Source organism: Nannobrachium achirus (assembly GCF_963921795.1).
Source record: "Nannobrachium achirus genome assembly, chromosome: 15".
NCBI lineage: Eukaryota > Metazoa > Chordata > Actinopteri > Myctophiformes > Myctophidae > Nannobrachium > Nannobrachium achirus.
Genome location: NC_137822.1, coordinates 56,599,780 through 56,888,137, shown reverse-complemented (window position 1 = coordinate 56,888,137; position 288,358 = coordinate 56,599,780). Strand labels below are relative to the sequence as shown.

At 41.8% G+C, this 288,358-nt stretch overlaps 2 protein-coding genes across 2 annotated transcripts; one reads left to right on the top strand and one right to left on the bottom strand.

Annotated features, from left to right (window-relative positions):
- Window positions 1-87,891: 87,891 nt before the first annotated feature.
- Window positions 87,892-104,343, top strand: LOC308299256 (potassium voltage-gated channel subfamily V member 2-like). The gene is made up of 9 exons (XM_080742995.1): window positions 87,892-88,000; window positions 89,112-89,249; window positions 92,466-92,644; window positions 93,735-93,906; window positions 97,383-97,574; window positions 98,119-98,373; window positions 99,183-99,299; window positions 100,863-100,988; window positions 103,871-104,343. The coding sequence occupies exons 1-9, from the start codon at window positions 87,965-87,967 to the stop codon at window positions 104,153-104,155; spliced, it is 1,500 nt and encodes a 499-aa protein (XP_080599121.1). The 5' UTR covers window positions 87,892-87,964; the 3' UTR covers window positions 104,156-104,343.
- Window positions 104,344-112,543: 8,200 nt separating this feature from the next.
- vldlr (very low density lipoprotein receptor) lies at window positions 112,544-234,455 on the bottom strand (the record flags this gene model as incomplete). The annotated part of the gene is made up of 19 exons (XM_080743744.1): window positions 112,544-112,579; window positions 113,330-113,499; window positions 114,341-114,421; window positions 136,344-136,493; window positions 137,237-137,378; window positions 140,522-140,661; window positions 143,818-143,936; window positions 147,590-147,814; window positions 152,381-152,552; window positions 161,141-161,266; window positions 165,293-165,412; window positions 168,099-168,221; window positions 170,991-171,113; window positions 172,795-172,957; window positions 182,787-182,995; window positions 188,855-188,977; window positions 207,351-207,473; window positions 211,662-211,781; window positions 234,356-234,455. 19 exons carry the CDS (start codon window positions 234,453-234,455, stop codon window positions 112,544-112,546), a joined length of 2,565 nt encoding a protein of 854 aa, XP_080599870.1.
- Window positions 234,456-288,358: the final 53,903 nt, after the last annotated feature.

Genomic DNA, 288,358 nt, shown 5'->3' with positions numbered 1-288,358 from the left:
GCGGGCCTATTCGTGGACTCTTTTTATTCTGTCTGTCTGTCAGCATATTCATTACATTACTCCGTGTGAGTAGCCTAATGGCAAAGCATCTGGATAAATCACTGTCTGTCTGTCTGTCTGTCTGTCTGTCTGTCTGTCTGTCTGTCTGTCTGTCTGTCTGTCTGTCTGTCTTCCTTCCACACTGGATGTGTGGACAAATTGAATGAATTTTGATATTTTGATAAATGAATTAATAGGCCTACTGTCATTGCATTTCCATTTTTCAATTATACACCGAATAGCGCAATTAAGTAGGCCTAGGTCAACGAGTCAACCCAATTAGCGCTCCCGCAGCTGGTCTGATTGGACTCTGACCAGCTCTGCGCTTCTCAAAGTTACATTAGATCATTTAAACCATTATGGCATTATTCTCAGCCAACTAATGATAGTCTATTCTGCATTCTGGTTGTCGTCACCCCAAATAATGGATTACTTCTTCATATAATTAATATAGGATATAATGCAGCAGCACTCTTTATGTGCAAAGCCCTCTTCTATAATAATCAGATTCATTTTTACTCACAACAGAGTAAAATATATTTAAACTATTAGATCTGCATTGTTAAATGCAACGGAACAGGCAACAATAGTGGATGGCAATGGCATAGAATTGAATGGTTTGGTCTGTATTTGAACTGGAATGAGTTACTGCTTAAAACAAATACAATGAAAAAAATGATATAAGAATCACAGTACATTTACAGATTTTTTTTTTTTATTATTTATTTTTTTACATGATACGAGACGTGTACCTCGTTGGCTGCATGGCATCGAGTGACGCGTACCAAAGACGCGCATGGCATCATTACAGGACGCGTGACGCGTACCAAAGACGCGATGCGTCCAGCGCAATCGTGTGCCCTGTAGTGCCACTGGAGCACAACTAACGCATGCATGCACGCACGCATATGTAAACAAAAAGCCATTTGGCACACATGCGTCGCTTCGCTTAGCTGGCACGGAAAAGCCGCCATACACACACACACACACACACACACACACACACACACACACACACACACACACACACACACACACAGTCACAGTCACATCCACATGATTTGTAGATCTAATTCCATCGGCAGTTCCATACCATAATTTTGTAGCTCTAAATCCATCACCTGTCACATCCACATGATTTGTAGATCTTATTCTAAAGCCAGTCACATCCCCATGATTTGTAGATCTAATTCCATCGGCAGTTCCATACCATAATTTGTAGCTCTAAATCCATCACCTGTCTCATCCACATGATTTGTAGATCTAATTCTAAAACCAGTCACACCCACATGATTTGTAGATCTAATTCTAAAACCAGTCCCATACCCATGATTTGTAGATCTAATTCCATCGGCAGTTCCATACCATAATTTGTAGCTCTAAATCCATCATCTGTCACATCCACATGATTTGTAGATCTAATTCTAAAACCAGTACCATGATTTTTAGATCTAATTCTAAAACCAGTCACATCCACATGATTTTTAGATCTAATTCCATCGGCAGTTCCATACCATAATTTGTAGCTCTTAATCCATCACCTGTCTCATCCACATGATTTGTAGATCTAATTCTAAAACCAGTCACATCCACATGATTTGTAGATCTAATGCTAAAACCAGTCCCATACCCATGAATTGTAGATCTAATTCCATCGGCAGTTCCATACCATAATTTGTAACTCTAAATTCATCACCTGTCACATCCACATGATTTGTAGATCTAATTCTAAAACCAGTCCCATCCCCATGATTTGTAGATCTAACTGAACCGTTTGTCGTACATACTTGTGGGTGGAGTCATTTGACTTGTTTCAGAGTCCTTCAGCTTAATTGGCTTAACTTAGCCACGCCCCCTCTTCTGATTGGCCGAAACTTTATTTGGGTTTATCTTGTCAACCGTTTGTCGTACAGACTTATTGGTGGAGTCATTTGACTTGTTTCAGAGTCCCTCAGCTTAATTGGTTTAACTTAGCCCTGCCCCCTCTTCTGATTGGACGAAACTTTATTTGGGGTTATCTTGTCAACCGTTTGTCGTACAGACGTGTGGGTGGAGTCATTTGAATGCTAATGCTAATGCTAAAAATGCTAATGCTAAAAATGCTAATGCTAATGTTAAAAATGCTAATTCTAAAAATGCTAATGCTAATGCTAAAAATGCTAATGCTAATGCTAAAAATGCTAATGCTAATGCTAAAAATGCTAATGCTAAAAATGTTAACGCTAAAAATGCCAATGCTAATGCTAAAAATGTTAATGCTATTGCTAAAAATGCTAATGCTAAAAATGCTAATTCTAAAAAGTATAATGCTAATGCTAAAAATGGTAATGCTAAAATAGCAAATTCTAATAATGCTAATGCCAAAAATGCTAATGCTAATGCTAATTCAAAAAATGCTAATGCTAAAAATGCTAATGCTAATGCTAATTCTAAAAATGCTAATGCGAAACTTTTAAAATACTTTTACTTTCAATACTTTAACAATACTTTTACTCTTTGGTATTTTGAGTACTTTTACTCAAATGGGTTTTACTTCATAATGAGCACTTTTCAATTCTTAACTAGTACTTTTACTTTTGATACTTTATTGATACTTTGTGCCCTTTGGTATTTTGAGTACTTTACTCAAATATACTTTTACTTAATAATTAGTACACTTCATTCAAAATGAGTACTTTTACTTTGTATACGTATTTTTATTCTTTTGTATTATGAGTACTTTTACTCTTTTGTAATTTGAGTACTTTCGTACTTTTACTTTCGATACTTTAACAATACTTGTACTCTTGTTATTTTGAGTACTTTTACTCAAATAGATTTCTAGTTTATAATGAGTCATTTTCAATTCTTAAAAAGTACTTTTGCTTTTGATACTCTAAGTACATTTCCATTTGAACTTGTCATACCATTTATACATAACTACTTTATACTATAGACACAGACTTATGTACTTTACAACCTTGCGCTTAAATGCATTTTCTACTATTACTTCATAACAGTTTCGAGCGAGCCCACGCAGTTTCTGCAGGAACTGCTTTTCTAGTAATAATAATAATGACGGTGCCACAAATTTCGGCACGTAATAACTGCCGCACAATTCACGCCACCGCCGCAATATATACATCAAAACGTGCGTCTCGGTCGGGAATGGGGTGCTATTACTTTTCTTTCCGATCCGCGTTACCATTGCGACGTAATTCGCAAAAAACTATGCCCAAAAACCCCATTGACTTAGAATGGGGGAGATATCGGTACGTAATAACTGCCGCACGATTTACGCCACCCCCGCAATATATACATCAAAATGTGCGGCTCGGCCGGGAATGGTGTGCTATTACTTTTCTTTCCGATCCGCGTTACCATGGCAACGTAATTCTTAAAAAACTACGCTCTAAAACCCCCATTGACTTTGAGAGGGGGACTTGGCCCCGTATTACTCTGACATAGCCTGGTCAAGATATGAGGCAAGATATGAGGCAGAAACCGTTCAAGGAGGTGGGGCTGAATATTCGCGGAAGTTGTCTTCTTTTTACAGTGCGGTGCAAACGTATTCCCCGCTGGAAAAAAATTGGGTCTACGTCTCCTGCTCCGTCGGTTGCGCTCGCAATAAACAACATATACACTAAAACATTGATTCAGGCGATATTACACCTATTAACACCTTCTAAGCCAAGGGGAGCCCCTTAATGTTAAAACCGTACTATATCGCACATCCCCCCAGGGACTCTCAGCCACGTCGTACATTCCCGGACTTTGTCTTTAAAACCGGAATAAAAGCTTTTGATCCGAAAATCGGCGATCGTCTAACCTTCCCTAATCACCACTCGTGCACTGATAGCTCATGCAGACCGTGCATGAAGCAGAGGTGACGTCAGCGCCTCTCCTTCTCCAAGGCACCTTCCACCCATCCGTTTACTGTCTACACACTCGAGCTCCTCCTGCAGCCATGCTTGGGGCTATGCTAGCGAAACTTTTCAGTTCTGTTCTTCAGTCACACATGGACTATTTGCGGGGACATTTACGTGAAAGGATCGCGCACGCGAAACGCACGGGGACATCGACGATCGGCCAAAACCCCCATTCTATCCCAACGGAAATCGAGAAAATCATGGTGAGTTACTGGCCTGGGGGGGAAAAAAAAAGAAAAAACAGCGGCGCTGTTCAAGATGGAGGGGCTGCGGGGTCATGTTTATAAACATAATATTATGTCTCAGATCACAATACAATAATAGAAATGTCACGGCTAATCTACCAACCACCATTCTATTTCGGACGTCAAGGTGTTAAGTGCGAGTTAAGAGCTACAATCCATTTTTGTTTTTTCGCTGGGGAATGTTAACAGACCCGCACCGCATAACGTAACTTCCATTAATGCAGCACTTCCGCTAGAAATCTTGGAACCAAGCGGAAGTCATATCTTGTTCAGGGTGCTAGCAACGTCACTTAAACTAATGCACACACAACTTTGGTCTTTTTCCGGCCAATAGGGATGAGCTGTAATTGATTAAGCCCCGCCCCCTCTGTAACAGGAAGTGCCCTTCGCCAAACAGGAAGTGCCTCTACATCTCATGAACCGTTTGTCGTACAGACGTGTGGGTGGTGTCATATGACTTGATTAAGAGTTCTTAAGCTTAATTGGTGCTTCCTTCGCCAAACAGGAAGTGCCTTTTGCCAAACAGGAAGTGACCCTATATCTCATGAACCGTTTGTCGTACAGACTTGTGGGTGGCGTCAAATGACTTGATTAAGAGTCCTTGACATTAATTGGGGCCTATTTTGCCAAACAGGAAGTGCCCCTCACCAAACAGGAAGTAACCCTTTATCTCATGAACAGTTTGTCGTACAGACTTGTGGGTGGCGTCAAATGACTTGATTAAGAGTCCTTAACCTTGATTGGGGCCTATTTCGCCAAACAGGAAGTGCCCCTCACCAAACAGGAAGTGACCCTATATCTCATGAACAGTTTGTCGTACAGACGCGTGGGTGGTGCCATATGACTTGATTAAGAGCCCTTAACCTTAATTGGGGCCTATTTGGCCAAACAGGAAGTGCCCCTCGCCAAACAGGAAGTGACCCTAGATCTCATCAACCGTTTGTCGTACAGACGCGTGGGTGGTGTCATATGGCTTGATTAAAAGTCCTTAACCTTAAATGGTGCTTCCTTCGCCAAACAGGAAGTGGCTCTATATCTCATGAACCGTTTGTCGTACAGACGCGTGGGTGGTGTCATATGGCTTGATTAAGAGTCCTTAACCTTAATTGGTGCTTCCTTTGCCAAACAGGAAGTGCCCTTCTCCAAACAGGAATTGCCTCTATATCTCATGAACCGTTTGTCGTACAGATGCGTGGGTGGTGTCATATGACTTGATTTAGAGTCCTTAACCTTAATTGGTGCTTCCTTCGCCAAACATGAAGTGCCCTTCGCCAAACATGAAGTGCCTCTATGGGTGCGTTCGGAAACCCGCACCGGGTGTGTGCTCAGTGTAGTGAGTGCAGTGGGCGTGACGTTGGAGAGTGCGTTCAGTGTGGCTTATTTACGAACGACCAGTTTTAACAGGCAGCTGTGTGCTTTTTCACTCTGAACTCTGAAGGCAAACTTTCTGAAAAGCAGCAGTTGCTAAGTATGCTAACGTAACGTTGATATTGAAAGGAGATGTAACATTGGCATACCTGCTGTTAGTTTACACGTTAATGCGTGTGAAACTATCAAGGCCAAACGACCAATTAAGCTGCAAATGCTGCATTTTGTGGTAATTTCCTCCATTGTTCACAGCTGAGAAGCATTCGAGACACGGCCATGAAAACCAACCAATCAGAACACCGCTCCACCGCACCACACTGCCTAACCCCATCCTCTGAGTAGGGTTGGTGAGTGCGTGCACTCAACACACCAGTGCGCCGCGCACTGGATTTCCGAACGACAACGCACCAAGTGCACCGAATAAACGAACGACAACATGGCACACAAGTGCGTTGAGTGCGCATTTCCGAACGCGCCCTTTATCTCATGAAAAGTTTGTCGTACAGTCAATAATGTTAACGCTAATGCTAACACCAACCGTTACACAAGGTTGCACACACTTAGCGAGCTGCAGGCACACTTAAAATTTCGTAGAAATGTTCTTTTCTAGTTCCAAAGTTATTCCCAAGATGGCCGCAGTTGAAAACCTTTCAAAGAAATATGGCTCAAATATATATTTAATATAATACTTAGGGGGGATTTGAGAGACATACAGTGTCAACAGTTTTGCAAGGTAAATTGCATGGTGTTTACACTTTAAATAACTCTATATGGGATCGGGGATGATAATGGCTTTCTGTTTCACCATCCATGTTTTGAACACTATATCTTACCAACAATGAGATGGATCAAACTGCTCCTGTGCTGGAATGGAACGGAATTGGTTATTGCAGAACACTTGTAGGTCCCCTGGTCTGAGAGCATCGCCCTGATCAGCTTCAGTGAGATGTTACCACGAGACAACTCTTCGTCAAACAGTGATGTCCTCTCTTTGTACAATGGGTTGATCCATTCGAATAAGTTATGTCCATCTTGGCGAAGGTACACATATGGTAGGCTCAGGTGCTCTCTGGTCCATTTAACCGTCTTCTTCGTCATGTCGACAGATGGATCAATGTGACATGGAAGGATGACATCATCTCCCACTTGGACCAGCACGTCATGAGAAGACCCGATCACCTGAGGTTGTCCTGAAAACAAAACAGAATGACTTTAGTGTAGTGATATCCACACTTATGGAATACTTTCATTACTGCAAGGAAAGAAGGGAGGAAGGAAGGAAGGAAGGATAGAAGGAAGGGTCAATTTATTAATGTATTACAGTGGGTGACGATTTTTTACATCAGGAGCTTCAAAAGGGCACCTCTCTGTCCCTATCAGTGGCTATAGGTACCTCTCCAGCCACTCCCCCAGATTTTCTCAGCCGCGCCCCCTGGCTATATTGTCTCTTATTTCAATGTGTAGTGTGGCTATTCAGCCAGGGGGAGGCACTTTTTTTAGTGAGCAAGAGAGTTGAGCAAGCATATTTCTCTCTGTTGATTTCTTTCTGAATTCTAAAGTTAACAGAGACTTAAAGTTTTCTAGATGATCATTTAAACTGGAAACAACAGATTAATACTATATGTATTCACAGTTAGATAGCCATCTTCTCTCTTTAAATGTTTTTGAAACTTGTTTATTTATGTTTAAATTTAGATAGATGCAAACAAGACATGTGTTACTTCATTCCTACCCCACAAGGCAATGTGCATTTGGGAAAACTCTAAAATCCCCTCTATCTCTCCCTTCATTGTGAGCTTGTAGATTTTCAAATGTCCGAATATAGGGCTGAAGTGGGTTAATATGTATGATTTGTGATAATAATAAAAAGCTACCAAGTAATTACTAACTAAAGTTGTGGGTCTGCTAGCACAGTGGTTCTCAACCTGTGGGTCAGGACCCCCTGGGGGTCCCCAGATGATTAACTTAATGTGCAACATTGTTTTCTCACTCAACAGTAAACAAACCAACATACAGTTTAAGTGTATAGAGGGTATCTGCACATTTCTAAAGTGACTTTTTAAGGACTTTTTAATACTTCTAAAATGACAAATTAAACATTGGCCAAAATGTCAAATATTAGAGTCAGAAATTGTGAAAATAGCAGATCTACATGCGTTGTGAGGATGTAGATCAGCTATTTTCACAATAGAACCGTGTTATACAAAATGTAATGTCTCAACTCTTAGTGCTAGTCGGGTTGGGGGGGTCCCGGCCTTAAAGGTTTGAGAACCACTGTGCTAGCAGACCCGAGTCTGGCTGCAGTAGTTAATACATAAGCTTGATAAAAAACTGATGTAAAAGTGGTGACTCAAAGGGCTTTTTGGGGGCTTGTTTTCCTAGACCTGTTCAACAAGTAATACCATAGCAGAATCGCACCTAAGCCTGCCAAGTCCATTTGCATGTGAATCAAGAAGGCCCAGGGTGCAAGTATCTACCCTCCCCCAAAAAGTTTACCACACTACTTCCTAGGTTCTATTTGCACACTCCCAGAGTTACAGACATAGAAGGTTCCATTTAGACAGCCTCTGTGGTGTGGACCCCACTTTGATAACATTGCTCTATTAAAGACTGTGACATTTGGTAAAATATTAATCATGGGCAGACTTTCAGGTGTTACAAGCTACAATGCTAAGACATTCTTCTTATGTTTAACCAACATTCTTCTGTATGTTGGTTTGTTTACTGTTGAGTGAGAAAACAATGTTGCACATTAAGTTAATCATCTGGGGACCCCCAGGGGGTCCTGACCCACAGGTTGAGAACCACTGTGCTAGCAGACCCACAACTTTAGTTAGTAGTTACTTGGTAGATTGGTAGACATTTGAAAATCTACAAGCTCACAATGAAGGGGGAGAGAGAGGGGATTTTAGAGTTTTCCCAAATGCACATTGCCTTGTGGGGTAGGAATGAAGTAACACATGTCTTGTTTGCATCTATCTAAATTTAAACATAAATAAACAAGTTTGAAAAACATTTAAAAGAGAGAAGATGGCTATCTAACTGTGAATACATAGTATTAATCTGTTGTTTCCATTGTATTTGTAGTTTACTAGAGTATTTCCAATACCTTTACTTTCACTACACTACATCTGGGAGCCAAATATTGTACTTTTACTCCACTGCAATTATTTGAATTAGTTATTGCAGCTATAAACGATTATATTGTAACACATACATTAATACATTATTTCCACATTTTATAATACCACATCCTATCTACAAGCTCACAATGTATTTTGATGCCAATACTTTCATACTTTTTGAATTATGTACTTTAACATTTCTACATTACAGTATTGATACTTTTATCCCTGCACATGGTTAGATGTGTTCTCTGTGAAAAACCCACTCACCACAAAAAATGTGATTACTTTTTCCACCACTGGGTATGAGGCCAAATCAGTGATCCAATTCTCCCCCGCACATAAGTGAAACCTGTTTTACCAAGTATTTGCATTTACTGGTGTGACTACTGCAGGTCTTGATGCTTAGTATTTCCCCAAGTGGCACGTGAAAAATATAGTAATACATGGGCTAAATAATTTTAGGAACACAATGAAAAGTTATCAAATGTTTTCTTTAATAATGTGATATGAGGTCAATGAGGAGGCTATACTAAAATGTACTACTAAGTCCTATTTGCACTGCATTTTTATGAACTATGTCAGTGTTTCTCAAACTTTCAAATTTCCAGGTCTCCCCTTAACTCTGACTGACTCTGATTAGATGATTTCCCAGGACACAAACTGGTGAAAACAGCTGATCTACAAGCTCTAAAGATAACTTTATAAGTAAAGTTATCCCTTAAAGTTTATAAAGAAACTGTATGTGCTCAAAGACTAAATGCAACCATGATATCTGGGGTGAGACAAGAGCCTTTTTAAGTAAAATAGCCATTTAACAGTGTTGTTGTTTGACACTGTTGACAGACAGCACGCCATGTTTTGAAGCAAATAGGTCAATGCAAAGAGAGACCCGGTCTGTATGAGGTGTGAAGAGGGGGAAGGGGAGTCTACCACCTTAAGATACTGTGGAATCAGGGCACCCGGTGGCCTACTGGTCAAGGCGCATACCACTTAGGCACCGCCACACAACGTTTGCCACATTTCACTCCCCATCTCTCTCCCCATTTCCTGTCAGTCTACTATATACTATCAATAAAGGCATAAAAGCCAAAAAGAAAAATCTTTAGATACTGTGGAATCCTTTCATTAAGGGAAAAGTCCATTAAATAACAGATTAAAAGTTTAATAAGAAAAATACATTATACAGGGGTCTTCAATGTTTTCAGATCATTGTCCCCTTAGTTGAGAGAGAGAGAGAAGAAGCAGGGACCCCCACAACATTTTGTACCTCAACCTCTGTACTTAGTCTGCTCTTTTCCCCTCCACACCTAAAGTCTTTGCCGAAAATAGACGATCTGCAAGCTCACAACGCCTCGCAGTGTTAGGCATTGTGAGCTTGTAGATCTGCTATTTTGGACTCTAGGATTCAAGTGGTTAATATAAAGCTTTCTATCACACAAAGATTTGGAGGACCCCTTGTAGTAACTCTGAGGACCCCCTAGGGGTCCCAGACCCCCTGTTGAAGACCCCTGCACTAATACAAGTTAACAAGGTGAGCGGCTGTCCAAAAAAGAAACTGCACAAAAGAAAGGAAAAACAACAACACTGACAAAAAAACAAATTAGGAAAGATATCACTTCAGTAAATTGGTAAGGAATTTATTACCAGGGTTTTATTAAAATTCCCTGACTATTAGCAAAACAATCGAAAGCTTTGTTTTATTATTATATTTGATATTATCTTGATAAGTTCCTCCCACGCTGAGAAAGGATTACACCGAAAAGCTATGCAAAAAGTAATGGCACACAATTCAATTTCAATTCAAAGGTGATTTATTGGCTTATTGACATGAGAAAACATCTTTTTACATTGCCAAGCAAGAGTTAAAATATAATAAAAACAGTTAATGGGTTGACGGGGCAGCACCTCACAACATGTTGCTTTTGTGCGGTGAGCTTGTAGATCAGCTATTTTTCACAACTTCTTAAACACTTGTTTTATAATTTATGTGATTTCTTAGTTTCTTCTTCATGAAATTATTGGTAATGATTTGAATTTGTGTAGAACAAAAAATACCCAGTGTTTATTTTTAAATGGACCCTTACAAATACAAATGAGACATTTAATTAACATTTTATGAAAAAGTCCAATGCCAAAATGTATTTTTAAACACCATTTAAAGTATAATTACTCTATAGTATTCTTCTGTGGTTCTGTGGTTCATTTCAATCCCCCAACAAAATAGTTAAACTAATTGCTCTGCTATGCCATCTAGTGTCACTTAACTGTATTGCAGAAGATAAGCTGAAAGGACAGCCTCCTATTTTTAGACACACCCATCTCCAGAGAGAACGGTGGGTGGCTAGAGGTACCTATAGACTCCTATGCTGAAGGATCTCAGTGTCACCCACTGTAAGTAGCTGTGTAATAAACAGCATAATTACTGGAGAAATAAATCCCTTCTGGGTGACCTTCACTACTAGAGGTGCAACCGATCCAATATTGTATCGGTATCAGTGCGCCGATATGATGGTAATTAATGTTAATTAATTAATCTGATATTGGGCACAACATCGCCGATCCGAGTCCCAATATAAATAACTACACCTCAGAGTGACATATATACAATATAATCACGCAATTGTAAGCCCATGACGTTTTTAGCATATAATTATTAAATAAATGATCCCACAATCTTCTTATGGATCAAACTTTTTTTCGTCGCACCTCCACTCTTGGAGGCCAGTTGACGGCTGCAGGGGCAGAGAGCAAAGAAGCATTCGGTTGGGCACAACAACAAACAAAGCAACATGTCCTTGGTTTGGAGATTAGGGATGGCCAAATGTTTTAAGCTCTTCCTTCAACGTCAAACGTCAAACTTTTTGGCACAATTTCCCCCAGAATGCACCTGGATTAGCTACTTCTGCATGCTTCAAAACGCCACTGAGCACTTGCATTGAAATGAATGGCTGGGGGTGGGGCTGTCCGTCCTCTATTCTATATATAACTCTATGGTCCACGTGCATAGGGTAGATCTTTTTTTTTTGCAGGGCGAATAGTTGCATATTAATCTAGTAGGAAAGGGGTGGTCCACATTATAGGGTGGATTTCTATTCGCCACCTGTTTTTTCTTAATCCTTAAAGGGTATATTTTAAGATTCTGCCAGGTGCCAAGCTGAAATATCATCCCAAGGGGTTCATTAAGTGTGCCTGCCATGCAATGCAAATGCAAAACCAGGGCTGCCAAGTCTCACGCTTTGAGCGTGAGAGTCACGCAATTTAACCTCTTCTCACGCCACACGCCACACATGCCATTTCACACGCATTTTTACAGCCATCCCACAGACCTCTCCCAAAAGTTGCGGGGGTTTTCTCACTCGGTAAAAATCGCACGGAGAATTCTAAGCGCAGCAAATGCAGGCTGCAGAGCAGAGCAGCTGGAATTCTAAGCGCAGCAAATGCAGGCTGCTCTGCTCCTCCACTCTCTCTCCCCTCTACACATACACACATGCAGGCGACGGAGCGAGAGAGAGAGCCCTACAGACGGCGGTTGCTGCAATGCTTTCTCGCTTGGATCTGCGGGGGCCGGCCGCCCGGGGATCGCGTCGCCCCCGCGAGTGAACGCCGGGCGATATTTCACAATGATGACCACAATCCAGCTCTTGCCCTTGCCTCCCGCGAGCGCATGCACGAACGAGCCCACGCGCAATAATTTCATGGGTTACTATATCCACTTTTCTTGAACCCTAATATCCCCATATTCTTAGGAGGGCTTTAGAAGAGATAGGGCGGTTTGCACCAACACTACCAACACTACTACTCTACTAGAGGGAAGAATCCCAGTAGCCCAGTAGTTCTCAACTTGTGGGTCGGGTCCCCAAATTATTTTGTGGGGGTCGCCATGATTAACTTAATGTGCAACATTGTTTTCTCACTCAACAGTAAACAAACCAACATAAAGTTTAAGTGTATAGAGTGTATCTGCACATTTCTAAAGTGACAATTTAAGGACTTTTAATACCTCTAAAATGACATTAAACATTGGGCAAATTGTCAAGTATTAGAGGCAGACATTGTGAAAATAGCAGATCTACATGCTCACATGTATCTGCTATTTTCACAGTATAGAACCGTGTTATACAAAATGTTGCCTGAACTCTTATAGGGTGGAGGGGTCCCCAGTTAAAATCTGATTATTTTGGGCACAGTCTGAAAATGTTGAGAGAGAACCACTGAAGTAGCCTACTGATGAGACTTTTAAATGTTTGATAAATACACAGTGCTGTCAAACAAGTCTATGGAGCCATCTATGACATCTATTAAGATTTCATTTGCAACAGAATGTTGATACAATATGTAGTGGGGGTCCTGCAAACAGCCTGTAGCCACAAATCAAAATATAAAAATAGAAATGATTGCCCAGGATAGTTTATCAGCTGCTAAGTAACAACAACAACAATAATTATTATAATAATTATAATTAATTAGAAATATGTTTAAAATGGGACGTTGGTTTGTCTGGAGCCCTGCAGCAGTGTTCACTGTTCAGCCTGTAGGTTAGCTGCACCGCAAATTTCGGCACGTAATAACTGCTGCACAATTTACGACACCACCGCAATGTAGACATCAAAACGTGAGGCTTGCAAAAAACAACGCCAAAAACCCCATTGACTTTGAATGGGGGACTCAAAAAAAGAACTAGAAAAGACAATTTCTACGAAATTTTAAGTGTGCCTGCAGCTCGCTGTTTGTGTGCAACCTTGTGTAGCGGACGGTTGGGAGTGTGGGACCACCCACTGAGAGTTATGGCTGTTTAAAGCCCAGCCAATTGGAAGATCTGTCCTGCTGTCTTCACCGGAGCACACCGGAGGACTGAAGTCCGTGGCTCATACACTGTGTGTGTAGCCTATGTGTGTGTGCGTGTGTGCGCGAGCTCTCGAAAATAGCCGTGCGGTGCGGCGCTACAAGCTAACAACAACACATCACGTTGTCGCGGCACCGCACAACGGACAAAGTATACATTCACTACTAACTGATACGGCCCCGCCTCCTTTTCAGACTGGAGAAAGACGACGTGACCTACTGTATCATAATGTTAAACTTCTGGGCGTGTCAGCAGATCTTTAATTAAAAAAAATAAAAATAAAATGGTGCCACATTACTCTGCCATACTTTTGCCTAGCGACGTGATTTAAACTTTAAAACGCTCACACAACTTTGGACTTTTTCCGGCCAATAGGGACGAGCTGTAATTGATTAAGCCCCACCCCCTCTGTATTCCTATTGGCTGGGCTTTAAACAGCCAGAACTCCAGTTCATCTTGAAACTTGGTGTTTGGACTTAAACGGCCAATAGGGACTTATTACTTAAGCCCCTATTCACCAGACCTGATGAAGACCCACATGGGTCGAAACGTTGTTTCCTCTTAATAAATAAATTTGTCGCTGGAGCTGCAGAACAGTGTGCGGACATCTCTTCTTCCTATGGTGTGTATTTTTTGGTTCGGCACCTGAAACATTTTTTGAAGATGTGCGCGCTTCCCTCTCCTTGCTCTGACAGCCATAACTCCAGTTAGTAGCATTGTACTTTCTCGGGATTTGGTATGTGTACTTAAGCGGCCAATAGGAATGATCTGTAATTGCTTAAGCCCCACCCCCTCTGCCTTCCTATTGGCTGGGCTGTGGGCTTTAAACAGCCATAACTCCACTTCCCAACACAATACTGGTCTCAAACTCGGTGGGTGGTGCCACAGTCCCAACGGCTAACCGCTAATGCTAAACGCTACTTCCGCTAATGCTGATGCTAAAATGCTAATGCTAATGTTAATGTTAAAAAATGTTAATGCTAATGCTACAAATGCTAATGCTACAAATCTAATATTAAAAATGCTAATGCACACACTTAGCGAGCTGCAGGCACACTTAAAATTTCGTAGGAATTTTGTGTGCCTGCAGCTCACTAAGTGTGTGCAACCTTGTATAGCAGTTGGTGTTAGCATTAGCATTTTTGCATTAACATCATTATAATTTTTAACAATAGATTAGCTTTTGTTAGCATTAGCATTTGTTAGCATTAGCATATATTATCATTAGCATTTGTTAGCATTAGCATGTATTAGCATTAGCATGTATTAGCATTAGCGTTTGTTAACGTTAGCATGTATTAGCATTAGCATTTGTTAACATTGGCATTTGTTAGCATTAGAATTTATAAGCATTAGCATTAACATTTGTTAACATTAACATTTGTTAGCATCAGCATGTGTTAGCATTAGCATATTTAGCATTAGCATTTGTTATCATTATCATTAGCATTTGTTAGCATTAGCATTTGTTATTATTAGCATTAGTATTTATTAACATTAGCATTTTTTAGCATTGGCATTAGCATTTATTATCATTAACATTTGTTAGCATTATAGGTTAGCCATAGGGACTGTGGGACCACCCACCGAGTTTGAGACCAGTATCAATTTGGGAAGTGGAGACATGGCTGTTTAAAGCCCAGCCAATAGGAGGGCAGAGGGGGCGGGGCTTAAGCAATTACAGATAATTCCTATTGGCCATGTAAGTACACACAGCCAGTTTTGAGACCCGGTACCATGCAGCAAACTACTCATGCCGTTTGCCTCGGACGGTAACGGAGTCTCGGCGGAGATACACGTAACATGGCGGATTCTTCTCCTAGTCTAGCTTTTTCAATCGCCATGTTCAATGCGCGGTCCTTTCTACCTACCGTGACACAAACGCTGTGGCCCAGGTTTGATAAAAAGATGTCCTGACTGAAAGAAAACTTTATCGTAAAAATAAACAGGACATCCGTGGATTACATTTACTCGTATCATGGATACTATTTTCCCAGTGACGCTGCGGAGGTAACATAACATGGCGGATTCCTCTCCTGGTCTAGCTTTTTCAATCACCATGTTCAAAACGCGACCCTTTCTACCGCCCGTGATACACACGCTGTGGCCCAAGATTGGTAAAAAGCTGTCCTGACTGAAAGAAAAGATCATCGTGAAAATAAACTGGACATACTTGGATTACATTTACTCAACGTATTACGGATGCTTTTTCCACGAAGCGAAGGTACGTAAATGACGTGTTGCCATGGAGACGATGGGCCCCTGTGAGGGTAAACCCTGAATTAACGTGGGCATTCGATGTGTTAAGACAGATCTGCACTCTGTTGTGAAGCCTATACCAACCTGCTCTACTATTATAGCTCTATGACCAGCTCCAGCGCTCCTCCCCTCCTCCTCACACACACACACACACACAGGAAAAACATGCAGGCACTGGCCAGGGGCAGAGAGAGACGCTGACGCTACATGTTGCTAAGCTAACCTGTTGATACAATGGCTACACAGAGAGCACAACCCGAAATAGAAGATCCACCACAGTCCAGCAAATCTGGCGTTTGGGACCACTTTGGTTTTCAGGTTAGGTATGACGAGAATGGTGCAAGAATTGTGGATAAAACGGCTACGATATGTCGCAAGTGTTACACAACTATAACTTACAACACTGGAAATACTACAAACATGAAGAGTCATTTACTCAGACATCACCCCAGTGTGGATATCGAGAAAACCACAACACGACAAAAAAAGGGGGGATCATTAATGCAACAAACACTACATGGAGCTTTTAAAGAACCATACCCTGAGGGCTCAAAGAGGGCACAGGACATTACCGGGCGATTGGTGTTTTTCTCGCTGCGGACATGAGAGAATACAGTGGAGTGCAAAGGATTTGTGCACATGATGAAGGTAATTGATCCCCGTTACACGATTCCTTCACGAACCCATTTCACTGAGGAGGTAATTCCTGCTTTGTACCACAAGACAAAAGCTGAAGTATAGAAAAATAATGGTTCTTAAATGGTTCTTTAAAAGGCTATATGGTTCTTTGAAGAACCATCGCCTACTAAAGAACCATTTTATTTAGCAAATGGTTCTTCAGATTCCTCCTATGGTTCTTTGGGTTTTAAAAGGTTCTTAGGCCTATATGGAGGTTACAGTATGTATTTTGCAAATGTAAATTATAACCTACATATTAAAACAATTACAATTTTCAATGTAGGCATTTGGCAGATGCAGAGATGGAAAGATTTATAAAAAACAATATCCTATATTAAAATTGTTTTAAAGGAGGACCTTTTAGCCAGCCGGCAGGCTTATCTCTGATGTCACTGACTCAGCCGTAACCATACAGCTACACCCAAATATGAAGTGTATCTAACCTAAATGTGTTGTCATGGCATCAGGTGCAAACAAATCAGTCTGCTCCATATAGCCTATGGGTACAAAGGTAGCATGCCCATATATGGATATATATGACATCAGGGATATAAAAGGGATTGACAGATACAGAGATCTCCATATATGGGCATATCAGTTGGCTTGGTGGCGCAACATAAGTGTGAGCATGCCCAAACCATATTATGTGGGGCACAGCAGTTGCGGTCATTTTGCTGTCATAAAGATTTCTGAAAATATGCATATAAATTATTATAAACCTGGAACCAGAAGACATCCAGTCCTGGTGAATCATGACCATAAAACATCTTATTCTGTCAAAACATATTTGAAAAACACCCAAAAATGGGTATTTACTAAATATGTAGGCTAATATAATTGTATATAATATATAACATATAACATGATTTTTCAAATAGGCCTGTCTAGAATCTAATGTTTTAGGCTATTGGTGAATCATGACCAAACTAAAACCTGTTGTCCCTTTGTATTGGGCATAGCTTTACAGTTATTCTCTCTCTCTCTCTCTCTCTCTCTCTCTCTCTCTCTCTCTCTCTCTCTCTCTCTCTCTCTCTCGCGCGCACACTCGCGCACACGCGCACACACACGCACACACACACACACACACAACAAGCGGGCCAGCATTATGTCGGCCCCGCCCACTTTTTCCTTCTATGCTGCGTCACATCTCCGTTGAAACTGGAGTTTTATTTAGCTATTTGGCATCTCCATCCTTCAACATTTCCTTCATTCTGGAAGAAAGGTAAGGTTTTTTCGACTTTGGACATGTTTTAGTTGACGTTAGAATGTTCCACTGCCATCATAACGAGCAGTAGTTACATGTGTTTGTTGTGACAGCCTGGAGCCAGGGCAGAGGGAAGAGACAATACTGTTGGTTACTAGTTAGCTGTTAGCTGCAGCTGCTAATTCAATTGACTGTTAGCTGAAAGCTAAGAAAGAAGGCATGCGCGTTCGGAAATGCGCACTCAACGCACTGGTGTGCCATGTTGTCGTTCGTTTATTCGGTGCACTTGGTGCGTTGTCGTTCGGAAATCCAGTGCGCGGCGCACTGGTGTGTTGAGTGCACGCACTCACCAACCCTACTCAGAAGATGGGGTTAGGCGGTGTGGTGCGGTGGTTCGGTGTTCTGATTGGTTGGTTTTCATAGCCATGTCTCGAACGCTTCTCAGCTGTGAACAATTGATTGATTGATTGATTGAAGGCTTTATTAGAAGTTTGCAACGGAGGAAATTACCGCAAAATGCAGCATTTGCAGCTTAATTGGTCGTTTGGCCTTGATAGTTTCACACACATTAACGTGTAAACTAACAGCAGGTATGCCAATGCTATGAATTACATCTCCTTTCAATGTCAATGTTACGTTAGCATACTTAGCAACTGCTGCTTTTCAGAAAGTTTAGGCTACAGAGTTCAGAGTGAAAAAGCACACAGCTGACAGCTCCCTGTTAAAACTGGTCGTTCGTAAATAAGCCACACTGAACGCACTCTCCAACGTCACGCCCACTGCACTCACTACACCGAGCACACACTCGGTGCGGGTTTCCGAACGCACCCATGTAAACTAGCTTAAAAGTCAAGTTTAGTAAAGTTGTTGAAGGCATTTTGAGTAATGTGCGGTCTGTGTTATTTAAATGACAGGTCATTGTGTTTAAAAAGAGGGGGAAATTGACTCAGTTGAGCTCTGTATTTCTCTGTATCCAGAACGTGTGAAGAGATTTGCTGGCAGCAAATGAAGACAAAATGGGCTGTGAGAAAGCAAAGTAAGTTATTGTGTGTGTGTGTGTGTGTGTGTGTGTGTGTGTGTGTGTGTGTGTGTGTGTGTGTGTGTGTGTGTGTGTGTGTGTGTGTGTGCGCGCGCGTGTGTGTGTGTGTGTGTGTGTGTGAGTGACAATTGCATGTGTGCAATGACACATCCACACAAGATAATGGCACAAAATAATTAAATGTCAGTGACGTATCTTAGAGCCATGAGTTCAGCTATCTACTCAACTTTGTTGCTTGGAGAGGAGATGTTAAGAAACAGAGTAGCAGGCAATCAGGAACAGACAGGCAAAGATGTTGAGATGGTCAGAGTTTCCAGTCAGGTTTATTGCATATATGAAGCCTATCAGGCCTGAGCCTTCTAGAACAACCGGTCAGCCTGCCGGCCTCCCGGGAAATGCACCCAGTACATACAAATTCTATGGTCTTTTAAAGCAAATGAAGGCGGACCCCTTCATTTGTCCAGACAGGCTGAGTAAATTAGCATCTGGTCAATACACTGACTTGTGGCCTTGTGGCAGAAGGCCTTGTTGACAGTAAACCCCTAACAATAGCTAATCACAGCAGGTGACATTCCTACACAAAGATAGTGCCCTGTGACTTTGTTCCACCCAGGAGCACTGGGGGGTAGATGCAAATAAGCCCTTGTGTTGCAATGAGAGACAAGCCGGCAGACTTGAGTGAATTAACAGCCTTACCATTATACTGTACAATATCATGCACTACAATAAATGGCAAAGTTTGGCGAATATGAGTTTCACAGGATACGACATTTCCTCCCTAAGACCACAGACACCTGTGATCTTCAAAATACAAAAGTGAAACCATATTCATAAGTGGAACGACATGAAAAGAAGAAAAATACAGTTCGACATGGTACATACAGATTCAAGATTTCATGTACATGTGGTGGTTACAGGTTCTTGAAATGTGGTCGGTTTACCTGGCCTAAACCAACACAAAGACCTTGGCATGGAGTGCAAATGGAAAAGCTTTATTTGGACAACCACACTACTTTAGCCTACTGAAACATTTAACTTTATCCCGTATGTAACACCTTGTGATATGGACTGGCCATACCACCATTACTTTGCTTGAGTTAAACTGAATCAGTTAACCTAATACGGGTGTCCTTTTCAGGCTTTATTCCACTCCATTGCAAATTAATTGCACAATTATAACCAGTTACACAATCTAGAAATGGTGGTTTACAATGGTACACAAGTACATACAAACACTTGTTGATAATAGCTTATTGGCTTTCCTAAATCGAATGAATGCCAAATAATGAACTTTAACACTTATTTGACCATATTCAGACAAAAATAAAAAGAGACAAGACGTGACAATCAATACTTCAGGAAAAAAAACGTGAATTTGTACTTGGCATACTTGTGTATTAACACCACCAACTGGCTTATCCCGTTTGCACTGAAATACCTTCAACATCACAGAAACCTGCCGTATTTCTAATAATTCTGTCTAAAACAGAACCTCTTTGACGTGTTTTCACTACTGACAATTTAAGAAATATTAGATCAAATCCATTTTACTTAAAAACACTGTGCTTCAAAGTTGAGAAATAACAGTGTACCACACCATACCAACGGAATTTGAGAAAAGTGACCCCTTTGTTCGGGAAGAACAAATTACGATCACTGCTGGGTCAAATAGCATAATAATGAACAGTCGAACATACTCTGAGTAATGCCTGGTCCATTTAAACTCAGGCCATTCCCAGAATCATTCATACATAATAAAAAAGTAATAAAACATGATACATATAATAAACAAGAAGCTATGACCCGCGTACCCACACTCTACGTTATATCCGGTGCAGTCCTGTAATACCTCTTCCAAGAAACGCAGAATTTAGGCCGCAAATAGAAAATAATCACAAAATTTCGTGGCAAATATGCCTTTAAGATCTAGTATAGGGACTCCGATTAATGGTCCCCCTGTTCATTTGCTTAGCTCAAAATCACCAAGAACATAAAATACATACATACATTTAACTGATTATTATTACATGATATTGAATAAAAAATAATTGACCTCTTCGTATATGTCGCTTCTGTAGTCTTCTCACAAAAATGTCCTTGTCTCACCTACTGCCGCTTTGTGGAATGGAATGTCCCGATTGAAAAGTTCCAACACCCCCCCCCTCGGCCCTGCATTGAGCTTTGGTGGGTGATGTGCTGTAGGCTACAGACAGGCGGCAGGAAAGCCCATGATCCCGGGTGAACGAAAATCACCGGACCTCCCTTGGCTCTCACCTAGGCCTACTGCTGCTGCTATTGTTCCCGAAAAGTTTTTACTGTCCGACTGGATCGATCTGCTGACTTCTCCCCCCTGCGGTGAACCAGACATGGATTCACCACACTTTTTCTTCTCCAATTCCTCATCACAGAGGTCCATCTGTGAGGCCATGTAGCGTAGTGTCATCACAGACTTGCGCTGCGAGGTTCCAGGCTTGCAGATGAGTTGAGTTGAGGCAGCCGCTGCCGTCGTGGACATCTCTCACCCGCACGGCGTCCTCCGTCGCGTTGTCGTCATCACCGCTGTTGTAGTGTAGCCGCGGTCCGCGGGTTCCCACGTTGCCGTCCGTCCGTCATCCTCCCTCGACCATCGAGACGCTCGTTGACACTGACGCTACAGCTCCTCAAAAAAACCTTCCTCCGTCGAACGCAACAAAGAGGAAAAATAGGAAAAAACACAGCTCTTCCACGGTCCCGAGTCCTTTGACAAAAACGACGCACAAATAAAAATCCTGCCCTCATAGTAAGCCAAAATAGAAAACTCACCACAGGAAAAATACCTGGCGTAGATTAGTACCCATATTAGAGCCCCCACTATTCTATGACGTATCTTAGAGCCATGAGTTCAGCTATCTACTCAACTTTGTTGCTTGGAGAGGAGATGTTAAGAAACAGAGTAGCAGGCAATCAGGAACAGACAGGCAAAGATGTTGAGATGGTCAGAGTTTCCAGTCAGGTTTATTGCATATATGAAGCCTATCAGGCCTGAGCCTTCTAGAACAACCGGTCAGCCTGCCGGCCTCCCGGGAAATGCACCCAGTACATACAAATTCTATGGTCTTTTAAAGCAAATGAAGGCGGACCCCTTCATTTGTCCAGACAGGCTGAGTAAATTAGCATCTGGTCAATACACTGACTTGTGGCCTTGTGGCAGAAGGCCTTGTTGACAGTAAACCCCTAACAATAGCTAATCACAGCAGGTGACATTCCTACACAAAGATAGTGCCCTGTGACTTTGTTCCACCCAGGAGCACTGGGGGGTAGATGCAAATAAGCCCTTGTGTTGCAATGAGAGACAAGCCGGCAGACTTGAGTGAATTAACAGCCTTACCATTATACTGTACAATATCATGCACTACAATAAATGGCAAAGTTTGGCGAATATGAGTTTCACAGGATACGACATCAGTAATATGGAAAATTCTGTGTTTTTAGATTATAATTTATGTAGGCCTATGTTTTATATTAATGGTGAAATCGATGTTTGACAAGTATTGGACTAATGTTAAATATAAACATTTTGTTGACCCTACTGTACATTAAACTTCATTTAATTGGTCCTTACTAATGTTCATGATAAAATAGCAAAATTCATAGAACTCCGTCTACCAGTGACATCATCAATGGGGAATCAAAACAAATAGAAACTAGGCTTTCTATTCTTGAAAAGTTGCAATGTTATAATGGAAGCCATTGTTTTCACTATAATAAAAATATTTAAAATATAAAATAAAAAGAATCTTCCAATCGATGTCATTGGTAGATGGATTTCTGAACTTCCCACAGCCCTCCTATAAGACACAGAGTAGAGACAAAATTGCGAGCATTAATGAAGATGGGTTGAAAAGTGGGTCATCATCATCAAAAGTGGTAATTAAGGTTTATGCAGTATAAGATGACTTAAAAGGTTTATACAATTCTGTAAATGTAATTTACATTTTAAAAGAATGAATGCAGCATTTTTTCTTTTTTAAATCATTTCAAGAGTAGCTGCCGCTGCCAGGAAGGGTTCTGAGGTCAGCACTGTAAGCTGGGAAAGGCCACCGCCATCAGCATGTGTCTGCTGGTATTCTATGGTAAGTGGAGGAAGGGGTCACTGTGTCCGCACTGAAATTACTCAGTATTGCAAATGTAACCAAACTAGAGGTTCTGCTAGTATCTAGTAACTAGTAGCAAAGGCCCTCACATTCAGTAGGCAACGCTATCGACTATATATAGCTCTGAACACAGCACCACCAGTTCTTCAGTAAAAGATTAAAGCTTTTGGTTTTGAACTGCTGTTATTCTGGTTTATCCCCAGCATCATGCAGGCACTATCCTTTTGCACATACTGTCTTTTACCCACAATAATTGTGTGTGTGCATGTGTGTGTTGCAGCTGTATCGGTAGCAGTGCCCGTATGGAACCAGAAAGGCAGTCGTCCCTGCTGAGCACGAGAGCTGGGAGGATATCAGACAAAACAACCTCGACTACAACGTTCTGTATACAAAAGGTACTGGCATAAAAGTAAAAAATTCAGAATCATATAAAGTATTTGTATCATGACATTGGATGTTGGATAAGGGACACACTAGACCCCAAAAGGGCTGAGAAACTGCACTAGATGCATTGAAATCAGATTGGAGCAATCTGTTTCCTCAATTGTAATTCTAAGTGTAAACACTAACAGGATAATAAATGCACTAATTGTGCATGCACACATACATCTTTTTGGCCCCAGAAAGAGAAAGTGAACATTTAGAACAGTAAGACTAGGAGGTGCTGTTATTCCTATCGTCTATCATCCACACAAACCTACCGCTAACCATTTTCCATTTTGTATGAAAAGGATAGACTTAACTATCTTAAATGTGACTAACTGAACCTCCCCCTTCTTCAGAACGCGTACGACAGTGTCCCCTGTGCTCCAGCCTGTCCCAGTCGTCCGCTTATCAAGTCCTCCCATGGCTCCTAGGAGGATGTGCACCCGGCTGGCTTCTCCTGCAGCAGCTTGGGTGCCCTGTACCTCAGCATTCCCCACCACCATCACCACACGGCAAACAGAAGCTGCACTAGTTGTGACGCTGCTTACGACGCCAACGAAACTGGCCACGGCACGAGCGGAGACGTGAACGACGCCGGCTACGTGGATGTCGCCCAGGCAGGACGGCAGTCCCACGTCGACTTCAAGAGCTATGTGGCGCGCTTCAGCAGTGTTGGGATTGGAAATCTCATCAAAGATGATGCACAACCAACAGTCAGTGACTTGTCCCTTCAAGAACTTCCAGTGAACTTGCAGGCTCATTTTAAGAACTTGGAGGTACCCATTGCTGTTGATGAGAAGCTCTGTAAGAGTAAACACATTGTTTTGAACTCTGTCAAGTATGCGGCTGGAGCCTGTATGAGGTGGACTTGCTTTGTATTCTTCTTTTTTTACTTGCACAGCACTTAAGAGATTTAAATGTTTTGAAACTGTTGTACTGATGTTGAATTTTGATTAAATGATGATTTGATTAAATTCAAAGAGTTATAACTAATCTCGTGTTCATCTTTTCCTACAAATCTGATAGTGTAGTGAAACATTTAATACCCTAAGACCCACTTTTTTAGCTGAAAATTTTTTTTTTAGCTGAAGAACCATTTTTTAGCTGAAGAACCATTATAAAGTTCATTTTCCAAAAGGTTCTTCAGAGAACCATTTTTTGACATGGTTCTTTGAGGAACCAGAAATGGTTCCTCAAAGAACCATTTTTTAATGGTTCTTTGAAGCACCTTTAATGGTTCTTTATCGAACCATTAGAATAAATGGTTCTTTAAAGAACCTTGGTCAAAAAGGTTCTTTGTGGAACCAAAAATGGTTCTTCTATGGAATCGCTCTGAAGAACCATTTTTGGTTCCAGTTGGAACCTTTTTTTTTCTGTGTGTACAGGCAGAATTGGATGAAGCACCCGCTGTTTCTATGTCATCAGACGGTTGGACGTCAAGAGCTACACAGAGCTACCTCACTGCAACGGCACATTACATTAATCCTGAATGGGAGATGAAAGGATGCGTTCTTCAGACATGCCTACTTGACAGTCACATGACAGATGATTTGGCAGACGGATTGACAGATGTTGTGAACGCTTGGAAGTTGCAGCGACCTAATACAAATATCCCTGTGACGACTGACGATGTATATATATAATATTATATAATATATAATATATATAATATTGTTAATGCTGTTGGAGTTGCAGGCCTCGGGCCACAAATAGGGTGCTTTGCTCACGTTGTTAATTTAGCTGCTCAGAAAGGAATGGCTGTGCAGCCGGTTTCTCATCTTCTTGCAAAGATGAGAAAAATTGTCACCTTCTTTCATAGAAGCTCAACAGCAGCAGCTGCGTTGAAGACAAAACAGGAGAGGCTGGGGCTTGTTGATAACAAACTAGTCCAAGATGTACCAACGAGGTGGAATTCCTCTCATGATATGATGGAGAGATTCGTTGAGCAGCAGGCTGCAGTCTATTCTGCCATGACAGACAAGGGGGTGAAGAAGAATCTCAAAAACCTTTCCACATTGTCTGACAATGATCTGAGACTGGCTGAACAACTCCTCACAGTAATGAAACCCCTGAAAACTGTGACTACCCTTATGTGCACTGAGAAATCGCCATCCATATCCATGATCCTGCCATTCAAAACATCAATCCTGCACAATATGGAACCGTGTGCTGATGACTGCCCAGCAGTGAGGGATGTCAAAGCAGCCATCAGGAATGATCTGGAGAAGAGATACACAGACCCTGTGCTTCAGGAGTACCTGCACAAAAGCACTGCTTTGGATCCACGATTCAAGTCTCTGCCACACCTGGATGCTGCCACTTGCCAGAGAGTCCAAGATGCACTCACCACTGAGATCGTGGCGATCATTGAACAAGTAGGTATTATTATATTAATTCATGTTATTTTATTTTACTAGAGTAATATTTTGTAATAAACAAATCATATAAACCAGGCTTCAACATTTTTAGTTGAGAGAGAGAGATGAAGCAGGGACCCCCACATCCTTCTCATAGATTCCATTTACAGTAGTTTCATTGTTTGACAGCACAATCATCAGTGTATTTTGGATTCATGTCAATTTGTATTTTCAGATATTTAACCACATAAACCGCATCAATACTTTATAAACTTGGCCTTTCACTCTGTACCTAGTCTGTTCTTTTTCCCCTCTACACCAACCCTCTTTGCAAAAAATAGCTACAAGCTCACAATGCCTCGCACTGCGAGCTTGTATATCTGCTATCTTTTTTTTGTGCTAAAGTTCTCAGAATATGGACGCTAGGGTTCAGTGGTTAATATAAAAAAAGAGGAAAAAGGTTTCTATCACACAAAGATTTGGAGGACCCCCTATAGTAACTCTGAGGACCCCCTAGGGGTCCTGGGCCCCCTGTTGAAGACCTTTGACATAAACTGATGTTAACAAACATGTTGTTTTTATTCTTTAGGGCCAAACAACAGAAGCCATGGAGAATGACTCAGTGGACCCATCATCTCCACCCAAAATAAGTCAGCCATGGCAGAATTGTTGGGAGACTTGTTCAGGACCCAGGAGCCAAGGACCAGGTCTGCAGCTACAGTGGCAGAGGAGGAGGTCGCCCTCTTCAGGGCTGCAGACTGCATTGCACTGGATGCTAATCCACTGGGATGGTGGAAAGAACATGACAAAATGTACCCTCGATTTGCCATGTTGGCACGGAGCTACATGGCTGTGCCTGGAACCTCTGTCCCTAGTGAGAGGGTGTTTTCCACTGCAGGTGACATTGTCACAGCAAGCAGATCTTGCCTGACACCTGAAAATGTCGATATCCTCATCTTTCTGAAGAAAAACATGAGGATTTAGATGCACCTACAGTAATTAGGCACCCAGAAGATGCGTGTGAGATGTAGCTCCCCTCACATACTGTAGATTTAGTTACAAGGAGTGTATTTTATTTTCTATTAATACATTCTTTTATGGACTTGTTTTTGTTTTTTATGGACTTCTGTGTACTACTGTATGCTGCTAAAACACACCCCAGAAGTTGGGTGAGTGAGGTATAACTCAGAGAGACATTTATTTTATAAGGACCAACCAGTTTCTGTGTTCTATGCTGCTAGAGGTATCATTTATTTTATAAGGAGATATGTTTGTGTCCTGCTGCTAGACACCCCAGAAGATGGGTGATTTATAGCTCTATCAGATATCATAGCACATTTATTTATTTTACATTTTATAAGGTGCTGTTTTTGTTTTATATTGTGCTAAGAATGCACATCTATTTTGTGTCCTATGCTGCTAGACACCCCAGAAGATGGGTGATTCATAGCTCTATCAAATATCATAGCACATTTACTGTATTTGTATTTTATTTTTATTTTTACAAGGTACTGTTTTAGTTTGTCTGTTGCTTAGAATGCACAGAAAACAGGTCAAGTGTAACTCCATGGTACATTTGTTTTGTATGCTGCATACTGTAGCTCAATCAGAGAGACATTTATTTTATAAGGATCTGTGTTCTATGCTGCTAAAAACACCCCCCAGAAGATGGGTGAGGTATCATTTATTTTATAAGGAGATATGTTAGACACCCCAGAAGATGGATGAATTATACTGTAGCTCTATCAAATATCATAGAACAATTGTCTTTACTTTTTTACATTTTACAGTTAGTTTTATATGTTGCTAAGAATGCACAGCAGCAAATGAGTCAAGTGCTATTCCATCAGGTGCATTTGTTTTATATGCTGCTAAGAACACACCATGGAACAGTGGTTCTCAAACCAGTTTATATCAGGAACCCTCAAATTCATATGTATTTGTCAGTTGACCAACATCTGAAAATATATTGTGCTGAGAAATACAAGCTTTTCAGGTGAGATCTTTTTGAAAACAGAAGATCTACAAGCTAGATTGGTTATAAGGGTTAAAGTGGTTAAGCTGATTTTGACCAAATGAAGTATTTTTGGCTGGGGATCTCCTGCCCTAAAATATGGATGTTGTAGACTGTCTCAGTAGAATATCTCCCTAGAATATGGTGTTGTTGAAAATGTTGACTATCTCCCTAGCATATTGTTGTTGTTGAAAATGTTGAATATCTCCCTAGAATAAGAATATGGATGTTGTTGAAAGTTGAAACTGTACCTGACTGTACCTGCTTTGTGTAACAACACATTTTACTTTGCATCTGTAACGTTGTTCCATGATTCAATTGCTTGTTGTATTATTTTGTATTATTTGTCATTGCTTGTATTGCTTTTTATGTTGTAATCAGGGTGTCCTTGAAAAAGAGAGCTTGCTCTCAATGGGCTCCCCTGACTAAATAAAGGTGAAAGAAAGAAAGAAACAAAATTATTTTGAATAAATATATTTTTTTTGTGTATCGAAAGAATATCGAACCGTGACCACAAAATATCGATCCAAATCGAACCGTGAATTTTGTGTATCGTTGCAGGCCTAATATATATATATATATATATATATATATATATATATATATATATATATATATATATATGTTTTCCTTTGTAAGAGGGGTAGTGTGGCTTTCGATAGAAGTATAGATTTATATATGTAATTTAAGTACAAAATATGATTTTGGTCCCCATAAAAAGGGGATTAAGTAATAAGTCCCTATTGGCCGTTTAAGTCCAGACACCAAGTTTCAAGACGGTACCATGCTGTGAACTGGCCGATAGGAATACAGAGGGGGCGGGGCTTAATCAATTACAGCTCATCCCTATTGGCCGGAAAAAGACCAAAGCTGTGTGTGCATTTTAAAGTTTAAATGACGTTGCTAGGCAAATGTATGGCAGAGTAATGTGGCGCCAAAGTTTCTGTTTTTTTTTCTGAGCCCCCATTCAAAGTCAATGGGGGTTTTTTCGTGTAGTTTTTTTACGAATTATGTTGCCATGGTAACACGGAATGGTAAATCGTGCGGCAGTTATTACGTGCCACTGTGAAATTTTCACAAGAAATAGAGGTATTCTTAACTGGAGCACTGGATGAGGCATTTATTTCTCAAGACGAGTTCAAATTTATGTTACAGAAACATCCTATCAGACCTGTTTTCCATACTTTGCCAAAGATCCATAAATCCTGTGTCGAACCTGTACCTGGCAGGCCAATTGTAGCAGGAATACAGTCATTGACAGAACCCTTATCTCAATACATAGATGTGCACATCAAGGATTTAGTTTCTCATCTCCCCTCTTTTTTAAAAGACACAACTGATTTCTTAAATAAAGTAGATGCTATAGAGAATATCCAATCAGATGATTTTCTTTGCAGTCTAGACATAACCGCTTTGTACACTAATGTACCTAACCATGAAAGCTTGTTATCTTTAGCATATTATTTGAACCAAAGGGACAACCCTACTCCCCCTACAGACTTTCTGGTAGAGCTCATGAAGCTGGTTCTGAATAGGAATTATTTTAAATTTGAGAATTCTTACTATCTACAATGTCAAGGGGTCAGTATGGGGAGTCCCTGCTCGCCGAACTACGCAAACTTGTTTATGGGGAAATTTGAGGAAGACTTTGTGCACAATAACAATCCTTTTTCTACTCTGATAAGATGTTGGTACAGGTTCATAGACAATGTGTTTTGTATCTTCACTGGGTCCTTAGAACAGTTACAAGAGTTTAAGTCTTATCTAAACAGCAGAATGCCTACCATTAAATTTACCTCGGAGCACAGTCAACAGTCAATTTCCTTCCTTGATGTAGTCATAACAAAATCAGAAACACTGGATACTAGAGTATACAGGAAAGAAACAGATCGTAACAGTTTTCTGGATTTCACCAGTTATCACCCCCCAGCCCTTAAAAAAGGGTTACCATATAGCCAGTTGGTGAGAATAAAAATAATTTGTAGTTCTGAAAACACTTTTGAGGAACAGGCTGCTGACTTATGCTCAAGGTTCAAGGTCAAAGGCTACAGGCCAGATATTCTGTCTAATGCTCTACAGAGAGCAAGAGCTCTGGATAGGAAAAAACTGTTGACTCCAAAACTACATGGAGCCAGTAAGTCAAATAGAATCGTGTGCGCCACAACTTTTTCACCTGTCTCTAGAGACATAAGACAAGCCATTGAGAAACACTGGCATGTTCTAGCGAGTGACCCTAGCATAGGCCAGGCCTTTAAAGAGAAGCCGGTGTTTGCCCATAAGAGGGCCAAGAACTTGAGAGATACACTGGTGAGAGCAGATCTCTACAATCCCCCAAAACACTTTTTGTCCACGTTACCTTCAGGGAATTTCCCATGTCAAAACTGTATACAGTGTAATGCAATGATCAAAGGCGAGTCATTTTTACATCCACACTCTGGGAAAAAATACTTGGTCAAGGGCCGCATTTCCTGTAAAACCAAACATGTTGTATATCTACTAAAATGTCCATATTGTGGACTGTGTTATGTGGGCAAAACGATCAGAGAAATCAAAACCAGGTTCTCGGAACTCAAAAGTTCTATTCGAAACAAAGACGAAAAGTCGTCAGTAGCCAGACATTTTAACAATGTGGGTCATGATGTTTGCACTCTGCGGTTCATGGGGATCGAAGTGGTTAAGCCACTAAAAAGAGGTGGTGATCGAGATAAAGCTTTGTTGCAGCGAGAGGCATATTGGATACACACACTCCAAACTGAACAGCCTAAGAGTAGTATATTAAGCATAGATTGTGTTCTAAAAATAGATTTTCTAAATTTAGAATGTTATTAATAGAATACTATTAATAGCATTTCTAAAATTAGAATGCTATAAATATAATGCTATAAATATAATGCTATAAATATAATGTTATTATTAGCATGTTATTATTAGCATGTTATAATTAGATTGTTATTAATAAGATCTAAAATTAGTCATCTGAAATTAGTCATCTAAAAATAATAATGGTCAGCTGTTAGAGGGTCAGAGTTAGAGGGGATGACAGCTGGGGTTAGAGAGGGGGGGTTGTGTGTTTGTGTGTTTGTGTGTGTGTGTGTGTGTGTGTGGTCCATGGAGAGGTGTCAATTTTCACGGTTAAAGGTGTTATCAGGGGCCATCACTACCTTTTCAGAGTATCCTTATAGTTTTCATTATTTGACAGCACAATCATCAGTGTATTTTGGATTCATGTCTAAGATAATTAAAGATAAGATAATTGCATTATACCGGTACTTTATACTTAGTTTGCTATTTTGTCTCCCCTACACCATACCTCTTTGCCAAAAATAACCAATTTACAAGCTCACAACGTCTCGCAGCGCGGGATATTATGTGCATGTAGATCTGCTATTTTTGGGACTATACAGTTCTCAGAATATGGACACTAGGGTTTTTGAGCGGTGGTCACACCGTCTCCATAGCGTGGCCGTGTGTGTAGGTATGTATGTTTGTTTGTTTGTATGTCTGTATGTAGCCTCAAGTGGTGTAGTACCTTTTATGACCACACATGTTAAGGGAGGGGCGCTGTTTTCAGGCCAGGCCAGGCACACACACACGCGCACACACACACACACACACACACACACACACACACACACACACACACACACACACACACGGGGGGGGGGGGGGGGGGAGAGATAAACCACCGCTCAGTTCACACGGGTGTGATTTTTTAAACTCCAAGGACTCCTAGTTGAGAGAGATGTAGCAGGGACCCCCTCAACCTTTTCAGAGATTTCCTTATAGTTTTCATTGTTTGACAGTCAGATGACAGATTGACAGATATTTAACCACTTGAGCCATCATTATCAAAGATAATTGCATTATACCGGTACTTTATACTTAGTTTGCTATTTTGTCTCCCCTACACCAAACCTCTTTGCCGAAAATAACCAATTTACAAGCTCACACACATTATGCGCTTGTAGATCAGTATAATATAATATAATAAATACTATAATTCTGTAGGGTTGCGGTAGGTTTTCAGGTGTTTTACTGACTCTTGCATTGCATCTTGCATTGCACTCTTGCAGAGGCCCTTCTTGAACTTAATTCAAGTGACAGATACACAGAAAACGGATTCTGTGATTTTGCTTTATAAATATTTGTGTTTATATTTAAATTTTTAGGGGCATACCATGTGATATACCTGCACAGTCTTTGATGCAGGTCTTTTACTGCCCTTTTTCTGAATTATGAGTGAGAAATACAATGAGAAGAATGCAAGCAACAATGTACCTACAGCGCTGGTATACGGGTGGGTGACGTGACGTAACGTTTTCGCTGTCCTCGGTGTCAAACATGTATAAATAAAAAATATATTTGTCAAAAACCTTCTGAATATTGTGCAGGACATTAAGCTTTATGTGAACTTACTCAAGATTAAAACATTTCATTCCTCATTTCTTCAGAATTTTCAACCAAACATGGCAAAACTCATATGGTGTGACTGTCCTGACCTTGTTTCTCAAAGTGGGAACTTGAATAAAACTAAGAAAAAGAATTGCTAAAAATCATTTGAAAATGAATTTAGGCTAAAAAAAAATGTCTATTTGTGAGCCTATATCTTTTCAAAGTCAAAGCATAATGTTTTCAGTCATTTCTGATCAAAAACATTTTGTCCCCCAAACCAAAATCATTTGGTGTGACACTAGTTTGGACAAATTAAACAGGCAATTATTTGGACACCTATTGGCTAGAGAGGTCCTTCTTCTGTAAGGCTATTCAGCACTCCCAGCACAACTGCATGACAGGTGTCTGAGGTGAGTTATGATTTTAACATTTTCATGAAATGCCATCTTGTTGAAACTTTGACAAACTCACCACTTTGGATGTCTGTTGGTGTGACACCTTTTCATTAAAAAAAGCTTAAGTTATTTGAAGTTTTGGTCATATTTCCATGTAGATCTAGGTTGCTTTGTTATAGCTAGCATGCTGTTAGCATGCTAATGTGTACATAGTAGCCTCAAGGTAAACCTAAATGCAGAAAACGTAATATGGTGTGACACTTAATCATAATGGTGTGACATGTCTGCTTGTCACGCCATATGACTTGATTGTCACACCATATGATTTATACTGTATTTAACTACAGATATAACAATAAATAACAAAGTTCCATGTTTCTTTTGTACATTTAAACATTTGTTTTAAACATTTTTACATAAAATGTAATTTAGCTTCATTCAGTGATACTTCAAATTCATCAGACAGAGCAGAAACCCCTTCACAGAAACCTTAACATATTGTTTCAATCTAAACAATATTTTCTCTTTGTCTTAAACTATACATTCCATTTTCTTTTGTCAGCTGGAAAATGACAAGTGCTGAGAGAACGAGAAAGTACAGGGAGAAACTAAACAATGACCCAGCAAGGAGAGAGGAGCCAAAGGGGCGAGACTGCATTTTCTACGAAGAGCAGGAGGTTGTCTGTGGCATAGCAGAACCGCAACAAGGCAGCCGGTTTGCTACCCTCACCAAATACGACTGGCTGATGTACAATACAGTCTAAATGTATAATCTAATCTGATCTAATACTTTTGTACTTTCACTCACTGGACTGGACAGTGGACAGTGTTAAGGTAGGACCCGAGACAAAACTAGCGAAAATAGCTGATCTACAAGCTCTCAACACGTTGTGCTGCGAGAGCTTGTAGATCAGCTATTTTCGGAGTTGCGCAACCCAGCACTCTTTAGCTAGTGGAGATGTGGTGTAATGTCATGATTCCTAATTACATTTGTTCAACACAAAATGCTGTGTTCAAGTTCAGGAGACTTCGGAAAAAAGCAATTTACCTGAATGCTGAGTTCTGTTTCCACTAATTAATGTTAATAAAATGTTGCCTTGGCTCCAAGTGTGGCTATGCGCCTTATTGTCTCTTTAGGATCCTTCTGCCGTGGGCCGGCAGAAGACTTAGGTGTGCGTAGCATTCCTGTGCACATCCTCATCATCCATCTACTACTACAATTCTTTCTTATCCCATGTTAAAGCCCTACAATAATATCCTGTTCAGAAATATTAAGGCCATGTTATCCTGGGTAATTGTTTAATCAATCAGTAAAGTTCAGTACTCACTAATAGGTAGGTTAAAACACAGTTTGCTTTGACAAATGAAGATATGATCATACGGTGTGACACTAAATCATTTGGTGTGACATTCCAAATAGTGAAAAATCATACCTTTATTAATGATTAAACCAAAAAAATGTTTATGGATTACATAGAGAATATTATCAGGAAGAGTCACAAATATTTGTGTAATTTTAGAGAAAGTTTTGACAGAATACATTTAAAATATGTTGTAAGATCATGAACATGGGCCTCACACAGGGTGTCGATTATGAAAAAAATATACAGATATAATTAATTTTCAAAAAACTATAGTGGATCACTGGTTAGTTATGATAAAGGACTTTGATAAAGTGAGTAACTTAAGAAAGATGTACTCCATTTTCATTTTATGAACAATTATTTTCATGTTCACACCATATGACGATTTTAGGCACAAGTACAACAAACTGCTGAATAAAGTCTGATTCCAATAAAATATCTAAAAACAAAATGTATTTCCATAAGGTTGAGAGTGAGTAGAACAAAAGTAAATAACTTTTATGCCTGCAATTTAAAGTTTTTTTAAAAACACATTTTTTGGGGCGTCACGTCACTGACCCATACGCAGTGTACATGTAGTAAGCATATGCAAACAGTGTATGCTTTATCGTCATAACATCTTGTGGATGAATCTACTAGTGAACCCTAATCTGGTAGTTATAGGTGGTACTGTATTAGGCAAAACCTCATAAAGGGTAGAACTGGTACTGTACGTAAAAAACTCTGACATGAAATTCATGATCAATCCCTAACATTATACAGTGGTTATTACTAACAACACTCATAAGTTGAGTTATCACACTCTTACATACAATTTTTTTCCCTAATTATATATTTCAATAGATGACACATCATGAAATGGTACCTAAGTTACACAAAATGTCAAATCTCACACAGTAGGTAATGCCTAATGCCAATGCAATGAGTTAGAGAAGGATTTTCTCCCTAACCATACCATGTACGGTATAGGGGAGCATGGTAATTAGACAACTTATTGTTTTCTTTCTTGGGTGTTCTGTAGGCTAAGTACGTTTCTAATGAACATGCTAATACTCACACCATGTGCGTTATATTTACAGTAAAAAATGGACACACAAGCTGACTATTTAGTGTTTACATTATTCTACTTCACTGATATAATAGCATGGATGTATGGAAGCACAGCTATACAATGCTACTAAATAAAACCAGTGCTACTGTACCTTTCTATTCTCCTCTCATTACATATTTGTTGTCCCACTACAATTAAAAAAGCTCACCCAGTCACCCTCATACACATCTACAAAACCCAGTACATCAACAAAACATCAACACTCCTGCATATTACAGCATACCAAAAGCTAAAACACATGAAAAAAATGCAAAACATGAAACCAAAAAGTCACAATATTACTAACAATGTTACTAACAATGTGTTCAATAGACTAGTATCAATAAACTAATAGTTTCAACCCTTAATCCTAAAACATCCAATAAGACAGCAGCTATATGGCTATGTTATATTCAGTCTGAATAGTAGTTTGACTGATTGAATGAAAACATTTTGCATAGGAAAGAGTTCACTGGTACAAGAAAGGAGGATAAAGGAGATCCTAGTAAGCTTTTCGGCTTGTTCTCACACGAAAACCTTTATGTATCTTACAGTATATAACATTGAATGACAGACGGATACAATACTAGTTCTCATACCAGGAGTTGAACCGGGGCTGCCGTGGTGAAAACCATGAATCCTAATCGTTAGACCATAGGGGATGCAATTCCTACAAACTGTATAAGTGTACAGTACCAACTACATAACACAGCTATACAACATCAACATGCCTGCATAATATCAAGTCAACTACTGTATATTCAGCACAAATATACATCACCAACAGAAAGCATCACCATCCTCACTACACATTGCTAGTAGATCCACACAAAAACATAAAAAACACAACTTGTCCATTCACAGGATGACAAAATACACAATATGTTCTAATAATAAAGTGTAGATTAAAGTAGACTACATTTGCTCAACAACCTTTTTAATATAAATTAACTGTGTAATTAACTGAATGCTTTTTTGCATAGGTGATAGGAAAGTATGTTTTCTAGTGTCAGAAAGTTCATGAATGGGCTACACTGAGGGGCTGGCAGCCAAACCGTTTCGTACCAGGCATGTCCATATTAAGTGTTTTACACAGTATGCAATCATATTGTTCAGAACTGGTACTGAATGTGAAATTGTATTAATATTACAAAATGAAAGGGTAGAAGAGTGTAGGTCTGCTATTTTCACTGATTGGATTACACAAACATGTATAGGCCTAAATGGGGGAGTGTACTTATTTCTAGGAGTCATGCACATGATAGCTGTGAAATATGGGGTTTTAAGGGTATGGGTACACTAATACAGGTCCATTGTGACATCATTTGGTAAAAAGGAGGGTCATCTCTTTCACTAGATTGACGAACAACATACAAAGGGCTTATTAAATGTATTTATTATCATGCACTTTCCTCATTCCGCCACCATCGTTTCCTTTATCTAATTTTCAACACAGATATTAGGAGCTTTTTATATAATCACTAGCAAAGGTCTGATGTATTGTTGTAAGATATAGGGATGGCTACATATTATTTTGGTCCCTTGGAGGGTTTTGGCTATTGTGACCATATGTTGGACCCACCTTGTACACATCGCAAGAGTACAGAGCCAGGGGTTTAGCTATTGTTTTATGTGCAAATCTAAGCTGAAGGGTCAGATTGTGGTTTGTTGTTGTTAGTTCTTATTAGTAAGCACATATTATAATTGTTTGTACCTGGGTTTTAGATTAGAATAATTGTTAGTGTAATGAGGCCTATGTCAGGCGAAACTGTAAATTCATCATTATACAGCACTTTTTTTTCTGGAAATATGTGTCAGATGTACTCATGGAGCACTAAGTTGACAGGTATAGTAGGGGGTAATAGCTACATCTGTTGGGTGAACCACTAACAAAGATCATGGGTATTTCTTGTAAGGGGGTATTTTATGACAAACTAAATTGAAATGTCATCATATGTCCCATACATCCCCAATATTTTACCCATCATACACATTTGATACGGTAAATTTTCAGTATTGTGTATGTCTAAGATGACTATTTAGTGTGTTTTAAAAACAATTATTCATTTTCACTTGTAGAATAGCCCACGATATTCTGAAATGTGGGGTATTATGGTCTTTGAATCAACACATACGTGTCCCCAAGCTCCTCAAGTCCCCAATAGTTTGCTGATCAGCCAAGCTTTATCACAGGACACATAATGTGTTATAGTTTTGAATACTACAACTGACATAGATATGAGGTATGAAGGATTCACTATTCAATGCTACCTGTCTATTTTCATCTCACTAGTGTTTCTCCCCATACAATTTAAATAAAACATTGCCCTCATACACTTCAACATAACTACACAACCCCGTACAGCATCAACAAAACATAAAACTATGCCACATAACAAAAATATTACAAAAATAACACCACTAAGAATTTCAATCACCACTAAAACACACAAAACATAAAACTATGCAACATAACAGAAAATGTTTACAAAAATAACACCACTAAGAATTACAATCACCACTAAAACGCATAAAACATAAAACTTTGCCACATAACAGAACAATTTTACAAAAATTACATCACTGAGAATTCCAACGAGCACAAAACCAAGCAAAAACAGCAAATATTAAGCACATTAACAAAACATCAAATAGTATAAAATAACATCACTAAGAATTACAACTGACACACAAACAAACAAAAAACAGCAAATATTACAAAAATAACATCACTAAGAGATGTTTTATCACCACTAAAATGCACAAAACATAAAACTTTGTAACATAACAAAAATATTTAAAACATAACACCACTAAGAATTTCAACCACCACAAAAACGCACAAAACATAAACCTTTGCAACATAACAGAAAATATTACAAAATAACCTCACTAAGAATGTTCAACTAACACCTAAAACTTTGTAACATAACGAAAATATTTATAAAATAACACCACTAAGAATTTCAACCACCACTAAAACGCACAAAACACAAAACTTTGCCACATAACAATAATATTATAAAACATAACACCACTAAGAATTTCAACCACCACTAAAACGCACAAAACACAAAACTTTGCAACATAACAGAGAATATTACAAAATAACCTAACTAAGAATGTTCAACTAGCACCTAAAACTTTGTAACATAACAAAAATATTTATAAAATAACACCACTAAGAAATTTAAACTAAAAACAGACAAAAACATCACGAGTTATCTAGATTACCGTAGGTTCCGCAACTATCATCACAGAGCCAGTAGCTTATGTTACTCATATTGCTAAGGGATATTGTTAATCTCTAGATTTGTAGATAAAACATATCTCTAGGGTTAGTGGTGGACTAATAATAATAATCTCTCTCAATCTCTCTCCAATACAATTTCATAATTTCTCTATTTTTATCCCTCTATAGTCATATCAACTAGCAAGCATATCTAATAGGGTAGTGTTCAGTACATCATTTCATCAAAACATGGTAACCTATTTGGCAATAACTTTATGATTATGGTCCTATACAAATCTAGACATTTTGTAATTAACCCATATTGTAATTCTGAAGGTCACTAATATTGTACAATAGGTGCTAAATCAAAATAGTATATGTCTATTAAAACAAATATTTATATGTTTTTTTTTTTCAGATCTGCACATGGACTATTGTGGTAACCCTAGTGTTGAGAATGATGAAAAGGGGGTCAGATAATATGTAGATGAGTTGAATTGAAGATATTACAGTGATACACAATTTTACTTTTTATTGCTGCCTTACAATTTTCAAAATACGTATATGAATATGGAGAATGAATCTATGAGGAATCCATGATACTGATAATATTTGACTTTTGTAGTTTATGCTACAAAAGTCGTAATAAACCAACTTTGTATGTCAATACACTATTGTTTGTCAATAATGTATTTTTTTCAAAGTTGGTTTATTACGATATTTTCTTTATTATCGTTTCTGGTTACCCAGCATGTTGATTCAAAACTCCCTATATGAACAAGAAACTAATACTAATATTAGCTTAGCCTTAGATTGATTGAATAGGGATACTTTATTGGACATTTGCATAGGAAAATCACTGGTCAGTAAGCAGACCTGGCATTTAGAGATTAACCATCCTCATAATTATAGTATTGGATTAGTGTATCTGAAATGATTGGTGTTGGCAGGCATAATTAGAGTGTACTGTTTTTGTAAGATCTATGTTATGTTTCTGACTTGGGTAACACAGTGCACCTAACAGCATAAACTACAAAAGTCAAATATTATCAGTATCATGGATTCCTCATAGATTCATTCTCCATATTCATATACGTATTTTGAAAATTGTAAGGCAGCAATAAAAAGTAAAATTGTGTATCACTGTAATATCTTCAATTCAACTCATCTACATATTATCTGACCCCCTTGTCATCATTCTCAACACTAGGGTTACCACAATAGTCCATGTGCAGATCTGAAAAAAAAACATATAAATATTTGTTTTAATAGACATATACTATTTTGATTTAGCACCTATTGTACAATATTAGTGACCTTCAGAATTACAATATGGGTTAATTACAAAATGTCTAGATTTGTATAGGACCATAATCATAAAGTTATTGCCAAATAGGTTACCATGTTTTGATGAAATGATGTACTGAACACTACCCTATTAGATATGCTTGCTAGTTGATATGACTATAGAGGGATAAAAATAGAGAAATTATGAAATTGTATTGGAGAGAGATTGAGAGAGATTATTATTATTATTATTATTAGTCCACCACTAACCCTAGAGATATGTTTTATCTACAAATCTAGAGATTAACAATATCCCTTAGCAATATGAGTAACATAAGCTACTGGCTCTGTGATGATAGTTGCGGAACCTACGGTAATCTAGATAACTCGTGATGTTTTTGTCTGTTTTTAGTTTAAATTTCTTAGTGGTGTTATTTTATAAATATTTTTGTTATGTTACAAAGTTTTAGGTGCTAGTTGAACATTCTTAGTTAGGTTATTTTGTAATATTCTCTGTTATGTTGCAAAGTTTTGTGTTTTGTGCGTTTTAGTGGTGGTTGAAATTCTTAGTGGTGTTATGTTTTATAATATTATTGTTATGTGGCAACGTTTTGTGTTTTGTGCGTTTTAGTGGTGGTTGAAATTCTTAGTGGTGTTATTTTATAAATATTTTCGTTATGTTACAAAGTTTTAGGTGCTAGTTGAACATTCTTAGTGAGGTTATTTTGTAATATTTTCTGTTATGTTGCAAAGGTTTATGTTTTGTGCGTTTTTGTGGTGGTTGAAATTCTTAGTGGTGTTATGTTTTAATTATTTTTGTTATGTTACAAAGTTTTATGTTTTGTGCATTTTAGTGGTGATAAAACATCTCTTAGTGATGTTATTTTTGTAATATTTGCTGTTTTTTGTTTGTTTGTGTGTCAGTTGTAATTCTTATTGATGTTATTTTATACTATTTGATGTTTTGTTAATGTGCTTAATATTTGCTGTTTTTGCTTGGTTTTGTGCTCGTTGGAATTCTCAGTGATGTAATTTTTGTAAAATTGTTCTGTTATGTGGCAAAGTTTTATGTTTTATGCGTTTTAGTGGTGATTGTAATTCTTAGTGGTGTTATTTTTGTAAACATTTTCTGTTATGTTGCATAGTTTTATGTTTTGTGTGTTTTAGTGGTGATTGAAATTCTTAGTGGTGTTATTTTTGTAATATTTTTGTTATGTGGCATAGTTTTATGTTTTGTTGATGCTGTACGGGGTTGTGTAGTTATGTTGAAGTGTATGAGGGCAATGTTTTATTTAAATTGTATGGGGAGAAACACTAGTGAGATGAAAATAGACAGGTAGCATTGAATAGTGAATCCTTCATACCTCATATCTATGTCAGTTGTAGTATTCAAAACTATAACACATTATGTGTCCTGTGATAAAGCTTGGCTGATCAGCAAACTATTGGGGACTTGAGGAGCTTGGGGACACGTATGTGTTGATTCAAAGACCATAATACCCCACATTTCAGAATATCGTGGGCTATTCTACAAGTGAAAATGAATAATTGTTTTTAAAACACACTAAATAGTCATCTTAGACATACACAATACTGAAAATTTACCGTATCAAATGTGTATGATGGGTAAAATATTGGGGATGTATGGGACATATGATGACATTTCAATTTAGTTTGTGATAAAATACCCCCTTACAAGAAATACCCATGATCTTTGTTAGTGGTTCACCCAACAGATGTAGCTATTACCCCCTACTATACCTGTCAACTTAGTGCTCCATGAGTACATCTGACACATATTTCCAGAAAAAAAAGTGCTGTATAATGATGAATTTACAGTTTCGCCTGACATAGGCCTCATTACACTAACAATTATTCTAATCTAAAACCCAGGTACAAACAATTATAATATGTGCTTACTAATAAGAACTAACAACAACAAACCACAATCTGACCCTTCAGCTTAGATTTGCACATAAAACAATAGCTAAACCCCTGGCTCTGTACTCTTGCGATGTGTACAATTGGGTCCAACATATGGTCACAATAGCCAAAACCCTCCAAGGGACCAACATAATATGTAGCCATCCCTATATCTTACAACAATACATCAGACCTTTGCTAGTGATTATATAAAAAGCTCCTAATATCTGTGTTGAAAATTAGATAAAGGAAACGATGGTGGCGGAATGAGGAAAGTGCATGATAATAAATACATTTAATAAGCCCTTTGTATGTTGTTCGTCAATCTAGTGAAAGAGATGACCCTCATTTTTACCAAATGATGTCACAATGGACCTGTATTAGTGTACCCATACGCTTAAAACCCCATATTTCACAGCTATCATGTGCATGACTCCTAGAAATAAGTACACTCCCCCATTTAGGCCTATACATGTTCGTGTAATCCAATCAGTGAAAATAGCAGACCTACACTCTTCTACCCTTTCATTTTGTAATATTAATACAATTTCACATTCAGTACCAGTTCTGAACAATATGATTGCATACTGTGTAAAACACTTAATATGGACATGCCTGGTACGAAACGGTTTGGCTGCCAGCCCTTCAGTGTAGCCCATTCATGAACTTTCTGACACTAGAAAACATACTTTCCTATCACCTATGCAAAAAAGCATTCAGTTAATTACACAGTTAATTTATATTAAAAAGGTTGTTGAGCAAATGTAGTCTACTTTAATCTACACTTTATTATTAGAACATATTGTGTATTTTGTCATCCTGTGAATGGACAAGTTGTGTTTTTTATGTTTTTGTGTGGATCTACTAGCAATGTGTAGTGAGGATGGTGATGCTTTCTGTTGGTGATGTATATTTGTGCTGAATATACAGTAGTTGACTTGATATTATGCAGTCATGTTGATGTTGTATAGCTGTGTTATGTAGTTGGTACTGTACACTTATACAGTTTGTAGGAATTGCATTCCCTATGGTCTAACGATTAGGATTCATGGTTTTCACCACGGCAGCCCCGGTTCAACTCCTGGTATGAGAACTAGTATTTTATCCGTCTGTCATTCAATGTTATATACTGTAAGATACATAAAGGTTTTCGTGTGAGAACAAGCCGAAAAGCTTACTAGGATCTCCTTTATCCTCCTTTCTTGTACCAGTGAACTCTTTCCTATGCAAAATGTTTTCATTCAATCAGTCAAACTACTATTCAGACTGAATATAACATAGCCATATAGCTGCTGTCTTATTGGATGTTTTAGGATTAAGGGTTGAAACTATTAGTTTATTGACACTAGTCTATTGAACACATTGTTAGTAACATTGTTAGTAATATTGTGACTTTTTGGTTTCATGTTTTGCATTTTGTCATGTGTTTTAGCTTTTGTTATGCTGTAATATGCAGGAGTGTTGATGTTTTGTTGATGTACTGGGTTTTGTAGATGTGTATGAGGGTGACTGGGTGAGCTTTTTTAATTGTAGTGGGACAACAAATATGTAATGAGAGGAGAATAGAAAGGTACAGTAGCACTGGTTTTATTTAGTAGCATTGTATAGCTGTGCTTCCATACATCCATGCTATTATATCAGTGAAGTAGAATAATGTAAACACTAAATAGTCAGCTTATGTGTCCATGTTTTACTGTAAATATAACGCACATGGTGTGAGTATTAGCATGTTCATTAGAAACGTACTTAGCCTACAGAACACCCAAGAAAGAAAACAATAAGTTGTCTAATTACCATGCTCCCCTATACCGTACATGGTATGGTTAGGGTGAAAATCCTTCTCTAACTCACTGCATTGGCATTAGGCATTACCTACTGTGTGAGATTTGACATTTTGTGTAACTTAGGTACCATTTCATGATGTGTCATCTATTGAAATATATAATTAGGGAAAAAAATTGTATGTAAGAGTGTGATAACTCAACTTATGAGTGTTGTTAGTAATAACCACTGTATAATGTTAGGGATTGATCATGAATTTCATGTCAGAGTTTTTTACGTACAGTACCAGTTCTACCCTTTATGAGGTTTTGCCTAATACAGTACCACCTATAACTACCAGATTAGGGTTCACTAGTAGATTCATCCACAAGATGTTATGACGATAAAGCATACACTGTTTGCATATGCTTACTACATGTACACTGCGTATACCAGCGCTGTAGGTACATCGTTGCTTGCATTCTTTTCATTGTATTTCTCACTCATAATTCAGAAAAAGGGCAGTAAAAGACCTGCATCAAAGACTGTGCAGGTATATCACATGGTATGCCCCTAAAGATTTAAATATAAACACAAATATTTATAAAGCAAAATCACAGAATCCGTTTTCTGTGTATCTGTCACTTGAATTAAGTTCAAGAAGGGCCTCTCAGCTCCCTTCACTGCTTTAAAAGTAGGCAAATCCCAAATGCAATGCAAGAGTCAGTAAAACACCTGAAAACCTACCGCAACCCTACAGAATTAGCAGATCTACAAGCGCATAATGTGTGTGAGCTTGTAAATTGGTTATTTTCGGCAAAGAGGTTTGGTGTAGGGGAGACAAAATAGCAAACTAGGCATAAAGTACCGGTATAATGCAATTATCTTAGATAATGATGGCTCAAGTGGTTAAATATCTGTCAATCTGTCATCTGACTGTCAAACAATGAAAACTATAAGGAAATCTCTGAAAAGGTTGAGGGGGTCCCTGCTACATCTCTCTCAACTAGGAGTCCTTGGAGTTTAAAAAACCCTAGTGTCCATATTCTGAGAACTGTATAGTCCCAAAAATAGCAGATCTACATGCACATAATATCCCGCGCTGCGAGACGTTGTGAGCTTGTAAATTGGTTATTTTTGGCAAAGAGGTATGGTGTAGGGGAGACAAAATAGCAAACTAAGTATAAAGTACCGGTATAATGCAATTATCTTATCTTTAATTATCTTAGACATGAATCCAAAATACACTGATGATTGTGCTGTCAAATAATGAAAACTATAAGGATACTCTGAAAAGGTAGTGATGGCCCCTGATAACACCTTTAACCGTGAAAATTGACACCTCTCCACGGACCACACACACACACACACACACACAAACACACAAACACACAACACCCCCTCTCTAACCCCAGCTGTCATCCCCCCTAACTCTGACCCTCTAACAGCTGACCATTATTATTTTTAGATGACTAATTTCAGATGACTAATTTTAGATCTTATTAATAACAATCTAATTATAACATGCTAATAATAACATGCTAATAATAACATTATATTTATAGCATTATATTTATAGCATTCTAATTTTAGAAATGCTATTAATAGTATTCTATTAATAACATTCTAAATTTAGAAAATCTATTTTTAGAACACAATCTATGCTTAATATACTACTCCTAAGGGCTTAAACGAAGAGCTCCTACTGAGCTGCTTCCTGTAAATGCAGCATCTTGAATTTTCTTATTACTACTTTTCTTAAATTTGTCTAATACTTAATACTTAATACATTGGAGTCCATTAACTCATACTGTGCCGATCCCGAACTAGTTCGGCTTTATTTCAATCCAATACAATTTTTATTAATTCACTTACCCCGAGCTGCTTGTAGAGTCGTGGGTGGTCCTGGCTCGCTAGCCGCTAGCCAGTTAGCCATTCTACTCTGTCCGACGATATATTCCATTAAAAATGGTTTAAAATACATTTTTGAGCTCCCCAATGTTCACCCGATGTTCGGCGCCGCTTCCGATGAGTACACGAGTGTGCCGATCCCGCAGTAGTCCGGCTTTTTTTAATTACATGAATAAAATGATAAGAGGCCTTCTGAAGCCTGGCCTGATTTTTCTAGCTACTAGCCAAAAGCTAGCAACCTCCCGGCCGGCCGTCATTTGCAAAACGAAATCGCCAATCTCCGCCTAATCCAATGAAAGACCAATCTTTGAAGGCTTATATCTCTGGATTGTGTCTTTAGGGAAGCGGCGCGAGGTTTAATTACGGCAAAATCGCCCAAAAATGATCTTTTAGATGACAAAATGGGAATAGCCATTCTGTTAGCATTATCATCCGGGACATTTCCATGACGTGCATGAACGTGCACACGTGAGGTCCTGGAAGGTGAGGTCCTGGAAGCTAAAGCGCTCGCCTATGAGAGATGCGCTGGCATTCTATGGCCCCTAGAGGGCGCTGGCACTCAATGAGTTAAGAGGTTCCTACTTGGAGGCTTTAAAAAGACAGTGTGTCCAATTGTCCTCTTCCTCCGACTAACTTTTTACAATTTATATCTTTACTCTTTATATTACTATTTACTACTTAGAGCACTATTCATCAGTGTCATTTTGGTCTTTACAAGACATAGGACTGGCCAGTCCAAGACCCCTAGGGGGCGCCTTGTCATAACGAGTTGACTCTGTCATTATAAGTGGTATTGTATTTTGGTATTTTTGTATTGTACATTCAACTGGTTTTTTAAAAATAATTTATATACACATGATATTTGTCTTTGGTACCAAGCATGTATGTAATTGTATTGCAAGTTTTTTATTTATTTTTTGTGATAACAGCTTTGTCAGCTGACACGAATCACAGTGATTGTAACACAACGTACTTATATACGTCACTTCCAGTTTACATGCATGCAACGCTGAGGAAGGCCTAAGGGCTGAAACGCGTCCGTACACTGTCCATTGAGGTAAATAAAATCATGTAAAAAGGATATTCCTTGAGTGCTGGCGACTACTTCTTTCTAGTTATTACGTGCCGAAATGTCTCCCATTCTAAGTCAATGGTGTTTTTGGGCGTAGTTTTTTTGCGAATTACGTCGCAATGGTAACACGGATCGGAAGGATAAGTAATAGCACACCATTCCCGGCCGAGCCACACGTTTTGATGTATATATTGCGGCGGTGGCGTAAATCGTGCGGCAGTTATTACGTGCCGAAATTTGCAAGGAAAATACTTAACTAGAAAAGAAAATTTCTACAAAATTTTAAGTGTGCCTGCAGCTCGCTAAGTGTGTGCAACCTTGTGTAGCGGTTGATGTTAGCATTAGCGTTAGATTTTTTTCGGTGTTAGCATTAGCGTTAGATTATCGTTAGATTTTTTAACATTAGCATTTTTTGCATTAGCTTTAACATTATCGACTGTACGACTAACGGTTCACGAGATATAGAGGCACTTCCTGTTTGGCGAAGGGCACTTCCTGTTTGGCGAAGGAAGCATCAATTAAGGTTAAGGACTCTTAATCAAGTCATATGACACCACCCACGCATCTGTATGACAAATGGTTGATGAGATATAGGGTCACTTCCTGTTTGGTGAGGGGCACTTCCTGTTTGGCGAAATAGGCCCCAATTAAGGTTAAGGACTCTTAATCGAGTCATAATGCACCACCCACGCGGCTGTACGACAAACGATTCATGAGATATAGGGTCACTTCCTGTTTGGTGAGGGGCACTTCCTGTTTGGCGAAATAGGCCCCAATTAAGGTTAAGGACTCTTAATCAAGTCATTTGATGCCACCCACGTATCTGTACGACAAACGGTTCATCAGATATAGGGTCACTTCCTGTTTGGTGAGGGGCACTTCCTCTTTGGCGAAATAGGCCCCAATTAAAGTTAAGGACTGTTAATCAAGTCATTTGACGCCACCCACGAGTCTGTACGACAAACGGTTCATGAGATAAAAGGTCACTTCCTGTTTGGTGAGGGGCACTTACTGTTTGGCGAAATAGGCCCCAATTAAGGTTAAGGACTCTTAATCAAGTCATATGACAACACCCATGAGTCTCTACGACAAACGGTTCATGAGATAAAGGGTCACTTCCTGTTTGGTGAGGGGCACTTCCTGTTTGGCGAAATAGGCCCCAATTAAGGTTAATGACTCTTAATCAAGTCATATGAACGCCACCCACGCATCTGTACGACAAACGGTTCCTGAGATGTAGAGGCACTTCCTGTTTGGCGAAGGGCACTTCCTGTTACAGAGGGGGCGGGGCTTAATCAATTACAGCTCATCCCTATTGGCCGGAAAAAGACCAAAGTTTAAGTGACGTTGCTAGGCAAAAATATGTCAGAGTAATGTGGGGCCAAAGTTTCTGGGGTTTTATCAGAGTCCCCCATTAACCTTAATTGGTGCTTCTTTTGCCAAACAGGAAGTGCCCTTCGCCAAACAGGAAGTGCCTCTATATCTCATGAACCGTTTGTCGTACAGACGCGTGGGTGGTGTCATATGAATTGATTAAGAGTCCTTAACCTTAATTGGTGCTTCCTTCGCCAAACAGCTATAATTCCAGTTTACAGCACAGGAATGATCTGTAATTGCTTAAGCCCCGCCCCCTCTGCCTTCCTATTGGCTGGGCTTTTAACAGCCATGTCTCCACTTCCCAACACGTTACTGGTCTCAAACTCGGTGGGTGGTCCCACAGTCCCAACGGCTAACCGCTAATGCTAATGCTAATGCTAACACATGCTAATGCTAACAAATGCTAATGCTAACAAATGCTTAACACATGGGCTGCTAAGGTTTATAACATTTATAGCTGTTGCTGCTGCCACCATTGACTTACGCTTTGTTTTGACGTGCCTCGCAAGCTTCGTGCGTGTGCACGTGCGTGTCCAGAGAAGATTGAGGAGGATAATCCATTTGTTTACAAACGCTCGCGAAACTAAAATCCAAACCGGGACCGACCATCGCGGTAAAGTGTCGCCGTGGAAACAATCAGCTCTCTGCTTCCCTGGTGCTGTTTTCATCTCATTCTTAGATAAAGCCCTTCTTATGTTTCAAAGTAGAATCTAAAGCAATGTAAAGTGCTTCCGCAATTTCTCCCCCAGAAGAGCTGCCTGCAGCTGCCGGGTGACGTAATGGACTCAGGTCATTCAGAGGGCAGCTGCAGGCTCGTAGAGTTAACTCTTCGTTGCCTCGTCTGTAAACGAGATAACTTCCTTTTGGCAGGGGGACACCTAGTGGCCTTAACTCGTCCCTGAACGAGTTTGGCTCCATGGGTGTTAAGCTATTGCCAACACATGCTAATGCTAACAAATGCTAATGTTAACAAATGTTAATGCTACCAAATGCTAATGCTAACAAATGCTAATGCTAACAAATGCTAATGTTAAAAATGCTAATGCTAACGAATGCAATACTAAAATTGCTAATGCTAAAATGCTAATGCTCACTAATGCTAAAGCAAAAAAAAAATCAATGATAATGCTAAAGTTAAAGCTAATGATAAAAATGCTAATGTTAAATTCTACTAATGATGTTAATGTTAATGCATAAATGCTAATGCTAATACCAACTGCTATACAAGGTTGCACACAGCGAGCTGCAGGCACACAAAATTTGATAGAAATTTTCTTTTCTAGTAATAATATTCTTCCCGCAAATTTCTGCACGTAATAACTGCCGCACGATTTACGCCACCGCCGCAATGTATACATCAAAATGTGCGGCTCGGCCGGGATTGGTGTACTATTACTTTTCTTTCCGTAAAAAACTACGCGCAAAAACCCCCATTGACAAACGTCATTTAACCTTTAAAATGCACACACAACTTTGATATTTTTCCGGCCAATAGAGATGAGCTGTAATTGACTAAGCCCCGCCCCCTCTGTAACAGGAAGTGCTCTTCGCCAAACAGGAAGTGCCTCTATATATCATGAACCGTTTGTCGTACAGACGTGTGGGTGGCGTCATATGACTTGATTAAGAGTCCTTAACCTTAATTGGCGTTTCCTTCACCAAACAGGAAGTGCCCTTCGCCAAACAGGAAGTGCCTCTTCATCGCATGAACCATTTGTCGTACAGATGCGTGGGTGGTGTCATATGACTTGTTTAAGAGTCCTTAACCTTAATTGGGGCCTATTTCGCCAAACAGGAAGTGCCCCTCCCCAAACAGGAAGTGACCCTTTATCTTGTGAACCGTTTGTCGTACAGACTTGTGGGTGGCGTCAAATGACTGGATTAAGAGTCCTTTACCTTACATTAAACTTGATTAAGTGCCGTCTTCACCATTTTTCTGTGAATCATTGTTGCTAATTGACTGACACATTTTGTTTTCTTTCAACTAAATTATCTATGTATTCTATGTTTGCATTGTTTGAATTAGCAGTATTAACTAAATGGAACCAAATGGAACCGTAGCCTAGTGCTAATTTAACTAAACTAGAAGCTCGGCCGCCCTCGGCCGAGCGTCTAGCAAAGGCGGGAACAATGTAAATAGGGAATGAATGCCCCGCCCTTTAATGCAAACCCCATTACACCTGTTGTCATAGGACCCGTTTTGACCATCTTTTTGCCTGTGTCCATTTAATCTAGCGCAGCGTAGTTCATTTGGACACAGAAGTTAGAGTCTAGCTATACCCCGAACCCCCCCTCTTCATTCGCTAACAGCTAATTAATTCATACGCCCACGTTCATTCCTACTTCATTCTCATTCGCTACAAGCTACTTCATACATGCCCTCATTTCTCAGTGTAGTCCTTATAAGCAGCCTCTGCTCACTGCTCATTCTACATGTTCAGTTGTCAAAGCAGGTTGTGTGATGTGTTAGAAAAATAGTCTGGTTTACTCTGCATGTAGCTGCATGTAGCATTTGGTTGGAAATCAGGTGTGGCAAAAATAGCCTAAACTAAATGGTTCTCGAGGTCAATGGTTTATGTCTTGCTTTGAGTTGTAAAGTTAACCTGATATCATGTGTTGGATATCCTCGATATATGTGGTTGTTCTGTGAAGTAGCAGCATAGTCATTCAATGGATTCTGACCAGGAATTAGCCTGCACCATCTTCTGTAATGGGGAAGCTTTCATTTCTGCCTGCAGGAGTCCAGTCTCTTCTGTGTACGATAAGTATGGTAATGAAGGTCTTGCTCACGTGATTACTTTGTGGCTTATAAACGTAGGCACCAGTACATTTTCCAATGTGGTGGAAAGTAGGATAATGGAGGCTTCTTTGTAACCAGAAGCCTCTCATAACCAGTCTGTACTGCTTCTATCATTCACACATCCACACCTGTTCTCAGGCTGGCAGTGTTGTCACGTCTGCTCATTATAAGCAACTTGGGTTTTGTTTCCTGTTAAAGTTCTAGTTGTGGGTTGCTTCTGGTTGGGATTGTTCTGAAGTGTAGTTGTCTATATGGCCTTGCCTTCGTCGTTCCTTTAGGAAATGGCAAACATAATTAGAGTGGTGAAGTGGTGAAACTTTGGGCTTGTTTTCATAGACCTGGTCCCTTGTTTCACTCACAGACTCTGGCAACCGGAGAGTTTCATCTTGGTGTGGTGCAGTGTTGATCTCACTTCAGCACTGTCTTTCTAGCTTGCTTTGGAGTCAATTAGTATAGGAATTGAGTCGAGATTGAGAATATTATATTTAGTTAAAATGTGTGACGGGAAAATGTGGTTAAGAGCTGCCTTAAGGGCTTCCAGGTTTGAGGCCTGTTTGGCCTAAAGCCTAGTTTGAGTGTTTGGACCTTGAGGCATGATGTATACAGCCTAGTAGCCTACTTGGTAAGTAACTTTTGAACATATGTTGACATTTCATTACAGGCCTGTATGAGGATATATCCAATTGGATAGTCGGAGTATTGTGCATTGCAGCATGTGGTATCGTGATTTCCTCATTTTAATTGTTTGGTGGTGAAAGCTAATGCTAGCATCCAGGTTGTTTGTTCATGCTAAGCTAAAGCTAGCTTTCATCTATTCCTGTGCTTGACATCTGATAGCTTCATTGCTTGGTTAGCATAAACTTATGCAACTCTAAGCATTCTAGCATTGTATAATTGGCATTGTATCATATTATTTATGATGCAATTCATAGCTTACATGCATTCATGTGCTGGACATGTGAAAGCTTCACTGTTTTATACATTGTCTTGATGTTTGATCAATGGTGATTTATTGATCGATGTGTTTCGTAGTGTGCATATATCGAGGGCTTGGAGCGCAAAGGGCCCAAGTGACATTTTCAGAATTTTACAGGAGAGCAAAAAACAAAGTTTTGATTGACTGTAACTATTTTATTAAAAACAACATATGTAAGCAGTACTTTTATACAGATTAAGCTAAAAGGAATTGATATTTGAATAGGTATGTACATAAAAAAGTACAAAACTACTTTTTTTTTATTTCAAAACTGTCACTTAGGCCCTTTGAGCTCCAACATTTTATAGCTTTTTGCTTAATGTTTAGGGCCCAAGTGACATTCAGACAATAATAATACTGGACCAGACACAGTAACTCTTTCGATCTGCACCAAACTTGGCACAAACACTAATCAGGGGTCTGCGATCAGAGTAGCCACACCAGGGTCCACATTTCCCCAGGGGAAAATCAGAGGCCCAGGGGGCCCTTGGGTGCCACAAGTGCACCGTTCATCCAATCTGCACGACACTGGCCATAAACACTGTTCAGCGTTCTGCCATGACAATAGTTACACCAAGGGCTACATCAGGGGCCCCAGTGTGCAAAAGGTGCACCGCTGCTCCAATCTGCACGAAACTGGGCATAAACACTGTTCAGGGATCTGCCATGACAATAGTTACACCAAGGGCTACATCAGGGGCCCCAGGGTGCCAAAGGTGCACTGTTGCTCCAATCTGCACCAAACCTGGCAAAAACACTGTTCAGGGGTCAACCATGACAATAGTCACACCAGGAGCCACCTCACATGCCAAATCGGGGGCTCCAGTGGGCCATATCAGGGGCCCCCGGGGGCCCAAGGTGCCAAAGGTGCACCGTTGCTACAATCTGCACCAAACTTGGCATGAACACTGTTCAGGGGTCTGCCATGACAATGCCACACCATGGGGCCACCTCACAGGCCACATCAGGGGCCCCAGTGTGCCATATCAGGGGCCCCCAGGGTGCCAAAGGTGCACCGTTGCTCTGATCTGCACCAAATATGGCACAAACACTGTTCAGGGGTCTGCTATAACACTAGTCTCACCAGGGGCCACATCACGGGCCCCATGTGCCACACTGCTGCTTTGATCTGCACCAAATATGGCGCTGAACAATGTTTGTGACACGTTTGGTGCGTAATGGGGCATCAGTTTATCTGTGGTATCCAGAGGCCCCTGGGGGCCCTTAATGTGGCCCCTGGTGTGACTATTCTCAGGGCAGACCCCTGGACAGTGTTTGTGACAAGTTTGATGCGTAATGGGGCAACAGTGCGCCTGTGGCACCCAAAGGCCCCTGCGGGCCCCTAACGTGGCCCCTGGGGGCCACACATGGCCCCTTGTGTGACTTTTGTCATGGCAAACCCCTGAACAGTGTTTATGCCACGTCTGGTGCAGAGTGGACCAACGGTGCAACTGTGGCATCTAGGGGCCCCTGGGGGCCTTGATTTTGCACCTGGGGGCCACTCATGGCCTCTGGTGTGGCTACTCTGAATGCAGACCCCTGATTAATCTTTGTTTGGTGCGGATCAGAGCAGTTTCTGGCAAGTTACTATCTCTGTTCCCCTGTGGCACCCAGGGCCCACGAGGGGCCCTAATGTGGTCCCTGGGGGCCACACAAGGCCCCTGGTGTGACTATTGTCATGGCAGGCTCCTGAACAGTGTTTGTGCCAAATTTGGTGCCTATTAGGGCCACGTGTGTCTGGTTTGGTATACTACACGTGCACTTAGGCCTTTTGCGCTCCAAGTTCAACTGAAGGTTTTCACATGCGCCTTTTTGGTTTTTAGGCTTTATTTCAAAAAGTGGAAATTATTATTACGTAAAAATTTCACCATCTGATAGAGTTCGCAGAGACCTTTAAAATGATGTAAAAAAGTCATTTTCGTCAAAAATGTCACTTGGGCCCTTTGCACTCCAAGCCCTCGATATAAGAAAGGCATAATTTTATGTCAGTACAGTTCATGGTCAGCTAAAAGGAGATCAAAGAAAGCTTGGGCTTGTTGCCTAGGATCCTTCATATATCACATAACAGTGAATGACAGACGGTATTCTTATTGATCATTGGATAATTCATTTATAATCATTATGTGTGAGGCTGGTATCAAAATTCTGCCTGGATCCTAAAGTTTAGGTAGCCTAATAGGGGCAATTAATATAATTATTACATTAAATGTATTACTGTATACATAAAATATGCCTACTTAAACAAACAACTTTAATTAAACAACACAATAATGTAATTATTGTAGTAGATTGGATTGCAGCTTTTCATGAATTAGCATTTAGAAGGCATTAAAGGTTAAGCTGATTATCTACTGTGTCAGCTGATTCAATACTATTGGTTCAGTTAACTTGTATTTGCAAGTAGCTTTATTCATGTACCAGCTTTATCACTGAACCAATCAGAAGGGCTCAGCCCTTAAGGCGATGGGATGGTTAAATTTGACTCACCAGATGCTTAGTTTTGGTTGTAGCCTCATCAGCTGCATACGCAGGCAGAGGGGTCTGCAGTGGGCCAGTTTTATTACCAAGTTGCTTGAGGCAATGAGATTCTTGCATCTCAGAAAGCATGAGCGTTGACTAATATCATTCAAGATGGCATGATTTTCTTATTGTTAATTGGTCATCATACTCCTGCCGTAGTGCTGGTTGGGGGTTCGGAGGTTATGTCTGTCTTTATTCATAGTAGTTCTTTAGGTAGCATATTTTCTTCATGACAGGTCTGTTCTCGCCGGAGAACATGGTTTGCCCTAATAATTCATCTGGCTGTATCAGGATCAGTGCCTGAAACAGGGTCCACATGAATGGGGCGTCATTTCGAGCACTCGGATGAATGACATGAAGGAAATTACACATAGTTAGATCACTAGATAGAATATCTGTTCATATCAAATCTGTTTTCACCGGAGAATATGATTTCTGATATGAAGGAAATTATCACATAGTTAGATCACTAGATAGAATATTTTGTTCATATAAAATCTGTTTTCGCCGGAGATCATGGTTTGCCGTTAGGTTGTTGCTGAGTTACCACGAGTAGTAGGGCTGGGTCACCTTGCATATGAAGAAAATTAGACATGCTTGTCGTCTATTCCTAGTCTTATTCGTTAGGTTGCCATTAATCCTCATCTAAGTATCACATCGGTGGGGATAACGGCTTTTAGATGAGGAGGGCATACGGCTCTGCGTTTAATGGAAATGGGACACTGCACCCATGGCGTATATTTCATTGAAAATGAAATCTCATATAGTTGTTCTACCACATTTCATTCACATATATGTCTTATCTCATTCATATTAAAGGTGTGGCTCTGCATGGATTATGCTCACACCATGTGAGTGAGTGTTGGGGGTCTGAGATAGCAGATTCTGTTATGTTATGGTTACACAGATAAATCTGTATATCATCAGAGCAGAGCCCATCTGCCAAACTCAATGCAATATCATTGCATAAATGGTTATGTTATTTCTAATAAATGTCAAATGGTTAACTCTAAGCTGAAGTGTTTAAATGAAATCTAGCGCATGCAGCGTAGTTCATTTGGACACGGAAGTTAGAGTCTAGATATAGCCCGAACCCCCCCTCTTCATTCGCTAACAGCTAATTAATTCATACGCCCATGTTCATTCTTACTTCATTCTCATTCGCTACAAGCTACTTCATACACACCCTCATTTCTCAGTGTAGTCATTATAAGCAGCCTCTGCTCACTGCTCATTCTACTTGTTCAGCTGTCAAAGCAAGTTGTGTGATGTGTTAGAAAAATCCACCACTTCCCCGGCCTCCTCCCTGTGGTATTTAGCTTCAGTTGTAATGGATGCTCTGTGATAGGATAACATGTGGATTGTACCATGGTTATTCCATGATTGTGGTATGATGAAATTTTGATTGTACTATGGTTATTCTATGTGTTGTAATTGATGATGTAATTGGAAGTTCATGTTTTATGTACATCTGTAACTTATGCTCTGCTCTGGGGGGTCTGAGATAGCAGATTCTGTGTTATGTTATGGTTACACAAATAAATCTGTATCATCAGCCCATCTGCCAAACTCAAGGCAATATCATTGCATAAATGGTTATGTTATTCCTAATAAATGTCAAACGGTTAACTCTAAGCTGAAGTGTTTAAATGAATGCCCATATATGGAGATATCTATATCTGTCTGTCTGCGTCCATTTTATGCCCATATATAGAGATCGCTTTATCTGTCTGTCGGGCGGCCGAGTGTCTAGTCGGGGACCGGCCTACTCGGGAACGATGTAAATAGGGAATGAATGCCCCACCCTTTAATGCAAACCCCATTATACCTGTTGTCATAGGACCCGTTTTGACCATCTGTTTGCCTGATTTCTTGTTACTTATAGGGGAAGCCATGGGGCTGGCTGTCGTCTTCTCCCCCTTGCTGACGGCAGGGTTTGAACCACTCACCTTCCGCATGAAGGGCATATGCAGACACAGTGCCGGTTCCGGAAAACTCTGATGTCAGACATCAGCTCCGCATACGGGCGTCCATTTTATGCCCATATATGGAGATCTCTGTGAATGCCCTACCATTTAATGCAAACCCCATTATACCTGTTGTCATACATACATACATACATACATACATTCATACATACACGCATACACGTAGAGACTTCTCGCATTTATTGTAAGATGAAACAAAATGGACCCGTAGTCTAGTCTTAACTAGAAAAGAAATGTTCTAAGAAGCTTTAAGTGTGCTTGTGTAACTCTGAAACGTGTCAAATGACACCACCCACAAGGTTGTACGACAAACGGTTGATGAGTTATAGCCAAATAAAGTTTCGGACAATCGGAAGAGGGGGCGGGGCTAATTTAAACCAATTAAGGTGAAGATCTCTGAAACAAGTCAAATGGTACTACCCACAAGCTTGTACAACAAACGGTTGATGAGTTAGAGCCAAATAAAGTTTTGGCCAATCAGATGGGGGTGGGGCTTAAGAGGGGCGGGGCTTAAGTAATACGTTCCTATTGGCCGTTTAAGTCCAGACACCAAGTTTCAAGACGGTACCATGCAGTGAACTGGAGTTATGGCTGTTTAAAGCCCAATCAATAGGAATCCAGAGGGGGCGGGGCTTAATCAATTATAGCTCGTCCCTATTGGCCGGAAAAAAGTCCAAAGTCGTGTGAGCGTTTTAAAGTTTAAATCACGTTGCTAGGCAAAAGTATGCCAGAGTAATGTGGCGCCAAAGTTTCTGTTTTCACTTTGAATGAGAATGGGGTTTTTGGGCGTAGTTTTTGGCGAATTCCGTCACCATGGTAACGCGGATCGGAAAGAAAAGTAATAGCAACCTATTCCCGGCCGAGCCGCACCCTTTGATGTATATATTGCAGGGGTGGTGTAAATTGTGCGGCAGTTATTACATGCTGAAATTTGTGGTGACATTACTTAATTACTTATGGCGGATAAGTGTCTTGCCATTGCATGGTAGTCACACTTAAAAAGTCATATAAACTAGAAAAGAAAATTTCTACTAAATTTTAAGTGTGCCTGCAGCTCGCTATGTGTGTGAAACCTTGTGTAGCGGTTGGTGTTAGCATTAGCATTAGATTTTTAGCATTATCATTAACATTTTTTATTAGCATTTTTTACATTAGCTAACATTAGCATTTTAGCATTATCTAGCATTTGTAACATTAGCATGTTAGCATTAACATTTGTTAGCATAATATTACCATTTTTAACATTAGCTTTTTTAGCATTAGTATTTGTTAGCATAATATTACCATTTTTAACATTAGCTTTTTTAGCATTAGCATAATATTACCATTTTTAACATTAGCTTTTTTAGCTTTAGCATTTGTTAGCATTAGCATTTTTAGCTTTAGCATTAGCAGAAGTAGTGGTTAGCATTAGCGGTTAGCCGTTGAGGCCGTGGGACCACCCATCAAGTTTGAGAGCAGTAACGTGTTGTGAAGTAGAGTTATGGACAAAAAAAGCTTCGGCCAATCAGAAGAGAGGGCGGGGCTAAGTTAAACCAATTAAGCTGAAGGACTCTGAAACAAGTCAAATACCACCCACAAGTCTGTAAGACAAACGGTTGGCGAGATGAAGCCAAATAAAATTTCGGACAATTAGAAGAGGGGGTGGGGCTAAGTGAAACCAATTAAGCTGAAGGACTCTGAAACAAGTCAAATGACACCAGCCAGAAGTCTGTACGACAAACGGTTGACGAGATAAAGCTAAATAAAGTTTCGGACAATCAGAAGAGGGGGCGGGGCTAAGTTAAACCAATTAAGGTGAAGAACTCTGAAACAAGTCAAATGACTCCACCAACAAGTTTGTACGACAGACGGTTGATGAGTTAGAGCCAAATAGAAGAACAATCAAGTTTCGACCAATCAGAAGAGGGCGTGGGGCTAAGTGAAACCAATTAAGCTGAAGGACTCTGAAACAAGTCAAATGACACCAGCCAGAAGTCTGTACGACAAACGGTTGACGAGATAAAGCTAAATAATGTTTCGGACAATCAGAAGAGGGGGCAGGGCTAAGTTAAACCAATTAAGGTGAAGAACTCTGAAACAAGTCAAATGACTCCACCCACAAGTTTGTACGACAGACGGTTGATGAGTTAGAGCCAAATAGAAGAACAATCAAGTTTCGACCAATCAGAAGAGGGGGTGTGGCTACGTCAAACCAGTTAAGGACAAGGACTCTGAAACAAGTGAAATGGGACGGGGCTTAATTAATAAGTCCCTATTGGCCATTTAAGTTCAGACACCAAGTTTTGAGAGGTTACCATTCTGCAAACTGGAGTAAAGTCTGTTTAAAGCTCAGCCAATAGGAAGACAGAGGGGCTTCAGCAATTACAGTTCTCAACTACTAGAAAAGAAAATTTCTAAGAAATTTTAAGTGTGCCTGCAGCTCGCTAAGTGTGTGCAACCTTGTATAGCAGTTGGTGTTAGCATTAGCATTTTGCATTAACATTAACATCATTATTAGAATGTTTTTACATCAGCATTTTTATCATTAGCTTTAACATTAACATTTTTATTAGCATTTGTTAGCATTAGCATTTGTTATCATTAGCATTTGTTAGCATTAGCATTTGTTAGCATTAGCATTTGTTAGCATTAGCATTAGCATGTGTTAGCATTAGCATTTGTTAACATTAGCATTAGCATGTGTTAGCATTAGTATTTGTTAGCATTAGCATTTTTTGCATTAGCATTTGTTAGCATTAACATTTGTTAGCATTAGCATGTGTTAGCATTAGCATTAGTATTTGTTAGCATTAGCGTTAGCATTTTTAGCATTAGCATTTGTTAGCATTAGCATTCTTTAGCATTAGCATGTGTTAGCATTAGCATTAGCATTTGTTAGCATTAGCATGTGTTAGCATTAGCATTTGTTAGCATAAGCATGTGTTAGAATTAGCATTTGTTAACATTAGCATGTGTTAGCATTAGCATTTGTTAGCATTAGCATTTTTAGCATTAGCATGTGTTAGCATTAGCATTTTTAGCATTAGCATTTTTAGCATTAGCATGTGTTAGCATTAGCATGTGTTAGCATTATCATTTGTTAGCATTAGCATGTGTTAGCATTAGCATTTGTTAGCATTAGCATGTGTTAGCATTAGCATTTTTAGCATTAGCATTTGACACCACCCACAAGTCTGTACGACAAACGGTTCATGAGATAAAGGGTCACTTCCTGTTTGGTGAGGGGCACTTCCTGTTTAGCGAAATAGGCCCCAATTAAGGTTAAGGACTCTTAATCAAGTAATATGACGCCATCCGTGCGTCTGTACGACAAACGGTTCATGAGATGTAGAGGCACTTCCTGTTTGGCGAAGGGCACTTCCTGTTTGGCGCAAGAAGCACCAATTAAGCTTAAGGACTCTTAATCAAGTCATATGACGCCATCCGTGCGTCTGTACGACAAACGGTTCATGAGATAAAGAGGCACTTCCTGTTTGGCAAAGGGCACTTCCTGTTTGGCGCAGGAAGCACTAATTAAGCTTAAAGACTCTTAATCAAGTCATATGACGCCATCCGTGCGTCTGTACGACAAACGGTTCATGAGATGTAGAGGCACTTCCTGTTTGGCGAAGGGCACTTCCTGTTACAGAGGGGGCGGGGCTTAATCAATTACAGCTCATCCCTATTGGCCGGAAAAAGACCAAAGTTGTGTGTGCATTTTAAAGTTTAAGTGACGTTGCTAGGCAAAAGTATGGCAGAGTTATGTGGCGCCAAAGTTTCTGGGTTTTTTTCGGAGTCCCCCATTCAAAGTCAATGGGGGTTTTTGAGCGTAGTTTTTTACGAATTACGTTGCCATGGTAACGCGGATCGGAAAGAAAAGTAATAGCACACCATTCCCGGCCAAGCCGCACATTTTGATGTATATATTGCGGGGGTGGCGTAAATCTTGCGGCAGTTATTACGTGCCGAAATTTCCCCCATTCTAAGTCAATGGGGTTTTTGGGCGTCGTTTTTTGCGAATTACGTCGCCATGGTAACGCGGATCGGAAAGAAAAGTAATAGCAACCTATTCGCGGCCAAGCCGCACGTTTTGATGTATATATTGCGTGGGTGGCGTAAATTGTGCGGGTCCGCATCAGTGTTCCGACGGGCCGGTATTCCGACACTAAAAGTAACCCTAACTCTACCCCCAACCCTAAACCTAACCTCAGTAAACCTTACCTCAGTAACTAACCTGCCGACGCTAAGTAACTAACCTGCCTTACGCTAAGTAACTAACCTGCCTTACGCTAAGTAACTAACCTGCCGACGCTAAGTAACTAACCTGCCGACCATGTCGGAACAGCGGATAGTCGGGATAGTGAGCGCTTCCCAAATTGTGCGGCAGTTATTACGTGCAGAAATTTGCAAGAACATTACTGACTGACTGACTTACTGACTTAAGTATGGCGGATTACAATAAGTGTTTTGCCATTGCATTGCATGGCAGAAACACTTAATAACATTTACGGTTGGCGGATAATATACCGTACTGTGTTATACATTGACGCCATCATTTTTACGGTAAATTGCTGGCAACCACAGCTCCCAGTAATTTACCGTCAATTTCACTTTTTTTCTTCTTTTTTTTTTACAGTGAGGCAAGCTGACTGACATTATGTCAGAATTTGATTTGTCAGTATTTGAGCTACCATAAGCTTAAGTGCTAGGGTTGAGCTAGGGTTGAGCTCCCTCACCCCAGTGATGAAATAGAAGCAGAACCTTTGAGGACTCTTGAAGGATTAGCCTCTTCCATGTATTCCATGTATTGTCTCATGTTAGCAATGTCAATGATTTAGTTGACATTGTCAAAATTGTAATATTACAGAGAAGATTAGCATAGGCTGAACCTCTTTGACCATGCTTTGTGATACTGTAATTAGGGTTGGGGACGGTAACCGCCGTACCACGGTATACCGAGGCCTACCGCGATGTCAGAGTCCTTACCGCGGTCAAAAAAGACAAAAAAATAGTCTGCACACAGGGCAGCAGCAGCCTCGTAGGGAAGTACGGAGCAGCGTAAACTTTCTCTGTAATCCACACTAGAGCTGGGATCAGGCCAATTTTTTCTGTCCTTTCCGAACCCGTGTCCGACAGTTTTTTGTCCGACCCGAATCGACATCTGAGCATTAATCATTAAAATGCGTCCGACCGGCGCCGAGGCCCGAACCTTATGTTTCCAACGCTTTTTCCCATCCTTTCTTTTTCTTTGAGGAAGCGAGCCACTGATTTACACTCACTAGCGAACTTGTTCTAATGTGCAGTGCATGCAGCGTGCCTGCTTGTTACCCTTAATGTGAATATTAAGCCACACTGTGGCTTGTGAAAGTGTTTAAATAGTAAGCTATGTCGATTATTAAATAATACAAATAATAACGTGCGCTGCGCTGCGCTGCGCTGCGCTGCACTGGACGTATGACTGCAAGTTTCTGAGCCATGGAAAATAGCAGATCCACAAGCTCACAACGCATCGCGGATGCGAGGCGTTGTGAGCTTGCAGATCAGCCACATTTTGTCACGGAACACGCCGTAATGAAGAAGTATAAGCCAGGATCAGGCGCGCAGATCCAGTAAATGCATAGGAGGGGACCTGCGCCGCGCGAAGCGCGCGCCGCCGCGCGCGCAAAGCGCGCACACCTCCGTGCGCGCGACCGATTTCGTTTTTTTTGCGTGCAAAGATCGGTTTTCGGGCGGTTTTCCCCCCTCATTTTCATTCAGATACGGGCATTAACGGTTTTATGATGTATTATTTATTTACTTATGAAGTTATCACTAGTACTGCAATAACCAACACAACCAAAGCTTACACGAAAACACACACTTCATCAGAAACTTACCATTGTTGCTTGTTGTGGTCAACTTGGTCCTTCCGAAATGTACATAGTTCTAACTTCTAGTTCTGTAGCAACTTGGGACAGCCAGGTCGTGAGGTTGGTATCCATTTAATTCCAATAAACGTACAAGCGTCAAATGTCATTGTCCAGATCCAGAAAGTAATTTAATTGAAACCAGTGCACCAGTCAGTGCTCTTCTCTAGACTCTAGTCACAGACACCCAGAGAGTTATAATAAGGACACACAGCCATAACAAGTCGCCATATTATGACGTCATCACTGAGTCAACTGAAAGCTATTCTTCTATGGCTAGAAAGGCACTGCCGCACAGGACGGTCTGGACCAAACCATTTGGGGATTTTAGATGGGGGGGGCTTAAAAATAATCGCTTGCGTTTAGTGCGTGATTTTCAGAATTCAGACCCCTAAAAGTTTGGCTTGGGGGTCCCTGACTGGGGGGGACGGGGGGGACTTCTGGAAGTGAATGGAGGGGACGAAATTGAACCTGGAAGGTGACCAAAACACCTTGTCACCCCCCCATTTGCGCCCCTGGCCAGGATTTACTTGAGTGATGTGATGTGTGTTGAACGGACGGACGGACGAGGCTGGCACAGTGCACTGCGACTCCACACAACAGCGCCGAAAAATAAACATCCAATGCAAGGGACAGTAGTGGAACACAAGCTAGGAGCTCCATTCAGCGGCACGCCACTTCCAAACCACTACAGCGCGTTTACCTCAGCGTGGGACTTTTCTCCGTGGTCAGAGTTGTCTCCGTGGCTGCAGCATTAGCGCGAGCAGCACACACATACACTCACAGTGCCACACACACACACAGGAGTTGCACGCTGCGTGCATCATCAGAGAGAGTGCATGATGCATGTCATAGGTAGGCAGAGGCTATATCAAAAATATGTCCGACCCGAATCGACGTCCGACAATTAATTATGAAAATGCGGAAAATCGCGGATGCGATGTGTAACTTGTGAGCTTGTAGATCTGCTCCTTTCAAAGCCAGACCCGCTGTGCTGTACGGGGAAGTACTCGGGCAGTCAGGCTGTGGAGAGGCGACTTTTGGGAAGACGATTGCAATATGTTGGCTTATCGCCGAACCTTAATTAATAGATACGGGGGTGCCGTAATTACCGCAATACCGGCGGTAAATGGGAAGACGGTAACCACGATAACAAAATGTCGATACCACCCCAGCCCTAGTGATAATGTGATTATTTAATTAAATTGACGACTATCAGTTGTGCCAATGAAATTTCAGATTATAAAAGGGAACAACCATTATAAGGGTAACAATAAATGTGATAATAATGAATAAATGCAATTCCATTTAAATAACCCAGCAATGTTGGGTTATTGTAACCCTTAATTGGGCTATATGAATAACCCAATTTGGGTTATCTGAACAACCCAATAAACAACCCAATGTTGGATTGAGTGACACAAATTATGTTGGGTTGAATTAACCCAGCGATGGGTCGGTCCAATATTTAACCAGTGTTGGGTTGAGAAACAACCCAAATTGGGTTGTTCTTAACCAAATGTATACTCTATGGTAACGATGCCTCAGAAGTGTAACGAGACAGTGATCATCAACCCCAATTCCCACAATGCATATATATATATGTCACGGTTTGTTAGAGAAACAATACGGTCGAGAAACGGAGCACTCGTGGTGCGGCACGGGGCGGAACAAGCGGTTGCCACAACAACGTCCTCCAGGCGGAGCCGCTCGATTGTCCACGACATTGCAAGCGGCGCAAAGGCCAGCGGACCTTGGTCCTGCTCTTCGCCCCCGAGCGCCGCTCGCCGCCCTTGATACTGAGTGCCAAGCAGGGAGGCATTGGGTCCCATTTTTATAGTCTTTGGTATGACCCGGCCGGGGAATTGAACCCCCGACCTCCCAGTCTCAGGGCGGACACTCTAACCACAAGGCCACTGAGCTGGTCAGTCAGACAGACAGACAGACAGACAGACAGGATCCCCATTGGTGGTGGTGATCAACCCCCCCAATCCAACCCTTGATGCTGAGTGCCAAGCAGGGAGGCATTGGGTCCCATTTTTATAGTCTTTGGTATGACCCGGCCAGGGAATTGAACCCCCGACCTCCCAGTCTCAGGGCGGACACTCTAACCACAAGGCCACTGAGCTGGTTGTCATCGCTCGATGTCACGTTTAACGAGAGAGCTCAAGGAATGGAATAGGCCTGGGCCCCAGTCTTATGTAACTGTTGTTGAACGTGATTGACATGCATGACTCATCTTTAAGAAAACCGTGGCGGTGAAAGTAGCGCAGTCATACTGAATCCTACATGTTTCACTACATCCTGGGATATGATACTATCCGATTAAGGCAGGGGTTTTCAAAGTGGGTGACGGGGCACCCTGGGGTGCCGTGACGGCAGTCCAGGGGTGCCGCGAGATCATTTGATAATATTTGGAATTTATTTGGACAGTTGAAAAAATATTTAGTTATTTTCAGTCAGTTCTAACCAAAATGGCTGTTATATCAATGTTTTCCTCGCAACATAATCACAAAAATGTCGTCACTGTCGGGCAGAATCCTTGTATCTCCAAGTTTCAAATGTGTACGTTTTTTTGGTAAAGCAAAGCCCTGCTTCATCATACAAGACTGTCGCACAAAACTAGTGAAAACAGCCGATCTACAAGCACACAATTGTAGATCGGCTGTTTCACTAGTTTAGTACATTTTATAGATGATAAATACAAAACGGTTTTGGACATACAAGGTTTCCACCCGACAATGACGACATGCTATAAATATAAGGTGCTGGGAGTGAAAATTATAATGTAGGGGTGCCTCGGATTAAAAAAATATTTATGGGGTGCCCTGAGACGAAAAAGTTTGGGAACCCCTGGATTAAGGTATTAAAAACGCTAGTCCGGAATTCTTATTTAAAACTTAATTGATTGTTGATTGTTTCATCAGAAATGACATTGAATGAGGGGCTCATTATGGGCTAGATGAGATGGTGGACATTTTAGATTAGAACAGAAAATATAAGTAGGATAACCAATAAATTGGCATTATATCTAATAAAGGCCATCAGAACTGAAGTTTGCTCAATGTACCTGATGGCCCACTTTACCTGACACCACATCTACTTGAATAAGATTTAGAATTTAATTTTACCGTACAGAACTTGAGTAAATGTACTCAAGGTCCAGAGCAGAATGAAGAGCATCACTGTTGAATCCATTGTGTCTCCAGATATTCAGCGCTGTTCACTGGATGTGATGCTGGGATCCAATCACTGTTCACTGGATGTTGGAATCCACTCACTGTTCACTGGACGTGATGCTTGAACCAACTCACTGTTCACTGGACATGATGCTGGAATCCACTGGAATCCACTTACTGTTCATTGGATGCTGAAATCAACTCAGTGTTCACTGGATGCTGAAATTCATTCACTGTTCACTGTATGTTGGAATCAACTCGATGTTCACTGGATGTGATGCTGGAATTTGTTCGCTGTTCACTGGATGTGATGCTGGGATGCACTAACTGTTCAGTGTATGTGATGCCATGATGGGGAATCCACTCACTGTTAACTGGATGCTGGAATTCACTCACTGCACGATGCTGGAAAGTCTTCTATGTTCTTTAGTTTTTAACAGCTCAACTGTCCCGCTCTCTTCATTAGCGAGTGGCTTCTCTGTGAAGCAGCTCTTAACTCTGTCAGTCGAACAGGAAGCTGTCATCAACAAGTGACGCTGTGCTGCTTCTAAAATAGAATGTGACACAGGATGTTGCAGGTTGCTCTTCTTCTAGCCGTGGTGTTTACCTGCTATCACGGTTCCTCCGTAGCACTAAACTGTTTCAATGAGCATTTACCCTGGAGAGACTTGTACTGTAATACTGAACTGGCTCTGGATAAGAGTATCAGCCGAATGTCTAAATTATAAAACCTACTTTATTAATCAGACAGACAGGTTGGTGTCCATGTATGTGGACACTGACCTGCAGACAGACATGACTTGGCCCTCTCTGTCACCAGAGGTCTACACAACCCTGGATAGGCCACCTGGCCAGGAAAAGATACATGCTTCATAGAACGTCTAGCTTTATGTTGTTTTAATGGCTCTAATTTGACCAAACTCAAGACTGTCTGAGTTGCCAACCAAGGGCTTTGTCTGCGGCCTGTTATAGCACCACCATGAGGCTGATTTGAAAGATTCAAATCGGATGCTGCATTCATGATTTGTGACATTTTGTGCAAAACAGATCCTCGCCCACTCCAACAACATTTGAAAGGCAGTCGTAGCCTTTTGGAATAGTATATGAAACATCTGAGACATACGACTTGACTACAGAGATAATGTGTACTGATTTGGGTGAGGTTTGGACAGAATGTATAAGAATCTCTTAGTATCCGGAGTCTCCGGGCCTCCTTGGAGCACGACTGTGGATTGCTATTATATTATACTATACCACTATATTGTTTATTATCTTAACATTCTTATATTGTACCTATACTATATTATACTATACTATATTATATACTATCTTACACTATTATATTATTTATTATATATTATACGGTCGAGGCAGATTGTCGCCAACCCTAGAGCCTTGGTCTGCCTGCCGTTTCTTCCAGTTAAGGGGGAGTTTTCCGTTGCCACTGTCACAAAATTGTTTGCTCAAGATGGGACTGTCTCTGCCCTACATGTAAAGTGTCCTGAAACAACCTGTTGGGATTTGACCGTTTAATAAAATTGAATTGAATTGAATTGAATTGAATTGAATTGAATTGAATTGAATTGAATTGAATTGAACTGAATTGAATTGAAAACGCAGTGTGAGCTTGTAGATAGTCTATTTCCGGTAAAAAGGTTTGGTGTAGAAGTAAAAAAGAGAACTAAGTACCCTGGTGAACAAAGTATACAGGGTTTAAATGGTTAATAAATACTTTCTCCCTCTGCCATGCCTGGGGAGACAACGGACTGACCTCATGCTTCCTTCTATGCATGAGGAGCCCAAGTTGCTTCTTTTCACCTGACAGTGGAGATTTCCCTGGTTTGGACGTAGCGCGTGGAAGGAACACGTTATTCCAACCAGTTCCTTTCCCCTCCATCAGGCGCCCCGGCTGGCCAGGGGGAGGCATTATTGAGACCAGGATTACTGCATGTTTTTGTGAGGGTATCAACCCTAGGAGACACGGGGAGAACATGCAAACTCCACACAGTTGAGTTTGCAACTTTGCCCATTTTAAACCTTATCTTCATCATATAATTGGTCCTCACTAATGCTTATTATATTATGGCACCACCATCTACTCCAGGGGTTTTCAAAGTGAGTGCCGGGGCACCCTGGGGTGTCGTGACAGCAGTCCAGGGGTGTCTGCGAGATAATTTGATAATATTTGGAATTTATTTGGACATTGAAAAAAATATTTAGCATAATTTTAAACTTGATGTACAAAGTTATTTTCAGTCAGTTCTAACCAAAATGGCTATTATCTCAATGTTTTCCTCGCAACATAATTGCTAAAATATGCTATAAATATAAGGTGCTGGGAGTGAAAATCACGAATATAATGTAGGGGTGCCTCGAATTAAAAATATATGTATAGGGGTGCCCTGAGCCAAAAAAGTTTGGTAACACGTGTCTCAGAGGAGGGTTGTGGAAAGCATCCTGGTGGCGCTATAGTTTGTTCCTCAATGTGAATGCAAAGTTTCACTGCAATCGGAAGCTGTGTTCATGATTTAGTTCTAAACTTCTGAAAACTCTAAATGTCAATCGTAGCCAATCAGGATGGAATATCTTAGATATCAGATCTGTCTTGATCACATGACCATAGAGATCATGTGTAGTACTGATCTGCATGAAATTTGGATACAATCTGAAGTAGTAATCATGTATTTATTTTGTATTTGAAGTCGGCCTCCTGGTGGCGCTATAAAAGACAGATTTTTCCTTGGCCTCTACGGAGTGTGCATACAAAGTTTTACAGCGATCGGTGGAGTAAGGTAAAAATCTGAACATTTTCAAGTGGCATTTCTTCCTCGGCCAAGTGGAATTTCAGGGAAATTCGCAAGCTGTGTTCATGATTTGAGGCATTTTAAGACAGCACTCCTGCAAACTTTGGAAGCCAATCTTAGCCAATCAGGATGGCATGTGGAAAATCTGAAAGACACGTTTTCTGTGATGTCTGGTCAAAATCTGTAGGAGTATTGACAGAATATTATGTGTTTTGCAAAAATCAGCCCCTGCAGGCGCTATAACAGGCCCATGTGGAATATAGTGGGGCAGAGGTTCTGCTCTGGCATCCAAGGAGTGTGTGTGCACAGTTTCACTGCGCTTAAGCCACGGACGGACGGACAGGGTGAAAAACATAATCTCCAATATGCCTTTCGGCCTGGCGGAGACAAAAACGTTAATAGTGAAATTAGGTCTACACATGTCACAACGCGCTGACAGGAAAGTGTTATCAAGGTGTCCGTTGTAGTGTTTCTTAAATGGAACATGTAACACAGGATGTGGTTGGTTGTTGACGCTCCCCCCCTCCCCCCACCACAACCCTCCTCCACTAACGTCACCATATTCCTAAACGTAACCTAAAACTATGCCTAAACCTAACCTTATTTCTAAACGTAACCTCAGTAAAACTATGCCTATATACATTTTAACTTAACCTTATTCCTAAACACAACCTCAGTAAAGCTATGCCTAAACTAGGGATGTGAACTACTAGTATTTTGCAGGTTGTAGTTGAGATGAGAGTCCTTTACCTAACTACAGCCTTCATGTTTAGAATTTGTATCAAAGCCCTAATGATAATAGAAATTACAACATATTTTGTAAACATGTGTTTATTAACACAGAACGCTTGTTTAATCCGTAGGCTACAGCAGCCTAACCTAACTAACAAGGTTCAGGTTTGTCAATTTAGGAGGAATGAATGATGCCAGACGCCGCTCTCCTTCTCGATGCCAAATAAATAATAGTAACAGCACAACACAACCTCAGTAAAACAATGCCTAAACATGACCTAAACGAAACCTCAAGCCCTCAAGCCCTCACCGACTTCACGTGAATGTGAAGTCTAAGTCAGTGAGTCAGTAAGGGAGCGGATTGGAATTGGGCCTATATAGCATTCAGGAGGTGTAGTTCCAGACTATAGCATTCAGGAGGTGTAGTTCTAGACTATAGCATTCAGGAGGTGTAGTTCTAGACTATAACATTCAGGAGGTGTAGTTCCAGACTCTATATAACATTCAGGAGGTGTAGTTCCAGACTATAGCATTAATTTCAGGAGGTGTAGTTACTCTATATAACATTCAGGATCTGTAGTTCCAGACTCTATATAATATTCAGGAGGTGTAGTTCCAGACAGACTCTATAGGCCTATAACATTCAGTAGGTGTAGTTCCAGACTCCACATAGCATTCAGGAGGTGTAGTTCCAGACTCTATATAGTGTAGCACTGGCACCTGGAAGAAACGTTAAAAACATAAAACCTCGCGTGAATTAACTTATCCCCTGACTGATTTATATATATATATATATATATATATCAGAAGGATCTACGCATGCGCTGGCGTCCGGAGGTGCTCTGTTAGCAGCTCCTCAAACTGATCACTTTTAGCAACGTTTTTACTCATTTTTAGCATCATTTTTGCCAGTCAGTTCAGATCACTTTATTTTATCTTTAGATCTTAACTAAACTACAGATCTACGAAGCAATCGGCTGCACTGATCTCAAGTTTTAGCTTCTGATTTGGCTGCATGCCAACCCTCCGGAAAGATACCGGCTTTTGCCCTGTGGGCTAGTCTGACAGCTAGCAGGTCGGAGGCTAGTCTTGACAGCTATCCAGTTTTTGACAGCTACCCAGCGTCACTGAAGAAGACCACTAAATCACTGCTAGAAGCGGATTCAACGCAACAGGCCCAGTCTCTGGGCCTATGCCGGTGAGTCTCGTTCCGACTACTTGGGACCTGCTGTGCTATTTGACTTGAGTCTACTCCTCGCATGTGGGCTACCGTTGTGTAGCCCTGCGGGTACGTCTGCTGTGCTGTGCCACTGCCTGACTGTCAACCTCACATCCAACCTGCTTCCTCTATACATTACTATTACACTTTTACTTGCCATAGCCTTTTCTTTCCCCAGCACCACCACCACCATCACCACCATGGTTCTACTTACCCCATCATCCACCTGCGACACCTGCCTCCACAGTCAGGTTTGTTATGTTAAGAAATGTATGTTTGTCGGATTTCTTTGAAGATTTGTAAAACTATACATTTTTGGAATCTTCAGAGCATGGAGAATCCAAAAATATATGTTCCCATTTGCACAGACACCTGCAAAGCCGCCATTTTGGACATTCAAAATGGCTGACATAAAATACATAATTTGTGCTATTTTGGCTTCTAGACAACTTAGAAACTTAATTAAACATGCCAATCCTATGTTTTCTGGGTCAAGGAATAGACGGAGTTGGGTGTAAAATGTTCCGGACCCCCACCCCCTTTCTGGGGGTTATCTATTTTGGGACCTCCCAGAACAGTACACCAGCCAGTTAATGTCCAATTTTCATAATATTAGAGTTGTTTCATAGGTTTTAAAACATCCTGAGTTCATTTATTACACTTTTAAAGCAGCCAGAATAACTCTTCTGACTTTTGGTTGGGGTCTTTCTTCACCTGGGACCCCCCCACACAGACTCCTGAGCCTATCTCAGTGATCGCTCTGCTCCAGAACAATGTTAAATTAGATCATAATTGAAGCATAAAAGTTGATGTAGCTGGGCTCTGAAAACAAAAAGGAGTAGTAGCAAATACCAGGGGTCTTCCGCGGGGGGTCCGGGACCCCTGGGGGGTCCTCAGAGTTACTACAGGAGGGGACCCGCCAAATCTTGATGGGATTTGAAACTTTGAATATTTTTATGTAACATTTGATGGTTTTCGTATTCTCAGTATTATTTATAACATTTTTGTGTTGGACAGTTATGGTTGACAGGTGTTACTGCAATGTATTACTTTAGGCGCGCAGACTAACGTGTCCCTTTATTGCACTGCACTCACACTGACAACACAACACACCTCTGTGTTATCGTCACCCCAAAACCTGCACCCTATCCTCTTAAAGAGCTCATGGTCAATTATGCCCAAAGAGATTAACTACAATACATGTCCTCCCTAATAGTGTTGACAGTCTTTGTTTGTATTGTTTAAGCAGCTGCACCGTCCCTTGCAATCTGCTTTGCAGCCACATTTGATGAGCTCAAGTATTGCCTATGCTGTATATGAGTTAAAGCGAAGGATCTCAATATCTTACGCCTTACCTGAGTGTCCTTTTAGTTGACCTTGTATCAGTGAACTGTCATGAAACTGTACTTTTTCCTATGCAAAACCTCTAATAAATACTTCAATCAAATCAATAAATAAAAAAGCCTTTGCTGCAGGGAGGGCAAGACACCTGACTGGAACATACCCTCCACTCTCTGAATTCCATCTATTTTCTTCAATTGATGGAAGCTCAGGGGAATTTGTCAAGTATGACAAAGTAGGCATCATAATATGATACCTTCATCAAGGGACATGATTTTGAGAAGTGCACACGCAGGAAGAGGCTGATACCCTGATTCCTCATCAAGTCCTTGCCTCTGCTGCTTATGGTGCTTTGTGAGACATATGTGTTTGGTCACCCGACACTGATGTCCTCCTGCCTACCGGCTCTTCATCAGAAGAGCCGGTAGGCTCAAAACGTTACCACAAGTAAACGTAATGTTTCGGAGCATAAATTGGTGTGCAGACTTTTATCGTTCTATTTGTATGCACTGCTTTAGTCTAGCACCTAGCCAACATTGGCTTTAGATGTGCGTGCCTTCTGGCTGCATTGCAGTCACTTTGTCATCTCCTGCTGTTACTTCTCTGATATTTGTCAACTGTCAAAGCCAAGGTACAAAAAAATGTAAATAGATATATTTGAGTGAGTTCAAGTTATTGAATGTCACAAATGTCAAGGGTTCCTTGGGCTACACAATTCGTCATGGGTCAACGCCTACTTGAAGCCTGACAATGATGACAAAGCCATTAACCACTTAGCAAAGGTTCCATTTCTCCTGAGCTTATTAATCAACATTGCAGTCATTGGAGCATGTTGCATGCCGTGTTTACAGTTCTAAAGGTCCAACAACCAACTCGTGCTGCACTGCTACCACATATCCTCCGTGCCAACTGTCACAAATGTCACAATGCGGTATAAATCATACCTGACAAATTTCCCTGATCTTCCACCAATCAAAGAAAATAGATGGAATGCAGAGAGTGGAGGGTATGTTCCAGTCATGTGTCTTTCCCTCCCGGCTCCAAAGGCAGTCCTTGAGCTCATCAAATGTGGCTGCAAAGCAGGTTGCAAAGGACGGTACAGCTGCTCAAATAACCTGCCTTTCACTCTATGCTATGTGGAGATTGTCAACACTATTATGTTGGACATAGAAGATGACGATGATAAAGATGAATAGATCCTGCATGTCTGAGATTACTGTATTGTAGTGAATCTCTTTGGGCATAATTGACCATGGGCTCTTTAAGAGGATAGGGTGCGGGTTTTGGGGTGACGATAACACAGGTGTGTGTGTGTGTGTGTGTGTGTGTGTGTGTGTGTGTGTGTGTGTGTGTGTGTGTGTGTTGTTGTCAGTGAATGCAGTGCAATAAATGGACATGTTAGTCTGCATGCCCAAAATAAGAAGTTGCAATACCTTAATTATTCCCTGCAGTAACACCTGTCAACCATAACTGTCCAACACAAAAATGATATAAATAATACTGAGAATACTAATAAACCATCAAAGTACAATACATAAACCCAGGATACATAAAAACATTCAAAGTTTCAAATCCCTTCAAGATTTGGTGGCCCCTGTAGTAACTCTGAGGACCCCCTAGGGGTCCGGGACCCCCCGCGGAAGACCCCTGGTATTTGCTACTACTACTTTTTGTTTTCAGAGCCCAGCTACAACTTTTGTGCTTCAATTATGATCTAATTTAACATTGTTCTGGAGCAGAGTGATTACTGAGATAGGCTCAGGGGTCTGTCTGGGGGTCCCAGGTGAGTAAAGACCCCAACCAAAAGTCAGAAGGGTTATTCTGGCTGCTTTTAAAGTGTGATAAATGAACTCAGGATGTTTTAAAACCTACAAAACAACTCTAATATTATGAAAACAGGACATTAACTGGCTGGCGTACTGTTCTGGGAGGTCCCAAAATAGATAACCCCCAGAAAGGGGGTGGGGGGCCGGAACATTTTACACCCATAATGTACTCATTCGATTCCTTGACCCAGAGAACATAGGATTGGCATGTTTAATTAAGTTTCTAGGTTGTCTAGAAGCCAAGATAGCACAAATCATGTATTTTATGTCGGCCATTTTTAATGTCCAAAATGGCGGCTTTGCAGGTGTCTGTGCAAATGGGAACATTGATTTTTGGATTCCCCATGCTCTGAAGATTCCAAAAATGTATAGTTTTACAAATCTTCAAAAAAATCCGACAAAAATACATAACCAACCTGACTTATTTCCCAGAGAGTTGCTGAACTAGAGGAAAGGATTTCCAGGCTTCATCAAATAAAAAACGATGAGACATTCCTCGATTCCATGTGTCCGGATGACTCCACTCCAGCCCCGAATATGGACATATCCGATCCCGAAGTACGCTTAGGCCCAGCGGCGTCACCTCAAACAGCTGATGATCTGGAGCGCACTGTCCCGGTGTCACTGTGCTCGACCCCCGTCGCCTACACCAATGTGCGACGGTACCTGGACACCACCGTGCCGATGGAGCCGTCTGACCGCTGGGTCAAAAATGGAGCTAAGCCTAAAGCCTGTCCTAAATCTTGCTCCACTCCTGTCCCCTGGCAAACAGCTGGGCGGAGCAAAAAAGGGCAAAAGAACTTACATCCCCACGGCAATACATCCCGATATGGTCCACAGATCCCCATCAATAACAGTTTCTCCGTGCTGGGCGATCAGGCTCTCTCCCCGCTCCCTGGGTCTGGACCACCGGACTCAGTGGTGCTGAAGCCCGCCTCCGCTCGACACAAGTTGTTGAGATCCGCTGTAAACAGGCACGCTAGGGGTCCCTCTCCCCACCCACCACCTGAGGATCTCCACCATTCACCCCCAAATCACAACCACGTCCAGAAGGGTTACACCCCGCCATTCCGAAACACCGCCATTCCGAACATTGACTTCTAACCCTAACCCTACCCCTAACCCTAACCCTAACCCTTACCCTAACCCTAACCCTAGTCAATGTTCGGAATGGCGGTGTTTCGGAATGGCGGTCTGACACCGTCCAGAAGGGGGTCCAGATGTCCACGGGATCCGCTCACCCGTCCTCTCCCCCTTGTCCTGGTGCAGACGCTCCGACTGCAATATCCTCTGAAACTCAATCTGCCTCGTCCACTGTCCACTGCCCCCAAACTCCCCCGCTGACCGCTCAGAATCATCCCATAGTCGTCGAAAATATTCCATCCACCATCCCTCCTCTCATTCCCCCCACTGTATTGATTGTCGGCGATAGTATTGTCAGACATATTCACTTCCCAAATGCATTAACACGCTGTTTTCCTGGAGCAACAGTCCCGATCCTTTTAGAAAAGCTGCCAGGTGTTTTTAATTTATGTCCACAGTCCATCACAAAAGTCATTATTCACATCGGTACGAATGATACCTCCCTCCACACCTCCGAGGTGACAAAAAAGAACTTTTTATGCCTTCTTGACTTTTTAACTAGCAGCAGATTTTCATTCTATATATCTGGTCCCATCCCACTAATCACCGGCAGCGACGAGCGTTTCAGCCGTATCGCCAGCCTGAACGTCTGGCTAAATAGGCTGTGCCGCACTTACGCTCTCAATTTCATTGACAATTTTAATTTGTTTTGGGGCCGAAATTCCTTTTTTAACTATGATGGTCTCCATCCAAACCAAACTGGATGCCAAACGCTAGCCGCAAATCTAGCCCTCGGCGTGCGGCTCCACTCCATGCTGCTGATTGACTGGTCCGTCAACTATTGACATCCCCCCACTGCCCACAGACTCCAGCACATTAGTTCCGCTTCACACTCGTCACATCTCATATTACAGACACATGCTCAAATCTCACCTCCCACTCTTAATACCAGGTCTATTATTTCTGCCACTTCTTCCAATATCCCAACACTGATTAGAACTAGACTCCACAAATCTAGCTATGTCTCTACGCGCAGTGTTGAATTAAATCATCTCCGTTCACTAAGACGTGCCACAACATCACCCAGCCCAAATGTTAACCTACATATGGCCCTTTTTAACACTAGAGCCATGAAGGAAAAAACCTTTTTATTACGAGATTTTATCACCACTCATAATCTGGATTTCCTATTTTTTACTGAAACCTGGGCCTCTGAAGGCGACTCGACATCCTTCTCTGAACTCCTTCCCCCCGACCGCTCATTTTTCAGCACCCCTCGAACCACCAGCACTGGAGGCGGGTTAGCCTCCATTTTTAAAAATAATATCCACTGCAGTCTGATTCAGCCTGCAGCTACCTACGCTAGTTTCGAGCTACAGTCTTTTGAACTAAGGATGTCCTCTCCTGTGTTTTGCGCAGTGATCTATCGCCCTCCAAAAAGCAAGGACTTTATTAATGAATTTGCTGACTTCCTGTCAAGGACCATGATTAATTATGATTTTTGCATAATTACTGGGGACTTCAACATCCATATTGGCTGTGAATCAAAACCCCTTGTAAAGGATTTTATGAACCTTTTAGACTCGTTTAGCCTCACCCAATTTGTATCAAATCCCACACATGAAAAGGGACATATTTTAGACCTTGTTTTAACTAAGGGACTATCCGTCAGCATCACCGATATTTGCACCCCTCCATGTCCATCTGATCATTTCCCAATTTTATTTACCTCAATAATTCCCTGTTCAATACCCAAACCCACTGATCATGCACGCCGCACGTGTGACATTAATCCATCAACCGCACCAACATTTTCCTCTATTTTTAATGACTCTACATCCCCTGCCCATGGGGGAAATCATAACCCCACTGCAGAGACACTTCTTTTAAATTTCAATTCAACCTGCACTCACATTTTAGACTCCATCGCTCCACTTAAGAAAAAACGCACCAAAGCACTTTCCGAGCCATGGTTGAACGACACCACTAGAGCTCTTAGGCGCTCCTGCAGGCGTGCGGAGAGACGATTGAAAAAGGATAAGCTTCATGTCAATTTAGAAATTTTACGCACCTGTATGGTCACTTACCAGCGAGCTGTTAAAGCTGCCAAAACTGTTTTTATCTCCAACACTGTCTCTAAAAACAGCCACAAACCCCAGGTACTTTTTAACATTTTTAACTCCCTTATTAATCCCCGCGATACTGCCCCTCTCACCCCATCACTCTCTCTCTGCAATAACTTTCAAACATTTTTTATTGACAAGATATCAAATCTCAGGTCATTGCATACTTTCACTGCCCCACCCCTTCCTCCACTATCATGCACTGTTACCTTTGACCATTTCGAACCAATATCTCTCCCCGCACTCTCCGATATAGTCTCACATCTCCGGCCTACAAATTGTCCCACAGATATCATCCCCCCCCGCCTGCTCAAAGAAGTCTTTTGCTCTGTGGGCCCAACTATTTTAACCCTAATAAACACAAGCCTCCTCTCAGGACACGTCCCAGCCACCTTCAAACATGCCGTTGTACAACCTCTGATTAAAAAGAAAAATCTGGACCCATCCACTCTCTCAAATTTCAGACCTATCTCCCAGCTACCCTTCTTATCTAAAGTTCTGGAGAAAGTAGTGTACACCCAGCTGCAATCATTTCTAACCAACCACGGTCTTCATGAGAAGTTTCAATCAGGTTTTAAACCGGGCCATAGCACGGAAACAGCCCTTTTAAAAGTTTTTAACGACCTAATTTTAACTGTTGACTCAGGTAACCCCGCCATTTTAGTTTTGCTCGATCTATCGGCAGCTTTTGACACAGTAGACCACCGAATACTTCTCACACGCCTTGAAAATCAGGTCGGCATCTCCGGCACCGCCTTAACTTGGTTGAGGTCCTATCTGACGGATAGGACTTTTTCCGTCCAGATAGGAGAATTCTCCTCATCCACAGCCCCCCTCACATGCGGAGTCCCCCAGGGCTCAATTTTGGCCCCTCTGCTGTTTTTATTATATATGTTGCCACTCGGACCCATTTTATCCCAACACAACATTTCATATCACTGTTACGCCGACGATGTCCAAATTTACATGCCACTTACATCAAACAGCAATAACTCTTTCCAGCCCCTGATCAATTGTTTAGAGGACACCAAAATTTGGATGGACGCAAACTTTTTACACCTCAACAATGACAAAACTGAAATAATCATTTTTGGAAACAATCCCACCTCTCCCGTAAATACCCTAGGCCCTCTCTCCTCTAACATCCACACCAGTGCAAAGAATCTTGGCTTTATTTTCGACAACAAATTCAAATTTGACAAACAGATCAGCTCCACCGTCAAAACCAGTTTCTTCCATCTGCGACTCTTAGCTAAAATAAAACCGTATCTCCCGCTCAAACAATTTGAAACCGTCATTCACGCTTTTATTACATCTAGACTAGACTACTGTAATGCACTTTATTATGGAATTGACCACTCATCTCTCAAGCGCCTGCAATTAGTCCAAAATGCTGCTGCCCGCCTTCTTACCGGAACTAAAAAATTTAACCATATCACCCCAGTTCTGGCCACCCTTCACTGGCTCCCGGTCAAATATCGTATTGATTTTAAAATCCTCCTCTTCGCATTTAAATCTATTCATGATCTGGCCCCCAATTATATGGCTGATCTTGTAGAGCGTTACAATCCACCTAGAGCTCTGAGGTCCGCCACCCAGTCACTGCTGACCACGCCAACAGACCTCACTAGAGTGACCAGAGGCGACCGTGCGTTTGCGGTGGCGGCCCCAGAGCTCTGGAACAATCTCCCCCCTCATATCAGGTCTGCTCAATCCATCACCATCTTTAAGTCCCTACTTAAAACACACCTCTTTTCAGTAGCTTTTAATAACCCCTGAACCCATAGCCTATTTCTGTTTTTTTATCTCTTTGATGCTTTTGAGGTCTATGCTTTGCACTTCTATTTTGTATTCCTTTTTATGCTTATATTTTTATTCCTGTTATGCTTTTAAATTGTTTTATCTGTACAGCACTTTGGTCAGCTAAGATTGTGTGAAATGTGCTTTATAAATAAAGTTTGATTGATTGATTGATTGATTGATATAGATCTTAGCTGGCTTTATCATCAGCAACTTGTTGGCAGTGCTGTTGCATACGTTTAAATTCAGCGAACATGAACAGGATAGAAACACAATGGAGTTCAAACACGGAAAGACGTAAAACATATAAAATTGGGAATATGATCTAAATGTTGTCCAAGACACATTGTTTGTTATTTAGTAAAGTTTGCATGGCTTTAGGGTTTACAACATTAGGCCATGAGTTCATATCCCCAATACAAGCCTAGCCAGAGCTTTCAATCTCCAAATTACAACTAAAAACTACTATGGATAAACAGTTTACTATCAATTGAACACGTTATCAACTGGAGATGATGATAATAATGTAGTTGTTTGGAAGAACATCGAGCTTGTAGATCGGCTATTTTCAAATAGCCTAGGTATAAAATAAGGCTAAAGTGGATTATTGTATGTTTTATAATATAATCATTTATATCTGTAAATTAACAAGTAAAGTTTCCAAATAAATGTAGTGGAGTAAAATTACAATATTTGTTTCCGAGGTGTAGTGGAGTAGAAGTGAAAGTATCGGAAATTGGAAATACCTCAAAACTTACTTACAATACTTCAAGTACAGTACTTAAGTAAATATACTTAGTTACTTTACACCACTGATATCGACTGATATGGTACAGTATGTAGCCTAATGTTCATGTACAGAACTAACAGTACCAATGTTACAATAATTATAGCTTAGATATTGATTGAATGAACTACTATTGGTAGCCTACTTTTTAGAAATACATTTAGGAGACTACTTTTCCCACGCTGGCTACTTGGAGTCTCCAGACGTTTTCTTTCCCCCTCTCTTTCTCTTCCCAAAATTGGCCCTGCAGTCACACTGTGTAAAATACACCCCAAACATTATGCCCATACATGGAGATTTCTGATGTCATAAATCCCAGGCCGAAAATGAGAATGTTAGGGTACCCCCCTTATGCCCATATGGAGATCCACAGGCATCAAACCAAGCCCCTAACTCACCAAGGCCCTGCTTGGCATTACTTACGTATGTTTTATGCTCATATATGGAGATTCCTATATTGTCAATATTAAGGATATTATGTTATCAATATTAAGGACATATATGGGCGGGCGGTGTGTTCCTCCCTCCGTGTCATCAGTACCCACACTCTAGGTGGAGTTGGCGATAGGGCCTTTCTGCATATGACTTACCGATACTTTACCAAAACAAACAGTAGTGTTTCATGCACTTGTGCATCTGTTGTCGTTGCATACTGTATGCAATATGGAGCATGACTTATTGTGAGTTATGTTTTCGCCCCTGCCCGTCCGTCCGTCCGTCCGTCCGTCCGTGCGTTTGTCCGTCCGTCCGTCCGCCCATCCGTCCATCCGTCCGTGCGTCCTTCCAGTTTTTTTTACCAGCTAATCTCCGGCACCGTTGGCCGGGTCGCTGCCAAAATGAGCACACACACTCCTTGGATGCCAATTCAGAACCTCTGCCCCATGTTTTTCGAATGGCCCTGTTCTAGCGCCACCATGAGGCCGATGTTTGCAAAATACATTTCTGTACAATACTATTAAAGATTTTGGCCACAAATCGTACAAATTGGTAGACAGTATCTCTGCAGTCATGTGATCAACATGGATCTGTCTGATTATCCATATTCCATCCTAATTGGCTACAAGTGGCTTCCAAAGTTTGCAGGATTGCTCTGTTTTGAGCAAAATGCCTCAAATCATGAACACAGTGTGCAATCTTGGTGAAATTGGGTGCGCACGTTCCCACTAGGCTGAGGAAGAAATGCCACATCAAATTTCTCAAATCAACCTCATGGTGGCGCTATAACAGGGCAATTTGTGTTTTTACCTTTAACTCCACCGATAAGTGGAAAACTTTGTATGTGCACTCCCTAGAGGCTAAGGATAAACCTTTGCCCTGCATTTTTCACATTTGCCTTTTATAGCGCCTTTTTTCTTTTCTATTACTCCATCAGATTGTCTCCAACAATCATGCAAATCAGTACACAGTATCTCTATTGTCCGATCCGTCTGATATGGTGATATTTCATATTCCATCCTAATTGGCTAATATTGGCTTCCAAAGTTTGCAGGATTGCTCAGTTTTTGAACAAAATGCCTCAAATCATCAACGCAGCTTGCGATTACTGTGAAATTTGCCACACATATTCCCATTACGTCAAGGAACAAATGCTACCCTTTTCTCATTGGCCTGTTATAGCTACACCAGCAGGTAGACTTTAGCAAAACAAATTTTTGGAACACAATGCCTCAAATCATGCATGCAGCATCCGACTGCCATGAAAGGCCTAAGATTGGCGAAGAACACCTTTTTACATTGGCCTATTATAGCGCCACCAGGAGGCCTGACCTGGTGGAGACCTGTGCTCAGAAGAGCACTGCTTCTAGTTATATTTTGTGAAGCAATGGTTTAACTTAGTGATGCACTGATATAGAAATTCTTGGCCGATAACAATACTGATGTTTAAAATGACAATTTAGCCGATAACCGGTACTAATACTGATATTTATTTCCCCCTTTTTTGTCAAGGAAACAATAGGAAACATCTTCATAAGAAATTCAGAATTTACAGCTTGGTACAGTATGGCTGCAGATAACAAATACACCAACAAAGCCAGCATAAAATGTATGCTTACGAACAGCAGATAAATATCGGCTACTTCTCCTCCACTCTAGAAGCCTATACCATGAACTGTTTAACCCGGTTACTTTAGTTTCCCTTTAAATCCATATTAATTTGTGAATTCAAATAAAGAATTAAATGTGATGTGTGGAATGTTGATTAATTTATGTAAAACTAATGATTTTTAAGTAGGTTTTACAATTTAGACATTCAGCTGAATATCTTATCCAGAGCATCTCATAACTTCAATATTACGATAAATCTCTCTCTAGGGTAAATGTTCATTGATGTAAAGTGCAGATTAAACAGTTTATTGCTACAGAGGAACCGATAGCAGGTAAACAACCTGCCACTTCCTGTGGCACGTTCTATTTTAGAAGCTGTTATCGCTTCCTGTTAGACTGACAGAGAGTTAAGGGCTGCATGACAAACATCTATCTATCTATCTATCTAGATTCTAGATAGCCTGCGTGCGTGCGTGCATCTGTGTAGCCTACAGCGAGTCTCCGGCACCATTGAGCCGGTCAACTTGAAACTGTGCACCCAATAAAATTGACATTGTCTCAGCCTAGCAGATGATATATATATATTTTTTTTTTTATAAGATTAATTCATCATTTAATCCAGCAATGTATCAACAGTACAGCTTAGATTCTACTGACTTCTTTACAGTGAAACATTTTGTTTTCAAAGACAATTTATTTCTACTCTGACCCAGTGACTCTGAGAATGGCTAATTGCGACCGTAAGGTTGCAGTTACTATCAAAACCTCCGCCCGGCCGGCTTGCTTGCTGGCTGGCTGGCTGGCTGGCTGGCTGGCTGGCTGGCTGGCTGGCTGGCTGGCTGGCTGGCAGGCAGTCAGTCAGTCTGTCTGTCTGTCTGTCTGTCTGTCTGTCACGTCCTACTCATATCTCCGCCACTGTTGCCCATATCCATGCCAAACTTTGCTCAGTAAAACTATGCCTATATACTTATCTTAACTTAACCTTATTCCTAAACACAACCTCAGTAAAGCTATGCCTAAACTAGGGATGTGAACTACTTCGTATTTAGCAGGTTGATGTGTTGAGGCCTTTATTGAGGAAGGGCAAGCTTCCAGAGTGTCCTCGACGGAACACCTGGACGGAACACGAATTAGACGCGTCCGCTCCACGGACGGAACGCGGATCAGATGCGACCTCTCCGCAGACGAGACGCTACACTCCGCGGACTTGTACACAGTGGCGTACTGGCCAAGTCCCCGACTCCCAGTTTAACATCCCTTATGGGAGGACCTTCCACCTAAACCTAACCTTAACCCTAACCCTAACCTCAGTAAAACTAACACTGGTGACATGCTAACCTGCCGACGCTTTCGGAGCTCGACGCTACTGATGCTAACCTGGTGAAATGCTAACCTGTGGACGCACAGTCTTCCCCTGAGGCCGCCCGTCATCCTCACGGGAGGACGGAGCCACGCTGGTGATGCTAACCGCTCCATCCTCCCGTCCTGGCGTCCTCACGGGAAGACGGTGTGACGCTGGTGAGATGCTGCGTGCATGTTTTTCCCAACGAGTATGAGCACAACGGTGGGGGCACAGGGGTGTGGGGGGAGGACGTGTCTGCGGTCGTGGACTCTCTGGGAGCTCGCCCTTGCTGCCTTTTTTTCCCCCTTTTTTGCTGCGTAGTTGAGATGAGAGTCCTTTACCACAACTACAGCCTTCATGTTTAGAGTTTGTATCAAAGCCCTAAGGATAATACAAATTACAACATATTTTGTATACATGTGTTTATTAACACAGAACGCTTGTTTAATCCGTAGGCTACAGCAGCCTAACTAACTAACGAGGTTCAGGTTTGTCAATTTAGGAGAAATGAATGATGTCAGACTCTGCTCTCCTTCTCGATGCCAAATAAATAATAATAGTAACAGCACAACATAACCTCAGTAAAACAATGCCTAAACCTGACCTAAACGTAACCCCCAGTCTGCATCACTGACCCATTTAAATTGGAACAGCTCTAAAGCCCTCACTGACTTCACGTGAATGCGCACCTAAGTCACTGAGTCAGTAAGGGAGTGGAATGGAATTGGGCCTACAGTTTATAGCATTCAGGAGGTGTAGTTCTAGACTATAGCATTCAGGAGGTGTAGTTCCAGACTATATAACATTCAGGAGGTGTAGTTCCAGACAGCATTCAGGAGGAGTAGTAGAAAGTAGACTCTACTGTATAACATCCAGAAGGTGTAGTTCCAGACTATAGCATTCAGGAGGTGTAGTTCCAGACTCTATAGGCCTTTAACATTCAGGAGGTGTAGTTCCAGACTCTATATAACATTCAGTAGGTGTAGTTCCAGACTCCACATAGCATTCAGGAGGTGTCGTTCCAGACTCTATAGGCTCTATCGTTCCAGACTCTATATAGCATTCAGAAGGTGTAGTACCAGACTCTATATAGTGTAGCACTGGCACCTGGATGAAACGTTAAAAACGTAACACCTCGTGTGAATTAACTTATCCCCTGACTGATTCATATACGTATATAGATCTTTAGTTGGAAGAACACTGTCTGCCATAATGGCTTTATCATCAGCAACTTGTTGGCAGTGCTGTTGCATACATTTAAATTCAGCGAAATGGAGTTCAAACACGGAAAGACGTAAAACATGTCAAATTGGGAATATAATCTAAATGTTGTCCAAGACACATTGTTTGTTATTTAGTAAAGTTTGCATGGCTTTAGGGTTTACAACAGTAGGCCAAGAGTTCATATCCAAAATGCAAGCCTAGCCAGAGCTTTCAATCTCCAAATTACAACTAAAAACTACAATGGATAAACAGTTTACTGTCAATTGACCATGTTATCAACTGGAGATTGTGATAATAATGGAGTTGTTTGGAAGAACATTGACTGACATGGTACAATAAGTAGCCTAACCTTCATAACTAACAGTCCACAGTAACAAATTTACACTAATTATAGCTTAGATATTGATGGCCATGGCTGTCATGGTTGCTGTTATGTGCGTCACAGCAGCGTGCTTGTGCAGAAGCATTCTGCGGCGGTGTTGTGATTCCATGACGTGTGTCTGTACTGCAGGCAGCAGCAGCAGCAGGCAGGCTGAAGCATGCAGTTATCTATAGTATTAACTAATCTTTAACATTAAAGACTAATGAATACGCAGGCCAATGGCCTTAAAGATTAGTTAACATATATATATAGCTTTGTGTGTCTGGCTGTCTTCTGTGCATCTTTATGTTTTCCTATGATTTCTCAATTTATTTTAATTCATGACGTGAATACAGTACAGCCTATCAACGCTTGTAAGCCCTGCAGTTAACCTAATATGTGGGCATGTTAGTGACTTTTTAAGCGAACTTCAAGTACTAATTTTAGCACCTGAAGTTCGCACGCAAACATAATGTAAAGATAATATAGATATATATGGCCAATATATAATAAATAAGGTGGCCCACCCCTGACTTAGTTCTAGATGTCCGTGTCAGTGCCCCTCGGGACAAAGATGACTGTATTTCCCCCTTTTTTGTCAAGGAAACAATAGGAAACATCTTTCTTCTTTATAAGAAATAACTGTTACTTGCAGATAACAAATACACCAACATAGCCAAAGTAAAATGTAGGCTCGAACAGATAAATATCGGCTACTTCTCCTCCAGTAGCCTATACCATGAACTGTTTAACCCAGTTACCTTTGTTTCCCTTTAAATTCATATTAATTTGTGGATTCAAATACAGAATTAAATGTGATGTGTGAAATGTTGATTCATTTATGTAAAACTAATGATTTTTAAGTAGGTTTTACAATTTAGAATGACTATCTTATCCAGAGCATCTCAGAACCTCAGAACTTCAATATTACGGTAAATGTCTCTCTAGGGTAAATGTTCATTGACGTATCATTGGTGTAAAGTGCCGATTAAACAGTTTTGTGCTAGTACAGAGGAACCAGGTTAGCAGGTAAACACCACCGCTAGCGTGTGTGACTGTGAAAAACAACCTGCCACATCCTGTGTCACCTTCTATTTTAGATTACAGCTTCCTGTTAGACTGTCAGCGAGTTAAGAGCTGCATGACAAACAGCTATCTATCTATCTATCTATCTATCTAGATTTTAGATAGCCTGCGTGCGTGCGTGTGTGCGTGCGTGCGTGCGTGCGTGCGTGCGTGCGTGCGTGCGTGCAGCCTACAGCTAGTCTCCGGGACCATTGAACCGGTCGACGTGAAACTTTGCACACAATAAATGTGACATTGTCTCAGCCTAGCAGATGATTTTTTTTTCATGAATGCATCATTTAATCCAGCAATATATCAACAGTACAGCTTAGATTCTACTGACTTCTTTACAGTGAAATCTTTTGTTTTCAAAGACAATTTATTTCTACACTGACCCGGTGACTCTGATTAAATAAAGCCACTTCCCACAAATGTATAATTTCAGATGGGGGTCTGTGGACAAATATACATTCATTTGGGGGGTCCTTGACATGAAAATGATGAGAACCACTGGTTTAAACAATAATCACAAAAAGAGAAACAAATGAGCAACAACACTTTAGAAACACAACACGTAAATAACAATATTTGTATTTTATATTTAACCCAATAAAAGCATCTGTGTCATTTTAGATTATCACTTTAGGTCACGCCAATGTATTACCAACCCTCATAGCCATACTTCATCCCCCATCCAGGACCCCTTATCCCTTAGCACACCCAACATGCTTTATCACCTGCACACTCTTCCATAAACACTACATAGGAGATGGATTCATTTTTATTTTCAGCATTTTTATGAATAAAACCACTATTCCTGTTTTAACTGTGACTTGGACTCTTCTTCATGTTACGTTTTATTATGCCTTCTTTACATTTTTAGATTTTATGTGTAGGCTATTTTAACTGCCTTGGTGCAACAGGTTTTTATATAGCCTATACACACATAGACTATAATTGTTTGTTGTCAAGCCTCTATCTGGCACGTCTCATAGCCCAGGGGACTCACTATAGGAAAGACTAATGTACTAGGTTTCCAATTCAATTTAGTTTACAATTGCTTTTAATCAGGTATGCGGTCTAACTTAGATTGGACTCAGGGTGGTTGAACTGCTATGCACAGTCCCCAGTGAATACAACACACAACATTCACAGGTATTCTATCATTATTTTTAGCCGGTCTTTGTGGTCTCCTTTATGAGGCCGCCATCTGGTGGCCAGATAGGAGTACCACACTTTTAATGTTGGTACAGTTTTTTAAGGAACCACACATAGGCCAGTGCACTAGACAGGGCATCAAAAACCACCACCTATAGGGAAAAGTTGGCCAGTCTTTGACCAATCTGGGAACTAAATATTTAGCAATATCTTTCTTCACAAGTGTGTTCATAAAGGTGTCTAGGGGAGAGCCGCCTCAATTGTAACGCTTCATAATTGTAACAAGCACATTATCTCCTGATTGGTCAATGCCATCATGACGTCATCGCATCAGTATGTGACCAGGGCCGTAATGAACGTCTCCAGGAAGTAAGAACTATTTGTATCCAGCCTAGACCGAGTTATTGCAGAAAAACTGGTATTTCTCAAAATGCGTAAAGATTTTCACCTTGAGTATCTTTGGTCTGCAAATCTTTTCTTTAATGTTGCTGAGATAAAATCTAGATGGCTGTCTGCATATGTATCTGTTCTTCATTAGTTTACATCGTTTTAACTTGCTATGCATGTTAGTTCTGTTCTGTAGGCAACGTCAAAGCAGGGGTGGCAAAACGGTTCAATTGTAACATAATTTAACATGATAATATCATATTGAAATATTTGACATATTGGCCAATATTGTGTTCAGTCAGCTGACATTCGATTACAGTGTATTTTAAATCAGATTAGGGATGTATAACATGTTGCATTAATCAAACTTGCTATTTATTTAGGTAATCAATGTATTTCCCCATGGAATTCACTCAAACGCTTAAACTGGTACATCTTGTAATATTTAATATTTTCCTAAAGTATGATATAGTATCTTATCACACCCTTGGTATGAAAACAATGTAAAAGAGTTGCTTGAATGAAATATAATTGATTTAAACAAAAAACTATTTGTTTATTAAGGTTCTTTAGCTGTGTTACATTTGTAAATCATGCTGTTACAATTAATCCCGTGTGGGCTTCAAATGTAACATCGGAACAGCGTCCACTCTCGGTTTAATAACTCATGACCTGTTTTATCAAATGAAAAACTTGAAGTGGTTTATGATAGCAGACATGTGTAAGTCCTTTGCCTGAAAATATTACATATGTAGGTAAAATAATATTTGAGTAAAATATTGAAATGTGAAAAACGTTACAATCGTGCAGGCTCTCCTACTATCACATCTGAACTTTTTTCCAACCCAACTTCCTTGGGAAACTTTGTGGGAGCCAATCAAAGTGAAAATAATACAAAAACACATCTGCTTCAAGTAGCATGTGAGGGGTCAAACTGGGTTTTTTCATGATTCTGAATCCATTGGAAACATATATTAAAAAAAAAAAAAAAAAAAAAAAAAACATTCCTTGAGCTATAGTAAAGTCAATGAGATCCCATCTTTGATTGGCTCCCGCAAAGTTTCCCAAGGGAGTTGGGTTGGAACAAATTCAGAGGTGATAGACACCTTTATGAACACAATATTGGTAAGTATTTAGTGCCCATTTAGTGCCCAGATTGGAAGCACCAAAAATAGCAGACCTCCAAGCTCATAACGCGTCGCAGCACTGAACTAAGCATAACCAAGTGAATACTGGAGTTGTGGCGTAACGGCATGGATTTCTAAACAGAGAGGGCAAGATGCTGCATTTGAGTTCAGGAGAGATTGGACAAGGCAATTCTCTTGAATGCTGCCTTCAGGTATGGCATGGAAAGAGGACATTTGCATTTCTTTTACCATAGTAAAAATTGCATTCATGGTCTGGAAAGGGCAGTTTTTACAGACCGATAAAAGGGCAGGGGCTCAAGCCCCCTTTGATGTCTATGTGTGCCCCCCTGCACGCATGCTTACACGCACGCACGCACGCACACACACACACACACACACACACACACACACACACACACACACACACACACACACACACACACACACACACACACACACACACAGCACTGCAAAACTGGCCCCGGACAGGAGCAATGACCTCTCGTGTTTAATCCGACACTATGGCTGAGTGAACTGCTTCCATATTCATAAATCGGCTTTGCAAGATTCAATCTGATCTCCTCATACACACCGTTAGATAATCTCACTAGTGGGAGGGAGAGGGAGAGAGAGAGAGAGAGAGAGAGAGAGAGAGAGAGAGAGAGAGAGAGAGAGAGAGAGAGAGAGAGAACTTAGAAGGCTGTAAGTGGGGTCAGTTGTCCACACACAGCATCAAAGACAACATGGAGCCACGGCGAAAACCACACACCTCCATGCAGGTACGCAACCTTCTGTTTTCACTGTTTGTTGGTTTGTTTGTTGGTTTGATTCTTTCTTTCTTTCTTTCTTTCTTTCTTTCTTCCTTTCTTTCTTTCTGCCTTTTCTTTCTTTCTTTCTTTTCCCGAGTTGTATCCACAAGTTTCCGCGGGAGTTTACTGGAGACTATCCGGACCAAACTTCCGGGTTTAACAGCAGACATAAGCTCACGTCGCGTCGCAGATGCAACCAGTTGAGAGCTTGTAAATCGGCGCCGGAAGATCGATGCAAACGTTTGCGCAATGCACTATGGGGCGTAGGAAACTCGTGGATAGATTTTCTTAGATTATTATTATGCAGTGGTGTAGTCCGTGGGTGTGATTGTCTCAGAATGTGGGGCAGCAGTGGCTCAGGATGTATAGCGGGTTCCCGGTTCGATCCTGGGCTCCCCTGCCTCTGAGATGTAGTGGAGTAGATAATTGGAAATATTCCAGTAAAGTAAACGTACTTCAAAACTGTACTTGAGTTTATTAGTTGAGTTACTGAAAATATTTTTTATTTTCATGATATCTGTCAAATCTGCTCTGATCGGGATAGAACTTATTTCATAGAGGACTGATATCAGAGCCTGCTTACACAAAGCACATGTGGATCCAACTTTGAATGATGATTAATTTTGATTTCTTTGGAAGAAACTATTTTCTTGTTAAAGGTAGGGTAAGTGATTTCATTTAATTCAAATAATAACAGTCAAAGCAATCTATGTTCTGATAGTACCAGTTACTATAGAGTGTTTAGTCCATATTTGGACTTCAGCCTCATCTCCTGTGAAAAGTAGTTTCAGTTTTGGTGGAGGAGAAAGGCTTTCATCCAATCAGGATAGAGTGGGGCCTTCCTCCAATCATGGTCGAGTGGGGATGGGCCTTACACGCATCAAGGCCCGTCCCCACTTGATCATGATTGGAGGTAAATGAAATCACTTACCCTATTTTTTATATTTTAGCACCCCAGTCCCCCACCCCCCAATTTTTACCATTTTACCATAATTATTATTGTTGACCTTTTGGTGTCATTTGTGCTGTTCGATCTTCGATGCCATTCGACTAAGCCGCTGTCCTCTTCTGTTGTGAACAGAGCCTTGGCAGAGACATCTACGATCCGTTCGCTGATTACGATGAAGACGAAGAGGAGGACCGGCGCGTGTCCTCGCCGACGCGACCCCTCTCCCCTCCCCCCAGAACCTGCACGCTCACTATCAACGTCGGAGGCAAGGTACCGTACAGCAGGGCACGCACACACATAGACATCAAAGGGGGCTTGAGACCCTGCCCTTTTATCCATCTGTAGAAAAGTGCCCTTTCCAGACCATGAATGCAGTTTTTACTTTGTTGAAAGAAATGCAAATGTCCTCTTTCCATGCCATAGCTGAGGGCAGCATTTAAGAGAATTGCCCAAACTCTCCTGAATTTGAATGCAGCATCTTATGTTGAAATAATTGCCCTCTCTGTGTAGAAATCCATGCCGTTACGCCACATCTCCAGTACTGACTTGATTATGCTTAGTTCAGTGTGGTATCAAGCACCGAAAATAGCCGACCTCCAAGTTCACAACGCCTCTGCTATTTTCGATATTTTCACCAAAAGGCCCTTTTTGAAATGTCAGCCCTTGCCTCTCTAACATTCTCCACACGTTTACTGTCAACTGAGACAGTACTGTCATTTGCCCCTTTTAACTGCTGCTGCTTTATGAAATACATAACACTGAAACTCAGTAGTTCTTCAGGGGGTCCGGGACCCCTAGGGTCCTCAAGAGTTACTACTACCGCGTGTCCGGCAAATCTTTGTTGTAGGCCTATGGGAACTTTTTTTTTTTTTTTTTTTTTTTTACATTGACCACTTGAACCTTGGCTTGCATGCCTGTTCTGAGGAGAACTTCAGCCAAAAATAGCAACAAGCAGTTACATGTCTGAAAATAGCCATAAACATGAATCCAACATATAATACAAAAGGGAAGTCAACAAACCAAAAAAACTAAAACCTGAATTGAAGCTGATGATAGTGCTGTCAAACAAGTTGATGAATCTGTCTATGAAATCTATGAAAAAGTTTAATCCGCAACATAGTGTGTGGTGGGAGGTCCCTGCTTCTTCTCTCTCTCAGCTGAGGGGTCCTTGGCCTGTAAAACGTTGCAGACACCTGTCTTTGAATATATTTGACCCGATTCTATAAATGTTTTCTGAATCCTTCTAAGGCACATGTTTCTATGTCAGTGGTTCTCAAACGTTTTCATGTCAAGGACCCTTAGAATTATATGTTTGGCCGCCGACCCCCGTCTCAAAATATTATGTATCATATGTATAAGGGACCCCCCAGAAGCAAATATTTGAGTTAGAAATGTTCACTTTAAAAATATATATATTCAAAGATTTGCACACATTTTCATGATTTTTGATGAATTGATGATTTATTTTTCAAAAATAGCAGATCTACAAGCTTGCAGCACAGCACTCGGTGCCGCGCCGTGAGCTTGTAGATCTGCTATTTTTCAATACAACATAATTCTTAATGGGTTAAAACAAGCCCTGGGTGTTTGACTCTCTCTCCTCTCTGGGTAGAAGGTGGGCACAGCAGGAGAGAGTCAGGGCATATTGAAGGACTGGAACTGGGTCATAATCATAGCAAAGCCTTAAGTCGCTGCACATGTCATCCTGCCATTACGAGGTTAAATCTCTACTTATACTATAGCATAGAGCCCTCCATACTACTCATATCTATCCTCATCATCCTCGTTCTAATCATCTCCTCACCGCCCCCAGCTTGACTCTCTCTCTCTCTCTCTCTCTCTCTCTCTCTGGGGGTATGGCAAAGGTGGGAGTCCTCATGGAAAAGAGTCATTACATTTTGTATAACACGGTTCTATTGTGAAAATAGCAGATCTACATGCTCACAGCGGCTTGAGCTGCAAGGTGTTGTGAGCATGTAGATCGGCTATTTTCACAATGTCTGAAAAAAACGAGTTTTGTCAGTTTTTTGCACAGGTTTCTACGGTTTCTTGGGCTGGATATGGCAGCCTGGAACGGTTGTTCAAGTGCAGCTAAACTTGGCATGTTAGTAAACGTGCCACAATTAACAATAATGCATTGCACCTGTGTAGCTGACCTGCGGAACCTGGGAATATACCATTTTGTCAAGCTGGGGAGAATACAAGTGTGGAGAATATAATTATAATACCTTGTTAAAGTGACACACACACACACACACGCGCGCGCGCGCACACACGCACACAAATCAAGAGTGCTCACATGAATGTAATTCAGACTGGTTTATTGGAATGATTATGTTGCCTTTGTTTCACAGTGAATGAATTGTGTCTGATCTTTATTACAATGGAGAGTTTCTATAGACGTGGGGACAGGTGTTGAAAATTAGCACTCGTCTGTCCAATATGATTGTGATGTCTGTCAACACAGCATGCATGCACGCACACACACACACACACACACACACACACACACACACACACACACACACACACACACACACACACACACACACACACACACACACACACACACACACACACACACACTAGCCAGGGATCAGTAGCATTTTGGGTTTCTGATCAGGAGCGGAAACAGCCTACGTCATGTTTTTAGTCATATCCATGACTACATCCATCTTTTAGTCCAATTCGTAGCGACTGCCAAGACTACACTTCTCGAGCATTTAAATAGGGATTGGAGAAACACAGGGGGGACCAAAACAAAGCGACGCTGCTTCTTCTGCCTGTTACCAGTTTAGGCCACACATAGGCCGGATCACATGGCCCGGTTAAAACGAATACCAGGCTTTGCTTTCATGGAAAGCCTGGTGACGCCGGTGACATGAGGTTACAGATGGAGAGAGAGAGAACCTGCTAGAAGGCTGAAAGTTAGTTGTCCACACCAGGCCTGGAATTTTTGTCATTTTAGGGGCAAGGCCACTTGGCCTTTGGTGTTTTCTTTTAGGGCACAAAGCCAAATGCCAGGGCAGGAAGACCATAAAATAAAACAAGATTTTAGTCCATTGAAAGATTGTGTTGAATCGGTTAGGGATGATAACCTAATCTGTAGAGAAATAGATAAATGATAATATTTGCAATCTGATGAATCCATGCTCAGCCCTGCACCAATCAAAGTCAATGGATTGGTTTAAAGATGGGGACGTGGGGAGTTAAGATTTCAGAATCTCAACAAAAGACACAGGCTTCTACATGACAAGAAAGAGATACCAGTGTCTACTGTCTACATACAGACAAGAATGACACAGAGGAGAAAGTGGTACAGTCAGCTCAGCTCAGCTGGGGCATTAAGGCCACTGTGGCCTCAGGTCATGCCATTGGTTTGAGGGGCACAAACTGAGGGGCAACGGCGGCCATGTCCTTCATGGCCTCCATGAAATTCCTGCCCTGGTCCACACATTAATTGTATTCCATTCTCTTTTGGTCCAGGTATACCACATGCCCTACAGGTTAGCAGCCAAGTATCCAAAGACTCGCATCGGTCGGCTGGCCACGTACACGGACCACAGCAGGAAGCTGGACCTGTGTGACGACTACATCTTCCAGAGCAACGAGTTCTTCTTCGACAGAGACCCGCAAGTCTTCCACCACATATTTAACTTCTACAGGTAGTACGGCATGGGAAATTAAGCCGACAATATAGCTGAAAACTATAGGCCTACTTCCCTACAAAGCCAAAGTGCAGCTTAACAGTTTCCAAGCCAAGGGGGTAGATTGACGAGAATGATTAATTAGGCAGCCAGGCCACAGACGAAGATTGACGAGAATAGGCTATTTTTGTTATAAAACAACTCAAAATACATTATTTTTGCCGATTCAACAAACAAGGGTTCCGTACGGAACCTACACGCTTGCCTCCAGTGGCAGATCATGTGACTGAACGAAAACGGGGAAGTGTAGGCCCATGTGACTCTGCTTTGTTGTGAAAAGACCTTAGAATGCATGAAACACAAACACACACTTTACTCCTCACCCGTAAGTCGTAGCTTCATTCGGAAAAAAGATCTGAGCAGCTGGTGGCAATGCAGTTCCGAACGTTACCATCACATGCACGGAGCGCGTGCGCGGAGCGCCCGACGCAAAAGTAGGTGTTAGCTCATTTTGTTAGCATGATCGTATGAGTGTAACTGTGGTAGAATTTAGCGTCACCCAGGGTACTGAAAGGAATGGACAGGACGGATAGATGTGTAAACAGTGTTTTCTTGTGGTCGTAAAAAAACACTGAAATGGGCTGGCATAGAAACTGTTAAGAGAAGAATAAAAAATCACACCCAATGTAAAGTGAGCGGTGGTCGTGCTTGCATAACGTCTTCAGACTAGGATATAAGTCTAGGATGTACAGGCTACAGACACACACACACATTGCTATGGCAAAAATAGCTGCCAAAATGGCTACAGACACACACACAGCCACTCTATGGAGCGGTTTACCACCGCTCAAAAAGCACTGATAAATAAACTAATATTACACTAATTGTATGAGGTAATTATTTAGCTCCAAAATGATACCCTCACATATATCTCATCTCACTATGGCTAATTTCACCTTTGGGATACACAAATAAGTTGGTGTGTCCAAAAAACGCAGTCACTTCACTTTTACTTTTTGATTTTTTTTTAAATCAATTACTCACCCTGGAGTCTTGAATTCATGGATGTTTTTTTTGGTTTTTTTGCGTGTGCGCTTGTGGCGGTGAGGACGGGCGTGCTGTGGATCAAGGAGGAGCTGTGTCCTCGGAACTACGTGGAGGAGCTGAACTACTGGGGCGTGAGGCTGAAGAACGCTCAGCGATGCTGCCGTGCGGGCTTCGAGGAGAGACAGGACGAGCTCAACCAGCAGCTGAAGATACAGAGAGACCTGGAGGCCGAGGTCAGTGGCAAGATCCCCATATTCCGAGGTCCCGTTGTTTCGAGGTCCCAGGGTTAGGGTTTAGGGTTAGGGTTAGCATTCACCAGGTTCATTCATTCACCAGTGTCGGCAGGTTAGCATTCACCAGCGTCGGCAGGTTAGCCTCGGACTACTGGAACATCGAAACAACAGGACCTCGGAATAGCGCTACGCACCTGAGGTCAGTGTGGTGTGGTGCAGTAGGCCTATTTACCTGAGTAAAAAAGTATCAATGTAGAAATATGTGCCATTATGATGCCATCAAAGCCTGCCAAATACACTTTTGTTGACAAAATTAACTGCATATTTAGTCGACGATAATAATTCAGCTGACTATATTTCAGAAGAGTAAAATATGACTAAAATATTAACTTTATTCAAAAGCCATGACATGACTAAAACAAAATTTCCAGTCAAAATCAACACTGCATCAGCGTAAGCGTTATAAGCCTTCTGCTGCATTTAGCCTACTGCTGGCTGATAATTGTGCACATACAGATCTGCCTGAATCACGGTAGGTCATTGTCACTGCAGCCACCTGTTGACAATCAGGTGACCGATGTGGACTGTGTGGACTTCAGCACCATGGACAGCGCTGTTAATTGTGTGTAGGGGTGTGCATGCACAATGCCAGAGAGAGTACGCCACTGATCTGTAGGTTGTTAATAGGCTATATCCATTTTTGAGAGAAGTTGGCTCTCTTCTCACTTCCTTCCCAGGTGTTACCAATACTACTAATGAAGGCTCTGTTCCATTCTGGTCAAACAGAGTCAGGGTGCTGATGTTGTGCCATGTTGGCTTACTGGAAACACTCTGCTACTGTGCACCAGTGGGTTTCAAAGTGTGGTTCAGGCACCCTTGTGGTTCCTTGGGGGTTCCAAATGACCCCTTAAAAGGTGTGTAACTCTGAGAGTGTACAAATGGAACCAAATTTGGTTCCATTTGTACACTCTTACAGCTATAGGGGTCCTTGAAATAAAAGGTTTGAGAACCACTTTGCTATATGAAATGGAACAGAGCCTTCATTAGTATCATTGGTAACAGCTTTGAAGGAAGTGGGAAGAAACCCCACTTATCTCCTATATGCTGTGCATATAGCCTATTAGATGTCTTGCTGGCATGCTTTTTGCGGTGTTAAATTAAACCTTTCAGCCCTGCATCGAGGCAATCCACAGACAGAAGAGCTACGAGGGATGACAGAGAGAGAGAGAGAGAGAGAGAGAGAGAGAGAGAGAGATAATGATGACAGATATGTGTTTGTGTGTGCCCTTGACCATAACCCATTTATTAGAGCGCTGCAAGCTACAGCTGTTGCCGCGTGCCTCCCCCTGCTGATTCTGACAGAAAATCGTTCATACAAGTACTCTCATTAATAAATGTATTCTTTGATTCTGAAACAGCGGCCTCAAGTTGTTATTTGGCCTTTTTGAGGCTATAATCAATGATTTGTAAAGGTCAGTTACTTCATCCAGGCACCAGGCCTGGTGGGATTAAAACTTCACTCTTAACACTTTGACAGCCGTATGGAGATGCCCATATTAAAACCGTTTTATACTGGACATCTGAGCAAGGAGTCTCAGCCGCGCCGTCTTTTACCGTAGGCCTACTGGGTCATTAAAAACGAAATAAATGAATTTTATCCAAAAATCGGCGATCGTCTAACCTTCCCTAGTCACCGCTCGTCCATCGATAGCGCATGGCTCCTCTGACAAGAAGCAGAAGTGATGTCAGGTCCATTCCCTGTAATAGCTTCCCAGCTACCGTCCATTTTCTGTTTAGACGTTAGTGCTCGCATAGCAGGAGTGCTGGGGGCTAAGCTAGCGAAAATGATCATATCTACTCTGGAGTCATACTTGGATTATTTGAGCCGACATTTACGTGAACGGATCGCGCACGCGAAACGCACGGGGAGAAGTTGCGTCGGCCAAAACCGCCACTCTAAGCCAACGCAGATTGAAGAATTTCGCTGGGGACTGTGGTGAGTATACAACGGGGATCGCGGTATGGTTATGGGGGATGAAGACCACGTGATATAGCGCTGAAGGTCTTGTAAAATGAATGCGGTAAATCGTCACTGTCGGGCAGAAACCTCGTATATTTCAAATTTGTATTTTTTTTTTCGCAAAGTAAAGCCCTGCTTCATCATACAAGGCCGTCGCACAAAAGTAGTGAAAACAGCAGATCTACAAGCATCTACAAGATCTCTCTATAGCGCGCAATGAGGGCCTCTCCAACTCTTTTTCCCGGGCTGAATCAGGGGCCCAGCATGTCCCTGGTTCGAATCCCGTCTCCTCCTGTCCACATTTCGAAGTGTCCTTGGGCTTGCCTCCGATGAGTTGGTCGATGTTAGTTTGCCACCGTTGGTGTGTGAATGTGGGAAGTGAGGACGCTGGCATCTTCCAAAGTATGAATGAATGGACCCTCATAATGCGCTTTGAGTAGGCTACTCAGAAAAGCGATATAAAAATGCAATGCATTATTATTACTTGCTTAAGTACTGCATTTGGAGGCATATCTGTCGTGTATCTGTGCTTATGCCCGTAGCCAATCAGGGCATTCTTAGTGACTTGTCTTTTAGTTCTACTGGATCTCTTCTCCACTAGTCCCTCCCTAACATTTTATTCTTGTTTTTAGTTGTTAACTAAACTGTCAGTATATTTAGTCTTAGTTTTAATCATCATAGCTTAGTTTTTGTTTTGTTTTTAAATCGATGGAGGTGCACCGTCTAAAGCGGAGTTGAGCCACTTGAGAGGCATTGCACTGGCAAGCGAGACGGCATGTCGAGCGTTGCAAAGTCCGCTTCGGGCCGACTCAGAGCTGTTTGATTTGTATGTCCCGATAGGGACAGAAAAGGAAACTCAGTATGTTCCGTCACAGTCAATGTTTGACGCTTGGTCAAATCTACAGAGAAGTCACCTGTTTGCTGTCTTCTGTGGTCATTATGTAGGCTGGGTCAAATATATTAGGCCTCTATTGGCTATAGCAGGGGTCTTCAACTGTCACCCCTAGAGGGTCCTCAGAGTTACTGCAGGGGGTCCTCCCCCCCCCCCCCCCCCCCCCCTTTGGAGGGGAAAAAGAGCAGACTAAGTACAGTGAAAGGTCAAGTTTATTAAGTAGTGACGGTTCAAGTGGTTAAATATCTGAAAACACACATTAACATGAATCCAAAATACACTGATGATTGTGGTGTCAAATAATGAAACCATATGGAATCTATGGACAGGTTGTGGCGGTCCCTGCTTCACCTCTCTTTCAACTAAGGGGTCCTTGGCATGAAAACATTGAAGACCCCTGGGCTATAGAAATTACAACAATAAAGCTGGTGGGCATTGTCCTGGCAATGACCTGGAGAAACCAATTCAGAATAATACTGTAGTTTACATCAACAGTTCTGTCGTTCCAGTCTCTTTGGCTGTTTAACCACATTAGCTAGACTGTCCTCCTTTGTCCCGTCTCAGGTGCAGGTGGAGGAGGACGAGGAGCTGTTCCACGGCATGGTGCTGGGTCCCACCAGGAGGAGGATCTGGAACTTCATGGAGAAGCCCTTCTCCTCCGTCCTGGCCAAGCTGATGGCCGTGGCCTCCTCCTTCTTCGTGCTGGTGTCCCTAGTGGCCATGACGCTCAACACGGTGGAGGAGATGCAGTACAAGGTGCGTTTGTACAAAACAGAAAAGGTAACAGAAAAGGTACAAAACTATGGCATCACCCCTTTAACCCATTTAGACTGCAAATCTGTGTCACTTTTGATTTTTTTGAACCACTTTAATCATTATTTTTCTGCTTTAACTAATACAAAAATGCAGATCTACAAGCACACAAAAATGACCACAAAAAGCATAAAATAATGATAAAATAACAATTTTTTATCATCATAATCAACATTTTCGTGCCGACTTTGTTTACATCCCTCTTCTATTCTTTTATATAGATTGATAAGGGACAAATTCAGTCTGACAATGGCCAGAATGATTATTTTATCATTACGCTTTTTGTGGTAATTTTTGAATAGAAACACATATATGAAGCTTAATCTTTTTTATAAAATATTTTCAAAACGTAATTTTTATTTTTTGTTTTTCAAGAAAAGGTTGACTATAGCTCCTTTAAATAATTCAAGGCCTAAATGGGTTTTAACTGCATAGACACATACAAAACAGAAGAAGTACAAAACTAATATGGCGCCTCCTCTTTCAGCCGTCGGCGGACGGGCTGGGCGGCAGGTCGTACGGAGAGTACATGGAGGTGTTCTGCATCGCCTTCTTCACGGTGGAGTACGTGCTGCGCCTGGTGTCCACGCCCGACCTGCGGCGCTTCGCCCGCAGCATGCTGAACGCCGTGGACCTCATCGCCATCCTGCCCCTCTACCTGCAGCTGGCGCTGGAGAGCTTCCTGGACGAGCACACCATGAGAGACACCTGGGACCGCGAGACGGCCGCGCAGGTCGGGAAGGTAAAGACCAGTGAGAAAGTAGAGAGAAGAGTATTAGGTCGGGGTGTAACGATATAGTAACAAAAGTGAATCAAAAAATAAACTTTGTAATGATCTACTATATCGTTTGCAAAAGCAAAAAAACGTACTGCTTTGGCTTTGCATCGTATTGTATCAAATGCGGTAATCGATATCGAATCATTTTGCAATGGAAATAATTGATTGTATATAAACTAAGTATTTTGTGTGATTTTAAGAGGGAGAATGAAAAGAGCAGTCTAATTACCTTTCCATTCCATATAGCTACTCTTGGTCTATCCATAAATGTGTGTAATCTCTGTGTTCATGTCAAGGTACGGGTGTTGATATATAATGTCCATGTATTTGCTAGAGAATCACAGTGTTTACTTCCATAATAATAGATTTTTTACACGTTTTACACAGATTTAATTTCCTTCCTAAATAGTTTCTATATCAATTTTAAATCGTTGAATCGAATCGTATCACATCACCATGAATGAACCAATATCGTCCATGTATCGTATTGTTAACCAAGTATCGTGATGTGTATCGTATCGCTGTAAAATGGATCGTTACACCCCTAGTATTAGGTTGGTTGTAGAGATGGACGATAATCGTTGTCATTTATCGTGATTAAGAATCTCTTCTCGCCTGTCTATGGGAGAAGTTTTCAGGGCAATAGGAAAAAAAACACAGACCCACAGTTTGAGAACCACTCACAGTACAGTGCAGTGTTGTTGTTTTTTACCGTAACAAAAACCAACTGTCCTCTCCGATTGTGTGTCTGTGTGTTCCTCGCCCCCTGCCAGGTAGGCCAGGTGCTGCGTATCGCTCGTCTGATGAGAATCTTCAGGATCCTGAAGCTGGCTCGTCACTCCACAGGACTCCGAGCGTTCGGCTTCACACTGAGGCAGTGTTACCAACAGGTCTGGTTCACTGCACTGTTGATTTTGACAGCTTTTTTTTTTTTTAAGTCCTATAGACCTTTGAGTGAAATCTCACTTAGTTTCAGTCATATTTCTTTCATCTGAAATGTTTTAGTTTGAGTCTAGTTTTAGTCGACTAAATATGATAAGATTTTAGTTGACTAAATCAACAGTTGATTTAGTTTTTGATGGTGTTTGCCTTGATGGCTTGATTTCACACTTGGTTGCATGCTGAAAATAGCAGATCTACAGTATGAGCTTGTAAATCTGCAATTTTCAGACACCCGAGTGCAACCAAACATAACATAAAATGGCTTGGCTTTGGCTTTTACTGGGTCTCTTCTCCACTAGTCCCTCCCTAAAATGTTAGTCTAGGTTTTATTTGTTGACAAAATTGTCAATATATTTGTTGTAATCATAGCTTAGTTTATTTTATTTAGTTTTGATGTAAATTATTATTAGTATGTGTCTTCATCTGTCTTCTCCTTCTTCCTCCTCCTCCCAGTGTTAATGATGGCATCGTGATGTCTGATTACATTTTGGGGGTGAATTAAGCCCTTTGCACACAGGACAGTTGCGTTTTTTTCGTTTGCGGCATGAATAAAACGCATTGGATTTGGTGTGCAAGGCTGTGCGGAATCGGCGCTGCGGATCCAAAAAGGAGTCATAAAAGGAGTGATGAGTTTTTTACCGCATGCGACAAGACGCACGAATCGAACTGGGTTCGATCGAGAAAAAAACGCACGGCGGCAGCCACTCGTCGCACGGCTAATTCGGAGCCGGTGTGCATGAGATCGTAGAGAATCATTGTTTTCTTTTCAAAAAATTATATTGTCCGTTTTATCCGTGCGGTTAAACGCGCCTGTGTGCAAAGGGCTTTACTCCTTTAAGTGCAGCAGCGTTGTGGGCTTGTAAATCTGCTATTTTCAGGGGCCAACATAAAGCAGAAAACTACAGTAAATATTTCAGTCATCATAGCTTAATTATTATTTGGATTTTGTTCGTGGAAAAAGTGCTCAACAGTTGATTTGAGCACTTTTGTGCTCATGGTTTTAGTGGGAGGACATTATGCCCCTTTTCCACTGACATGGCCCAACACCACACCACTCCACACCACCCACTTGTGCCAGGTTTTCCACTACAGTGTGGTGTGAAAGTAGTACTAAATATGGTACTAAAAAGTATCCAACCCAGAGTAGGTCTGAGCTAGGCCAAACAGGGTCAAACACTTCATAATGACTGATCACTCAGTGACTTTTCATTTAGACCACCAGTATATTTGTAATACATGATAATAAAATATTATACTGTGTTGTAACCACTATTATAATCTATTATAGTGTATTATAATCACAGGTATAATCCATTATAGTTTATTATAATTAGGAAAGTTGTAATACAAATTTATATTGTATTATAATCACAGTTAAAAGGTTCAATTTGTTTCTTACCGATAGGGGTACTTATGTGTAGTGGAAAATGTAGATATTTTATGTGGTGTAGTGTAGTGTGGTGCTAAAGCTGCTGTCGAAAAGGGCTTAACAGTTCCTCCCCCTCCTGCAGGTGGGCTGTCTGCTGCTGTTCATCGCTGTAGGAATCTCCATGTTCTCAGCCATGGTCTACACCGTGGAGCACGAGGTCAACAACACCAACTTCACCTCCATACCTCACGCATGGTGGTGGGCTGCTGTGAGTCGCACACACACTCACTCACTCGCGCATGCACGCACGTGTTGTGAACCTGTAGATCTATTTTCACTATGTCTCAAAGAAATTTGAAGGTCTCCCCTTAACTTTGACAGTGTACAAACGGGCCCATTTGGTTCCATTTGTACACTGTCAAAGTTACAGACAAATAAGGGTCGATTTAGACCCCATAAAGTAACCTGGGGAGTCCCTGAAATCTAATCATTTGAGAACCACTAAAAGACAACTTTGGGGCAAGGAGGCAGTTGGTAGCACTGTCGCCACACAGCTAGAAGGTCCCGGGTTCGGGGACGCTGTGGGTGCCGGGGGCGTGTTCTCTCCTCCACGTCATCAGTGCCAAAACTCAGGTGGGGTTGGCGAAAGGGCCTTTCTGTGTGGACTGGAGTTTGCATGTTCTCCCTGTCTCCCCTAGGGTAGGTACCGCTCCCTTCAACAATCTCCCAGGGTTCTAGCGCAGTGGTTCTCAAGGTGGATTCCAGGGACTCTGTGGGTTCCTTTGACTTACTTGACTTAATCCTCTTGGCCCCCTTGGGAGCATAGGGCGTCCACCGTGGATCTCCACCTCACTCTCCTCTGTGCAATGGTTTTTGCTTCTTGCCAGGAGGTCCCTGTCTTGGACAGTTCATCAAGCGTTGACCGCCTAGAGTTGGATTTTGGTCTACCTGGCTTCCTCTTGCCTTGAGGATTGTAGTCCAGGGCTTGTCTTGCTATGTTTCTTGGATCCTTTCTAAGTGTATGTACGATCCATCCCCACTTTCTAGCTTTGATTTGTGTGGTAATTTGCTCCTGTTTCACACAGGTCTACATTTGAGATCTTGTTGGGCCACCAAATCCTCAGTATGTACCTGAGACATTTGTTAATAAACACTTGTAGATTGTCTGTGATTGATTTGGTGGTTTTCCAGGTTTCACAGCCATAAAGGAGAACAAGTTTAACATTTGTGTTGAATATTCTGATTTCTTTTGGGTTTGGGTTCCTTTAGGGGGGTCTAAATTGACCCTTACAAGTCGTACACTATCAGAGTTATGGGGAGGCCTTGAAATGTGAAAGTTTGAGAAACACTGGGATAGACTCCTACGAGTTACCGGCTGATACCACCATAAGCCACTCCCGAACTACTTTTACTGGATGAAAAATGGGTTACAAAATCTTGGGATTAAAAAAAAAAAAAAAAAAAATACGACTTCATCCATTTTCAACCTATTTTAGGGAAACACCGATCAGTATCCATCCATCCACTTCACTCTCTCTCTCTCTCTCTCTGTCTCTCTCCCTCTCTCTCTCTCTGACACGTGCACATATAGACATCAAAGGGGGCTTGAGCCCCCGTCTGTAAAAAGTGCCCTCTCCAGACCATGAATGCAGTTTGTACTATGGTGAAATAAATGCAAAATGCCCTCTTTCCATGCCATACCTGAAGGCAGCATTCAAGAGCCTTGTCCAAACTCTCCTGTACTTGAACGCAGCATCTTATGTCGAACAAATTGTCCTTTCTGTGTAGAAATCCATGCCGTTATGCCACATCTCCTGGATTGACTTGATTATGCTTAGTTCAGTATTAAGCAAAATAGCCAACCGCCAAGCTCTGAGCTTGGAGGTCGGCTATTTTTGGTAATTCCACCAAAAGGCCCTCCCTGCTCTCTCTCTCTCTCTCTCTCTCTCTCTCTCTCTCTGTCAGGGGCGTCAATTGGGTATGGCAGGGGTATGCAGCTGCCATACCCTGGGTCCAGGGGGAAAATAAAAGTTACTTTTAAATATAAATCCATGAATGTCTCTTTGTCTATCTGTGCTGGTTATTATGTTGTTAAATTACAGTAAAATAACTATAAATGAAAATGTTAACAAAATGGTCACTTTAAAGGCATACCATGTAACTTTCCCAAGTAGTGGTAGTGGTCACTAGCGGTATTGCAGGTACCGGTATTTCCAGTGTAGTTCCTACATTACAAATTAGCACCCCAAAACGCTTTGACAAAAATCATAGCTGTATTTCTTTTCTTTCTTCAACTTTTCCCACTTCTCGTGCATATGAAGAAGGTAAATCCGCGATTTCTGCTTTTTCTGGTGATATTCCTTTTGTTGTTGAGATGATTCTGTTGTTCTTTTCTTTTTTGCGGGTGGGGGTTTAGTTCCAGAACTTCCCGGGAGTTGAGGTTGTTGCTTTTCCATGGTGGTTCAGCTCTGGACTGAATAGCTACTAAAACAGCGGCCAAAAGCTGTTGTTTTTCGAGGCTAAATCAACTTCCGGGAAAGACTCGCTGTGATTGGCCGGTAGTGTGTGATCCGGTAGACAGCGGATATAGAAAATGGGAAGTGACGTAATTATGCCGCGAAAATCGTCCCCCCTCACGGCTCATAGAAAATATATAAAGAAAAGGCTTTCAGAGCTGAAATTCACGGAGTGGGCGTTCTAAAACTTTAGCGATTTAATACTTAAGACAATTTTAGGATTTGTTTTATAAAAAAAGTTACATAGTATAACTTTAACAAGATATTATAATTATATTCTCCACACTTGTATTCTCCCCATCTTGACAAAATGGTATATTCCCAGGTTCTGTAGGTCAGCTGCACAGGTGCAATGCATTATTGTTAATTGTGGCACGTTTACTAACATGCCAAGTTTAGCTGCACTTGAATAACCGTTCCAGGCTGCCATATCCAGCCCAAGAAACCATACAAACGGAGGAAAAAATAAAATGTACTTCTTAAAATAAATGTATCATGCCTGTTGCTAAGGTATGGCAACATGACTGGTGTTTTGCACGCGTGTGAAGGCATGCGTGCAAAACACAAATGCGTGTTGCCATACCTTAGCTTTTTGTGAACTGATGCCACTGCTCTCTTTCTCTCTCTCTCTCAGGTCAGTCTGTGCACGGTGGGCTACGGCGACATGTTCCCGGAGAGCAACCTGGGCCGCATCTTCGCGACGGGCTGCATCTCCTTCGGCATCATCCTCAACGGCATGCCCATCTCCATCCTCTACAACAAGTTCTCCGACTACTACGCCAAGCTCAAGTCCAGCCAGTACACGGCGGTGGTGCGGGCGCGCGGGAAGCTCCGCTTCGCCCGCAGAGCCTCCAGGAAGCTGGCCATGTGCTGCCAGGACGCCGGCGCCCAAGACACACCACCATGGCGCCACTGTTGATCTAGGGCAGGGGTTCCCAAACTTTTTTGTCTCAGGGCACCCCATGAATATTTATTTTTAATCCGAGGCACCCCTACATTATAAATTTCACTCCCAGCACCTTATATTTATAGCATATCGTCGTTGTCAGGTGGAAACTTTGTATGTCCAAAACCGTTTTGTATTTATCGTCTATAAAATGTACTAAACTAGTGAAAACAGCAGATCTACAAGCACACAACGCCTCGCGCGATGCGAGGCGTTGTGTGCTTGTAGATCGGCTGTTTTCGCTAGTTCTGTGCGACAGGGGTTTCTGCCTGACAGTGACGATATTTTAGTGATTATGTTGCGAGGAAAACGTTGAGATAATAGCCATTTTGGTTAGAACTGACTGAAAATAACTTTGTACTTCACGTTTAAAATGATACTAAATATTTTTTCAAGTGTCCAAATAAATTCCAAATATTATCAAATGATCTCGCGGCACCCCTGGACTGCCGTCGCGGCACCCCAGGGTGCCCCGTCACCCACTTTGAAAACCCCTGATCCATGGGCGTCACAAGGGGGGGAAAAGTGGGACTGAGTTACCAGGGCCCAAGGTGGAGGGGCCTTCATTATTTTATACTTTAGCTCAGGGGTGGGCAGCTTTGACCGCCTTCACTCCAGAAGGCCACAATGCATGTACAGCCAGAAATAGCAAAATAGCCGAATCCTGAAAAGATTTGTTTTTATTTAATTTCCAATACATTTATATGTTCTTATGTTAACTTAATGAACGTATAAATACAAATACATTGTGCATAAAAAAAAGACTAGTACTAGTCATTAAGCTACTAATATAGACTGACGTAATGAAAGCGGGTCATGTTTGCATGTTTGGAATTGTAACAGCTGAAATCAATATCTCAGTATTCCGATATTAACCTGCGGGCCGCAATAAGTGAATGCATGTGGCCCCCGGCCGCCAGTTGCCCATGTATGCTTTAGCTATTAGCAGATTTACAAGCTCGCAGCGCGGCACCGAATGCTGCGCTGCGAGCTTGTAAATATGCTATTTTCGCGAACGTGTGCAAATCTTTGAATATACGTGTGTTTTTTAAGCGAACATTTGTAACTCAAATGTTGCTTCTGAGGGGTCCCTGGAACTAAATATTTTGAGATGGGGGTCCGCGGCCAAATACATATAATTCTAGGGGTCCTTCACGTGAAAAGGTTTGAGCACCACTGACATAGAAACATAGGTTTTTCAAAAAACCTTAGAAGTCCCTTTTATCCCTGATGTCATCAATATTAAGCCCATATCTTTGAATGCCCATATACGGACATATTGTGTTTCATGTGGCCTATATTGTCATACATCTATGATGTCAGTCATCTCCATATTTGGGAAAAGTTACATTTTTAATTAAAAGCTATGGAGAAAATTAATTCAGAAATACATTTATATAAATTACATTTTGTACCTCTCTTAGCAGGGAATCGATTTCCGATGAAGCTGGTCGATTTGACATATGGCCCAAGTGACGATTTCGTCAAACAAATAAAAAATAGACTAAAAGACAAGTCATTTTATGTTTGGTTGCACCTGAAAATAACCGATCTACAAGCTCACAACACGTCACAGCGCAAGTGTAAGATCAGGCATTACGACCCCATCAAAGCCTGCTATTTTTTTGGCGACAAAATCAACTGTAGATTTAGTCGACTAAAATCTTGTATTCAGTCGACTAAAACTAGATTAGAACTAAAATGTGACAAACTAAATTACATTTGACTCAAAGGACGATGACTAAATCTAAATTTGCTGTCAAAATGAACACTGCACAACGCCTCCACTGAGCTCAACGCCATTTTTTTTCTTCCAAAACCGTTCCTTTTTAAATTATTATTAAAACAATTAAATGTTTTAAACTAGTCCATACAGTACTTGTCATTTCTACCTACTGTCCCTGCGGGCTATGGGACTGCAACCACAACTACAGGTCCCATAGTCTGCAAGTACACCATGACCATAGTCTCCAATCTTAAAGCTATACTGTGTAAGTTGCTCAACCAGTGGTCAGTAGCTCTATAGCAAACCTCGGTCGCGTCCGCGTCTTTCGGCCGTTTTTCGCCGTGGACCGGGCCTCACAACCCCCGCGTCTGCCTCCACCTCGCCGAGATCTATCTTTTGAGGGGTCCCTGGTTCCTATGCGTTCAGGCATTCCGGAGAAACGACTCCTTCCCCCATGCTTCACCGTTCACTCGAGTATAGACACACACGGGAGACTACAAATATGGCCGCCCTAGCGACCCTCGCTGTGATTGGCCGGTAGTGATGATGACGCAATTTTGCCGCGAAATTCCCCCCCCCCTCACGGCTCATAGAAAACATATAAAGAGAAGGCTTTTGAAGCTGAAAATAACGGAGTGGGTGTTCTAAAACTTTAGCGATTTAACAGTTAGGACAATTTTAAGATTTGTTTTATAAAAAAAGTTACATGGTATAACTTTAAAACACAAATAAACAGCATGAATGTGGGACAAGTGAAAAATTGGCCTTGTCACTCTCTTCGTATGCTAATGCCTGTGTGCAGGTTCAGATCAATTGGTCACCCCACTGAGGAGTAAACACTACTCAGTGGTACACTTCAATTTAGGATAATGAAAATAGCAGATCTACAAGCTCACAACGAGTCATTCCGACGCATTGTGATCTTGTAGATCTGCCACTCTTGTTTGGCTCTTGTCATCATCAGCCAGATTGTGAACGTAAACACCGCAAAGCACATGTGCAGAGTAATGCGTCTTTAAATATACACAGACTATATATAGCATCGAGTCCATTTAATCTCCATGCAATGTTTAATCCAGAGACATTAGCATGGATCTCAGCATCACTCAGTAAAATCCTCCTTGTTAATTTAACTCGGTGTACAAATGTAACCAAATGGACCCAGACACGCTACACTCCCAAGTTACAAATGGATATAAGTGAACAGAGGAATTACGTAACTCCATCTCTCGCCTCATTTAGTATTTTTATCTCACTCACACCTCCCTTTCTGGTTTCTATTATTTGACCTCTCCTACACCAGTGGTTCTCAACCTGTGGGTCGGGACCCCCAGGGTCCCCAAATTATTTTGGGGCTTGGGGGTTCCCCAGATGCTTAATTTGCAATGTTGTTTTCTCACTCAACAGTAAACAAACCAACATAAAGTTAATGTGTATAGAGGGTATCTGCAGATTTCTACAGTGACAATTTAAGGACTTTTTAATGCCTCTAAATATGACAAATTAAACATTGACCAAATTGTCAAATATCAGAAGCAGAAATTGGGAAAATAGCTGATCTACTTGCGAGGCGTTGTGAGCATGTAGATCTGCTATTTTCACATTAGAACCGTGTTATACAAAATGTTATGCCTCAACTTTTATTGCTCATCAGGGTGGTTAAAATATGATTATTTTGGGGGTCGCGGGCTGAAAAGGTTGAGAACCACTGTCCTACACTATAGTTTTTCACTCTCTCCCTCCCTCATGCCGTTCTCTAGCCCCCCTCCCAGTCCGTCCCTCCCCCTCTTCCATTCCTTTGTTCATTCTATAAGATCTTATTGGATCCTTTAAATCTCCAGGATGTAATCCAGGGCTGAACACACGCACACAGCACCGGACAGAATTAAAAACGCTGCAGTAGGTCGTCCAGACATCTGGACAGGGAAACCAGGTTAACAGTTGACAACGGTCAGTCTCACTTTCTCTCTCATAGAATATCAATTGGGTCAACAAGGGATGGCAATGGCCACCTCTTACTTATAGTGTTCACATGTAACCTTACATTTTGTTATTTTATGCTTATTGTCCTCAACTCTGAATTGCTTTAGCAAATTAACCTGATTTCATCGCAATCAATGCCCGTCCATCTACACTTGACAAATGTTATAATTAAGACTAGCTCTGGTCCAGACCGCGCTCTGACAGACCCGTCGGCAAATGAATAGACCGCGATTTCTCAGCCCCTACGAGCGCTCAACTTGAGTCAAAATAAACAAAACTACTTCGCTATGCTCAGCAAACCAACGGTGGTTTTGCGTTGCTGAAAGTCTATTCTCCGTGGTGGTGAACCCCTCAGCACTCCACCCACTCTGTAAAATACATTATTTTTGTCATGAAATAAAACACACCCACCACCTCGAGCCACCCAGCGGCCACAACGGTTCACAACCTGGAAATAAGCGGCAGTCGAGTTGGATGCCTTTTATTTCATGACAAAAATAATGTATTTTACAGAGTGGGTGGGGTGCTGAGGGGTTCACCACCGCGGAGAATAGACTTTCAACAACGCAAAACTACCTTTGGTTTGGTGAGTAGTGAAGTAGTAGGCCTACTAAAGTCGAGCGCTCGTAGGGGCTGAGAAAAATTGTCAAATATTAGAGGCAGAAATTTTGAAAATAGCCGATCTACATGCTCACAACGCCTCGCGTTGCGAGGCGTTGTGAGCATGTAGATCTGCTATTTTCACAATAGAACTGTTTTATACAAAATTCCTCAACTCTTAGTGCTCGTCAGGGTGCCGGGTCCTCAGTTAAAACATGATTATTTCAGGGGTCACAGCCTGAAAAGGTTGAGAACCACTGGCATACACTACTTGTCTTTGGGCATTGCACATAGGGGTAAGCGACCTGTTATTGAGCTGAATTATTATAGTCCTGGAAATTGGGTTAAATATTCTGGAAAAGTTTTGGAAATAAATTGGTAAAAATGTGTGGGAACCCTGGAAATAGTTGATCTACAAGCTCCCAAGGCATCGCTTGGCGATGCCTTGGGAGAGCTTGTAGATATTTTATGAATTGAGGAATTAACATTTTTTGTACCAGTCTTTCTGAAATCACGGCTCTGTTGAACAGTGTTTTACAAAACTGTAAAAACAACTTCCATTGCTCTACGTTTTTTTCATGCTTATTCACTATGATTGTTAGTCTTCCCCAACACTTAAAGGACAACTTTGTTTTTTTACAACAAGGGTTCATATTTTAGATTGTAATTAGAGAAAAGTAAAAGTGAGTTAAAATGTTTTCATTTGCTTCGTTCTATTGTTTTATCGTGTTTACCGTGCTAAAATGTGGGGCATGCGTACGCATGGGGGCCTGCGTACAAGTGGCTAAATATGTCTTTTTAGACACAATAAGCCAGCAGTTTCTTTATTGCTATTTACAGTAACATTTCTAGCCCCCATAAGTCACATCCAACCATGAAAGATTGCTTTGTATCTTGGGAATGGGCTTATTCTGTGTAAAATGATACATTTAGCCACTTGTACACATGCCCCCAACCACTGAAATAAGAATCTCTAAAACAATAGAAAGAAGTAAATGAAATCATTTTAACACTCATCTTTTATGTTCTTTAATTACAATCTAAAATATGAACCCTTGTTGTAAAAAACTAAAGTTGTCCTTTAACAAGGTTTCAACAACATCCACAGTGCTGTTGAAAAAGGTGCAGAATAAAAGTATCACTTTTATTTTAATTAATTTTGTTGGGTGTGAAATTGTTTTTGTTTATCACTGTAAGATGACATTACAAGTGCATTATCTGTTGCTTCAGTTTTTCATGGGGGATTGGAGAAGGCATTTTATTTTGTTTTGCCTCAAGAGACACTTTGGAGGCAGAAAGCTATAGGTTTCCACTACCAGCATATCCCCTTGGGCCCTTAGGGAGGTTTCAGGTGATCCCCAGCAAAATGAGTTGAGGCCTATAGCAAATTATCAGTTGAACCCCTTTAACCCTACTGTATATATCTGTACATTAGCTCTGGTCTATATAGTTAGTTCTCCTTAACGGGATATTTCGAGAGCTGGAGATTTCACCCCAAACAGTTTTTACTTGCTTGATTCAGCATTTAGATATTTGATATTCATTTTATCTGACACGCCACCTTCCTATACAATCCATAGACTGGTAAAAAAAAAACACTTTAACTTCAAACTGAGCTTAAAAAATAAAATATACTTTCGCTACCTCACCAAAACAAAGACTGTTTTAAGATGTTGAAAGCCTGCAGTAGTTCACCACTTTTCAACCTGTCTTCATATAATAGGTCCTCACTAATGTTCATGATAAAATATCAAAAAAAATTTCTACTCAGTCCAAGTCTCCTAGGAGAGCTGTGGGAAGTTCAGAATCCATCGTCTTGTGACATCATTTAAAAAAAAAAAAAAAAACAATATTTTTGAAAATAATATTTAGATTTCTATTATCGCGGGAACAATGGCTTCCACTTTAAAATTGCAACTTTTCAGGAATAGAAAGCCTGTAGTATCTATAAGCTGGATTGGCAATCGATGATGTCACAAGACGATGGGTTTCTGACCTGCCCACAGCCCTCCTGAGAAAAAAAAGGCTATTTTTGAGTGAGGACCAATTATATGAACTGTATGAACATAGGTTGAAAAGTGGTGGAGTGCCCCTTTAAGTTTAGTAATGCTTTAGCAAGGGCTCATCTGTCCCATATCGTTAACAAGAACTCCTTCCAAATTGGAACTAGGGTTGCCTGACTGGGACACACTGTTCCTTATTTTTGGGACTCAATGGTACACATTTTAAGCTGGGTTCAAAGAATAGAATAGAAGAAATAGCTTCAGGTTTGGCCGCAGCTTAACATCAAGTTCAAACAGCTCTGATACTGTAAGTTGTTAATATAAAAACACTACATACTGTATACAGTGATATCTTTTTATGTAAATCCCTTATTTTTCTTGAAAGGGGTGTCCCTTATTTGAATTTCAGGCAGTTTGTAACCCTAGTTGGACTTCAGACCAGAGCTAGCAGTACATCGGCCATTTGAAAATGGCTCGTCTATAAGCTCACATTTCGACACGTGAGCTAGTTGTATATCAGGTATTTTCTTTTAAAAGAATCTGGAAAATAAAATACAAATCTTGTAGGGGTTCCAGGCAGATGAGTGTCTGTGGCCACACACACACACACACACACACACACACACACACACACACACACACACACACACACACACACACACACACACACACACACACACACACACACACACACACACACACACACACACACACACACACACACACACACACACACACACACACACACACACACACACACACACACACACACACACACACACACACACACACACACACACACACACACACAGAGGTCTGGAGACATTGACAAAAATGACACACACTGCGGGACACGCCGTCTCTGAACAACTTTGTCGAGTCAGGTTTTATTTTCAAGTGATTCGCAAATCCATGTTTTCCTTCACAGATGAACAAGAGCTTCTCTTAAACAGTATTCCTCCAGAACTGTACAATGCTAGAAAAGTTCACAGCAACGGCACACAAACATACAAAATAGTTTTAACAAATTTCAGTTGTGTTTTCTTCCATTGTGTATCACTGTTATGCAAGATTTTTTTTTTTTTTGTAGTTTTTAATTTAATTTCATTTATTTATTTGCTTAAATACATCTTAACTCTAACCCTGGTACTATGCCCGACCATAGCAAAAAATGTTCATATTTCAAGTCAAATGTATACGATCTTATTTACAGAGAGAGCGCGTTGGAATCAAAGTGCATCGAGAGAGAGAATCCTGATTGGTGGAAATGTTTCTGAGGGCTGCTGGGTACATATGTACAGTGTTTACAAATGCTGTAACCATGGCGATCCTTACAGAGCTTCAATAATAATATAATAATAATAATAATACATACGGAGCATGGAATAAGGAAAAAAAAAAGAAGACAATGCTTCATAAGATTGCGCTTGAGGAGGTAATGTTTGTAGGAAAATTACAAACTAAAGAAAATAACCATCTTTACATCCTTTTGAACCGAAACATTACGGCCTGAAACAAAAGATAATTTACATAAACATTCACGAGTGTCCATTCAGGAGGAGAGAGAGACGGACGGTTAGCCCCGCGCCCGTATAAGGACACGTCAGGAAATAATTTAAATTACACACACACTAAAATCCCAAGGTTTTAATTTAACTCTGAGAGTATACGAAAGGAACCAAAATGGACCCTTACACTCGAGTTACAAATTCATAAATTAACACTGAGGATTTGTATCGTTACCTTAATCCTCCACCTCTCTCTTTGGACACCCTGTGAGAAAAGATTTGGACACTGAAACTTTAAATACACGCACACACGCACAACAAATTAACTAATTAACATAATTAACATTTCCTCCCTTGGCCCTCACCACAGCTAACAATGTAATGCACTTCAGAAGGCATGTGGTCTAAAACAGTAAGGGTGACCGTTGGCATTGGCGTCGACAAGGAGGCGCCGGCGCAAAGCGCAGAGGGTCGCCGAAAAACACGTGAAAAAGGACCCCCGGAAACCCCCACGAGAAAACAACCAGGACGACGACGGCGATCACGACAAGTCGTCTTCTGTGCTCACCACCGATATCTGGAGATGACGAGAGAGACAGAGACAGAGACAGAGACAGAGAGAGAGACACAGAGAGGGAGAATGAGACAATGTCAGTCATTGGAACATGAACAAAACAAAATAATCTTAAAGGAAAACACCAGTCATTTTCAACATTGAACTAGGTCTTTGATATACCTTAAGAGTTGTTGAGTGGTATTCCCCTTTAATGTCAAGGTGTGGTTATAATGTGCAAATATGTCTTCCCTGTGTAGTTTTGGTTACTTCCTGAAGACTGAAAGCCTCTGAGTCTGCGTGAGTGAGTGAGTTGAGTGAGTCAGTGTTTTTACATGATGTCCTACATTTTCTATATCTCTACTGTCGGGCCGAAACCACCTAACTCCGAAATTTCCATTTTTGGGAAAATGAGCTCAAGTGGAGTTAGGAGGTTTTGACCGTAGGGCTTTTTACTACTTTCCATTGGTTCAATATTATTTGAACCAACACTCAGATGTATAGGGTGTTCAATAGCCCTGATTTATGCCAAAAAATCTAAAAACTCAAAAATGGAGTTAGAAGGTTTTGGCCAGACAGTGACGATATACAGATTATTTTGTGTCCTATATCTATGATAGCATATTGTTAAGACTTATGCTAGTTTCTTGGGTTTACCCGTGTTTCTGCATTTGCTGTATGCGTTTACCTTGCCTAATTGTTCAGTGGCTCTGGACAGAGAGCGTATATAGACCGCTAAACGCCTGGGGCGTACATGGGCGGCAGTAGACTCACCGCCGGGTAAGTGTGTCCCACATTGGAGCTGTGTCTGGTGATGTCGATGTTCAGGTCCTCTTCGTTGGTCTTCAGGTACACGGGGTTGTCAAAGTTCATGCTCTTCTGGTTCTTACTCTGCCAGTTCCTCCACATGAGGTAGCCGCCCGCTGCCGCCATGGCCAGCAGAACTAGACACACACACACACACACACACACACACACACACACACACACACACACACACACACACACACACACACACACACACACACACACACACACACACACACACACACACACACACACACACACACACACACACACACACACACACACACACACACACACACACGTGTCACAAGGGGGGAAGTGGGACTGAGTTACTAGAGCCCAAGATGGAGAGGGCCTTAATTATTTTATACTTTAACTATTGAAAAATAGCAGATATACAAGCTCACAGCACGGCACCGAGTGCCGCGCTGCGAGCTTGTAGATCTGCTATTTTTGAAAAGTCGTGAAAATGTGTGCAAATCTTTGAATACATTTATTTTTAAAGCCAACATTTTTGTAACTCAAATTTGGCTTCTGGGGGGTCCCTCGAACTAAATATTTTGAGATGGGGGTCCGTGGCCAAATACATATCAGTTTGGGGGTCCTTCACATGAAAAGGTTTGAGAACCACTGACATAGTAGTCTCTCAAGAACAGACTAACTGAGCTCCATTTAAGTGAAAAGGACCTTTTCTTTGACGATGGCTATAGCCAGATTGCCGACATAGAAACATGGGTTTTTCAAAAAAAATCTTAGAAGGATTCAAAAGACACTTATAGAATCGGGTAAAAAAAAAAAAAATTCTCAAGATTTTTCAAAAATAGCAGATCTACAAGCTTGTATATCTGATATTTTTCAATAGTTAAAGCATAAAATAATGATACAAAATAATGTGTACCCGTTCTAAATGGGTTAATAATCTTGGTTGTGCGTGTGGGTGACGCGCGTACGTGCGTGCGTGCGTGCGTATGTACTCACAGACGGGTAGTATTGCCCAGGCTGCAGCTGATCCTCTGGCTGTAGAGTCGACTTCATGGATTGCTGTGCTCATGTTGGCTTCTGGAACACAGCAACATAGGGCATTCACAAATAGTGTTTTTGGTATTCAAATTATTCGACCTCAAAGTATTAGAATAGTCGAATATTCGACTGGACTGGCCTAACTGTCAAATATTAAGTAAGCAAGAGGCGAACATTGTGAAAATAGCCAATCTACATGCTCACAGCGCCTCGCGTTGCGAGGCATTGTGAGCATGTAGATCTGCTATTATCACAATATTTATCTGCGGAAACGAGTCACATGAAATGTAATACCTACAATTCCAAGTGCTTGTCAGGGTGGGGGTCCCCAGTTCAAATATGTTTATTTTGGGGGTCACAGCCTAAAAAGGTTTGAGAACCCCTGGTATAGAGCATTAACAAATTCATCCACCAGGGGCATTGTCAACTAATTTTTATGACTTCCTATCTAGCCAAGCTTTATAAACTATATATTTTTTTAAAAGCGAATATTCGACTTTGGTGAACAACGTCGAATAGTGACTTTGATATTCGAATATTTGAATATTTGGTGAATGCCCTACAACAACACAAAAGTGAAATTATTGTTTCTCTTTCTCTTGCTGCTAGCAGATATCTGCTGACATGACCGTTGTCATTCATCGGTCATACAACATTCCCTGTCCCAAGTCTGACAAGGGTTGGGAATCAAACAGTAGTAGGGATGGGACGATATGAAAATGTCATGTGATTACGATATTATCGCTATAATCAAAATATCCCTAACATCCATTATCCTGGGGGCGGAACGTTGTTCTTGTAGACCGGTTATTTTTTGGCAAAGATTTGGTAGAGAGTGGGAAAAAATCAAGTACGTTATTTACAGGTCCAATTATATTATCAATTTAAGTGGTACCAGATATAGCTTGCTTGGAAAATAAAAGTTTCTATTGATCCCAGTGCACACACACATATATGTCATACTTTGTAAGAAATATTCTCACTGGAGTGAGTGCATGTGCAAACAAAACAGACGTTCATTCGACTTTACATTCCACCGTACACTAAAAAAAGGCCGATCTACAAGCCCACGTGAGCTTAGATGCAGAAGAGCCTTTCTGAACATGTGGAACCTTCAGACAGACGGGCGGACAGCATCAGAAGACCACACATATGACAGCTAAGAACAGCAAACTGAGGCTAGCGTTCTGCACAGGCTCACCAATAACATTGGACAACAAACAACTGGAACAAACGTTGCCCGGTCTGACGTTTCACTCGATTTCTGCTGTGAATGGATCTATAATAGCTTGCGTCACCGCTTCAGTTCACATTCAAAGTCACATTAAGTTCACAAAAGGATTAAAGCCTGCACGCCTAAGTAGATAAAAAAAAAAAAAAAAAAAAAGAAAAAAACTCAATTAAAAACAATTTGGTGAGCGGCTCTATCCTTTTCTGAACTGAAGCCTCTTTAGCCCAGCACCCACCAGTCGATGTGCGTTACCCAAGTTCCCTTCAAACCATACATGGGCAACTGGCGGCCCGGGGGCCCCATGCGGCACCCACCTTTACTTAATGCGGCCCTCAGGTTAATATAGGAATATCAGCTGTTACATTTTCCAAACATGAACTGCTTTAATTCTGTCTATATTAGTAGCTTAATGACCACTAGTATAGTAGTATTAAAATGTATTTTTTTTAATGTCCAATGTATTTGTATTTAGGTTCATAAAGTTAACATGAGTATATGAATACATGCGTTTGAAATTAAATCAAAATGTTACATTTCAGGATTCCAATTAAGAAATAACAACAAATAATTCAGGATTCCAATTTAAAAGAAGCAAACATAGCCGATCTACAAGCTCAAAACGCATCGCAGCGCCGAGTGTATCAAAGGGTGCGTTCGGAAATGCGCACCGGGTGTGGTTAGGGTTAGGGGTTAGGGTTAGGTTTAGGCATAGTTTTACTTAGGTTAAGGTTAGGGTTAGGGTTGAGTTTAGGCATAGTTTTACTGATACATAGTTAGGACTGTAGCATGTCACCCTGGCCGTGCCTGCTTGCAGATTATACATTTGCGTTAACGTGCAGTTGGACTAGAAGCCACTGAGTGTATACTATAAACACTGCTTTCAGATGAAAATGCCACATTTTTTTGTCAACCACTGCATGATGTGACAAAGTCTTAATGGAATGGAAGAAAGCCAGAGTTTAATACAGTACAAATAGACAGGGGCCAGGGCTTTGTTAATTGGGGGTTGTGCCAGCCACTGTGTGTGGTGCTGGGCAATGCCAACTCACTGCTGGCAACGCCTGTTTCTCCTGCCTACACCTACTGTGTACCTCTCCTGGCTATCCATCAATAATATGGTGGGGTTGGAGGAAAAAGAAAAGAAAAGCACAACAAGTGAAAAGCTTGGTCCACGTGTAGAATACATGCTGCGGCATTTTCAAAACAACAATGGCTGCTCTCGAAGTGTAACAGTTAACGCTGAAACGATAAAACAAGCAATAAGTGAAGTTATTTCGGAATCAATTACAACGATTAAAAAGGAACAGGAGTATGCGCTAGCAGAGTTCATCGTCCGAAAATTCGCGCTTGCCGTTCTTCCGACTGTGATGACGTCAGATGTTTTGCTACGCTGATTGGTTAGAGGAGTCTGTCTGTCAAGGCAAGTACTCCCGCCCACTTTTCAGTCCAGACTCATATTGTGGGAAGGAACAAGTGAGTGAATGCGCAGTATGAGGCTACAATAATTAAGGAACAGAACCAAAGTCCATTCTCGTGGGTTTTATTTGTGTAATATACTACCTTTTAACTAATAACTGACCACCACACTGTGTGGCAGGGCCGCCAATTGGGTATAAATCCAATATATAAATTAGGGCTGGGATGCGATTAACATTTTTAATCTAATTAATTACAGGCTCTGTGATTAATTAATCGCAATTAATCGCATTTTAATCGCACATCGATATTTGACCTGAGAAGCATTTTTTTTCAAGTAAGTGTACGAGTGAGTTTTTTAAATCAAAATTTCACATCCACTGGGCCAAGCTAAGCACTCTAATCGGCTACTTCTCCCTTTGCGTTTGTTGTCTCTTCTTGGGTGGTGCGTCGCTATGATCGGTATGCCCGAAACTGAAGGTTCGGTGGTGCAAAAACTAAGTGCGATTAAAATGTGTTAATTTTTTTAATCACATTAATTTTCTGTAATTAATTAATCGCAATTAATCAGTTAAAGTCCCAGCCTTAATATAAATCCAAGAATGTCTCTTTGTCTATCTGTGCTGGTTATTATGTTTTACAAATTTTGACAATTTGACAATTTTACAAAATTGTCACTTTAACAAGGTATTATATTTATATTCGCCACACTTGTATTCTCCCAATCCTGACAAAATGGTATATTCCCAGGTTCAGCAGATCAGCAGCACAGGTGCAATGCATTATTGTTAATTGTGGCACGTTTACTAACATGCCAAGTTTAGCTGCACTTGAACAACCGTTCCAGGCTGCCATATCCAGCCCAAGAAACCGTAGAAACCTGGGGAAAAAACTGACCACATGAGGACTCCCATCTTTGCCATACCCTAGCTCAGGGACATGCTGGGCCCCTGATTCAGCCCGGGAAAAAGAGTTGGAGAGGCCCTCATTGCGCGCTATAGAGAGAGATCTCTCTCTATAGCGCTGCTGCTACTTTGCCATTTCAGATCATGACAAGTGACAAGCCAGTGGGCCAATTACATGAGTTATATTTCGTCATTGTCGGGTGGAAACCTTGTATGTACAAAACAGTTTGTTTTGTATTTATCATTTTAAAAATGATTTAAACTAGTGAAAACAGCCGATCTACAAGCACACAACGCCTCGCGGTGCGAGGCGTTGTGTGCTTGTAGATCAGCTGTTTTCAATACTTTTGTGCGATGGCCTTGTATGGTGAAGCAGGGCTTTGCTTTGCAAAAAAAAAAAAATCAAATTTGAAACTTGGAGATACAAGGTTTCTGCCTGACAGTGACAATTTACTTTGTTGGCCGCCCAGCCCCCAAAATGGAACGAAGGCCGACATTTTATTTTTATTTTTTTCCTAATGGCCGGCCTGGACCGGCCGGGAATGAACCGGCCGTTCGGGAGTTGTCCCGCTTTTACTTTATACTTTACTTTATTTATTTGGACAGGACAGTACCAGTTAATGGACACATTGACATTGACATGTTGCATAATAAAAACAAACTAGACTATCAATAACAAAAACAGAACAGGGCGAACAAAACACAACAAGAACAAGGTGCTTGGCGCAACAGAGTGCCTAGTGCGACAAAGTGCTTAGTGCCAGAAGTAAGCTAAAAACCATATAGGAGAAACTAGCCTGGCAGAGTAATTCGTACCGGCATCAAATAGTTCTTATAGGTGGTTACATGTTTGTTCGTTTTAACCATTGCTTCAACTGCCCTTTAAAAGCACGGAATGTGGGGATCTCTCTAATTGAGGTAGGGATCTGGTTCCAGTATTGACATCCATTTATGGAGAGAACATTTTTACTAAAAGTAGTTTTTCTAAAATCAATTTCACAGTATCCCCTGGATGTTGACCTAGTACTGCGTCCAATATCCCTCTTCTTATGGATGCATTTTCCCAATGGCCAGCACGTCCCTGCCCTAGCTTTTGCTGAACTGACGCAACTGCTGTGTGGTTCACCATGCAGAGACATGCTCTACCGAGACACTTGTTTGATTCCACCATCAGGTGTCTCTATTGCGCTGTGCATGAATGGATAGCCTCATGCATTCTGCTCCACTGGCTTAACACAATTCTAAAACTACTCCTAATTAAAATGTAGCACTAAAATACTAAAAGCGGCACTAATAAAATCACAATCAGCTGATAATGAAACACAATCCATACACCTAATGACCATAATAAGATATTGCGCAGCACAGAATCCTCAGCAGCATAAGGCAGTGGTTCTCAACCTGTGGGTTGGGAGTCCCGGAATTATTTTGGGGGATCCCCAGATGATTAACTTAATCTGCAAAATTGTTTTCTCACTCAACAGTAAACAAACCAACATAAAGGTTAAGTGAGAGGTTATATGCACATTTCTAAAGTGATTTTTTAAGGACTTTTAATACTTCTAAAAGGACAAATTAAACATTAAATATATTAGAGGCAGAAATTGTGAAAATAGCCGATCTACATGCTCACAACGCCTCGCAAACGCGAGGCGTTGTGAGCATGTAGATCTGCTATTTTCACAATAGAACCATGTTACCGGTATACAAAATGTAATGCCTCAACTCGTAGTTTTCGTCAGGGTGGGGGTGTCCCCAGTTAAAATATGATTCTTTTGGGGGTCGCAGCCTGAAAAGGTTGAGAACGACTGGCATAAAGGATAGAGCATATTGCACATACCCAGCACACCGCAAGGGAAATCAGTTAAAATGCAGTCCAACTGTTAACCATTAGAGTAGAGCTGTCATGATTACAGATTTTAATTGACGATTAATTGTCACACAAATAATCGTGATTAATTATTTAACTGTGTTTTTGGCATTGAGGACTGGATAATATACAGTACATGAAGACGTAATTTCTGTTTGCCATTTAGGCTTCTTAATCAAACTGCACAGACAGGGCAGATTACTGACATTTTAATGACTTTATTTCAACATGTGCGATCATCTCAAATACTTGCGAATAGACGATTATGTTTGTAATTGTAACAGGCCTATGCATAAGTGCATTCAGTCAAACAGATGAACAGATACTGTAGCACAGTGTCCACCAGGTGTCGCCATTGTGCTGTGCATTTAGACAAGCTGCTGATAACAGATATACTGGTAGCACAGTGACAAGTTGTAGTCTGAGCCCGGTTCATTCAGTTTTTCCTTCACACCTACACAAACACACTGCACGTGCACACATGGACATCAAAGGGGGCTTGAGCCCTTGCCCTTTTATCCCTCTGTAACAAGTGCCCTCTCCAGACCATGAATGAATGCAGTTTTTACAATGGTAAAAGACATACAAATGCCCTCTTTCCATGCCATACCTTAAGGCAGCATTCAAGAGAATGGTCTTGTCCAAACTCTCCCGAACCGGTATCAGGTTTTCTGAGATTATGGAAGATTCTTAAGTTTCTTGAAATTATACAACTTTCTGAAAATAAGAAAGGTGAGCTTGTAGATGATCTACAAGCTCACAGCGCGGCACTCGGTGCTGCACTGTGAGCTTATATATCTACTATTTTTCAATAGTTAAAGCAAGTAGTAATAATGCGTTCCCCCTGTGAAGAACATTCAAATTGAACTGCAAAAATTTTCTGAGATTCTACTGGAATGTTCTCAGAATCTGAATGGAAGAAGAGGCACGGTATTTAGCAGTGTGGTACAGTGCGTGGCTTAGAAACACAATTGTGAGTGCAGTCAAATTGAATTAGACCCATGTCAAATTAAAAGTGACATTAATTGATTCAAAGCAATCAGTGTGGTCATCTCTAGCCAATTAAAATGCAATTGCATACATCCCCTATCAATTTAGCCGTGGACGTGTCAAGACCACCACCACCACCACAGTAAGTGGCCCTTGGCTTATTCGATTATAGCAATTACAAGTCATGATATTCGATGAAAAGTCACACGCAATACAAAAAGTGAGTTAAGGAAAATTCTATAGGCTAATATTGTTTAATCATAGCTCAGGCGCTTAGCTCCAATCCTGTACCCTTTTCCTAATAACTGAAGGGTGTGTGTCCTAGGCAGTGCAATTGACCAAAATCTACTGTATAAAATATCCAGTGGAAATATACAGATAATAAGGGATATATTCAGATACAGAGGAAATTGAAACAACTAAGCTTATTCCGGGGACTGCCCATAAGTCTGAAGGTTCATTAGTCCGAATTTAGATAGGGTTACTGAGGTTAGGGTTAGGGTTGGGGTTAGAGTTAGGCGTAGTATTCTTAACAAATTCGGACTAATGAACCTTCGGACTAATGAACCTTCGGACCAATGCCATGGCTGGCACCCTTATTCCATTCCCTTCAACTTCAAAACCATCAGCTAATGGACATATTACTTTGTGTTAAGTGGAAGGTAAGCTAGCCAAAGTCAAAAAACTTTGACTCAGAAAGTCAAAGTGGTTCTCAACCTTTTCAGGCCGCGACCCCCAAAAGAATCATATTTGAACTGTTTATTCTAGCAGGTCTGAAGCTCAGTGATATTCTATTCTAGAAGGTCTCCAACTGGAGGCGAGCCTTACTTCCTTCATACTGTAGGTGTTAAGGGGGTTCCACACGGTACACGGTCACCGCCTGCTAGTAATTCATTTTCAATGAGAGGCGGGCGGCTTTTTCGGCCGTGCAGCGAAATTTTGGGGCGGCGAGGCGAGCGGGCCGTGAAATCCACCGCGAGCGTGCTCGTTTGTGCATGCGTACGCGGGCGGTGAGAGATGGATTGTGTTAATCTTTGTGAAATACCGCGCGGCGTTTACTCACTGAGCGAGTGTGTTTGTGTCTCACCGCGGTGCGGCCACCGCTGATCCTAGCAGCAGCCCCGTCGGCAAGCGCGTACCGTGTGGAACCCCCTTTATACTATAGTCCAGGCGTTTCGGGCAGTATTTTGATGGAATCGTGCACTTTATGAAAGAAGCATCACATTTGGCACACAGTTAGAACATGCCATGTTGAACATTTTTGGCTATAGGGCCATCGCAGATTTGTCTTGGGAAACTTGTTGGGCTCTCAGACAAAAAAATAAATATGCTTTAAGTAGCATGTGAGGGGTCAAACTAGGTGTTTTTCGGGATTCTGAATCCAATGCAAACATTTGTTTTGCAGGAAAAGCATTCCTTGGGCTAAAAACGGACCCCATAAAACTATGGTTTGGTGATGAGTCATCACTTTTCACAGTTTTGTGGCGGCCATTTCTCGGAAAGGAATGTTTTTTGTGCAAAACACATGCTTGCATTGGATTCAGAATCCCGAAAAAACCCTAGTTTGACCCCTCATATGCTACTTAAAGCTCTATTTTACTCTATAGTAAATGTATGAGTGCCCAAATTTGATTGGGTCCCACAAGTTTCCCAAGACAAATCTGCGATGTCCCTATATCCAAAAACGATTTTTGCCTGAAACGCTCTGACTATTACCAATGATACTGATGAGGGCTCTGTTCCATTTAGTGTAGCACAGTGGTTCTCAAACCTTCTAATTTCAAGGACCCCCACAACTCTGAGAGTGTACAAATGGACAATGGTTCCATTTGTACACTCTCAGAGTTACACACCCATGAGCCGGCATTTGGAACCCCCTGAAGGAACCACACTTTGAGACCCCCTGGTGTAGCAGAGTGTTTCCAATGACCCAACATGCAGAACATCAGCACCCTGACTCTGTTTGACCAGAAAGCAGGGGTGGGCAACTTTGATGATAGAGAGAGCCACTATATGTCCACCTTCACTCCAGAGGGCCACATTGCATATTGCTACGTCCTAATTTGTCATTCTAGTATCTCATACAAAAGAAGCAAAAATAGCTGATCTACAGTACAAGCTCAAAACGCATCGCACTGCGATGCGTTTTGAGCTTGTAGATCTCTTCTTTTGAATTGGAATCCTATCTTTTTATCTTTTTATTATTTTTTTAATTCGAATCCTGAAAAGTAACATTTTGATTTAATTTCAAACGCATTTCTTTATATACTCTTTATGAACCTAAATACAAATACATTGGACATACAAAAATAATAATAATAATAATAATAATAATACTATACTAGACATTAAGCTATGTTTGGAATTGTAACATGTGAAAGCAATAATATATCAGTATTCCGGTATTAACCTGCGGGCCGCATTAAGTGAAGGTGGGGGCCGCATTTGGCCCCCGGGCCGCCAGTTGCCCATGTATGCCATAAAGGAACAGAGCCTTCATTAGTATCATTGGTAACACCTGCAAAGGAAGCGAGAAGGGACCCAACCTTTCTGCACTGCACATTCAACACAAGCACAAAACAACACCGTTCTATCAAGAGTGTGACGGCAAAGAAAAAGAAAACTGCGTGCTTCCAAGTAGCAATGTGAGACTAATTCACACGCTGTAGTCGAGTGGGCACAGACGCAGCAGGTGATGCTAGCAAGCAGGTCAAGCATCCTGTATCTGGCTGTTATCTCTGCAGCTCAGTCGATGCTGGCAACAGCAGGTGGTCTGCTAGGCACAAAGCATTCGGACATACTCAATCAAAAACAATAAAAAAAACTACCAAAATGTTCACATCAAATCAATTAGTGTATTCTGGGCCCTGTCAGCAAACTAACGTTCTGTATTTTAACCCATTTAGGACAGGAATGTATCAGTCTCTCTAGATTTTAACTACTTTAACCATTGTTGTATGCTTTAACTATTGAAAAATGGCAGATATGCAAGCTCACAGCGCGGCTGCGCGCTTGTAGATCTGCCATTTTTGAAAAATCGTGAGAAAATTTAGTTTGGGGACTGCCCATAAGTCCTAAATCTTATTAGTCCTAGATCTCATTAGTCAGAATTTAGTTAGGGTTAGGTTTTAGGGTTTGGGTTAGGTTTAGGCATAGTATTTTTCACCAGGTTAACATCACCAGATTCTGACTAATGGGATGTAGGAACAATGATGAGATTTCGGACCAATGCCATGGCACCTAATGAACAAAATATTTTGGGATAGGGGTCCGCGGTTAAATATATCTCATTCTAGGAGGTACTTGACTTGAAAGGTTGAGCACCACGGATATAGAAACATTATTATTACTTTTTTTTTTCTTTTCAGAAAACCATTAGGATTTAGAAGACATTTTTTAGGTATTTTTCAGTTAATGGGTTAACTATTAAGGCGGATTTTCAGTCGCACAGCGGTTTCTCAGGCCAAAAACAGCTGATCTAAAAGCTCACAACACGTCACTCTGTGGGTGGTTTTTACCTGCGAGAGGCAGAGAGTTCTCAGCATCCTTTGAGGGAGAGGTAGATGGGTCTGTTGTACACAAAGAGTCACGGTAATGCGGTTTGACAACATAAAAAAATAAATAATAATGTACATAAACAAATGAACGCACAAAGAAAATACATTGATTTGAAAACAAAGTAAATCAAAGCAGATCAACTTCAGATGGTACAAGCTGACCTACATAAATATAAACGGCACACACGCACACATAGGCCCGTCTTTATAACGAGGTGATTGATCCCAAGAGACATAGCTTCACAGATTTAAAGAAAATATAATGGAAGCTATTTATAGCAACTCATTCTAACAGAGAGAGAGAGAGAGAGAGAGAGAGAGAGAGAGAGAGAGAGAGAGAGAGAGAGAGAGAGAGAGAGAGAGAGCGAGGGGAATGAGCAACGCAAAGCTAGCTTCATTCCAACGAGACAGAGAGACCAAACAACCAAATACAACTCATTATCTATAAAGGAGTATAGTGTTTTAGAACAGTGGCTCTCAAACTTTTCAGGCCGTGACCACCAAAATAATCATATTTTAACTGGGGACCCCCACCCTACGAGCACTAAGAGTTAACACTGTTAACTCTTAGTAACCCTTAGGGGACCCCCCAAAATAATTTGGGGACCCCCCCCCCACACACACACGCGCGTACGCACGTAAGTTACAGAGACACAGCGTAGACATGAGAATCTTGAGCCAGTGTTAAGACTTAGTCACCATTTAGTTGTACTAGTCCTATTTTAGTCATCTGAAACTGTTAGTCTTAGTTGACTATGTACATCTTAGTATTTTATACCATACCAGTTAATTTTGACAGCAAATTTTGAATGACACCATTTAGTTTTAGTCCCATTTAAATTGATCACTCTTAGTCGACTAAATATCAAAATCTTAGTCTTTTGGTCTAAATCAACAAAATGAACACCGTCTTGAGCAATTCATTTCTGTTCCTGCTACCATTTAAATTAGCAGACACTGAAACAAAGGTTTATCCTCTCAGGGATCTATCATGGGTTAATTATGATAATGAGACCGTGTCTATACGAAGAGGAGTTGAGGAGGAGGGGGATATACAAATAAAAGGGGGGAAAAACAGCCCTTAACCCATTTAGAACGGGTACACATTTTGTGTATCATTATTTTATGCTTTAACTATTGAAAAATAGCAGATATACAAGCTCGCAGCTTGTAGATCTGCTATTTTTGGAAAAAGTCGTGAAAATGGGTGCAAATCTTTGAATATATGTATTTTCAAAGCGAATGTTTGTAACTCAAATTTTGCTTCTGGGTGGTCCCTGGAACTAAATATTTTGAGATGGGGGTCCGTGGCCAAATACATATCCTTCACATGAAAAGGTTTGAGAACCACTGACATAGTAGTCTCTCAAGAACAGACTAACTGAGCTCCAGTTAAGTGAAAAGGACCTTTTCTTTGACGATGGCTATAGCCAGATTGCTGACATAGAAACATAGGTTTTTCAAAAAACCTTAGAAGGATTCAAAAGACACTTATAGAATCGTGTCAAAATTCTAATTTTCACGATGTTTCAAAAATAGCAGATATACAAGCTCGCAGCGCGGCACTCGGTGCCGCGCTGTGAGCTTGGATATCTGCTATTTTTCAATAGTTAAAGCATAAAATAATGATACACAATAATGTGTACCCGTTCTGACTGGGTTAAACGCTTTTCCAGCTCACGGTTATTTAACTTGAACCAAAACACTCCCTAATCAGCCTTTAACGCATCGCAGAATGAACCCCTTGGTAGTCGTTGAGAGGTTTGTAGTGAATGAACAGACAGTGTGTGAAACCACGGCGCTAACAGGATTAGCTCCGCTAAAAAGCAACACTACAGCTCCTATTGGGGACAGTAGTGACAGCTGTAAAATGGGACAAAATGTGTTAGTGAGCCATGGGGGGGTTTTCAGGGAAGAGGAGTGCTGGCTTGTTTTAGTTTTTTTGGCACAAAGACAGTAGTGGAAGTTTTTTTACTTTTTACGTAAAGGACAACTTCACCCACTCTTAACCCATCTTCAGTGTTAATGCTATCTACCAGGTATGTACAATGTTACATTTTATTTTCATAATCTCAGAAACGTTTGTCAGACATACTCTAGTTGCGACCGTCAGGTCGCAAGTTACTATGAAAAGCTCCGCCGGCTGTCCCTCCGTCCGTCTGTCACGTCACACTTTTGCCCCTACTCTCTCTCTCTGGCACCGTTGGCCCTATCGATGCCAAACTTTGCACACACATCCTTGGATGGCAAATCACAACCTCCAGCCCTGATTTCTCGCATGGTCCTCTTCTAGAGCCACCATCGGGCTGATTTTTGCAAAACACATTTTTGGACACGGCTCCTACAGATTTTGGCCTAAAATCACGCAAAGCGCTACACACTATCTCTAAAGTCATGTCATCAACATGGATCTGTCCCATTTCCCATAATCCCTCTTGATTGGCTACGATTCTCTTCTGAAGTTTGTGTACGCGATGTGACGGTCGCTTATCTCCCGATTAGCGAGTCTTACTGGTATGCACATAATGATTTTCGGGTTGATCAATACTCCCGAAAAGAAATACAAGTGATTTCAGGGGTGACGTGACAATGTAACTGGCTTGTAAAATTTGTGTGAGGGGACCTATAGCAGATCTACAAGCTCACAGTGCATCACATCGCTACCGTATGTTGAGTTGATACAATTCAAATGGTCAAGTTTGTCTGTATTCTTATGAATCTTTGGAACACAGGTTCATTTTGCATCCCTCGTTTCCTGAAAAGTAACAGCTTTGGACAAACAAGGTTTCCTGCCGACACAAACCATCCAAGCTCACGTACACACCCAGAAGTGTCAATTGGGTATGGCAAGGTTACAGGTTCTTAAAATAAAAAAAATAACAAACAGTTCTTAAAATAAATTCATCATGCCTGTTGCTAAGGTATGGCAACATGACTGGTGTCTTGCACGTGCGCAAACGCACAAGACACCAGTCATGTTGCCATACCTTAGCTTTTGCTGAACTGACGCCACAGTACACTCCAAAGCTGAAAGGACACACCAACCTCAAGGGGTTCATACATTCTCACACACACACACACACACACACACACACACACACACACACACACACACACACACACACACACACACACACACACACACACACACACACACACACACACACACACACACACACACACACACACACACACGAGTGTGGGTGGTGTTCTTTCAGTCATTATGACAGAAGTGCAAGCCTACACAGTAAAAGTCTTCAGTGTTAACGGAACTCAGAAGTGTGTACATACGAACCCTTTATGGGACTATTTGTACACACCTCTGAGTTAAATGAAGACTGAGGATTTGACTGTGTAGAGGCTGATCCAGAGAGAGGGAGAAAGAGACACACTCGCACAAACACTCCTCTCTCCATCGGGAGAGAGGATATGACCTTCTGCAGGGGTTGACACTAAGGTCTGAGAGACACTTGCCCGTCGGGCAAGTACAGGTCATGATCTACTTGCCCAAAGGACATGCCCAATTGCCCAAAAAGAAAGTTGAATTGCCGTTCAATTTAACACTTTAAAAACCCCAATTTTTATCCAAATAACTACATAATTAGCATTGAATATGACTTGTATATCACACCTATTTTATTTTTGTACAGTGAACAGTGAAAACAGAACATTATAGGTAAGCAGTGCTTTTACTTTACATTCCAAAAACCAGAAAACAGAGCACTTTGGCCACCTTCACGGTGTTTAGACAGATATCTTGTGCTGTGTTTATAGATGGTTGAGTCCCCTTTCCAACTAGCACTTGCCCGGTCGGGCAACCTGAAAGCAAACTTCACCTGCCTGAATGTTTTATTTACCTGCCGGGGGCAGGTGGGCAAGCCTTAGTGTCAATGCCTGCCTTCTGTATTTGTACTGTAGTTCTACAAGCCAACAGAACACAACCAGTACAATTACTCACTGAATTGATTGATCTTACAGGACAATCAGATTGAATAATGAAAGCACCTCTTTTTTTTCCTTTAAATTTTTATCCCACGATTTTGCAACCCATTTTCACCCAGTGCCAATTGCCTATGTAACCCTGGGCTCTGCTCTCCCTCTGCTGCGCCTGGGGAGACAACGGACTGACCTCATGCTTCCTTCAATGCATGAGTAGTCCAAGTTGTTTCTTTTCACCTGACAGGGGGGTATTTCCCCGGGATGGACGTAGCGCGTGGAAGGAACACGTTATTCCAACCAGTTCTTTTCCCCTCCATCAAGCGCCCCGGCTGGCCAGGGGGAGGCATTATTGAGACCAGGATTACTGCATGTTTTTGTGAGGGTATCAACCCTAGGAGACACGGGGAGAACATGCAAACTCCACACATAAAGGCCCTATCGCCGACCCCACCTAGGGTGTGGGCGCTGATGATGCGGAGGGAGAAACACGCCCTCTAAAGCACTTTATTACCATTTGAGACGTTTTGTAAATATGAAATAAATATTCTTTAGTGTTTCCTGAGCAATCCAATTCCATTTCTAAATCTTAAAAAAGGTCAAAATGACCTGTTCAGTAGGGCTGTAATCTAGCCCTGTTTTAGGGATTCGAACTTCGGGGGGATTTTCCGAACGGACCATCGAACCTTAGATGGTTCGTTCAATTGAATAAAAACCGAACGTTCGAACGTTCGAACCATCGAACGTACTGTACCTTTAACCAGCTAAAACAGTGTAGGAAATGTTTTAAATGCGCTTTCATCCATTGAAAACGTGTGGATGCGTGGCCGCATTAACACCTAGGCTAACACTTGGAAAATCCAACCCAATCGGAGAAAATGTTGCGCAGTTTGTTGACGAACAGGCTCAATGTATAGCGGAGTTGCACGGATGATGATTAGACTTGGTGACTGCGTCGGAGCGCATCGCGTTCGGGCTAAACTGGTCTCGATGTAACAACCTCAGAAATCGCATTATACAGTAGATCCTTTAGGGGGTTGCAATGAAATCCATCTTTGCTCATGCTTAGGAGAAAGGCTGTTTAATCTTTGGGTGCGTGGATGGCTGGGTGTTAGCTGTTCAGAGCACACACACGTCTGTCTCTGCCCAGCTCAGCTGCTCTCACTCTACTCAGTCTACTGTCAACAAGCGTGTGTCAGCGAGGCGCTGTAATGGTTCGCGGCCCCAAACAGGAGCGGAATTGGAGCGGAGGACGGTCCTTGATCGCTCCAAGCTGTTCTGGTGCATTTTATAACTACTATAACGGTCACCATTAACTGTTAGTGTTTACCGGTAGGCCTAACTTATTTCGTATTTGGCTATCTCTACTACTGTGATATTCTGAATAGGCCTATCACATTCTGATAATTATTTTTCGTCTAAAAAAAAAGAAGAAAAAAAAAGAAAAAAACCTGAACCCATTAATTTCGAACTTTGATTGCCAACATAACAAACGAACGTTCAAATCCCCGAAGGTTCGCTTGCAGCCCTACTGTTCAGTCATGCGTGTGTTTTAAACCCTCAATAAAAGCCTAAAACTAGCCAAAATTTCCTTTTAGCATAACCTTTACTTTACTACCTGTACTGTTAATAAATCATGTTAATAAAGTAGGCTATTCAATCTCAACACTCAATCAACTAAATTGAATAGTTCCATTAACAGTTTGGCTGCTCTTGGTAGCCAAACACGTTCACAGACGAGATAAGGTTTCCATGGTAACCCGCATCTCAGACGCTTGCTACGGGTGCTGGTGAAAGAAAAAACTGCATACGTCATGACGCAACGCAGCCAGAAGCAACCGAGAGCGGCCATTATCCATTGACTCCTATTCTATACTGAAACATAAAAACGGCTTTATCTCGAAATAAGGTGCAAATAACGCCGAGGAGGCCGAGATCAGCTTGTCTTCACGGCGACACTATGCCGTGATGGTCGGCCCCGGTTAGGATTTTAGTTTTCGCGACCGTTTGTAAACAAACAGATCTCCTTCCTGGATCGTCAGTGTACACCCACGTGCACACGCACGGAGCTTCCGGGGCTCTTCAAAATAAAGCGCAAGTGAATGGTGGCGTCCTGAGTGTTAAAGAGGTGGTGCCATAGTTTTGTACTTTTTCTGTTTTGTATGTGTCTATGGCGTTAACATTACTCTAATAGACCACCGGGTGTGGTTATAATGTGCACATTTGTCTTTCTGTAAGCTGAAAGCCTCCGAGTCAAAAGGCCCAATTGAAATACACCGATATTGTAATATCATCCCCTCCGCCTTTGCTAACTTCAGCTGGGTCACCACCCACCTGACAATCAGGCATACCTAATGAACTGGTGGGTGCGACGAAATAAGGGGACTGTTTCTTTAGTGGGAGGGGCCTATTCAAATAAACACCTTGCGTCACAATTGCAAGATCCGATGAGCAGCTTTGAATGGCACTTTTTTACTCTTTAACTGTTGCACCCCTAAATTGGAACAAGGTTTAGGGTTGATTCCAAGTGTAGGCTACACTATCCATGTTAAATGTCTAAAGCCTCGATCAGAGTCGGTCCCGCGGTGGAAGGCTATCCACCGCCGTGTAGTCTTTTTGAGTCATAAAACTACAACGTTACGTCATTCCTCGCGGTGAAGAGCTTTCCACCGCGAGTCCCGACACATCTCTCTGTTTTTACTATCAGACAGATAGGCTCTTCACCCCGTTCACTGATTGGTCGATCTAGACCAGTCAGTCACGGTGAATAGGACTCCACCGTGACAGACTATGATGGCCTTCACTTATTTTCTGACTTGAGGTGGAAGGCTTTCCACCTCAGATTTGCGGTGGATAGCTCTTCACCGCAGACTCTGATCGAGGCTTTACATGTGCAAATAGGTGTACGTGGTGAAATAAAGGATTCTGAAACACAAACCAAGTGCTGCAGCCAACACAGACGAGAGAGTTGTTACATCACGGTTGCCAGGGAGATGCGCACACACACACACACACACACACACACACACACACACACACACACACACACACACACACACACACACACACACACACACACACACACACACACACACACACACACACACACACACACACACACACACACACACACACACACACACACACACACACACACACACACACACACACACACACACACACACACACACACACACTTCAGAAAGGCAATTTTAGGAATGGCATAAAACATTTTGCCCTTTTTTTCTCTAAAGCCGAAAGTAGCCGTGTAGATTAGCCATTTTCTGTGCATGACACCATCCCGCAACCAAGTCAAAATCATGTATAACTCTGAACCTAACCCTAGTCTAAACATTTTCCTTAATTGTAACTAGGCCCGTCGTGTATATAATTATATATAATAATATATATATATCTATCTATAAATGCGACAAATCTCTGTCTGTCTGTCTGTTTGTTTGTAATCCGCGTATCTCGAGAACCGTTCGTCCCACCGGCTTCAGATTCGGCACGCGCGTTCCCCGCTGCGGCGCGGAGTGCAGTGCCGGGCCTCGGCCCGACATGCGGTTTTCCCGAAGCGGCGCGAAACGTTCGGAATCTCCTTACGCGGAGCTGATTGTTAACATCAGGCTGTTCCTGAGGAAATCGGCACAATCGCTGACTCATTGTGACATCACTTCATAAAAGGCTCTGACATCACGTACGCCAGGAGTCAACAAAAAATCTCTGTGAATGTGTATGTATGTATGTGAATCTCGAGAACCGTTCTTCCCACCGGCACGCGCGTTCTCCAGATATGGGCATAAAATGAATCCCCGAATGCGGAGCTGATGTCTGACATCAGAGTTTTCCGCAACCGGTACTGTGTGTGCAGAGATCTCCATATATTGGGGTTTGCATTAAAGGGTGGGGACAAAGGCTAACAGAAGGCAAACAGATGGTCAAAACGGGTCCTATGACAACATGACAACAGGTATATTGGTGTTTGCATTAAAGGGTGGGGACAAAGGCTAACAGAAGGCAAACAGATGGTCAAAACGGTGTTTGTTTGTTTGTAATCCGCGTATCTCGAGAACCGTTCGTCCCACCGGCTTCAGATTCGGCACGCGCGTTCCCCGCCGCCGCGCGGAGTGCAGTGCCGGGCCTCGACCCGACCCGACTCGCGGTTTTCCGAAACCGGCACGAAACGTTCGGAATCTCCTTATGCGGAGCTGATTGTTGACATCAGGCTGTTCCGGAGGAAGCGCTGACTCATTGTGACATCATTTCATAAAAGGCTCTGACATCACGTACGCCACATGAGTCAACAAAAAATCTCTGTGAATGTGTATGTATGTATGTAATCCGAGTATCTCTAAACCATTCTTCCCACGTTCTCCATATATGGGCATAAAATGAATGCCCGTATGCGGAACTGATGTCTGACATCAGAGTTTTCCGCAACCGGTACTGTGTGTGCAGAGATCTCCATATATGGGCATAAGGGGACAATGGCAAACAGATGGTCAAAACGGGTCCTATGACAACAGGTATATTGGGGTTTGCATTAAAGGGTGGGGACAAAGGCTAACAGATGGTCAAAACGGGTCCTATGACAACAGGTATATTGGGGTTTGCATTAAAGGGTGGGGCAGGCATAAAATGGACGCAAATAGACAGATATCTCCATATATGGGCATATGGGCATAAAATGGACCCAGAACTATATCTGCAGTGATCTCCATATATGGACATAAAATGGACGCCGACAGACAGACAGATACAGATATCTCCATATATGGGCATAAATGGACACAGGCAAACAGATGGTCAAAACGGGTCCTATGACAACAGGTATAATGGGGTTTGCATTAAAGGGCGGGGCATTCATTCTCTATTTACATCGTTCCCGAGTTGGCCAGGTCGCCGACTAGACGCTGGGCCGCCCGAAGGGCGGCCCAGCTTCTAGTAATAATAATAAGTATAATGTTATCAAACATGTCAGGAATGTCTTTGTGTATTCAGGTTATGTGTCATATCTGCCATGTGCAACTTCAAAGCCAAAAAGCCAAACAGGAATGTCATCGTCAACGACAAAAAACACAATTAAATCGTTAATTTGCGATTATTTTGAAAGTGTAAAATGTCATAATCGTGACAGCCCTAATTGTAACGCAACTCTAAAATATATTTCTCCAGGACAAGGACCAGGACAAGTGTCCTCACAAATTCGACTAAATATACACTGGGACATTGGAGACATTACGCCCCCACAAGTATAGTAATACACAAACAGGGGCGTCACAAGGGGGGGAAAGTGGGACAGAGTTACTCGGGCCCAAGGTGGAGGGGCCATAGTTATTGTATACTTTAGCTATTGAAAAATAGCAGATATACAAGCTCACAGCACGGCTGTGTGTGGACTTGTAACTCAAATCTTGCTTTTGGAGGTCCCTGGAACTAAATATTTTGAGATCGGGGTCCGTGGCCAAATACATATCATTTTGGTGATCCTTGACATGAAAATGTTTGAGCACCACTGACTTAGAAACAGATAAAAAAAAAAAGCAAAAAAAAAAAAAAGCTGTCCGTGCTGTGAGCTTGTATATCTGCTATTTTCAATAGCTAAAGCACAAAATAAAGCGTAATAGCCCTGTCTAAATGGGTTAAACCCCCTCACCCCATATGAAGAACATTCATGGGGGGCCCGCAGTGAATCCTTGTACCCAGGGCCCAGAATTTGGTGCGACACCCCTGCACACACACAGAGCTGACAAGACAACAAAGCCAAGCTGGGTGAGCGGCAGGGCAGCAGAGAGGCGGTGAGGGCTGAGGAGTTGTAGAGAACAGGATCACACACACTGACACAGCTTTTTATTCAGCTGTCACTCTGCTAACGGCAGACAGACAGGACGCTTTGTGGCAGGCAACAGAATGAGGAGAGAGAGAAGAAGAGAGTGTTTTTCTGGTCGCCGGGGCCCGGGGGGAAAAGCTTCATCCAGCGGATGGCTGCTCAGATCACAGGGGGGAGGGTTGGGGTCCTGAGGCATCGTAGGAACCGCATCCAACATTGAGGATTGTTACTTCTTTAACTGACAGAGTTAAAACATGGTCTAGCCTTAGTGATTTTGAGTGTTTTTTACTAACCCCCAGTTTTTTTTCCCCTCGCAGATGTAAACTGGAGGTGACTCAATCTGAAGCTGTGGGCCCACACAATCACACGAGGTGCTTTTAGGCATAGAGGTTGTCCGATTTCAAGGCTGATATTTTGGGCAAAAGACAGGTTGATATCAACCCATGTCATTCACTACCTACATACGTGTCATTTATCGTAGACAGGCATGTTTATCGTTTACGCCATTTTAGATTTCAGGTATCTTACTCTTACTGACTATTTAAACTTGTGTGACATTATACTGGATAATCTGAATATTTATCCATTTTGAAACAGACCAAAACTAAATAAAATAATGCCATATTGGCATTCTTAGCAGACAATACCTGACAGATAAAATGAAAATGTTGGCTGATTATAGACTTGTCACTACTCATTGATTACACACATGAATAAAGGTCTCACAGACACACCAAGTTACACCATATGCACGCACACAGATCTGCTTGAGTGGCGACGAGGAACTAACAAAACTCTTTTCAACATCAAATCCAGTTTAACCCATCAGAACAGGACTGAATTACTTCAGTGTTCTGCTGGGTTCCACATGACAAGGCCACCTTTCTTCTCCATTTAGTTTGTTTAAAAATCAAGCAGAGTTCACTCTGAGCCGACGCGGACATTATTTGTTGGCCGGCGGATCTCGCCGGGTCCTCCGGCGTCTCGAAATGACATGGAGGGCGACATGACTCCTGCTTCTGTCCGCTTCAGTAAATGAGGAAGTGATCCGCGGTGGAAATTAAGTGATAAATCATGCGATTTTATCATTATAATGGATAGGGATGTCCCGATACCACTTTTTTGCTGACCGAGTACAAGTACGAGTACTTCATTTTGAGTACTCGCCGATACCGAGTACCGATACGAGTACAATTAATAATACAAAATGTCTTTAGATTACGTTTTTTTATTTTATTATTAATATTATTATTTTTTTTATCAGATGTTCCTCACTTTCTGGCTGTATATAACACATTAAATTGCATTGCTTTCCCAGAACATGGCACAACTGCCACACATTTCACTTTTTTTTTCAGGTTTAGCCCATGGAAATTCCTGTACTGTGCATGATCTTCTAGACATTTTGTATTTTTACTTTTGATACTTTAAGAGAGAGAGAGAGAGAAAGGCGAAGTGGCGGAACACACAGGGTACTCGGGCGCTTTGTGAGCAGTAACTGACGAGTACCGATACCGCAAAATAGGCTGGTATCGGGGCGAGTACCAATACCACGAGTACCGATACCACGAGTACCGATACCGCATCCCTAATAATGGATAAGCCTAAACAAACCAGTTCACATGAACAATACTGATGTAAAATAAGATATCTGAACGGCTACATTTATACAATTAAAATGCACAGTGATAGGGGGGCTTTCCCAGGCTTATTTTTCTTCCCACCAAAATAAGCCCTGGGTTTCCGAGGCTAAGCAGTTCAACCCTGAGATTCAGTAGAGTAGCTTTGAATTGAAAACATGCAACAAGTAGGCCTGTCACAATTATTACATAATCGTCTAATCGCAATTATTTGACATGATCACAATTATTTTGTCATAATCATCATAATCGTCTCCATGTTGAAGATTTTTTCCAAAAATAGTGGAAATGGCAGATCTACAAGCTCACAACACGTCGCAATGCGACGCGTTGTGAGATTGTAGTATAAAGCAAGTATAAAGTTGTCAAATATCTAATTTCTTTGTGTATATAGGTTATTCGTCATATCTGCCACGTGCAACTTCAAAGCCTACAAAGTCAGAAAACAGAAATGTAATGTCAACGTCGAAAACACAATTTTCATCCCGTTTTTGTCGTTAATTATTTGAGTGACAATTAATCGCCATGTAGAATGTCATAATCGTGACAGCCCAGCCTGTATGTGCGTGTGTGCGCGTCTCACCTGGTCTGCACCGCAGGCCGTCCGCAGACAGCTCCTGGCCGTCGGGACACACGCACGTGTACTTGGCCGAGTGTTTGTTGATCTGCGGAGCCGGCAGACACATGTAGCTGCAGCCGCCGTTCTCTCCCTTCTCCGAGCACCAGTTGGTACCTGCAGAACGGGGAGGAATCACCGTTTAGGCCACTGGTTCTCAACCTGTGGGCTGGGTCCCCAAATTATTTTGGGGGGTCCCCAGATGTTTAACTTTACGTCTCACTCAACAGTAAAGAGACCAACATACTGTACAGTAATACGTGTATACACAGTATCTGCATTTATTGATAAATTGATAAATTAAGGACTTTATTACCTCTGGTCAAACATTGGCCAAATTGTCAAATAGTAGAGGCCGGAATCGTGAAAATGGCAGATCTACATCCCCACAACGCCTCAAGCATACAGATCTGCCATTTATTCGCAACAGATGGAGTCAAACTAATGTAATGCCAAGTTCAACTACTAACTGGGTCCCCAGTTCAAATATGATTGTTTAGGGACGCGGCCTGAAAACGTTGAGAACCACTGGTTATAGGTGATGAACAACAATGTATGGGGCCAGTTATGAGACCCATTTACATCATATCGCTGTTGTAGGGTGAAAACCTTGTATGTCCAAAACTGTTCGTTTTGCATTCATCATTTTAAAAATGATTTAAACTAGTGAAAACAGCCGATCTACAAGCACACAACGGTGCTTGTAGATCTGCTGTTTTCACTACTTTTGTGCGACGGCCTTGTATGATGTAGCAGGGCTTTACTTTGCGAAAAATTTACAAATTTGAAACTTGGAGATACGAGGTTTCTGCCCGACAGTGACGATATGCTGTACATGAAAGCCATCCGTTAACTCTTACCAGACAGCTGAATCAGCTCATGGTAAACGATAATGTCTTGCAGTTCGTTCAAGTTACTGGCCAGCGTCACCACTTCTGAACCCGTGAACTTGTTGGCTCCGTAGATGGCCCCGTTTTGTCTGTCCGTCCAGAACACTCGGTCCTGTGATTGAAAAGAAAAGAAGAAGCCGAGTTGCGAGGGAAGCAGCGATTTAGTGAGTAAGGCCTGATTTATACTGATTTGTACCAAGGCGTCTCACAGTAGAAATTGCGGCACAGTAGAAAAGGACAACTTTTGTTTTTTTACAACCAGGGTTCATATTTTAGATAGTCATTAGAGAAAAGAAAAGATGAGTGTTAAAATGTTTTCATTTACTTCTTCCTATTTTTTTTTTGTGATTTTAAGAATTTTGATTTGCAAGCATGCCCCCAGGTTGGGGGCATGCTTGCAAGTGGCTAAATATGTCTTTTTAGACACAATAAGCCCATTCCCAAGATGCACCACAATCTTTCATGGGCAGATGTGACTTATGGGGGTGTAAATAGTAACAAAGAAATTGACGGCTTATTGTGTCTAAAAAATACATATTTAGCCACTTGTACGAATGCCCCCAACCACTGAAATCAGAATACTAAAATCGCTAAAACAATAGAAAGTAGTAAATGAAAACATTTTAAGATTCATATTTTCTTTTGTCTAAATACAATCTAAAATATGAACCCTTGTTGTAAAAAACTAAAGTTGTCCTTTAACTTGCGACAAGCTATAGATAGGATTTTCAGCACAAGACACCGTTGTACGACAGAGTATGAATGAAGCAATAACCACATGAACCCTTACGTCCCTATTCTGGGGTGAACATTAAGTGAAAATAGCTGATCTAGAACCTCACGGTGCGCATCCTGCTGCTGTAGCTGTGGGGAACAGGGTGTACTACTTTCGAGGGTACAGTTAACCCATTAAGACGGAATACATTTTCAAGGGCACGCTGGGACATACGTTCTGGTCGTGCCCAAGGATTGTTCCATTCTGGGAAAGTATTTTTGCGTGGTACAACAATGTATACCGTCCTCATATTGAACCTGACACACTAACTGTCCTGTTTGGTTGCTCCGAAGCCTCTCTCGCTCTGCCCTACGCTGTCCAGCAGACTCTTATGCTTGGTATACTTATGGCGAAACTAATTATTTTAACGGAGTGGCAGACCGCTGTTATTCCAAGTTTCACCAAATGGCTTAATGAGTTTGTATCACTAATACACTTGGAGAGGCTGCGTTGCCAAAGACAGGACAGTCTTGTAACATACGAATACATCTGGGGTCCTATTACGGGTCATCTCAACTCTATGACTGCCTATGACACTGAGCTTAAAGCAAGTTTAAGTTTCACATTAATATATTGTATAACTTTTATACTTCTGTATAGGCTATGATTGTTCCAAGTACTTTTTCTAGTAATTGCTCCAAGTGTTTTTATAAATTAGACTTTGGTACTTTTTATATGACAGGTTACTACTCTCGTTTATATGCTTTTCAGTCTGGTGTGTGTTGTCTTGTTGCGTCTTGTTTAAACAACTTTAACCATTATTGTATAAGCAAACATAGATGTAAAAGCTCGCTGCGAGCTTGTAGATCTGCCATTTTTGAAAACTCATGAAAATGTGTGCAAATCTTTGAATATATTGACCCAATTCTATAAACGTCTTCTAAATCCTTCCAAGGTTTTAAAAAAAAAAAAAAAAAAAAAAAAAATCATGTTTCTTCTATCATTAGCGTTTTTCATGTCAAGTAGGTCGGGAGTGGCTTATTGTCGGTATCAGGCGGTAACACACGGGAGTCTGTCCCCGTTACAATGCGCTAGACCCCTGGGAGATGGACTGCTGAGGTGGAGCGCCACACGTACCATCAGCTCCCAGTACTTGCCACACCACTTGCCAAGCCATGCTACTCATGCGCTGAGTTGGCGGTGCCCGGAATCGAACCCATGACCTTGCGGTACAAAGGCGAGAGCTCAACCGACTGAGCTACCCGGGCACAATGTCAAGGACCGCCAGAATTATGTTTTGGCCACAGACCCCCGTCTCAAAATATGTTGTTCCAGGGACCCCCAGCAGCAGAGAATTGAGTTACAAAAGTTTGCATTGAAAAATATTAACATATATTCAAAGATTTGCACACATTTTCATGATTTCTCAAAGAATGGCAGATCTACAAGCTTCCAGCGCGGCACTGTGAGCTTGTATATCTGCTATTTATTTAATAGCTAAAGTATAAAATAAAGGTTAACGCCGTTAAAATCTAAAGTGACACAGATGCCAGGTCTAAATGAGTACAATAGGGAAGGAAAAAGTAAAATGGGGCTGTAGAAAGCAACGGGTCACGTCACGTTCTTTGTCCACATTTAGCTTACAGTCTATGGGCTGGTGTTGTGTGGCTAGAGGGGTGGGTAGGTGCAGGGGTGTCACACCACATTCTGGGCCCTGGGTACAAGGATTCACTGCGGGCCCCCTATGAATGTTGTTCATAGGGGGAGGAGGTGGTTTAACCCATTTAGACTGGGAACGCATTATTTTGTGCTTTAACTACTGAAAAATAGCAGCTATTTTTGAAAAATCTTGAAAATGTGTGCAAGTCTTTCTATAAGTGTCTTCTAAATCCTTTTTTGAAAAAAAAAAAACTACCCCCAAAATGATATGTATTTGGCCAGGGACTACAAATATTCTACAAATATTTAGTTCCAGGGACCACTCCAGAAGCAAAATTTGAGTTAAAAATGTTCGCCTAAAAAATACATATACCCGTAATTGCTGGACTATAAGCTGCACCTGAATATAAGCCGCACCAGCTAAATTTTGAAAAGAAAACAAATCTTTACATATATAAGCCGCACCTGACTATAAGCCGCAGGGGTCCTTCTTGCTTCCTGCTAGAGCGCCCCTGGTGGACGTTAGCTGTATAAATCAATATATAAATCCTTGTTAAAGACCATTGTAAAACTAACAAACTGGCCGTTAGCTGTAAAAATCGTTATATAAGCCGCACCTCTGTATAAGCCGCAGAGTTCAAAACACGGGAAAAAAGCCGCGGCTTATAGTCCGGCAATTAAGGTATTCAAAGATTTGCACATTTTCACGACTTTTCAAAAATAGCAGATCTACAAGCTCGCAGCGCGGCACTCGGTGCCGCGCTGTGAGCTTGTAGATCTGCTATTTTTCAATAGCTAAAGTATAGAATAATTAAGGGCCCTAGTAACTCAGTCCCACTTTCCCCCACCCGCCCCTTGTGACGCCCCCTGGGTAGGCGTACCTCGAACACGGTGAGAGCGTAGGGGTGAGAGAGGTACTCCGGAGACTGCAGAACCTTCCTCCGGTTGTCTCCGTTCAGGTCGACGCTGCACAGCATGTGGAGTTTGGAGTCCACCCAGTACAGCCTGCCTTTGATCAGGTCTGGAAGGAACACACCGGGACAAGACATTATCAGGAACATAATGGACCATTAGCGACACCCACAATACTAGAGCAGTGGTTCATAACCTGTCCCCAGATGATTAAAGGTGATACACCATGAAAATTCACTTTTCCTATTTTAAAACCTTTTTTTGGGGATCCCACTAGCACCTTCTATCCTCACAAAGTCCCATTTCAGACCGTTGTGTCTTTCTCTGGTTTTGGGAAGGTGGAGGTTAAAAGCATCCCACGGGTTCTCAAAACAGGCTGTCCAGATTTGCTGCCGTTTGTGACGTCATAAACGGCCGTTTTTGAAGGGAAAAAAAGGTGGTACTGCAGCTGAAAATGCTCTGAGAGCCATTCAAAAATGAGAGGCTCTCTATTCAGGAGTGGTAATTTAGCCTCAAACCTTTAGAAAAACGTTTTTGGGACATAAACAATATGACAAATACTTTTTAAATGCATGGTGTATCACCTTTAAACAAATCGGTAAATTCTCCTTCTACAGCACTGCCACACAAGTGTGGAATGCTCTGACACATCCCTTAAAAATGGACTTCACTGGCTTCCTGAAAATTCACCTTTCAAAGGGGGAGGTAGTTCCTTAGACAGGTGAGAAGTGATCACCCTTTTCACCCCTACTCTGTAGATTGTTTTATGATGATATTGTTGTTTTGGTGCTACTTTATATGTTGATGAAATTAATACCTATTAGCCCAATGGAAACAAGACCGCAAGGACTTCTTTTAGACCAAGTGTTCTGACTGTGCTCGGGCCGGTTCACATTTCTGTCTATTAAAGTATTCTATCAATCGATCAAAGAAGAGGAGAGAGAAATGAGAGCAGCAGAGAGGATGAAGAAATTAGAGGCGGCATGTGGAAAAGAGATGAGAGGACTTTTACCATGTGTACACTAGGGGTGTCTTCTAAAAATCGACGAATCGACGCGTCGTTTTAAGCCCCGGGAATCGACGCCAATTGTTTGAGTCGAAGCGAAAATATATATTTTTTTATATCACCAGTTATAGCCTACTACTGCCAGTACTGCGGTGCACTGCTGGACTGGTGTGGTGTCATGTACTTCCAATGAGAAGTAGCAATTGGCGAACAGTTATTTATTGTCTCGCACCAGCGTCGGGTTGAAAGTGAGACGGAACGGCCAGAACGGTTCAGAACCGCCGCTTCGTTAAAACATTCAGAGCCGGGACAGTGTTCCGTTAAGAGGAGGAAGCACGCTGTCAAAATCCCATATTAAATAACCTGCCACAGCACAAACGCGCGTCCACGAAGTAGTAAACAATCTTCTGAAGTCAAATTAACATACACAAGTGTAGGCTACAAGTTACATTTTCTAATTAAAGTCGTTCAAGAGAGCGGAATCGTTCGCGAATGTCTCATCTCTACTGCACGCTGCAGACAGTGCAGAGAGACGGGGCAGAGTTGAAACAGCGGAGATGTTTTATTTGTTTTAACGGTGTGTTATAACTCTATGGTTGTACACTGCTATGCAGATAACATTTGTGCTCGCGCACCGATATCACCGAAAACACTGTGTATTCAATTCATCTCTTAATGTATTATTCTATTATGTTGACGTGGTTTAAAGCAACACTTTTTTTTTCTTTTTTTTACACAAAGTAGACTATAAAACGATTCGTCGACGCGTCGGATTAACCCCCGCGACTCGAATCGACTTCATAAATCCTGTGTCGAAGACAGCCCTAGTGTACACACACACAAATTACTATCCATTTAGGACCAACTCAAATAATATGAATTATTAAAAGGTTGGAGGACTCCAGCTGTGGTACACGCTCGTTACGTTTATTTTTTTCCTCAAAGCTCAGCCTCAGACTGGATTTAACACATTAACCACTTAAATGCTACAGTAGTTATATTTTGTTGACCGGGTTCTGCGATCATCTCTGGTTCTAAGTTTCCTCAGCACTCACAGTCCATTCACACGCCGTTTAGTGCAGGGGTTCCCAAACTTTTTTGTCTCGGGACACCACATAAATACTTTTTTTAATCCGAGGCACCCCTACTGTACATTATAATTTTCACTCCCAGCACCTTATATTTATAGCATATCGTCGTTGGCGCGTGGAAACCTTGTAGGCCTATGTTAGTGAAAAACTAGTGAAAACAGCAGATCTACAAGCACACAACGTGCTTGTAGATCTGCTGTTGTGTGCTGTGTGTGCTCGTTGTGTGCTGTGTGTGCTCGTTGTGTGCTTGTAGATCAGCTGTTTTCACTAGTCTTGTGCGACAGTCTCGTATGATGAAGCAGGGCTTTGCTTTACCAAAAGACGTAAACGTTTGAAACTTGGAGATACAAGGTTTCTGCCCGACAGTGACGATATTTTAGTGATTATGTTGCGAGGAAAACGTTGAGATAATAGCCTTTTTGGTTAGAGGAACTGACTGAAAATAACGTTGTACTTCAAGAGTCAAATTATCTCGCGGCACCCCTGGACTGCCGTCACGGCACCCCAGGGTGCCCCGTCACCCACTTTGAAAACCCCTGGTTTAGTGGACACTGGCTGGAGCTACAACAACAGGATCTTTCTTTCCATTACACCACATTGAGGATCGTGTCAACACAGACACAGACTCGAAATTAAGGTAAAATGAATTAATTACGGTAATAGCTGGCATATTGTGTGTGTGTGTGTGTGTGTGTGTGTGTGTGTGTGTGTGTGTGTGTGTCACGATATGACATTTTACATGACGATTATTTGTCACTCAAATAATTGGCGATTAACGATTTAATTGTGTTTTTGTCCTTGATAATTACATTTCTGTTTGGCTTTTAGGCTTTGAAGTTGTGGCAGATATGACACATAAGCTAAATATACAAAGAAATGAAAGACATATTTGACAACTTACTACTTAAAAAATAACTTTGATAGTGGAAATAGCCGATCTACAAGCTCACAACGCGTCGCGATGCGACGCGTTGTGAGCTTATAGATCTGCTATTTCCACTATTTCGGACATTTTTCAACATTCACGATTATGACGATTATGACAAAATAATTGCGATAATGTCAAATGATCACGATTAGACGATTATGTAATAATTGTGACAGTCCTATGTGTGTGTGTGTGTGTGTGTGTGTGTGTGTGTGTGTGTGTGTGTGTGTGTGTGTGTACCTAGAGTGATGCCGTTGGGCCACTGTATGTCTCTGTCCACCAGCACCTGTCGGTCCACTCCGTTCATCCCAGACTTCTCAATCTTTGCTGGTTCTCCCCAGTCTGACCAGTACACAAACCTGGAGACACACACACGGTTATACGCTAGGGCATACATGGGCAACATGCGGCCCTCAAGTTAATTAATATCAGAATACTGATATCTTATTGCTTTCAGCTGTTACAATACCAAACGTGCAAACATGACCCGCTTTAATTACTTCAGTCTATATTGGTAGCCAGGTATAGTAGTATTAAAATGTATATATTTTTTATATGTCCAACGTATTTGTATTCAAGTTCATAAAGTTAACATGAGTATAACTAAATGCATTTCACATAAAAATCAAAATGTTACATTTCAGGATTCCAATAAAAAAAATTAAAAAAAATAATCCAGGATTCCAATTCAAAAGAAGCAAAAATAGCCGATCTACAAGCTCAAAACGCGTCGCAGCGCGACGCGTTTTGAGCTTGTAGATCTGCTATTTTTGCAAGTACGACATAGAAATATGCATTGTGGCCCTCTGGAGTGAGTGTGGAAATATAGTGGCCCTCTCCATCATTAAAGTTGCCCACCCCTGCGCTAGGGCATTCTCCAAATATTCGCATATTCGAATATCAAAGTCACTATTCGACGTTGTTCACCAAAGTCGAATATTCGCTTATTTCATTTTTTATTGTTATATAGTATATAATGCTTGGCTAGATAGGAAGTCATAAGAATGAGTTGTCAATGCCCCTGGTGGATGAATCTAATACCAGGGGTTCTCAAACCTTTTTAGTTTTTAGGCCGTGACCCCCAAAACAAACATATTTGAACTGGGGACCCCCACCCTGACAAGCACTTGGAAGTGTAGGCATTACATTTAATTTGACTCGGTTCTGCAGGCAAATATTGTGAAAAAAAAAAAATAGGCGAACATTGTGAAAATAGCAGATCTACATCTGCTATTTTCACAATGTTCGCCTCTTACTTACTTAATATTTGACAGTTTGGCCAGTCCTGTCGAATATTCAACTATTCGAACACTTTCGAAATAATTCGAATACTAAAAATCACTATTCGTGAATGCCAAAAAAAAGAGGCGAACATTGTGAAAATAGCAGATCTACATGTAGATCTGCTATTTTCACAATGTTCGCCTCTTACTTACTTAATATTTGACAGTTTGGCCAGTTCTGTCGAATATTCAACTATTCGAATACTTACGAAATAATTCGAATACTAAAAATCACTATTCGTGAATGCCCCATTATACGCACAGACAGACAACACACTTGAATATTGTAATCTTGACAGCCCTAGCTTCCACCCCACAGTGATGATATACTGTACAGTATGTAAAACACAGACACACATAGGGCTTTGTCACGATTATGACATTTGACATGATTCATTGTCACCGATTGCGATTAACGGTTAAATTGTGTTTTTGTCGTCGACATTTCTGTTTGACTTTTATGCTTTGAAGTTGCACATGGCAGATATGACACATACTATGTAACCTAAATATACAAAGAAATTACATATTTGACAACTTTATACTTAAAAAAGAACATTGAAGGTGGAAATCGTTGATCTACAAGCTCACACCACGTGAGTTTGTAGATCTGCTATATCCACTATTTATTTATTTTTTACGTTTTGAGAACATTTTTAAACATGGACATGATTATGACGATTATGACAAAATAATTGTAATTATACAACAGTTAGTTCCGACTCTATCTAAATAGCTCTCTTACCAGTGCAGTTAATGAGCACTACTGCACTGCTAGAACTGGGCTTAATCACATGAAGAATGTATCACTCCGCCACTTGCCTGGCTCCAGCCAATAGACCCGCCCACTCTGCTTCTCTTGGTCTGGAATTAGCATATGACGCGTGACTTTCTGTCGGTGTCCTGGCCGATCTGGCGCACCAACCAATGAAATCAATGCAAGACCGAGGAGGGGTGGGTCACCAGAGTTCTTAATTGATCCCTTTGAACTTCAAAAGGGTTCTGAACTGCAGTCAGTGATTGAGCCATACAAGCTCGTTAGTGATTCTCTCTAATCAATGAAACATCAAAGACAATGCCTGTCATAGAGGGGAGGGGGAGGGGAGAATGTTTTGTGTACACAAGTCAAACACAACCCCTCCCGCCAGATGTCTTGTGATTGGGAATTTCAAATTTTAAATCCCCTCCCCTTTGAAATCTCTTACAATGGGGACAATGTCAGACTCAAGCTCCAGCGCAGAGTCTGAAATCAGGCTACTTCACCACTGCACCTGATTATCCCATACATGGCACAGCTGTGCCCTCTGGAGGGGAAAACACAGTAGCAGCTTGCAGTGCAAACTAGCCACTCGGACCGGAGAACAACTTGTTACGCTACCCCGTTGGAAATGGATTTTACTGTTAATTTCGATATTATTTGGTGGACTTACTTTAGATGAATGGTTAGATGAGGATGATAAAGCCTATGCTATGAGGCTATGTATATCCTGCTGTGTTCAAGTGAAATTAAATTATGTCAATTTCGTAACGTGTTTTGTTGTTGTCGTCATACAATGGTATCGTGCAGCGAAAATAGCCGATCTACAAGTAACAACGCGGCGCGACGCGTTGTTACTTGTAGATCGGCTATAATAACTAGTATTTTCGCTACGCGATACGGTCGTACGCCGGAGCCTATTGGAATTCCTCCCACTGCGCCGGCTGCACTGACAGCTCAGCTGTGGTGATTGCTGCCTCAGTGACTGAGCTCACAGCGCAACTACTTTTAATCAACAACAGGGACTATTTAATGTCTGTCAAAATCTTCTATTTACAAGGAATCAGATTAGCGATTGTTAAAATTGTGAATTGCCCCACAGTGTGAATACCCTACACTGCGTGTTTTGTTTGTTGGTAACAGTTGCAATATTACACAAGAGGATGGGGTGTATCTGAATTATTTGCACTCCAGTGATGCTCGGCGGAACTCGCCTGCGGCTCGTTCCTGACCGCATCACTGTCGTGCAAATAATTCAGATACACCCGATCCTCTTGTGTAATATTGCTTAATTATGTCACATAAATGCGATCAGACGATTATGTAATAATTGTGACAGGCCTAAAGACACACAGATGTGTGGAACACGAACACAGGGGCGTCACAAGGGGGGGAAGTGGGACTGGGTTACTAGGGCCCAGGGTGGAGGGGCCTTAATTATTTTATACTTTAGCTATTGAAAAATGGCAGATCTACAAGCTCACAGCGCTGCACCGCTGCGAGCTTGTAGATCTGCCATTTTTGAAAAAGTCGTGAAAATTTGAGCAAATCTTGGAATATAATTATGTATTTTTAAGCGAGCATTTCTAACTAAAACCTTGCTTCTGGGGGGTCCCTGGAACTAAATATTTTGAGATGGGGGTCCGTGGCCAAATACATATCATTTTGGGGGTCCTTCACATGAAAGTTTGAGCACCACTGACATTTTCAAAAAACCTTTTTCACAATTATCAAAAAAAAATAGCAGACAAGCTCACAGCGCGGCACTCGGTGCCGCGCTGTGAGCTTGTATATCTGCAATTTTTTTGATAGTTAACGCACAAAATAATGCATAATAATGTGTTCCCAGTCTAAATGGGTTAAAACCCCACTCCCCCTATGAAGATCATTCATGGGGGCCCACAGTGAATCCTTGTACCCAGGGCCCAGAATTTGATGCGACACCCCTGCACACACAGTCCCACTCACTCACCCAGAGAGGGGGTCCACGGCGATGGATGCGGGCTCCTTCAGGCCGCTGTTGAACAGGACCTTGTGCTTGGTGCCGTTGAAGCTGGCCACTCCGATGCTCTTGGTGCCCAGGTCCGACCAGTACAGGTTCTTGTAGATCCAGTCCACCGCGATGCCCACGGGGTTCTGGATGTTGTCCAGCACCTTGGTGTGGGCCCCCATGTCCCCGCGCTTGTCCATCACAGTGCTGGGACATGGAGAGAAAGAGGGAGGGAGAGAAAAGGGGGACAGACAGAGAGTTTAGTTTTAGTTTATTAGCACATCTTATAAAAAATGTAACCAGTAAGGTCGCATGCAAAAATCGGCCGGATGGTGGTGCTATATGAGACAGATCCATGTTGATCACGTGACTCTAGACAATACATACTGTGTACCGCTTTGCGTGATTATAGGGCAAAATCTGTAGGAGCAGTGTCCAAAAATGTGTTTAAAAATAGGCCTGGTGGTGGCGCTAAATGTGACAGATCCATTTTGATGACGTGACTCTAGACATACTGTGTACCGCTTTGCGTGATTTTAGGGCAAAATCTGTAGGAGCAGTGTGCAAGCCATGCAAGCCAGTTTGGAGATATAATCCTTCCATCTGGTCTTTGGTCTGCCACAGGGTCTCCTCCCAGTGGGACGTGCATCGAGGACCTTCCTAGGAAGGCGCTCGGGGGGGCATCCGTACTAGATGCCCGAACCACCTAAGCTGACTCCTTTCCAAGTGTAGGAGCAGCGGTTCTACTCCAAGTCCCTCTCGGGTGACTGAACTTCTCACCCTATCTCTAAGGGAGATACCAGCCACCCGTCTGAGGAAACCCATTTCGGCCGATTGCACCCGCGACCTTATACTTTCGGTCATGACCCACACTTCATGACCATAGGTGAGAGTAGGAACGAAGATTGCTAGAAGTTTGCAATAGGAAAAGTACAGAACAACGTGCAGAGAATGTTAGAGAGTCAGGGGCTGACATTTCTAAAAGGTCCTTTTGGTGAAACATCGAAAATAGCAGACCTTGACTATTTTCGGTGCGTGATCACTGAACTAAGCATAATAATCAAGTCAACACTGGAGATGTGGCGTAACGGCATGGATTTCTACACAGAGGGCAATTCTTTCAACATAAGATGCTGCATTCAAGTTCAGGAGAGTTTGGACAAGGCAATTCTCTTGAATGCTGCCTTCAGGAAAGAGGGCATTTGCATTTCTTTCCTCTTTTTTTCCACAAATCTTCTCATCTTGGAGGGGGAGGGGGGGGGGGGTGTCTCTGGCACAAGATGGGGGGGAAGTCCACACTCCACAGGCAAATTTGGGGGTCCTTGACATGAAGATAACAAAGTGAATGTGTCCTCCATTTAACCCAGCCTAAGGAGCAGTGAATAGACTCCGTGCAGCGCTCAGGGACCAACTGTACACTTGTAATGCCAGTATCCAGGGGCGTCACAAGGGGGGAAAAGTGGGACTGCGTTACTAGGGCCCAAGGTGGAGGGGCCTAAAAACTCAGCACAAAAAGAAAGGAAACTTGATTTCCGTCTATTATATTTCCCCTTTAATAATACCAAATTGTATAGTGTTGTATATCATTTATATTGTTGATTTTTCAGCTACGAGGTGCAGCTTGTAAGCGTTGGGCATTCGAGGCATGAGCTAAACAGCCAAACGTGTGGGTAGCGCCAACCAAGATTTTGAAAAATGGCCTGCAATGCTGTTCTGCTGGCATTTACTCTCGTTTTGGGCCTTGCTGACACTGAGCTTAACATTAACAAAGTGTAAAAATGGCCCTAACCCTAACCCTAACCCAAACCCTAACCTGTGTTGTCTTTTTCTTTTCCTTATTACTGTGGGAGAGTGCAATCATTCAATGCTCGAAGCAACAAAGGTGAACACCAAAAGAACAGTATTGCCAGGTCATTTTCACCATTATGGAGGGGCGCTATAAGTTTGGCTGTGTTGCTCATTCCACAAATGGCAGATCCTTACAAGCTGTAACTCGTTGTAAAGGTGACAAATCAACAATAACAATGATATCAAACACAAGACCATTTGGCATAATTAAAGGGGAGATATAATGGACCGAAGTCAAGTTTCCTTTTTTTTGTGCCGAGTTTACTTTAGCTATTGAAAAATAGCAGCTATTTTTGAAAAGTCGTGAAAATGTGTGCAAATCTTCTAAAAATGTAGCTTCTCGTGGTCCCTGGAACGAAAATTTTGAGATGGGGATCTGTGGCCAAATATATATCATTTTTGGGGTCCTTCACATGAAAAAGTTTGAGCACCATTGACATAGAAACATAGGTTTTTCAAAAAGGAAGCCCGCAGCATGCTGTGAGCTTGTATATCTGCTATGTTTCAATAGTTAAAGCACAAAATAATGCGTAACAATGCGTTCCCAGTCTAAATGGGTTAAATATTCATGAGGGGCCCGCAAGTGAATCCTTGTACGCAGGGCCCAGAATTTGGTGTGACACCCCTGGCAGTAACTTGGTCAAGGGCACTGGTTTGAGTCCGTTCCTAAAAGTAACATGCCTGTCTTTTTTGGTGTGGGAGGAAAGCCAAAGCCTTCATGCCGTGAGGAAACACCGCTTATACTGCACAGTACACTGCACCACACACACTGCACAGGGAGGAAGGGGCGTCACAAGGGAGGGGGAAGTGGGACTTACTAGTGGGAGTTACTAGGGCCCACAGTGGAGGGGCCTTAATTATTTTATGCTTTAACTATTGAAAAATAGCAGATACAAGCAGAGATTGTATATCTTCTATTTTTGAAAAGTCGTGAAAATAACTAAAATTTTGCTTTGGGGTGTCCCTGGAACTAAATATTTTGAGATGGGGGTCCGTGGCCAAATACATATCATTTTGGGGGTCCTTCACATGAAAAGGTTTGAGCACCACTGACAGAGACATAGGTTTTAATATTCAAAGACTTGCACCAATTTTACAATTTTTCAATAGCTAAAGCACAAAATGTTAGTGAATCCTTGTACGCAGGGCCCAGAATTTGGTGCGACACCCCTGCAGGGAGGAACAGAGGGGAGATTAAAGAAGAGCAATATTGTCATAATGTGCCCGCAATGCGATGCGCTGTGAGCGTGTAAATCGCCTATTTTCTACATTTTTTGAAGATCTTTAGGCCACATTTTCAAGCATAGGCTTGTGATGATCGGGTCCAATATTTAGTTCAGTGACCATGGTGAAAAATAATAGTTCAGAAGTTGTTTTCAAGTTAGCTCTCTCATTGTAAACGAGTAGACTCCAAACATGCTTCCGCCTCTCCTAAAAAGGTATCCACCTACGTCACGCAGAAACGGGAAGTACGGGTCTGTTCCGCCATCTTGCTATCGCCCTCTTGGGTATGGGTTCGTTTTCACCTAAAGATGGTCTTCTGGCCAGTGTGTGTGTATGGGTTCTTTCTAACCTAAAGATGGCCTTCTGGCCAGTGTGTGTGTGTATGGCAGGGTTCCCCAATTAGTTTTCCCCAAGGGCCGAATTATGTCTAGGGTACCAAGCCGAGGGCCACAGCATTGCAGGGGGCGATGGTGGCGTTCCCGCAACTCCAGTTCAGATATCGTCGTTGTCGGGTGAAAATCTTGTATGTCCAAAACCGTTCCCTTTGCATTTATCATTTTAAAAATGATTTAAACTAGTGAAAACAGCCGATCTACAAGCACACAGCGCCTCACGAGGCGTTGTGTGCTTGTAGATCTGCTGTTTTCACTACTTTTGTGAGAAGGCCTTGAATGATGAAGCAGGGCTTTGCCTTGCGAAAGAACGTACACATTTGGAGATACGAGGTTTCCACCCGACAACAACGATATACTAGTGCTGTTGCTGCTCTTATACCGCCATTATTACTGGGGTTGGTGGGGACCAGACAGTAGCCCCCCACAGGCCGCAAATGGCCCGCGGGCCGCCTATTGGGGAAGCCTGGTGTATGGGTTACTTCTCACCTAAAGATGGCCTTCTGGCTAGTGTGTGTATGGGTTCATTCTAACCTAAAGATGGCCTTCTGGCCAGTGTGTGTATGGGTTCTTTCTAACCTAAAGATGGCCTTCTGGCCAGTGTGTGTATGGGTTCCTTCTCACCTAAAGATGGCCTTCTGGCCAGTGTGCGTATGGGTTCCTTCTCACCTAAAGATGGTCTTCTGGCCAGTGTGCGTATGGGTTCCTTCTCACCTAAAGATGGCCTTCTGGCCAGTGTGTGTATGGGTTCCTTCTCACCTAAAGATGGCCTTCTGGCCAGTGTGTGTATGGGTTCCTTCTCACCTAAAGATGGCCTTCTGGCCAGTGTGTGTATGTGTTCCTTCTCACCTAAAGATGGCCTTCTGGCCAGTGTGTGTATGTGTGTTCATTCTCACCTAAAGATGGTCTTCTGGCCAGTGTGTGTATGTGTGTTCATTCTCACCTAAAGATGGCCTTCTGGCCAGTGTGTGTATGAGTTCATTCTCACCTAAAGATGGCCTTCTGGCCAGTGTGTGTATGAGTTCATTCTCACCTAAAGATGGCCTTCTGGCCAGTGTGTGTATGGGTTCCTTCTAACCTAAAGATGGCCTTCTGGCCAGTGTGTGTATGGGTTCCTTCTCACCTAAAGATGGCCTTCTGGCCAGTGTGTGTATGTGTGTTCATTCTCACCTAAAGATGGCCTTCTGGCCAGTGTGTGTATGAGTTCATTCTCACCTAAAGATAGCCTTCTGGCCAGTGTGTGTATGTGTGTTCATTCTCACCTAAAGATGGCCTTCTGGCCAGTGTGTGTATGTGTGTTCATTCTCACCTAAAGATGGCCTTCTGGCCCATGTCGGCCCAGAAGATCCTCTGCTGGTTGTAGTCTGCGTCCAGTGCCACGGTGTTCCTCTGCTGCTCCACTATCTGGGTGTACTCCTTCCTCTCCAGGCCCAGGCGGCGGATGTCACGGCGGTTGGTGAAGATCAGACACGGCTCCTTGCCTGCACAGGAGAGAAGATTCGGCCCCGTTAACCGCCTCATCGGGAGCAATTGGGCTGGATTTAGACCGCAGTCAAATCCAGCCCCGAATCTGATTTAGTTCTCAAATCCCATCTTTTGGCCCGACTGTTCACACTGCATTTGCAGATCTGATCTGTGTGTTCAGACTAGGGCATTAGCGAAAAAGTCGTCAAGTAGACTCCCACCAGAGAAAGTTGGAAGTAAAAAAAATAAAAAATAAAATAAATAGTCTATTGTGAAAATACATTTTACATGATTTACATGCTCTAATCTCTGCCTCTATGTATTTGACAGTTTGGACAATGTTTAATTTGCCATTTTAGAGGTATTAAAAAGTCCTTAAATTGGCACTTTAGAAATGTGAAGATACCCTCTATACACTTAAACTTTATGTTGGTTTGTTTACAGTTGAGTGAGAAAACAATGTTTCACGTTAAGTTAATCACCTGGGGACCCCCCAAAATAATTGGGGGGTCGTGTGTGATGTGAGGACGAAAAACGACATTATATATCGACTTGCAAAAATCACAAGTCGTTAATGCCCTAGTTCAGACTGATTTTAACAACTTCAACCCAAAGTGCCCTGCGTAGTCATATCTGCTTTGGTTACCGTGGTAACAACGTAGGCATCATGACTTTTCTCTCTATGTGATTTTACATTGCATTGCATTTAGGACCTTGTGAACCCATTTTCTGCCACGCTTAATTGTTCCTGTGCATTTCTCGTGTACTGAGGCATACCCATTTCTTCTGTAGCGTAAAACTTATGCAGAACGGTTTTATTTTCATTACACCCTTGCGCTCTTGTAAATCAAAATGCAATTCTCGCGCTCTGTAATGACATCAGTGGGATTCCACTTTTGATGTGACACAGATCTGATTCAGGCTGGATTTGGCTAGATAGATAGATAGATAGATACCTTTATTATCCCAAGGGGGAAATTTAGTTTTCCAGTAGTAGCACAGCAGTATACAGTTATTTACAAAGTTACAGAGACGTAAGAAAGATAGATAAGAGGGAAAAAAACAAAACAAAGACAAGAGCAGTACAGTACCAATAAGGAGAAGGTGCATCAATAGAGGGGGCGAATAATATATAAGTATATATACATAAAGTGTCTTGCAAAAGAGACCATAGCAGTCAATGCTAGTTAGTGCAAACAAGTATCTCACTGTCAATGTTAAACAAAGCAAAAATACTCAGAAACTACCAACACTAACAACCTAATAGTGCAGTGTCAAAAATCAGTGCAAAAAAAAGAAGAAACTAGGAAGCGTGTCACCGCAAGGCGCACATGAGCACTCTTCCTGGAAGGTCCTTAGAGAGAAGTCAATACAGCAATTGTTCCTTAGAGGTCAAAGTCAATACAGCAATGGTTCCGTAAGTCTAAGTTAGGAAGGGAGACCTTTTCAAGCGTCCGTTATGTGTCTCGTTGTACAGCTTAAGGGCAGCCGGTACAAAAGATTTTCCTAATCTCTCACATCTCCGTACTGGGTAGGTAAAGCGGTCGTTTCCTCTCTTACTCCAGTAACTGGTGATCTCTAGATGGAGGGGGTGGGAGGAGTTCTCCAAGATGGAATCTAGCTGGCAGTGTATCAAGGATACTTCGAGACCAACTCTGGGGGAGCATGGGATCAAACTAGGAACCTTACGGTTCTACATCCTGCCCTATGGGCCACTCCACCCCTGAGCCACTGCCGCCCACTGCCTTCCCAGCGGCCCAGCATTGCATCCCGCATTTCCTGGCGGAGTGCCCCGAGCACTTCAAGCAGAAAATAGCCTAACCTTTGGATTGGAGCGGCGCTCAATTTGATCCTCCCGTCTTGTGTCTGACAACCTTGTAATTTATGACCAGACTTTGAATTGTTACCACAACCATGAAAGGTCCCATGTGTTTACCGTGGGTTCAGCTAGGGCCACTGGTTCCCAAACAGTGGGCCGGGACCCATTTGTGGGTCCCGGACCAACTTTTATGAGTCAAGACTAGAGTATAAAAATAGCTGATCTACATGCTCACAAGGCCTCGCGTTGCGAGGCGTTGTGGGCATGTAGATCTGCTATTTTCACAATATTTATCTGCGGAAACGAGTCACATTAAATGTAATACCTACATTTCAAGTGCTTGTCAGGGTGGGGGTCCCCAGTTCAAATATGTTTATTTTGGGGGTCACGGCCTAAAAAAGGTTTGAGAACCCCTGGTAAAGAGCATTTACAAATTCATCCACCAGGGGCATTGACAACTCATTCTTATGACTTCCTATAGCCAAGCTTTTTAAACTACCGGTATATATTTTTTTAAAGAGAATTAAAAAAATAAAAAATAAAAAATAAAGAAATAACGACTATTTGACTTCGGTGAACAACGTTGAATAGTGACTTTGATATTCGAATATTTGAATATCTTGTGAATGCCCTAGTCGAGGTGCCAACTTGCGTCTTGTGCACAAGTAGGCCATGTATTGCCTACTTACTTTGCTGGCAAGAGTAATTAAGAAGTAGTGATAAACAGCCGTTATACAAGCCCGCAACACGGCGCGAAGCGACTCGATGTGCAATCTGCCACGTTCACTAGTTTGGGTCCCGGGCAAACGTCTAATCTCTCTTTTGGGTCTCAAACTAAAAGGTTGACTGAGCCAGACTATGTGTGCTAATCTAGCAGATGACATGACGTTGGAGCACATCATCCCATCACAACGCTCCCTGCCGGCCCTCTCTGGACATGATATCGCCTGTCAGGGTTAGGAAACCTCATCTTACAATAAATGTGAGAAGTCTCTGCGTGCGTGTCTGTCTGTAATCCGTGTATCTCTAGAACCGTTCGTCCTACCGGCTTCAGATTCAGCACGCGCGTTCCCCTCCGCGGCGCGGAGTGCAGCGCCCGGCCCCGACCCGATGCGCAGTTTTCCGGAACGGGCGCGAAACGTTCGGAATCTCCTTATGCGGAGATGATTGTTGACATCAGGCTGTTCCAGAGGAACCGGCGCAAGCGCTGACTCATTGTGACATCACTTCATAAAAGGCTCTGACATCACGTACGCCACATGAGTCAACAGAAAATGCCATGGTTACGTATTGAATGTCATCAGTATGACGTGTTCTGATGTTCAAATATGGGCATAAATGGTCACATGGTCAAAACAGGTCTTATGACAACAGGTATAATGGGGTCTGCATTAAAGGGTAGGGCATTCACAGAGATCTCCATATATGGGCATAAAATTGACGCCCATATGCGGAGCTGATGTCTGATATCAGGGTTTTCCGGAACCGGCACTGTGTTTGCAACACAGTCAGAGGCACAGACAGATACAGAGATCTCTATAATGGGCATAAAATGGACGCAGCCAGACAGATACCAATATCTCCATATATGGGCATAAATGGACACAGGCAAACAGATGGTCAAAACGGGTCCTATGACAACAGGTATAATGGGGTTTGCATTAAAGGGCGGGACATTCATCCCCTATTTACATCATTCCCGAGTTGGCCCGGATCGAGCGGCCGAGCTTCTGGTGTCCTAAACTGCTACTTTTCAGGATTCAATATTAAAACATAGCAATAGTAGCAGATCTTCAATCTTCGCGCCGCGTTTTCGAGCTTGTAGATCTGCCACTTTTGAGTTGACTCTGTTGAATGATCAAGCAAGGCATGAAGGCAAGAAAACCCCAAAACATTGAAACATTGAAACTATCCACAGCGCTCCTTTGCTCATAAAAAGCTTTGTGGACATAGACGCCATACGACTCAACTACAGTATAAACCAAGCTTAACGATTGATTGATTTCCTTCAAGACTGGGCTTCCAAGGAAGCCCAGTCCATATAGACTTACTGGACATTTCCCGGTTAAATCAATAATTCCTGTTCGATGGAGTGAGAGGATGCCAGGTCAAGAAAGACGCACCGTTGCAAACATCCTCTCTGTTGAGTGGAAACCTCGCGTCCAAAAATCGACACGCTCAAAACGCGCCACGTCGGTGCGTTTCAGACTTGCAGATCTGCTATTTTTTTATGCTTTTGTGTGACACTGTAGTATGATCTAGAAGGGCATTAATTTACAAAAAAGTTAAAACATCGTCGCTGTCGAGCGGAAACCTCGAATCAAATAAGTTTCAAATGTGTACTTTCTTTCGTAAAGTAAAGCCCTGCTTCATCATACAAGGCCGTCGCACAAAAGTAGTGAAAACAGCAGATCGTTGTGTGCTTGTAGATTGGCTGTTTTCACTAGTTTAAATAATTTAGATTAAATGCAAAACAAACGTTTTGGACATACACCCGACAACAAACGATATGGAGAGGTTTCTGCTACTGATGCAGAGAGTTAGGTTGTCTTTAACCGAGACTGACTTATCCCTGATCCCTCATTACCATTTGCATTACCCATAGAGTCTATTACGGAGCACTAATTAAGAGGTAGAGAGTCTATTACGGCGTATTAATTAGAGGGAGAGAGTCTAGGTACAGATCAGATTCCTAGACTGAATATATTACAGAAATTAAACACCCACCAAAACTATCATGCACAGACGGTACATTAGTTTGATTGTAGAATACACTTTTGAAGATTTTTCTATAGTAAGGTATTAACGAAACGCGTTGTGAGCTTGTAGATCGGCTGTTTTCAAATAGCCTTGGTATAAAATAGGGCTTAAGTGGATTAATGCATGTTTTAAAATATAATCATTTATATCTGCAAACTAAGGTTTTCAAATAATTGTAGTGGAGTAAAAGTACAATATTTGCCTCTGAGATGTAGTGGAGTCGAAGTAAAAGTACTGAGAACCGGAGTACTGAGTACATTACAAATACCTCTAAACTGTACTTAAAGGAGTAGTTCACCCCCAAAATGACCTTTTTTCTATAGATTACTCACACCATGGAGACTTGAGTTCAATAATATTTTTAGTTTTTTGTCGCATTCCTAAGACAATCATTTTATTACCATAAACGTACCCCCATTGATTCCGGATGGGGACCCAAATGCATTTGGGTCCCCATCGGGAATCAATGGGGTAAATTTAATGATTTGGGAGGTCCCCAGATGAATAACTTAATGTGCAACATTGTTTTCTCTCTCAACAGTAAACAAACCAACATAAAGTTTAAGTGTATAGAGGGTATCTGCACATATCTAAAGTGACAAATGAAGGACTTGTTAATACCTATAAAACGGCAAATTAAACATTGGCCAAATTGTCAAAATCAGAGCCGTAGCATGTAGATCGGCTATTTTCACAATCGAACCGTGTTATACAAAATGTAATGCCTCAACTCTTAGTGCTCGTCAGGATGGGGGATCCCCCGGTTAAAATCTGATCATTATGGGGGTCGCAGCCTGAAAAGGTTGAGAACCACTGGTTTATAGAGATGATACTTGTCGTCTAGTCACCCTGTGATCCATTCACTGACTGCACATGTTTACTGGCCATCATGTGTTCCGAGACGCTCGTATCATCAACAACAATCATTGGGTTTAACCCGTTTAGACCGGGTACGCATTGTTGCGTATTATTGTATGCCTTAACTTTTGAAAAATAGCAGATCTACAAGCTCACAACGTGGCACCGTGTGCCATGCCTTTGAATTTTGACCCGATTTTGACCCGATTCTATAAGTGTCTTCTAAATCCTTCTAATATTTTTTTTTTTAAAACACGTCTCTACGTCACTGGTTTTCAAACTCTTTCATGTCAAGGACCCCTAGAATTATATGTATTTGGCCGTCGAGCACCGTCTCAAATTATTTTGTATCGGGGACCCCCCCAGAGGCAAATATTTGACTTACAAATGTTCACTTTAAAAATGAGAGATTCAAAGATTTGCACACATTTTCAGGATTTTTTTCAAAAATAGCAGATCCACAAGCTCGCAGCGCGGCACTCAGTGCCGCACTGTGAGCTTGTATATCTGCTATTTTTAAATAGTTAAAGCATTCACTAATTCTAGGCCTAAACAGGTTAAGAGGTCCTGCACACAGTAAACTCGGCAACTCCACGAGCGTACAAACGGAACCAAACGGACCCTTGCCATTTCTACGCTCTGAGGTTAAATCAACACAGAGGATTTGGCAGCATGTGCGAGACGGGGGACATTGACGGTCATTGTCATCATGAGCAGCACAATAAAGCCCTTTTACTGTGGGATGTGATCTGCAGCCTGTGGGCTGACATCATCACAGTTGGAACACAGCGGAGGACGGTCAGGACTGCTATAACCTCGCAGTCCCATCTGGGCCATTATTGTTGCTCTTTTTAAAACTTCATTGCATATCAGTGAGCACTCCTCCCCTTAGCCACTGCCGCTCTGCAGCATGTCGTTTTTTTTCTTTCTTTTTTTTTCAGAGGTCTAAAGAAACATTTACTTAGTTACTTTATTTGTACTTAACTTGAGTATTTCCAATTTCCAGTACTTTTACTTCTACTCCACTACACCTCGTATCCAAATATTGTGCTTTTACTCCACAACATTTATTTGAAAACTATAGTTACTAGTTATGAACAAAAAAAGTTTCAATGAAGTACTGCTAAGTTCTAAAAGGTGTAGACATCAGACCCTGATGAAGACCTAGTAGGTCGTAACGCGTTGGTCAACTTGTTGCCTTGCTCAAAATAAATAATATATTTTTTCACTAACGACGGAGTGCCTTGGAAATCCTTTCTCTGTAAGTCTGCCGTCTACACCTTTAGAACTTAGCAGTACTTCATTGAAACATTTTGTGTTCATATATTCCTACCTGTATCACCAAAGAGCACCTGTCTGAGAGCCTACTGGTCCCTGCAGCGCTTCTTTTTTCTCTTTTTATAGTTACTGTACTTTACTTTGCAGATATATAAACCACTTTAGCCCTATGTATACCTTGGCTGTTAGAACTACAAGCTCACACCGCTTTGCATTGCGACACGTTGTGAGCTTGTAGATCTGCTATTTTCAAACATTTTGTACTTTTACTGTTGAAACTTTAACTACATTTTGATGCCAACATACTTTTCCTCATGTCCATTTTGAATTCTGGACTTTTGCTTGTAATAGAGTATTTCTATAATGCAGTATTGGCACTTTTTCTTAAAGACCCAATGAAATGACTATTTTGGGTATTCTATTTTGAAGTTTCAGTTTGAAAAGGAAGCCTGTGTGTTTCTGAACCAATCCGAGGCGACCAGCCCTTCAGGTGATAGGATTTAAAATGGGAGTAATGGGAGCCAGCAATGGGAAACAAACAGGTGAATGTAATCAGAGGTTCATTTATATGGAAGCGGACCTGTCGATGTCATCACTTTTTTGAATTTCTGTTCACAGGAAGTGAACAGATATAAATATACACAAAAATGGTTTATTTTCTATCTTTTTTGGCATCTAGTGTTAGGAATGCCCATATGATTACTACGGATAAGCTCTAAAAGTGTGAAAAGCTTATTTTTCATTTCACTGGGTCTTTAAGTAAAATATGGGAGTACCTTTTCCAACTCTTTTTTAGAATCACAAAAGCCAGTTTGACCACTGCTCTATCGCAACAATTTCTTAAGTCTCGATATTATACGATATATACGATATTATAGGGATAATCAAAATCCATCCTGGGGCAGAACATTTGCCAAAATATAGCAGATCTACAAGCTCGCAACACAACGCATTGTGAGCTTGTAGATCGGCTATTTTTTTGGCAAAGACATTTGATAGAGTGAAAAACAGACTGAATCAAGTACGTATATTATAACTACTGTAAGTACCTTTTACCGATTATAGAGGGTTTAAGTGGTACCGGATATGCAGCTCTGCAAATAAAAGGTGAACTGGGCATGTCGGAGCACGATATCACGATAAATAAAACCTCCACGATACGATTATCGCGAGTGCTATTTATCACGATAAACGATAATATCGGGTACAGTCCCATCCCTAACCTGTAGCGCTGCTGCTATCTTCTTTCTTAGCTACCAAAAGTGTTGCCAGGGACGTGCTGGCCATTGGGAAAAGCGGGACAGCTCCCGAACGGCCGGTTCATTCCCGGACGGTCCAGGCTGGCCATTAGGAAAAAAAATAAAAATAAAATGTCGGCCTTCGTTCCATTTTGGGGGCTGGGCGGCCAACAAAGTAAATCGTCACTGTCGGGCAGAAACCTCGTATCTCCAAGTTTCAAATGTGTAAATTTTTTCGCAAAGCAAAGCCCTGCTTCATCATACAAGGCCGTCGCACTAAAGTAGTGAAAACAGCAGATCTACAAGCACACGACTGTAGATCGGCTGTTTTCACTAGTTTAAATCATTTTTAAAATGATAAATACAAAACAAGCGGTTTTGGACGTACAAGGTTTCCACCCGACAACAACGAAATATAACTCATGTAATTGTCCCACTGGCTTGTCACTTGTCATGATCTGAAATGGCAAATCTTTGAGTAGCAGCAGCGCGATAGAGAGATCTCTCTCTCTCTCTATAGCGCGTAATGAGGGCCTCTACAACTCTTTTTCCCGGGCTGAATCAGGGACCCAGCACGTCCCTGAGTGTTGCCAACAAAAAAAAATCAAAAAATCAAGTTGTGTTCCATTTGTAACGCGTTGAAACCACTCACCCACAGCTTTACAGACTCCCGTGGGCGGGTCCATCTGGTATCCGTTGTGACACTCGCACTTGTAACCTCCCTTCAGGTTGATGCAGATCTGGCTGCAGATTCCTGGATTCTGACACTCGTTAATGTCTGCACGGGGGAGGAGAGGAAAGCAGTGGCATCAGTTCAGCAAAAGCTAGGGTATGGCAAAAGAGGCATTACATTTTGTACAACACGGTTCTATTGTGAAAATAGCAGATCTACATGCTCACAACGCCTCGCGCTGCGAGGCGTTGTGAGCATTGTAGATCGGCTATTTTCACAATGTCTGAAAAACAATATTTTTTCTTTTTTTTTTTTACACAGGTTTCTACGGTTTCTTGGGCTGGATATGGCAGCCTGGAATGGTTGTTCAAGTGCAGCTAAACGTAGCATGATAGTAAACGTGCCACAATTAACAATAATGCTTTGCTCCTGTGCAGCTGACCTGCGGAACCTGGGAATATCACATTCTGTCAAGATGGAAAGAATACAAGTCTGGAGAATATAATCATAATACCTTGTTAAAGTAACCATTTTGCATTTGTAGTTATTTTAATGTAATTTAACAACATAATAACCAGCAACCAACATAGTTTCCCCCCTGGACCCAGGGTATGGCAGCTGCATACACCTGGAGAGAAGGAGAATGAATCCGCACACTGTCTCTCAGCTCCCAATAATTTTATTTACACAAGCGGGGAAAAAAACACAACGTCTCGGCCTTAACTGGCCTTCATCAGGTTTATACTGAATAGCTGCATACCCCTGCCATACCCAATTGACGCCCCTGAGGAGAAGACTTGTTGTTAATTAGTCAGACACATCTGTTTGGTTTTTCCTGCATCTTTCCCTGGTGAAATGCCCGATGATAACTATCATATTCTGACTATCCAACCAAAGGGATACGCAGCCTGGCTGAGAAGAACACACATACACACGTGCACACGAGACTAGGGGTACACATATTTGGAAAAAGTGTGCACTTAATCGGACTGATAAATTATAAAAACAATAGTTTTTAAATTAAATGTATTTTCAACCGCAGATATAGCAGATCTGGAAGCTCACAACACGTTGCAACACTGTCCCATTGCGTGACACCCTTGTACGACATACATACTGTATAAAATGCAGGATTTAAGTGGTTAATCAGACTGATGGATTTAGTAGAGTATAAAGAAATAAATGTCTTTTTTCATATAGAGTCGTTGACATAAAAAATAAATAACTTTCTTCTCGACTATTCAATTAATTTGTAAAGTAATTGATAGAATAACCCAGGGGTCGGCAATCTTTTTGACATGAAGTGCCACGTCTTAATTTGCTTGATAGTCAGTGTGCCACAGACATTACGTTTAATTATGACACCTCATCAAAATGTTATATTACTAACGGATTTTGATTGTCCTTATACATAACCTTTATTCTTTATTGTTTCTCCTTTTTACATCCTGATGTGAAAGAATATTTCTAGAATCGGAGCAATAACATCCCTACATCTCCCAAACTCTCTCCCCAGTCAGAGTTTGAATGAATGTAGAATTATGAGCAGGATGGAATCTGTAGATTTGGGGGTAATTAGTTTAACTGACTAAACTTTTTTTGGAATATTACATAAAAAAAAAAATATATAACTCTCTCACACTTATGCCACTGTGCCAATGTTGGCACCCGTGCCCACGGTTGCTTAGCCCTGGAATAATAGTAGAGCCCTTGTAGAGTCCCTGTGGTCTGTGACTCTGGGGAACTGACTAGGCATCCATACTGCACATAGAAGTCCAACTCCCACGTGTGGGCAGCATAAATCTAAACAATCTCCTTAGATACAGAATCTAGGAAGCTATTTTCGGAAAAGGGGTTCGTGTAAAAAAGACGACCAAGGATAGACTCCTGGGGGACCCCGGTTAAAGTGGTTAAATATCTTGCCACCGAACGAACGCTCGTTCTTTTATCCTCCTCGCCATAGGGCATTCACCAAAATATTCGAAAATCAAAGTCACTATTCGATGTTGTTCACCGAAGTCGAATATTCGCTTTTTTTTTTTTTTCTCTTTAAAAATGATATAGTTTATAAAGCTTGGCTAGATAGGAAGTCATAAGAATGAGCTGTCAATGCCCCTGGTGGATGAATTTGTAAATGCTCTATACCAGGGGTTCTCAAACCTTTTTAGACTGTGACCCCCAAAATAAACATATTTGAACTGGGGACCCCCCACCCTGACAAGCACTTGGAATTGTTGTGGCCGTCAGGTCGCAGTTTAGTATCAAAACCTCCACCGGCCGTCCGTCCGTCGGTCACACGTCACACCTTTGCCCTGCTCATATCTCCGCATCAGTATGACATCACACTGCTTGGTGTGTGCCGTCAGGGTCATTTGTGTACGGTGTGATGTCATACTGATGTCAGCAGTGTGATGTCATACTGATGTCAGCAGCTATGTCTCTATATATGGAGTTATATGTTGTTCGTGTCCAAATATGGGGCTTGTGAGGTCAGACTTAGTGAGATTCGTCGGTTATCTCCATATATGGAGGGAGAACCAGCTTATGAGCCGATGAGTTGTGTCAGAGTCGAGATCCTGCTTGCATCTAATCTGTCAGTAGATAATGCCGGTCTTATATAAGGGTCATTTGTGTACGGTGTGATGTCATACTGATGTCAGCAGTGTGATGTCATACTGATGTCAGCAGCTATGTCTCTATATATGGAGTTATATGTTGTTCGTGTCCAAATATGGGGCTTGTGAGGTCAGACTTAGTGAGATTCGTCGGTTATCTCCATATATGGAGTGATGTGTTGGTTATCTCCATATCTGGAGATTCAACCTTCAATGATTTTGACATCTTGTTACTAATCTGTTGGTAGATAATGCCAGTCTTATATAAGGGTAATTTGTGTACGGTGTGATGTCATACTGATGTCAGCAGTGTGACAGGAGATAAGCGACCAACGGTCGCTTATCTCCCGATTAGGGAGTCTTACTGGTAGGTATTACATTTAATGTGACTCGGTTCCACAGATAAATATTGTGAAAATAGTTGCGAGGCATTGTGAGCATGAAGATCTGCTATTTTCACAATGTTCGCCTCTTGCTTACTTAATATTGGCCAGTTTGGCCAGTCCTGTCGAATATTCGACTATTCGAATACTTTGAGGTCGAATAATTCGAATACTAAAAATCACTATTCGTGAATGCCCTACAGCGCCATAGCGCATGTTCATTATTTTACCCGTCTGAGCACTGTAAGCAGATGAGGGGTGGTGCGGATGTGTACAGTAGCAGCAGCAACAACAATGGCAACAGGATCACTTTTCTCCTCCATTTCTATGCCTGGATGTAGTTTCTGTATTTCTATGTCTACAACCGGTGCAACCGAGGGACAAACTTCAGCCTTGTTCATTGGAACGGCAGCGCCGTTCGACTTGTTTCTTTTTTCACATCACGATGAGGGATGCGCTGGTCTTTTACAAACAATTGCGGTTGGAAATAATGGATGGATATATATTTGTTTTTTAATCGCAAAGTTAAGCTACTTTTATGGCATTAAAATTAGGGCTGGGATGCGATTATCATATTTTATCTAATTAATTACAGGCTCTGTGATTAATTAATCGCAATTAATCGCATTTTAATCGCACATCAATATTTGACGAGAAGCTCTTTTTTTTTCAAGTAAAACACATTTTGTTGTACGAGTGAATCAACGAGTGAGTTCTACGTTCTACATTTCGCATCCACTGGGCCAAGCAAAGCGCTCTGATCGGCTACTTCTCCCTTTGCGTTTGTTGTCTCTTCTTGGTTGGTGCATCGCTATGATCGGTATGCCCGAAACTGAAGGTTCTGTGAGGCAAAAACTAAGTACATTTAAATGCGTTAATTTTTTTAATCGCGTTAATTTTCTGTAATTAATTAATCGCAATTAATCAGTTAAAGTCCCAGCCTTAATTAAAATACATCCTTAGATCTTTATAAAATCATATAAATGGCGGTAAAAGAGTTAAGAAACCAGATACAAATTACGATCATAATACATTCCAGTAAAAATAATAATGATGCAGATTGCCAGAGGTTCAGACGAGGATGTGAATCATAGTAATAAACCCATGAACAGGGTAATAATCGTGACCGTTACCTCCGCAGGTCTTGTGGTCTATGAGCTGCAGACCAGGTGCACAGTCGCACTGGAAGCCTATCACCATGTCTCTGCATATGTGAGAGCAACCTCCGTTGTTTAGCAGACATTCGTTCAGATCTGGGAGAGACAGAGACAAATGTTTAAGTATATTTATATATACAGTATATACATAATTATATACATACACACACACACACACACCAATCAACTGGCCTTCAGCAAAAGCCAAAACATTGCAACAAGACAAACAGATTTCTATGTGAACTGCAAAGGTTCAATATAACGCAGAGTCAATACATCAAAAACAGATGCTGCAGTAAAGTTAGTGCATGCCAAACATATCGTCCTTGTCAGGTGGAAACCTTGTACAGTATTGTCCAGAACCAGGGGCGCTGGAAGTGGGGTGCTGAGGGAGCTGCAGCTCCCCTGGTGGTGGGGAGGAAAAAAAAAAAAAAAAAAAAAAAAAAAAACGTTTTTTTTTTTTTTATTCTTTTTTTTTTTATAAGCCTATATACACACACAGAGAGCTATATTAAAACAATAATGTATTTGACTTTGGGGAATAAAATATGTTGAAAAAAGGTATTTGATTATCACATGGTGACCTAATCACATGGTCACCTTGCCACTTCCGGTCAGAAAGGAAGTCAAATTTAAATCCCGCTTTGATGGCACACCAAAGTCTATTTATTTGAGAACTAGAAACTGTCTATAGGCTCATTGTTGCAAACTAACACCGTTGTATATGGGGAATAAAAAACTGTAGAAAACTGTTACAAAAATAATACCCGATTTTGTAGTGTGTGCGTGAGTGACTATGTGTGTGCATGCGTGCTGTGTGTTGCACTGTGTGCTAAAATAACTAGTAACTATATAGCTCCTTGTTACACCATTGTGCGGGGAATAAGCACCCGAAACCGTAATAAAAATAACCCAAAACCGGATAAAAAACATGAATTTTTCGGCGTGCGGCCTTTGGCCGCACGCATGAACTCCTCCAGGTTCAGCTCCCCTTGGGATTTGGGAGTTCCAGCGCCCCTGTCCAGAACCTTCCCTTTTTTAACATTTTAATAACAATTTAAAATTTAAAAAATAGCCGATCTACAAGCACACAAGGCCTCGTGAAACTTGGAGATAGATTTGAAACTTGGAGATACCAGGTATCTGACAGTGATGATATGAAAAGCCCTCTAGTCCAAAACCAAAGCTAGTTTCTGCTTTCAAGACTAATTTCTTGACAGTGTCAGGCGTTACACATATACATACGGACAAGCTGTGCCGGTCCTGACAGTAAACTGCGACCACATGTTAAAGGTGATACACCATGCATTTAAAAAGTAGTTATGTCATATTGTTTATGTCCCAGAAACGTTTTTCAAAAGGTTTGAGGCTAAATTACCACTCCTGAATAGAGAGCCTCTCTCACTTTTGAATGGCTCTCAGAGCATTTCAGCTGCAGTACCACCTTTGGCCTGAACTGCGCCACCCGCCCCAAAATCTTTTTGAAAAAAATAATAATAATAATGAAAAAAAAGAAAAAAAGAAAAGAAAAAAAAAAGTTTCTTCAAAAACGTCCGATGATGACGTCATCATCGGCAGCAAATCTGGATAGCCTGTTTTGAGAACGCGTGGGATACTTTTAACCTTCGCCTTCTCAAAACCAGAGAAAGACAACGGTCAGAAATGGGACTTTGTGAGGATAGAAGGTGCTAGTGGGGCGTTGTGAGCATGTAGATCTGCTATTTTCACAATGTTCGCCTCTTGCTTACTTAATATTTGACAGTTTGGCCAGTCAAATATTCGACTATTCGAATACTTTGAGGTCCAATAATTCGAATACTAAAAATCACTATTCGTGAATGCTCTAGTAGGACGTTCATTTACAATAATAAGTTAACACAAAAAGTTAAAATAAGGAGATAAGAGGTTTCTACCTGACAGCAACGATACAATTATATGGCCAAAATAGGGATGCCTATGTTGAAAAACATTTTACAAATGCAGTTAGGGCGGCAGTCGCTTGAGAATGGGAAGGTTTTCCAGGTTCTAACCCCTTGCTCCCCCTTGGGTTAGTGTGGAAGTGTCCTTGAGCAAGACACCGAACCCCTAACTGCTCCTAATGAGCAGCTAGGTGCCAATATGCATGGCTTCCTCCACCGCTGGCGTGCTCGTGAGTGAATGCAATGCACATTGTAAAGCGCTCCGGAATAAAAGGGCGCTATATAAATGCACCATTTAACACTTATGCCATTTAGCCCGGGTCCGCATTATTGCGAATTATTATTTAATGCTTTAACTATAGCAGATATACCTGTACAAGCTCACAGCGCGGCACTCGGTGCTGCGCTGCGAGCTCGTATATCTGCTATTTTTGCCATTTTTAAATCGTGAATATTTGAATTTGACCCGATTTGACCTGAATTTGACTCGATTCGACCCGATTTTATAAGTGTTTTGAATGTTTTGAATCCTTCTAAGGTTTTTTGAAAAACCTATGTTTCTATGTCAGTGGTTCTCAAACCTTTTCCATGTGAAGGAACCCCAAAATGATTTGTCTTTGGCCACAGACTCTCCATCTCATAATATTTAGTTGCATGGACCCCCAGAAGCAAAATTTCAGTTACAAACGTTCACTTAAAAAAAGACATATATTCAAAGATCTGCACACATTTTCACTGCTTTTTTTCAAAAATAGCAGATCTACAAGCCGGAGCTTGTATATCTACTATTTTTCCATAGCTAAAGCACTCAATTATAATAGGCCTAAATGGGTTAAATATGGACACGACGTCGTTCTACTCACTGCATTCCTTAATGGGTTCGTCGCTCCAGTCGGGGCAGTCCCTGGCCTTGTTGCACACCTTGCTCATCTCGATGCACTCGCCGCTGCGGCACTTGAATTTATCAGGGCCGTTGCACTGGGTCACTGTATGGAGAGAGAGAGAGAGACACTGAGTCACTGTACGGAGAGAGAGAGAGAGAGCAGAGGTTTTACAATGGATCACCCAGCGACGCGCGACCCGCTTAGACGGTTGGCAATTAATAGACGATATATTTCCTTCACCTGGTGTCCGGCGGCACTTGAATATAGATGGAAGCGCTTTGTAGTGCGTGCGCGCATCTGTGAAAACCACTTGAAGAGCGTGCGACTGTGTGTGTGTCCGTGTTTGCAAGACCAATTTGAACTGTGTGCGTGTTTGTCTCGGAGGACATGGCTGAAAAGAGGAAAGCACTAGAGATGAGCAGAACGAATCGGAGAAAGGATGTGTATTTTTTGTACGGGTGGCAGGTGTCTTTAAGAGTTAAGAAGAGTAGGAAGAAAGAGAGAAGACGAAGAAAGGAAACGGTGTACATAAGGATAAGGATATCACAATTATTGTGACCAAAGAAATAGCGATTTATGATATTATCACGATAATCAAAATATCCCTAACATCCATTATCCTGGTGCAGCACATTTGCCTAAAAATAGCAGATCGGCTATTTTTTTGGCAAAGAGATTTGGTAGAGAGTGATAAAAAGGCCGTATCAAGTACGTATAAAAAGACTGTATCAAGTACGTATATTATAAGTACGTTTTACCAATAGAGGGTTAAATAGCACTGGATATGCAGCTCGGTAAATAAAAGGTGATTTGCCTGACAGAGGACAATTTCACAATAAATTAAATATCCACGAGTGTTTTTTATCACGATAAACGATAATATCGCTATTGTCCCATCTCTAATAAGGATCCGTTTTGTCCTTGAGAAGAAGGCAGAGTAAAGCGCTTCTCACATGGGAAGCGACCGCCGTGCCTGCATGGCGATTCGGTTTCAATAAGAGGCGACAATTCAGCCAGGCGATCTGACAGGCATAGCGGCAAGTGAGCGCGATCCTGTGACACGGTTACGTGCGTGCCCGTCTCACGCACACGCCCGCGCAAAGAGTTGAAACGTTTTTAACATATTTTCCTACACACATTTATTCAAATCTTCGCCTCTCTCATTGGTTAGGTGCATGTTGTCAAAATGAACGTGTTACAAATTGTTGTTCAAGGTCTACCCATTTGTGTCCCCAAATCCTTCAACTCTCTAGACCAGGGGTTCCCATACCTTTTTGTCTCAGGGCACCCCTATAAATATTTTTTTCATCCGAGGCACCCCTAGATTATATTCATAATTTTCAGTCCCTGAACCTTATATTTATAGAATATTTTAGCGATTATGTTGCGAGATAACAGCCATTTTGGTCAAAAAATGACAAAATATTTTTGTACGTGTCCAAATAAATTGCAAATATTATCAAATTATCTCGCGGCACCCCTGGACTGCCGTCGCGGCACCCCAGGTTGCCCCGTCTTTGAAAACCCCTCTCTAGACCGTACTGTACATTATCCTCCTTTATATCCCTAAAGTAAGAAACACCTTTAAAAGATGAAGGACCTTGGTGGCTTAGCAATGCCTAATTTTCAGTCTTTATTATTGGGCTTCAAATGTTACAGGGGGCTTGTGTATTGGATGCTGGCCAAAATTGGGAGAGAGAAGGAAGATGAGGTCCGCACACTGGTGGCTTGCTCCCAAATTGGATTCTTTATTGTAGCATTAAAAGGACAACGTTTCGACGCCCTTCGGCGTCTTCATCAGGTCTAAAGTGACTCACACAATAGGCTAGCCGGCTATATGGGAACCGGACAGAGGAAGTTATCAGTACACATGTGTATCAGCTGGGTAGACACACCCATCAGGTCTAGTAGTACTGCCCATTTAAACATAGAGGAATCTGGGCTAGTGACAAAGACACTATTTATAAACAGTCTACCAGTGTAGTCTAGTTAGTCAAACAAAATAACATGTGTAAAAAAAAAAATATATATACAGGGTCCCTCAGTATGCGCCTAATGAATAGACCAAAACAAAAAATATAAATAGTACACACAGTGTAATCAAAAGAGTAAAGGCAATGATAAAAGACAGTAACATCAGAACAAACAACACATATGTACACGCGAATAAGAAATATATCAAAATTGGGAGAGAGCCACGTGTATGGGTGTGGAAGAAGTAGTCTTCTAGGCCCACTTCACTGTATTATTTGCTGGGCTGTTCTCTTCCTTTGAAGTTGAGTAAACTTTGGCAAGAACCTGATAGTGAAGAATTCGATATCTATATACCTGCGTTGGGCCTTACTGCATTTGAGCAACTTTTTTGCCTCTTTCTCCCAAAATCTATTTTTTTTCTGACATTTACAAAGAATGTTGTGTGCAGAAAAACTCTCCGAAAGGCTTGTATTCCTACTAAGCATCCCCCCTCCGGTCTAGGGTGGAATTGGGAAGGATATTCCCAGATACTGACCCCATTTGTTCTCGATGTAAACTCGGAACCAGCCACCTTATTTAATCAATTTTGATCTTGTCCTAAATTGGCCGACTTATGGGGTCGAGTTGTCTTATGTTTTTCAGATGTTGGTAAAGATTTTGACCGCTGCCCTGTTACTTCTTTCTAGGTTTTGATCTTTATAGCGTCCTTGTTGTGGCAGTGATGTAAATGTGAATACAGTATCTATGTTTTTCAGCTATTTATTTTGAATTTTCTTTGCTTTGTTATGTATTCTGTCCTATGTTTAAGTGTTTTGAATGTGCCATCTTTGTGTTTGTAAGTTATGGAAAATTAACATTTAAATAAAAAAAGAAATGAAACGACCCCACAGAACTTACTGTTTTTGCAGTTGATCTCGTCCGATCCATCGGTACACTCTCGGACGCCGTTGCACTGCCTGCCGCCGGGGATGCAATTACCATCGTCACACTTGAAATGATCCGGGCCACAGGTTCGCACAGCTGAGGAAAACACACACAAGATCAGGGACGTGCAGAGAATTTTAGAGAGGCAGGGGCTGAAATTCCTAAAATATACCTATCGAAAATAGCCGACCTCCAAGCTCACAACGCGCTGCGACGCGCTGTGAGCTTGGAGGTCGGCTATTTTCGCTGCTTGATACCACTGAATTAAGCATAATCAACTGGAGATGTGGCATATGGAATGGATTTCTACACAGAGAAGGCAATTCTTTCAACCCAAGATGCTGCATTCAAGTTCAGGAGAGTTTGGACAAGGCAATTCTCTTGAATGCTGCCTTCAGGTATGGCATGGAAAGAGGGCATTTGCATTTCTTTCACCCTGGTAAAAACTGCATTCATGGTCTGGAGAGGGCACTTTATACAGACGGGTAAAAGACCCCTTTGATGTCTACAGTGTGTGCACGTGCCTGCTCAAGATCATATTCTGTGATCACATTGTGGCTTAGTTACAACACACACACACATACACTAGGGCATTCACGAATAGTGATTTTTAGTATTTGAATTATTCAACCTCAAAGTATTCGAATAGTCGAATATTCGACAGGACTGGCCAAACTGGCAAAGTAAGAAAGAGGCGAACATTGTGAAAATAGCCGATCTACATGCTGGCGTTGTGAGCATGTAGATCTGCTATTTTCACAATATTTATCTGTGGAACTGAGTCACATTAATAGGCCTACTACAATTCCAAGTGCTTGTCAGGGTGGGGGTCCCCAGTTCAAATATGTTTATTTTGGGGGTCACAGCCTAAAAAAGTTTGAGAAGCCCTGGTATAGAGCATTAACAAATTCATCCACCAGAGGCATTGACAACTCATTCTTCTGACTTCCTATCTAGCCAAGCTTTATAAACTATATATTTTTTAAAGAGAAAACTATATAAAAAAATTAAAAATAAGCGAATATTCGACGTTGGTGAACAACAGCGAATAGTGACTTTGATATTCGAACATTCGAATGCCCTAACACACACACACATACACACACTCACAGTAAATATCAGTTTCACTCTCCAGTGTACACAATCTTACAGGTACATGTGGCTCCATTCGTACGCTCTTGAGTTAATTTAACAAGGATTTTTACTGTGTACGCAGTTTTGACAGCTGGCGACAGTTAATTAAGTCTGTTCTTTGTATAAAACTGTCCATGGCAAAGTGTTTACCAGCCTGCAACTCATTTATATTACAATTTAGCGACTTAGAAGTGTGAGATCAGAGTAAGCATTAACTATACTGTAGTAAACAAACAAGGTAAAAAGTCACATAACTGGAGCGCAAAGAGAACAATGTGGTACTTCATAGCAATGTTGATTTTGACAGCAAATTTTTGTCTTTTGACTAAGATTTCATTTCATTTCAGTCATCTGAAATGTTTTAAAACTAAAATCTTGTGGTATTTAGTTGATTTAGTCGACTAAAATCTATGTTGGTGGGCCATGATGGCGTCGTAATGGTTGATGTATGCACTTGGTTGCAATTAAATAGCCAATCTACAAGCTCACAACATGTTGCGCTGTGACACGAGTGAGAAAACAATGTTGCACATTAAGTTAATCATCTGGGGATCCTCCCCAAAATCATTTGGGGACCCCACAGGTTAAGAACCACTGATCTATTCTTCTGTACAGTAAACACCAGAGATCTAAAGGTACGTACGACAGTTGGCTTCGTCGCTGCCGTCCTTGCAGTCGGAGTCGCCGTCACACCGCCACTTCCTATGAATGCACTCTCCGGAGCGACACAGCATCTCGCTGGACGAACACTTGGCCGGAGGGGTGGGGGGGCGGCCGCACCGAGACGGAGACTCGTCCGACTGGTCCTGAGGGGAGAGAGAAGAGTAGAGGATGAACAATGGGAGGAGAGAGGGAGGGAGGAAGAGGGGAGGGGGAAGAAGGGAATAAAGTGGAAATCGATGAACACACAGAGAAGGTCAGAATAACAAGTCAGTTGGAGGTCAGATACAACAAGGATAGTGGCTTCGTATACGTTCCCCTATTAGGGGAACATTAGCCCAAATAGAAGATCTACAAGCGCACGCCGCCTCGCAGCGCAGAAAGGGGGAAAACTCCTCGGAGCACAGGTCTCCGCCAGGCCAGGTAGGTTATTGTGGCCTACTGGTGGCACTATAACAGGTCAATGTGAAAAGGGTGCCATTTCTTCCTATGCCTTTCACGCCTAATTGGTCGCGTTCATGATTTGAGGCCATTTTGTTCCAAATATGGGTTTTGCAAAAGTCAACCTGCTGGTGGCGCTATAACAGGCCAATGTGACATCGGTGGCGTTTCTTCCTCGGCCTAGTGGGAATGAGCGTGAAAGGATTTCACGGAGATCGCAGGCTGCGTTCATGATTTCAGGCATTTTGTTCAAAACTGACCAATCCTGCAAACTGTAGAAGCCAATCTTAGCGAATCAGGATGGAATATGGAGAATCAAACAGATCTGTGTTGATCACATGACTATAGAGATACGGTGTACAGATTTGTGGACAGACAGGGTGCAAAACATAAGTCTCGGTCATGCCTTCCACCTGGCAGAGACAAAAAGAGCGGACAAAGTACAACTTATTGAGGGTTTAGTGGTTAATTGTCTGAAAATACACTTCAGCGTGAAACCAACCTGCACTGATGATAGTGCTGTCAAACAACCCTATGAAATCTATGAAAATCTGTGTTTTCTGCAACACAATGTTATACAACATTTAGTGGGGGGTCCCTGCTTATCACAGCTAGGGCGTCTGAAAAAAAAAGAAAAACGTTAAAGATCCCTGTACAGTGTTAATTGTTTCAGCACATTCTTAGTCTTTTGAATAACACACCATTTAGTCTTAGTCTTTTGAATAACACACCATTTAGTCTTAGTCCTGTCTTAGCCTTCTGAAATTGTTTTTGTCTAGTCTTAGTCGACTAAATATAAACATATTTTAGTATTATATAGTCTTTTAGTCTTCGTCTTTTAGGATAAGTCTTTTGGGCTAAATATAACCACATAACTGTATAATTGTCTTCTACTGCCTGTTATTTGGTCAAACTAAACCATACATAAAATATGTATTTGGCTTTAATTTCATTGCAGTTACAAGCCAGTGTTAATTTTAACATATTAGTCTTAGACTTAGATTTAGTCTTAGTCTTTTGAATAACACAAATAATAGTCTTAGTCTGCTGAAATTGTTTTAGTCTAGTCTTGTCTTATCGTCAAAATATCAAAATCTTGTAAAAATCTTTTAGTCTTAGTCGACAAAATGAACACTGCCCCTGTATGGAGGTCCATCGGTTTGCAGCAGGAGCTACTGCATGTGTCGGCTGCGGCGGCTTATTCTTTGACAATTCCTAGTCGTGTCTGTTCATAAAGTTATAATTAATTTGTTGTCATAATGAATTACTGTGGTGCTGAAGCGGCACCGAGCGGGGCACAGCACAGCTCAGTACTTTAAATCATTTAGGCCGGGTACACATTATTACGCATTATTTTATGCTTTAACTATTAAACAATAGCAGATATAAAGCTCACAGCATAGCATCGAGTGCCACGCTGCGAGCTTGTAGATCTGCTATTTTTTGAAAAATCTTGAGAATTTGAATTTTGACCCTAAGTGTAGATAGATACATGTAGATACCTTTATTATCCCAAGGGGGAAATTCAGTAAGTGTCTTTTGAATCCTACGGGTTAAAAAAAAACAAAAAACAAAAAAAAAAACAATGTTTCTATGTCACTGGTGCTCAAACCTTTTCATATGAAGGACCCCCAAAATGATATGTATTTGGCCACCGACCCCCATCTCAAAATATTTAGTTGCAGGGACCCCTCAGAAGCAAAATTTTAGTTACACATGTTCACTTTAAAATACATATATTCAAAGTTGTGCACATTTTCATGACTTTTCAAAAATGGCAGCTCTGCAAGCTCTCAGCTTGTATATCTGCTATTTTTCAATATTAAAATCATTAAACAATTCTAGGCCTAAATGGCTTAAATCATATGGTGAAATCACGTACAGTAGCCTCTGTGACTGTTTAAGCGCCGCAGGGGGAAGGAGTTGTTCTTTCCTGCCCGACTCGCTCCTCCTGTCCCTGTCAGACACACTGGGGGTGGATGTCTGCCTAAATGGGTCATCACATCGGAAGCATTGCATAAGCCCCGCGGTGTTGCAGTGTTCGCACGCAGACACCGTTTTATCCGCCGTCGCTTCTTGTCATAGGTAGGCTGACACGAAAATCCGTAACACTCCCTCCTGTAACAGCAGACCGAAAACGATTCTGGCGGATCCTCCGGCCGACTGTAGCTTTCGTCTCGTTCCACTTGTCATTTCCAACGCTCGTTCACAGCTGCACTCCAGTCCACAGCTCGACTGTGACAATTCAGAGGTTTCACTGGGCAATTAAATTTAGGCCTAGAATTATTGAATGCTTTAGCTATTGAGATATAGCAGATATACAAGCTCACAGCGCGGCACCGAGTGCCGCGCTGTGAGCTTGTAGATCTGCTATTTTTGAAAAAGTCGTGAAAATGTGTGCAAATCTTTGAATAAATGTATTTTTAAAGCGAACGATTGTAACTCAAATTTGGCTTCTGGGGGGTCCCTGGAACTAAATATTTTGAGATGTGGGTCCGTGGCCAAATACAGAACAGTTTGGGGGTCCTTCAAATGAAAAAGTTTGAGAACCACTGACATAGTAGTCTCTCAAGAACAGACTAACTGAGCTCCATTTAAGTGAAAAGGACCTTTTCTTTGACGATGGCTAGCCATATTGCTGACATAGAAACAGATGTTTCCAAAAAACCTTAGAAGGATTCAAAAGACACTTATAGAATCAGGTCAAATTTCTAATTTTCAAGATTTTTCAAAAATAGCAGATCTACAAGCTTGCAGCGCGCACTGTGAGCTTGTATATCTGCTATTTTTCAATAGTTAAAGCATAAAATAATGATACACAATAATGTGTACCCGTTCTGAATGGGTTAAAGCGAGCCCCCTCTCCCAAATAACTTTATTGAACCGGACAGCGCATGCCCAGAACGATGACTAGCGTACTGAACTTGCAGGCCATTGCATCCGTCGAAAGTTGGCCGTTTAATTGACCGATTTTCAACACTACCCTTGAACAAGAGTGCATACAGGAGGATGGAGGAAAGGTCTTATAAAGCAAAGTTTGCTATGAATATTTTTATGAAATGTTTGATTATGTTATTATATCTCACACACACACGGTTTCACACAACGGTAACTTTTCTTTTTCTTTTTTTTTGACACTGCAGTGAGACGAACATGGCATTCCCTTACAAAAACTTTCAAAGTTAAAAAGTATGGAGTTGCAAGGTTTCTGCCGACAGCAACGATATATACAGTACATAGGGCTGTCACAATTATGACATTTTACATGACGATTAATTGTCACTCAAAACATTGCGATTAACAATTTAATTGTGTTTTTGTCGTTGACAATTACATTTCTGTTTGGCTTGTAGGCTTTGAAGTTGCACATGCCATATATGACACATAACCTAAATATACAAAGAAATTACATTTAATGTCATATTTGACAACTTTATACTTGAAAAAGAACATTGCATCGCGAAGCGTTGTGAGCATGTAGATCTGCCATTTACACTTTTTTTGAAAATGTTTGAAAACATGACCATTTTTCGACATGTAAACGATTGACAAAATAATTGCGATTATGTCAACGATTGTGATTATGTCAAATAATTGCGATTAGACGATTATGTAATAATCGTGACAGCCCTAACAGTAGAGATGTATGCACACACAGATAGAGGCGAGGTTAGATGAGGCTCAGTGCTACAATAGTACACGGACAGACACCCAGATGGTCTGGTAAGGTGATGACCTCATCAGTTTCTGGGAAAAGCAGCAACAATCGTCGGCCAGGTTTTTGGCGAGCTGAGACGGAAGACTTTAAGACTTCCCTCTCGGCTTGCCAACCTGGCAAGGAACGATCCTGAGGCAGCCCGGGCAAACAAGTGCATCATGCGAGCATAATTTCAGCTCTGCAGATCACGTGACCGAGTCCAGTCGAAATGGAGGAAGAGGCAGAGAGAGAGGGACGGTGGGGGTGGAACGAAGCAGCTGCTGTAATAGTCTTACCCCATTAAAGACCTGAGGATGATTCTACACTTCAAAATTTCCGTCACCCTCAAAATCAGTTTGTATTTGGCTGCATGGACCCCCATCTGAAAATGTTTCACCTTTTTTGTTTGTGTGCCAGAGACCTGCCCATTAACTCATTTTGTGCTCCTGAAATTAACGGATTAAAATGTCCAGCGTGCCATAAGCGGCCAGTCTCTTATTTTGAAGGCCAGAAGTCGATTGCGTAAACACTTCCGGTTTGACGTCATCACGTCATTCACCGGAATCGCTCGTGGTCAACATGCCGTTGTGTAATGGCGGATCGTTGCTTTTCAACATGTGTTTTATTAGCGAGAATCTACTGCCATCCTCCCCTTTGAAAGTGTTGTTTGGAGATAATGGACATTAAAGATGAGATTCCCTGTCTGCCTCAATGTTATGGGATTACTATTTTGTGCACGTGGATCCGTGATGATGATGAATCGGCGAGGGCAATCGTGTCAGGAGCTTCCGCGCAGCTACAGGGTAGGAGAACCGCCGTTACAGTAATAGAGTACTTTTCACGAGTATACTCGGGATCGGCACCATATGATACTCGGGTATTTTTCACGAGTATTCTCGGGATTGGCTACAAATGGGTTAAAAATGTACAACCGTGCATTCGTACCACGCTGTGAGCATGTACATCTGACTCGCAAATCTGTAGTCTCGTGTGGCTAGACGATTTGCAAATGCTCCCGTCATACAGTCTGGAATAACGTAAGAAGAACGATGAGTAACCGGTTAAAGCGGAAGTGAAGCCTCCTCCTCACTTCCGTTTCCGTCTCACATCCTGCACATTTATCATTATACAGTATGAATAAAAAATCATCTAAGCATATTTAGCTTGCTGCTTATCAGAAATGACATTTTAAAATATATTTTCATGAACGGAAATGCCAGCTTCCATTACTCGCCGTTCAGGAGCTGTAGTTCCAGACTATAAGATAGCATTCGGTGATTGTGGAATAGTTGTCTGGCTACCTCGCCTACCAGGCTTTCTGGGGGAAAGCCTGGTGTTTGTTCACAACAGGCCGTTTGGTTTCCACCCAACGCGGAAACCACTAGAAGAAGCGGCGTCGCTTTGATTTGGTTCCCTCCGTTTGTTTCCCCAATCCCTATTAAAATGCCTGAGTAGCCTAGTGTAGTCTTTCCAGTCGCTACGAGTTGGACTAAAAGATGCATATACCAAACGATTTTTTCAAAAGCAAAACTACTCTGCATCAAGGAGTTTATTCCCTAACACAGGCTGATTTTGGTCTAGAGGGGGCGGCTCCACCGGCTGAAAACAGCCGGTGGTTCCTATTGGTTCACGATCTGTGCCATGGCCAGCCTCCCACTTCCTATGCCAGAAATTGCAGCAGGTTACCCCAGGCTTTTATTTTTCTTCCTATCGCCAAAATAAAAGCCTGGGTTTCCGAGGTTAATTAGGTAGGACCTAAAAGTATGTCCTTGAGCGCAGGGGAATTAGTTTGGGTTAAAACGCGAGACTAGCAAATCTGACTAACACCGTGTCTGTTTTCATACCTCGTTACTTGCTGTCATTAAAGACAGACGCGGCATTGAGGAGGGCTGGCCCGCTGTGGTTGAATAGCATAGCATTATGCTCACTGTTGTGCAATGATTCCACCACAGCTCTCATGTTGCTATAACACCTAAAACAACAGGTGACACACGAGCAAGAGTTTACTGGTAGTTTTTCAAGAAAAAGTAGACTATAGCTCCTTTAAGTGGTTGATGCATGCTGTGTCGTATTAATAATCTGCAAACTAGTAACTCAACCTGTCATGCAGGGGTTCGAGGACCCCCAGGGGCCTAATATGAATCAGTTATAAAAAATAAAATAAAAAGGATTTGGGGCCTTTATCCAATCATGGTTGATTGGAGGAAGGCCCCCTCCTGTCACATACATGAATACTGAAACGTATATTAAATCACTTACACTACCTTTAACTCATCCAAAGCACGGACCACTGCCATATATTTTTTTAGTTTTTTCCATGCCTTTTCAAGTAGTCAAAGAATATTCTTCTATTTGTAGAATGGCTATTTTTGTAAAATCATTTAGATGCAAATCTTTGAATGTATTTATATTTTAACTCAAATCTTGGCTTCTAGGGAACCCTGGAACGAAACTTTCAGAGGGAGGTCTGCAGACAAATACATACAACTACAGATTTTCTTCTTTTTTCCCCCTTTCTTTTTTCTTTTTTTTAGAAAAAATATATTTTTTGGTGCTTCGGATGAAATCAGCTGCCCCTGGACTATATTCATTTGAAACCATGACTTATAATTCTGAAAAAAAGGAAATTGTAATAATCACCTGGAGGATTTGAGCATATTCATAAAAGAAAAGGCAACAAGGCATGTCTTCACTGTGGATCTCCGATGTCATACTGATGACAAGAAACTACATGTTTGGAGTTTGTTAACAGCTCTATTTTTGAAGCGGTGAAAACCGCTTCCAATGAATGGCTTTGTGTGTATCACGCCCATATATGGTCAATCCAGTCCAGAATGAACAGGCTTTTTCAAAAACAGAATGTCCGTTTAATTACCATATATGGTGATCTCATGCCAGAATGAACAGGGTTTTTCAAAAACACAATGTATGTTACCTTATGTCCATATATGGTCACTCCAGGCCAGAATGAACAGGTTTTTCCTGTCCCACAGAATGTCCGTTTAATTACCATTTATGGTGATCTCAGTCCAGAATGAACAGGGTTTTTCAAAAACACAATAGAGAAACGAAGCCATGTCGTCATTTGTGTGTAATGTCGCCCTCTAGGGGGTTCATGCTGGTATTGTTTTGTATTCAAATCGCCATAGGGGAATTTGCGAACGCCGCATATAAGGACTGTGTTAAAAAAATAAACACAACATGTGCGCGTTTCTGTCAGCGGGGGGGTTCTGCATAGTTTATGATATTCATTCATATCTGATATAGCCTGTGTAACTAGTTTCTAGCGTTTATTGTGTTACTCTTTGGGTAAATCTGTACATTTCCACCTTAGTCGATGCTTCATATCCATTTGGGTCAATCCGAGAGCATGGTGTGTTTATATTTTTAACACAGTTCTTATATGCGGTGATCGCAAATTCCCCAATGGCGATTTGAATACAAAACAATACCAGCATGAACCCCGTAGAGGGCGACATTTCACGCCATTTCACGGAAGTGACATCACACTTCTGTGCCCTATGTATGTTACCTTATGTCCATATATGGTCACACCAGGCCAGAATGAACAGGTTTTTCCTGTCCCGTACGTGTAAAATATCAGTCCAGAATGAATAGGCTTTTTCAAAAAGGTTTTATCTGTCCACCGCTTCACTTCGAACCGAGGTTTGATTTTTTTGTTTTGTTTAACTTTTTTCTCTGTTTGTGTGGGCTGTTGGTAGTCATGGCTGCCAGTTCCCACCTGATGTTGTGTGGGAGTAGAGACCGCTCCAGACCGTACTGAATAACAGCCAGCTTGCACCACGTCTTCAGACTGGGACTCAAATCTAAGACGTACAGGTCGTCATTGGCTCTTCTTTTTGTTCTATATCCTCCAAAGACGAAGATACGATCTTCCACCATGCAACAGCAAACCTTGCACACCCTTACCGTTTGACTAGTTCTTAAAGACAGGACATTGCCTTTGAACTCAACCTTCCAGGTAAAGGTCGACGGATTTAATTTCCACAGATCATTTAAGTGCTGGTTATAGCGGTTATCGCCACCCAATATGTACAGCTCTCCGTTGTAGGCAAAGGCTGAATGGCCGCAGCGTCCTTCTGGACGAATCTGCGAAGAAGGTGTGTCCAGCCAGCAGTTGGTCTCAGTGTCAAACACACGGATGGTGTTGTTGTAACCCCCAAATACGAACATCTTCGTCCCTAAGATGGTGGCAGAATGCCAGAATGGAGTAGGTGGAGGAGTTCCTCTGGCGTTAATTAAAGACCAGAACATTGAGGTGGTGTCCAACTTGTAGATGTCATTATAGTAACTAGTCAGATTGTGGCATGCCCCATTGTAACTAGTCAGATCGTTGCTTCCTCCATAGATACACATGACGTTCCCAAAGACACAGGTTGAGTGGCCCCACCTCCCCTTCGGAGCAGTCCCAGAAACCCTGGGTGTGAGCATTTTATGTTTGTCAACATCAAATGCACAAAGCACCTTGCTGTATTTCCTTGTGTAAGTAACTCCCCCCCAGATGAAGATGCAAGGGTCTATGAGTGCAGCTGTGTAACTGCAGAGCATGGAGTGAACCTCAAGGAGACGTTTGCCTCTTCCAGGTGTCTCTGGGGGCAACTTGATCCAACATAAAGACACTGTGTTGAAGACATGCACCTCAGTTCGACGCACAGACTCGATAAAGTCCCCTCTAAAGCAGTACACTTTGTGGTTCACTGCTACAGCAGCATCATACGGTTTCTCCGGAAGCCCTTTTAGGTGCAACGTGCGATAAACCATTTCACACAGCAGTTTATCGAGTTTCAACCGGAAAAAGAACGCAGGCCTACTGTGTGTGTCAGCACTTATATAGATTAGTGGGCGACGTAGAAATGATGTCATGTGTAGGTCAAGTCGGCAACTACTCTGACAACTGCTACAGAGGTTATTTTACCTATGAATCCATGTGTGATGTTTAGATTTAAATCACTGTGAACCAATAACAAAATGCATATTACTACAACTAACAGAATGCTTTGTGCCCCTCCTTTCCAACCACTTGGGTTCCGTTTCGGTTCAAGGCCGCTTCCAAGCAAAATGGTGCCTGCTGCAACTATTTTAACATAAATCTTTACCTTATTCGTTTCTTCCAACTTCTTTGTACAATTAGTGGAAGCGTTCAGATTTCAATAGCAGATCTACAAGCTTGTAGATCGGCTATTCTTTGGCAAAGAGATTTGGTGGAGTAAAAAAATGCTGTATCAAGTAAGTTCTTTCCAGGTTCGTTTTAGCAATCATAGAGGGTTTAAATGGTACCGGATATGCAGCTCGTAAAATAAAACGGTAAGCAATAGGGAATTCACCAAATATTCAAAATTTTTATTGTTTTCTCTTTTAAAAAATATATAGTTTATGAAGCTTGGCTAGATAGGAAGTTATAAGAATGAGTTGTCAATGCCCCTGGTGGATGAATTTGATAATGCTCTATACCAGGGCTTCTCAAACCTTCTTTAGGCCGTGACCCCCAAAATAAACATATTTGAACTGGGGACCCCCACCCTGACAAGCACTTGGAATGTAGGTACATTATTATTTAATGTGACTCGTTTCCGCAGATAAATATTGTGAAAATAGCAGATCTACATGCCCACAACGCCTCGCAGGCGTTGTGAGCATATAGATCGGCTATTTTCACACAATGTTCGCCTCTTGCTTACTTAATATTTGACAGTTTGGCCAGTCCTGTCGAATATTCAACTATTCGAATACTTTGAGGTCGAATAATTTGAATACTAAAAATCACTATGCGTGAATGACCAAATAAGCAATAATAAAGGTTATCGTCCCATCCCTACCTGACAGTCGACGTCGTCGTCGCAGACCCAGCTGGAGGGGATGCAGGTGGAGTTTCCACACTGGAACTCGGTGGGTCCGCAGGACGACGGCGTGCAGTCCACCTCGTCAGAGCCGTCGCCGCAGTCGTCCTCCCCGTTGCACTGGAAGTTGCGGGATATGCACCGGCCACTGGCACAGGTGAACTCATTGGGAGCACAGGTGATGTTACCTGGAACAAGATGGGGGGAGGGAGAGATGGATGGATGTTAGTTTTCTTGATGTTAAAGGTAAAACTAGGTAGTGAAGTGAATGAAATATATTATTATATCTTGTTGAATGCCATTTGCTGACCCTGAGACTCAGCTGCTAGACTAGGGAAGAGGGGAGGATAGGTAAGGAGGTCAGGGTGCCACATAGTGGCTCTTTGTTTTACGACTGTGAGAGATAAGGTTCTTCGCGTTTAATGAGCTAGGGAAAGAGAAGGAATAGATGTTTTTGTTTTAGCAGATGAAATAATGAACTGTGAGAGGGAGGGCAAGGCAGTATTGTCTTGTCTGTCGTTGGTGAAGGATGTATGTGTATGTTGTGTGACTGTTACAGCGCTGTAAATACATGTTTTCTATTATCTTTTAACATCATTTCTGAGTCAAGGTTTTGCTGATCTTTTGAGAGTTTCAATTCCGCTATGGAGTACATAAATTAAGTAGGATTTCTACGTCAGTAGTCTGTTTGTGTACAAACACATCACCCCCTCCCCCTCTCTGACAGGCATAGGGTGGCCACCAGCAGGACCTCAGAAAGGAGGACACTTTTCCGGGGCGCGCTGTATGGGACCCCCAAAATGATATGTAGGCCAATTTAGTCACGGACCCCCTCAAAATATTTTGTGCCAGCCAGAGGGACCCACATATTATTCCAGATGTGTACACTTTTTGAAACAACTAGATCAAGCTCATAGCTTGTAGCTCGGCTATTTGGAATAGCCTATAGTGTAAAATAGGTTTAAAGTTGTTTAAACTAAGACTGGGTAGCCTATCTCCCTTGTTTATGCACCCAAAGACCCTTCACTAATTATTTTATTGTATGATGGGCCTAAACTGTATATAAATAGTTGTTTGCACTTATTCTTGGGTAAAATATTCCCATTAGAAATCGAATCCATGTGACTGGCATATCAGAAATAATATAACAGAGAGAGGGGAAGAGAAGGGGAGACTTGTGGATATATGGCTTATGCATAGCTCAGCTGCAGTTATTTTGTTCCCAATTGGGGGAATAGGCTAGGGATCAATCAAATCAAAGACGACGAGAGGAAAACCTGATGAACGTATGGCCACCCTAGACAGGCATCAAACCCTAAGATGCCTTACCCCTTTTAGTCCTAGAATTATTGATTGCTTTAACCAGTGAAAAATAGCAGATATACAAGCTCACAGCGTGGCGCTGCGAGCTTGTAGATCTGCTATTTTTGAAAAAAGTCGTGAAAATGTGTGCAAATCTTTGGATATATATATTTTCAAAGCGAACGTTTGTAACTCAAATTTTGCTTGTGGGTGGTCCCTGGAACTAAATATCTTGAGATCGGGGTCCGTTGCCTAATACATAACATTTTGGGGGTCCTTCACGTAAAGAAGTTTGAGAACCTCTGACATGATAGTCTCTGAAGAACAGACTAAGAGCTCCATTTAAGTGAAAAGGACTTTTTCTTTGACGATGGTTGGCCAGATTGCTGACATAGAAACATAGTTTTTTTTTTTCAAAAAATCTTAGAAGGATTCAAAAGACCCTTATAGAATTGGATCAAAATTCTAATTTTCAAAATAAAATAAAAAAATAGCAGATCTACAGCGGCACTGAGTAGATCTGATATTTTTCAATAGTTAAAGCATAAAATAATGATACACAATAATGTGTACCCGTTCTGAATGGGTTAATTGATTAGAGAGCACTAACGAGCACCGTTTGACACTTTTATGTCCGAAATCAACTGCACAAGCCGTTTGAAGTTAAAATAAAGAGCGCTGGCCAAGCTCCCCCTCCCATCGCAGGCAAGATATATCTATGCATGCAAGGAAACACCCCAGCTCAATAATATAGTGGCTTATAGAGGAAAATTACTGCTACAATATTTATATAAATACTACAAATTTGGCTTAAAGTTTCCCTTTAAGAATGTCATTTAGATATTGAACCCTCCCCAGCATCCATATTATGAGTGGGACATTAGGCCTCCACAAATACATTAGCGAAGAGTGGGCGAAGAGATTTTAAGACTGGTTAAACAGTTGCAAAAGATCATTGTGTGCCTGGAATGCTATAGTTTCGATGGACATAGTGTAATTTTCATAGTATATAGTTTAAGACTGATGCTAGGTTCTTGGTTTGCCTGGCGGTCCTAGTTTCTTGAGGCACTACACTGTCTGTATTCTATGCACGACATTGCTAGTCCATGGGCCATACGAGGTGTCGGTATCGGAAAGGTGGCAAAAGTTATCATGCATTTTTGAAAAGCTCTATATCTGTAGATTATATTGTGGTATGATAACCCTTTCTGAGACACAGCTAAATTGGTGTTATCAGCCGCTAGAGTTGGTGTCCCATTAACTTTACATTACAGGGAAAAAAAGCAAAACATTAATCTGCTTTAAGTAACATATGAGGTGTCAAACTAGGGGCTTTTCATGATTCTAAATCCATTGCAAACATCTGTTTTGCATAAAAAACATTCATTGGGCTAAAACGGCCCCCACAAAAGCGTGAAAAGTGATGACTCATCACTTTTCATCACTAAACCATAGTCTTGTGGGGCCGTGTTTTAGCCCAATGAATGTTTTTGTGCAAAACAGATGCTTGCAAAGGATTAACCTTTGGCACCTTTCCGATATCGACATCTCGTATGGCCCATGGACTATACCTTGTTTATTGTCACTACTAGTCACTATGGATAAGAGCGTCTGCTAAATGGAAAGAAGGAGAGGGGAGGATAGTAGTGGGAGGGAGAAGGAGTGAGAGAAAGGAGAGAGGAGGAAGAGAAAGGAGGAAGAAGAGGGAGAAAAAGGAGGGCAAGAAGAGAGGAGGAGGACAAAGGAGATGAGGAGAGAAAGAGGGCAAGAGATTATGACATCATTGCTGTCGGGCAGAAACCTTGTATCTCCACGTTTAAAGGACAACTAAACTTTGTTTTTTTTACAACAAGGGTTCATATTTTAGATAGTCATTAGAGAAAAGAAAAGATGTGTTAAAATGTTTGCATTTACTTCTTTCTATCGTTTTCGTGGTGTAGCATGCATGCAAGTGGATAAATATGTATTTTTAGACACAATAAGCCCATTCTCAAGATGCACCGCAATATTTCATGGGCAGATGTGACTTATGGGGGCTGGTGTAAACAGTAACAAAGAAATTGTCAGCTTATTGTGTCCTTAAATTACATATTTAGCCACTTGTACGCATACCCCCAACTACTGAAATCAAAATACTAAAATAGAAAAGGAAGTGAAAAGGACCTTTTCTTTGACGATGGCTGGCCAGATTGCTGACATAGAAACATAGGTTTTTCAAGGATTCAAAAGACACTTATAGAATCGGTTCAAAATTCGAATTTTCACAATTTTTCAAAAATAGCAGATCTACAAGCTCGCAGCGCGGCACTCGGTGCCGCGCTGTGAGCTTGTATATCTGCTATTTTTCAATAGTTGAAGCATAAAATAATGATACACAATAATGTGCACCCGTTCTAAATGGGTTTTAATGTATGAGTGTTGAGTGTTGTGATGCGTTGTGAGCTTGTAACTTTAGCCATTTTAGATAATTGTTTAAAGAGAAAGTGGTTAAGTACTTCTGAGGGTTTTGGACACCTGCCACCTGACAGTGAGGATATTATTATTATTGATGACCTCTGTGCGGGAGAATTATGACTAATAGTGACATTGTGTGTGTGTGTGTGTGTGTGTGTGTGTGTGTGTGTGTGTGTGTGTGTGTGTGTGTGTGTGTGTGTGTGTGTGTGTGCGTGCGAAGAGGGCATGAAAATGTGGGCGACATAAGCTCATAAAATGTGCAATTCACTCTCAGAAATTAACGTGCATTAAATGGCACAGGGATACAGTACGGAGCCTTGATAAAAATAGGTTTCTATTATCGGCTGCTAGCTGGTTTGGAAAGAAGGCTACAGTATGTGCACAGCAAAACCCTCATTGTTCATCTTGCCGGTCGGTTTAGTGGTTTGTTCACTCAAGAGTTGAGTGAGTGAGTGAGAACTCTATCTGTGTTCATGTGAGCATGTATATGTAGCCCCCATAGTTAGTACCAGCCATGAACCAGCCCTCCCAGCCCTGCATGCCAATTGGGCTCAGCCCTATTGGCACGACGGTTTGTGCGTTGGTCTGGCGAGTAGGAGCCCCGGGTTCAATCCCCGCTTCCTAGGGGTGGGCGATATGGTAATAATTATCGTTGAGACGATACAATGTCTCCACGATATGCCTTTTCAGAGGGTTATATCTTATCCACCCGTTTCCACGGGAGTTTACTGGAGATTATTTGGACCTGTTTGGACCACACTTCCGGTTTAACAGCAGACATACAAGCTCACGTCGCGTCGCAGATGCAACCGTTGTGAGCTTGTAGATCACACTCGGCTGCGGCGCCGGAAGCTCGGTACAGCGTCTGGGCAATGCACTATGGGGCGTTGGAAACTCGTGGATATATAGTGATACAATTGATGGAGCCTTGTAAAAAAATCCTGTTTAATTGTTAATACAGAGATTGTAGTTCTCAAGATTTTAAATGTCAAGGTCTCCACTTAACTCAGAGTTACATACTTGTAAAGTTCAATTTAGACCTCCCAAAAGGAACCCAGAGAGTCTAGTTTTTGTCAAATATCCATAAAAAACAACAAAAGAATCGTGATAAAATCGTGTATCGTGATACAGCTTGGGAAAATAATGTGATATTGTATCCTTCCATATCGCCCACCCCTACCGCTTCCGCGCATCACTACTGTCTGGCGTTGTCGTCAGGACGAGGAGAGCGATATCCTCGTGTGAGGGACGCCGTGTGAGGGACGCCGTGTGCGGCGGTCCGCAGCGTGAAGCGCAAGGTCTTGGTCCAAAGATCGGAGGGGTGATTGTAGCCCCCATAGTTAGTACAGCCATGAACCAGCCCTAAACAGCCCTGCCAATCGGGCTCAGCCCTATTGGCACAACGGTTTGTGCGTTGGTCTGGCGAGTGGGAGCCCCGGGTTCAATCCCCACTTCCGTGCATTACTACATATAGTATGTGTACACATACATACATGTAAATAAAAGTCAATCCTTGTACGTCCAAAACCCTTCCTTTTTTAAGATCTTTATAAAAACATTTCAATAGGGAACATAGCCACTCTATTTTCAGTACTTTAGTGTGACTTTTTTTCGATAGTATACAGCAGTGGTTGCCAAACCTTTTTGCTCATGACCCAAAAGAGAAATTAGACATTTGCTCGGGACCCAAACAAGTGAACATAGCAGATCTACAAGCTCACAACGCGGCACGAAGTGACACAATCTGAGTTTGTAGCAGATCTACAAGCTCACAACGCGGCACAAAGTGACACGATCTGAGTTTGTAGATCAGCTATTTTCACTGTTTCTTAGACATCTTGAAACGGTTTGAAAATAGCGAGGCTAGTTTGTAATCACTGCAAGCCGACAACTATCAATGTCTAATGTTCTGCTGTGAGGATATACAGTAACATAACAAACAGTTACAGTAAAAACTGTTTCTTACTTGTGTTGTGACTTGTGATCTGTGTGTTGCTGTGCTGTTGACTTCTTAGTTTTAGAGCGCAAGACAAGAGCACAGCTAGAGGGCTGTACATACTGTCTCCGACCACCGAACTTTCATGGAAAAGTTCAGACTTTCTGACATGCGTGCAGCTTTCCAAACTCAAATTGCTGTAAGTTGCGAGAGATTTGCAAGATCATTTTGTAGTTGAACCAGACCTTTCCGACACAAATTTCGGTGGTCGGTGACAGTATGGACTGCCCTTGAGTGTAGCTGCTGCGCGCAGCAGTGAAAGGCGCGCGCGCGCGCGTGCGTGCATGCTACTCACCACAGTTGAGCTCGTCATCTCCGTTGTCACAGTCCCTCTCTCCGTCACACTTCCAGAAGACGGGAATGCACTGAGTGGAGCCCACACCGCAACTAAACTCATTCACACGACACGTACGCATGTCTGCGCTCACACACACGCACGCACACGCACACACACAAAATAAAGACACACACACACACATTAAATTACTATACATGTGCGGACGTCAACATTTTTGGACAGCATAAATAGGCGGGCTGTGGGCCAGAACTGGCCTGCCAGCGACAATATCTGGCCCAGGAAATTATTTTGTAACATCATTTACAATTGTCGGCAGGTAGAACAAATAATTATATTTTCCATTCTTCGAATGTTGTTTTCACTGTCAACTTTCCTCGAGTTTCAGATGAAAAAAACTTTAACCTCACGTTTAAAAAACAAACCAAAAGCTGTGTTTCACACGCCTTAAATTACACATTGTTTCTCTCCTTTGTTCTAAGACACCTTGAACCATGAAATAGCTCTTAGAGTACGACTCACTGTCTCCAGATAAAATGTTCTTTTTTTAACTACCGTAAATATCCTACAAGTGCCACATTCAAGGATGGGGCCAGCACAAACACGATTACACAAGCATGTCTGTGTGCACCTGTGACATTTGATTCCTTGTGCATTTCTAGCACTCGTTATAGCACCCACATCTTTGAACTTTTAAAACAATGTATATAAGGTTGTTCGTTTCAAGTTCCAGGTCCTAAAAAAATAGCAATTGATTGTGTTCTGGCCCACCATCTAATGGCTTAAAATAACTTACTTGCCGACCCCAGTTTTATGCCATTTTAACGCTTCCCATAAAGCTTGGATGTGCACCGAAAATGGCAGATCTACAAGCTCTAGGGATGGGAAGATATTAAAATTTCATATCACGATTATTGTGACAAAATAAATCGCGATTTACGATATTATCACGATATTCAAAATCCATTATCCTGGGGCGGAACATTAGCCAAAAAATGTACAATCTACAAGCTCACAACACGTCACGTTGTGACGCGTTGTGAGCTCGGCTACTTTTTGGCAAAGACATTTGATGGAATGAAAAAAAGACTATCAACTACGTATATTATAAGTACCTTTTACCAATTCTAGAGGGTTTCAGTGGTACCAGATATGCAGCTCAGCAAATAAAAGGTGAATTGATCCCAGTGCATGACGGAGGACGATATCACGATAAATTAAATCTCGACGATACGATTACCGTGAGTGTTTTTTTATCACGATATACGATAATATCGTGTATCGTCCCATCCCTAACAAGCTCACAATGCATTGCGGGCTTGTAGATCTGTTATTTTTTGGTGTGCGACACCGACGCGCAGCTGCATATACTGTAAATCAGGCATAATTCAAACCCCAAAAAACTAACCTCTAAAGCTGAATCTTTTCCTAATTGTCACTCCCCAACATGTTTATACCATAAATGTCAATTTCTCAAATTCTATAATACTTGTGGAGACAATACAGTAATAAATTGGCTCTCAGTGTGCACACAGCGCACACACACACACACACACACACACACACACACACACACACACACACACACACACACACACACACACACACACACACACACACACACACACACACACACACACACACACACACACACACACACACACACACACACACACACACACACACACACACACACACACACACACACACACAGTTAAACATGTTGCCTCATGCTAGATGCAGAATAGATATGCCTCATGCTAGATGCAGAATAGATAGTAGATACACCACAAAAATGCTAATATACAGCATATGATTTGTGAAAGTGACAAACGGGCTTCACAGTTATGTCAGGTGTGTTCATATGCTAATGGTGATGCGATTTCAGATCAATTGCTCCAGCCACTGAGGAGAAACGCTGTTTCAGACAGACAGACAGACAGACAGACAGACAGACAGACAGACAGACAGACACTCAGACATTCGGAAAATTATATGTTTGATAGAATCTGTTTCACACATCATTAATTTAATTACCTAAAAGTAGTTACCATTATGTACATGTGAAGTTTATTGAGAGCCCCGAAATGTGTGAGTCACAAAATATGTCTCACATTCCAACATATACCGGTAACACAGTCAATTCTGTAAAAGATTTAATACACCACATAGACGGTAATAAAATAAAAGGAGATGTGCATTCAGATAAATCAAGTCACTACTCTTACACACTGTAGCCAAGCCCACTATGGTTTTCTAAGCGTCCACCAAGTCAGCATCTCAGATCAGAGCAAAGACACTCTTCCAAAGACAATCAAAGCCCTGCAGCCTGCTCATGTGCTGTTAATTTACCCATTTAGGCCTAGAATTATTCAATGCTTTAACCAGTGAAAAATAGCAGATATACAAGCTCACAGCGCGCGCTGCAAGCTTGTAGATCTGCTATTTTTGAAAACGTTGTGAAAATGTGTGCAAATCTTTGAATATATGTATTTTCAAAGTGAACGTTTGCAACTCAAATTTTGCTTCTGGGGGGTCCCTGGAGCTAAATATTTTGAGATGGGGATCCGTGGCCAAATACATATCATTTTTGGGGTCCTTCACATGAAAAGGTTTGAGGACCACGGACATAGTACTCTCTCAAGAACAGACTAACTGAGCTCCATTTAAGTGAAAAGGACCTTTTCTTTGACTATGGCTAGCCAGATTGCTGACATAGATACATAGGTTTTAAAAAACAATCTTAGAGGGATTCAAAAGACACTTATAGAATCGGGTCAAAATTATAATTTTCACGATTTTTCAAAAATAGCAGATCTACAAGCTCGCAGTGCGGCACTCGGTGCCGCGCTGTGAGCTTGTATATCTGTTATTTTTCAATAGTTAAAGCATTCAATAATTCTAGGTCTAAATAGACAGACCTGCAGACAATCAGGGGCGAAACAGGCTTTCATGGTGTGTAGCTATGGAAAAAGTAATCACATTTTTTACTTAAGTATCAGTATTGCAATGTAGAAATATTCTGTTACAAGTAGAAGTAAGGAGTTCAAAATGTACTTGAGTAAAAGTATTGGCATCAAGTACTTAACGTACCAAAACAAAAGTACGTTTGAAAATAGCAGATCTAAAAGCTCAGAAGTTGTTAGCTTGCCATGTAGATCGGCCATTTCAAATAAGACTAAAACGTGGATTATGTATGTTTTATAATATTATTATTTAAATCTGCAAAGTAACTCTGATTGGCTACGGGCATACACGGCCCGTGGACCGTAATTGGCTACGGGCGTAAACAAAGACAGACAGGAATTTCTGGAATAGATAGATGGGATCGATAGCAAGCGTTACCAAAAACGCTAATCTTAGCCCATATCCCCAACCAACACAACGGTGGTCCCCAGGTTGATTCTGAGTCAGGGTGGTGGTCCCTGGTTCCCAATCAGTTGAAAAACCCCTGGTATAAAACAACCAGCTCGCAGAATCAGGCACTTAATCAGACACAGATTAAAGACCTTACGGGAGCTGGCTAAATGGAACACAGATGTAATGAGCCAATCTTTCTGTAAGAACAAGGTCCCAAGAACAACAGCGCAGCAACATTCAATGTGTGATTAAAACCCATTCAGGCCTAGAATTATTGAATGCTTTAACCAGTGAAAAATAGCAGATATACAAGCTCGTAGCTCGTAGCTTGTAGATCTGCTATTTTTTAAAAAGCCTGAAAATGTGTGCAAATCTTTGAATATAAAGTGAACGTTTGTAACTCAAATTTTGCTTCAGCGGGTGGTCCCTGGAACTAGATATTTTGAGATGGGGGTCCGTGGCCAAATAAATATCAGTTTGGGGGTCCTTCACATTTAAAGGTTTGAGAACCACTGACACAGTAGTCTCTCAAGAACAGACTGATCTCCAGTTAAGTGAAAATGACCTTTTCTTTGATGATGGCTTGCCAGATTGCTGACATAGAAACATACGTTTTTTCAAAAAACCTTTGAAGGATTCAAAAGACACTTATAGAACCGGGTCAAAATTCTAATTTTCACAATTTTTCAAAAATAGCAGATATACAAGCTCACAAGCTTGCCGGCTTGCGAGCTTGTAGATAGTTAAAGCATAACATAATAGTTAAAGCATAACATAATGATACACAATAATGTGTACCCGTTCTAAATGGGTTAAACTAACGCAATGCATTAAATAAATCAATGAAGTTTAGCCTGAACCCTAATGACGGAAGCATGTCCAATTAAACCTGACGTAATTGAGATTAGTGTAGTGTACGTTCTCCTTCTCTTCATCCTTCCATCTTAGGTCTCTATAGTGTTTCAGCCTCCATCATTCTACTACGGATGCATCTATCCCAGGGGTCTTCAACAGAGGGTCCGGGACCCCTAGGCCCGCAGGGGTGGGCAACTTTGATGATGGCGAGGGCCACTATATTTCCACCTTCACTCCAGAGGGCCACATTGCATATTTCTATGTCCTACTTTGTCATTCTAGTATCTCATACAAAAGAAGCAAAAATAGCAGATCTACAGGCTTGTAGATCAGCTATTTTTGCATCTTTTGAATTGGAATCCTGATTTTTATATTTTTATTTTTTGTATTGGAATCCTGAAATGTAACATTTTGATTTAATTTCAAACGCATTTAGTTATATACTCATGTTAACTTTATGAACCTAAATACAAATACATTTGACATAAACAAAATACATTTTAATACTATTCTACAAGGCATTAAGATACTAATATGACGTGTGAATTGTTTAGAATTGTAACAGCTGAAATAAATCATTTATCAGTATTCTGATATTAACCTGCGGGCCGCATTAAGTGAAGGTGAGGGCCGCATGTGGCCCCCAGGCCGCCAGTTGCCCATGTATGCCCATGTATGCCCTAGGCATAGGGGGTCCTCAGAGTTACTACAGGGGGTCCTCCAAATCTCTGTGTGATAGAAACTTTTTTACTCCTTTTTTTATATTAACCACTTGTACCCTAGCGTCCATGTTCCAAGAACTTTAGCCAAAAATAGCCGATCTACAAGCTCACAACGCCTCGCGCTGCGAGGCGTTGTGAGCTTGTAGATCGGCTATTTTCGGCAAAGAGGTTTGGTGTAGAGGGGAAAAGGAGCAGACTAAAGCTGGCCTTACATTAGCAGATCATCGGGCGAGATTGAATCGGGTAGCATTAAACACTACAGGATAATTGTTTAAGATTATCTGCACTTTGACTTTGACCTATTTGTACAAATGGGACCAAATGGTTACATTTGTGCACTCTTGGGACTGACAAATGCACAAGAAGTGCATAAAGTGTATAAAATAATCGATCATTTAACAATCTATCCTGATTTTGGGCATGTCATTAGGCGAAAAACTTTACAAGCTTGTAGATATGCTTGTAGCTTGTTTGTAATTGACAAAGAAGAATAAGAGTTATATTAAGTGTATTTCCTCTGGTCTTCAGTGTATTGTTCTTCTTTTGCTCCGATCAGTTTGGGCCTCTGTTGTTTTTTTAGTTTTAACCAAGGGACAATCTATTCAAAAACAAGGTTTTAAATGTCTTTAATGTGCTGCAGCAGCAATCATTAACGTACATGGTCGACCAGCAGGCCTTCGTCAGCGCCTTCAAACACTGTTTTTTCCTGTTGTCAAGAAGCTTTTAAGCTTTTTGAGTTGAGCACACTTGGTCTTTGAAGTGAGTCTTTTAGCTTTACCCATCTCTATAAGAGATTCACATGAAGTCATGACATCATTAGAGCCTGTGATATCTATTTTTTTCCCCATTTGCTTGTGCATGCGTGTGTATATTCAGACAGACATTGTAGATAAACACATGAAAGGTATAGGGAACGTGATTAAAACAAGGTTAAAGCAATATTATATATCTCTGCGGGCCGAAACCTCCAAAATGTAAATTTTCTGGAAAATGAGCTCAAGTGGAGTTAGGAGGTTTTGACAATATATTTCGTCACTGTCTGGCCAAAACCTCTTAACTCCATTTTTGAGGTTTTCGATTTTTTTTTTTTTTTTTTTTGCATAAATCAGAGCTATTCAACACCCTTTATGTCTGTGTGTTGGTTATAATAATATTGAACCAATGAAAAGTACTAAAAAGTGCTTCGGCCCGACAGCAGAGATATAATATATGGATGGACTATTGGGGGTCTCCTTGTGTCTCCAGCTCTTTAATAATAAACAGAAAATAGGCTTTTGGGTGGGTTGCCAATTTCAGCCAATCAGTAGAGAGCAACATAACATGTATAGTGTTCCAGTTCCAATTTTGTCAGCTAATTTCTTTGTGTCATCACTTCCAATTTCACTTGTTTATCCTGTAGGCTGAAAATACATTTTCTGTTCGCTACAGAGCTGGAGAGAAACGGAGACTCATGTTTGCGTACTATAAGAATATAAAGCCATTTAACGCTCATGTAACACATTTTAACCTCACCTACCCTACCTTTAATAGACACAGTAACAGAGACTTGCAGACAAATGCCAACACAACACTTACAGGCAGACAGGAAATACCCACGTCCACACTATTCTGTGCTGCCAAGTCATGTGTAACAGCTGGTCAAACAGGACAGTGATAGCAAGATTACAGCACTAAAGTAGGCAGACTTGCACGTACCCCACACACACACACACACACACACACACACACACACACACACACACACACACACACACACACACACACACACACACACACACACACACACACACACACACACACACACACACACACACACACACACACACACACACACACACACACACACACACACAAAATCCAAGCTGACCTGCACGTGCACTTAATTTTAAATATAATAATAATAATCACTTTAGGTTTTAGGACAGAAAACTATATACAAACACTATGCTGCTAATACTATAATACTAATACTATGCTGCTCTAGCACAGTGGTTCCCCCAATTATTTTGGGGGGTCCCCAGATGATTAACTTAATGTGCAACATTGTTTTCTCACTTAACAGTAAATAAACCAACAAAGTTTAAGTGTATCCAGGGTATCTGCACATTTCTAAAGTGACAATTTAAGGACTTTTTAATACCTCTAAAATTAAAAATGGTCAAACATTTGAGGAAATTGTGATAATAGTCGATCTACATTAGTGGCGTTTCCATAAAGCCACTTTTTGCGCATTAACGGCTTAGTCGCAAAATGTTTTTATGGAAACACTTCAAAATGCGAATAAACTTTCATTATCCGCAAAAAAGATTATCCGCTTGGAGGAGGATTTTGAGGCTTAATCGAATAAACTAAATGCGCAAAAGTGAATGGAAACGGGTCAGAGAATAAAGTATGACGTTCTAGGTCCATTTCCCCTGCCGCTTTGTCCATGGTATAGCGTTAGCCCACAAAACAAACCTGTTGTTTGTTACACACGGAGTGACACGGACCATGTGTAAATTCCTCCCGTTTTAAGCCATTGGTGGCGAGCAAACCCTTCCTCATCCCACGGTGTTGCGTGCCTGAAGTGCCCAATCTACAAGCTCACAGGCACAGCAGCTCGCATCCACGTCTCCGCGCCGGTGTGAGCTTCCAGATCGGCCACCTGACCTTCCAGAGGACGCTGAAACTGCCACTGTGCAGCGACGCGACCGCGGTTTTCCCGGTGAATCGGTAGCTTTATGTATTGAGAGGAACTCTTGCCAATTTCGTAAGAGACTCGTCGCCAATTGTAATATATTTAAAAGTTATTTGGGGCCATGATGATGACGACTGATAATCCCTTCTTCCCACTACTAGACAGCGACCGAGTGACAGCAGTCAGACGTGCAGACGGTGCAGTGCTCAGGTTCGGTCTGAAAAAAAACAGCCTGATCAACTCACTGTGCAGCGACGCGACCGCGGTTTTCCCGGTGAATCGGTAGCTTTATGTATTGAGAGGAACTCTTGCCAATTTCGTAAGAGACTCGTCGCCAATTGTAATATATTTAAAAGTTATTTGGGGCCATGATGATGACGACTGATAATCCCTTCTTCCCACTACTAGACAGCGACCGAGTGACAGCAGTCAGACGTGCAGACGGTGGAGTGCTCAGGTTCGGTCTGAAAAAAAACAGCCTGATCAACTCTTGCGACGTCGCTAATTCGAATGACACCCGCAAATGGAAACATGCTAAATTCGCTTTGTCTTAATGCGTATTTCTGATAATTCGCTTCCCTAATTCGATTAAGTTTATGGAAACGCCACTATTGTGAGCATTTCCACCATTTTTGAACATGTTTGAACAATGAACATAGAAACGATTGAGCGTAATACCTTCTTGTTCTATTCGTCGCTGACTGTTGGTAAAAACATTCCAAATCTTATTTTATTATTTTTTAAAGGTGATAAACAAACTCAACCTGTCGCATTGTGCATTAACCGACACACATGCAGTTAACCACAGATGACCACCAACAACCACAAGTGTACACATTTACCCCCGACGCTCATCCTGATGACCTGCACGTATGCACACTGTAACCAAGCTGACCTGCATGTATATAGCATAGTTATGACTAGACCCACACACACACAGTACGCACTGTACACCAATATAGTAACATGGAACTTGACACAAGTTCCATCTATATAAAGTACATGCACTTCGCACACACATCTGTATTCATAGGCCGACCTGCCACATATCTAACATATGCCCGCGTGACACACTCACACTTCTGCGTTACACAACACATAACGCGCGCACACACACACACACACACACACACACACACACACACACACACACACACACACACACACACACACACACACACACACACACACACACACACACACACACACACACACACACACACACACACACACACACACACACACACACACACACACACACACACACACACACACACACACGGTTGTCAGGGATTTGGTTTGTATGTGCGTGCGTGTCATTTTTATTTTATCTTGTCACATTCCTACGCTAATAATTTGAGGAGACTGTCTCCATAGGGCAGGGGTTCCCAAACTTTTGTCTCAGGGCACCCCATACATATTCTTTTAATCCGAGGCACCCCTACATTATAATTTTCACTCCCAGCACCTTATATTTATAGTATATCGTCGTTGTCAGGTGGAAACCTTGTATGTCCAAAACCGTTTGTTTTGTATTTATCATCTATAAAATGTACTAACGCAAGGCGTTGTGTGCTTGTAGATCCGCTGTTTTCACTAGTTTTGTGCGACAGTCTTGTATGATGAAGCAGGGCTTTGCTTTACCAAAAGACGTACACATTTGAAACTTGGAGATACGAGGTTTCTGCCCGACAGTGACGATATTTTAGTGATTATGTTGCGAGGAAAACATTGAGACAATAGCCATTTTGGTTAGAACCGACTGAAAATAACGTTGTACTTCAGATTTAAAATTACACTAAATATTTTGTCAAGTGTCCAAATAAATTCCAAATATTGTCAAATTATCTCGCGGCACCCCAGAGTGGGTGACCCCAGGGTCACCAACTTTGAAAACCCCTGCCATAGGGAACAAAGCAGGCTCTTTGTGTCTCCATATATCCATGAATTCAAGTTGCCATGGGGTGAGTAATGGATAAGGGGGGGAAAGAAATGACGGTGAACTATCCCTTTAAGTTTGTATGTGCAGTGCATGAATGTGTGTGCGCATACCCGTTTAATAATAAGCTTGGCTTGTCGTGTCTACTGTATGTGAAGAACGTGAGCGTGTGTGACGTTGTAGGTATCCGGGTGCACGTGTGTGCACGTGCGGGTTAAAAGAGGACAACCTTGTAAGCATGCTGTTCTGGCCAGAGCCGGGGGGGTAATGCCATTGTGTGTGTGTGTGTGTGTGTGTGTGTGTGTGTGTGTGTGTGTGTGTGTCAGTGTTGGTTCAGTGCCATGTCATTCGCTGGCACAGCTGTTGCATTTAAATCTTGAACACACTGCAGCCTGCAACAGGCAAGTATTGTACTGTATTGTCCATCATTCATTTAACCCATTTAGGCCTAGAATTATTGAATGCTTTAACCAGTGAAAAATAGCAGATATACAAGCTCACAGCGCGGCACCGAGTGCCGCGCTGCGAGCTTGTAGATCTGCTATTTTTGAAAAAGTCGTGAAAATGTGTGCAAATCTTTGAATATAGGTATTTTCAAAGCGAACAAATTTGTAACTCAAATTTTGCTTCTGGGTGGTCCCTGGAACTAGATATTTTGAGATGGGGGTCCGTGGCCAAATAAATATCAGTTTGGGGGGTCCTTCACATGAAAAAGTATGAGAATCACTGACATAGTGGTCTCTCAAGAACAGACTAACTGAGCTCCAGTTAAGTGAAAGGGACCTTTTCTTTGACGATGGCTGGCCAGATTGCTGACATAGAATCATAGGTTTTTCAAAAAAATCTTAGGATTCAAAAGACACTTATAGAATCGGGTCAAAATTCTAATTTTCACTATTTAAAAAAATAGCAGATCTACAAGCTCGCAGCACGGCACTCGGTGCCGCGCTGTGAGCTTGTATATCTGCTATTTTTCAATAGTTAAAGCATAAAATAATGATACACAATGTGTACCCGTTCTGAATGGGTTAAAATACAGAATGATGTAGAGGTAAACCCTTTCATTAGAATCATTAGAATTCACTGCAGGGTGTTTCAACAAGTGGGGCAGGAACCTGCAAAAGTGGGTCACACTGACAAGGACACACACAGAGACAAATGACAACTTTACCAGAACGAGAAAAGAAAAAGGTTACTGGAGTTCTACTGGTATGCCTCAAAGCACCGGTGCTCATGAAAGGGGATAATATTCAGGAAATGTATGTCAAAAAGGCATTTAAAAAAACAGTACATGAACTCAAGTAAAAAGGCCTTCTTCACTACGCCCTAAAGGCAGCACAAGACGACACGCGTTGGTGTATTTCAATGTCTCTAGCACAAATAATAAAAGGTCTATTAAGCCCCTTTTCGACTGCAGCTTTAGCACCACACTACACCACACCACATCACTTAAAACTATCTACATTTTCCATTACACAAAAGTACCCCTATCGGTAAGAAACAAACAGACCATTTTAACTGTGATTATACAGATATACAAGCTCGCAGCGCGGCATTCGGTGCCGCGCTGTGAGCTTGTATATCTGCTATTTTTCAATAGTTAAAGCATAAAAATAATGATACACAATAATGTGTACCCGTTCTGAATGGGTTAAACTTATGGGCAGACTCCATTTGTAATAGAGAGCATACAAATACAACCAGGGTCCATTTGGTTGAATTTGTACACACACCAACACAGTGCATCTAGGGATGGGACGATAATCGCTATAATCGTGTTTAAAAAAAAAAAACACTCAGTAATCGTATCGCGGAGATTAAAATGTTAGCATGAAATCATCCTCTGTCATGCGCTGGGACCAATTCACCTTTTATTTGCAGAGCTGCATATCTGGTACCACCAGTGGTGCTTTGAGATTTTCTTTTCAGGCCGGACGGTCATTTATTGACGTCACGCGCACGCGCCTCTAGAGGCAATTTAGAAAGAACGGATCTCAGCAGATCTAATGGTGGGAAAACAAAAACGACTTTTTCTAGTCTTAATTACATTTGCATTGTTACTTAATATTTTATGTTCTAGTTTCATTTAATTCAGAAAATACAGCGCTGCTAGTAGAGAAACAAGTTTGCTTTGAACGAATCTCAAACAGCCTACATATGGAGCCATGTATAAGGACTGGACGCACACACATGCACATGCTACTGTAGGTGTTAAAGTAGTATACATATGAATAGGGTACTTGGGCTTGTGAATCTAGGGGGGATGCGCTGCAGACCACTTACTGGCAAACCTGGTAAACTTGTTATGCAAATATAGCCACTTCATTAGAAACTGTAGGCTATGTGGCGCGTCGTCACCCGAATCTATGGGGAGTTCTAGCATGCATACGCGCAAGCACTGTTCCGTGCCGTAGGGAAATATATTGGCCACACAGCGTCCGGTCACGTCCGGCCTCAAAAGTGCTACTGGGTACCACTTAAACCCTCTAGAATTGGTACAACTGACGTGGAAATAACTTTTACCCCTCTCTACCAAATCTCTTTGCCAAAAGATGGCAAATCTAGAAATTCTGTTGCCGAAAATAATGGCAGATCTACAAGTTGAACTTGTAGATCTGCTATTTTTTGGGCAAATGCTCCGCCCCAGGATAATGGATGTTGGGGAAATTTCGATTATCGCAATTATGTAAATCACAATTTCTTTGGTCACAATAATCTTGCCATGACATTTTCAGATGGTCCCATCCCTAAGTGCATCATAAGCCTTCATCACATCAGGCAAGATGACACAGCAGACCTTTCTAAATGGTGTCTGCCATGTTATCTAATTTAATTTATAAACCAAACCACAAGAGAACAAGGGAGAATAAGACCTTGTTCTTTGCGCTGTGATCCAGTCACTCAAGACTGACAGCAGGCAGCTGGCACCAGCTGTGTTACATCTGTGAGCCGTCATATGATTTTATAGCACTTCTACATCATTGTAAAGCAGTGTTGCCTTGATATTTGGGGGGGCCTTTAGTATTAAGTAAAAAAGGATTTGTTTTGCCGATAACTTCCATTTCTTTTCCTAAACCAAACTACTTAAATGGGGGGGGGGGGGGGGGGGGGGAATCGATAATTTAATAAGAAAAGAATTATACGTTGTCTGGAATACAGTATGTCACCCAGTAGATCAGGTAAACTAGACACAAAAAAAACCTTCTTTAAACCAGTGGTTCTCAACCTTTTCAGGCCGCGACCCCCAAAATAATCATATTTTTACTGTGGACCCCCTACCCTGACGAGCACTAAAAGTTGAGGCATTGCATTTTGTATTACACAGTTAGTTATATTGTGAAAATAGCAGATCTACATGCTGAGGCAGTTGTGAGCATGTAGATCGGCTATTTTCAAAAACTTTTGACAATTTGGCCAATTTAGAGGTATTAAAAAGTCCTGAATTGTCACTTTGGAAATGTGCAGATACCCTCTATACACTTAAACTTTATATTAGTTTGTTTACTGTTGAGTGAGAAAACAATGTTGCACATTAAGCTAACCACCTGGGGAGCCCCAGAGGTTGAGAACCACTGCTTTAAACAACAGTTAACTAGCAAACGGTTATGTTGGCTCAGACAAAGCAGGTGGTGCCTAATGTTGTGGCTCTGATTCTTCACAAAACAAATAACAATAATGCCAAAATGTGCAATGACCATCTGGTGGCTGCATTTAGTCACATTATTAGAGGTTATATAGAGGTTTAGAAGTACACAATTCCAAGTATGGAGACATGACCGGAGAATCCACATATTAGAACGGGTACAAATTATAGTGTATTATTATTTCATGCTTTAACTATTGAAAAACAGCAGATATACAAGCTCGCAGCTGCTATTTTTGAAAAATCGTGGAAATTGGAATTTTGACCCGATTCTATAAGTGAAAAACCTATGTTTCTATGTCAGCAATCTGGCCAGCCATCGTCAAAGAAAAGGTCCTTTTCACTTAACTGGAGCTCAGTTAGTCTGTTCTTGAGAGACTATGTCAGTGGTTTTAAAACTTTTTCATGTGGGGCCACGGACCCGCATCTCAAAATATTTAGTTCCAGGGACCAACCAGAAGAAAAATTTGAGTTGCAAACGTTCGCTTTGAAAATACATATATTCAAAGATTTGCACACATTTTCACGACTTTTTCAAAAATAGCAGATCTACAAGCTTGCAGCGCGCTGTGAGCTTGTATACCGGTATCTGCTATGTTTCACTGGTTAAAGCATTCAATAATTCTAGGCCTAAATGGGTTAAACGCTTGAGGTCTTTGACTTGGATTTATGAACCTCAACAAAAAAAATAATAATAAAGCAAACAGCAAGAAAAAAACAAGAAAAATAAAAATACAAAAATAAGCTTACTTCAACAGGCTTACAGTAACAAAGGGTTCCTACAATGATAGAGCCCAAACAAAAAATCATCTTTGTTCTATTGACTTGAAACAATGATTGTTCAAAGGCTTTGGTTTGAAGGCAGTCTGAAAACGATTATGAAAGTGCAGCTAAGTGTCAAACTAAACAGGGTGTCGAGGGATTGGTTGTTCGATCTTTAATTATGCAACTGAAAAATAAAATCACAACTGAAGATAAAATGCACATCGCATCATCTCCTTAAAAGGCTCCCTGGCTAATAAGACAGATATGCCTTAATACATTATAAGTGTCCTCTATACTACAATGTAAAATTAAAAACACCTTACTTTCACTCAATAGGGGAAATGCCTGTCGCAAGTTGATGATGCCATGTGTGATCCATCCCTATGGAATTTATGGCATGCATGTGCAAATAAAAAGGAAAGAAAAAAAACAACAAAAAAGCAAACAAATTTGAAATATTGTTTTTTATGACATCGTCAACTTGCGACAGGCATTTCCCCTGTTGAGTGAAAGATTAGCTATTTCTAGAAGAAATAAAATAATTGAGGTGTTTTAAATTTTACATTGTAGTTATAGAGGACAATTATAATGTATTAAGGCATATTTGTCATATTAGCCAGGGATCCCTTTAATCATGAAGGCCACCTTGTTACCGTATTTTCCGGACTATAAGGCGCACTTAAAAGCCTTTAATTTTCTCAAAAAACTACAGTGCGCCTTATAGTCCAGTGCGCCTTATATATGGATCATTCATTGACATTGACATTCCCTTTAGCACAGCTCCATCTGTTGGATGCATAACGCAACGGTAGCGTCTATTATGTGCGCCTTATAGTCAGGTGCGCCTTATATATGAAAACAGTTTGAAAATAGACCATTCATTGACAGTGCGCCTTATAGTCAGGTGCGCCTTATAGTCCAGAAAATACTGTAATAGTCATTCCTGAAATGTGAATGCCACATTGTTAATTCCGTGGAAAGCATACCTTGTTCTTTTTAAACTACCGTCATTCAGTTGACAGGCCAGCTCTCCTTGGAAAAACAACCCCTCACCCCTCCAATGTTTCTGAAGGCCTGTACAAAATGGTTAGGGGTACTTGTGATGTTTGCTAGAAAAGGAGTCAGCACTAACCAGATCTAACGTCATCAAATACCCTTTTGTACGCACCTCGGCTGCCAGGCATCTGAAAGGAGTGCTGCTTTTTTTCCCAAGGTTTTTGTTGCTGCCTTTTTAAGTCACTTAGGCCTAGAATTATTGAATGCTTTAACCAGTGAAAAATAGCAGATATACAAGCTCACAGCGCGGCACCGAGTGCCGCACTGCGAGCTTGTAGATCTGCTATTTTTGAAAAAGCAGTGAAAATGTGTGCAAATCTTTGAATATATGTGTCAAAGCAAACATTTGTAACTGAAATTTTGCTTCTGGGTGGTCCCTGGAACTAAATATTTTGAGATGGGGGTCCGTGGCCAAATAAATATCATTTTTGGGGCTCCTTCACATGAAAAGGTTTGAGAACCACTGACATAGTAGTCTCTCAAGAACAGACTAACTGAGTTCTCCAGTTGAGAGAAAAGGACCTTTTCTTTGACGATGGCTGGCCAGATTGCCGACATAGAAACATAGGTTTTTCAAAAATATCTTAGAAGGATTCGAAAGACTCTCATAGAATCAGGTCAAAATTCTAATTTTCACGATTTTTCAAAAATAGCAGATCTACAAGCTCGCAGCGCGGCACTCGGTGCCGCGCTGTGAGCTTGTATATCTGCTATTTTTCAATAGTTAAAGCATAAAATAATGATACACAATACTGTGTACCCGTTCTGAATGGGTTTAAGTCACTTCTGTTTCGTCTTGTGAATTGACTTTCTGTTGCCGCTCGGGTCTACGCATTGACTAGTGAAAGGACCCTTGGGGAGCAACAAGGTTTTAGGATTGGCTTTATTCCAATTGCAGTAATATGAACATTACCTTCATGCGGTGTTAGCGTTTAAGAGTGCTCATTAATACAGACTAAATGAAGCAAACACCATTAAACAAATTAAATGGAATGTCAAATGATTTGATGACTGGTGTCCGTTTAAAATCTTCCAAAACAGCATCGAAGGTGCCGTCGGTTAATGAAATGTGAGGTTTCCGTGTCGGCATCAGAAACATCAGAGAATGTTTAAGACCTCAGAAAGACAACAAAGACTTGACTAACAAATCTAAATGCAAATCACCTTGTTTATGCAAGCAGTCAGGGACTACTTCATGGCAGAAAATATTCAAATGAAATGCACGTTAACACCGCAACGGCTTGGATTCATGTGGATATCAGACTTCATGTGGACAGTCTTACGACATAATCCCTGACGTTATGACTAGGGCTGTCACAATTAGGGCATTTTACTTGATGATTACTTGTCAAATAATTACGATTAACGATCATTGAACATTATGTATATGAATAAAAAAAGAAATCTGTTTTACTTTTAGGCTTCGTAAACAAAAAGAAAAGGTGCACGGGGCAGATAACAGATCACCAGGGTAAACGCACAAGTCACTTCCTTGAACCACTGGTAGTGTGCGTCAAGAAACTAGAAATCAGCCCAGGACAGAAAAACAGACCCAATTAGGGATGGGACGGTTAACCGAAACCAAAACTAACCAAAATTAAGTATACAAATAAATCAAATATGAACAGGATATTAACTCATTTCCTGCGATCCCCGTCGAAACCGGAGATTTCCCGCTGTACCACTCTGCGATGCACTCTGGTCTTTTTTCACGCGTTTTTTTTTTATTTGGTAGCCGTTTGATTCCTCTACCCGCCTGGCATATGATCTGCGCACATATCGTCTGCTATGTGCGCGAACGTGTCCACGTGTTACCATAGCGCACAGCTGGCTGTTTCCAATGTTTTTTTCATGTAAACACTGGCGGATAAGCAGGGATACAGCCTGGCAGCGGATATGTCTATTTCAATGGGGTTTTGTTTTATTCGAAAGCTGTCACCGAGTCTACACGTCTACTAGATGAGTCGCGCACGATGCGTGCATGTGCCCACGTTAAAAGGTAAGGAAAATTTGTCAGGAAAACAGTTCAGCCTATGTTTAAAATAGCAGCAAATGACTTAACAGAATAAATCACTAAATGTATATAGTTCCTCATACATATGTTCCAATACCTAATAACAATAAAATAAAGAAAATAACGGTACAGAATGAGATGTAGACCTAATGTATGTTACATGTTCTTGGCCCTGTTTGAACTGCCCACACACAGGACTGCAATAGTATTTATTCATAATGGCTTCATAGACGTTTAACCAGCCACATTCCAAAGGTTACACCTTTAGAAAAGAAATTCCAAATGCCCATCCCTAAGACCCATATACAGTACCCAGTATATGCCTCAAACAGAGCCATGCCATAAAAAAAAAAATCATTAAGATGCCTCTATGATTTTCATGTCGCCATGGTGACCTTTTCATAAAAGTAATAACTCACTGCAGGCCATACATAGTATACTGGGACTAAACCACAGCTAAGGGGCAGTTTCAACTGGACGTGGAGCCATGGCTTTATTCCACTTGTATTTACCCAGACAGAAGCTGAGAGGGAGACGCTAGGAGAGACAGACAGCAGGAAAGCCAAGCGAGAGACAGTGTAGGAGAGACAGTCAGTAGGAAAGCCAAGCGAGAGACAGTGTAGGAGAGACAGTCAGTAGGAAAGCCAAGCGAGAGACAGTGTAGGAGAGACAGTCAGTAGGAAAGCTCAGAGGGAGACAGTGTTGGAGAGAAGGGCCGTAGGAAAGCTGTGATGCAAAGAGCTTGTAGGTGGTAGAAAAGAATAGTTCCTTTATTGTAGATCTTTTTACTCAGGGGTTAAAGCAAAAAATAAATACCAAGATTTTTTTTTCTTTTCGACAATGTCCCAAATTCCCAATATGTGATTTTTGATACATGGTGCGTGCAGCGCACACCAATATTCGGGGTGTTTCCCTGAAGTTCTGAACTGCCTTCACTGAATGTGTGTGTGCCAATCCATGCTTAGTTTTATATAAAAGTAACTTCTGAAGTTCTGTTGTATTCTATTGCTAGTCTGGCCAATTCATTATATGCTTTTTAGTTTGGAGTTTGGCAGCCATCGCTACACCTGCCCCTTATTTATTTTTATTGTTTTGCGGATCTGCAATGATCTCAGAAATAGCCCCTATAGAATCCTCAAGACTGAAATCAGTCCCCAGGACTGAGAACGTTAACCCCTGTGTACGTACTCCTTTTTCTGCCCAACGTAGTTATAGTGCCAATTCATGAATTGCTGTTGTATCTTACTGGTTGTATCTTACAATGCCGCGTGGTGAGCTTGTAGATCTGCAATTTGTAATAGTTGAAGCATAAAATAATGGTTAAAGAGGTTCCAAATTCCAGGTCTTAATGGGTCATCCTTTTCAAACCAACGTGCCCTTTACAGTCTATTCTTCTACTCACAGACCCACGCAACGTGCCCTTTAACCGGAGGACGGCTGAGTGCAACGCGGTGTTTCTACTCACGGCAGATGTCCATGCTCTCGTCAGAACCGTCTTCACAGTCGGGTTCGCCGTCACACTGCCACCGCTTGGGAACACACTGACCATTACGGCAAACAAAGTCTACCTCCGCACATGTGTTCTTATCTGTTGGAAAGAGAGAGAGAGAAAGAGGTACAAAGAGAAGGAGAATATTCAACCTCAATGAAAGATGCAGAAACACGCAATTGTGAATACAATAATACTAGTAAGACGCCTCAGGGCGACATGCGACCTCGCCCTAAAGGCCATCTGGCCAGTGATGTATATCGGACCAGTTACCCATATATGGAGACCCCTGGTAACCATATATGGAGATCCATGTACTGACAATGGAGATATGCTGTGAGAGCCCAAACATGCTTACTCAGTCATTCATTATGTGAAGGTCCTATGATGTCTATGACATCTGACATCATACCCTTTTATGCCCATACATGGAGATCCATGTCTGTAGAACCAGGCACACAGATATGGGCTGTCTTGGCCATATATGGATTCTGTTAGTGTGGTATGTGGCCGAAGTGGCCTCCATATATGGGCATTCCCATATGAAGTCCTGTTAGATATGGGCTTAATATTGATGACATCAAGGAACTCCACATATGGGCATAAAGGGGTTCTGGGGAATACCCATATATGGACTTTTACATTCAGTATACTGTATGGTGATGGTAGTCAGCTCCACCAAGGCCACACAGGGAGCAGAAGAGCATGCAAATGCAACAGCGCCAGGGGGCCCGGGGGCCACATGCGGCCCCCACCTTCACTTAATGTGGCATGCTGGTTAATATTGGAATACTTGATTTCAGGTGTTATGTGGCATGCTGGTTAATATTGGAATACTTGATTTCACAGTTACAATTCCAACCATGCAAACATGACTCGCTTTAATTACTTCAGTCTATATTAGCTTAATGACTTAGCACTAGTCTTTTTTATGTCCAATGTATTTGTATCTAAGTTCATAAAGCACATGAACATAAATGCATTTGAAATTAAATAAATAGGTTGCTTTTCAGGATTCCAATTCAAAAATGGCTAGAAATCATTCTGGATTCCAATTCAAAAATAGCAGATCTACAAGCTCAAAACGCATCGCACTGCGATGCGTTTTGAGCTTGTAGATCTGCCATTTTTGACTGTATTGGCATTGTGGCCCTCTGGAGTGAATGTAAAAAATATAGTGGCCCTCTCCATCATCAAAGTTGCCCACCCCTGATATAGACCAAGGGTTCCCAAACCTTTCCATGCCCCTTGTCACAAATAGCCATAGCCTTTGGCTCCCCCCCCCCCCCCACCCCCTCATTTTCGAACAGCTAAAATAAACACAAATACAAGTGGAACTAGCTGGTCTACAAGCTCACAGCTAGGGCTGTCACAATCATTACATAATTGTCTAATCGTGATTATTTGACATTATCGCAATTATTTTGTCATAATCGTCATAATCGTGAATGTTGAAAATTTTCAGAAATAGTGGAAATAGCAGATCTACAAGCTCACAACGTGTCGCATCGCGACGCGTTGTGAGCTTGTCGATCTGCTATTTCCACTATCAATGTTATTCTTTAAGTAGTAAGTTGTCAAATATGTCAGTAATGTATTTGTATTTGTATATTTAGGTTATGTGTCATATCTACCATATGCAACTTCAAAGCCTAAAAGCCAAACAGAAATGTAATTATCAATGACAAATACACAATTAAATCGTTAATCGCCAATTATTTGAGTGACAATTAATCGTCATGTAAAATGTCATATCGTGACAGCCCTACTCACAGCGCTTCAAAACGCGACATGTTGCGAGCCTTACGGGTCCCTTGGTTGCATTTTGTACACACTCCGAGTTACAAATGAAAGCAGTGAGCCACAAGAGGCTGACGCTGTGGTTTAGTGTGGATTGTAGGACAGCCAAGGGCCCTCCAATCTGCCCACCTAACAGTACGGTGAAATATTGTAGACAGGCATTGTTCAATGCCAATCAGAATCAAGTAACGTAACTATTTTTTTTTTAAGTATAAATTAAACACTGTGTACAAGAGAGAGAGAGAGAGAGAGAGAAGTGAGTAGTCGGGGAGCCACAGGCCCAAAAGCTCAAAGAAAAGGGTTGTTTTGCATGAAAAACATTCCTTGGGCTAAAAACGACCCCACAAAACTGAAAGGTGATGAGTCATCACTATTTTTGATGAATCAAGAAGAACCCCTAGTTTGACCCCTCACATGCTACTTAAAGCAGATGTTTCTCTTGTTCTAATATTTTTTCTTTTCCTGTATAGACGGGTTTCTGGTCCACGTCACGTTTGATTCGGTACCAAAATTAGCCAATGAAACCAGGCTTAACCAGCGCTCCCAAACAACAGGTTTGGGGATTGGACGGACTGATTACATGATACAGTCACCTGTGCATTTAGTGTCAATGTTTGTAAACAAGAAACCCGTCTATAGTGAAGTCGATGGGACAGTGAATATACAAATGACCATAACTTTTTTTCGCAATGTTTCCGTCAGAGCAGGCCTCTCATTAGGTGTCCCCCCTTATTGACAAAAAAAATAAAAAATAAAAAGTATGTTATGACATCACAGGTCCTCAAATTTTGGACCTGGTGGGATCCCTTTTGCTCACTACATTTATTTTGCTTTCAGTCGCAAATCTCGCCATCTCCTCAGCATCCTGCTGTTGTTTTTGACAGAAAATTTGGATTTAGTTTTAATAAAATGTTATTTAATTTTGGTCATAAATTAGGTAACTGAAAGGTTTTAGTTTTAGTCTAGTTTTAGTCGATTAAATATCATACGTTTTTAGGCGACTAAATCTACAGTTGATTTAGTCAACTGAAATGTATTTTGGCAGGCCTTCATCGTAATGACTGATTTTACACTTGGTCGTGTGCTGAAAATAGCCGATCTACAAGCTCACAACGCGTCGCAGCGCGACGCGTTGTGAACTTGTAGATCGGCTATTGTGAGCTTGTAGATCGGCTATTTTCAGCATGCAACACTTGAGAGCAACCAAACACAAAATGACTCTTCTCCACTAGTTCATCCCTAAAGTTTTAGTCTAGTTTTTTATTTTATTGACAAAATTGTCAATATATTTAGTCTTAGTCATCACAGCTTAGTTTTTATTTAGTTTTCATCAGTGAAAAAAGACGACAAAACATTTTCGTCCTAGTTTTAGTCGACAAAATCAACACTGAGGGAGAGAGAATGAGGACAGGAGAGCTACAGTATAAGTTATTGGACCTCTCTCTCTCTCTCTCCCCCCATCCTCCCTCTCCCTCTACCTCTCTCTCTCCCATGCTGGGTAAACACCCACTGGCGCCAAGCGAACCATGAGTGTAGGTGCGTTTTAAAGACAAACAGCTGACTCTGAGGATTCAAGTGCAAGGATTAGGTTTTTGCCATGCCATAGTATGCACACTAAATTATACACAACTGTCAAACTATCCATGTGTGTGTGTCAGGTACATCATGCATGCATGACACAGACCGAGTGTGACACGTAAGGAACATGTTACATCTGTGTGTCTCTGAGCGTGTGTGTGCGCCAGTGTGGGCGTCAAGTGGGTATGGCAGGGGTATGCAGCTGCCATACCCTGGGTCCAGGGGGGGGAAATAAAAGTTACTTTTTTCTTTTTTTTTAATCTTTTTTTTTTTGGGGCTTTTTATGCCTTCATTGACCAAGGGAGGTCCAGTAGACTGACAGGAAATGGGGAGAGAGATGGGGAGTGACATGCGGTAAACGTCGTCCGGATCGGGAATCGAACCGGCGACGCCCCGGCGACGCCGCAGCAACCATACCTATGTGGCGGTGCCTATGTGATATGCGCCTTGACCAGTAGGCCACCGGACACCCCAATAAAAGTTACTTTTAAACATAAATCCATGAATGTATCTTTGCCTATCTGTTCTGGTTATTATGTCGTTAAATGACACTAAAATAACTACAAATGCTAAATGTAACAAAAATGGTCACTTTAACAAGGTATAATAATTATATTCTCCACACTTGTATTCTCCCCATTTTGACAAAATGGTATATTCACAGGTTCTGCAGGTCAGCTGCACAGGTGCAATTCATTATTGTTTGCACGTTTACTATTTTATGCCAAGTTTAGCTGCACTTGAACAAACCGTAGAAACGGGGGGAAAATAGAATGTACTTCTTAAAATAAATGTATCATGTCTGTTGCTAAGGTAAGGCAACATGACTGATGGCGCGTGCAAGACCTTAGCTTTTTCTGAACCGACGCCACTGGTGTGTGAGCGCGCAAGAGAGAGAAGTCTCCTTACCACATGAGCTCTCGTCGCTGCCATCGGAACAGTCCTCATCCCGGTCACACTGCCACACAGATGGAATGCAGCGCCCGTTGCCACACTGAAACTGATTGGGCTCACATTCTGTTGTAGCGCCTGGAGACAGAGAGAGAGCAGAGCAAGAGAGAGAAAGAAACCAAAGAGACAGAGACAGACGTTAGGGGTTTAGAACCAACGCAGCAACACCATCAGTGTCAATTTAACCCTGAGAGTGTACAAGATGAAAGTTTACAGTCTGGCCATGCCAGTCTATAATACTGTGCACAGACTGAACACAAGGATGAAAACGTACGCAAGCACAGGTTTTGCCGATACATCATTGTGGGCGGCATTGGCTCAGGGGTAGAGAAATCGTCATTAGAACACAGAGGGTTCCTGAAGGGTTCCCAGTTCGATCCCGGGCTCCCCCAGAGTTGGTGTCGAAGAGTCCTTGAGCAAGACTCTGAACCCCTAGTTGCTCCCGGTGAGCAGGTTTGTGCCTTGCATGGTTTCCTCCGCCATCGGTGTATGAATGTGTGTGTGTGAATGGGTGAATGTAATGCACAATTTCTGTAAAGCGCCTTGGATAAAGGCGCTATACAAATGCACCATTTACCATTTAACATTTTATAGGCATTATAGTAGGCATTATAGGCTATAAAGCAGGGGCGCCCAAAAGGTAGATTGTGATCTACCAGTAGATCACCAAGGGTGTGCAGGTAGACCACATGACATGCCTCTAAAAATATATAATTAAAATATAAAAAGAATATGTCAATATGACATCAAGAAGGGCCTGTCAGCTCAGCTCCCTTCATGGCTTCTAGAGTAGGCAAACCACCAATGCAATACTTTGTTCAAGAGTCAGTAGCATTACAAAGAACCCCAAAACACTTCCATACAGAATGGGATATAGACATTTCCCCCAGTATTTCCCATGTATTTCCCCCTTACAGTAAGTGTGTTTGTCTACAATGTAACGCCAGTGCTGCAATTCCAAAGCCCCCCTCAGGCCCTCAGCTAAAACATTTTGGATGGGTAGATCATGTTGCGCTAGTCATTTTAAAAGTAGATCTCACGTCAAAACAGTGTGGGCACCCCTGCTATAAAGCCTATGCATTCTTACTGTCTTTCGATTTAATTCAACAATTACAATCTCTTTGAGAATAATACTTGTGAGTGACACACGAGTTACAACAAAATGTCACATGGCCAACAAAGGGACGCTAGTTTTCATGCCGTCGACCCCAAAGTGCTCCTCCGTGTTGCCTGATTTTGCGAGAGAACAAGCAGCCGGGTCTACGAAAACAAGCCCCAAAAGAAGGGACTATGCCACATTTATCACACACAAGGGGAGTTGCCCGGCAAAGTGAGTTAATGTAGCATCAAAGACAGTTTTACCATCTGAATTACGTTTTTACCTTTGTACAAGTCTGTATGGTCATTGCGGGTAGGCAACTGCTACGGTAAGTGCAATGGGCTAAGACCTCTAGTACTGCTGGTTCTCTTTCCTGGTTTTACATCTGTGAGCTTGGAGATTGGCTATCAAAGTAGAAATGTAGAGATGTGGGGCCCTATTTTTGTCCTTGCCTTACCTTTTATCCTTGAGCTCTTTGCCATCTTTTACCAGTTTGAAAAACATTAATATTTCAAATTGCTGATCTACAAGCTCTCAACGTTTCGATGTAAATCTGCTGGTTTTCAAAATAGTAAAAAAAAAAAAAAAGCAGGAGGTCTGGGACCCCTAGGGGGTCCCCAGAGTTACTACAGGGAGTCCTCCAAATCTTTGAGTGATAGAAACATTTTTCTCCTTTTTTGTATTAACCACTTGAACCCTATAGTGTCCATATTCTGAGATCTTAGCAGCCAAAAATAGCAGATCTACAAGCTCACAACGCCTCGCAGCGCCAAATAATTAAACTATATGGAATCTACGAAAAGGTTGTGGGGGTCCCTGCTTCATCTCTCACTCAACTAAGGGGTCCTTGGCCTGATAACATTGAAGACCCCTGGTGTAGAAGGAATAAAGGAGGTGACCAAGTGAAAATCCCCCCTGGGGAACCCCAGTCTACAAAGTAAGGTTTTCAGTGGTTAATGCAGCTCTACTTTATCCCTCAGTCTTAAAATAACCAGTGACCTTGGTGGAAGCTCCAGCATGACTCTGTGCCCGTCCAGGTGGAAACAGAGCAGACAGTGATAGATGCCCTAGATAGGATACTATCACGGCTGTGTACTTATTGTGTGTGTGAGACAAGTACGGTGTAGGTTAATCTGTTATATTATGTTCAATGGGTGTGCATGTGCATGTGTGTTAGGGCATTAACGACTTGTGATTTTTGCAAGTCGACTCGACTCAGTAAAAAGTCGAGTTGAAGTCGAATTTATCGTTTGATGACGTCATCACATCACACACGACCCCCCCAATTATTTCGGGGGGTCAAACCAACATAAAGTTTAAGTGTATAGAGGAGGGTATCTTCACATTTCTAAAATGCCAATTTAAGGACTTTTTAATACCTCTAAAATGACCAAAAGCAACATTTTAATTACAAACGTTCGCTTTGAAAATACATATATTAAAATATTTGCACACATTTTCACGACTTTTTCAAAAATAGCAGATCTACAAGCTTGCAGCGGGCCACTCGGTGCCGCGCTGTGAGCTTGTATATCTGCTATTTTTCAATGGTTAAAGCATTCAATAATTCTAGGCCTAAAATTAAGCTTGTAAGAGTGTTTGTTACAATTCAAGGTAGTCCATAGAGCTCATATTTCCAAGGCCAAATTTTTCGCCTGAGATGCATGTAATTTTCTTCCTCGCTCAGCACCTGCCTAATTTGGGTTTGGATTTGTGTGTGTGTAGGACAGTGTTTCTCAACCTTTTTTTCTGCATGGGCACACTTTTCATGTCCCAAGAATCCATGGGCACACCAACATAATACGGGGGTGTAAATATCGTCACTGTCGGGAAGAAACCTTGTATCTCCAAGTTTCAAATTTGTACGTTTCTTCGCAAAGTAAAGCCCTGCTTCATCATACAAGGCTGTCGCACAACAGTAGTGAAAACAGCAGATCTACAAGCACACAACGCCTCGCACCGCGAGCCGTTGTGTGCTTGTAGATCAGCTGTTTCCACTAGTTTAAATCATTTTTTAAAATGATAAATGCAATACTGGCTTTCAAGCAGTTTCAAGGGGCACACTTGACCCTTCTCAGGGGCACACCAAAGGTCCCCAGGCACAGTGGTTGAGAAAGACCGATGTAGGACATAACAACTACAACATGTGATCTGAACAAGTGCAAAAACCATAAAACACAAATGCAATACGTCCTTACAAAATAGCCAAGATATACTTTATAGAAAAGGTATACATCTGGCTTTCAGGGCAGTTTTTTGACAAATGGATAAACAGCATCGCATAATGAAGGCCAGGGGTTAAACCACTGCTTTAAACCCATTTAGGGCCTAGAATTATTGAATGCTTTAACCAGTGAAAATAGCAGATCTACAAGCTCACAGGTGCCGCGCTGCGAGCTTGTAGATCTGCTATTTTTGAAAAAGTTGTGAAACTGTGTGCAAATCTTTGAATATATCTATTTTCAAAGCGAACGTTTGTAACTAAGATTTTGCTTCTGGGGGGTCCCTGGAACTAGATATTTTGAGATGCGGGTCCGTGGCCAAATGAATATCGGTTTGGGGGTCCTTCACATGAAAAGGTTTGAGAACCACTGACATAGTAGTCTCTCAAGAACAGACCAACTGAGCTACAGTTAAGTGAAAAGGACCTTTTCTTTGACGATGGCTGGCCAGATTGCTGACATAGAAACAGTTTTTTTTCCCCAAAAATATCTTGGAAGGATTCACAAAAGATACTTATAGAATCGGGTCAAAATTCAAATTTTCACGATTTTCCAAAAATAGCAGATATACAAGCTCGCAGCGCGGCACTCGGTGCCGCGCTGTGAGCTTGTATATCTGCTATTTTTCAATAGTTGAAGCACAAAATAATGATACGCAATAATGTGTACCCGTTCTAAATTGGTTAAGTGAGAAAACAAAGCGACCTTGCTACATTATTCATAATGCTGTGACAGAAAATGAAAGGGCTTCATGGCCATGGGCGTCCTCAGCCCCCGGCGATGTTTATACAAGATTATAGCAATTCGTAACCCACAGGTCAACAGGTTTGTGTGATGGTATGCATTTACAGGAGACCAAGCGGAGACTATAATGGAAAGACAAACATGCGGGGGGCTCAGCATTATCAGCAGTATTAGACTAAATCAGAGGTCTTCAACGTTTTCAGGCCAAGGACCCCTTGGTTGAGAGAGAGATGAAGCAGGGAGCCCCACAACTTTTTCATAGATTCCATATAGTTTCATTGTTTGACTGCACAATCATCAGTGTAGTTTGGATTCATGTCATTTTGTGTTTCTAGACATTTAACCACTTGAACCGTCAATACTTAATACATTTGACCTTTCACTCTGTACTTAGTCTGCTCTTTTCCCCCTCTAAACCAAACCTCTTAGCCAAAAATAGCCGATCTACAAGCTCACAATGCCTCGAGCGCGAGGCGTTGTGAGCTTGTAGATCTGCTCTGTTTGGCTACAGTTCTCAGAATATGGACACTAGGGTTCAAGTTGTTAATATAAAAAGTATTGGAAGATTTGGAGGACCCCCTGTAGTAACTCTGGGGACCCCCTAGGGGGACAAAATGATTTCCTCTAAAAAAAAAGGCACTGTGCTAGATTTTAGCCAATAGACCAGTTTTCTCTAGAAGGTTGACATTATATTTCCACTTTAATTATGCCACGTGCGCACAAAGGGGCTGCGACCCGCCTGGTCATTCACATACGCGTCTGGAGTTTAATATGCCCTAGACCAGCTCAACCTTTTTTCTGCATGGGCACACTTTTCATGTTCCAAGAATCCATGGGTACACCAACTTAATACGGGGGTGTAAATATCGTCACTGTCGGGAAGAAACCTTGTATCTCCAAGTTTCAAATTTGTACGTTTCTTCGCAAAGTAAAGCCCTGCTTCATCATACAAGGCTGTCGCACAACAGTAGTGAAAACAGCAGATCTACAAGCACACAACGCTGCGTTGTGTGCTTGTAGATCGGCTGTTTTCACTAGTTTAAATCATTTTTAAAATGATAAATACAATACTGGCTTTCAAGCAGTTTCAAGGGGCACACTTGATCCTTCTCAGGGGCACACCAAAGGTACAGGCACAGTGGTTGAGAAACACTGGACTAGACTTTATAGTGGATATTAAACCTTTAGATGAATATGTATGACCTGCCTCTGGTGACTAGAAGGCAGGTCAGGGCTGGTTTGGGTTGGCAACAAATGGTCCAAGTCAGTGGTTCAAGCATTTTCATGTCAAGTCAAGGACCCCCCAAATGAATATACATTTTGCCAAGGAGGACCCCCTCCTCTCCCCCACCTGACAAAACATTTTGTGTCAGGGACCCCCCAGAAGAGAATATCTGTGTGAAAGATATACAACGCATCACATCTCAATGCATTGCGATCTGCCATTTCTAAACAGTCAAAGTTAAAATTATACCATGTAACTTTCTTTATAAAACAAATCTTAAAATTGTCCTAACTGTTAAATCGCTAAAGTTTTAGAACACCCACTCCGTTATTTTCAGCTTCTGAAGCCTTCTCTTTATAGGTTTTCTATGAGCCGTGAGGGGGGGAGAATTTCGCGGCAAAATTGCGTCATCATACACTACCGGCCAATCACAGCGAGGGTTATATACTGCCGGCCAATCACAGCGCATCTTGAAGTGGGGTCGCTATCACAATACGGCGGCCATATTTGTAGGCGCCTGTGTAGCTTGCCTCAACATAACAACAGCATTTACTCGGTGAAGGAGTCCGTTTCTCCGGAATGCCTGAACGCACAGGAACCAGGGACCCCTCTAAAGATAGATCTCGGCAAGGTGGAGGCAGACGCGGGGGTGGTCCGCGGCGAAAAACGGCCGAAACGACCCGGACGCGACCGTGGTTTGCTATAGAGCTACTGACCTCTAGGTGAGCAACTTACACAGTATAGGTTTAAGTTAGTGGTCAAAGTAATTGAAACTAATTTACTAGGACGGAAACCTAAGGCCTGATTTACACTGCAGTCAAATCCAGCCTGAATCAGATCTGTGTCACATCCAGATTGGAATCTGATTGGTTTCATATGATTTAAACCAATCAGATTCCAAATCTGGATGTAACACAGATCTGATTCAGGCTGGATTTGGCTGCAGTGTAAATCAGGCCTAATATAAGTGATGGATATTGTTATGATATTTATTGAGTCCACTTGCCACAAAGCAGTACCTAAAGCCTGACCTATATTGTGTGTGTCGTGCGGAAAAAATAGCCAATCTACAATCTCACAAAGCACTAGTCTCGGCGTGCGCCAAAAATAGTCACATACAGTAGTTACTGATACGCGAGCAATGATTACAGGGGAGAGACTGAATTGAAAAGGGTTGTACTGAAATTCACAGGAACAATATTATTTTCCATAATACCAGCCCATCTGGGCACTCAATCCAACCATGCACTGCAGTGGAGGCAGGGTTTGAAGTCTACTTGCCTGTAATGGGCAACTTTTCAATCCTACACAATTCACGTCTATACATTTTACCACTGAAAATACGTATTATTTTATGTGTGCCATGTCATAGTCAATCAGTGATTAAAGGACAACTTTGTTTTTTTACAACAGGGGTTCATATTTTAGATTGTAATTAGAGAAAAGAAAAAGTGAGTGTTAAAATGTTTTCATTTGTTTCGTTATATTCTTTTATCACGTTTACCGTGCTAAAATGTGGGGCATGCGTACGCATGGGGGCATGCGTACAAGTGGCCAAATATGTCTTTTTAGACACAATGAGTCAGCAGTTTCTTTATTGCTATTTACAGTAACACTTCTAGCCCCCATAAGTCACATCCAACCATGAAAGGTTGCGTTGTATCTTGGGAATGGGCTTATTCTGTGTAAAATGACATATTTAGCCACTTGTACGCATGCCCCCAACCACTGAAATAAGAATCTCTAAAACAATAGAAAAAAGTAAATTAAATAACACTCATCTTTTATATTCTTTAATTACAATCTAAAATATGAACCCTTGTTGTAAAAAAACTAAAGTCCTTTAAGTATTGAGTCAGCAATGAACAATGCCATTTGAATATGAAAACTACTCATTACTTTACATGATACATAATTTAAATAACATTTTCTAAGCCCTTCAAACAAATCCTGCTTGAGATAACAAAAGGGATTCATGAAATGTGTGAAATTGCCCTGTAATTGTTTCAGTGTTGCGAGAAGAAATTATAAGACAATGCTTACCCGAGAGTGAAGCTGACTTATGACATGGAAATTCTCTAAACTTTGTAGGGTGTGTGTCAAGAACTTAAATTCCAACTTGTTATGAGACTTTAACCACTTAAAACTTGACTTGGGTCCCCCAGGGCTCTATAATTGGTCCCTATATCAGGGGTTCCAAAACATTTTTGTCTCAGGGCACCCCATAAAATGTGTTTTAATCCGAGGCACCCTATACATTATAATTTTCACTCCCAGCACCTTATAGCATATTGTCGTTGTCGGGTGGAAACCTTGTATGTCCAAAACCGTTCGTTTTGTATTTATCATCTATAAAATGTACTAAACTAGTGAAAACAGCAGATCTACAAGCACACTAGTTTTGTGTGACAGTCTTGTATGATGTAGCAGGGCTTTGCTTTACCAAACGACGTACACATTTGAAACTTGGAGATACGAGGTTTCTGCCCGACAGTGACGATAGTTAAGTGATTATGTTGCGAGGAAAACGTTGAGATAATAGCCATTTTGGTTAGAACTGACTGAAAATAACTGTACTTCAAATTTAAAATTATACAAAATATTTTTTCAAGTGTCCAAATAAATTCCAAATATCATCAAATGATCTCGCGGCACCCCTAGACTGCCGTCGCGGCACCCACTTTGAAAACCCCTGCCCTATACTACACCCTAGCTCACAACATGCATTGTGAGCTTCTAGATCTGCCATTTTCTGCAAATAGCCGCTCCAGAATAAGGACGCTAGGGTTCATGTGGTTACACTGTAGAATAAATGTCAGTTCCTAAAACCCAAAGTAGAAGACCTGAAGTTTAAAGGGATATTTTCACTTTCAAAAGGGCCGCTCCCAATACACACCCATTGTAACTTCAAACTCCTGCTCACGTATTAGGAGCGTAGTATGAGTCACCAGAACAAATAATGGGTGTTTTTAATGAATCTATCATGGTTAAAATGGAGTTACAATGGTGTGTGTGGGGAGAGGCCCTGGGCCTGGAAGGCCGGGTAACATTTACATCAAATATCTAAATATTGAATCAAGCAACTTAAAAACTGGTGTTCACAAAAGCATGATTACACATTGATTAGACCAGGGGTTTTCAAAGTGAGTGACAGGGCACCCTGGGGTGCCGCGACGGCAGTCCAGGGCACAGCCGATCTACAAACCCTGCTAGAAAAACCTGCTGGTCTGTGCTGGTGTGGTCAGGGACCCCCGGGGGACCCCCCTGAGAAGTGGACCAGGTCTTTGCTGGTTTAATTTGCTCTTTGCTCTGGTGCTTGAATCCTGTTCTGTATTTGACCATATTAGATTGTGACATTATTTTTGACATTGTGGGTGTGAGTGGGATTCGAACTTACTACCTCTGGCACTTCAGTCCTGCACTTATCCTCGGCGCCACTGGAACCTGTTAGTTAAAATGGGTGTTTGTATATGATGTATATGACCAGCTTAGACCAGCACAGACCAGCACCAGCACAGACCAGCAGTAAAACACAACATGTGCTGGTTTGTGCTGGTGCTGGTCTGTGCTGGTCTATGCTGGTTCATGCTGGTCTGTGCTGGACCAGCACCAGCACCGACCAGCAGTAAAACACAACATGTGCTGGTTTGTGCTGGTGCTGGTCTGTGCTGGTCTATGCTGGTTCATGCTGGTCTGTGCTGGACCAGCACCAGCACCAGCACAGACCAGCAGTAAAACACAACATGTGCTGGTTTGTGCTGGTGCTGGTCTGTGCTGGTCTATGCTGGTTCATGCTGGTCTGTGCTGGTGCTGGTGCTGGTCTATGCTGGACCAGCACCAGCACAGACCAGCAGTAAAACACAACATGTGCTGGTTCGTGCTGGTGCTGGTCTGTACTGGTCTGTGCTGGTCTATGCTGGTTTATGCTGGTTCATGCTGGTCTGTGCTGGTGCTGGTGCTGGTCTGTGCTGGTGGACCAGCATGGGACCAGCACAGACCAGCATAGACCAGCACCAGCACCAGCACAGACCAGCATAAACCAGCATAAACCAGCATACACCAGCACAGACCAGCATGAAAATTGTGCTGGTCTGTGCTGGTTTTTCTAGCAGGGAACACACAACGCGAGGCGTTGCGTGCTTGTAGAAAAAGTTTGTGAACCCCTGGATTAGACAATAAAATGACCAAAAGGTTTTTTGAAAGTGAAATATCCCTTTAAGTGCTTGTTACTGTCACGCTTACGACAGACACAATTTAATATCAATACTTGTTCTGAAGTGTCGGCAAGAAAACCAGTTAAAACAAGACCATGAATAAGACAATAATACAGACAGCTTGGTACACGGTCCATTGACTATGAGTCACGGTATGCTTGACATTACTGCTGACCGATGTCCAAAGCATACCATGGTTTTATTGACTTGACTGGCCGGGCACAAAGCCCCGATCTTAACCCTGTCAAACACCTCTGGAAGGAAATGTGAGCCAGGTCTATTCACCCAACATGAAGAGCTTGACCTCACAAACACTTGTGTGGCTGAATGGAAGAAAGCTGACATTGTTCCAACCGGTGAAAAAGCCTTCCAAGAACAGTGGAGGGGGGAGATCAACGCAATAACAATGCCTGTGATTTGCGTTGATTTAGCGACAAGACCATATATACGCACAGTCACCCTTGTGTCCCTATTGGGTATGTCATTATACATACTAGTTATACAGAAAACAAGCTCAGTGGCCTTGTACTGTAGAGCAGTGGTTCTCAACCTGTGGGTCGGGACCCCCAGGGGGGTCCCCAAATTATTTTGGGGGGTCCCCAGATGATTAACTTAATGTGAAACATTGTTTTCTCACTCAACAGTAAAAAAAACTACAAATTTAAAATTGGCCAAACTGTCAAATATTAGAGAAAATCAAAAAATGCCTCGCAACGCAAGGCACTGTGAGCATGTAGATCGTCTATTTTCACAATAGAACCGTGTTATACAAAATGTAATGCCTCAACTCGTAGTGCTTGTCAGGGTGGGGGGTCCCCAATTAAAATATGATTATTTTGGGGGTCGCAGCCTGAAAAGGTTGAGAACCACTGCTGTAGAGCAGTGGTTCCCAAACTTTTCAGGTCGAGACTCGAGACCCAAAAGAGCGCGGTCCCACCCTAATTTACACTAATACACTAATAAGACAGAATAAGACAGAATAAAGCAATAATAAGAAATAATGTGTTGGTAATTAGAACTAATATATATATATTTTTTTTTTTTTTTTTTTTTTTTGTATTTATTAGACAGAAACTAAGACAGAATAAGACAGAATAATGCCAGAAGAGGCGAATACATTCTCCGGCACCTGCCGCGGAACTGCCGCAGCAGGCACCGCCGCACGACCGGCAGTTCGACCGGCAGTCGTGCTGCATCCCCGGCAATAGGACCGGCAGCCACCGCACGGACCGGCAGTTTGTGGTTAGGGTTAGGGTTAAGGTTAGGTTTAGGTATAGTTTTACTGAGGTTATTCTGTCTTTGTTTCTGTCTAATAAAAATATTAGTTCTAATTACCAACACATTATTTATTTTTATGGCTTTATTCTGTCTTATTAGTGTACTGTAAATTAGGGTGGGACCGAGAGAGCTTAGACATTTGCCCGGGATCCAAACTCTGTTTTATTCATGACATTTATTCGATGTTCTGTTTTAAAATGTATATTTCATTTTCAAAAAAATATATTTTAAAATATTTATGAGAAAATTAGATTTTATTGTTTGTTATTTCTTAATTGGAATCCTGAAATGTAACATTTTGATTTAATTTCAAATGTTAATAGCTGTAGCATTAAGATTTCTATTCACTGGAACAAAGGACACTACAAAAATACTAACTAGAAAGGGTGTCCACTGATTGTCAGATATAGTTTACACACAATACAGTACAGGCAACCCCTGTGTTCCATATGAATCAACTAGAATAAACCAGTAAGATGGCAATGGTAGCCAATCAGGAGGGAATAATGGGGAATGGGACAGATCCATGTTGATGACATGACTTTAGAGATACTGTGTACCGCTTTGCATGATTTTAGGGCAAAATCTGTAGAAGCAGTGTCCAAAAATTTGTTTTGCAAGAATCAGCCTCATGGTGGCGCTAGAAGAGGGCCATGTGAGAAATGAGTGGAGGTTGTGGTTTGGCTGTCAAGGGGTGTGTGTGCAAAGTTTGGCATGGATCGGGGCAATTGTGGCGGAGATATGAGTAGGGGAAAAGTGTGACATGACTGACTGACAGACTGACAGCCGGTGGATTATTGCGACCTGACGGTCACAATAATTGACATTTGGTGACAATAGAGCATCGCAGAGGAAGTGGTTTACTGGTGCCACTTAGAAATCGTCATTTTCCCCATAGACTTTTACAAAAATATTTATAACAATTATGTTAAGCCAAGCCATCCAGGATGACAGTGAATCATGACCATACAACCTTTGTTTATGAAAAGAACATTTTGAAAATCGCTAAACAAAGGGTAGTTATTAAATGTAGTATATCAAATAATTTAATATCAAAATATTTTCACATAGGATCAAAGGTTTTATGGTCATGATTCACTGCCATCCTGGATGGCTTGGTTCTAGGCTTAACATAATTGTTTTAAATATTTTTGTAAAAGTCTATGGGGAAAATGAATGACGATCTTTAAGTGGCACCAGTAAACCACTTCCGCTGCGATGCTCTATAGCAGATCTACAAGCTCACGGCAATTGCTACAGATTTGAGTGAAAGAATAATGGGGGGCAAAGATAGACCCCTGGAAGACCCCAGTCAATGAAATGTATATATACTGTAGGCTTTAAGTGGTTAAAAAATAAACGTATACAATTATTTTAAACCGCAATAGGGGATTTGCTGACAGTAGAACTTACTGTAACAATTCTAGTTCTGTGCCATTGAGTCATGAGCCATATTTGCCCTTAAACCGTTGTTAAACAGGTAGGCCTAGAAAGACTGGGTGATATGTCATCATTTACTGGACCCATTGGTTTCACGGGCATGGCTGGAGCAGTTGCAGTGCACTATGCTTAGCGCTAATGTGGAAACGTAGCTAATTATTCACCAGTCTTAAGGAGACTAGAGGGGACAGGAGTGAAACAACCACATTATAGGGACACCCGGTGTACTGTGTGTGGGTGTGCGTGTGTAAACTACAGAGGCATAAAAAAAGAAAGGAAAAGGTAAAAAGGGATTATATTGCCTAATTCGTTTGTTTTGCACTTATCTTATATTTTAAAAATGATTTAAACTAGTGAAAACAGCCGATCTACAAGCACACAACGCCTTGCGGTGCGAGGCGTTGTGTGCTTGTAGATCGGCTGTTTCACTACTTTTGTGCGACGGCCTTGTATGATGAAGCAGGGCTTTACTTTGCGAAAGAACGTACACATTTGAAACTTGGAGATACGAAGTTTCCACCGGACAATGACGATAAGTTAGTTGAGAAGTCAATGACAAAACGGAGGGCTACGTGAAGTGATATAGGAAGGCTACTAAAGGTCGTTTGTAATTGCATTCTAGTAAGACTGCCTTGTTTGCCCACGACACACCCCACATAGTAAAATCTGTGGAGTGTACAAATGGAACCAAATGGACCCTTATTTGTTTCCATTAGTAGATTTGTACACAAAGAGGTTTAGGTTAGGTTTAGGTGACACCTCCATTTAGAATAATGGAAGTCAATCTTCTGAATGGCAATGTTTCTGAATAGAGATGCGTACCCGGGTACGCATCTCTATTCAGAAACATTGCCATTCAGAAGATTGACTTCCATTATTCTAAATGGAGGTGTCACCTAAACCTAACATAAACCCTAACCTCAGTGGGGGTATTTCTGAATGGGGATGTTTCTAAGTGGGGTGTTTCTGATCATCAATGGAGGTCTGCCCCAAACAGTTTTTGAGACACTGGCGTTGGTGAGCTGAAGTCTGACCAACTGAAATCTTCACTGTAGTAAAAGAAAAGAATGGAGAACAACGTGAGTCAAGAAAATAGTCACTCACGGTGTAACTTTCATTTGTGTCATCTTTTTGGCAACACCTCTGGCAGCTAAAGTATGTGATACGAAGATTCAAACAGTTTGTCACTTTGGAGGTACACTCTGAAATACGTAGGGCGTAGTTGTACGACAAGCCAAATTGTAATGTGTTCTTGTTCGAACATGTGATTCCAAGAAGTCAGTTCAAAATAAAGTTCTCAACGGCCCTAACTAGGCCCTTACTGGGTCGGCCCGAGGCACTACCCGGCCCGAATGATGTCGGGTCGGGTTCGGGTATGGTCAGGTTCTCATTAGTCCATCACAGAGTCATTACTCTATCACAGATTTTTGTAAAAGTCTATGGGGAAAATGAATGACGATTTTTAAGTGGCACCAGTAAACCACTTCCGCTGTGGCAATTGCTACAGATTTGAGTGAAAGAATAATGGGGGGCAAAGATAGACCCCCGGAAGACCCCAGTCAATGAAATGTATATACTGTAGGCTTTAAGTGGTTAAAAAATAAACGTATACAATATATAATTACATAGCTGGAGCAGTTGCAGTGCACTATGCTTAGCGCTAATGTGGAAAAGTAGCTAATTATTCACCAGTCTTAAGGAGACTAGAGGGGACAGGAGTGAAACTACCACCCGACTAATTAGCCTACATTTTAGGCCCTACCCTACCCTAAATGTCGGGTCCGGTTAATTAGCCTACATTTTAGGCCCTACCCTACCCTAAATGTCGGGTCCGGTTATGGTCGGGTTCGGGCAGAATTTCACCAGTCTTAAGGAGACTAGAGGGGACAGGCGTGAAACTACCACCCGACTAATTAGCCTACATTTTAGGCCCTACCCTACCCTAAATGTCGGGTCCGACTAATTAGCCTACATTTTAGGCCCTACCCTACCCTAAATGTCGGGTCCGGTTATGGTCGGGTTCGGGCAGAATTTGAGAACTCGAGTTCAAAACTAAACTAGTCTTGTCCAGAAACCTCTCCACGGAACAAATAAAATGGACTGAGAGGAAGAAGAATATATCTGGAAAACAAACGTACGTTGTCAGAAACCATGCATTTCCTTGAGCAACAAAGTGTCAAACATTTCTGGTTCCAAAGTACTTCCTCAGAGTGCATGCATCATTCTGGCACCAGTGTCAGGACCAGACGCTCTAAAAATAGGGTTTCGAGAAGCGGTTGAAAACCAATTGACAAAGTTACAGCATTACTTAATATGATTGCATCATTCAATGTCTGATCAAATCGGCAGACCCAAAAATTGGTCATGCACTACAATAAATATTAGTTTTACTGGACTATATTGAGAAAACCTAGTTTCAGAGCATGAATAAAACCACTGTCAAAACAAATAAGACAGTAGATTTCCAGTGGATTGGCAGAACATTGAGCTATTTTAGATCAGCTATTTTTGCCAAGTTTGAATCTACCTGTAGTGGCGTTTCTATAAAGCCTCTTAATGCGCATTTAAGGCTTATTTGCAAAATCTTTTTATGGAAACACTTAAAAATGCGAATAAACTTTCATTATCCGCTTGGAAGGGGTGGATTTTGAGGCTTTATCGAATAAACTAAATGCGCATTTGTGAATGGAAACGGGTCAGAGACAATAAATGCGAATAAATTATGACGTTCTGGTCCATATCGTCCTCCTATAACACTTTCCCCCGCCGCTTAATTAACGTCCATTGTATAGCGTTAGCCTACAAAACAAACCGGTTGTTACACACGGAGTGACCCTTCGTCATCACACGTGTTGCGCGTGCCAAAAGTGGACGATCTACAAGCTCACAGCAGCTCGCATCTGCCCTCTCGGGGTGCCCCGGCCGGGGTCTCTTGCTCTGTGCCCCCGCCGGGCGCACTCCCTGCCGTGCGTCGCGACCGGCTCTGGGTGGGGATGAGTGTGCAGTGACTCGCGAGTCACAGCAGTGCTCACGTCTCTCGGTCTGAAAAAATTATAAAAAATCAGCCCCATCCCAGCTCTGTGCAAGCCCTCTTCTTGCGGGGTCAGAAACAGCGCTGGTCAAGTGGTTCATTGTCACTTTACTCCTCATAGACTTCAATGCATTCTGTAAACTTCCTCTTCGCTATTTGTCACTATATACGCCAATAGATAGAAGAAGAAGACCTGGTCCCATGAAGTGAACGGGAGTGGCGCGACTCTCCGTAGGTAGAAGGCTCTGACCCATCCTCTGAATCCATCATCTGAATTTCCCCCTTGGGATAATAAAGGTATCTATCTATCTATCTATCTATCTATAACCACTAGGAACCGTGAGCACCATTGTATCACGCCTTTGGAGCAGTTAGAGGTCAAGAGAGTCTAGCTCAGGGACACAAATCTCTGGCCTGAAATCATACCTGGGACAGCCATGGCCTCTGGCTCCTCAGGTAGCCTCACTAACCACCCATTCGACCACCCCCAGCAACCCATAAGACAGCCTGCACTGTCGGTTTGAGTCTTGAATCTGTGCTTCCTTGAAAGTATGAGCTGTCTATTGGTGGGGATGTCGTCTACAAGTCGTATAATAACTCTGTGCCCTTGATGCCAAGGAGATTTTACCACATTCTGTAGTGTACACACACTAACACACACACACACACTCTTCCTTCTCAGCAGCAGTGTGTGTACAGTATAATGTAGATAAGGGCCATTCAGTTAGTTTATTTAGGAGGTCTGATTCTGAAAATGATACAGCATGTGTGTGTGTGTGCTATTTCCAATATGAGAGCAATATAACGTCAGGGGAATTTCTGCCTAATAGACCCCATGGATCAATACAAGTAGGAAAATGCACCTATATGTTATTTAGTGCTGCCGAGTTGTCCTTTAAGTTTAAACAGTCTTGAAATACTCTTACAGTACATTTACCTCTATAACAACAACTTAAACCCTATGAACTTCATTGATTAAAATAGGATTTTTTTTTTTTTTTTTGGGGGGGGGGGGGGGGGGGTCGCGGCCTAAAAAGGTTGAGAACCACTGGCCTAAACGGACCATGGGTGCTCAAGGCAGACACACGCGGGTACGAACGCCAGCAGAGACATGCTGGATCAACGGTGCGGTATGGACTAGTAGACAAATGAACAATGGAAAAAGTACCAATAAAGCATGGCTCTTTAAAATAACACAACAGGTTTTGCTGAGTAATTGTATATAGTAAGCTATAGCCTCAGGCACATGGTAAGTGCTTAGTCATCTGTTGATGGAAAAACAATCACATTTGATGGCAATGTGAACCTGAGGGGTATGATTAGACACAATAATGCAAGTGCAACAAGCTTACTTGGAATGCCGTTCTGAAGTCGGCACAGTCAGCATTTCACCCCTATGGTCTCATTTACTGAATACTCAGCCCAGGTCTATGCGACACATTATAATCTGGCGTGTCAAATTAAGCCTGAACATAGACATACTTTAGTACGGCATTGTTTACCCTTTTACTGGGTATAAAGGCGTATAGCGATAGCAGCAATTCTAAACAGTTTTGTTTTGTGCTTATGCACACATTTTCTCACATTGATCTCGTGATTTCAGGGACCCAACAGAAACGTCAATATTCCTCTTCCAAACACCGTTCTTTCAGTCATGCACGCAGTCCAAGTCCTCAGTGTTTAGGAGTGTGGAATAATGTACCTATAAGGGTCCCCATTTAACCCTAGAATTATTGAATGCTTTAGCTATTGAAAAATAGCAGATACACAAGCTCACAGCGCCGCAGCGAGCTTGTAGATCTGCTATTTTTGAAAAAGTCGTGAAAATGTGTGCAAATCTTTGAGTATTTTTAAAGCAAACGTTAGTAACTCAAATTTTGCTTCTGGGTTGTCCCTGGAACCAAATATTTTGAGATGGGGGTCCGTGGCCAAATAAATATCATTTTGGGGGTCCTTCACATGAATAAGTTTGAGAACCACTGACATAGTAGTCCCTCAAGAACAGACTAACTGAGCTCCAGTTAAGTGAAAAGGACCTTTTCTTTGACGATGGCTGGCCAATTTTGGCTGGCCTAATTTTCACGATTTTTCAAAAATAGCAGATCTACAAGCTCGCAGCGCGTGCCGCACTGTGAGCTTGTATATCTGCTATTTTTCAATAGTTAAAGCATAAAATAATGATACACAATAATGTGTACCCGTTCTAACTCAAAGAGTTAAACTGAGGATTGTGCTGTACAGTTAAGAGATTTTCATGACCCACTATTGGGGTTTGAGATTTCACAATCTACTAATGGATTTGGAAGCACTGGATGAAAAGGGCTGCATTAGAGAATGAGGTGACAGAGCTCAAAAACACTACTTAACATGTCAAAGAAGCCAAAGAACTGTTTAAAAAAAGAGACTGTGGACCAATCCTATTCAGTCTTTTGTATTGGTTAGGTTTGCATTCCCTTCACAGACTCATAGAGCATACATTGGGCGGCCCGTGGGCCACATGGGGCCCCTACCTTCACTTAATGCGGCCCGAAGGTTAATATCAGAATACTGATATATTATTGATTTCAGCTGTTACAATTCCAAACATGCAAAATTGCAAACATGACCCGCTTTAATTACTTCAGTCTATATTAGTACACAGTAGCTTAATGACTAGTACTAGCATTTTCTTTTTATGTCCAATGTATTTGTATTTCATAAAGTTAACATAACATATAAATGCATTTGAAATTAAATGAAAATTAACTTTTCAGGATTCCAATTCAGAAATCTCTCAAAATAATTTAGGATTGCAATTCAAAAATAGCATAAAATAGCAATTTTTGACAGTACAGTATATGCATGGCCCTCTGGAGTGAGTGTGAAAATATAGTGGCCCTTTCCATCATCAAAGTTGCCCACCCTGGCCCTGACATAGAGCAAAGAGAGCATGTACTATAGACAGAAGCTGAGATTGAAAGGCATAGGCCAGACAGTAGGATATGCTGAAAGAGAGTGCGTAGGAGAGGCAGCAGGAAAGCTGAGAGGGAGACAGCGTAGGAGAGACAAGGCGGCAGGAAAAGGTGAGAGGTAGTCAATGCAGAAAAGACCGATATTAGGAGAGACGAGAGGGAGATGGCATAGGACAGACAGCAGGAACACTGAAAGAGGGAGACACAGGGTTCCCACACATTTTTACCAATTCATTTCAAAAACTTTTCCATACATTTTCCAGAATATTTAACCCAATTTCGAGGACTATGTAACAATAATTCAGCTCAATAACAGGTCACTTACTCCTATGCGCAATGCCCAAAGACAGGCAGTGTATGCCAGTGGTTCTCAACCTTTTCAGGCCGTGACCCCGAAATAATCATGTTTTAACTAACTGGGGACCCGGCACCCTGACGAGCACTAAGAGTTGAGGAATTTTGTATAACACGGTTCTTTTGTGAAAATAGCCGATCTACATGCTCACAACGCCTCGTCTGAGCATGTAGATCGGCTATTTTCACAATTTCAGCCTCTAATATTTGACAATTTGGCCCATGTTTAATCTGTCATTTCAGAGGCATTAACAAAATCAATAACCACAATGACAATGCATAGCTATTTTTTCCAGGACCTTGATAAATTCCAAAACCTTTCCAGTACTGGAGAAATATTTTTCTAATTTCAAAATATGTCCAGGAATTTCAAGACCGTGGGACCCTGGAGACACCAAGGAAGCTTAGACGGAGACAGCATAGGGGAGACATAGCTCTGGTCCATAGCGTTAGTGGAGTTCTCCCTAACGCTATGTTCATCTACCTCCCAAATACTTGGCAAAACCGCCACCTGGTCCGAAAATAACAAAAACTGTTTCGCCCCTCATCAAACCAAAGGTATCAGTGGACAGTTGTAAGCGGACGCGGTCTGCGCCCCCCACCACACGATTAAAATACATTTCGAGGGCAAAATGAAAGATATTCCACCGGATGGAGACACTCTTCCAGGTTGAAGAATGTTTTTACAAACAGCGCTTCCAATGTCACAGAGTTGAATAACACCCAATGAGACTAATGCTCTGTGTAATTCGGTCCTCTGACCTGCGCGGCAGTAGTGAATTGGCACCTTGATGGCGACGACAAATAGTGAAAAACTAGAAGAAATGGAGTCTCCATCCGGTAGAATATTTCTCATTTTGCCCTAGAAATGTATTTTAATCGTGTGGTGGGGGGCTCAGAGGGCGTCCACTAAGTAGAGTAAGCTTTCAACTGTCCACTGATACCTTTGGTTTGGTGAGGGGCGAAACAGTTTTTGTTATTTTCGGACCAGACGACGGGTCTTTCTGGATTTGCCAAGGATTTGGGAGGTAAACGAACGTGGCGTTAGGGAGAACTCCACTAACGCTATGGACCAGAGCTAGGGGAGACACAGCAAGGAAGAAAGCCTAGGAGAGACAGTATAGGGAAAGATGAAAGGAGGAGACAGGATAGGACAGGCGGACAGCAGGGAAGATGAGAGGGAGACGGCAGACGAGAGAGACAGTAGGAAAGCAGAGGGACACAGCATAGACGGTAGGACAGCTGAGAGGGAGACGACATTAGGAGAGAGTCCAACAGCATAGGAGAGACGGACAGTAGAAAAGAGGAAGACCGCGTGGATAGTTGAAACGATAGGCTAGCTTGCCTAATACAGGTCACATTAAGTAGTACCCTACATACTAAGTGAATATAGTGCCAACATTACCATTTCGTTTAGACAAACGTTTGAATAATGAACAGAAACATCAAAAGTAGTACAAGGAAGCATGGAATCAAAGACGCATGCCGCCAGCCGTAATGAACGGCCATTCGGGTCTTAAAATAGCGAGCCAGTGCCTGGGCTTTGTATGAATTGTCACATTGGAGGTCACGGTAATAGAATTTGCCCCAGTAACAGAGACAGACGCCGCGCATTGCACTTGTCATGGAGCCTAACCCCCTCTCAGCCTCCCACCCACCACCCCGCCCACTTAAAGACGGCAAGGCTTCGGTGCACCCACTCACACCGAGTGGGTGCTCCCCCCACCCCATCCCGCTTTAAAGACGCACCCACCCCCGTCTCCCTCTCTCTCTCTCTCTCTCTCCTCACAGCTTAGGAACTGGGTCTAATAGTGCCACAGTCACCATTGAGGAAAATTGCCTTCCATTTTAATTAGGCCAGCAGTTGCGGCGCGGGAAGATAGCCGCTCTACAAGCTCACGGCAACAGTCACAGTCAGATGCACACGCTGTGAGCTTGTAGAGCTGTTGTTTTTTCAACGTGTGAATTGAGCATAAAAATCTATCAGCCACAAAGACAAAAAAAAGCTTATGTCTGAAAGCTTGTGCAATTTCTCTCTACCACTCTCTCTCTCTCCCACTTCGAATTAGCCAACCAATTATTTAGCACATTTGCAAGGATGCCCCCATCAGTCGAACAGCATCATCAGCATCAATTGGCATTAACCTTGGTTCATAATTATTGGCATCACCTGACGATGCTAATTGCCCCCCCACCACCACCACCCCTCACCGGTTATCAATCCTGTCCGCATCTCTCTCTCTCTCTCGCTCTCTCTTCTCTCTCCCTCATCCAATGGGGATTGCAGTGTTGCTACGCGCGCTGTGCTGTGTGTGCCGTGGACTGAATAAAGTGCTCCATATTATCAATAGAGAGCTAACACTGCTGCTAGCCTTCAACACCCCCCCACCCACACCCACACCCTCTTCTGTGGGCCCCCCACCCCACACTCACTTCATGAATATATAAATTAATAAACAGATCCATCAAGCCCACTGGGGATGAGTCTGAGTGACTGACACACACACACACACAGAGGGGGAAAAGGAGGTGTGTGTGTGTGTGTGTGTGTGTGTGTGTGTGTGTGTGTGTGTGTGTGTGTGTGTGTGTGTGTGTGTGTGTGTGTGTGTGTCAGAGTCGTCAATTGGGTATGGCAAGCTATGGCAGCTGCCATACCTTGGCTACAGGGGGGAAATACCGGTAATAACATGTACTGTAATCATGCCTGTTGCTAAGGTATGGCAACATGAATGGTGTTCTTGCGCGTGCAAGACACCAGTCATGTTGCCATACCTTAGCTTTTTCTGAACTGACGCCGCTGGGGTGTGTGTGTGTGTGTGTGTGTGTGTGTGTGTGTGTGTGTGTGTGTGTGTGTGTGTGTGTGTGTGTGTGTGTGTGTGTGTGTGTGCCACTGGTACACCAAGATCTAGGTTGCATGCTATTGCACTGGACTGGAAATGTACACAGGAGTAGGCCTACGTGAAGTGACCACAAGTCAAGTGATGGACACAAAGCCCACATTGCCGTGTAGGCTATAATTGTAGCCTATCTTAGGCGGCCTACTGAATGCAACAACCACAAAAGGTGCCATGGCATTGGTCTGAAGGTTCATTAGTCCGAAGGTTCATTAGTCTGAATTTGTTAAGAATACTGGGGCTTTCATTTCCACGCCATTTGAGTAGAGGAAGGAGTGATATTTCAATTCTGGGTTATTTCAACTTGCACGGAGGCGTGTGCGTGTGTATGAAACGCACCTTTAATAACAGCTTCCATAACCAAATGAAAACAGGGGCTTTATTTATTTAAAGCGTCGATTGAGCAATGCCCCTCGCACGTGCACCTGTTAAATCACCAGCAGTGTGTCATTTAAAAAACATTCTGTAAACTCCCGAAAGGCTGCGAATGTCAACCAAAGTGGTCCCTGGAAAGGAAAAAAAAATGGTCCATTCGGTTACATTTGTATCGAAGATAGTTAATATAGCAGGGCTATTAATTATGTGTATATCTGGGTCTTTGAGAAGGAATTTTTCTTCGGCAAAAAACCGCCAAGGTTGAACAAGAAAAAGAGAAGAAACCCACAGGTCTAGAGACCAAACCCACCGACCAAAGAACAGGTGCACCGCACGGTCACGCCGTGCACGCACACACACGCTATATGCCACAATGCCAGGCACACACGCGCGCGTGCGTACGTGTGCTTCACACACACACACACACACACACACACACACACACACACACACACGCAGAGGCGTCAATTGGGTATGGCAAGCTATGGCAGCCGCCATACCATATAGCCACAGGGGGAAACACCGGTAATAAAATGTACTTTTCATTGTGCCTGTTGCTAAGGTATGGCAACATGACTGGTGTCTTGCACGCGCGCGAGGGCCCGCATGCAAGACACCAGTCAAGTTGCCATACCTTAGCTTTTGCTTAACTGACGCCACTGCACACACGCAGTCCCATATGTCAAACAAAATAAGCCACAATAGCCTTTTCTTAGTAGTCATTTCAAGCACCATAACATGAACAACACGTCCTCCTACTCCTGCCAATAATCCGCAGTGTGTTGTGTGTGTGTGCGTGGTGTGTGTGTGGAGGGGGGGACGTACCGTGTACACCATGCAGCGTGCAGAGGAGCTGAAGAAAGCCCAGCAGCAGCAGCGGTGTGGATGGGAGCATGAGGACCCCCGACTGGGACCACCTGGTCATCTCACAGTGGAGTGTGTTGTGTGTCGCTGGAAGCTGCTGGTAACCGGCGGGGCCTGGCGGATCGAGTATAGCGGTCCGATCCTGGCTCTTGGGACGTGCACGATCGGTTGTCGTAAAAGACCCCCACCGGTTCTCTCCACACACAATACAAGACCAAGGGAGACACACAAACACCGACCGATCGGAGCGACCAAACCAAACCGACGCGCTACTGGGAAGCAGCGGCAGCAAACAGAAAGCGGCGCCGCAAACCACGCGTGCTTTTGTATCCTCTCGTCGGGGTGGTGACCGAGATTAGCTCCATGTCTGGGTCACTCCTTTTTTTTCTATTATATTCCGCCGTCTGTGGTAACCGATCGGGCGATCGATCTGCTGGTTTTGCTATTGATTTGGAATGTCACACCGATCATATGGCCTTGGTGACTGACTGTGTGTGCACTGACTGCACACAGAGCCCGTCACTGCTTGTGCTTTTTTTCCCTCCTCCTTTCCTCCTTCAAGCAGCGTCTTATGGCACATTGTTAACCCTTCCCTGCCCATACAGTAGCCTACATACTGGGCCTAATTAGGTTACAGGCATTTATATGCACAACAATTATGGGGAAATGGTCTTAACACTACAGTAGACGAGGCCTTAACATTTATTATTATTACCCTTATTATTATTATTACCCTATTAGCCTATTGTGGACTCGCTGAAAGGTGAGACCAGTATGTTATACCAAATCTTTAGGTCACGTTTATTCTCCTCAAAAAAATGACCGACAGTACAAAGGCAGGGCACAATGAGGGAGCAGTGTTCTTGGTCAGTTTGTTCTCCCAAATCTTTATATAGTATTAAGGTTATTCTCCTCAAAACTGGCCGACAGTACAAAGGCAGAGGTGTGGGCCCATACATTGATTGATTGATTGATTGATTGAAGACTTTATTAGAAGTTTGCATAGGAAAAGGTACAGTTTCATGACGGTACAATTCACTGGTACAAGGTCTACTAAAAGGAGATCCATGAAAAGACTAAGCTTATTTCCACAGGAAACCATTAAAGTAAGTATCTCATATAACATTGAATGACAGACGAATAGAACACAGTAGCCTACTATGCAGTAGATATGTAAAGAAAAAATAAAATGAGAGAACAAAAAAAAAGAAAACAGTAAGTCTAAACAAACAGTAAGTATATACAAAGAAGGGGCAGGGGAGGGTAGGGTTGGGCTAGGTTAGTTTTTTTTACCAGTTGCGAACGGCTGCTGCCTGTAAGTGGTTTTTCAGGGCAATTTTAAAGGATGCTAGTGATCCACACTCCTTTATGGCCTTCAGTAAGGCTTTCCACATTTTAGTTTGACCCTTTGCATGGTGTTCCATGCAAGCCCACACTGTTTCGTAGGAACAGTATTTCTAGTTATTGTCTCCACCAGCTGAAAGGCATGGGAGAGACTATGTTTTCGCCCCTGTCTGTCCGTCCGTCCGTCCGTCCATGTGTCCGTCCGTCCGTCTGTCCGTCTAATCTCCGGCGCCGTTGGCTTGGTCTCGGCCAAACTGTGCACAAACACTCCCTGGATGCCAATTCAAAACCTCTGCCTCACATTTTTCACATGGCCCTGTTCTAGCGCCACCATGATGCTGATGTTTGCAAAACACATTCATGTACACTATTCCTAGAGATTTTGTCCACCAATCATGCAAATCGGTAGACATTATCTCTACTGTCATGTGATCAACATGGATCTGTCCGGTTTTTCATATTCCATCCTGATTGCCTACAATTGGCTTCCAAAGTTTGCAGGATTGCTCCATTTTGAACAACACGCCTCAAATCATGAACACAGCGTGCAATCTTGGGCACGCACATGGCAGGGGAAGAAATACCACTTCAAATCATCCTCATGGTGGCGCTATAACAGACCAATTTCTGTTTTTACCTTTAACTCCACTGATAAGTGGAAAACTTTGTATGCGCATTCCCTAGAGGTTAAGGATAACCCTTTGCCATGCATTTTTCCACATTCGCCGTTATAGCGCCACCAGGAGGCCAACTTATGTAAAACACATTCTTTGCTATTATTCTATCAGATTTTCTCCTACAATCACGCAAATCAGTACACAGTATCTCTATAGTCAAGTGATCAAGACCGTTCCATCTGCTATTTCATATTCCATCCTTGGCTAATATTGGCTTCCAAAGTTCGCAGGATTGCTCAATTCTTGAACAAAATGCCTCAAATCATCAACGCAGCTTGGCCAAACATATTCCCACTAGGTCAAGGAACAAATGCTACCCTTTTCACATTGGCCTGTTCTAACGCCACCAGCAGGTAGACTTTAGCGAAACACATTTTTGGGGCACGATGTCTCAAATCATGCATGCAGCGTCCGATTGCCATGCAGGTCTAAGACTAGCGAAGAACCACCCGATCCACATTTTTTAAATTTCCCTATTATAGTGCCACCAGGACGCCTGCCCTGGTGGAGACCTGTGCTCGGAAGAGCACTGCTTGATAGTGTGGTTGCCCCTCTCATACCTTGATATTGTGATGTCACCCTTTTCCCCCTATTTGATAGAGTCAACGGCAAACACACTTGCAATTTCCAATTCACCCTTTGTCAAGTCCCGCCCATTGTCCTGCCCCTCTCCACACCCATTGGTTGCTGTGTCTTGGTGGGACATTCAGTGGGACATTCCATCCACTGCCATGTTAATTCAGTTGCTTCATATTGTTATTCTGTGTACTCAATTCTAATTTCAAACTTTGTTTCAGTCAATTGGAGCTGCTCAGTGGCAGCATAGTGAATCAGCATGTTTTTAAATGTTTTTATTTCTCCAAAAATTATGTTTTAGCTAATTCAACATAAAAAAGGCGGAACCAGGGCGGGACAAGGCAGATAGAGCCTGCTGGTTGGTCAGTTAGGGACCAACCAGGAGGCTAACAAAGGGTGAATTGCATCTTTCTAGTTATTAGTGTGGTTGCCCTGCAGGACAACTAGTCCAGGAATCTTAGGCATAAATGGGGGTCAAACTCCCACTAATTGCAACAAAACCAAACTCTGCTGATTTCGTATCCTCAGTATGTCCTGAATAACAGAAAACCATGTCCCTAGGAATTCTATGAAGGGAAAGCTTTGAAAATGGCCAACACCAAAGACGTTTTTTTTTTTTTTTTTTTCTTCTTTTTTTTGTCCTTTTGGCTAGATTATATGTGTGTTCCTTGTATCAAAACAAGAATACAGAATAGCAATAAAACCAAACTCTGCTGATTTTGTATACTTGCTGGGTGCGTTCAGAAATGCCTACCGGCTGTGTGCTCAGTGTAGTGAGTGCAGTGGGCGGTAACGTTGTACTGTGCTGTGCACTTAGTGTGGCTTATTTCCGAACGACCAGTTGAAACCCTAAAACCTTGGCTAGCTTAGCTTTCTCTTACAACAGTTCTATTGATGCTCGTTAAGTAACGTTGCTATGAAATATGATTTAATTCACAACATGTCCCCACCTTCTTTTTAGTTTATACACATTGATGTATGTGAAACTATCAAGCCCAAACGACCACGGCCATGAAAACCAACCAATCAAAACACCGCACCGAGTCCGACACATCACAGATCACACTGCCAAACCCCATCTTCTGAGTAGGGTTGTTCAGTGCGTGCACTCAGCACACCTGGTGCGGTGCACACTGGATTTCCGAACGACAACACAACCAGTGCACCGAATAAACGAACGACAACATGGCACACCAGTGCGTTGAGTGCGCAATTCCGAACGCACTCAATATGTCATGCATAAAATGTTGCAAGGAATTCTATGAAGGGATGGTTTCGAAAATGGCCTTTAAGTATGGCCCCACCAAAGATGTTTGTTTTGTCCCTTTCTGCTAGATTATAAATTATGTTTAGTATCTGTTCCTTGTATCAAAACAAGGATAACACCAAAAGCGTCACCAGTTTTCTAACACAAGGGTTAATGTGCATCTCGGGGTGCTGAAGCCAGCATGGCAGTTGCACTTGATGACCTCTCTCTCAATTTACTCAGATCCCACCTCTGTGAAGTTGGCACCCCATATGATCAAAACATATACCAGTAAGACTCCCTAATCGGGAGATAGCAGCGTGATTTTAGCGCAAAATGTGTAGGAGCAGTGTCCAAAAATGTGTTTGAAAAAATCGGCCAGATGGTGGCGCTATATGGGACAGATCCATGTTGATGACATGAGTGTAGACATACTGTGTACCGATTTGCGTGATTTTAGGGCAAAATCTGTAGGAGCAGTGTCCAAAAATGTGTTTGAAAAAATGGGCCTGATGGTGGCGCTATATGGGACAGATTCATGTTGACGGCTCTCTTGGCGCTGCCGAGGCGGACGCGTGGGTACCGGCCCCGGCTCTCCCGGTCGCTCCTAGCCCGAGTTACGTCATTTCGTGTGCGCTGCAGTGGTGGGGGTCCTCCACTAGGGGCATCCATGCTGGAGCACCAGGAGTCGGTGGTCCCCGGGAATTCCCCGTGAACAGCCCCGTTTGGGTGGTCATTTGGTCCTTTTTGCACTTTTTGGCGGCGACCCTGGGGGTCCCTGGAGCTCCGGGGGTCCCTGGTGGGGTGGAGGTTGTGGATTGGCAGGCAATACCCAGGGGGCAAAGGAAGGTTTGCTGCATTTGCCCCGACATAAAAAGTTGTCCACCAGAAATATTATCTATGACCCAGTAGGATCACAACCTATATGGACAACCCGGTCAATTTGTACAACAAAGTCCAATATGGCCGCCTCAATATTAGCCCCTATTAGTTTTAATGGGGGGTGAATAGGGCAAAATTAAACTGAGGGATATTTCCACGAAACTTCACAGGTTGATCAATGGTATACATATGAAAATTTTTTGTATTGCACGTTTCCATGAAATCCAATATGGCCGCCACAATATGGCCGCCATAATGTAAGGACCCAGAAAATATGTTTTGCCTCTAACTTCTGAACCAGATGAGCTAGAAACGCAAACTTGGTGTCTATTTCATGGTGTCTGACCATGGGAGACTCAATGGAATAGCTAATTTTATTATTGGGTGTGTCTGGACCTTTATTGTGCATATTTGCAAGATGGTGGACTCCCAAAATAGAGCTTTAACATAATTTCTACCATGATTGTTGACTGCTTTTGCAAATACAAGCAATATGAATCCATTTGCTAAGATTTATGGCACAGAAGGGACTTATACCTGTATTATTCTTGAGTTTGCATGTTGTCAAAATGGCTGTAAACGAGATATTATATGTCCGATTCTACTGTATGTAGTTGTAGCAATGACTTCAGATAAAATCAGAGACCAAAACAATGTATCTTAGAAATTATTTTTTTATTTAAAAAAAAAAAAGAAAAAAAGAGAGAGATTATCTCAATGAAATGAATGCAACTGCCTTTTTGGGTCTTTCACACATAGACATGCTTTCCAACAACTTCAGCTTCAGGGAAATTATAATGAACACATGATTAAAACAGGCTGCATTATAATGCAAATAATTGCTAGTCACTATCACTGTCATGTGTACCTATCCTGCTGCATCTTGTCTCCAGTCCTTGGCAACGACACCCCAAGTAGCATGCAATTCCCTTCTTCGCACATGAAGTTCAATCACCCGAGAGAGACTTGGAGTAGAACCGCTGCTCCTTCACTTGGAAAGGAGTCAGCTTAGGTGGTTCGGGCATCTAGTACGGATGCCCCCCGAGCGCCTTCCTAGGAAGGTCCTCGATGCACGTCCCACTGGGAGGAGACCCCGTGGCAGACCTAAGACTAGATGGAAGGATTATATCTCCAGACTGGCCTGGGAACGCCTCGGTATACTCCCAGAGGGAGTGGAGGAAGTTGCACAGGATAAGGAAATCTGGAAGTCTCAGTTGGAACTGTTACCCCCGCGACCCGATTCCGGATAAGCGGTTGAAGATGGATGGATGGATGGATGGCACATGAACAGTTTTTCTGGCAGCCTTTGATACAGCTACATGATATTGCCTTGTCCATTGATATAGGCCAGGCTGGCTCTGTAGATGTATCACTGAGAGACCATCCATATTCAGTGAAGCAAGGGATGTCTGGCTTCGCGATGTGTGCAGTTTTATCTATTATGGCTGCAAGAGCAGCTCTTTTCAGGTGCAGGCCAAAGGCATTTTCTGTAGGTGGCAGCAGCTTCAACAGGGTTGATCGGTTATTTAGGAACTTGTACACTCTCAGCTTTGCCAGGTCAAAGTCCTCCGAATGGTCAGCTTTTGATGCATATACCGCTATTGTGAGGTCTCTAGCCTGATTCTTGACATCCTCAGAGGGAATAAGAGGAATTTTCACCAAACTCCTGAAGTGCAGGGAGACCCATGCTGGTCTTGAACCATGCCTTTTTCCAGTGAAAAAGGGATAGCTGGTGGTATCTCTGCCACTCAGGCTGTGAATAAAGGGCAGGGCACGACACTGTGCGAGTCCAAGGGCTGAGACCATGTGATGGATAGGAAGATATGCATCCTGCTCTGTTCTCACCCACAGCTCTGGAAGGTCTAGGAGGTGGGTGGCAGCATGATATAGATGCCTATATCATGCTGCCGCCATGGGAAGGCAGTCCCCTGTCCATCTACAGAGCCAGCCTGGCCTATATCAATGGACAAGGCAATATCATGTAGCTGTATCAAAGGCTGCCAGAAAAACTGTTCATGTGCGAAGAAGGGAATTGCATGCTACTTGGGGTGTCGTTGCCAAGGACTGGAGACAAGATGCAGCAGGATAGGTACACATGACAGTGATAGTGACTAGCAATTATTTGCATTATAATGCAGCTTGTTTTAATCATGTGTTCATTATAATTTCACTGAAGCTGAAGTTGTTGGAAAGCATGTGCATGTCTATGTTTGAAAGACCCAAAAAAGGCAGTTGCATTCATTTCATTGAGATAATCTCTCTCTTTTTTTATTTATTTTTTATAAAAAAATAATTTCTAAGATACATTGTTTTGGTCTCTGATTTTATCTGAAGTCATTGCTACAACTACATGCAGTAGAATCGGACAGGAAATATAATATCTTGTTTACAGCCATTTTGACAACATGCAAACTCAAGAATAATACAGGTATAAGTCCCTTCTGTGCCATAAATCTTAGCAAATGGATTCATATTGCTTGTATTTGCAAAAGCAGTCAACAATCATGGTAGAAATTATGTTAAAGCTCTATTTTGGGAATCCACCATCTTGCAAATATGCACAATAAAGGTCCAGACACACCCAATAATAAAATTAGCTATTCCATTGAGTCTCCCATGGTCAGACACCATGAAATAGACACCAAGTTTGCGTTTCTAGCTCATCTGGTTCAGAAGTTAGAGGCAAAACCTATTTTCTGGGTCCTTACATTATGGCGGCCATATTGTGGCGGCCATATTGGATTTCATGGAAACTTGCAATACAAAAAATGTTCATATGTATACCATTGATCAACCTGTGAAGTTTCGTGGAAATATCCCTCAGTTTAAAATGTTGCCCTATTCACCCCCCATTCAAACTAATAGGGGCTAATATTGAGGCGGCCATATTGGACTTTGTTGTACAAATTGACCGGGTTGACCATATAGGTTGTGATCCTACTGGGTCATAGATAATATTTCTGGTGGACAACTTTTTATGTCGGGGCAAATGCAGGTTTCCTAAAAAAAGGCTGGTTTGCCCCCTGGGTACAAGGAGTGTGTGTGCAAAGTTTGGCATGGATTGGGGCAACGGTGGCGGAGATATGAGTTGGGGAAAAGTGTGACGTGACGGACAGACTGACAGACTGACGGACAGACTGACAGACAGACTGACAGACAGCCGGTGGAGGTTTTGGTAGTAACTGCGACCTGACGGTCGCAATAAAAATTGTGTAATTCTTTAGTGCTGGATTTGTGCTGAATTGTGCCGTACATTTTATAATTTGTGCTGGTAGGCCTATCATGTTTTAGTTATTCTACATACCACCACTGTTATGCTGCTATGTTGTACTATATTAGGCACTGCTGCTCTACACCGCCCTCTGTAGGCCACACCACTGTAATGCTGCTAATTCATAACTATATATATATAACTATATATATATAACTATATAACTATATATATATATATATATAACTAAAAAAATATATAAAAAAAAACAGCAAATGTAATACAATTTACAGCACAAATCCAGCACTAGGCCAAAGAATGACACCATTTTCATGTATGTTTTCATCATGGGGTGCCAACTTCACAGAGGTTCTGATGATCCCCCCCTACCTTGACAAATGGTTTATTCCCCGGTTCAGCCAGCACAGGTGGTGCATATTATTGTTAATTAGCAGTCAGTCATTTACTTGTGCGTTGTGCCCTGCGGACTATCGTGTCTGTTGTCATTATTCATCTTATTAAGGTAAGAGCACCTTTAAGGCATTAGTGGACTTGGGTTAGTAGGCCTACTCCTGGCTTATTGTATTATGTGTATTCGCTGTGTTTGGAGAAATGATGGTCTGCCGATCGAGTGCTGACCTGTTTGCTGTTTATTGGTTTTAACTTTTGCATGGGGCGCATCATTGCACATGAAGCCCCCCTCCTGTCAGTTGTCAGATTGTTAAGTTCATTGTTTCTCAAAGTGGGGTGAGGGAGTTCCAGGGGGTCCAGCTAAATGATAGTTAGGAACCAAATGGACCCTTGTGGGTAACTCAGAGAGTGTACAAATGGAACCAAATGGACCCCAATGGTTTCCATTTGTAGCTACACTCTGAGTTAGCTCTGAAACATGACGGTCGCCGATTACATGTAGACATACGTCATGTTATCAGCGACCGTCATGTTTCAGGGCTAACTCTGAATTAACATTGATTTAAAGGAACTTATTGGGGTCTCTGAGATAGAGAAATACCATTAAATGGGGGTCCGTAGCCGAATGCATGTCCTTGAAATTTAAATGGTTGGGAAGCTAGTTCTGTAAATATCATCTTATGGGGGTCCCTATATCTTTTCAAATGGGGGTCCGTGGGCTAATAAGTGTCAAAAAAAAGTGTCCAAAATCACATTATAATTTATATAAACGCTAAATACGAAACTCTGTATGCTATTTGTCAACATAAGTTTGAGTGCATGCATACACAGTGGAAATGTTTAATTTCTGACATAGCCTACTAATCAGACCAAGTGGACTGTTAGGAAAGTGCCCCATCTGGTGACAAAGCAGAGGTACTACTATGGCATACATGCTCCCATTTCATCCCTGTGAATTCACCTTAAGCTAGCCTTACACCTAACAACTTTGGTAAGATTGTGGACAGATTTGGGAAAGATTTGGGAAAGACTACCCCTCACACTATAAGATTTGAAAAAGACTCCCCAAAGACTGTAGGATGATTTTTCAAAGATTTCAGTTGTTAGATGTGTATGCCTCTAAAGATTTTGGAAAGACTGGTTCAAGATTCCCTTTTATTTGCTGATATATGCCTATTATATAGCCTTGTGTTCCTAAATAATTTATAATATTATTATAAAGCATTAGGCTAACCATAAATGAAAATAGCCGATCTACAAGCTCAGTCACAGCGCGTCGCATCACAGTATTGCAGTATTGATACTTTTACTTGATTACTTTTCCATCACTGCACATGCAGTGCACACACACACACACCGAGCTCCGCCTTCCTCCCCCAGCCCTCTGTGCCTCTCCTCTCTAGTTCTCTCCTCTCAGTCTAGCCGGCGCAGATCGATCCTATCAACTATTATCAACGTTGAATGTTTGGAATAATGGAAACGCGGAGAAATAACTAATAAAGGGCTGTTGTAGTAGCCGCACCAACAACGACCAGGCTGGCAGCTCAGGCAGCGTCTTTTGGGGAATGAATGTCTTGGCTTTTGGCTTGTTCTGTTTTGGTTGTAGGCTAGGCTACATCATTGTATTCATTCAGACTCAGCCCCGATTTGGGAAAATATTAAACCAGTTTGATATTCTCGTAACAGAATCTGGCTCTCAAGTTGGGGTAAAAATCGAGTCGGACCACTACCTCACATTTAACGATTGAGTAACGACTGAGTCACGGGAGCGCGCCGCAAATAGCCCCGATTTTATTACGACTGAGAAATCTTTACCAAGTTGTTAGATGTAAGAGGGCCTTTATTCTTGGTAGGGATGAGACGTTAAGGCAGTGTTTCTCAACCACTGTGGGGACCTTTGGTGTGCCCCTGAGAAGGGTCAAGTGTGGCCCTTGAAACTGCTTGAAAGCCAGTATTGTATTTAACATTTAAAAAATGATTTAAACTAGTGAAAACAGCCAATCTACAAGCACACAACGCCGGCTCGCACCGCGAGGCGTTGTGTGCTTGTAGATCTGCTGTTTTCACTACTGTTGTGCGACAGTCTTGTATGATGAAGCAGGGCTTTACTTTGCAAAGAAACATACACATTTGAAACTTGGAGATAGGTTTCTTCCCGACAGTGACGATATTTACACCCCTGTATTATGTTGGTGTGCCCATGTTGGTGTGCCCATTTAAATCCCGAAAGACACTAGGAGGTGCTCTTATTGGGCCCCTCATTGATTACGGAGTCCTTGTCTGGTATCGCGACGCCCCAGCTGCCTTAAAGCTAAAGCTCCAAACAGCCCAAAACAAACTAATTAGGGTTGTGCTTGGTCTCCCTCCTCTGACCCACCTTACCGAGCATCACCACGAAAGCGTGGGGTGGCTCAAAGCACCGGCTTCGACTGCTCTCTTCGCATTCAACCGGACTTTATCACCCTTTTTCAGACGTTTGAACGCAGATAGTATCCACAGTGTATCCACGGAGGAGTATCTACTTTGAAGTACGCATGCGCCGATATCTCTCGCCTTGAATATTATTCCCCTCAGGGGAATCGAACCCAAACCGTGGGTTTATTGCATCCGTGCTCTACTGACTGAGCTAATGAACGGATGAATGATGTGACTCCTTTTTTGTGCATTTATCTATGACGTGGATAGTGTGGTAGACGTTGATAGTGAGGGACTGAATATTTACTATTCTGTCCATAACGGCACATAACTCGGTAACGCGGCTGAGTGGGATTGTGCGGCGTTCCCACCGCTCGTCGCGGCAACTCGGCTCGCTAGCGCTCGCCTCGGTGGCGACTCACGGGGGTCATCGCCGCCCAATACCGCGCCGCTCCGTCAGGGTCTGTGGCGTGGAGCGTTGCACGGGGGAACAGAGAATAGCTGGCTTCTGGTTCGAGGCTGGAATTCTCCTCAGGTTTTATTTTTGCGCTCCTCTGAGGTTGACCACTAGATGTCGTCATTTTACTACTAATATCTCTGCCTTGGTGAGATACTTCTCTGCATTGATGAGATACTAGTATGCTGTATCTATGGATACCTCTGCATTGAAGAGTCTGAAAGCACGTGAATATTTCGCATTAAGTGCGTTGATATCATTAGAAGCAGGTGCTCAAAGTAGCTGACAGAGTACAGCATCTTGCAATGGGCCTGGGCGGGGTTGCACCAGCTGTTACTAAGTTATAACGTAGCCTAGTTGTAACGTAAATGGCTTCTAAGTCAAGACTTACGCATTACTAAAATGTCAGGTGTTGCACCACACAAATTTGTTCTTACGTATCTCTAAGTAACAACTAAATATTTACACCACCCCTTGGGCAGCACTAAGTCTTTACTAAGTAACCTATCTCTATGGGAGTAGAGCAACTACACTACTAACGTGGCAGACAGCATTATATCGGCAATTTAATTAATTCAACAATGAAACGACCCATCTGTTTAAAACATACATTAAGCCCTATATACATTTCGGCCATTTGAAAATAGCCGATCTACAAGCTCACGATGTGTCTGCTATTAATAGAGTATTTCTATATTGCAGGATTGATACTTTTTTAATTAATTTGAGTACTTTTCAACCACTGCATATACAGCACAACAGCAAATTGAACGGTGCGCTCTCTTCCCCTGTGTCTCCAAATATGCGCTGCCCTGCAACTTCACAACGGGGGAAAATATATGAGGCCAATATAATTTGTGATACAATCCGTTTGCAGGGCAGTGCGCTGCGCAGGGATGCGCTCGCCCTGTGCACGCATATCAATGACTTGTGTACATGCCAGTGGAGAGACGGAGCTCTCTGTTGACAAAAGACGATACAAGCTTTATTTCCTTACTAGAAATAGTTAGTTTTCATTGGATTCGGGAGCTATGACGTCATTTTATGCGACTATACATTACTTTAGGAACAGTCTACGCATTACTAGTTACGTTATGCCTTAAGAAGTCGTGGTGCAACACCTGTTAGTAACTCACTTAGTTACAAACTAACTAGTTGTTACTAAGCCTCTAGTAAGGACTTTACTCCCTAACTTAGGGCAGAACTTACGTTCTGGTGGTGCAACTGGCCCCTGGTGTACAAGATACACTACACCTCCAAGATTCCCATGTACCTGACAAACTACTTCTTAAAGGTCAAGGATGTTCACGATCATAACACCAGAGGCAGCTCCACTAATCATCATCAGCGTAGATTTAACACTAAACAAGGCGCTAACTCGTTCTCCTGCTATACCATCAACATGTGGAACGCCCTTCCACAAGCCCTAAAGGAGAGCAAATCCCTAGCCTCCTTCAAAATTGGTATGAAAAGTCACCTTCAGACAGCAGCTACCCGTGACTTGTAAATAGACTAAGCCCCCATGCTCCCCCCCCCCCCCCCTTTTTCTTTGTATTCTGCCTTTTGTATTTGATGTTATGCTTTTGAAACTGATATTATCCTAGATAAAGTACTATGTTCTATCCGTCTGTCTTTCAATGTTATATGAGATACTTAAAGTGTGGTTCCTGTGGAAATAAGCCTCGGCTTTCTAGGATCTCCTTTTAGTTGACCTTGTACCAGTGATTTGTACTGTCATGAAACTGTACTTTTTTCTATTGCAAACTTCTAATAAATTCTTCAATCAATCAATCAATGGATTCTTGGGACATGAAAAGTGTGCCCATGCAGAAAAAAGGTTGAGAAACACTGCGTTAAAGGGAAATGCCACCCCTGGGACAAAAACCCTTATTTTACTGATATTTTTGACCTAATAAACACACTCTTGGGGTTCTTATGTGTTCAAAATGTGTCTTTAGAAATCTTAGTATTTCATGATATTCTGTGTTTGACTGAATAACTCCAACTCCCAGATTGCTTTGCATATCACCATTCCTCGACTCCTCCTAAATTCCCACCCATATAGGATGTCCTTCCCTCTAGACTCTGCCCACACAAAACATAAACAAACACACGTAGTAGTCACATGGTGTCGAAGTGTGTTGTTATGGATTGGATTGCAAAGTATTCACCTCAAACCTTAGTTTTACAACTGAGATATATAGGCCTACCTTATTGTTGTGTTAAATAGGCTATTGTTTGCTCAGATGTAAATTAATTTCACTGACGACTCATGAAGATAAAACATGATGCTCCTGTCCATTGAAGTCTTGTTGCGTGATGGCTGGCCTGGGTCCTGCATTGGAATTCCATCATGCACCGTCCAGCACACCAAAATGTATAATATGTATTTATATATTTCAGCTACAACCAAAACATGCTTTACACCGGTATAGACAGACTATGCATTTATCCGTGTTCTAAACATTATCAACTATTCAGCTAAATGATTATCAGTTGAATACACAGGGAATATGCAAGTAGGCCTGTATTCAAGTAGCCCCCCTCCCCCCCCCCCCCCCCCCCCCCGCGCGAAAAAAAAGAAAGAAAGAAAAGGAATTATACTGAGGTGGAAAAAGTACTAACATGTCTGGAAGTATCAATACTGCAATATAAGTATACTCTGTTACAAGTAAAAGTTCAGGAATAAAATAATGTACTTGAATAAAAGTAGCCTACAAAGATATTGGCATCAAAATATACTCAAAGTACCAAAAGTAAAGTACAAAATGGAATGAAATGAAAATAGCAGATCTACAAGCAATGCGTTGCGACACGTTGTGAGCATGTAGTGGAGTAGTCTAGAAGTAAAGTATTGAAAACTAGAAATACAAATAAAGTATAAAATACCTCAAAATTGTAGGCTCTACTAAGGATAGTACAGTACTTGAGTAAATGTACTTAGTTACGTTTACACCACTGGCATAGATCAAATGATCTCACATCCAACCAAATGTTTACATGTGCAACCAAACATGATAAAGAAATAGTCGTACAATAGTATGAATAGCAGTTTATTTACACAAAGGATTGGCAATTACAAATTATTATTAGCACAGTAGCCTATTATTTGATCATGTTAATCCATTACACTGCAGCTGTTGAATCATTTTCTGTCAGTGGCTAGACAACGGCGACGCTGTTGTCTGAAAAAAGAATGAAACAACAAGTAACATTAGTTTAATAGATCGGTAGGCAACTATTTTAGCATAGCATTATTGGGCTAAATGTAAAGACGCTACGCTGCGCCAACCGTGAATTCAACACAATCTCCTGTTGAGCAGTTTAACCAATTTGCTACGTACGTCTACACAAACTGTCAGATTACAAAGATTAATTGCTTAGTGAAGGCTCACGGATGTCACAATAGGGTCCGCTCCAGCAGAATGTCCCGTAATAATCGTATTATTTAACGAGGAGCATTTTAATCCGATCGGTCGTAGTTTCCTTAAAAAGGTTTTAATGTATCTAAGTGCAGTACACCTCGCAACCGAAGGGGTCGCATGGCTGAAAAACAACAGAAAATGGCGTCTGATCGGATAAAAATGCTGTTTATTAAACAATACGAAAGATACGGGTAATTCTGCTTGAGCGTACCATACTGTGACATCTGTGAGACTTCAGTAAGCACTTTATCTTTGAAATATGAACGTTTGTGTAGACGTACGTAGCAAATAGGTTTAACTGCTCAACACCAGGTTGAAGTGAATTTATTACGGTCGTCAGCGACCGACGTATTCAGGGCTATTAGTTCACAACGTTATTTACTTACTCAAGTCGAGATGATAACCAACGCCGTCCATCCGCCTTCTGCTTGGAATTATTCCTGTGTATTTGGGCTGTGTCTCTAACTATATAACTTGGAAATACTCATCCTCCAGTCAAAGTGTGCCTGCAGCCAACATAACAAACAAACTCAGCAGAGTGCAAGTGGGGGTGGGGTCGTATAACGTTCTGGGTGGAACCATAGACTGAACGAAATCTTTGGGACAACCCTCTGCTTTTTCAGTCCACAGAGCACCTAGTCCGGAAAGGAAAAGAGACCTTGCTACAACGCATCATTTGACGCGTTGTGGCAAGGTGTTATATGCAATTTTCTAAAAACAGAGTTTAAACATAAAAATGACACCAGTATGGTGTTCCAAAACTCCTAAACAACTTGAATATCAGGGTTTTTGTCTCAGGGGTGACGTTGCCCTTTAAGGGATATTATTGTTTATTGTGATAAAACACTCATGATAATCATATCTTGGAGATTTAATTTATCGTGAAATCGTCCTCCGTCATGCACTGGGATCAATTCACCTTTTATTTGCCGAGCTGCATATCCGGTACCATTTAATCCCTCTATTGGTAAAACGTACTTATAATATACATACTTGATACAGCCTTCTTTTCACTCTCTACCACATCTCTCGTTGCGGCGCGTTGTGAGCTTGTAGATCGGCAATTTTTGGGCAAATATTCTACCCCAGGTTAATGGATGTTTGATTATCGCGATAATATTGTACATCACGATTTCTTTGGTCACAATAATCGTGAAATAAAATGTTCATATCGTCCCATCCATAATGCTTGGCCCTTCTCCAGGGAGGCGGCTTTGCCCGCCTGCTGCTTCATTAAAATTATCTGTTCACTTCCGCCCATGTATAGTTGGCTGCTGCAGGTGTAATGTAGGTCGGTGTTTCTCAACCTTTTTTCCTCATGGGCACACTTTTCATGTCCCAAGAATCCATGGGCACACCAACATAATACGGGGGTGTAAATATCGTCACTGTCGGGAAGAAACCTTGTATCTCCAAGTTTCAAATTTGTACCTTTCTTTGCAAAGTAAAGCCCTGCTTCATCATACAAGGCTGTCGCACAACAGTAGTGAAAACAGCAGATCTACAAGCACGCAACGCCTCGCGGTGCGAGGCGTTGTGTGCTTGTAGATCGGCTGTATCACTAGTTTAAATAATTTTTAAAATGATAAATACAATACTGGCTTTCAAGCAGTTTCAAGGGGCACACTTGACCCTTCTCGGGGGCACACCAAAGTTCCCCAGGCACAGTGGTTGAGAAACACGGATGTAGGTAATGAGCTTCTGTTGCCAGATTCTGCAAGAAAAACAAGCTGCCAGGTCTATGAAATCAAGCCCAAAAGAAGGGACGACCTCTTTACACCAGCTGTGTTTTTTGGCAAATCTGGGCTGGCAAATCTAAGACTTCCGGTGGTCAATGTCTAACCTCTTTACACCAGCTGTGTTTTTTGGCAAATCTGGGCTGGCAAATCTAAGACTTCCGGTGGTCAATGTCTTGAGAATAAGAGTACCCTTGAAGCTATTGGAAAACGATTAGGCCAATTTGCACATGATATGCAAATTAAAACGTGATTCTGTCTCTTTTGAGTGGCTTGTAATTGTATACATGATTATTGTGCAATTGACAGATTGTTAGTGATGATTGTTAGGCCTATGTTTATAAATGGCAGTGTTATACGGCCACTTGACTTGTACATGCATGTTTAAAATAAAAGCATGAATACATTAATGTATTATTTTAATAGCATAGTATTGAATGCATACTAACATGTTATGTTTATACACATGAAACACAATTTTATACATATATGTTGTAGCCCCACCCTCACCCTGCGAGGTAGGGGGTCCCTGCTCCATCTCCCCATCAGTTTGGGGGTCCCTGGCCTGAAAACATTGAAGACCCCTGTTCTAGATAATATGGTGCAGAAAAACTAAATGCTTTTTTCTCCATGTTCTGTTTTGATTCCAGGGTCAGAAAGCAGACCTGAGAGGTCTGGATCGTTCAACAGTGATGCAGGCGGCCATGTTGAAACTACCAGTGATCAAGTTACACAGAATAGGTATGTTACTGGAAATGTTAAACCCATTTAGGCCTAGAATTATTGAATGCTTTAGCTATTGAAAAATAGCAGATCTACGAGCTCACAGCGCGGCACCGAGTGCCGCGCTGCGAGCTTGTAGACCTGCTATTTTTGAAAAAGTCGTGAAAATGTGTGCAAATCTTTGAATATATGTATTTTCAAAGCGAACGTTTGTAACTCAAATTTTGCTTCTGGGTGGTCCCTGGAACGAAATATTTTGAGATGGGGGTCCGTGGCCAAATAAATATCAGTTTGGGGGTCCTTCACATGAAAAGGTTTGAGAACCACTGACTTAGTAGTCTCTCAAGAACAGACTAACTGAGCTCCAGTTAAGTGAAAAGGACCTTTTCTTTGACGATGGCTAGCCAGATTGCTGACATAGAAACATGGGGTTTTCAAAACACCTTAGAAGGATTCGAAAGACTCTTATAGAATCGGGTCAAAATTCTAATTTTCACAATTTTTCTAAAATAGCAGATCTACAAGCTCGCAGTGTGGCACTCGGTGCCGCGCTGTGAGCTTGTATATCTGCTATTTTTCAATAGTTAAAGCATAAAATAATGGTACACAATAAGGTGTACCCGTTCTAAATGGGTAACTAACTATGTTCATGGTTATTATTACTGGTGTCAATTTCCTTTTTATTAAAAAAAAAGGATACTAGATTTTTTCAATTTAGAAAAATACGTTTAACAGTATCTGCAGGTTTAGACAAGTCAGGTTTGATTTAGAGTGGTGAGGTCACAGCTTCTTTCTACCTTTGTATGATAGTGATAGCCTAAACTTTGGATTCGGGATTAATGGTTGTTGTTCATTTAGTTTAGTTTAGTTTATTTGATCATCATATATTCATACAGGTCATACATTCATTTAATCATTATTACAGGTGATCAAAAGGAATAGGCATAAGCTGAAAGCTGAAAGCTTTCTGTTTCTGGCTGGATATTAAGACTCATAATTTGGGGATTTTGCTCTATTTTTACACATTTATTAATCCATATTTTGTTGTAGATCAAACAAGCGTTGTTGGGTTGTGTACTGTTTGATTTGATGCATGCATGTGCTGCTACTGACAATCAATGAGACAGCTGCCTGCTAGGCACTTCACTTATTATAGTAGTTCTAGTGTAGGGTAAATTAATGATTCTGTCGGGCAGAAACCAGCCAATTCCAAAATGTTCATTTTATGAAAAAAACAACCAGCTCAAGTGGAGTTAAAGGGATATTTCACTAAAAAATATATATATATAAAAAAAGTTTTCATTTTATCGTCTAATCAGGCTTTTATGAACGCCCTGAACCGTTTTTAATTTGCTTGATTCAATATTTAGATATCCAGGCCCAGTGCCTCTCCCCATACACACCCATTGTAACTTCAATAACTGTTTTAATTTCTTTTTAATAATTCTTTGGTAAAATGGAACAAATTAAATACAATAAAAAAAATGAAAAAGGTTATTGAAAAAACACAGCCTGCTCACGTATTAGGAGGGTAGTATGAGTCACCAGAGAAAAAAAAATGTTTTTAATGAATCTATCATGGTTAAAATGGAACAACCAGCTCAAGTGGAGTTAAAGGGATATTTCACTAAAAAATATATATATATAAAAAAAGTTTTCATTTTATCGTCTAATCAGGCTTTTATGAACGCCCTGAACCGTTTTTAATTTGCTTGATTCAATATTTAGATATCCAGGCCCAGTGCCTCTCCCCATACACACCCATTGTAACTTCAATAACTGTTTTAATTTCTTTTTAATAATTCTTTGGTAAAATGGAACAAATTAAATACAATAAAAAAAATGAAAAAGGTTATTGAAAAAACACAGCCTGCTCACGTATTAGGAGGGTAGTATGAGTCACCAGAGAAAAAAAAATGTTTTTAATGAATCTATCATGGTTAAAATGGAGTTTGAAGTTACAATGGGTGTGTGTGGGGAGAAACCCTGAACTGGGAGGGCCTGATAACAAATGATTATCTGCAATTTTGATTATATGTTAACAGGCCTGATCTGTTGCATTCTTCATGTGTGTTACATCCAGTTTATTGCTAGATGTTTTGGGCCGACAAATCTTTTTTTCTTTTCTTTTTCTTTTTGACTGCCCATTTAGCCAGGATGAACTCCACTCCACAGATCGACAATATAAACGGCCCGGTTGCCCGGATTTACTTTTTAAACCGGCCAGCAGAACGCACTAAAATAAGAAGTAAAAACATCTGATTTCACATAATAATTTACCTGTAGTACCCAGACCCCTAGAAAGAGAGAGTTATGACACTTACGTCGATTCCCATTATAAGCGTGGAAAGCCTATTTACTCTATGGTGGAAAGCCTAGCTTACTGGAGCCTGTTCTCATTCTTAGCGAGCCTTTGCTGCTCTTCAACCCCCATTATAACCGAGGCATTTTCACTCGCTGGTAAGTAGACTATATACCTTGGAGAGGCCCGTGAATGCGTTAAAAGGGGGAAAAAGACGTGATTTAGTCTACTTACCAGCGAGTGAAAATGCCTCGGTTATAATGGGGGGGGGGGGGGGGGTACGAAGAGCAGCAGAGGTTCGCTAAGAATGAGAACATGCTCCATGCGACGCCACTTCCGGTCTGCGGCGAGATCAAAGCGTGTCGCCACTCTGCTTACACTGCTCTGGTGGTACCATTTTGTAATAATTTATTTTAAATCGTGTTAAAGGGCCATGAAACACAAAATCACCTTTTCTATAAATATATATGTGACTCAGCATGACTGAGGGGCAGTCATTTCGGAAGGCATGGTTTTTCACTACTGCTAATATGATTTTTTTTTTTTTTTTTCTAAAATGAAAAAAGCCACAGATGCATCTCAAAATATCTAGGCTACATTTCACTTAAACGCCAGAGCTTAACTCTGCATGTAAATAATACTTTTTTTAATTAATGTGAGAGATCGTCAGGTCATTTGCAGGTTAGACATTTATTTAGAACTTGAATATCTCAAAAGTAGTATTTCAGCATGGCATCATTCTATAAGCCATACCTTCAAAACTGTTGGGTCAATCTCCACAACCAATATATCATTTTGTAGCTATGATCCCCAGCTTTCAAATGAAATGAAAAAATGAAAATGAGAAAATATGCAATGACTAGCCGTCAGCTGCGCTGGGACACATATTATATAAATGAGTCACTTGTGATAGGGAGCGATAATATGGTTCAGTTTGCCTATAGCCTTGTGGATTCAGAGCTTTCTGCTGGTCTCTGCAGCTATTTCTGTTTACTTCCGGTTTCTGGTAGAAAATAAATCTTTGGCGCCACTCATTAAATATTAGCTCACACTGTTCTATTGTGCAATGTGACGTAGGCATATCTAATTAACATTAACGTTTGTTTTATATAGAGTCGTATCAAGGGGGAGCGTGGTTTCACTGTATGCTTGTTTCAGCCAGAGAGAAGAGCAGAGCCAGGCTCTGTCAACAGACGGTTACACTGTGTGGTGCCTGTGAGTGTGTTTCCTCCTGGTTCTCTCTCACAACACACAAGTCAAGTCACAACTCACAAGTCATACAGTTCTGTAGATTTTAGGGTAGTTCCTTCGTATTTGGTGTTTTATCATATTAGTATTTTCAATGGTCGTTGACTCTTTCCGAGCGGAATAACCACCGTGTGTTACATGCCGTGTCAGAGAACGCTGTGCTGTCTCGCTATTGCTGTTCGACTCAGTGGGGGAAAGTAACACTTGTTACATGTTGGAAGTAGCCTATATTAATACTGCGTGCGATGTAGAAACACTCTGTTACAAGTAAACATCCAGGATTCAAAATGTACTCGTAAATGTAAAAAATAGCCGATCTACAAGCTCACAACGCGTCGCGAAAGCGGCGCGGCTATTTTTCGTGCATGTGACGTTGTGTGTGTAGTGTGTGTGTGTGTGCACGCACTGTCACCACACACAAACACTTGTCTCACACACACACACACACACACACACACACACACACACACACACACACACACACACACACACACACACACCAGAGAAAATAGCTATCAACGCTAGCCTAGCGTCCATTCTTCCCCGGTTCCGCGGTAAACAGTCCAGAGCTGGAGAAAGTTTGTCCATGGATAAAAGCTCAGAGAGCTTGTTTGTAAAATACTTGTACATTTTATCTGGTTATAGAACATGGTGTTTCCTGAATCTTTATACTTTTTACACGTCCAATGGCTGGTTTTAGGAGAGAGAGAACCCGAGCAGATACCTCACAGGCCCGAGGCCCCCACCCTGAGCAAGCAATTTGCGACAATGGTAACGAAAAACCCCCTCTTAAGGAGGAGGAAACGTCAGGCAGATCCTGACTCTGGGGTGAACGGCCGTGCTGCCTCGACCGAGTCGGGGGACAGTAAGAGACAAAGAGCGAGCCAGAGATAGACACAGAGAGATCCAGGCAGGTCCATAGGTGTGGAGGCCCGATCCAGAGTCACACTCTTGGTCTGCAGCTGAGTCTTGGTCTGCAGCACTTACCCCCCATCTCAAAATATTGTATCAGGGACCCCCCAGAAGCAAATATTTGAGTTACAAATGTTCGCTTTCAAAAAGAGTTCAAAGAAAAAAAGTGTGTGTGTGTGTGTGTGTGTGTGTGTGTGTGTGTGTGTGTGTGTGTGTGTGTGTGTGTGTGTGTGTGTGTGTGTGTGTGTGTGTGTGTGTGTGTGTGTGTGTGTGTGTGTGTGTGTGTGTGTGTGTGTGTGTGACGTCAGCACCTATACTAGTGAATGGCTGTCGTCGCCATCTGGTGGTGATTGGTGTTTAAAAAAAATGCTTTTCCAAGCTGTCTGTCGGCAGCTTGGAAAAAAAATGTGCACTGGGAAAGTGTTATGTATTACTATGTTGGATTGATTGTTTGCACTGAATAATAATAATAATAATAAAAAAAGCAGATCTACAAGCTCGCAGTGTGAGCAGTATCTGCTATTTTTCAATAGCTAAAGCATTCAATAATTCTAGGCCTAATATTGTACCAGTGAGTCAAGATTTCAGACGCAATTATTGTGGTGCGGGCGAGACGGGTCAACCATTCAACCTACCAAAAATATGACCTTGTAAACTTTGGGCACTATTCCACTGCTCAAGCGTTCCCTGACTGATCTGTCTTGGCCATCAGTCTTGGCCATATATGGATTCTGTTAAGTGTGGTTCTCCTCATCTGGGATACAATCCCTTTTATGCCCATAAATAGAGATCCCTAACAGAATCCCTTGTATGCCCATATATGGAGATCCCTGCTCTGAGTATCTGACGTCTCTGTGATGTCACCTGTTATGTCACAGTGATGTGTCAGGGGAACCACAGTGTCAGGCTAGAATTCACACTGGCCACTAGAATTCACACTGGCGAAATGGCGTTTCTTTGTGGAGTTTGCAAGTTCTCCCCGTTCCCCTCACAAAAACATTCAGTAATCCTGGGCTGTGTCCGAAAAGTGCGGAACTCGTCCCCTACTCCCTAACCCTAAATGAGGGATCCAGATGTAGTGTACTAACTACAGTAGTGAACTCATCGGCGCATTTCGGACACTACTCTGTCGGCATCTGGTTGCGTCATCGCCGTCGCACAGTTAAAACGCTCAGAGCACTGGCTTTTGGAGCAAAGAATAATAGCCGCGTCGCGCCGTGTTGAGAGCTTGTAGATCAACTCCCCAATGCTTGTGGATTCTAAATAACATATACCAACATATTGCAGTGTTATTATGAGAAATAGGCCATATAATTATGTTTTTATTTATCGGAATTCAATAAAAATGTGTTTTCTTTATTTTATTTTGTATTCATTCAGGGATGAATTAATGAATAATAATATGTTCGTGCCACATTCATTTGTCTCACATGCAGACATAAACCCATGTTTGTGATAAAACAGGTTATTCTTGCAAATTTAAACAAAATATTATTATCATTATCAGCTGTGAAAATTCGGAAGAAAAGAGAGATCGAGAGATGTCATTACGTTCGCGTCCCGCTTCAAAAACTCATTCAAGTCGCACAGGGACTCATTCATGTCATGGTCCTGGGGTCCCGGGGATGTGCCTCCATTGGAGTCCATGTTAAAATGATTTACTTCTTCTACTTAAGTTGCTATATTAGTTTAGATAGTTTAATTCATTTTTTAACTGTACTGCTGCCGTTGACAGTCCTCACCGTCATTGAAAGGGTTAATACCATGGCGCCGTTGACGGCGAGGACTGTCAATCTTACTGTATTTACTGTAAAGGTATAATTACTTACAGTACATCGCTCCGCTCCTGCCCGCATCGGTAATGTCCGCGTTTTGTTTACAACGCACGTCGGGCGTGCAAGCGAAGTGAACGTCCTCCATAGTAAATCCATTGAGAGGCCCATAAAGAGACTTCATTTACTCATAAGAGACATGTTTATACAAAGAGTGGTCTCCATACTGTACACTGTAGACTCGGGATGGGCGCAGCCATGTTTCCCTTCTGGACCCACACTGTCATGTGACTAGATGACGTAATCGTTGCCGTCAAGTGATAATCCAAAAAAACAAAAACAACCCCTTTCCGGCCCTTCAAAATAATAGCGGCGGCCTATGGAGGAAACGGCGCGGCACCGAGGCACCAAGCAAACTTCAGATTAAGGGGCAGTGGTTGTGTTAATTGCGACCGTCAGGGAGCAGTTTACTATGAAAACCTCCACCGGCCGTCCGTCCGTCCGTCCGTCCGTCGGTCACACGTCACACCTTTGTTTGTGTACGGTGTGATGTCATATATCTTCAGTATGACATCACACCACATGTGTACACAAACCTTTGTGTACGTTGCTGTGGCAACAGTCTGTTGTTGCTGGTCTGTTAGTGTACGTTAGCAACCACCTTAGCAACCATGGTTTTACCCTAGCAACCAACTGTTTACCCTAGCAACCAACTGTTTACCATAGCAACCATGTTTTTTTACCCTAGCAACCAACTGGGAATAAAAGGGATTCTGTTAGGGATCTCCATATATGGGCATAAAAGGGATTCTGTTAGGGATCTCCATATATGGGCATAAAAGGGATTCTGTTAGGGATCTCCATATATGGGCATAAAAGGAATTCTGTTAGGGATCTCCATATATGGGCATAAAAGGGATTCTGTTAGCTGTTAGTGATCTCCATATATGGGCATAAAAGGGATGCTGTTAGGGATCTCCATATATGGGCATAAAAGGGATTCTGTTAGGGATCTCCATATATGGGCATGAAAGGGATTATGTTAGGGATCTCCATATATGGGCATAAAAGGGATTGTATCCCAGATGATGCCCTGTTAGGAGATCCACACTAACAGAATCCATATATGGTCCTACCGACAGCTGCTATAAGCCAACCCTGGCGATAAGGTCTGAGTCGAAGAAATGCTTCTTTCCTGGCAAGAATTGCCCCTTTATACTGTAGGGCTCGTTTGTGTATTGTATGACATCACGCCACATCATCGGCTGAGGACTGTGATGTCATCGTATCTCCATATATGGAGACATAAGTTGCTCATGCCCAAATATGGGCTGGTGAGGTCAGACTTAGTGTGATGCGTAGGTTATCTCCATATATGGAGATTCAACTTCAATGAGTAACCATGGCAAACTGTCAACTTCCCGTATGTCTTGATAATTGGTAAAACAAACTTTTGGCCTATTTGTGGAGATAAGCGACCAACGGTCGCTTATCTCCCGATTAGGGAGTCTTACTGGTGTATTGTGTAAGATAAACACTGTAAAGATGTATTATCAGTTAAACCTGGAACAGCTAAAAACTATTTTCACTAGTGGTTCTCAAAGTGGGGTCCTGGGTCCTTGAGGGAGTTCCAGGGGGTCCCCAGATAAATGATAGTTAGGAACCAAATATAACTTTATGGGTCTGTAACTGGACCTGTTCCATTTGTACTCTAGTATTTTAACATTTAATATAAATCGGGGTCCCAGTGATATAAATATAATTAAATGGGTGTCTGTAGCCTAGTGTATTTAGAAATCCTAGTTCTAAGTTCAAACATTAGCCAAATTGTAAAATAAATATAAGAAATAGGCAAACATTTTGAAAATAACCGATCTACAAGCTCACAGCGCTCGAAAACATTGTATTGAGGACTCATAAAACTTTTCTGGGACCCATTTGAATGACCACCTGTGGGTCCCGGGACCCATTACATTGAAAACCTAGTAACATCACTGCTCGTATATTCTCTTCATAAACAACTTTATAGCTTTTGTCATAATTTGTTCTCTGTTGACAAGGCTGTGGACATTTGTACGAGTTGTTTTCTTTAGCCGGTGCTTCTGCTACGGGCAGCTCTGTTGCGTTTGCTCAGCAACAGGTGGCTACGGCTAGGGCTAGCTGCGTTCGTTGCCTCCTGCCCAAAGAAGTGCCTGACTGCAGTGTGCGTGTGCATAGTGCATGCGTGTGCTCAAAGCGCGAGGTCGCAGCCGCAGTGCATTGTGGGGCTGTAGGGCTTGAATGGTGACCATCGAATGCACCCTACAAATCCAGATGCATTGTGGGATACTTCAGTGCACTATATTAGGGTACAAAAATGCTCACTATACATTCGGACACTTCTTCAAAATGGCGGAGCTCCCTTTTAGTACACTACATTAGGGAATAGGGTGGATTTCGGACACAGCCCTGGTCTCTATAATGCCTCCCCCTGGCTAGCATAACGTGTTCATTCCATGCGCTACATCCCATGGGGAAACTGGCTGAGGGAAGGTAGCTCCCAGGATTACAGTTTAGGCATTGGCACTGGGTGAAAAATGGGTTACAAAATCGTGGGATAAAAATTTGAAAATAATAATAATAACTAGAAATACTGTTCCTTCGAAACAGTGTGGGCTCGATTCCAACCCAAAACAATAATAGTAAAAGTGTCAAGTTCCCAGGCAATGCTCTCTTTCATTTTACTGACGTAAAATGGTAATGCAAATACAATGTAGACAAGCAGTGTTATTACATGAACTTAAAGGACCAGGTCACCTTTGGGACAACCAGATCTTATTTTATTGTTGTGTGGGGACACGATCAACACAATGTTGAGTTATTTTTTGTGTTCAATCTGTGTTTTTAGATATTTTAGTATTTCAGTATGCTACAACTGGTCATATGATGCATTTTGCATCATATGATGCATGAGATGATGCAATATCATGCTACAAAGCATCATATGACCAGTTGTAGCATGCTGAAATAATAAAATATCTAAAAACACAGATTGAACACAAGAAATTACAGGATTGTGTTGATCGTGTCCCACACAACAATAAAATAAGATCTGGTTGTCCCAGAGGTGACCTGGTCCTTTAAAGGTATGGACAATTAAATCAAAATAAAATTAAAATATAATGTGGACGGGTAACCAACAACAAAAGTTCGAGACCAGTAGCATGTTGGGAACTGAAGTTATGGCTGTTTAAAGCCTGTGTGTGTGTGTGTGTGTGTGTGTGTGTGTGTGTGTGTGTGTGTGTGTGTGTGTGCGTGTGCGTGTGCGTGTGTGTGTGTGTGTCCTAGGGGTCCCTGAACTACACTTTGCAAACCACATCAAAGTAATAGTACGCAGATGGTCCTAATATTGACAAGCTTTTTAAAAACAGCAGATCTACAAGATCACAACATGTCGCAATGTCACATTGTAGATCAGCTTCTACGTGATTCATCTACCGTATGTTTTGTATTAATAATAGAATCTGCAAAGTAACAAGTAACTAAAGCTGCCAAATGCAATTGCAGTGGAGTATAAGTAACAAAAGTGTAAAGTAAAAGTTGGTATACAGTACGGGACATGCTGATCCAAATGCATATGGGATATACTAGGATTCAAATGCAGACAGGCTGAAATTCATGGCTTTTAAAGTGTTTGGGGTGTGGTTTTGCCAGGTGGGTCCACTTCGGTTGATCGTCTAATTTGGAAATGCATTGGTTGTGATATCTCCCTGACAACCAACAACAACCACACAGAGTGCCCCTGCGGGTTCTAGGATATATACTGTAAAGCCCATCGCCCGGGAACCTTATTCTTTTTAAGTTAAATTTCTAAAACACTACAAAACATGTGTCAAAGACAAATACAAGCAAACGTCTCCACAGTAACACAGTAACAGTTGTTTGTGTGTCAGTGTGTGTGTATGCGTGTGTGTGTGCGTGTGTGCGTGCGTGCGTGCGTGCGTGTTAATAATAATTATTATTATTAACTCATTGAATGCCATTTCAAGATGGCCCCCAAGTACCAGACTGCCACTATCCTAGATTTCTAGTGCACGGATCAATTTTTAGTGCACGGATCGTGCACGCCCATGCACCATATATGCATCATATGTGTAGTACTTTTTAACAGCTTTCAAACAAAAAAATCCGCTTGGAAATCCGTTCAGGCATTCATGAGATAGAAGCCTTCAAAGTCAGACAAAACAAACACTGCCACCTTCCAAATTTCTAGTGCACGGATCAATTCTTAGTGCACGGATCGTGCACGCCCATGCCTAGATCATGCACCATATGTGTAGTACTTTTTAACAGCTTTCAAACAAAAAAATCCGCTTGGAAATCCGTTCAGGCATTCATGAGATACAAGCCTTCAAAGTCAGACAAAACAGCCATTTTTGACATTTTGAAAGATGTGTTTATGGGGCTAAACATGCAATTTCGCAATTGCGATCATGCCTAATACATTTGAGGCATTTTTAGAATTTTTTTTTTTTTTTTAAATTTGAAAAAAAATATTTTTTTTTTTTTTTTTTTTTTTTCAAAATGGCTTCCAACTCGGGAAACTCGGGCTGTGGCAGCCTGGGAGTACTGTAATAACTCGTGAAACTCGTGCCTTGGCAGTCAATGAGTTAATAATAAAATCTGCTAAATAAAAAGTAACTGAAGCTGTCAAATGCTGTATTTATAGTAGAGTATAAGTAACAAAAATGGAAATTAGAGTAAAAGTACCTAAAAATTGTACTGTAGGTACAAGTACTTGTTTGTATATACTTGAGTAAATGTACTTGGTTACTTTGCAGCACCACTAGCCTTACATTAAGACGTCTCTGCCGAGACTTTCGCATTGTCACTGCAGGGCCGACTTATGTAAGGCTACATCACCACAGAACAGCCAATGACAGCCAAGCCTTTAATCACAGCTGTGTCAATCAGTAGAGTGGAGAGGGACATTTATTTATAGTTTTAACTATAACTATAGTTTTATACATCACACAGCTTAGACATTTGGATCAAATCAGACAGCAGACCTGTGTGAACGCATTGATATAAATAGCATATCTGAAGTGTGAATATTGCAGCCACAGCGACTTAATATAAACATGGGTCCCTTTCCTCTGTCTCACTCTCTCCCCACTCACTAAACCCATTGGAAATGCATTGGGTGCTTAAAGTTAAACATTTTTATTTTTTTATAATTAAACTACAAAACATTTCAAAACCAAAAGTACAAGCACACGTGTCCTCAGTAAGCTGAACACATAAAAATTTGAATGGTGTTGAAAGGTGTAAGCGTTTAAGAGATGAAGCGCGCCAAAGTTTTGAGGAGATACTGACTGACTGACTGACTATAAATAATGAAGATAACATACGTGTGCTCGCCTTCCAGGCGAGCCCACAATAAATAACCCTAGCATTCTTATTCTGGGGTGACCATACTGTACGTAGAAAATAGCTGAGCTTCAAGCTTAAAACACATCATCGTGTGACACATTTTGAGCTTGTACAAAGTCTTAACTTGAATGCTCTATATTTCCCCCCCAGATGCCTGTCCTCCACTGTCCTCAGTTAAACCAAGACACTGCTGCTGTGAACAATGTGGAAAACGCTTCAAAAGAATGTCTACGCTTGTCAATCACAAGCGAATACACAGTGGAGAGAAGCCATACAGCTGTGACCAGTGTGGGGGAAGCTTCGCTCTCATGTCTACCCTAAAGAATCACAGGAGAATGCACACTGGAGAGAAGCCTTATAACTGTGACCATTGTGGGGAAGGCTTCTCTCAGATGACTAACCTCAAGAATCACATGAGAATTCACACTGGAGAGAAGCCTTACAGCTGTGACGAGTGTGGGAAAGGCTTCTCTCAGATGTCTGCCCTCAGGAGACACCGGAGAATTCACACTGGAGAGAAGCCGTATAGCTGTGACCAGTGTGGGGGAAGCTTCGCTGTCATGTCTAACCTCAAGAATCACAGGAGAATTCACACTGGAGAGAAGCCTTATAACTGTGACCATTGTGGGGAAGGCTTCTCTCAGATGTCTGTCCTCAGGAGACACCGGAGAATTCACACTGGAGAGAAGCCGTATAGCTGTGACCAGTGTGGGGCAAGCTTCTCTCAGATGTCTCACCTCAAGACACACAGGAGAATTCACACTGAAGAGAAGCCTTACAGCTGTGACCAGTGTGGGAAAGGCTTCTCTCAGATGTCTAGCCTCAGGAGACACCGGAGAATTCACACTGGAGAAGCCTAACAGCTGTGACCATGGTGGAAGATTTACTCAAATATCTTCCCTCAAGAGATACGAGAGGATACACACACTGGAAAGAAGTCGCTGTAACCGATGTGGGAAAAGCTTCAAAGGCTATGTCTGCTCTCAGTTTTCAAGAGAACATGCATTGGAGAGAAGATTATAATGCATGCACTTGATTTATAAGTCATTAGAACATTTTGTGAGTATTGTTATTCAACATTCTTTTGAGTCTCCATAACTAAAATTATAGTTTTATAGGCAGATAATGATTTTATTTCAAAGTTACAGCTTCAACAAAGTTCTGTTCATGATGGCCCAGGCTACAAAAAGAGACTTTTACTGTAAACTTTTTGTTAAATATGTTTAAATCGGAAACTATGGAGCTAGGTTTTGTCTTACATTTTTGTGAAATTATTTGAAATAAACATTTCTTCCATACAAGCAGTTCATGAGCCTGGAACTAGTCATTTTTACACTCCTTCACAAATGTTAAGTTCTTTAGTAGTGTTGTTGTTTGGAGGGGCAAGGGGGGAGGGGGAATACTTTTAAATGAGTGTGGTTGCCCACAAGGGCATACTAGTACTTCTTTCTTTCTAGATAAACTTCTAGACAATCAAGAAGCAGCATTCTCTGTGACGTCGCCATTATAGAGTTTAAGTCCATTGAGATCAACGGGGGAGTGGTGCTAGCTTGAGGATTGGTCAAGCTTCACAATGTGGCTCTCCAGTCAATAAATCGGCAACCACACTTGTAATTTCCAATTGCATCTTTCTAGTTAGTAAGGTTGCCAGTAGTATAACCAAACTATTCTAGTCTGGCCTGTTTTTTTTAAGCGGTGAGAGCGCTTCCAAGGAGTGGCTTGGATTATCGTGCGTCCAGACTTGAGGATTGGTCAAGCTTCACATGACAATTTGGCCCTCCAGATAAAATCATAGAACTAAAGCACATAGAAAGTAGAATGTATAGATCTAGAACACAGAATGTATAGATCTAGAACAAAGATTTCATAGCTCTAGAACACATAGAATAAAAGTTCACCGCTTCACTTCGAACCAAGGTTTGATTTTTTTGAAGCGGTGAAAGCCGCTTCCAAGGAGTGGCTTTGTGTGTCCCGTTCATGTCCATATATGGTCATTTCAGTCCAGAATGAACAGGTTTTATCTGTCTGTAAATGTGTGTCCCATGTGTGTACCCTCATGTCCATATATGGTCATTTCAGTCCAGAATGAACAGGTTATATCTGTCCGTAAATGTGTGTCCCATGTGTGTCCCCTCATGTCCATATATGGTCATTTCAGTCCAGAATTAACAGGTTTTATCTGTCCCGTACGTCCAGAATGTGTGTAGTGTTTGTCCCGGTCTGATGATTGGATGATTAAAAATGTCCAATGAGACCATACTTTGAGGATTGGTCAAGCTTCACATGACAATTCGGCCCTCCGGATAAAGTCATTCTGAATTCTGAAGCTCTAGAACACATAGAATAAATGTGACTAGGTCTGGCACTTTGTGCCTTATGTCGGTATTAGTTTGAGTTTGTCTGTCCCGTGCCTGTCCGTGCCTGTCCCATGCCAATTTGGCTCCAGATAATTTTATACTCAGATTCACCGCTTCACTTCGAACCGAGGTTTTTTTTTATTTTTTATTACAGTCAACGATTAGCCAATCAGGAAGCAGCATTCTCAGTGACGTCACCATTATAGAGTAAGTCCATTGAGTTCAACCACACTCGCAATCCCGAATTGCATCTTTTTCTAGTTACCATTACAGTACATGCATTGCAGCCATTTTCTGTTTTTTTTTTTGCCAATTATTTTTAGCTCTTTTTCGCCCCAATGTAGGCGTTATACCAATTGATTCCTCTCCACACACATTTCTGTGCTGTCACTGCTGTTGTGTCCTACTGACTCACCTGCCAGTGAGGAGCCCCCACCAGGAGGACGTAGAGCCTTCGTCCTACTCCTCCCGCCCAACACTCCCTGCTGACAGGTGCCGCACCAGCCCGTAGGAATAGACCAGTATCACCCTCCCCGTCCGGCTTCCCTCCTGCGAACACGGACCGATTGTGTTCGCACAGATGCCCGACATAGCCGGTTGCACCACAGGGGATTCGAACCCACAACCTTCCATGGTGGTGGGCAGGGACTTTACCACTGCACCACCCGAGCCCCTATTGTAGCCATGTTCACCCTTAAATGTTTAGATCATTATATTTTGTCCGATATCAACACTTAAAGACATAGATTTGGCTATAGTCTGGTTGGGCGAAATGTCATGTGAACTCACCAATCCACCAATCCTCAAGCTATGTCTGACATATGCCCGTTTATGGCCTTCTGATTATTGTCAGACAGGCAGACAGTCATACATTTGGCTGATTTATAGATATAGATAGATAATAGATAATTTATTGGTGAATACATGTTCTCCATTGACTTGACTAATGGGAACATTCTAAAAATTAAATTAACCCACATATGGGGATGACTGACATCAGAGATGTCTGACATCATTGACCACATGAGACAGACTCTTGTTTTTTGAGCGGTGCTAACCGCTCCTATAGACCGTTTTTTTACCAAAACTATGATGTCACAAATGATGATGACATGAGTTCGCTAGACCAATGAAACACTTCGATTCTGTTGATCTGTCCATGATGTCATAGTCACATAGGCACCCGATTGGTTCACCCTGATTTAGAACGCGTTTAGGCCGCGTAAAATACGTCATAACGCGTTTAGGCCGCGTAAAATACGTCATAAAAAATTATTGAGCGGTGCTAACCTTGAATTTCAAAATGATATTAGATGAATATCACTTATAAGCGATAAAATAACCACACTTTTAGACAGACTGTGGAAAATCTTACAGGTTATAAATGATAGGCAGGTAATACAAGTTTAAAATACAAATGAACAGACTTTGAAAAACTAAAATATTCATCTTCTGGCCTCTTCTCGCCTCTCTGGAGGCCTCTCTGGAGGCCTCTCTGGAGGTAAATAAGGTCACTTATCATTACACTATGACACTCTTACAAGCTACAATCCGTAGCTTGGTCAACTAACTGATGAGAAATGACAATAAAGACTTATATAGTCTGAGCAGACCTCTAGACTGACATCATACACAACAAAAAGAATATTGCCATGCATGCCTATCAACACTGATTTGCGCAGGAATTAGTTTGCACCGCTCACTTCGCACGGGTGTGATTTTTTTTTATAGTTTTATTGGTTTAGGTTATAGTAGTTTATAGTATTAGTTATTTACATGGTAGGTTTAACTTGCTTAGATGCACTTGTATGTGTTCATTGTGATGATCTTTATGAGCTGCTGTAACGCTTGAATTTCTCCTCGGGGATCAATAAAGTACCTCCCTATGTCCATATTTGGGCATAAGAGATGGGCTTAATATTGATGACACCAGGGATCCTCCATATATGGGCATAAAGGGGACGAGGACAGAATGGTTGGCACCGCTCGAATAGGGACAAGGACTGACAGATACAGAGCTATCCTTTATTCCTTGTGACTCGCGCCAGGGCAACCACACTTCCAATTTCAACAAATTGCATCTTTCTAGTTAGTGTGGTTGCCAGTAGGGCCTTTGGTGTGCCCCTGAGAAGGGTCAAGTGTGCCCCTTGAAAAAAACAGCCGATCTACAAGCACACAACGCCTCGCGGTGCGAGGCGTTGTGTGCTTGTAGTCAGATCTGCTGTTTTCACTAGTTTAAATCATTTTTAAAATGATAAATACAATACTGGCTTTCAAGCAGTTTCAAGGGGCACACTTTACCCTTCTCAGGGGCCCTTCACTTGACCCTTCTTATGCCCATATATGGAGGATCCCTGGTGTCGTCAATATTAAGCCCATCTCTTATGCCCAAATATGGACATAGGTAGGTACTTTATTGATCCCCGAGGAGAAATTCAAGCGTTACAGCAGCTCATAAAGACATCACAATGCACACATCAAGATAATAAACATATCTAAAAATTGCATCTAAGCAAGTTAAACCTACAATGTAAATAACTATATACTCTAAAAAGCTACAATACTATATATACACAATATACTAAATACTATACATAAACTACTACAACCATATTGAAGTAATTCTAAATGGCTGTTCAAACAGTTGACAGCTGCGCAGTCTGCATAAACCTGGGGTATTTTTCTGTCTACCTTCTGTGTACATTCCCCTTCTCTGTGTGTACATCATCTCACCCTTCTCCGCTCCCTCCACTGGCTCCCGTTTGCTGCCCGCACAGAGTAAACAGAATATGGCACTACCAGACCTTCAAAACCGGATCGAACTACCCTTAATTTACTTTACTCTTTGAATCTTCTTTATTTATCTAACCCTCTTCATGCATATTCATACTTACAGTATTTTATTCTGCATCTTATCTTCTACATATTATTGCGACCGTAGGTCGCATTTACTACAAAAACCTCCACCGGCTGTCCGTCCGTCCGTGAGTCAGTCAGTCAGTCAGTCACACGTCACACGTCACACTTTTGCCCTGCTCATATCTCCACAACCGTTGCCCCCATCCATGCCAAATTTTGCACACACACTCCTTACCTGCCAAACTACAACCTCCAAGGACCCCCGGAGCTCCAGGGACCCCCAGGTCCCTGGGGGATCCCCAGGTTTAAAAAAATGTCCGTCCGTGAGTCATACGTCACACGTCACACTTTTGCCCTGCTCATATCTCCACAACCGTTGCCCCCATCCATGTCAACTTTTGCACACACACTCCTTACCTGCCACACTACAACCTCCAAGGACCCCCGGAGCTCCAGGGACCCCCAGGTGTAAAAATGACCAAATGTGCAAAAATGACCAAATGACCACCCCAACGGGGCTGCTCACGGGAAATTCCTGGGGACCACCCACTCCTGGTGCTCCAGAACGGATGCAAAAGTGGTGGCGCCCCCAATGGAGGACCCCCTCCACTGCAGCTCACATAAAATGCCGTAACTCGGGCTAGGAGCGTCCGGGAGAGCCGGGGCCGGTACCTATTCGTCCGCCAAGGCAATGCGGAGACCCCACCCCTCATTTCTCACATGGCCCTCTTCTAGCGCCACCTTCAGGCCGATTTTTAACACATTTTTGGACACTGCTCCTACAGTTTTTGCCCTAAAATCACGCAAATCGCTACACAGTATGTGTACACTCATCCCATCAACATGAATCTGTCCCATATAGCGCCACCTTCAGGCCGATTTTTAAAAACACATTTTTGGACACTGCTCCTACAGATTTTGCCCTAAAATCACGAAAATCACTACACAGTATGTCTACACTCATGTCATCAACATGGATCAGGAACATTTTGGAAAAACACATTTTTGCCCTATTTGTGGAGATAAGCGACCTACGGTCGCTTATCTCCCGATTAGGGAGTCTTACTGGTTATTTTACTCTGCATTTCTATTTTGCACTCTACATCTTCTTGCTTATTTTGGTCTATGTTCACTCTATCTTTTCTTCTAGTTCATTACTGTTTTGTGATTAGTGTTTAGTAACTATTCATGTGTGCCATTTTGTAATTACCAGCACATTGACATAATGCTGTCTTGCTGTGCAAGGTAACCCAGCATCTACACTTTCTCGAACAGAGGGGCTATATGCTTTACAGCCACATGGGAGTTCTCCACCATCCAGGGCCGGATCTAGGCATAGGCAAGGGGGGGCAATGTCCCCCTAAATGCCCTGTCTACCCCACGAAACATGATGCCATCATGTTTGGTGGGGAAGACAGGGCAAAAAAATCTAAAATTTAAAAAATATTAAACTATTTGAAATGTTATGCTACAACTACTCTAAGTAGATGGATAGATAAACTGATAAGATATTAGAGAGAGATAGATAGGTGTAAGACCTGTTATAGGTATAAGTGTGCCAAAATGCTTAGTTTTCTAAGCATTTCTGGTGTTTTAGGGGGTTTGTCCCCCCATTTTTTCTGCACCCGCCGCTTCGCGGCATGGGCTGGAGGTGACCCCCCTATCAATTCTTCCTGCCCCACCTAGTGCTAAAGGCTAGATCCGGCCCTGCCACCATCTTTGGCAACCTCTAGCAAGTGTGTCCATAAAGGTCTCCCTGAATCAGTGACTTTAATACATATATTTTCCTAGCCTGGTTCCAGCCCATAGACCCGCCCACTCTCAGAGTGGACTGTTTCTCTGGTCTGGAGTTGAGTAAATTAATCGGCAGTTCCCGATCCAAAATTGCGGCTCCTCCAATGAGCGCAGGGGGTGGGGGTAAATCTAACGATTAACCAATCCGCGCTGCAGCCCGTTTTTCAAGCGTCATCATCAGGAGATGAGGTGCTGATCTGCAGTGATTGGTTTTAGGGAAATCAAAGTAGCACTTCAAAAGGATCAACCATACAAATAAATAACCCCTTCTAGGATAATAAGCAGTACTCAATATGTACCAACTTATAGGCTTTTACTGTATGAAGTCCCTTTATAATAATGATGATGAAGATAGCTCAAATGAATATACGTAGGCGGCCATTTTCAATTTTGTTAATAAGTTACGGTTTCAGATTTATTTGGGCACCCCTTCTAGGATGTCTTAGGATGGCCCAAGGGAAACGTGCCAATTGTGTATGCCTCTATGAGATATGTAGGTGACAATTTTCAATATTGTCATTAATTCACTTCCTGTTTAAGATTTCTTTGGGCACCTCTTCTAGGAAGATGACCCAAGGGACATGTGTGCCAAATGCTATGCTTTTTGGAGATTCTTTTGGTGTCTTTTGAGTCAACGGTCAACAGTTTAGGTGGCCATTTTGACTTTTGTCCATAACTCACTTCCTTTTTAAGATTGTTTTGGGCACCCCTTCTAGGATGTTTTAGGATGTCCCAAGGGACATGTGTGCCAAATGTTATGCTTTTTTGGAGATTCATTTGGTGTCTTTTGAGTCAGTCAACAGTTTAAGCGGCCATTTTGACTTTTGTCCATAACTCACTTCCTGTTTATGATTTTTTGGGGCACACATTCTAGGAAGTTTAGGATGACTCAAGGGACATGTGTGCCAAATCTTATGCTTTTTGGAGATTTTGGGCAAAGATACCCAAGGGACATCTGTACCAAATTTGGTGCTTTTATCCACCGCGTAACGATTTGGCCATTTTCTGAGGTTAATTCCCCCTACTATTACGCATCATGTGGAACCAAGGAGAAGCTACCACAGGAGTTCAAAGACACCTCCATTGTCCACCTATACCAAATGGCAACAGGCAGGACTGTAACAACCATCGGGACATCGCTCTGCTGTCTGTAGTGGCAAAGATCCTGGACAGTTCTGCTGAACTGCCTGACAGAACACCTTGAACATGAAGTCCGGAGAGTCAGTGCTGATTCAGAGGCTGCTCAACATCAAATGGCAGGACAAGGTTCCAGACACTGAGGTCCTCCACAGGGCTGAGATGGAGGGCATCTATGCCATGTTCAAGTGCTCGGAGCTGAGATGGGCTGGCCATATCTGCTGCATGCCAGATGAATGCCTACCAAAAAGGCTGCGGTACAGTGAACTACACCATGGCAAGAACTCAAGTGACGGCCAGCGGAAACGTTATAAGGATACCCTAAAGGCCAGTCTCAAAAGTGGTGGTTTGGATCCAGAGACATGAGCCGAACTGAAGCAATGGCTCCTCAAGACCAGAGCCAGTACCTTTCTCTCACCCAGCCCACCCCCAACCATAACATTCCCTCAATGCCACTTCGGATCTGCGTCATCAGCCATCTTCGCACCCACAAGATATTGTGAAGTCACTTGGTCATCTTCACAAGCGAAGGATGAACATGAGCTTCATAACCTCCTCCCACTCCCATATATCTGCAAGAGCTCCGTTGTCCTGATCCAGTTGGAGTCCCTGCTCTTGTTTTGTCTTCTCCATCCTCGGTTAATCCCGGAGGGATTCAATAACCTCCTCCAACTTTTCAATCACCTTTTGGTTCCTTTTCTTCTCTGCCTCCAGTAACTCAATCTTCTTGAGGAAGTCTTCGACCTGAACTATTTCTTGAACCAGGAGCTTGATCTCTAGGGCCTTTTTCTCCTCCTCCATGTCTTTAATATTCGATAACATTTTCATGGCCTTGAGATCTGTGGTCTTCATTTCCTGCGCGAGCACTTCAATGAGTTTGTTTTGTGTCTCCTCCTTCCACAAGTAAGCCATAATCCCTACAGCTATTAACACTCCAGCCATAGACCCCAGAAACCCTACAGCGATAGCACATATAAACTCTATAGGCTCTTTGAAGTTAAACATTGGTAGAAATAATTGGTGCTTAAAACAAATGCAATCATACTAAGAGTTTAGCACAGCACAAACACTTTTATATCCTGAAACCTTCCAATGTGTTGCATCACAGTTGTTTGCTGAAGTCAGAATATTTCCATGACATCACAGTTGCTATAGTAGCAGAGATTAAACAGAGAGAGCCGTATAGAACTACATAGCAGGGAACTACAGTACATAGCAGGGATTTAAACTAGTGAAAAAACAGCCGATCTACAAGCACACGCCTCGCGGCAGCCTTGTATGATGAAGCAGGGCTTTACTTTGCGAAGAAACGTACACATTTGAAATTTGGAGATACGTTTTCTTCCCGACAGTGACGATATTTACACCTCCATATTATGTTGGTGTGCCCATGGATTCGTGGGACATGAAAAGTGCATGTGTCCATGCAGAAAAAAGGTTGAGAAACACTGTTCTAATCCATTGTTCATAGCACAGATATAAAAAAAGCTAGATACCTCTTTCGCCGCTGCAGTTCATTGGCGCAACTGGTAAAACCGGAATGGCGGAAGTGCGTGTGGAACTGCGGAAGGCACTCTGCCCCCTTCAGTGGGAACGAGGGAGTGATTGGCCTACCGAGCATCCGTCCTTCAGAATTCCGGAAGCTTGCCAGTCCTCTTTTACCAACGCCCCACAGCCGGAGGAGGCATCTGCCTTTCTATGTCTATGGTTCATATCATAGTATTCTGTATACCAGGGGTCTTCAACGTTTTCAGGCCAGGGACCCCTTAGTTGAGAGAGAGATGTAACAGGGACCCCCACAACCTTTTCATAGATTCCATATAGTTTCATTGTTTGACAGCACAATCGTCAGTGTATTTTGGATTCATGTCAATGTGTGTTTTCAGATATTTAACCACTTGAACTGTCAATATTAATACATTTGACATTTCTCTCTGTAATTAGTCGTCTCTTTTTTCCCCCCCCTCTACAATAAACCTCTTTGCCAAAAATAGCAGATCTACAAGCTCACAACGCCTCGCAGCGCGATGCGTTGTGAGCTTGTAGATCTGCTATTTTTGGCTGAAGTTCTCCGAATATGAACGCTAGGGTTCAAGTGGTTAATATAATAAAGGAGAAAAAAAGGTTTCTATCACACAAAAACTCTGAGGACCCCGTGTTGAAGACCCCTGCTGTATACACAATCTGATGTCATTGGTGATGTCATTGATCCTGAGTGTAGGATCAATGACATGAGTTCAATGGGGGAGTGGTGCTTAGTGAGGAGTCCAGTGACGTCATCAATGATGTCATCAGTGATGTCATCAATGATGTCACTGATTCTGACTGGTGTAGTTTTAGTGTAGTTGAGTTCTATAGAGACACACAATTCACGCCCCCTATTGTGATAGCGGCCCCACTTCGGTTAATAGGCCAGTCAATCTAAGCTAAAAAATCGCACCTGTGCGAAGTGAGCGGTGCAAACTAATTCCTGCAAGGGCACCTGCGCGAATCAGTGTTGATAGGCATGCATGGCAATATTATTTGTGTTGTGTATGATGTCAGTCTGGAGGTCTGCTCAGACTATATAAGGTTTTCGTGTGTCCTGACCTTTACACCAGCTCAAAACGAACACCAACCAGGATTCGAAACAGCAACCATAGACTACAGGGTTTAATGTAGCGTGGTCGCTGTCTTGAATCCTGGGTGGGGGTAGATTTGCGCCAGAAAGTTCCAGGATATGCGGTTGGTCAGACTTTTTCCCTCTAACTTTGACTGACGGCCAACGCCAAGAAGTGCTGGGTTGCCCAGACCAGAAGCTCAAACAAAACAGACAGAGGGCAGAATGGAGAGGGGATCAGACAGACAGAAAGATGGAAGGACCTTTCCTGAACTTGAACCTGCCACAAATCTTTCCTAAACTTTAAACTGGCAGATTGAACAACACACAGGATTCAAAACAGTAATCATAGCCTGCAAGGGTAATGTAGCGTGGTTGCTGTTTTGAATCCTGTGTGGTGTTCAATCTGTTAGTTTAAGGTTTAGGAGAGGTCCAGGATATGAAACAACCTGGCCATTACGCCTGGACCTTTCATGAACTTTAAACCGGTCTCAAGTGCAAGTGTAATGGCCAAGACAGATCTAAATTAACATGAACAACAGCATTTGATTGGTCTGTTCTGTTTGGCTAACACATGTCGTCATGAGTAGAACGGTTTCTGATTGGTCGATTCTAATGTTTAGTTACTCAACTAGCCAATCGATGAAGAATGAAAGAATCGTCCCGTGCTAATATGTTTTAACTAGATAAACCGAAAGTGAAATATAGGAGCGGTTTGCACCGCTCAAAAAGGGCCTGACCCAAAATAAATTGCAATAGTAATGGTCCAAGGTCAAGGTGAATTCAGGGGATTCAGGTTTGGTTCCATTCACTTACTATAATAAACTAAAGGAAAAAAGACCCCCCAAAAAAATCTTATTTAAGTAGCATGTGAGGTGTCTAACTAGGGGATTTTCATGATTCTGAATCCATTGCAAGCATTTGTTTTGCACGAAAAACATTCCTCTGGCTAAAAACGGACACGGTTATCTTATCAGCGACACTCTGCGATCAATCAGAGTTGGCTATTACACAACCTAGAATAAACATTGCCAACACTGCTATCAGACACTTAACATAGTAGTCTATTGAACAATCTATTGTTGTCCCAGACAGGCACGCGCACGCATAGGGAGAGCGTGTCGCTGTTACTACATGTCATCTTTTCGACACCCGACTCTAACCCTCACCCTAACTTTAACCTCCGTGGATTAAGTCGCTAACCCTCCGGTCGAAATGATGGGCGTTCGCAAAAGCGAGATTTCCCCCACGCATAGACATTCAAGGGGGCCTGAGCCCCTGCCCTTTAATCCGTTTGTAAAAAGTGCCCTTTCCAGACCATGAATGCAGCTTTTACTATGGTGAAAGAAATGCAAATGCCTCCTTTCCATGCCATACCTGAAGGCAACATTCAAGAGAATTGCTTCGTCCAAACTCTCTTGAACTTGAATGCAGCATCTCATGTTGAAAGAATTGCCCTCTCTGTGTAGAAATCCATTCCGTTACACCACATCTCCAGTATTGACTTGATTATGCTTAGTTCATTGTGGTATCACGCACCGAAAATAGCGGACTTCCAAGCTCGCAACATGTCGCAGCGCGACACGTGAGCTTGGAGGTCTGCCATTTTCGATATTTCCATTTTAGAAATGTCAGCCCCTGCCTCTCTAAAATTCTTTGCGCGTCCCTGGTCCCAGACATGAAAGCATATAAAGTGTGTTCTGGTACTTTGGTTAAAAAGGTCTATAGTGCTCATTGCTTGCTCATGGCTCATGCATGGCTCTGTGCAAATGCCTAGCATCCCATCGCTATGGCAACCAATAGATCCTCAAAGATCAAAGACACACCGGATGCTCTTGGTTAGAGTTCAGTACAGTAGGTGAGGCAGCTATGGAGGACGAAAAATGCAACATGGGAATACAGATTAAAGAAAATGAGTGTGTGTGTGTGTGTGTGTGTGTGTACTGTAATTAGTTGTGATTCAGGTCAAATGAGACTACTGAACCATAGTAACCCTAGTGACCCTATTCCGGGGAGGACATTTGGTGAAAATTGACAATCTACCGAGCTTGGCTATTTTTGGCAAAGAGCTATGGCAAAAGTAGAGACCCCGTTATAGGGTTTAGTTTAAGTGGTTGAATCAGCCATGATCCACCCTACACTCATCTATCTATAAATGCGACAAATCTCTGTCTGTCTGTCTGTCTGTTTGTTTGTTTGTAATCCGCGTATCTCGAGAACCGTTCGTCCCACCGGCTTCAGATTCGGCACGCGCGTTCCCCGCCGCGGCACGGAGTGCAGTGCCGGGTCTCGACCCGACCCGACGCGCGGTTTTCCCAAACCGGCGCGAAACGTTCGGAATCTCCTTATGCGGGGTTGATTGTTGACATCAGGCTGTTTCTGAGGAAATCGGCGAAAGCTCTGACTCATTGTGACATCACTTCATAAAAGGCTCTGACATCACGTACGCCACATGAGTCAACAAAAAATCTCTGTGAGTGTGTATGTATGTAGGTAATCCGCGTATCTCGAGAACCGTTCGTCCCACGGGCACGCGCGTTCTCCATATATGGGCATAAAATGAATGCCCCATATGAGAACCGTTCGTCCCACGGGCACGCGCGTTCTCCATATATGGGCATAAAATGAATGCCCCCATATATGGGCATAAAATGGATAAAGGGACACAGACAGACAGATTCAGAGATCTCCATATATGGGCGTGAAATGGACGCAAATAGACAGATATCTCCATATATGGGCATATATGGGCATAAAATGGACCCAGAACTATATGGACGCAAATGGCATATATGGGCATAAAATTTACGCAGAATCACAAAGATCTCCATATACGGGCATAAAGGGACACAGACAGACACACAGACAGACGGATACAGAGATCTCCATAAATGGGCATAAAATGGACGCAAATGGCATATGGGCATAAAATTTACGCAGAATCACAAAGATCTCCATATACGGGCATAAAGGGACACAGACAGACAGATTCAGAGATCTCCATATATGGGCGTGAAATGGACGCAAATAGACAGATATCTCCATATATGGGCATATATGGGCATAAAATGGACCCAGAACTATATCTGCAGTGATCTCCATATATGGACATAAAATGGACGCTGACAGACAGACAGATAACAGATATCTCCATATATGGGCATAAATGGACACAGGCAAACAGATGGTCAAAACGGGTCCTATGACAACAGGTATAATGGGGTTTGCATTAAAGGGCGGGGCATTCATTCCCTATTTACATTGTTCCGAGTTGGCCAGGTCGCCGACTAGACGCTGGGCCGCCCGAAGGGCGGCCCAGCTTCTAGTATTCAGTAATTAGCCGTTGATCAAGAGTAATAATGGGCCATTAGTGTGGTACGATGTGTACTTCCGTAGGATATTTGTGCTAAAATAAATAAAAATTGCAGAGCTTGGTTCTATAGAGTCCAAACCATGCGAAAATGATGGGTGCCAACTTTTCCGGACACCTGTGGAAGACCCCTACTCATTTGTGTTGTCAGGTACAGAGCCCAGGTACAGGTACAAAAGCTTTTATGCTTCAATTATGATCTAATTTGACACTGTTCTGGAGCAGGAACAGAGCAAGGACTGTAATGCGTACTGAGATAGGCACAGGGGTCATTCCGGGGGTCCCGGGTGAGGATAGAGACACCAACCAAAAGTCATTTGGACTCTATAGAACCAAGATCTGCAAAAAAAAGAAAAAAAAAATAGCACAAAAATCCTTCGGGAGCTGTTTTTTGGACGCATCGTACCACACTGCATCCACACCAAGCACACATCATTAGTTGTAGTGCGGACTCTGCTATCCATTTGAATTCGAATGATTTTTAAATCTCTATCTCTGTGCAGTTATGACGTTTTAGTTCTTCATGTGGACAGCACATAATAGTCAGTTTTTGTCTCCCCTACACCAGTGTTGATTTCGCCGACTAATGACGAAAAATATTTGTTTGTTTTTTTCACTGAAGAAAACTAACACTAAATATATTGACAATTTCGTCAAACAAAATAAAAACTAGACTAAAACGCTAGGGAGGGACTAGTGGAGTCATTTTATGTTTGGTTGCTCTCAGGTGTTGCGTGATGAAAATAGCCGATCTACAAGCTCTGTGAGCCGATCTGTGAGCTTGTAGATCGGCTATTTTCATCACGCAACCAAGTGTAAAATCAGCCATTACCATATGTCATCAAGGCCTGCCAAAATACACTTTAGTAGACTAAATCAGGTGTACATTTAGTCGACTAAAATTAGACTAAAACTAAAACATTTCAGATGACTAAATTATGACTAAAACTAAAAGCCATTTTATTCAATAGAGTATGACTAAAACTAAATCAAAATTTGCTGTCAAAAACAACTGCCCTACACACACACACACACACACACACACACACACACACACACACACACACACACACACACACACACACACACACACACACACACACACACACACACATTCACTACACCTGGAGTTCACAGACATACCGGTAGTACTAAGTACATGAAATATGCATGCAGCACACTGCACACAAATACACATGTGGGCATATACTGTACCGTACATCGTAGACTACGCACACTACACACAAGTCATTTTAGATTCCCAGGCATTGTGAGCTGAAAGCACACAGTAGCACAAGGTAGACTAATGCATTTGTGTCCATGACAGCCAAATCTGAACAGCATACAAATATTACATCCCTCTTCCTCTATACTTGGAGAACTGTGTAGATTGAATATGATGATATAACACATAGTGATATAATATGTCTATATTATCCAGTGTTCTTCTGGTGAATTGTCACTTTTCCTTAGCCTCAGTTTTATAACGCGTCGCCAACTGTAATGATAAATAGCAGTAATGATAAACATTTGTAATGGGAGCTAACTTTGAGTCTGACACTACAGTATAACTTTGTGTGCTATGGGAAAACATTAACTTCTGCTCATTCTCAAGTTAATGCTGTTGCGGACAAAATCCTTTGTCCACGTTATGACTACATCCCATTCTCTCAAGGTTATCACTGTCTCTATCGGGTCATCTATGCCTCCCGTAATGAGGATGTATACTGCGTCGTATAAATTAAGCATTAAGTCGTTCTGTAGCACTTCTCTCTCCGGGAGAACCATTTTGGACACTTCGGGTGTAACATCTCTCTCTAATGCTTGTAGAAATGAGACTAGAGGTTTTGTGATCACTTCACTACACTGTGGAAATGTGGATCTCCACGGCACATTAAAGTTGCCATCATCAAACTAGAACAGGGGTGGGCAACTTTGATGATGGCGAGGGCGAGGGCCACTATATTTTCACCTTCACTCCAGAGGGCCACATTGCACATTGCTACTTCCTACTTTGTCATTCTAGTATCTCATATAAAAGAAGCAAAAATAGCAGATCTACAAGCTCAAAACGCATCGCAACGCGATGCGTTTTGAGCTTGTAGATCGGCAATTTTTGCTTCTAGATCGGCTATTTTTGCTTCTTTTGAATTGGAATACTGAATTATATTTTTGTTATTTTTTTATTGGAATCCTGAAATGGAACATTTTGATTTAATTTCAAACACATTTAGTTATATACTCATGTTAACTTTATGAACCTACTGTAAATACAAATACATTGGACATGAAAAAAATACATTTGAATACTAGCCTACTATACTAGCCATTAAGCTACTAATATAGACTGACAGAATTAAAGCAGGTCATGCTGAAATCAATAATATATCAGTATTCCGGTATTAACCAGTGGGCCGCATTAAGTGAAGGTGGGGGCCGCATTAAGTGAAGGTGGGGGCCGCATGTGGCCCCTGGGCCGCCAGTTGCCCATGTATGAACTATGTGCTTTAACAAATGAAATGAAAGGAAACATTCATGATGTCATGATATCCACAGCAACTTCTGGTCCTTCAAGGTCTCCTTGAAGGCCATTTTGGCAAGATATGAGTTTTTTTATGGACACAGGGTTCTGATGGAATCAATGGGATGATGGTTGAAGAACCCAGCCTGCCTCTATCAGAGGATCTACAAGCTCAAAACATGGTGCAAAGCGACACGTTTTGAGCTTGTCGATAACAATATGCTACTTTTGCTTAATATGTTTTAATGAATCAGGAAAAGTAGCCTAACAATTCCACCAAGATGATATATAGCCTACAGTGACTAACTATATACACATCTTTACGGAAATATTGTTTACGTTGTATACAAATGTTCACTTACTGTAGGCGTTAGGCCTACATGAGATAAATTGATTTTTAAAGATGTACAGCGTCAATAATGTCATATAGGATACTACCCCAACAAAATAAACATTCCTGGATCTGAAATCCAAAATCTCAATACATTTTATTAAACAAGGGGTAATGATGTCAGCTTTTCATTTCAAATGAAACCTTAGAAACGGAGTCATGTCATGTGTATTCATGTACTGTGCATGAGAGCTTTTATATAATGGGTTACTAGTATTGTATAATGGGTGAGGTGAGAATTGTTCTTTATGAAGAAATATCCTCTATTATACAATACATTTTGTTGGTGTATAATGTTACGGGTCTATATTAGAAAGCATGAAATAGTATGCTATTCTCTGTTTCAGGGACGTGCTGGGCCCCCGATTCAGCCCGGGAAAAAGAGTTGTAGAGGCCCTCATTGCGCGCTATAGAGAGAGATCTCTCATGACAAGTGACAAGCCAGTGGGCCAATTACATGAGTTATATTTCGTCATTGTCGGGTGGAAACCTTGTATGTCCAAAACCATTTAAAAATGATTTAAACTAGTGAAAACAGCCGATCTACAAGCACACAACGCCTCGCACCGCGAGGCGTTGTGTGCTTGTAGATCTGCTGTTTTCACTACTTTTGTGCGACGGCCTTGTATGATGAAGCAGGGCTTTGCTTTGCGAAAAAAATTACACATTTGAAACTTGGAGATACAAGGTTTCTGCCCGACAGTGATGATTTACTTTGTTTCTCCCAGCCCCCCAAAATGTAACGAAGGCCGACATTTAATTTTGATTTTTTTCCTAATGGCCGGCCTGGACTGGCCGGGAATGAACCGGCTGTTCGGGAGTTGTCCCGCTTTTCCCAATGGCCAGCACGTCCCTGCTCTGTATAGTATGTGCCCATGGTAGAGACTAACTCTTTAAAGTTTAAAGGTTAGTATTTGTTTGCAGTGTAATTTGTTAAAAGTTAAAACGGTTAAAGAAGTGGTCATGATCGAGTTCTATAAGGCAATGGTAACAATTTCAGCACTTATGCAGGAAACAGGGTTCAAATCCGGGGTGAAGAGGAAAGTTACACAGTTCACCACAAATCAGATAGATACCTTTATTATCCCAAGGGGGAAATCAGTAAATCATACTGGTAAATCATCATTTACCCTCTAACATCTAAACCACTTGGTGTGAAAAACCCAAGAGGGTACACTACACATGTAATCAAATGGACCCTCATAGGCCCATTTGTATCCTCTGTGTAGAATTTGGATATTATCTTTACCACGAACTAAATGAGGGTCTGCGGTAAAGGTGATGCATATTATTATAATGAGGGTCCTTGAAATGAAAAAGGTGTGAGAATCACTGATTTGAAGATAATCTGGGAAGGTGTAGGCATGCAGAGAGAAGACGAATGAAAGTCAGCAGGACGCAGGAGTAAGACAGAACAGGACAGTGGAACAGTGAGGATGCAAGCAGGGGAGTCAATTGGGTATGCATGCAGCTGCCATACCCTGGGTCCAGGGGGGAAAATAAAATTTACTTTTAAATATAAATCCATGAATGTCTCGTTGTCTATCTGTGCTGGTTATTATGTTGTTAAATTACAGTAAAATAACTACCAATGCAAAAGTTTACAAAATGGTCCCTTTAGGTATTATAATTATATTCTCCACACCACACTTGTATTCTCCCCATTTTGACAAAATGGTATATTCCCAGGTTCCGTAGGTCAGCTGCACAGGTGCAATGCATTAGTGTTAATTGTGGCACGTTTACTAATATGGCAAGTTTAGCTGCACTTGAACTATCGTTCCAAGCTGCCATATCCAGCCCAAGAAACCGTAGAAACGGGGGAAAACATAAAATGTACTTCTTAGAATAAATGTATCATGCCTGTTGCTAACGTATGGCAACATGACTGGTGTCTTACACGCTCGCAAAGTCATGTTGCCATACCTTAGCTTTTTCTTAACTGACACCACTCAGCTGTCCAAAGTAATGGGAATGTGGAAGAGAGGTGAAGAAGAGAGTGCAGGCAGGCTGGAACGGACGGAGGAAAGTGTCAGAGCGTATTACGATATCCTTTCAATATGTTGCGTTCATAAAATGTTTTTGTAGCTTAGTACATTGTTTCAGTTCTTCACTACTGGTGTTCTATAATTCCACAACTACCTTTAACTGTGATACGGTGAAGCTTTGAATTTGTCTTACCAAGTTTTTTTTTTAAACAAACGTTACTCTTAATTCATATTTACTTTCCCTCCATTCCAACAACCTGTCTGGATAGTGGATACTGTTTGGCAATTGACTATTTTGCTACGGTTCTCTTTAAGAGTGACAAGGATTGAGTTTTTGGAATAAAACAAGAGAGGCTATAGGTTGAGATGGATACATTGGGAAAAGGATGCTGAAGCAAACAGATGATCCGCTGCTGTGGGGTGACCCTGCTGGGAAGTGTACGAAAGAAGAAGAATCACTGATCTAAATGTTTCTGCATGTAGAGGCTCATAATTCACAAATTCACAAATTGCTTCACTAAAATGAAGAATTCTGATTCTGAATGTCATAGCACAAGAGACAGTTGATATCCTGTGTTAAATGACATTCCTTGAGCTCTGTCAGTCAGGTATATCCTTATTTTGTCAAGTGCATCATTCTGCAGTTTGGCTCATCCCATTATATTCTCATTTATTTGCTCTTATTTTGTATCACAGTCACAGTAAACCCTCATGGCCTTGTTCTGAACCTAATGTTGTTTGATTTCACAGCACCCCCATGTGACCAAATGCTGTACATACCCATATTTTCTAAGAAGAGGCCTCCTGTGTGTGACAAAGAATGAATAAAACCAAAGAGTGGAGCGTTTACTTTGTCTTGGCCTTGATGACAACAGGAATGTGTTCACCATAGAAACGGTGCTAATTTAGTTTGCCCTGAAGTCCAAATGCAGCCTAGCTTTTTTCACAATAACTCTGTGGACTGACTGGCTGATATGATATCTGTGATTGGATGGCAGCTATTCATATTAACTATACAGTAATCAGTGCTATTTGTTTCTTATTTTATTTTACCCATTTGTGACGGTACAATTGTAACCTTAATTGCGACCGTCAGGGAGCAGTTTACTATGAAAACCTCCACCGGCCGTCCGTCCGTCCGTCCGTCCGTCCGTCCGTCCGTCCGTCCGTCGGTCACACGTCACACGTCACACCTTTGCCCTGCTCATATCTCCGCATCAGTATGACATCACACCACATGTGTACACAAACCTTTGTGTACGTTGCTGTGGCAACAGTCTGTTGTTGCTGGTCTGTTAGTGTACGTTAGCAACCACCTTAGTAAATCAACGCATTGTGTCACAATGTGGTTCTGGAGGTGTATGTAGGATGAACAAGCATAGGAAAACTAGTGCAACTGCAATAGGTTTTTATTACACTGGGGGGGAAAAATCATGAGGAACACAAGGAATCAAGTACTTTTACACTCAGTGGCGTCAGTTCAGAAAAAGCTAAGATATGGCAACATGGCTGGTGTTGACGTGTTGCCACACCTTAGCAACAGGCATTATACATTTATTTTAAGAAGTACATTTTATTTTCCCCCCCGTTTCTACGGTTTCTTGGGCTGGATATGGCAGCCTGGAACGGTTGTTCAAGTGCAGCTAAACTTGGCATGTTAGTAAAACGTCCCACAATAATGAATTGCACCTGTGCAGCTGACCTGCGGAACCTGGGAATATACCATGTTGAATACAGGGGAATGGAGAATACAAGTGTGGCGAATATAATTATAATACCTTGTTAAAGTGACCATTTTGTAAAATTTTGCATTTGTAGTTATTTTACTGTAATTTAACAACATAATAACCGGAACAGATGGCAGCTGCATACCTCTGCCATACCCAATTGACGCCTCTGTATACACTAGAAAATATCTAATACTTTACTCATGGGACAAGAACTAACAACGAAGAACTGACATACTGTACAATTGAACTCACAGGGGCATAAAAATGAATAAAAATGCAAGCAGCAAAAGCCTGCGAACGCACAAATATAATATGAATGTACAAGCAATACCAGCAGTGGAATGAGGTGGGGCATGTTATTTACTGTTTACAGTACTGTCAATTGACGTATTAGCATAGACGTGTCTAATGCTTCAAATAACCATGTTTGAAAACAGGAAATTATGTAAACACAATGAAATCCCTTCATGATAGCCGGCAATGGAGCCACACCATCAGTGGTGGACAAGTACTTTTACTTCAGTAGCCTACAGTACTTAAGAAAATCTTCTGAGTATCTGTACTTGAGTAGCTTGTGACACTAAATGTCAGTACAACTTTCACTTGCAGTTGAGTAATATTTAATGAGGAGTATCAGGTATGCCTAGTTGCCTACTACTGGGTTTGGGGTACTTTGTCCACCACTGCCGGCGATAAATAATTTTACGCCACTGCATCTGAAAACGTCTTGTCATCTCTTTGTCACCAGCAGGTCTCTCTCTGTTCAGGCTCATATCTCTGTCTCTGTGAAGACAGGTAGAATGCCACTTTCAATATGCATATTTATCAATAGTCCTTGCCCGTTCGAACAAGTGCTCCGAATTCTGAGTTTGGATTATTTGGTGTGCACAGTATATCGTCACTATCGGGCAGAAACCTCGTATCTCCAAGTTTCAAATTTGTATTTTTTTTTTTTTCGCAAAGTAAAGCACAGCTCCATCATCACACAAGGCTGTCGCACAAAAGTAGTGAAAAGCTGAAAACAGCTCACAACGCACACAACGCCTCACGGTGCGAGGCGTTGTGTGCTTTTAGATCGGCTGTTTTCGCTAGTTTAAATCATTTTAAAAATGATAAATACAAAACAAACGGTTTTGGACATACAAGGTTTTCACCCGACAACGACGATATGAGGGATTGAATGTAGGAGTCTCAGAAGTAATGTTGGAGAACCCAGACATATCAGTGATGTCAGTCATCTCCAAATTTGGGCACTGTTTCAGCATACGGCTGTTACCATGGCGGGGACGCATGTGCAGTACAGGCAGCGGTATCAGTGATGATGTCACTTATCTCCAAATTTGGGCACTGTTTAGTATCAGTGTAGTGTAGTGTATTAGGTTCTAATAGAGTAGACAAAGTTGACACTTGTCAACATGTGTGTTTATTGGTGCATGGCAATCTTTCCAAATTTGCGTTAAATAAACATTATGTTGTATACCTGTGTGTGCAATCACGCATGTTTGAGGCCGTGGACATGTTCATAAATGTCATGGGATGCAACCTACTGTAGTAGGTCTGGTCTGTTTAACAAAGTAATGCAAACAATAGCCTGTCCAAGGTGTGTTGGCATTTTTATTGTCTCTTGGCAGAAAGAGACTAAAAAAGACATTGCAAAGGTGAATACTTTTTCTGTGTGAGGAAGGTAGATTCTGGGCTGTTTGTATTTATTTTTACTTTATGCAAAGCCAGACAGATTTGAGTTGACTGTGACCTCACATGCCCTATGGTTAGCCTATCAGCGTGTAGACTGTTGCCCTACAAAGGCAGAGTGCAGTAACTACGTTTTGGGACACACCGACTTATTTGTGTCGCCCAACGGTCAAATTAGCCTTCATGATATTGGGGGATGAACAATTACCTCAAGAACAGATGTACAATCAGTGTAATATCACTTTTATATCTTTATCTCATTTGGTTGATAAGCACTTTTAAACCCATTTTTTGGTGAAATTCGAAAACGTAGTTACTGCACTCTGCCTTTGTAGTAAGACGGTTACCAATATATATACGTCAGCGTGCATACCCATTCCCATATGTCCTGATGAAGGTCTGAATAGATTGAAATGTTGGCGACTCAATAACAGGAGGGATTCTTCAGCATCACCAGTATGCAGACTATTCTTTTTAGGGCACCTTTTCTGTCCCTTCGTGTCCCAGCAAAACTTTCCATGCAGGAGCAAGAATATGAAGGGCATGAAGGCCACCATGGCTGCCATTGGCCCTCAGATAGGCTTTCTGCCCTTCTAAAGTCTTTAGGTCTGAGGCCACAGAGGCCATCCCAGGTGAACATACCATTTTCTCCTCAACCCCATTCTTGTCAATAGACAACAATGTATTGTTTTAGTTTCTAAGACCACCTCTCCTCATCCTCAAAAGAGTGCAGTGAGTCTGATTAGTCCAGGGCTGAGCTTCAAATAAATTATGTGGACTTAAAATCATTATTTTATTTGATATCCTTCATGCCCTGGCATTTGGCGTTCGTGCCCTCAAAATATTTATCCCACCAAAGGCCAATTAAGTGGCCTGCCCATAACATGACGGAATTCCAGGCACGCATTAACTTCAATATATAGTAAATATATGATTGCATTCTGTCTACAGAAGCCTAACTTTCCCCACCCCTGAAAAAAAAAGTTACAGTGTAAGATGAACGCTGTATCCTTCCATGTTATGACACTATAAAACCTTGGGAAAGCATCTGTGTCATTTGAGCTTTTTGCTGTATTTTAACCACTAACCATTCAGAACGGGTACACTTTATAGTGTATTATTATTCTATGCTTTAACTATTGAAAAATAGCAGATCTACAAGCTCACAGCGCGGCACCGCGCTGCGAGCTTGTAGATCTGCTATTTTTAAAAAATCGTGAAAATTTGGATTTTGACCCGATTCTATAAGTGTCTTTTGAATCCTTCTAAGGTTTTTTGAAAAACCTATGTTTCTATGTCAGCAATCTGGCCAGCCATCGTCAAAGAAAAGGTCCTTTTCACTTAACTGGAGCTCAGTTAGTCTGTTCTTGAGAGACTACTATGTCAGTGGTGCTCAAACCTTTTCATGTGAAGGACCCCCAAACTGATATATATTTATATCTCAAAATATTTAGTTCCAGGGACCACCCAGAAGCAACATTTGAGTTACAAACGTTTGCTTTAAAAATACATATATTCAAAGATTTGCACACATTTTCACGACTTTTTCAAAAATAGCACATCGAGTGCCGCGCTGTGAGCTTGTATATCTGCTATTTTTCACTGGTTAAAGCATTCAATAATTCTAGGCCTAAATGGGTTAACCATTATTTTATACTTAGGCTATTCAAACATAGCAGATATACAAGCTCATAGCGCGTCACTTGGGTTAAATGCCTCATGCGGGTAGAATCCGGTTCCTAGGTAGACCCGCTACCTCCTGATAATGAGTTGTGAGACAGTGACTGGTGGTCAGTGTGGAGACTCAAATAATTTCGATATTCACATTCACATCAACAAATCAGTTCAAGACTTACCAGTTTGCTTCCGTGATCAGTAGGCTATTGCTGCCGCCAAGATGACAACCACTGTAATCGGTATACTCCATGTAATCCCAGTAGTTCCTCCATGCCCTGTACATACATGATGTGAACATGCACAGACACAGTACATCATTATTAGACTTAATGTTATCCTTCAACTTCTTGTTTATGCCCCAAAATGACGGATTATACATCTTATGTAGCTATTTGTAGAAATATTGCTTTAACATTGTCGAATGTTTAAGCATGTAATGATCCTACATACTTTCTTTTACTTAAGACCATTTTTCAGATATTATTTTTAAACATTTTGGACAAAATAGCCAATTTTACGTTGAGGTGCCCATGATTTCCCTAGTGCTCACCTGACCTGTCACCTGTCAATCAACCTAACTACCTACCTACCTACCTAACAACCTGCCCACTCATCCATCCATCCATCCATCCATCCCACCACCCACCCATCGGTCTATGCTTCCAGAGATGTGCTGAAAACTGGCCTGTGGACGGTGTCATTTCAATTGTTGAATTTGAGAAGGCTTGCTATAAAAAAATGTTTACTGACAACTATGTTGTCATAGTCTTTTCTTCCTTGTTGTTTTCACATCCTAAATCTTACCAACAACACGGAGCTGGATCGAACTGCTTTTGCGCAGGCTGGGAACAAAACATCTGAACGTGCCGTCGTCTGAGAGTTGCACGCTGGACAGCTTCAGAGAGATGTTTCCACCACGCAGCTCCTCCTCACCAAACAGAGATGTTCTCTGCTCATATGAAGGGTTCAGAACGCCATGGCCATTTTGGTTATGGCCATTTTGGTGGATGTGGACGTATTCTGGATCCAGGTCAGGTCTTGACCACTCCACTGTCATCTTGACCATGTTGACAGGAGGACTGATGCGACAGGGAAGGGTG

What these genes read in the sequence shown, in the direction of transcription:
- LOC308299256 (XM_080742995.1), top strand. Translation starts at nt 87,965, where the DNA reads ATGGAGCCACGGCGAAAACCACACACCTCCATGCAG. An exon ending in CTATCAACGTCGGAGGCAAG is followed by an intron (nt 89,250 to 92,465) that starts GTACCGTACAGC and finishes CTTTTGGTCCAG; the next exon opens with GTATACCACATGCCCTACAG. An exon ending in TGGAGGAGATGCAGTACAAG is followed by an intron (nt 97,575 to 98,118) that starts GTGCGTTTGTAC and finishes CTCCTCTTTCAG; the next exon opens with CCGTCGGCGGACGGGCTGGG.